Source organism: Electrophorus electricus, chromosome 5 (genome assembly GCF_041902795.1).
Source record: "Electrophorus electricus isolate QZ-2024a chromosome 5, ASM4190279v1, whole genome shotgun sequence".
In the NCBI taxonomy this organism is placed as follows: Eukaryota; Metazoa; Chordata; class Actinopteri; order Gymnotiformes; family Gymnotidae; genus Electrophorus; species Electrophorus electricus.
The window spans coordinates 24,125,565-24,399,665 of record NC_137501.1 but is presented as its reverse complement, the minus strand read 5'-3'; the positions used below and the strand labels follow the sequence as shown (position 1 = coordinate 24,399,665).

Here is a 274,101-nt window from a genome sequence, read left to right as displayed (position 1 = left end):
TTAACTAACCTACCAGAGCTGTACTCGTAACGAAAGCTACTACAATAAACTGAATATCAATAAACAAACATTTAAACGACTTACAGTGTAAAAACGTTAGCTATTAAAATATCCAAATGACCTACGAAAAGAAGGCGCTCCTACTTTTAAAAGTAACTGTAACACACTTCCCTGGTTAATTTTTTAAAGCTCAGCTGAGAAGGATGGAAACGTTGGTGGGTGGAAAGAAGCATCAGTCCTGTGGAAAGAACGGCTGATGAATGACGGGAGGCTTGCTCCGGGCTGGCGATAAACCACGCTTTTGCCTGGTCGCACCGTGCAAGTCAAAGAGCTCCAGACGACTGTGGATTTATGAAGTTAGGATGTCTAATGTGCACACGGCAAAGGTTCTAAAACCTTTTTGAAACTTAGCTCACTGGAACTCTCTCTCTCTCTCTCTCTCTCTCTCTCTCTCTCTCTCTCTCTCTCTCTCTCTCTCTCTATACATATACACACACACACACAGACACACAATCTTTTAAAATAGTTACACGACAAAGTTAATATTAATTACTCAAGTTCATTGCTGATTAGTTATAACGCAGGACATTAATAAGAAACAAGATACCAAGCCAATTTAAATGGGAATAATCTGTCCATATGCCTCTTGTTGTCTCCGCGTTTGGCTAATTATATAACAACTACAAATTCTCTTTTTATTTTTATCGAACTGATAAACCAGTGGATTGTTCCCTATCCTATAAATCATGTTTTTTCTTTGCTTGATAAGGTATGCTACAAATCCCCCTCCTAACCACTGCGCATTGTTTTAGGTCGGCTCCCTGCTTGTTCAGTTCCGAGATAAATCCAGCTTGGCATTCCAGCCGAATCCAGCCAACACAGATGTCAGGAGTCGGGATCATGCTCTGTTAGAAGACCCGAACGTTAAGTACCGCGAGTCCTGCGCCGTGCGCTGACTCGCCGTATGCGCGTCACCCCATTGTCTCTTTTTGACAAACAATTTTAAAAGCATTTCACACCCTAATCTCTTGCCCTTGAAAAATAACCTTGCTATAGTTTCTGTTCTACGAAGTGACAAGAAGCAGAATCCACGGGGGTTTCGCAGGCATGTGTCAGTTTTTAGTTAGTTTGTTTTTTTTTCTGCGCCGAATATATAATTTTAGACTAAGACCTCCCGAATGAGTTTGTTGGATTCTGTCCTAGGTATGGTATGGATCAATACGATCTCAAGAATAATATAACATATGCAATGTAGGAATATTTGTGCAACAGTCCTTTAGGCAGGGAAGATACCTGATGGTATGAACATACACATATTGTAATAAGATGCTCTTGTCCAGAACGATTTACGAAAATGTTTTGTTGTCTACATGGAAGTAATCCTTACATGGCATATTTAGCCAGATTCTAAGAATGCAATTCCCAATAGAGAATTGAGAAATAGAGAAATTACCTCAAGAAAATATATACAAGTAACAGTAGGTGTGTGTGTGTGTGTGTGTGTGTGTGTGTGTGTGTGTGTGTGTGTGTGTGTGTGTGTGTGTGCGCGTGCGTGCGTGCGTGCGTGCGTGCGTGCATGTGTGCATGTTCTGAAGGTTATGCTTAACAGAATGAGTGGGACAGAGGGTATGGCTATGCAAAGCTGCTTTTCTATCTATCTATCTATCTATCTATCTATCTATCTATCTATCTATCTATCTATCTATCTATCTATCTATCTATCTATCTATCTATCTATCTATCTATTAAATATATTAAATCTCTCTCTCTCTCTCTCTCTCTCTCTCTCTCTCTCTCTCTCTCTCTCTCTCTCTCTCTCTCTCTCTCTATATATATATATATATATATATATATATATATATATATATATATATATATTTATATTTATATTTCTTAAAGCACCCTAGGGCTCCTTAACTCAGTCCTTAATTACTGAGCTTACATTGTCATAAAGCCAGACATAGGAGGACTATCAGAAGATGACATTAATGACAAGGATCCTCTTGATAGATGATTGGTGATGGTAATGCTTACTCTGTCAGTGTGTTTGAATGTGTGTTTGTGTGTGTGCATCTCCTTTGATGAATTTTGAAGAGGCCATTTCACCCCTAACCTCCTGCAGTCATAGTGCTGACATGTGCTTCTCTGTCTGCCTACATGTATTGACATCGCATGACAGCCATCTCCCAGGCCCCTCTGCCTCTTCCTCCCCCACTGACAGAGGAGACCCAGCTTTACACATCTAGGAACACATTCTCTTAGTTCTGTGTAAACCCCCCCCGACAAAAATGTGACAAACATCTAGTGCCTTATCAGACACAAAACCAGAAAGACAGACAGACCTGGGTGGGGGGTGGTGATGGTGGTTTCAGACCTTTAGTTGTAACTTGTCTCACTTTCTCAGGTGTTGTGCTAGTGATCAAATACCTAAGATCTGTCAAAAAATCATAGCCCAAATCTGCTTCATTCAGTACAAAGCTTCTGCCCCTTCCATTCTCTCTCTTCTCTCCTTTTCTCTTTACCTTCTCTCCCACTGTCTGTGTCAGTGATGAATATTTCAGCAACAAAGGGGAGTAGGCTGTCAGCCTTGAGCGGTCATTTTCCTGTTTTCTATGAAGAAGGGCAGAAATGTAAAAAGCTGAAGATGCTACCGGACATTCTGCTGCTGCTTCTCTCATCTTTCTAAAGTGATCTGTCTAATCCCTAAATCTCAGAACACATCCTCCCTCTGTGTCCATCCTTTTGCAAGTGGTTTGAGTCAATTTTAGTTGATTTCGGCTGAAGGGAATAATAATCAGCCCCAAGCGTGTGTTCCTTCCCAAAGCACAGATCTGTGTGTGTGACAGTACTCCAGACGGTCTTACTGAGTGTACACAAGTCACATTTACTGAAAGAGTCTGGCTTCTCCATTAGGGAAGTGGGGAAAAGGCAATGGATTTTTCTCTCCGCCAAATTGAGTTGTTTTTTTTTTTTTAAATTACATGGAAAGTCATTGTTTCAGCTCTGAATAATCTGAACGTCTCATTTTCCTCACATTTCCCTATAGATAAAATGAAAACGTGAGAGTACCTAAAAATCTCATTATATTACATACCAATGGAGATCTCTTAAAAACATCGAAGCATGCAAGCAAAACCGCAATGCTTCCATCTAACAATTTTGAGCTTTTTGAGCTATGAATATGACATTGTATTCTTCATATTGCTACCATGTAGGGCTAGATGATTGCTATATTGTAGGGCTAAATGTATGTGAACATCTGACCATCACACCTATATGAGCTGGTTGGATGTCCCCTTCTAAAACCATGAGCATTCATGTGGAATTGCCCACCCTTTGCAACTATAATAGGCTCCATTTTTGGAGGGTATCTGGGGGAATTTGTTCCCAGTCAAACAACATTTGTGAAGACAAGCCCTTGATGTTGGACGACAAGGCCTGTCTCAGTTCATCCCAAAGGTGCTCAGTAGGATTTAGGTCAGGGCTCTGTGCAGGCCACTGCAGTTCCTTCACACCAGACTCATCAAACTATGTCTTTCCGGTAAGTAGTGTTCTCCTCGCATTCGCCAAACCCAGATTTGTCCATCAGACTGCCAGATAGTGAAGTGCGATTCTTCACTCCAGAGAACGTTTCCACTGCTCTAGAGTCCAATAACAGCGTGCTTTACACCACTCCAACCAATGCTTGGCATTGCACATAGTGATCTTAGGCTTGTGTGCAGCAACTCAACCAGGGAAATCCATTCCATTAAGTTCCAAACACAGCTGATGTTGTTTCCGGAGGCAGTTTGGAACTCTGTAGTGAGTGATGCAACAGAGGACAGGCAATTTTTACATGCTGCTTGCTTCAGCACCCAGTAGCCCTCCTCTGTGAATTTGCGTGGCTGAGCTGTTACTGCTCTTAGACTCTTCCATTTCACAATAATAGCCCTCATGGCTTACAGGGGCAGATCTTGCAGTCACCAACTGACTTGTGGCAAAGGTGACATCCTACGACACACGTTTAGAGTTACTGAACTCTGCAACACTAAGATCTATTCTGCTGCCTGTGTTTGTCTATGGAGATTACTATATGCTTGGTTTTATTACACCTTTTAGCAATAACAATTAGGATACTTGCCCACATACCATTAGGCATATAGTGTATGCTGGCATGATATTCTGGCTATATTGAAACTGGCTAAAAGTTAAAGTGACATGATTACATAGCTGCATTTAGAACCCCACAGAAGAGAATTTTGAGGTGGTTAAAGTATCCTGAAGTCTTGTTAAGATTATATAAAGCTAGTATAACCATATATTTAACTAAATAAAAAGCAAACTGTGATCATGCATGTATTCTTTAAGATAAACAGTCTTTTAATTATCTCTATTTCTTTTATATATATGTTAGATTATTCACTCATATAGTGTCCTCATGTTCCCCACTGTGCTGAACTGGAGAATATTATTGAAAATAATCCTTTACTCAGGCTCTTTGATAATGGCTCATATTACTTTACATCAGGTGACTATGCACGCTGAATGAATGCTGTGAATGGCACAAATGTCTGTCAGCACAAGGCCAATGTCATGCATTTATGAACTCTTTGTTAAGTAATCACTGTTGTCATCAGTCATATTAATTGCCACCAAAAGCCAGTGTTACATTTTGGCTTCTAGCGCTTGCCTATACTCTTGGTAATGGCTGTTCCTCAGGCTTCTCTGATTCATCAACTTCTCTGCACTATATTGTGTATATGCACAGATAATTCTCATGAACTTGTAATGACCCCTATCCATGTTTACAGACTTCACTGAAAACCAAAGTTAGGGGCAAAATTTGGGGGCTGTAAATTCCCAACTGCTAGTAAAAAGCCTTTGTAACATTTATGATGTATTAGTGAAGTAATTATTTGTGCACAAATATGTCATTTAATTTACATTAAAAATTAGATTTGATTGCTGCTGCTGGAATTACAGGTTTTATACATTGCCATTGAATTAGTAATCAAATTACTGTTGAAATATGGTTCTTTGGAGAAACACTGGTGACAGGCTCTGTGCTAATGTAGCAGTCCTCTGCCGGAAAAAAAGGTTGCTGAGAGCACAGTGTTACTGTGAGTGTAATAAATAATAATGCAAATAATGCATTTCACTCTTAGAAAAAAGTGTTATTAAATTTGTAGGATTGTTGAATTCACTGATCAAGCATGTGATTTGTCTATTGTCTGTTTATATTTGTTATGTAATTTAGTTAGGCTAACTCCATATATGCAGTTGAGGACCACTTAATTCAAAGCATATTTTCTCCTTAGCCTGAAGTGTTTTGTAAGTCTCTTGAATAAGATGAACTTCTCTAGGCTGTTCTACTGTATATCATGCTTGATGGGTGAAAGGAGAGAGCGAGATGCAAGTGCATGTTTGGAGCGTCTTTATTCTCCAAAACAAATGGAAACAAAAGAGCACGGGGCGAGCTGGCCAAACCAGAATGGAAACAGCACTGGTAGTAGACCTAAAGGTGTTCAAGGATGCAGCAGAGCAGTGGTATTACTCAGGGCTTCTTCCGTGAATGTAGTTGTGAGGGGCATTGTGTGGTACTGGACAGTGTGCAGCACTGTGGGATTAGATGGAGAAATAAAAAGTCAAATAAGGAACAGGTGCATGTAATCAATAATCAGGGGATTGGGTGTGTGGGGTGGGCGGCAGTGGGCATAACCCTCCGTCTGGGTGCCTGGCACATGTAAGACATCACAAATACCACACTCCAACATGAGCAAACAAGTTTGATCATTTTGTCACAAAGTTAAGTAAATTATTTATTTATATACCTTTTAAAGGCTTGTAATCTATTATTTTTTAAATACGTTTTTACTGAATGTACTTTTAACAATGTGTAGTATTCTGGATCCTTGCACTGAACAGCCTTTTAATGGAAGATGGACCTCTTGGGCCAATAGCTTGTCTAGGGTGAGGGAGGGCACAGGACACTGTCTCTCCCCTTGCCTCTGAGCCGGGAAGAACAGGTTATGGACTATCATCTTATGAGTCATTTGTCATTTGACAGCTTTGCCAGTGGGACTTGTTGTCGGGGGTGCATGTGCTGGTTGAATACGTTTTAAAGCAGACACATTGTTTGATGAGCTTTTTAAGGGAGGCGGCTTAAACTTCGTGACGAGTGTCCATGCACAGCTGAGATTCTCATAAAGCACACATGAAAAGATTTACTTTCAGAAAATGTTTAAACCTGCTGTATATTAAGGAAAGCTCAACAAGGGAACATTACAAATATTGCTTGGTGTATTTCATTTTACAGCAATTGACTAGTGTAAGGAGATTAAATGTATTACAGATATTGCATGGCATTTTCATAAATATCCTTTGAAAGAACTGCTGGTCTTTACTACTGGGTATTAGGCTGTGTTTCATGCTTAAATGGCATGTGAATGAATGACAATGATTCCAACAGGAACTCTTTACCCTTTATTGTAGTTTCTGCCCTATTAGGATAGATTGTCTCTGTCAGGATAGATACACTTACTCCAGTAAGACTGAACTACTACTATTACTAAAATAGTAAAAAAATAAAATTGGGCTCTTAGAAAGTGTTTTGCTCTGCAAACATAAACACTGGAATTAGCAGAAAAACAGAAAATGCTTGGATCAGTGAGTGTACATGACAAATAAACTTTGAACTTTGACCCTGGGTCTCTCTGATGAGTGATCCTAGCTAAAGATTAAAGCATAGCTCTTTTCTACCCCAGATTGTGACTCAAACACCACATCATCATTTTGTGCCATGTCAGCTCAATGCCATAAATGTCTATGACTGCATCTTAAATGAGGAAAAACAGAAGCCTTTCTTTCCTGACTGGTAGGGCTCCCATGCGAAGTGTGCTGAGACTCATTGGTACTTGCAGGCAGTAGTGGAACATGGCCCTTATCCTTCAACTGCTCAAGTTGTGTTCAGTCATAATTGTAAGTTGCTTTGGATAAAAATGTCAGGTAAATATATTCAAATCTTAAATGGGTTGACAAAAGCTTTGTTTAATAAACCATAGTAGACTTTAGTGCTGAGGCTTTTGCTGTATTACTTATATGTTATGTTATGTTGGCTTTATACCATTCCTGGTGGTCATATTTATGCAGTTTTCTAGGAAATGAAAATGAATATCAGTAAATGTGTCTTATAAGTACAAGATACATGAACAAATATTGAGAAACACACACACCAGTCTGCTAAAGCTGGTTCAGTAACTTGTCAGGAACATGAGAACATCATTTGTCAGATACATCTGTATCTTGGCACATTGCTGCATGCATTCTTTTTGCCCTCAGAAGAGAACAAAGAGAGGAGACAGTGAATTTTCCCTGCTGCTTTTAAAAATATCACGTTGTTGCCTTGCCTTTGAACGCAGATCTGATTCTCTCTGCATTAACTTTATATACTTTATATATGTATGTTCACTTCTGGGAGCAACAACGGCAGGTATATTTTATCCCGAGTCTGCCAATGGATCACTGATCTTATCTATTCAGAAGAAAAAGCATTTTGTATTATCAGAAATCACTTGGCCTTGATTAATTCATTGTGTAACAATAAGTGCACTCAGAAGATAATTTATTAGAAAGAACACTTTATTATAAAGATCTTGAGGCTACAGCCCATCTGTTGGCATTTACAATTTGCGTTAGCCATGGTCAGCTTCATACCACTGCAGCATGGATCTTTTTTGAGGTCATCTCCCACTCAGTCCTGCAATAACACTGACACATATAAAGGCCCCATATAATGTAACACCGCTTTACCTGCAGATGCACATACATGATAGCTGAAACAGAGCTGAAGGTCAGCTTGTTTTTAAACAAATTTAATTCAGGGATAGTTCGAATCCCTGCTCCCCTGGACAAAACAGTAATTAAAAAATGCTATTATTTGTTTTTTACTAGGACCGTTTCAGTCTTTTAAAAAATGTTATCATTTGTTTTTTTAATAGGACCGATTCAGTCTTTTGCTGTGATCAACGACTTGACGTCCTTTTTTTCCTGTTTAAGTTTTTTTGCCTGCTCTGTGGGTGTGGGGAAGTGTGCTTGCGCTAGTACCTGGTTCGCTACTAATAGGATCCGCGCAGCGCAGTCACTCATTATTATTGCGGCGGCGAGGGTTAAGTCACTCCGTAATAAGTCGGATAGCGCCATCGGCACATTTTAATTTAAGTCGCTGTCACGACTATGCTTGGCCCGAGCTGCGTGCGACTGACACTTCTGTTTCAGTGATGTTATTACACTTGCATAGAGCTCTGATAGCGGAATGATCCTCAGGACATTCTAATTCATGGTGACTTCCAGATTAGAAAATATCATGTTCCTGTTGGACGAACACTGATGTGATAATCAAAAACTTAAGGGGAATAGCTGAGACAAGGATGACCTAATTAATAACCATTAATAAACTAATTTTAAACCATTCACAAAGCCTTTATAAAGGTAGTCTTGATATAAAGCGGTACTAATGTGTTCAATGAGTTTTCCCCTTTTATTTTACAAGAACTGTCACTTTTTGCAATTAGCAAAAAAAGAAATGTATGGCAATAAAATGAGGAGATAGCATTATATCATCATTGCACTGAACTGAACATTTTAGTAGTATTATTTTATTGTGTTTTTTGATATTTTAAAGACCTGAGAATTTTTGCGACTTCATCCACATCTCATGATCTTAGTCTGCGATTCAAGCAAGTGAAAGTGAAAGTTACATACACTGCCTGGCCAAAAAAAAAAAAAAAAGGTCACACACTCTAATATTTCGTTGGACCGCCTTTAGCTTTGATTATGGCACGCTATGGCATCGTTTCCACAAGCTTCTGCAATGTCACAACATTTATTTCTGTCCAGAGTTGCATTAATTTTTCCCCAAGATCTTGTATTGATGATGGGAGATTTGGACCACTGCGCAAAGTCTTCTCCAGCACATCCCAAAGATTTTCAATCGGGTTCAGGTCTGGACTCTGTGGTGGCCAATCCAAGTGTGAAAATGATGTCTCATGCTCCCTGAACCACTCTTTCACAATTTGAGCCCGATGAATCTTGGCATTGTCATTTTCGAATATGCCTGTGCCATCAGGGAAGAAAAAAATCCATTGATGGAATAAACAGGTAATCAGCTGACCTCATTCTTTGGGCACAGAATGTTGCTGAACCTAGACCTGACCAACTGCAGCAACCTCAGATCATAGCACTGGCCCCCCCAGGCTTGTACAGTAGGCACTGGGCATGATGGGTGCATCACTTCAGATACCTCTCTTCTTACCCTGATGAGCCCATCACTCTGGAACAGGGTAAATCTGCACTCATCAGACCACATGACCTTCTTCCATTGCTCCAGAGTCCAATCTTTAAGCTCCCTAGCAAATTGAAGCCGTTTTTGCCAGTTAGCCTCACTGACAAGTGGTTTCTTAAGTCTACACAGCTGTTTAGTCCCAGTCCCTTGAGTTCATTTCGCATTGTATATATGGAAATGCTCTTACTTTCACTATTAAACATATCCCTGAGTTCTACTGTTGTTTTTCTATGATTTGATTTCACCACATGTTTAAGTGATCAACGTTCACAATCATTCAAAATTTTTTTCCGACCACATTTCTTCCTTGAAGATAATGTTTCCCCAATGTCCTTCTGCTTTTTAATAATGCGTTGGACAGTTCTTAACCCGATTTTAGTAGTTTCAGCAATCTCCTTAGATGTTTTCTCTGCTTGATGCATGCCAATAACTTGACCCTTCTGAAACAGATTAACATCTTTTCCAAGACCACAGGATGTTTCTTTCGACATGGTTGTTTAACAAATGAGAAGATACTCACTGCATCAGTTAGGGTTAAATAACTTGTTGCTAGCTGAAATATAATCACCCATGCAGTAATTTTCCAATGGGAGGCTCTTACCTATTTGCCTAGTTAAATCCAGGTGGTGACCTTTTTTTGGCCAGGCAGTGTATGATGTTGAGGTGCTCCAGAAATTTAACACTCTGCCAAATCGTCTGATTATATCCTTTTTTTTTTTTAATGTAGCTTTCTTGTGTTTAATTTAGTGCCATTGTTACAAATTTTAAAGCATTTTTGCTAGTCAGTGCCATTTTTTTTCCTTTCAATGACCAGGCATGAGGTCTAATAAATGGACTGCCAAATCACCCCCTCTCCTCCCAGACTGAAGGCAATGTCACATGACAAGAGGACAAGCTGCTAAATTATAATTGGCTACTACTAACAAAGTCCTTCCTGAAAAAAATTCTTTGTTTGTCCTTGGAATTTCATTGGTATTCTTCTCTTACTGACTCCACTCTGCTGTGAGTGTAATATGTTCAGCTAAGAAAAAAAGGTGGCCAATAAATTTATAATCAACATAGCTTCACTGAATTTTTGCAGAAATTACATTCTGGTTTGTGGCCTTATTTGAGCACCTCAACTACTTGTTCAGGTTATTAAAGCAACTGTAACCCAAAAGAGGGAATTGTGGTAAATTACATAAAATGGTTTCAACATTTTACACTGGTGTTGCTGTTATTGTGCAATTACCGAAATTCAAGAATATGTATTAATTATGACTTTAATTATTTCGGTGCCAGGGCATGACCTAAAAGTGTTATGACCAGTCATGAGTTACTCGTAATGATTTTTTTTCTTAAAATCATAAATATGAAGGTTTTATTTTAGGGTGGACTTTTTCAATTATTAGTTGTGTTTTGCCCCTTGGTCACCTTTGATCAGTTCTGCCAAGGAAAACACTTTTTTTTATTGGACCTTTGAGTACATTAGTGTATGTACAGAGTGTGCTATGTAATCAAATACTGAATGGTTAAGTACTGAATGTTTTAAACTGCAAGAACTGAGGCAAGTTTAGTAGTTTTCCACATACAATCTCTCTTTTGTCTATTATATCTGGTCATTTTGTACTGAGTGGTAGTATGAATGACCAGTTATACTCATGTGAGGGGAAGGGTATTAGATGAACATACAGAGGGATACAGTGGTGTGAAAAAGTGTTTGCCCCCTTCCAGATATCTTATTTCTTTGCATGTTTGTCACACTTAAATGTTTCAGATCATCAAACAAATTGAAATATTAGACAAAGATAACAAGTAAACACAAAATACAGTTTTTAAATGAAGCTTTTTATTATTAAGGGAAAAAAAATCCAAACCTACATGGCCCTGTGTGAAAAAGTGATTGCCCCCTAAGCCTAATAAGCGGTTGGGCCACCCTTAGCAGCAACAACTGCAATCAAGTGTTTGCGATAACTGGCAACTTCTTTTACAGCGCTGTGGAGGAATTTTGGCCCACTCATCTTTGCAGAATTGTTCTTATTCGGTCACATTGGAGGGTTTTCGAGCATGAACCACATTTTTAAGGTCATGCCACAGCATCTCAATCGGATTCAGGTCAGAACTTTGACTAGACCACTCCAAAGACTTCATTTTGTTTTTCTTAAGCCATTCAGAGGTGGACTTGCTTGTATGTTTTGGATCATTGTCCTGCTGCAGAACCATTGTTCCATTTACCACAGCAAGTCTTCCAGGTCCTGAAACAGCAAACTAGCCCCACACCATCACACTATCACTACCATATTTTACTGTTGGTATGAGGTTCCTTTTCTGAAATGCTGTTACTTTTACACCAGATGTAATGGGACATACACCTTCCAAAAAGTTCAACTTTTGTCTTGTCAGTTCACAGAGTATTTTCCCAAAAGTCTTGGGGATCATTAAGATCCTTTATGTTCTTTTTGCTCAGCAATGGTTTTCATCTTGCAACTCTGCCATGCAGGCCATTTTTGCCCAGTCTCTTTCTTTCTTTCTCTTTCAGTCTCTTTCTCATGAACACTGACCTTAACTGAGGCAAGTGAGGGCTGCAGTTCTTTGGATGTTGTTGTGGGGTTTTTTGTGACCTCTTGGATGAGTCGTCGCTGTGCTCTTGGGGTAATTTTGGTCAGCCAGCCACTCCTGGGAAGGTTCACCTCTGTTTCATGTTTTCGCCATTTGTGGATAATGGCTCTTATTGTGGTTCGCTGGAGTCCCAAAGCTTTAGAAATGGCTTTATAACCTTTTCCAGACTGATAGATCTCAATTATCTCATTTGTTCCTGAATTTCTTTGGATCGCAGCATGATGTATAGCTTTTTTGAGGATCTTTTGGTCTACTTCACTTTGTCTGTGCTATGATCCAGGGTCGCTGTGGTTGGTCAGGTCTAGGTTCAGCAATGTTATGTGCTGCTGTGTGAGAAAGTGATTGCCGCCCCCCCATTAAAACATAAATTAACTGTGGTTTATCACATCTTTGGAAATCTGAATTCAATTTCTCTAGCCACATCAAGACCTGATTATTGCCACACTTGTTCTTAATCAAGAAATCACTTAAATAGGACCTGCCAGACAAAGTGAAGTAGACCAAAAGATACTCAAAAAACTAGACATAATGCTGCGATCCACAGAAATTCAGAAACAAATGAGAACAGCTCATCTGGAACATCTCATGTGGTGTTTCTCATTATTAATGGCACATTAAATGTCCTGTTTGTCTTTTATTTTCTTTTTATTAGTTGTTCAAGAAGAATTGCAAACAAGTTTTATTATTTTACTATGATTTATGGGTAATGTAGGATTTTTGGATATATTACTTATTTCATGTGATACTATATTATTTATGGTGCATTAAATTTATATATATATATATATATATATATATATATATATATATATATATATATATATATATATATATATATAAAACATATTGCTTGTGATATTTTATTATTTATGGTGCGTTATACAATTAATAAGTAATGTTGAGAAATTTTGTATTTGATGTTTGTTTTTCATTAGAGCAATAACGTTGTGTAAGATACTATACCAAACAACTGACTAATGCACATATCCAGAACACATGCATATAGGATGATACAAGAATCTACATATCTAGGTATTAACACGCACACTCTAATATGCATATATGCAATAAACTCATACATGTGCATCTATATTGATATACAAATTTGGGAGAAAATTAAATACTTAAAAATTATTATTATTATTAATAAAAATAGTATAGCAAAAAACGTATAGCATAAAAATGTAATAAAACAGTGTTAGTCAATTGGTCAATAATATACTAGAACCGAGATACATTTATAGATTCTTTGAAACCCTTGCTATCCCTCCATGCAAGACCTCTAGGAAAGTAGTCATTACCTGAGTCAATACTTGGGAAACTAGGTTTTGTGTTTGATATCCAGTATAGCAGAGAAAAATCTAATACACAGCAGTTTACATTTATGTGTATGTTATAACAGTATTTGTAAAAATGCCAGTTATGAAAGTGAGGGGTAAACCTCTATTGTCAAGAAAACATGTTTTAGGTCCAAGGGGTGATGAACAACCAAAATAATTTTCTATTTCTTAATTAACCCAGAATGTCTGGATAATAAATGGTCCCAAAAATAATAAATCAAATTTCCCTCTGAGTTTTTACATTTATTGCAAATGTTAGATAAATTGCAATTACATCTATGTTGAGATGCCAGAGATCTCTTATTTTTAAACATGGAGCAGTGGGACTGCCAAGGCTAGCTGGAAGCAATAAGTAACTATATCTTAATTTAGCCCTTTTCCTCCAAATAAAGCATATAACATCAATGCAAATAAGGTTTTTCCTTGGAAGTAAAACTGGCACCATCTGAGAATAGGATACACTCTATCCATGACAGGGGCAAATTGACCCACCTGTCAAGGTCTGAGTCTGAATGAGAGGGGTGAAATTTAACTTAATATAGATCCTTCAGAAGGAGGGAATCTTAATACCTAGATATGTAAAAACAACTGGGAACCAATTACATGGATGTGACATATATTTGGGCTGTTTTACAGAGCCATGGATTCTGACTTGGAAAAAAAAAGGTTTATATAATTATCTATCAATCAGGGGGATATATTCTTCTGGTGACTCCAGACAGAGGAAAATATCTGCCTATAATCCGCATCTGCTCAGAGGTTTTATATTCTTGGAAGCCTAGTTTTATACCTCAAATGTTAACAACTTGTGTAAATGCCACATCTAAGGGTTCAATTTCCAGTGAGACCAAGACATCAGAGATTGGGAAACCTTGTGTTCAAGTGAATTTGGGTGAGATAATTCCATTAATGATTACAGCAGCAGTGGGGCATGTACATAATATTTTGACACATTCAATAAACTGATTATCATAATTAAATTTAGCAAGTACTAAGAACAAATATAGCCTCTCTACTCAATCACGTTTTTTTCAGCATCAAGCGAGCATAGAAGAATGCTGAATAATAACATCATGCTGCCTTACATTATGATCTGACCTTCTACCTTTAATGAATCCAGTTTCATCATTAACCATGATAGCAGGGAGTCTTGTTTCCATTATATTTGCAAGCATTTTAGGAGCTACATTAAGTAATAATATTTGGTGATATACCAATGATATATTTGCTTGTATCATCATGAGTCACATAGTTGACCAGTTTTAAACTAAAATTGTAGCATCTCATAAAGAGGGTTTATTATTATTATTATTATTATTATTATTATTATTATTATTATTATTATATCTTTATTTTTTGTATCATTCAGCATTAAACCAATTTGGCTTAGGAGCAAGGCAAGGATAGACCTGAAGAATATCAGACATTCCCCTGAACAATGAAATTTTAATTTAAGTCATATAACTGCCAATAAAATGTCTTAACGGTGGTATTTACTGATGCTTACTCCTATTTGGGATATTTAGTTAAAGAAGTAGCTTATGCATAAGGTATATTGTGCAAATGATTTGTCATGTATCTACTGGGCATTTTGGCAAACTCGTACATTATTTGCTTAGCAAAAAAGACAGCAATCTGTTTTCTTGGTTAGAATATCATCCAAGATGGTTCTTAGAATTTTGATTTCAATTCAATATTTCTTTCGAAGGTCTCAAGTTATACTTTGCCTGATGATCATGTAAGGCTAATTCCAATTGTCAGCCAGCCTCTTATTCATATGACTAGACATGTGAGATAATTAGTCCTCTTATATAAGCTTTTACTGTCAAAAAGCAAATTAGGAGACAGTCACAGCCTTTGTTCTCTCTTCATAAAATACTAAGTTGGTCTTTAAGATATTTCTCAAAATCAGGGGCACCTAAAAGAAAAGAACTGAACTGCCAAAGCACCAACATGTGGGACCACATTGGTCAAAATTAACTCTAGAAAAGCTTCTGCATGATCTAACATAATATTTCAAATACTACTACTAATCACCTTGTGGAAAGAGACCTGAGGAAATAAAAATAGTCCTACTGCTGGAATTTATGGACCTTCAAAAAAAGGCAAATTATTTTGCCTCAATGTATCAACTAAATTCACAACATTTCATCACATATCTTAACTATAACACTAACTTGGCTAGAAATCCCCCCATATGGAAAACCTGTCACACTAAGGTGATAAATAACACAGAAAATTTAGCAAAGACAGTAGTAAGGTAACAAACAGACTGTACAGGTGGCCGGTAAATATTCATGAAAGTCACATTTTCCCTAAACAAAATACCTTTCAATATTACAAATCTGCCTGCATTATCTGTGAAGGTTTGAACATCAGAAAAGGGTAACCCAACACTTCCACTCTTGCTGTTAAAGGGAACACTAAATACCCAATCCACCCAGCCTCATTTCCGTTTAAGCAACCATGCAACAGTAAGATGTGTTTACTGAAACACGTGTACTCTGTCATTTTTCAAAAAAGTTATGAACTTTTTTCCTTTTCAAAGGATTATACAGATAGTTTACCAGTGGACATCAGTAATTCTAACACAATAAGCTATATACCAGCATTGAAGAAATATCATTGACTGATATGTGACTTGGGAGAGCTGTTTGGTAAATAAACAAACAAGCAAGTTGCCACCAGAGCAAAACAGCATAAGACAAATATTAACCCTTTGAATAGATGGATTTAATGCTGGTGTAGATGATCCATGAAGTAGACCAGACAGAAAGGGCTCAAGGCTGAAAAGCCTTTTAGCACTGTTGTGTTGGAGTCTTAGGGTGACTGGGCAGAGCACTGCAAATACAATACCTTTAGCTCAGAGCTGCTTCTTTACTGGGTAGGATGCCGGATGCTTTCAAGTCCCAGAGAGTGGGAAATCTTTGTTGGACAAGAAGCTGAAGATTTTGTGGTTCAGACTGTTGCTGATCTTCACAGCCTTATCTTGGAAAGTTTGCAGCTTTATGATCAGTGCACATGGCCTTTCTCCATGTACATTACAAAGCACTAAAGCCTGGTGTATGTAGTCATTTTTCACACAACCATTCTTACATTCCAAATGGAGCAGAGTGGGCAACCAGGATTTGAGAAATGAGATGGAATTCGTGGTCTCCTCTCGCTGTCACACCAATGATCTTTACCTTGCATCACCTTCCATGGCTTTCAACATCTTTTATTTTTCTGAGGGTTGCTAAAACGCTGGCCTTTAGTGCTGTCAGTCCTCGATGCTACTAAGGCTAGTTTCAGTCTTTGTTATTCTGCTCTCCATATCTGTGATAAATGTGGAGACTGTTTTTGCATGACAATCAATTTTCTTGTTTAGGGCAGAGTCAGTTCCTGCTAATGCCTCTGTAGTGATGCATTTCACCAGAACCTTGGCATGAGCAAGCCTCAGTGAAAGTTCAACATCACACCAACCACATTAAACTAATTAAAAATGAAGCTGTAGGCTTGTTCTTCATTGTTTTCCTCTCTCTACCTTGGCAACCTGATTTTTATGCACTGTCCTTCATAACCCTTGTCTGTTTCTATAATTTTAAACATGCAGTGGAGTCTCAAACATGCAGGGTAAAGAGATTAATTACCAGTGTCAGGATGTCTACTCTGTCAATGGCATCATATAATCCCATGTGTGCACCCCTCTCTATGTAATCATTTTGACATTCCCTACAGTAGCAAATGGTTTGGGTCTGTATGTTTGTATGTTATTCTTGCTGGGTTCAGGTCTGATTTGAGACCTCTGAAGAATAGTTTGGTGGCAGAGAGTTGTTGCTAAGTGTGAATTCAAAGAGTTCAGTAATTAAAGTAATATATGTATATATTGACTCCATTTCCTCCTATCTGTTGCTTTGAATGGAATATTCTCAAAATGTATGTATAACTGTTGGATAATTAAAGTCCAATCAATGGTATAATGTAGAACTACTATGCTTTAAGCAACGATTAATTTGTAATGCAATATATTAAATCTTTTGGTAACAACCTTTATCATAAAATTTGAGTTCTGTTGAATCAGCTGAATGCTCAAATATTTTCAAACTAAATGTTTCACTATGCGCTATGTTCTGTAGCAACATCTCTTCTTTTGCGGTATTATATTTATTTCTAATTTGTGAAGACTTTGAAGTTTGAGTGTTTACATCAAGAAAGCCTCAGTGGCAGTTTGGTTTGCTTTGGGAAAGCTGCCTGTAAAGACAGAAGCCTCGATGCAAGATCCAATAATCATTTACTTGAGCAAATAGGTTTTGAAGTGCTTACAGGCTGTGTGAGCAACAAGAAAGATGCCAAGTAGGACTGAACACTTTCATGGTTGTGTAACAGCCCCTGTTGCATTTGGTCTGCTTTAATATTATGAATTTTAAAGTAATTTTGGTTTTCCATTGGGTTAACATTAGAACATGGTGTTTTTCCGCTTCCATGTACAGTCTCTCTCCAGACTCATTTTTTGAAGAAGCAGGTTCTAAAGTTCACAAACTCATGCACTGTCAGCTTCCAAACAATCAGCTTTGGTCTGATAGAATTATTAAATAAACATCCAACAGAATGGTCCTCTGGTAAATTTTTTTTAAAGTACCTCATACAAAATCCAAATGTTTATATAGTAATGAAAAAAAAAAAAGATTATGCAAATGAACTCATGCTAAGATCAGGAAATTTGTTAGTGATTTTGGTTATTTAAAAAAGGATAATTTAATTTAATGCTCTATTTGAGTTCCTATCATGTTCTAAGAAACACTTAATTTTACGGATTGTGAACACTGGTGCTAAGCTCCTCGTTTGTCGTCAGAACATTCTAATAGGGAACTCACCTTTTCTATTTTATTGTTGTGTCAGAAGTAGGAAGCCTCTGTCAGCTAACCATCTGTGTAAGCAAACAATACAGGGAATAGTCAGTCTGCCAGCAAATACAGACCAATATTTATTTTGTGTGCATTCACTTCAGTATAACAGAGGCCACCAGGCCCCTGTAACAACTTCAGTTTGCTTGTGTGTGCATAAAGGCACTAGGAGAAGGGGAGATCTAGAAGGGATCGACCGGTGAATAGAGAATGACTGGTACCAGTGAAAACAATAAGTAACTTGCCTTATAATGAGAGAAGCTTTGTGCTTTCACAGTCTTAGGTGTCAATTGGGTTTCCTTTAATTTGATCATTTCAACATATACTGTTGCACCAAACTGAAAAGCAACTGTCATAATTATAGCTACAGGCAAAAAAATTACTTTCAATCACAGACTATTAACATTGCCCCAGACATTGGCAAAATACATTCTCTGAACAAGTAGCACTGTCTTGTAAAAGTAAATGCATTTGAAGGCATGGCAAAATTACCAGAAACTGTCTGAAAAGATAACGGCAAAGTATCGGCGGTAAGAAGGCTGATCACAATGTATGTATTTAAAGTAATCAGCATGTAATACCAGGTGGTGCCGCCCATATGCTGCACAGGTGTTTGGCTAGCTTTGGCTGGGCTCTTAAGACAAAGCACAGTGATTGATAGCTAGGGTGATGATTTATAGCAGTGCCATTAGCTTGTTGTCCTTACACAGCAAAGCCTCCCCATAGGCCCTTAATGGTGTTGTCCAGGCTGGGAGAGACAGAGACAGGGATGGAGTTCTCTCATGCACGCTTCAAGAACCATGTCTAAGATCTGGTGAATCCTGTGATCTTTTCCTTTAGGGCTCCATCACACTGCATTAAATTAGCCTTTCACAGTCATAATCTGGTGTAAGGCAATAGCAGAAATATGAAGAATCTACACAAAATGGAGCTAGATAATGTAGTTTCTTTCACTCTGACTGGCAAGACAATTTTTTTTTACTATTTGACCCTGAAAGGTGTAAAAAGGACAGGTCAGAGCAGGAAATGGATGTAATTCTTTTTTTTTTTTGATGGTTATGCATGGTCATTGCATGTCCATCCCTCAAGCTCTAATCGTCTTGCCAATCACATTTTATGTGACCACAGAGCATCATCATTACCGTTGTGATCCATGATCCTGTTATTGTGGTGACTGATCTGTTTTTGGCATTGGGAGGCTCCTAGAGTCAGCCCACTTGCTCCCCTGTGCGGGCATTTTCTTTTGCTGCTACAAATAAACCACCAATGAAAACCTGCTCAAACGATCCTCTACTCACCACTTCATATTGACCACCAATAAGTAAGAAACTAAAAACCTGCCCACATTTGAAAACAAATGAGTGAAGTAGCATAAAACAAGCTCTTTGATCAATACCAGAAAGATAACAGGCTATTGATAACACAAAGGGGAAATTGAAATTGACTAAGTCATTTCATCTTCATTAGCAGCCATGGGGAAGTGAGTGATTGCACTCTTTGTTAATTACTTTTGCTGTCATGTAGTAGTAAATAATCTTTGGGAACAGTGAGTAGCCTTGCTCTATACAAAATGCTTGCTGCATGATTTGGGTGACGAGGATTTAGGTGAGGTAAAAAAAAATAAAATCACTGTTTTTCACAACACCCATGCCCATATCCACAACATACATGCTTTGGTGGCATTTGTTTGTGAGATTGCTATCAACAATTTTAAGTGCCATGTCATGTGACTGGCTGGGCCACAGCTGCGCTTGGTCAGAACTGCTTTATTGCCAAAGATGGTCTTGGACAAGGCGAATGGGAGTTGTGCGAACAATTACTGGCCCTCATCTCTCAGAATTTTGCAGGTTGCTGCCTGGTCTCATCCACTCTCTCCCAGTGCTGCACATGAACCTGACTGGCTTTCATCATCCACTGTGGGGATTCAAATTGTTGTTCTTCCACATACAGTTCATTTTTAGCACAATATAAGGCATTGCTCCACCTGCCGTTTTCACAGAAACTGTACCAATTCACTGGGATTGAACTTTAGATGTGCTCATGATATATTTGATATGCCTTGATAAGTGATATTTTTATGCACATAGTTGTCCTCAGAGGCTATTGTAAGCTCTTATTTTCTGATTAGGCCTCCATTCCATTCAGTGCTACCCTTCGGCAATATTTTCCGTTGAATGTTCATTTGAGACTTGGACGAAATCAGAGCAAGCTGCGTTCTTCATGGAACTGATCTATTTACAATTAACCTGATTTGGAAAAAAAATGGCTTGGAGAGAGTTTCAAAATAAAACCGTCATTTTTTACTAGCAAAGAAAATAATCAGAGAAGTGATGGGGTTCCTGTCTCATGCATAAAATAGAAGATGATAATATATTTAATGACTCAATACCTCATGAAATTTACTAGTACTTCATTCCTGTTGTCCCGTTCAGGATAGGAGAGTATTGCTAGTGTCTTGTTTAACAGCCGCTTCTCCCTCTGCCTGTTTGTCGGCTAGTTGAAGTGCTCTGGGTTTTAATAAAGTTACACCAACCAAGTGGGCTTTGACTTGCAGCTCCTGTACTGGCCTGTGCCCTCTCATGCTATACCAGCTATGCATGCCAATATCTACTGCTGCAGCATTCGATAAACCATCTTGCATATTCGCTACTTGTGTGTATGTTTGAATTTTTACTGGAACTACTAGCGGTCTCAGCTGCTCCTTGGATTTACTACCAAAGCTATTGTTGGACTTACCTGCTTGGATTTACTGCTGCTGTCCTTCTGTCCATGAGATTGATTAGCTGCACCACTGCTCTGCTGGATGACTGGTCCTGATTTCTCTGCTACTGCAGGTCTCTAATCATACCACTGTTGCTCTGGCTGAGTGTGGTAGGGTTTACAACTCTCTGCACATGCTTGGATTCATTGTTGGTTGTGCGGTTTTTAACTTCTTGTCTATTCCATATTTTGAGCACAATGTTTTTGCTAATAATCCTAGCACTGTTATTACCAGCTCATTTTTTCTGAGCTTGTACATTCCCTGTGCTGCCCTGAACTCATAACATACAGCCATTGAATTGCACAACCTTAATAACTTTTACTATCTCCCCAAAACTACTGCTACAATCATCAGTAAAGCTACAATACTGTACAGGTAGTTCAAGATGAAACCATCATAAAACCTCTGCTGGCACCAACATGTACTTATTTTGGACTACCTCTCTCTATTCTGTACACAATAAACCTTGTGGTGTAAATCTCTGCAACCTGTGCTTTGTCTTTTTTCCTTCTTCTGCCCCTCTTAATACCTCATTTGCTTTATTGAATTTTCCATTGAATTTTCCTTTGAATTTTCCTAACTGAAACATGGCAAACTGGTAATTTCTTTGCTCCAAACCCCATCCAGTTTTCAAACCTTGTTTGACTGGGCAAGGCTTATCTGTAATTTTTAACCAAAAAATTAACATTTCCGGACTTAGTATTACATCTGGCACATCCCAACTCATTGCTTTTATTGGAATTATTTGAACTCCTTATATTTGCTAGTTGTATATCTCCCTGCTTTTTGCTTAAACAGTGATCTCAATATTCATATAAATGACCTTGACTGAAAATTTGCTAAAGATTTCTTTACACTCCTTGACTGTTTTCATCTCACCAGTTGGTAGATTTTCCTAATCATGTTAAAGGACACACATTTGACTTTATCTATTCCTGTCCTCTTCTTGTCTTGAATCTTCACTCTTTCCTCTTCCCCCTTTCAAAGAATATGCTTATTTTCTTTACAGATCTTCGTCCTTCTCATCTTCATTCACTTAGCAGACAAATTTGTGCTCTCTTTAGACAATACTCCTTCTCCTCCTGAAGCATATGCTACAATGTTAATACTACCCTATAGGACAACGTTAATACAATGTTAATATAATGTTAATACTGCCCTATAGGACTTGCTTGATGCATTTGCTCCTATATAAAGATAAAACATTTACCACTGCCTCGCCCTGGTTCACGCCTGAGTTTCATAATATGAATCCAATCTGGTCATCATTTGGACAGAATCTATAAGAAATCTAACCTCTGTGTACATGCTGAGGCTTATAAATAACATATACTGGCATACAGAGATATGTTACATGTCATATAATCAACCTATATTTCTAATCACAACCAGAATTCCAACAATAACTTATCTCTTTTCAACATTTGCCAAGGTATTAAAACCCCCTGAAAGCACTGGGGCTATGGTTCTGGAAACTGTGATTCTTTTCTACAGTTCTTTGAAAACAAAATCTCTAACATCTATAGTTCTCTAAGAGCCTATGCTGTTCAGGCTTCTACCCCTCCCCCCTCATATTGTTTCTTGTCTTAATGACTGCTCAGAATTCTGCTTCTCTTCTTTTCATATGGTTGACTATTCTCAGATTTCTGATTTCATTACAACTTCTTGCACCATTACCTCCTCTCTTGATCCCATCCCCACAGTTCTAATTAAAGCCTACCTGTTCTAGTGACACACCTTACTACACTTATTAAAGAATCGCTTCTCCTCAGTCATGTTCCCCAAGACTTTAAGAGTGCAGCAGTCACCTCCATTCTAAAAAATGGCCTAGATCCTAATAATTTCCCTATCATCCCATCTCCAGTCCCCAAAGTTCTTGAGCAAGTTGTTTCTATCCAGCTCCAAGCCTGCCTAGACAACAATAAGTTTATTGAATCCTATCAGTCAGGTTTTCACCTTACCACAGTACTGAAACTCATTAACTCATGAACTCCTTACTTCACAAACTCCAAATTGTTCAGAATTCTGCTTCCCGTCTTTTAATATTAGACCTGCTCAGTTCAAGCACATCACACCCATTTTATACAGTGGCTTCTGCTTAAATATTGCATTCAAATATCTGTTCCTCAAGGCTATTAACAATCTTGCTCCTTCTTATCTTTCTGGTATCCTTCACCCCTATACACTGTCCCATGCTCTAAGTCCTCCTCAGCTGGTCTGTTAATGTCTCATCTTCCATCCACTCTTCTGGTGATCAGTTGCACCCCTTCTATGGAATACCCCCTTCCCTTCCTAGTGAGACTATCCAGATCCCTTTCTACATTTAAATCCAGCATCAAAAATGCACCTCTTTTCTTTTGCATACTACCTGCCCCATGCCTAATTTGTTCTTTTAACTTCAATGTCTCCTCAGTTCATCTACTGTTTGGCCTATCTGTGTTCTTGCCCTGTACCGTTGCTGTTTTCTATCCCCTTATTGTTTTTGCTGGCTCTGTATTTATCTTGTGATTCTCTGTCATGTAAGTGTCTTTGTGCTATTAAAAAGCTCTATATAAATCTAAATGTATTATTATTATTATTAACATGTCAACATAATGATGTTGAGATGTTGAGAGTAATACAGTTTCTTCTAACAGAGGTGATGTTTGTCACTCAAAGTGTACAGGAGCTCTTCCATGGATGCTGCCAAACCACCAGCTGTTGTTTCCACTGTTTTAGCAGTGCTGAACTCCATATGGTTCCAGATGGTCAGATGCTGTGAAGTGGCCCATCCAGAGGCATTGTCTCACCATCTGTGATTAGGCCCATAAACAAGGAATCATCTGCAAAGTTCTACATTTCAAACAATTGGATGTCCTTTATATATTCAATACAGAGTAGGGAATATATAGTGGGGAGCCTTGTTATGATCTTGTGCCAAAAGTGAAGTGATATTATAGCATGTAACCAGATGCATACTATTTTCTGCTTATCTGTCACGTTATGGCCCCGCCCCCTCCTCAAACGTCTTCGTGTGTGTGTGTTCGTCTGTGTTGCCACACCCTCTCGTGTCGTCCACCTGTTCTGTATTATGTGTAATTGTCTTGAGTGTATATATGTCTCCTGTGTTGCAGTACGTGTTGTTGGTGTTTTTTAATGTGCTTCGTGAGATGTGTTTATTGTTTGGGGTTTGTCGTGTGTGTTTGCTTGTGTGTACAAATGAAAGTGTGTTTCTGTCATCGTGCCTCGTCCCCGCATCCTGCCTCTCCTCATAACGTCACATTATCAAGAAATAGTAGAATCAAATATAATTCTCAGAATCAGTGAAATTCCACCACCCCCAGAGGATTCCTTAGAAATTATTTCCACTTACCTCTGCCTTGCTGATGTTTTCATTTTTGTTCCTGGTCTGGTCCTGCCTAACCCCATGGGACATGTCAAAACACCCTAATGGCCCACAACAAACAAAGAGTTTCAAGGCACAATGCCATCAGGTACAAGAACCAGAGCCCAAAGTTTCCCATTTGCCTTTGCTCATTCACTTTGTTCTCCTCCAGCAAGTTTCTTGATTTTTCCCTGTGGCTGTGATCTGAGAGCCAGCCACTAAAACAATATCACAACCTGTTCATCACAGTGCCTGACTCAGCTGAAGCAACAATGTCACTTAAGGGAATTGGCTGGCTTGCAGCAAATTTAATTGAAGTCCCTTGACTTTTAATGTACGTAATGTTGGACAATGGTTCGCTGCCATTTCTTACCATTCTAGACTGCAGTGAGTGGCACAGAGAGAGTACTCCAAGGAGAAGACCTGCATTAGGTAGGGGGAAAACTGTTTTCAGTTCAGGCTTTTTCATGACTTCAAAGTTTATTTGTTGGTCAATACAGAAAATGCAATATGTAGGCTATAATTAGACAAATATTCCTTGCACATAACTGACAGCATACATAATTACGAACCCTAGTTCATAACATACATAGTTATGAACCCCTGGAACCACCCTCAGCCCCACACAGCCATGCCCACTCAGCCCCTATCTGACTCACCACAGTTCTAGCACACACCTGATTCTCATTCCCCTCATTACTGGCCCACTTTATAAGCTTACCTCCCCTGCGTTCACATCGCGAAGTATTGCTAATCCTATGTGGCGTACCAAGCCTTTCCAAATCTTGTATGTCTTCCTGGTTATTGACTCCTGCCTTGTCTCCCGCCTGACCCTTGGACACCCCCCGTACAATGCCCTGTGTTTTGACCCTGGACCAACCCGACCGAGCTTATCTGCCTGATACCACAGATCCGTTTGATTTCTGAAAATAAAACCTTGTGCAATTGGATCCTCTTCTGTGTGTGTGTGCAAATGTTACAATGGTATTCACTGTAATGTACAATATAAAAGTCCCTTATAGCCACAGAAAGCAGAGATTACGTTCTCCTTAGTCCTAATACATTCGTTAGCTCACCGGTTCTGTGTTTAGTTCATTTTTTGAATTCAACCTTTGCAAAGTCTTGCAATGTTTAGCCTGCAGTTCTGAGCATTTCCTTTAAGTTCTTTGGCTTTGCAAGTTTATGGCTTTTATCCACATTTCTGCTTTGTTTGCTTGGTTAGTTGTTCTCAGTTTTTCATGGCTTTGGATCTGCACATTGTCCCAGTTTTGACTCTGCTTTTGACTCAGTTTTTGGTACGTAGTTTCTGACTCTGTTTTTGACTTGTTGGTATATATCACTGGTAAGTAAAACCAGCACTTGGGTCACATTCAAGTAAACTCTGAACATGTAGTCATGTATACAGTCAATTTTCATGGATTTAATAAGAAAAATCAGTAAAGACTACACAGACAACATAAGGCTTTCCTTGCTGCTGTGTAAACACATTAAAGGAAAAATAATGATTGTATAAAAATAATACAAGTAATTAAAGTCAGCAGTAACAACAGTATAAATATAGATGTACATAAATCTGCACAAGGCACCAAGTTGTTTGGCATATGTTACAATTGAGAGTTAGGCATGTTGAGTGAGTGTTACAGCCAAGCCTGTGAGTGTCAAAATGACTAATGACTTCTGCTTGTTAATAATGCATATTGCTTGTGGCTAAAACTGTTAGGAAGCCTGGTATCAGGACTGTATAATTAAAGAGAAATTCAGGCAGTTAAAGTGCCTGTCAAGAACAGTCCAAAGATCGATACTGAGTTTGATGGCAGGACATTCTGCACATTTATAGACATGACTTTATAACAAGTTTAGAAGTCTCTGCTTTGGCCTCATCAGGAGCTCTGCAGTGATTCTTAATCAGGGCTTTAGTATTATTAGTATATACTGATGTGTATACCTATATCATGATTACACCATGACTGCACCAATATACATTAAGCAATAAAGGTATATTCCGCAATCTTGGCACAAGTCAGCTGAAGCTACTTTGAAACTCTGCAAACTCAACAACGCCCCCTTCAGTGTTCCTTCCAGAGCTGTGCACACATAATATGATTATCAGGCAAGTAGAGACACCACCATGCCCTAATTATGTGAATGTTGAATGTTAATGAGCTACACCTTTTTTTTTTTTTTTTTTTTTTTTCCCCACAGAGACTGCACAGCTGTAGAAATGTGAGGAGAATGTTGCCAAAATTGTAATAGTGTTCTGACTTCAAAATTCTTCACCCTGCCTTTAAGACCTCTCAGACTGCCAATATTATATCAGCTCTGTTCCTTTCCTGACCTATTGCTTCCTTAGCAGACCTAATGCTTTGTTTTGAAGCTGTAATAAACAACACACACATATATATGTATATATGTGTGTGTGTGTATATATATATATATATACACACATTGAAACTGACCTAATTTCAAATAACTATTGAACAAAAAAGGTATAAATCTCTCCTTTACTATAGAGAAATAAAAGCTCTCAGGACAGATTATTTTATTTGCCTGTATTTGTCATTTTATTGACTTTGACTTTATTCTCCAAGCACATAAGAACATCAATTTCTCAGAAGATTAAAGAGATTGTTTTCCCATCTGTTTCTACAATGCCAGTCATGGTGTATATGAAGACTGCCAAATTTCATTCATATGGAGGAACAGATCACTCAACCATAACTGATTTATTTGGAGGGCAAATCCAACCACAAGATTTCCTGATTTTCTCAAAAGGCAAGTCTACCTTTTTAATGGGTTTGTGAATTTGTATGTGCTCATGCTGGATTATCCTGTGTTGAGTTGAGATTTGATTTCTGTCAACTTCAGCACAAAAATTGAGAAGGCACATGAAATCCCCTCCAGAATGATTGCAATTGATAAAGATAAGTAAATAATAGAATGAAAAGTATCATTGTGGGTCTTTGTCATTTTCTTCCTACACTGAATATATGAGAGAAATACAATTTTTCATCGAGGTTACTGAGGTAAAAATATTAATTATCAGCACCAGTAGTTAGTAAATATTTGGGACATCTAAAGGCATCAAATCTTACAAAGTGATCTATAGATGCTATAATTCAGAGACTTTAACTACCATTCATTTGTCAGAAATTAATTTCTCTGTGTGTGATTTTGTGAAAGAGAGAGAGGGTCTGGGTAAGTGGAGAGTTGCTGTTTCAGTAGCTTTGTGATAAAAATGTGAATCTATCTGCTTCAGAGCTTTAGACACATGGGAAGTAGGGAAATAGCACAACTTCATTACTGAATAATTGCAACTATGTGTCAATGTATTCAGTCTAACGTCTGTCCCCTTAAGTCAAACTCCATGTACTAATCTTTGTTCTTTCTGCAAAAGAGCACTGGAGGACAACTATACCCAGTATTGGTTTAATTGAAATATTATGCTATATAAAATTAAATTAAACAATTGTAGTCCCCAATTTGAAACCATGATAATATCTACTGCTTAACTAAATTCATTATAAAATTATGATGACATACTTTTATATTTTGCTGAATAAATTTCTAAATCTCCCTGGTTGTGTCCTCCTAAAATTTCTGATTCTAAAAAGTATGTGTCTAATAAACAGGCTAATTTTATGTTCGTAAAAAATTTAGTGATTTAATATCTTAGCAGTGGTGGATGGCCATTGATTTGCAGACTTTTCTCATCATTGACCAAACTGTTTTTTTCTCCCAACCTGGCTGGCTAATGGTCTGTTTGAGTAATGGGCATGAATTTCATTATTGCCCTGATGGCAGAACGTGCTTAACAAATAAACCTGGATTTAATTCAAGAGCTCTGTGATTGTACCTTTAAAACATTCCAAATGAGGACAGATTTGATGTTACCCTGGCATGGAATTACTGGGATGGGTGGGTGGGGGGGGGGGATACTGCTGACTTGCTGCTGAAGTGATAAAGAGATATGAACATTTTTAAACACTGAGAGCACTGCAGTAGCATAAATGAGTCAGTTTTTAGCCTGTTGTGAGTTTATTATGAGTTTATTTAGTTTAATTATAGACTTCAGCAATATTTATATAAAGCTATAAAATATGTAACCAGCATGAATGCTGCTCATGAAAGGAAGGAAAATGTGAGAAGTCCAAAATGAGGAATGCATTAGTTTAGCTTTCTTCCCAGTATATGCACTTCAATAGGAACAGACTACACGGCCAAAAGTGAAATGAGTTTTGTTAACTTGAAGGTTCATTAAAGATATTGCAATGAATGTTTCAATTGCATAGTTTATAATGCAGGTATATAGTTTTATTATTGTTTTATTTATATATGCAAAAATGCATGCAGGTAAATGGTAAAAAAAAAGCACTGAACAAAAATGGTCTCATGAAATTATTATAACAATCAAACAGAGAAATAAAACAACTGTACACTCTTTGTGATTTTTAGAAACATTTATAAGAGTCTCTGGTCCTGAACTACAAACAAGCAGTATAGCATCACGCACTTGACAAAAGATTTCTTTAATCATGGATGTCCCTTGGCATAATTTAGCTGTCTAATACCAGGTGGCTACTAGCACTATAAGGAATGGCTAGAGTTGGGGTCCTGCAGTTTAGTTTCAAAGTGAAGCTGACCAGGAGCCAAGAAAATTAAAAACTGTATTCTCACTGTAAGAAGCACTAATGTTGCTCCTACCAGTGTTGCTGTCACCACCCATCAGTGTAAACTGTTAAGTATGCTGGAGCAATTTGAAAAAGAACACATAGTAGACTACAAGAAACTGCATAGTTTCTATGCTTTGCTTCGTAGACCACAGCTCAAACATGTAATTAGTGTTTTGATGACCTCATCTCCCCTTAATCTTGGAGCCATCTAAACACAAATCAAAGCATTCAAAAGCCAGATAGAATCCTGTGGTTTAAGATCTCCGGTTCATAAAATAGGATTATCAATCTACTCCTGGTTGCCAGTGGAATTATTGGACGTGTTGCACATGAATGAATGAGATGGCACTTATAATTTTATCGATTGCAGAATCTAAATGCCAGTCTAAAGACTTTCTTCACAAGAGAAAAAAATTGATTGAAGCAGAGACCTTTTGATGATATTTCCTAAAGAACATTTCACCAGTAGCATGGACAACAGAAAGGACATGTTGGGTCATTTTGCTTGTTAGACATTGAACCTCCATACCTTGAAGAAACAATCTGAGGTCATTGATTGGCTTTGAGCTTACATCATTTAGATGTTCGAATCATAACGTGGGGCTTTGTTAATACAATCTGTGCTATTAGAGCTTTTGCATGTGATTTTGAACTTACTTTTTACTGCACTAGGTGTCTAAAGAAATGATTTTAAAAATTCAGGAATTAAGAAACAAGTATACTTGTCTGTGAAGTAAAGAGTTGCCACACTAAAATATATGGCCCTTGGAGCACTATTATTGTTGTTGTTCACTGTGATGAGAATAACATTTATTTACAAATTATTGTAAATAATTAGTGACAAATTATTTACATTATATACTTTTCCATGTGTAATGACATGTCTGATTCGATTATAACAGTCACAATATTTTCCCTTAGGAAAAAAGGTTGTAATGTCACGGTACGGCCCCTCCCCCCAGACGTCTTCCCGTGTGTACGTGTGTGTGTATTCATTTGTATGGCCACGCCCTCCTTGTGTTTCATACCTGCTCCTCGGTGTGTATCATTAGTGTGTGTGTATATAAGTCTTTTGTATAAATATGAATATTGTCGATGTTTAACCGATAGCCTGCATGCTACGTCTTCGTGGTGTTAAAATGTGTCGTTATAAGCATATATTTTAGTTTTACGTGACACATCCCCGCATCCTGCTATTACTCCTCAGTGTCACAGTAATTGTAATTTGTATTTAGTTAGTAACTGGGAGATATATTTCCAGTGAGGTGTTGTTTGTGGTCAAATTGCCACTGTGAGAATCTGGACATGTCTTTTGGGCCTGTGTGAAGTGAGGAAGTTCTGTGTGAAGTTCAGGTCCGAGGGTCTGGTAGCACAAGCGCTATTTTAAGCAAAATGGTTTCAAAAATACCGCTGGACTGACGGATTTTAAATCTCACCACTCGTCATACCTTGTTCGTTTTTGTCCACAAATTAAAAAAACTACAATTTAACAAACAGATAAATGCATGTGCACCATAGAAAATGAGTCAGTCGCACTGTTAAACCAGATCAGAGCCCACTCTGTTCCCGTTCTTTTGTAGGTTTTTTGCCGCTCATTTCTGCTTGTGAACAAAGAATGAATGCTACAAATATCTACATTCATCTGTGAAAAATAATCTTGTCAAAAGTAATTACTTCCTTTGATATACAATTTTTTGCAATATACAATTTTTTCCTCATATGCTCATCTTAAATATAAATATCATAACGCTTTGAATGTGAAAACATCCAGATAACTTCAGAACTCAGGACATTTCTAAAGAAATCCATTTTACACTTTACATTGTGTGGTGGTGCAAGCCCTGTTTTGAGTATTGGCTCTGTATTAAGTATTTTAACCATGACGTTCATTTTGCCAAGACAGTGTAATCTTGCACCGTCAATACCTCAATTAAATGAAATGCTTCTTACTCCAAACTGAGAGATAACATTAATTGTTATTTAGAGCATGTCCCTTTATTGGCAGACTCTGATGTACCCGTTTATCATGAAGGAAGACAACCTCCCTACAATTAGCTTCTTTAATCAGAGGTAGCCAGAATAATGCACTATACTGTAGGTGAATGAGGATGTCTTCTATAGGGGCCCTGCCGGTTGATTTGCAGCCAATGAGATCTGTCAAATTCAAGCAGCACCTTCATTCCTCTTTAGGCTCCAATAGCACTGGATAATTGCCATCCCTGCGATTACAGCTAAGGCTCTTAGTGCATACAAACTCCAATCATTTGGTCTATTTTACATGCATGAATATAAATCGATGTTGCATATCCTCAACCAACGTAATTTCAACCATCATCTGGGCACAAAGTGAGAGACCCATGGGAAAGGGTTGAATGGAATGTTGTAGGATTCTTGAAGTGTTGTGGGATGGCATTTTAGCTGAGAGGTTTTTATTTATTTCAGTGTGGTTTCCATTATGACTGCATTTAGTTTTTGCACAACCATAAAACGAGATATCCTATTCCTACCTTGCTGTTCCTTGCAAGTAAATTTAGGAATAGATGTTTAATTGCAGTGCAATGCAACAGTAAAATAAATAGCACGCTTTAAAATTCACAGACTAAGATCACAGTACCGGTAAAGCAGCATCTTTATGACTATAAATTGGTAAAAAGTTAACTGTGGAACCCATTTATATTTCATTATCCAGCATATATTTTAAGCACTTCTCCATAATCAGATGTGCTTTAAAGTATCAGATAGTGATGGCAATTCACAAACACAATGATGAGGGCTAAGTGTCTTCCAGTAAGGTAAATAATTTAACATCCAGTAAAGTTATTCTAATCCCAAAGATCAGTAGCTGAACTCAAATTGGATGCTGAATCAGTTGTAGACATTGGAAAACTGCAAGGTGCTGTATCCATTGTAGACAGTTTAATGGTGTGAGGTGCTGTATCCACTGGAGACTGTGTAATGGCACAAAGCAGTGGATTCCATAGAGGATGACTATCTTAGCAATAAATAAAGCATGTGCTTGTATTAGAGAGACATTCAGCTTGCGACATGTTGGAGTGAATGTCCAGAGAATAGATGTGTAGTGACAATACAGTAGCTGTTAGTGTGTGTGTGTGTATGTGTGCATGCATATGTGTTGGTGTGTGTGTGTGTGTGTGTGTGGGTGTGTGTGTGTGTGTGCGTGTGTGTGTGTGTGTGTGTGTGTGTCTGTGTGTGTTTCATAAGTTGACATAGAGTTTGTTTTTAGTTCTTGAATACACAAGAATCCCTCTGAGATACATTGATAAAGTTTATAGTATGTTGTCTCTACAGGGGCTGTCACAACAGTTTAATGAGATCCTATGTGAGATGAATGAGCAATGAGTGTGCTTTTCCACCTTCAGTGATGATAGAGTTTTCTTTCAAGCATTTTATGGTTTATCAATATACCAGCAGGCAATAAGCTCTTTGGTATTCTAGGCAGAAATGCTAAATCAATCAACCAAGCTTGACACATTGGTAATAATATAACTTACTTTTTCTCCACTTAAAAGGTAATGATGATCTGTTTGTGCATCGTAATTAGACTTGGAAGTTTTTGCTTCTAATTGCTTCTAAGTGTCCAGCTTCCAGATGGCCTGTATCACATTAAGCCTGCTTATTAAAAGCCAGTCTGTGTGGACTGCACAGGGGAGATGCCTTGGCATCATGACAGCTGGGGACTCCTGGAACAAAAAGATTCAGAATATGCTTGCAAAGCTCTGAGCTGGGGAGCCTTGCTTAATCACAAAAGTGAGGGAGGAATTTCACAGAGCTCTGTTGAGGAAGAACTTCTTCGGAATGGTAATCTATGGTTCTATGTGTTTCCCAGAGACACCTCACCTCACTGGACTCAAAGCTTCAGTATTTTGTTTCTACATATAGTCTTCCACCTAGAAGCTTGAGGCAGATGGACAATGTTCAAGCAAATTTTGGGGCCTGTCTTGTTCATGACAGTGTGAAGCACTGGCCTGTAGTCCTCTGCTCAGAGCATCCCCCACGGTGCTCCAAAGCATCCATGTCCCTGCTGCTCTGTGGTTATCAGCATGCTGTGTCAGAAGGGAAACCCTATTGAGTTCATTGGTGACATTTGGAAAAGCCAATTTTCATAGGCAAGACCTGCACTGGCACCTGAGCAGCAGCCGTGCCCCTTATGCTACTCGTGGTGCAAATGAGATGTCGAACACAACAGATCAGCAAGTGGGATCTGGTAGGTCTTATTGGGTCTTTCAGACTACGGTATAGCCATTGACAAGGAGATGGTCCAAGATGTGTCACAGGGTTGAGATTAGGACCCCTAAACACATCTGTGTTCAAATACAATTTTGTTAAAAGTTTTTGTTCAGGGTGTTAAGTCATTGTTCACTCATTGGGAGGTGACTCACTGGCAATAGCTATGCTGGGGATTATCTGCAAGCAATAAAATAAGACATGGTTTTAGTTAGTATGTACATGAATACCAGGGCAATTAAATATATGAAAATATATAAATATCAAGGGATATTTAAATATGTAAACATTGAAGGTTTTCACATTTCACTGCCTGTGTTGTATTTAACACTGGGGTTGTCAGTTTTATAATAAATCTCTCCTAAAGATGTACATGCATACATAAATATATGGTGCTTACAAAAAAGTCTTTTTATCTTTAGTTTTAGCAGACAATACTGTACATTTTAGTCAGTTGTGCTTGGATGACATAACCAAGAAGTCAGGTAAGCATAGAGCAGTTTACTTAGAATTTAACTGTAACAGTGAGTGGTAAGGAGACAGACATGTGCGGAGAACAGCGAGATTTATTAAGGGCAAATCCAGAGTCGTTGTAGTAGTCCAGGGTCATATTACCAACACAGAGAGTATGGGGATACATGACCAACCAAAACACATGAAAGCGAACAGGGGAAACAGGCTATAACAGATACAAGGAAGAACCCAGAGACTAACAGACACAAAGGCTAGGAAAAACAGAAGGGCTTTCTAACATCCAAACATTCAATACAACCACATAAATGAAACCATTCAAATAAACACAATGAAGTAAACATTCAAATAAACAATGAACAGCCAAGACACAGGGCACACAACAGGGTTTAAATGCATGAACTTAACAAGGTAGAAACAAGGGACAGGTGTAAGCAATCAAATGAGGGGTGGAGAAAATGAAACTATGGCATGGAGATGAAATACACAAGACAGGGAAAACATGGAACATGGAAACTGGGAGGGACTAATTGTGACAGTCCCTGCCCCCCAAAGTGCGCAACACCGGGGTGCACAAAAACAGGAACCACCAAACCAAACAGGACTAGGACGAGATTCCAACAGGAACAGAATGGGGAAGACACGGAGCAGGGACAGGACCCAAACAAGACACAGGAGCCGACAGGCCAGAAACAGGAATTGAACACGGGACATGATGAGGAGTAGGTACCAGAACAGCAGCAGACACAGGAGCAGACACAGAAACTAGGGCAAAAGGAGAAGACTGAACAGGACAAGAACCAGGAGCAAAACCAGGAATAGACACAGGAACCGAAGGAACAGGAGCAACAGGACAAGAAGCAACAGGAACAGAAACAACAGCAGCAACAGCAGGAGTGGACGCAGAAGCGGGAGCAGAACCAACAACAGAAACTGACTGAGGACGAAAAAAGAGGAGAAACAATGAAAGACGACAAACGACGAGGTATGACTGGAGGCACAAAAGGACGAAAAAAACAAAAACAAAACGGACCAGGAACAAAAATGGACACAGGCACTGGAAAGGAAACATGGATAGGCAGAGGGACAGAAACAAAGGGAGACACAGGAACCAGAATGGGCACAGAAACAGGTACAGGGACAGACAACACAACAGGAGCAAAAACAAAACCAGGCAATGGAGCAGGCAAAAACAATGGGGCAGCAGGAGCAGGCAACAATGGAGACACAGGAGACACAGGCTGTGGTGGGATGGATGGGAACCCTGTGGCGGAGGCAGCAGGAGACACAGGCTGGGGCAGGACAGGCAGGGAACATGAAGCCTGTGAATCAGGAGGCAGGTCTGTGGACACAAGAAACTAGCAAAATGGCACTGGCAGCCTTTTGGGGCACAGGAAAGCTTCAAGGAGCGACCACTGGGACAGGCCAGGTACGAGGCACGGGCACTTGTGGAATGGCTTCTTCCACTCCAGGAAAAGGAACTGGCGGGTGTGGGCACACGGCTGCAGTATTCAGTGGTGGCGGGTCTAGAAGCTTGGCCACAGGAACAGACCTGGTAACAGGACGGGCGGCGTCTCTCACGCCGGGAGAAGGAACTGGATCAGGACAGGTGGCGTCCCTCACACCTGAAAAAGGAACTAGATCAGGATGGGTGGCTTGCAGGATAGCCACAGGCACTGCTGAGGTGACTCTGGAGGAACACACAGACACAGAACCTTCTCAGTGGCTCCCAAGGCGCATGCGAGTGATAGGGAGCTTGCAGTTATGCCTTAGTGCACATCAAGTGCCTAGCCATGGATTGTCTGTGCATTCACTCCGTGTACTCATGTGTTGTGCTGAAGGCCGCAGCCTCCTGCAGCGTTGGTCAAGATGGGTAGACACTTGGTGCTTAACTGGAATCTCGTGGTCATCAAAATAAACATGATCCTGAAATGATGAGATACCCATGTACCCGCAGCGCCACGGGATTTGCTGTCTCTCATTTGGTGGCGCTGAGATGTAATGAACTCAGACTGAGTGGAAACTGCCGGAGTTTCGTCCCAGCAGAACAACCACCTCCTAGAGTCTCGCTCTCCCTGCATCCTTGTTAGGCTGTTCATTCTGTAACGGTGAGCGGTGAGGAGGCGGACGCATGTGCGGAGAAGAGCGAGATTTATTAGGGGCAAATCCAGAGTCGTTGTCTTTATAGCAGTCCAGGGTCATAGAGCCAACAAGGCGAGTATGAGAATACATTATCAAACAAACAAAACACACTAGGGAAAACAGGGGAAGCAGGCTATAACAAAAGATGCTAGGAAAACTAGGGGCTAAGAAGCACAAAGGCTAGGATACATGGAGTACAAATCAACATTCAATACAACCAAACACAATGAACCTAACACACGCATTCAAATAAACACAAATGCAACCATTCAAATAAACACAATGAAGTAAACATTCAAATAAATAATGAACAAACAAGAAACAGCGCACACAACAGGGTTTAAATACATGAACTTAACAAGGTAGAGAAGAGGGACAGGTGTAAGCAATCAAACGAGGGGTGGAGAAAACGAAACTATGGCATAGATCTAAAATACACAAGACAGGGAAATCATGGAACAGAGAAGATGGGAGGGACTAACTGTGACATTAAGAAGATGTTGAAATCTAGACTTATTCAGGCTCAAAGAAAACTTTGCCTACGTTTAATACTAGGTATACTAAAGTGCATATGGCTAAGGAAATAAATGAAATACTCAATGGAGGAAAAAGCAGCACATGAGTGAGACAGCTCATGAAGTTGTTGTGTCTGTTTACATCTTGCTGCCCATATCAGGCTTCTTTCCTGTCAGTCTGCAAACCTTAAATTAACATTGCATTAGCATTGACAGAACATGAACATAGCACAGTGCAACAAGTATTATCTGCCTGTAGCACCCATTTCTCATACATGCTATACGTGATAGAGCTGAGTCATCTTCTGTCAGCAGCATGGCAGAACTCAGCACGCATCTATAAAGCTATCTATCTAGTCGGTGCACCCTCGATACCTGTCAGCTGCTTTTTATGGGCCTTTTACCAGACCTTGATGACCGCTCATTCGTCTCCTGAAGGCCTAGTGCTGTTTGCTGTTGTAAGCGCTCTTCTGACAGCAACAACACCAAAAAAACCCTAAATCCCCTTAATGTGGTTATAGCAGCGGTATATAAAAAGAACAATATCTTTCGACATTCACAAACAGTTCTATGTTTGTGAATCAGTGAACTTGTAACAAGGCTGTCAAGAAGATCTCAAGAACTGAGAACACTACTATGGCCAATTAAAAGAAATAGATAGTCACTCTGTGAAACAATGTTTCCTCATTTATTGATAGACTCCTGGCAGTTCGATTCCTTTTTTCATCCTGATCCGTTGTGGGACTGAGAGTTCTTTACCCATAATAGCACTGCACTGACAACTTCTGTTCAAAATAGACTCTACTCCTCTCTCTTTCTCCTCACTAGAATAAAAGGAACGTTCTGTAATTAAAATGTGTTCTTTACTCTGCACTAATGTGCAGTGCCTCAACTGACTCTTTGCGCATCAGTGCTTAGTCATTCAGCAAGAAGCTACACAGTGTTTATCAGATGTTTCTTTGATAGGAGGATTTGCTTGTTGGAATGGTATGAGAATTAAATAAAGATTCCTCTAAAGTAAAAAGTTTTGAAATTGTATTGTACTCTTTTTGTTTGCATGGGGTTCTTTTAATGCAGATTTTTTTTTGTCTGTTATTACAGTTAACAAAGAATTAATTTTCTCGGTTAACTGAATCTGAACAGATTTAATGACTACTATATGGTAGGATGATGAGGTGAGAACTACTATAAGAATACACTAATGATATTTTTATAGTTTCAAGGTCTAGGCTTACTGTTTATTTCTTTATTGGAAAAAAGATCATGATAGGCAGTTTAAATAAATACATGAGTGAGAATCATAAATGAACCATAATTTTTTTTGTGACGCTTCATTGTAGTTTGCTGCAATATGTTACCAAAATGTGCTAATTTACTTAATGTTCAGGTGTCTAGGTGTTTACCTAGACATGAAAATGCCCCTTAATCTGCAAACCTTTCGGCATGATGGGTTTCATTCTCTGAGAGCAGAACAAGTAATAGAAAGATGAGGGGTAATAGCAGCTGTCTCTGCCCTGAAGCCTCTGTTTGTGGCTTGCTGAGGAGCTGGTTCAGATGATTGCAGGGTTGGGACATGACAGTCCCCATGCATACGTCTGCACTTATGAAGTACATTATCTATGCTTTAATATAGCCACAATGCCATGAAATATTCAAAGGCTACCAGGAAGGGGAATGGAATACAGAATGTTTGCTACTGGTAGCATCAGAACAGTAAAGCCATGGGACAAAGATTTGTGAACAGATTAGATTAAATTTAATCATGGGTCCAACCAAAGACAATACTGAAAAGGTCTGCATTATATGTCTTGCAGAACACCCCCTGTGCATGCAGGAACATGTATGAGGAAGTACCAATCAGAGCTTTAAAGTATATATGTTCCCTAAATATTTATGGTCCCTGAGACAAGGGGATATGTATAAGAAAGACTAAGATTTCTGAGATATTTCATCAGCGTAGATGTAAATGCCCTCAAATTAAAGCTGGCATTCTTCTTGACAAGCTTACCACCTTAGATTCATTTCAAATCATTGGAGTTCAGTGGCAAAACGCCACCACCTGTGTCACAATCGTCTGCATCACTGCATGTTGTACCATGTCACTGCAAGTTCTTACATAAATTGGATTTTGATTACAATCAGCTACACTAGCTGTAACAGCTAAACCAACTTTGAACAGATGGACAGATGGGCCTGGACAGATTCAGGACTGAACACTGGAGCCCCCTTTCCAGCAATACTCATCACAATCTAACAAGCTGAATCTGGGGAGGACCAGGAGATACCATCCTATCTGTTCTACTACTACTACTACTAATAATAATAAGTCAAATGAAAAGTATTCATATAGTCAAGTCAAGTGAAATTTATTTATATAGTGCTTTTTACAACAGATGTTGTCACAAAGCAGCTTTACAAATGTATGAGTCCAAGCCTGCAGTGAGCAAGCAAAGGGCAACAGTGGCAAGAAAAACTCCACAGAGCATGAGGAAGAAACCTTGACAGAAACCAAGACTCAAAGGGTGGCACATCCTCTTCTAGCCACAATAGTAACAGTGAACGTTTCCAACATGTGTTGTCACAAAACAGCTTTACGAATGTTTGGGTCCAGATCTATAATGAGCAAACCAGTGGATACAGTGGCAAGGAAAAACTCCCTGAGCAGAATTAAGGATGGACCAAGACTCACAAGGGAACCCATCCTCATTGAGTGTGCTGCCTAATAACAGTCCATGCTTTATGTTTATATATTATGTTGTCCATGTATCCAGTTCAGTATAGGTGTGGGAGTCTTAGCTGCTCTGATGGGTCTAGGGTGGGTGAGCATCCATCGGAGTAGATAGAGTGGGTAGATAATAATAATAAGCATTTATCAAATGTCATTTTTATTTGGATTATAAAGTCTCATAGCGTTTAACATGTAAAATATCAAAACATTACTACATGATAGTTCTTGTTTTATTTCAAATATTAACTGTTATGGAATACATTATTTTTAGGATGATCTGAACCAAAGAGAACATTTCTGTTCATAAATCATTAATTCTATATTTATTTTATGCATTGATTTGAATGCTACACCTGTGCTTCATGCATGTTGCTTTTTATCTTGAATGAATGGCTCTCCTAGCTGGTTCTGGCACATCTGTACATGGCAAAATACCCCCGCTGTGTAGAGTGCATGTGGTTTCTCAGGAGAAGCTGGATTCTTCAATTAATACCCGACACCCATAGTTATTTGCAGGGACATATAGCAGGAGTCAAAACTCTTGTCCAGGAGGTCCAGGAGTTTATAGCTTGCCTAATGTTTAAAGCCACCCAGATAATCCTATTCTCATATTAAGCCCCTGTAGCAAAGTGCAGTTAGCTGCCTAGCTAAACAGACTAGTACATTTCTTAATGACAATGAATTCTGAATGTAGAGTTTATGTCTTTCATTTCTGTCCTTCCTGTATGTCATAGTTGTTTTATTTCACTCTGAAAGGTTGTCATAAACGCCTGACTTATGTAAAAACATATGTGTGGCCATAGTGGTTACGAATACTCATTCCACAGCAGTATATCTGTGTGTGTAGTCTATACTGAATTATGTGGAATTTGAGGCTACTGGAATATCAAACTGAAATTTTGGGTTAACTAAGGATTGCCCAGGTGTGAGTGATAGCTACAAATCTAATGATGTTCCCACCCATCAGAGAATAAAGAACAGTGCCCAAACCATCACCATTTTAAAAGCAAGGACATATGTGTACAGAAGCTGTAGAAAATCCAGTAGATGGGAATGAGTCATTAAAGGCATGAGAAGAAACATGTGGCATTTCTATAAGTTACAGTTAAGGGATGAAACATAAAAAAATACTCACATTTAATAGCAATGTTCTGGGGTTAGGATAACCTCAGAGGCAACTAATATTTCAAAGGGGGCATAAAAGCAAAATCCTTGAAAACTTTTCCCCTAGAGCTGCGATTCATGACTCAGCCACAGTGAATTATTTTCCACTAAACTTTACACTTTGTCACCCCCTTTAATTGGTGTGGATTTCTGTGCTGGGATATCCTCATACCTTCTCAGTCTCATCCATTTGAACCCGATGGCTGTTCTAAAGGTGAGCTCCCAGATGGATTATCGAGCAAAAACTTATTAACACAGGGTTCCATTACAGAGACCTCAGGTAGGATAGCTGGCTTTTCATACATTTTGGCCTAATGAACCTTGTATTCTTTTAAAACAAACATCCCCTTTTAGTCAGTATACCGAAGGTCAGTAAGATTTTTTCTGCATTTTTATTCTGCAACTGTCTATTGGAAATAACAATCCGCATTTTCAGATATGTATTTTTGTTTTTTGTGTTTAAGTACTTGAAATCAAGTTAGTTGGTGGTCGATAGTTGCATTTTTCCAGAAGGACAGGGAGATATGGCACATGAACACAGGGCACTCGTCATCTAGAAGCTTCCATAAGGAGTTACTGATTAAGCCATCTTGCAGGATCATCAGAGCAAAGAAAAACAAAGTCATCTGGTCCAAGAGTCACCTTCAGCTATGTGCAGATGGTACCAGCAAGTTTGAGAGACAGAAAGAGAGAGAGAGAGAGAGAGAGAGAGAGAGAGAGAGAGAAAGAAAGAAAGAAAGAGAGAGAGAGAGAGAGAGACAGACAGACAGAGCTAGAGATAGAATGTGTCCATACTTTGCTCTTTGGGTTATTCATATTTACATTCTCACTGTGTTTTGCTCTGGAGAAGCTAATAATCTTAGAGACGCACCATTAGGTTGTCCCCCTTCTGGCTAGAAAAAAAAGTGTTCCCATTGTTTGACTCATCACCTGGACAAGTGCCCTGTTCTACTGTGGCTCCACTCACTGTGCCAAAGCAGTGGCCTGCTGTGGTCCATTACGTAGGAAACGAGATCCGACTTCCCCCACACCACATATTATGAATTGGGGGGATTGTATATCATCCTGTTTTAAATGAGATAGCCAAACTGAGCCACATTAAAGTGGACACTGTGAAACATCAACGTGTATACTATTGCTTATTTATGCTTGAGGACTGTCTCCATTTTGCTTCTGAACATGTCACTTTTGATAGTATTTTTACCACACCGTTCATACTCATCTGATACTTATTTGTATTAGAGCACGGTTCACTTTAGTTGCATGTAGCCAGATATGCGTTCTCTTCAGAGTCATCCACTACAGACATGAGTGAACTTTCGCTGTATTAAGGGGTTTGTGTTTTTGGCAGCCCACCTCTCTTCTTGCTGGCTGTGCATCATGCTGTGGTGGAGGTGAACAGGTGGGAAGGTGCACTGGGCTCATGCTAATCACTTTCACTCATGGCTAACTGCTTTAGGAAACGCTCAACGGAGGCAGAAATGAAGGTGGAGGTATGGCAAATTGCTCAACACCCGAAGGGATGATTTCCTGTCTCTTTATGCGATATGTCTTTAAAATGCTCGGCGGGAGGTGGGGGGGGGTCTCTGTGGGTGTTACCATGAGGCCATCACCAGTGGCTGATTCTCAAATAGCTTTAGAAGTCAAAGCTTAATTTAGCTGTAACAACACAGTCTGTGTTTTTGGACCTATCAGAAGTGAAACATATTGTGGTATGGTCATGTCCTGAGTAACATAATTCATCTCTCTGCTCTGAGTGTCCACAGATTGGGAGCCTGGCTTTCCTTCCTTGGGCTTCCTTGAGCACATGACTTCACTGGACCATGCAACTATACAAAGGATGATCGGAAGGGGCAGATTACAGCATGACATTTGACATTTTAATACATGTTACTTGGAAGATTTTTATAGAGATAAAAATATCTCTAGTATGTAATACTCCCAGATGTATATGTATTTCACATCGTAGGGGAACATACACATAGAATGTACATCCCACTATATAGTCATTAATTTCAAGATGAAGTTATCTTTTGTATTTGACAAGAGTAGAGCTCTTCCTGCATATGGCCTACTGCACTTATACATCTTACGAAGCACAAGCCATCCCTCTATTTCATCATCCATTTCCTTTTTTTCTATGTGAGTGTGTGTGTCTGTGTGTGTAAGTAAGAGAGACAGAGTAAGTATGAGAGACAGAGATGCTGGTTGATGAGATGACAAGGAGCAGGATCCTCATTAACCTGCTTGTCCTTGGCCATTGTATTCTACTAGAACCGTCCAGCCCTAGAACAAGATGTGATCAGCGATGAGATGGTGAACAGTCAGCATGGATTATGGTAACAATGTCTGAGTCTGGAGAAAGAACAAGGGCCACAAAGACACTGGGATAGGATTTGCCTCTGAGTATTACCTGATATCCAAAAGAGCCTTCCCATGTGATAGGCCAAAGTATATTGGAACTGCAATATCTTACCTCAGCTGTGTGAAGGCATCGAGGAGAAAAGACAAACTTTCTTCTAAGGATTTGATTTTCATCAGAATCTGGAGCAAAGAAAGGCTTTTAAAGGTGACTCCTGGTGTTTCAAATAGAAGGGCTGTGTAGTCAGTACTCAACAGTACATGCAATTTTGAAATTACTCTGTTTAAACTTACCTCAAACATTTGTCTGCTAATTGTGACTATGTTTTCTAACAGTATTATGTTCTAAAACAGTGGTCTTTAATGCTGGACATTGAATACATCTTTCCTGTGCTGGTTTTTATAATCACTGGTATTTAAGTGAACAGTTAATGTAACTAAGTGGCCACTTTGTCATCACACTTTACTCTTAGATACTCTTTATACCGCTACGCTTCAAGGTCTATCATTTGAAAATCTTTTTGAAATGAATTAACCAAGGATTACAGGCTCTAGATTTGAGGTCTGAGGACATTTAGCCTAAACTATTGTCACAGTTCAAGCATACACATTGCATATGATTTCAGACAGAGGTCTCTCTGGTTCTCTCCAGCTACCATTCACACTGGTGTTGTATTCCATGAGCTCCTCAGGTAAGTAGGATTCTAATTATGAACAAGGAGGTGTAATTAAACCTTGGGGCTCTGAGGATTGCACTGACACTCAAGGTTATAAAGCATGTTGTAGGCAACAAGTGACCTTTACAAGATGGCAGTGTAGATATGACATTCAGCCATTTGTTTTAATGACTATCCAAAGGCTTTTTTTTTTTTTTTTTTTACAGTAACTGACTCCTGAATCACCTTTTGCTATAAATACAATTAGCAATTAAGTTCATTATAATTTTAAATGTTTTTTATCCATTTAGTACATTTGTGGTAAAAACCGAGGTTTTTAATTACAGAAAGACACGTTACTCAGACCCACATATTCACACATGCACGCGGGCGCGCGCACACACACACACACACACACAGAAATTTGCAATGAGCACAACACATGAATGATGCAAGCCCTGTGCTCAAGGGCATTCAACGTACCCCCAAAGAGAGAGAACAAGAACAGGAAAACAGACAGGACCAGGGAGAGAGATGTCGGAATGGCGGACGAACCAGCCCCCCACCCATTCCCCCATCCCCTCCCATTAAATAACTACAGCATTACACCTTTCATGTCAGTCACATTTATACCAGTATTAGCCATGTCTTCTTGAACCTAGTTGTTTATATTAAACAATTAATTGTATTTAATTTTTAGTTACAGAATGTTTGTTACTTCATTACTTTTTTTTATATGTGACACATTAAATATCTCTACAGAGTTTATAGTTGTTCATGGTCTGAGCTGCTGGACTGAAAACTTGATTGTCATTCATGAATAGCAATAATCAACAGCTTAGACAGCTACATGTGTACAATACTTCAGACTACCACTCAGGCAACAGGAATCAGTCTTTACTCAGCCTATTAGCCTTGGTCCATTATCCTTTGTCCATTTTACTTGCATTTGCTTGTGTTAGCCAAGGTAAGTAGCTGCTTGTGTTCATGTTGTATCTTGTCATGCTTGAACATTGTGTGTGTGTGTGCATGTATGTGTGTGTGCGTGTGTATTAATCTGTGCTGTGCACAGTGTGATATAGATTGGGAAGAGCAATTTCGAATGTACAGATGACTTTGAAATAGCCTTCTGGCATCCTCAGATGTAATCCTCATACATAAACTAGCAGCATGGAGTTACCTCACTAAAGCTTGGGGTAGGAGGGCATGCTCGTGAACAGGCCTAAACATCTGATGACCATTCCCGAATGGTAGTGTAGGGACACTTCCTAAGCTTAACCATAGCGATCCATCAAATTGTTCCGTCTGAAGGATCATCAGTGCAGTGATGGAATATCTTGGCTTCCATGGATTCTATATTTTATGAGGACCTAGGGAATTTTTACAGCAGCCATTTCAAACTAGTGGCAATGTGTGTGTCGTGAAATGTGTTCTCCCTTATCATGAAGCCATACTGATAATGAATCCCACTTATTCATTCAGCCTATTCATATATTTCTGTCTGCCTTTCTTGCATTAGCCACCCACTGAAATGCAATCATAATGCAATCATCTACATATGTGAGATACTCTATTGCTATACCCAATGAAAACAATGCAGATTATTTTATTGATGTTCTTTCAACAGCAACTTAAATAGTGGTAGGGTTGTTTTGAGGTGAACTGATGTGATTTGACGGTGCTTTAAGAAGAAAACCTAAATCTTAAGCTAATAGTTAGGTTAACATACCTGAATGCAGACTCCTTTCAGAATATTAGAAATAAGCAATCCTTGTTAAAAGAACAGACTGGACATTTATTATATAGTATCTCTGTAAAAATATTGAAACATGAAATGTTATGACAAGCAACACTAAATGGGAATTTATTTAATAATTTATGTGTTTACCTTGAGCATAATAGATGTAATTAGATGTGAAATATGTAACGATATACATTCTATACGTCACATATTTCCCCACTGGAGAAATCCACCAAAGGTGACTTATTTTTGGCAGCAAAATGACTTTACTGTATATTTTACCTTTTATTTTAGATTATAGTATACTTTATGGTTAATACGGACAGGCAAATATCAAGCATGAGAGGAACATCACAGTCATCACAATGCTGTCATTTACATAAAATGCCCATGTTAAGTACAGAAATATAGACACCGTGGTGGTTAAATGCATGAAATAAGTGTATGATAAACTGTAACCATACAATCGAGAAGCTTATAGAACTCATGAATGGAAGTGGTTTTGCACTGCTAAAGAGCTGAAGTAAATTCCTTGGGTAATGTGAGCTATTGGACGGAAAAAACATAACTCTATCATATGTAGATAACCGTGAAGCTGTTACTAAATGCTAGATATCAAAAAGCTGTTTGCTCAGCTAGCATGTATCAATTGATTGAACTGACTCTCAAAATGGCTCACTGGAACATTTGCTAAAATATGAAGAAAAGATTGTCAGGCTATATTTCTGTAATAATGAAAAATATTAAATGGGGACATTTTTGTCACTGAATGGGCATTAGTTTGATAGTCAAAAAAATTGATTGCTAAGTTACTTTTATGTAGTCTACCTGATGTAAGTTCAAGTTTGCATTATGATGGTTAGAATGCCCAATCAGTAGCTTTTCTGTCTTTGAAATACCTCATGTGTGAAATACCTTACCATAAAAATATAGTGACTCTATTTGCCTTAAAAAATGTCTCTCAGAAGTAGCTGACTAATTTCAGATCTGATGTGAACTGAGAATGTAACTGTTCTTCAATCTGAATAGAAACAAACAAACAAAAAAAGCCTCAGTCCTTTAGATTGTAGACTCAAATGCTAAAATTAAATTTACATTCTTCTTTCCACAATTTGAGCTTGACAAGCTATCAGCAATAGATGATTTGCATAAGAATCTATTTTTTTAATGGAACAGAAAAGTTGAAGTTTGCATGATTATGACTAGACTTCGGAATCTTCCATTACTTGTTAGCTATGTTAGATTTGTGAATGCAGAGCTGTTAAAGAAGCCAAGTTTGTACAGCAAGTATGTAATGGCATTTAAGGTAAGTGAAAGTTTTATTTCCCCAAACTATTTCTTTAAAGAACTAAAAACATGTTTGTCTTCAGCAATATTATTGATGCTTTTATCTTAACTTTGAAAATTTGAAAGTTGCTGGTTTTATTTAAGTGGAAATACTGCTTTAAATTGGCCCAAAATAATTTAATTTACAAGGATATGGAAAACCTGCATACAGTCAGTTGCATACTGCTATGCCTTTATATACAATACATTATATACAATACCAAATGTTTTAAATTAAAAGTATTATTAATTGTATTGGAAATCTAGTGTTTAAAATGTTCCTTCATATTGAGAGTAATTTATATATTATGTTTTATATATTATATAAAATATAGTGACAGCTTTGTTTTATCAGTACTAATACTTGTCTTCAGAGTTAGTGAGGGGTAGTAGTGATTAGGGGGAATACTTTCCTGCCCAGTTTAGTTTCTTGTACTTAACTTTAATTTCTGCCAACTGCCATCTTTCTGGTCTGTCAGTAGAAGTAAAAAAATGTATGTCCTCCGCTTGTTCCTCTGCCAGCCAGCTGCTAGACACCGCTGCATTGGAGATGACGCCAGTAGTGGAAATCATGCCAGCTCAGCACTGCGGAGGAGTCAATAGTGAAGGCACTGAGCATACTGCACAGAATACCACCAGCCAGTGAGATTTGTGCCTGGGTTATGCCCACACCAGTGATGATGTGCTAGACTACATCACCACATCCAGCAGCTTCAACTAACTGCACCATGGCTACTTAGATGGGGACTTTGGTAGTTTGGAGCTTTTCAGACTGGATAATGGCCCATCACCTTTGACAATTTAATGGAAAGATGCTTGTTAATGCTTGTTAATGTGACACTGATTTGTTTACTTGAGTAATTTTTTAGTGCATGTGCCCGCTATCTGTGAAGCTGGGTTAAACCCAACCAAACTCCTTGCCCATGTGGTTAATGCCAGTAGCCCACCTATTATATCTTAGGAGCTGGCTGTGAAGTTGGACTATTCCCAACAGGACAGCCTAGAGGTGCTCTTGTGCTCTGTAATCACTTGGGGGAGGTGTGTGTGTGCAGCAAAGAAGCTGAGGTAGCAGTGGCAACACTTCCAGTGACATGGCAGTCGACAGTATGGAGAACCTCATGGCTACTGCTGTGAAGCCTCTTGAAGGGACACTGAAGAAATTTTAGCCCTCTGAGTCACTTATCAGTGACTGTGCATTAATAATGTTTCTAGATACTGTGCCAAAGTTCCCTTAAAAATAGTTATCGAAGTTTGGGTGTTGTTTCTTCTTCATGAAGTGCCCTCAGGCTGGACACAAGTGTGGGGGCTGTAACCAGGATCAGAATAAGTTCTGAAGTCCATAATGTAATAAACTACAGTGCTGGACATGTGGAGGACAGTTCTCCCAGTCTCTAATTCCTTTGTTTATTCCACAACTTCATTGTTATCTTATTTCAACTTTGATCATTGGGCACATAATTATATAGACCTACCCATTTCTGAACATTGAACACAAAATTATATAGACCTACCTATTTTTGGTTGCCGCTTCATTTAAAATAGCTTTGGCAAAAGGTAGACTGCTTGATTTTACGTCAAGTCAAATTTATTCGTAAAGTGTTTTTTACAACACATCACAGAGAAGCTTTACAAATGTATGGTTCTTGTTTCTGAGATGGTGGCATCAGAGCAAAACCGATTCCACCGATGCAAAAAACTTGATAAATTATGAGATGATTTGTCACCAATGAGCAAGACTAGACCAATGTTAGCATCATCTCTGCATTAGCATACAACTAGACAAAAAGATTAGACTTGTAAAGATGAATACCACATGAACAGTTCATATATAGTACATGTGCCACTGATTAGCATGTAGCTCCAGCAGGTGTTCAAGTTTGCTGTATTGATTTCTTTGACATAATTATTTCATTTTATTATATTATAATTATTTTACTTTATTTAATTATTGATTTACACTTTTTTTGTCTCTGAAACCTACACTTAGTCAGTATACTGTTTCACATTGGTTTTGATGTTTATATTTTTAATTCAGATTTAATCACTTTAATCTGGGTTATCAAGCCTACATCTGTACATCTCTGTGTAAAGCAACAAAAAAATATATAATTTGGAACTTAGGTCTGAGATGAAGTTTGTTAATAATATCAACACAAATCTCACATTTTTACAGGTATTACTGCTAATACGAGACTCAGTAAGGGCAAATTCAAAGTCGTAGTCGTAAGGGTAATCGAGCCAGTACGGAGTGTTTTAGAAAACATGATAACAAAATCAATGGCTAGGATAAACGAACCAAAAGCACACGAAGGCAAACAGGGAAAGCAAGATATAACAAAAACTAAGTAGTAACATACGGAGGTAAGGAAAAACAAAACTAGAATCAACAAGAGACTTCGGCACAAAAACGGTTTTACAGACATTCAATATATTCCACACAAACGCAATGAACAGCAAAAGACAGGTTCCCAGACAGGGTTTAAATACATGAATTTAACAAGGTAGAAACGAGGGACAGGTGTGAGCAATCAAACTAGGGGAGGCAAAAACGAAACTACGAATGTAACTAAAATGCACAAGACAGGGAAAACATGGAAGCTGGAAGGGACTAACTGAGACAGCTAACTAGCATTTGTAACAGTTCAGGGTCTGGCTGAACAGGAAGTGGAAAATGTATGGGTAAAATGTGTAATGGCAGTTTTAGATTATACTATAAATGACAGTTGCACTACAAATAGAAATCTTTTTACATCCATACCTACCAGCTACTTTAAGGTCACCTTACTGCCAGTTGTGTAACCCATTTGCTAATATTTAAGTTAACAATTTGCAGCATTCATTTATATATTGCCTGAGACCACCTGGATGGAGCAACTCACTGCCTTACCTGAAACCACCTCTATGGAGCAGTTCACTTCCTCACCCAAGGCAGGAGAGACAGTCTTTTTAAATCCAACTCCAAATTCAAATATATATATATATATATATATATATATATATATATATATATATAAAGAAGAAATAGATAATTTTATTAAAATCAAGATTAAATGCACACATAATTCTGACACTTACCTACTTTTTAAATGCCAAGGTTTAATCTACCAAATAAATTCTGATGTGGCTTATACTAAAACAAGAAATTGGCTTTGATATAGAAAATGGATCAAAACACTAGTATTACCAGACCAATTGCTCCTCCTGCTTGTTTAAACCACAAGAAAGTTGTCACTGTTCCCAGTGATTTGGAATTAACTTCAACATAATTATCTGTCCTATCAAAAGGTTTCAAATTTGTACCTACAAGGCCTATCACCAATGAATTTAAGTCCATTACAGACACTTAATTTATAGACTGTTAATTAAATTATGGACTGTTAATTAATTAAGTCCATTACTACAGATTTCTTTCCACAGCATTTAAGACTACATGATTATTTTAATAAAAAATGGCCAGTATACTTTACACAAACGTCCTAACGCTAGTAGATGCCTTGACTTATCTAAACTCAACTAAATTTTCCTGGACACCTCCTACAGGGTAATTTGAAGCACTAGATTTTTATATCAGTATCTGCGAAAGAGAGATTAGTAACAGAAGCTTCAACAAACCTACTAAAAACATAATCTACTGAAGGAAAAATACTATGCACTTAAAATTTATGCAAAGTTAGTGGTATTGTTATTAAACCATCTGATAAGGGTGGGGCTGTTGTCATTTAGAGAAAAGACCTTTACAAGAAGGAAGAAATCAAGCAGCTTTCTGATACTAGTTTTTATAGACAGAACAGCTCAGACATCACTCCACAGTTACAGTCTACCATTCAAACCACTATTATTCATACCATTTCAGCAGGGCACCTCCCTGATTCCATACAGAATCTTATTGTAGCTAATCCTTGCTGTAGCTGTTTCTATCTTCTCCCTAAAATTCATAAGGAAAATAATCCTGGATGTCCTGTTGTATCCTCTTGTTCCTGCCCAACAGAAATAATATCCCAGTTTCTGGATGACATTTTTCCGCCAATTGTTCAGCATTTACCTACATATGTTATAGACTCTTCACACTTTCTACAAATCCTTGAATGCCTGACATACTAACGCTACCTGCCAACTCTTTGCTTTTTTCAATGCACATTAAAAGTTTGGACACGATTATCCCTAATAAAGATAGTCTGATGCAAGACCTGAGAATAACCCTTTGACTCCAAGTACTAGTCAAATTAGAGGACTTAGTTTGGTTACTAAAATGGGACCATCCTATGATAATCTCTTGGATTTATTGAGAAACATTTTTGAGGAATATACTGGACCTGTACCATTACACCCTTCTCCTAGTTCCACCCAGCTCTTGAATACACATGAAATATAGCACATCCTGATAAAAGGATGACCTTTATGCGTGACCTTTTTCAGTGAAGTTTGCAAATTCTTGTTTAAATACCACCACTATCTATTATAAACCTATGGACTCCCCTTCCTATTTACAATTCTTCACATTCCAAGGCCTGTAAAAGCTCCATCCCTCACTCACAGCTAAAGGTCCTGTGCTCACATATGTCCTCTTTCTCTGAAACCTTCTCCTCTCTCTCTCTCTCTCTCTCTCTCTCTCTCTCTCTCTCTCTCTCTCTCTCGCTTTCTCTCTCTCAGTGTGTGCGTGTTTGTGTGTGCATATATATATATATATATATATATATATATATATATATATATATATATATATATATATATATATATATATATATATATATGTGTGTGTGTGTGTGTGTGTGTGTGTGTGTGTGTGTGTGTGTGTGTGTGTGTGTTCTATATAGACATGTATAGACTAAAATGGTTAGGTAGATAACATTTATACAAGGTAGGTGTTTCTTATGTTTCTCATAGAGTGGCTAGAGCTATGTATGCATTTTTATTATTAAGAATGAATGCATTAATGCATTTTTTTTTTTTTAATCTGTTGACTTTTACGCGCACGAGACAGGGCGAGCTCAGCCCGCGCGCGCAGCTTACGAAAGTATAATCTTTACGCGTCGTTTGGAAGACGATAGATAACCTATTGCATACCCACCTCATAGCAGATCTCGCCTCCGCAACTGAAAACCGGGGAGACTTCACCAATTTACCGTATTCTGTCTACGACCCTTAAGGTAACCGATTAAGGACTATTTTCGATGGTTCAACTCTATTTTATGATAACCACATCAAGAGAGAGCGAGAGAGAGCTCGTTGGTACAGCGCTTCACAGAACGAAGAAACAGACCAAACTGGAGAAGGTTGAAGACTGCTTTACACTCAGTCTTATAGTCTTTTGAAACTTTACAATCATTCAACTCGGTTACTAGACACACACGACACCGAGTAATCTTTTTAAAGGTTTTTTGGGGGTCATTTTGCAGGAGTTAGAAATGAAGGCTAAAGATAGGGACCAAAGCTTGTCTGACTCTAGAGAACTAGATGGATCATATGACCAGCTTACTGGTAAGTTTGGAATTTGTTTTTACTAACAATAAAATCTGCAGTGTGTCAAAATTATATTGTCAGGTTCTGGCTATTTAAATCGCTGTATGCATGGCTTGTCAATGCGTAACTAATAAAACACTTTGTTAGAATGGTATCCCCGGACAAATAAACGGCATATTTTGTTGTTACTGCTTCTGGCATGCCGCGACGTCTTTCAATGTGTTTAATGGGTTTCTCTTTGCTGACCTGGCTTTTAGCAGAGTTTGATGATTGCACCTGTTAACACATCTGTCTTGACCGCTCGTTATATGGACTACTCGTCACGTCCGTAGCTAAACCGATGCGAATTTCTGTTCCCGTGATACTTATATCTATGCAAAGTATTTTTGGTTTATATTGGAGCCGGAATTCTTTTCACTCACTAATCTATCAAAACGGTTCATAAGCGTGCCCATTACACGCGGCAAAATAGAGGCATACTCTCACAATCCGTTTTATCTATCTTCCTTAATATAAGCGTGAACCACTGGGTGGACGGTAGCCTACTTCGGAGGAGAAGGTATGCAACCTAAGGATCTTGTACACTTACAAAGCAAAGCAACCTGGGATATCCATGAGTGAGAGGCTGCTGGAGGCTTAGTGGTTTCTATTGTAGAGTACAAGACAGGATGAGGAAACACTGATGTCAATTCCTCACGCAAGAATGAATGAGATTGCCTACAAGATCATTGACACATCTGGGTCCCAGGGGATTAGTAAGAAGTGAGTGGAATAAGCAGTGCTTAAAAAAACCAAACTGAAATTAGGGTTATTTTATTTTTGAAGCTGCCATCCTTGAAGTTTAATGGGAATTTTGTTTGCTCATCAGTCAAGAAGACCTTAGCTCAGATCCTGCAAGCATGCACTTGAGAAAGTGTCTTAAAGCCAATCCAAGCCAGGGGCACACACAGAGTTAAGGGGGCACAACCCAACAATCCCTTTGTTTGCTAGTCAGTCATAGGGGCAGAATTGTGTATAGACTTTTTAAAAAAAGACCCATTCCTTCTCCCTGTTCTGATGCTTCTTTACCTTCTCTTTGTTTTACTCTTTTTTACTGCTTCTGTGCTGAATCTGTGCTGAATCTGTGCTGAATCTGCTTTCACGCGTTCTCTGTGTTGTCTTCTCAGTCCTTGTTCCCTACTCATTTTCTGGGTGCTCTCTGACTTCTGTCATGAGAAAAATTTCGTTTATGTGCAATAATGTATATTTCATTTTAATAATATTGTCACCCGTAATTCCTGAGATATAAAACTACATAAGAATTATGCGATTTTTAACAAAAGGATCAAGTTACTGATGATATTTTTAATTTTACAAGCTTGTGCAATGTAGTTTGTAATGCCCCCTTTGGTAACTTAATTAGCTATTGCCTTTGCTTTAGTGGTCTGATATGTTTTGGTAGGAACTGGCTCTCAGTGAAATGATAGCTACTGAAACATTGAAAAGTTATTGGGTCATTGTGGGAAATGGAATACCTGTAGTAAATTTGTGTGCTGCTATGCATCCTGTAGTTTTGCTCAACAATCCAGGTTAAAACATAAAGCATTATGACTTTCATATTTACTTTTTACCTCCTGTGATTATAGTGGGGCATGGAAACATCTTACCGGGGCACAAGACATATTAAATTGGATTTAGTAACCCCCCTGTTCCAAGACTTGACTGAGATTATAAGTCATAAATCTCAATACCCTTCCTCTCCTTTTACCTTCATTTTCGTTTATCTTCCCAATGGAGTCAGAGTAAACAATATTTTCGGCATGTCCTGATATAGTATATTCATCTTGAGTAAGGGAGACACTACCGTGGGCATCTAGAAGATGCAGTTCCAAGTGTAAACTGAATTAAAAACTGAATTACAGAGAGAAAATCCAGTGTTGTTGTGCATGCTGTGACGGTGACCACAGTCTAAAGCAAATGAACAAAGGAGAGATACATCTTACATTTGACGGTTAGGAAGATGTAGTCAAAAGTGTCTCTTACCTTAAACTAGAGTGCTCAACACTTTTTTCCTATGTATTTTCTAATTTAATTTACATAATATATTTGTTATGCAAGCACAACTCCATGTACTGTGGATATTTCAGTCCATATTCATTATATGCTAACATTTGTTAGTCATGAACTTTTGACAGCATCACAGGGAGGTGCTGAGTGAAGGAAATTCACAGCTGGTCTTCTTATACTAGATTATCAGTCTACAACAATGGTCACCAACCTTTTTAATAGTATCATCTTTTGAAATCTGAACAGTATAAATTTTATTCTTAGGCTACATTAAAAATAAAACAACTGTATATTTCACAATATCCTCCAATTACGTAAAATGTACAGCTGGTACAGTTGCAACTTCAAATGACAATTTTCATCTTTGTTTTTAAAGTCTCTGAATAAGGAGTAGTCAGCGACCACTATCGCCTCTTCTCCATCTGCGAATGTTTTTTTTTTTTTTTGTGTGTGTGTCTGTGTATGCATGTGCATGTCTTGGGTGGCTAAAATGAAAAGAAGCTTCAGTATATTTCCCCCCTTTACTACCGCTCTGGTAAAAAATTAATTTTGAGCCTATCGTTAATCTTTCATCTTTAACATTTTTTTTATTAAATTGAACTTCAGAAGATAAGTGCCCTTGAATACATCCTTGAGTGTTGGTGCTCCAAGTTACTTATATTGGGCAAAGCTAGACTATATTGACATAGGCTATCACACAAATTGTTTTGTTATTAATTGCAGTGTATTAATCTCATTCTCACACACCAGGTGAAAGTCGTATGACTTTTCTTTCTTCACAGCCCCTCCTCAGCCATTTTTTCAGTCATATTTGAGGAGAGTTAGAGAAAAAAAAACACTATTTGTAATAGCCCTGCTTAATTAGCTATCTAAGCACTGATGCAGAGGGATGCAGTTATGGTCAATATGATAACTGCAGCAGTCATATTACTCAAACGGCTGATATGATCAACATGGGAGGTCTGGGAGATTGAGCTGTCAATTGTGATTGGTTGGTCACCACTACTCTACAGCATACTACTTATTTGCCAATTATATATGGTTACTTGAAAACACACCACTGGTCTTCCACATTGTAATGATGGATGGCTGTCTGTACGATTGTATCCTGTATGAGGTCTATAATTAGATATTCTATTATAGATCTTCTTCAGTGTTCCCAACACTTTCTCTTGCTTTCACACAGTTTTCCTGCTATGAATCCAAACTTGGAAGCCTCCTGTACTCATGTCTCCGTCAGTGCACTAAGCACGTCAACGTTCAGAAGATTTAAAGGTTTCCTATTGAGCACTGGTTTTAAAATAACTTCAGTCTATGCAGTGGTAGATGAGATAACTGACACTGTAGACTGCTTATTGTGCAGTATTTGAAAGAGCAATTTTGTTCCCCACAATGAGTGCTATATGTCTAGGGCCACCTGAAACCTTGCCAAGAGCTTGGGTTAAACATGCATCCTTTTGGACTGTTTGCACATTTACAGCACAGTGTCAGTAGGCTGATATTCGGACTGGGATGGCACAGTGCTATTTAGGACAATAAGAATTTGAAATGGCACATATCCAGATCGACCAAGGCCTGAGCTTTGACAGGTAATTTATTTGGCTTCTAAAACTAGATGCAGAGTTAAGTGGTCATTTGCACAGAAAGAACATTGTAGAATATTTGCCACACAGCCTCAAATGCTGCACACTGTTAAGCACAGTGACTCCTTAAAGTTAGCTCTGTTTTTAGCTTCAATGACCTTTTATTGTAATTTTTCCCTTGTTACTTGATCATTTAATTGGCAGAACTACTACCAGCATTTTACTTCACTATAGTAATGGCTCATTTGAAGTAACGAACAAAGCATGTGGATTGTAGCAAGTCTTCCCAATACGAGCCATTCATTTCATATAATTAACCTATAGTCATAACATGGTGTTTTGATCTTAACATTTCCTCAGCAGTGTAATCAAATTTTCAGCACACCAGTCTTCCTTTTTGGAGATCAGTATTCTATGAAAGTTCTATCTGCATATGCAGGAGGATACTTTAATTATTTTCTCTTAAATATGGTGAAAAATATGGAGTTTTTATTTGATCATTTGTTTCTTTTTTGCATTGCCTTTTTAGACCAAAGTCAAAATCATGACAAATCCATTAACCTAATAGCCAGCATGGCGGTCTATCTAAATGACACAAACATTAGGCAAACTGCCCAACACACCACTCTCCACCCACTGACTTGACTTTTACCTGGTCAACACCTGCACAGCTTCATTTCACAGCTTACCATTTCTTGGACTGAGTTAGACCTAGGCAGCCTTCCAACATCCTTCTTGTATTTTGTAAAAAGAAGATTGCATATTAGGATCCTACTTAAAATGGGCCTTCAGATCCATGTGTGCACTCAGCAGAACTCGACTCATCTAATTAAGTGATTTAATTCCTAGTGCGTTCTGAATAGGGCAGGTAAAGAATAGCTGGGCTTGGACTTTGAACAATATTTAAGGAGTTGGAGAGTACTTGTGAAACCCACTCATGGAGCTCATTTGGAGCTCTGGCATAGAACTTAATGTTGATCATATCTGGACTCCTCGTTCTGTCAGCAGTAGTATATCTCAGCGATGTGGGCCGGTGGTGTGAAAGTGTGTCTGTGTAGGAGAGGTAGGCATGACTCACAGCTTCAGAGGGTGCGCTGTAGATATGTGACGGGACTGACCTGTGTTGCTTTAAGTTAGTGTGGGTGACTAAAAACCATCCCTTTGATATACCTTAAATGATATACAGAAATACATTACTGTAGATATAGCAGTCTGTTCACTCCAGCCCCCTTCTTTGCTATACCAAACGTTCAGAAGACAATTACTGAAGCCACGTTTCAAAAAGGTTTGAATTATCACGTATGTCAAATAAAATGATCCAGGGATATTGTTCCATATTTTTTACCCAGATGCTTGCTGTTAGATATAATTAGATGTTCATTTAAAATAATGCACACAATTTAGAGAAAAATATCCTTTGGGCATAATATATATATATATATATATATTTAGACACCCGTGAGTGACCTGTAACCAAGGTGAAGGCTGTTAAATATTTACTTGTGTAAAATCAGTTTTCTTTCACTTTACCTCACCTGCTGTTTCTCTGACCAAGGTAGCAGTCAGTTCCATTTCACTTCCATGAGACCTGTTCAATTCATGATGTCAGTGTGCATTCAGTTCTTAACCAAGTCATAAATTTCTCGCTTTTAAATGTGTGGAGGAACATGAGCAGAGCTGAATCTTCTTGAACAGGCAGGATGGAAGGATCAATTTGACTCCAACCCTCTAACCCTGCAAACTTTAGCTTTCAGCCCTTCATAATTCATATTCCGACTAATATTTTATGGAAGAGACACAGGAAAAAAAACAGGGTGCAGTTAAAGGCCTTCTAGCTCCATTATGTGCAGATGACTGAAATCCATCAAGTCTTTGTTATTTTGGGAGGAAAAGCATAGGCATTTTCACTCAGTTTGTAAAAATATTCACACACACACACACACACACACACACACACACACACACTTTTATATATATATATATATATATATATATATATATATATATATATATATATATATATATATATATATATATATATATATATATAAAAGAGAGAGATGTTCAAAGTACACAGAGTTTCCAGAGAAACAGGACGTTTAGGACAGATGAAGAACATCCCATTTCTCTGGAAACTTGGTTAAGTACACTGCATTTATTCATCTGGAACCTTCTTCATATATATATATATATATATATATATATATATATATATATAGAGAGAGAGAGAGAGAGAGAGAGAGAGAGAGAGAGAGAGAGAGTGCCGTAGAGAGAGTGTTAAACAAACATGATACACAAGAATACATCTAACATAAACACGTTACATTCAGACATTACGCCGACAATAACCAACACCCTGCACACTTTAACATGGGTTTATATACATTGAGACGAACAAGGTGCAGGTGTGGTTACAAACACAGCCCTCCCACTGCACGTGACGTGAGAAACCATGTGACCACGTGAGAAACCATGTGATATATATATATATATATATATATATATATATATATATGTGTGTGTGTGTGTAAAACTATATTTGTGTGAGTAGTTATACAAGCTTATTAAAGAACCACAAGGATGAGAGATGATTCACGATTCTTTAACTAGTTCAGCAAGTCATGCTGGTCAGTTGGATGGGCAGTTATGGTACAGTATACTGATGTGTTTTATGAATGGTTCCTTAGGGAGTCAGAGCTGTCTGTCTGCATGCTCAGCGGCCACATCCAGCCTCATCTCTCGCTCTTCCCCATGGGTGTATTTAATGGTGCATTCCCACAGCAGTGCTTTGTTAAATTGCTGATCATAGTGGCACTTTCCCTAGAAAGCCTGCTGGGAATTGTATCTTCTAACAGCTAAGAGAATGGGCATCATGGAGAGGGGGAAAGCACTTCAAATAAAGGCTTAAACATTCATTTCATTATTATCTTGGCTATTGCTAACACATCCCACAGTTTCACTGTAGCATTGAAATATGCATTAGCCTACAGTATAGTATTTTTATTTATTTATTTATTTGCCTTGCCTTGCCTTCTATCATGGTATCAAGTTCAAGTTTCAAGTTTCAAGTTTGGTTTATTTGTCACACACATATCATTATTGATTCTGCCTTTGCAATTCTAATAAACTGCAGGTTGCTAAATAAATATAAGGTAAAATGATGGGTATGGTTTTTCCAGTCATTGATAATTCATAGGATTTACAGTTGAATTTTGTATATACACCATATTCTGCTCCTTTCCTCCCTTCAGAGAGCATATCTTAAAAGCTGCACACTGATAGACAGATCATTGCTGAAAGGTCCTGTGCTCAGACGAATCCACAGTCTAGGATCGACATGGTTAACTTAGCCGTAGGTCTGGCCTCTTAGCCTTCCAAGCTCTTGCCCACACTGAGTGAATCAGTAGCCTCTGAATCACATCTCCCAAATAAAAAATCTGCAGAAACATATCTTCATATCAACATCCTGAACACAGTAGTATTCATTGTTAATTTAAAAGGTCTTTAAATAAAAAGAAGTTAATTCCCATACTTTACATAATTGAATTTTTGGCTTCTCTCTCTTCCTAATGCTGTGATTTCAGTTACTTATTATTAGCTACACAAACAATTTTTTCAAAGTCCTATTTATTTATTTATTTATTTATTTGTGGTCTATTTTTATGTATATGCGTGGAGAAATATAGAGCTTAAAAAGTGTTAGAAATAAATGTTTTTACAAGCTTGTGTTCATATTTGGAATCCACAAGAAAGTTTTTTCACCATAAATTAAGTTCAAAAGTTCAAATACTAAAAATTAAGAATGATTCAAACTATTTCTGCTACTACACATACAAAATAACTGTTTAGGTACTGGATATACAAATTGTGATTATGAATGTCAAATTGTGTTGAAATTTTGTGTCCATATAAAGTGGCTTTGCTTAGACTGGAGTAATAACCTGTTGATGAAAAACAAGGTAATAATGTAATCACAAATAAGTATGCTAGACAACTTTCATTGCATAGCATATATACTGGCTTACTTAAGCAGCATCCAGCATATGCAATGTCTTATTACAGCATGCAGTATTAGCATTTTCTGTACTGGCAGAGCAGAACTTGCTACCTGTACTAGTATATATGTAGTATTATATGACCTAAACCTTGCTTACAAATCAAACTGTAACATATTCGTGAATAATTAATTGAGTATTGGAAAGAAGTATCAGAACTGTTTGACTTTCTCTTGGCCTAACTACAACAATGGATGTGTGTTCAGTGTTGTAGCCTATGTGTTCAGTCATGTGAGTGAGTACCACTAGAAGGACACACAGAGTCATTGATGCAAAGCACCAAAGCTATTTCAGTGCTATTGTAACCGTAGTGTGGAACTGATGGAAGTTACATCAACCAAGATGAGTAAACCTCAACGGGACTTTCCTAAGTTCAGTAGGAGGGTTTAAACAATGAAGAGGCAAATCTGGATTTAATAAATGAATTACGACAACAATAGCAACTGTACAAATGCAATTCAGGCAAAAAAGTAATAAAAGAAATAAAGAAATATTCATTCTTCTGTCCATGTTTTAAGTTCAGTCCCTGGAGCCTCCCTTACGTGCATGCATATGTGTGTGTGTGTGTGTGTGTGTGTGTGTGTCCAGCAAAAAAACTTGCATGACCATGTCCTTTCTCTTTCTTAAGGCTCCTGCCATCTGTGGAGCTAGATGGTGCAGGACCAACGAGTTCACGGCATCGCTGGCTCGCCATCTCTTTCTCTCTCTCTCTCTCTCTCACTGCATCTGAATCCGAATGCAAATCTCCCAAACAAGATCTGTCCAACCCCCCCAAAACAACAACAACAACAACAAGAAAAAAACAGTCTGCATAGTGCAGAAACAACTGTTACAGCTCACCCTCAAAGCGCAAAAAAAAGAAATCCCAATCATCAGTGCAACTGGCATTTTGTAACATTCTCAGCAAGGCACTAGCATGACAATGACTATTTCTATATAAAAACATGGCTGCATGAGCATGTTATTCAACACATAAGCTACACCGAACAAACTCACTTTGGTAAATTTACATACACAGACATTATACATAGGTATTTTCACAATTCTCCTAACTGATTTTACTTTTCAGGGTTTGAAGGTCACATATAAAACAGAAGACTCACCCTCGTTATCATGACTTGTTATCAGTATTTCTCTATTGTGACCACATCCAAACATATCAACTGCGTCACAGGCTAGTCAAATTTGTGGAAGGCTAACTTACTGGGGCTAAATGTGATAACGGCTGTATACCACTTAAACAAGGTGATAACTTGTGATAACTTTGGGGTAAGATCTCTAAGCACTCTTCTGACCCTTTTACCCACTTTGCTATAAAACAACTCTTTAGTGCACTCTCTGTGCTCTCATCCATGAGGGGAGAAAAATGACAACGTGTTGGGGAAAACTTTCACTCACTGAACAGTGGGGGCACTATCACTAAATTGAACTCTTCCCTTGCATGAGAAATTTAGGTGGGTTACATCCTTCCCCCACTAAATCTGCATGCGTCCTCGCATGTAGGAAACTCATCTTAAATTGTTTCAGAGGGCCTTGAATAACTAATATTTGGCCCCAGATCATAGTCAAGAGTGTGGGAAAATGCCTTGTCAAGTCCACCAGGTATAGACTCCATAACCAGGATCAAAGGATTTCTCAATCATGTGGACCTCCTAGGTTCCATACCTCCTCCTAATAACTGAGTGGCAGTAGGTTCAGGTTCATTTTCTAATTTGTGGGAAAGCTCATCAGTATCCATAGGTTCTGCCTTGTCTTCTATGTCTTGACTAACTATCTGACCTGATGGGGTCTTACACTGTTTGTGTCATCGACTGACTGTTGAACCAGACTATCCAGTTGATCATCTTGCATAGGCGATACTTGAAGATGATATGCAGGTTCTTCTGCATTTATGTCAGACTTTATAAATCTCTCATTGCTTGGTATGGACTCTTCCTTCCACCCAACCTCTATGGCAGGCTGAATATCTGATATGCTTGATTCACCCTCTGAACTGGACTGATCCTCAATGGTGGGAAGTACTTGTTCTCTTTCCTCAGGAATTTCAATAGTCTCTACCCAGGATGTAGCATGGGGGGAATGGTACCCAACCATCTCACATACAAGAACTGGATGTATGCCCTTCTCTACCTTTTCCAGACATTGATTTAGTGGCTCAATCCCCTCTTCTGACTCAAGTGTTGGAGGACATGTCATACTCCTTGGAGGTCTTGGCAGAGTAAGTTCTATGGCAGGGGCATGTAGAAACCCACAAGGCAACAGCAAATCTCTATGCAGGGTTCTCTCTGAACATTCTGCACCCATAGGTGTCACAACGTAGACTGGAGTGTCAGTAGTTTGCTTCATAATCCTGTACATGACTGGGCTCCATCTGTCTGCCCTAAACATTTCTTACGAGCACCTGGTCACCTGTTTCTAGGGTAGACTCTCTGACCTTGGCATCATATCTCACTTTATTTCTCTGTGCTACTTCGTTACAGTGCTCAATGGCCAATTTTTAGCTCTCCTGGAGGCTATCCTGTAATGTCTTCACATATTCCAGATGTGACACATTTCTGGGACCTTCAGGGGTCATTCCAAAAGCAAGGTCAATAGGAAGGCTTGGCTGCCTACCAAACATAAGATGGTAGGGAGAGAATCCAGTTGTGTCATTCTTAGTACAATTATACACATGTACCAGTGGCTGGACATAATCTCTCTACCTTACTTTGTCCTCTTCCTGAAGAGTTCCCAACATTTATAACAGTGTTCTATTGAATCTCTCCGTGGGGTTTCCACATGGATGGTAGGATGTAGTGTTGTGCTCATGCTCTTCTTCCAGCTCGACTTGATAATATCCTGACTTAAGATCTATGAGTGAGAACCATTTGCTTAGCACAAGAATAAAGATAATAAACACAAATCCCCCCCCCCCCCCCCACAAAAATACTCAACCCAATATACTATGGGTAATTGGCTTATTATCTGCATTTCTCTTTTATAACCACATCCAAATCCACATCCACTTCCAAAAACTGCGTTACAGGCTAGTCAGGTTTGTGAAAGGCTAACAAGGAAACGTACCGGAGCTAAACACAGTAATGACTGTATACCACTTAAACAAGGTAATAACTTGTGATAATTTTGGGGTAAGAGCTCTAAGCACTCCTCTGACCGTTTTAAGCATGTTGCTATAAAACAACTCTTTAGTGCACTCTCAAAAGAAAAATATTGATGTGGAGTTTCTCTGCGGTCTTATCCATGGGGGGAGAAAAATAATGACTGTGGTGGGGAAAAGATATGCTCACTGTACAGTGGGGACACTATCACTATCACTAAATTGCATGAAAAATTGAGGTAGGTTACTTATGACAAATTCTATTAAACATGAGTGAGTTACAAGCCAGGTTAATAAAGTGCTTGCATCTAAAAACTCTTGCTTCAGAATGTTTGGTGTTGACTTAGGTCAAGCTTATTTACTCATCAGAATTTACTTAAAGCATATTTGCTCATCTGAATTTATTTACTTTAAACTTGTCTGAATTTACTGGAAGTAAAGGATTCTTCACCTCTGCCTTTTTTGTATTTGTACTATAAAGCAACCTTTGGTTTGAGAAAGGTGACATATAAATGAAAGATTTGTAATTATTGTTGTCAAGCTGAGTAGGTAGAGGCAGAGCTGAATGCAGGTTCAGTAAAACCAGGGTTTAATATATATCTAGAATCTAAAAACATGGAATAACTGGTAGAAGTCAAAAACAGAAAAAGCAGAAAACCAGGCAAACTGAATAGCCAAAGGCTAGGCAAAAAAAAGAGAACAGTGAGGCACGGAAACAATAACAGCTTGGTACACACTAGAAAGAACTGAGCAAGTCTTTTCAGTAAATAAGACACAAGGTTTAAATACACAGGAAAATTAAACATGGTAATTAAGAATAGGTGGCACTAATAAACAAGGGAATTGGAATGAACAGTGTTGACAAGAAGATCATGGGAAATGTAGTCCACAGAGATGGAGACAGGAATGCTTGGAGGACTGGATGTGATAGTTGCTGTCTTTCTTCTTATTGTTATTAATATACAGTGCTAACATGCAGTAAAGGAAGGCCTAATGTTAATGACCACTTGCATCTTCAATTCATTTTTAAGAACATTACAATTTTGAGGATCATGTGTTTCTTTAATGTAGAGCAATGTCTCTTGAGACCGAACATGTTCCTGACTTAGTAGCAAAAGGTCTCTACACTGTCCCCTCATCTGCCAGAGAGCCATAATCAATCCAGATGAATTAGAATTACTTGCAGGTTTGTTAGAGGGACAAAGACATTCATTTAAAGACCTTTGCCTTTCCTATAAATATGTTGATTTATAAACATATCATTTATGTACTTTGTAGTATGCAAGCTAGCAGTATAACAATATTTAACCATATGCAGAAAATTGAATTAGGGAAGGGATACTCCGGAGGGAAAAATAAGGGTTTTGGATAAAGTGAAAAGGAAAAGATCATTCTAAAAAGTTCAGACAATATATCATTACTATTTACCCAGTGGTCTAATTTGAAGGGAGAAGGAGCATATGGTTGTGAAGGAATATAGACTTCTTATACAACTCTTCATGTCTGCTCTGGCACACAAATAATGAAAACTGACAGACGATTACTCATTAGCAGAATTCCTTTATAGTATAACAGAATGTACTATGACTGATCGATGATCTGAAATTGGCAAATCGCCAGAAAAGCAAAGCTATCCCTTTTGCTACCTTGTATTTAAGGTTCTACAGGAAAACAGTCTGTAATCCTCGGGTGACATGACAGTTTGATCTGTGTTGAAACTTTCATAGAGTAGAGAGAGAAAACAACAGCAAGTACCCCTCAAGGGGTATGAAAAGGTTGTCTTCCGCACAAATCGATGGGCAGTATATGAAGAATGCGCCTCAGGTTGTATTAAAGCTGGTCTTTTTGGGCAGAACCCCAGTTAGGAACTGTACCTGGAGGGCCGGGGAGATACAGTTTCTGAGGATCAGGGCATGCAGGTAAATGGGAATTGAATACGTAGACAACTGTCTTTATAAAGAAATTATTCTTTCTAATGCAGCAAATCAAAATGATATTTGTGGTTTGTATATCTCTGAACTCCACTGAAGCTAGTAACTGATAAGCAGCTGTCCATTGTCATTTGTCCATTGGCTTCTCTAATCAATTTCAAGCTCAACTTTTAGCCCGAGTGTTGAATTAACACATCTAGTACTTATATAGGTCCAAATGTACACTGTACCCTCTAGATATTATTACAACAATGAGACTTTTATTGGATAGCAATTTACCAAAGAGTAATTACAGAAAAATAAACATTAGCCCATGTTATATTGGTAACTGACAGACTGCAAAGCAAATGATTGACCAGTGCAGTCTGATGCAGTTACTCTACTACACTATAGTTTCTTCCATTACATAATGAAGATGTATTTTATGACAGCTGGGTTCTCAGTTGATATACTAACTTTGTTAGATACTAGTATGAATACTTTTGCAAACGCGGCTGTGCACCATTCCTATCAGTGAAATTTAATAGGAAACCGGCAGAAAGCGCTATACTATACGAAATGACTCTTTTTTAGTGTTACTAAAAAATTACTTCGACATCTTCAATTTCCACTCCACATTTACTGTATCTATTATAGTAATTTAATCCACTTTGTTACTTTGGTGAGTTCATAAACTCAACATTTTGTAAGTCTGATTGAACTGCAAGACATCAGCAGACATAGCTATTATTTTTGGTACTTAAAACCTGAGTTGGTTATAATTGAAAATGCCTGATAGCTGAATGTAATGGCTGAATGAAATCAGGATTGAATGTAATAACACAGAGCAGAGGATATGGGCCAGTAATACGTTAGAGCATAGCCATGTTGTTTATCTGAAAGTACTGCTTCTTATAGGATTAAACACTGCGTTGTAGGTTTTAGCAAATTGTGGTTGGAGTGTGATTGCACTGTGAGCAGTGGTAAGCCATTACATGTTAAACCACCATTTAATTTGAGAAAACGTTACCTAAATTTTGTAGTGTATGGAGCAATATATTTTCTGTATACTGCACAGAAGCTCAAAAACATTCAATTGCCTGAGAATTGCAGGACAAAATTTCTCTTTTTGCAAGAGTGCGCATTGTTACAATTTCCTACATGCTGCAGATATTTAGAAATAAACATCTATGACCACCATGTCATTATGAAAGTGAAACAGGAAAACATTTTCACACTCAGTTACAGGGCAGATGATTATATCTAGAATTTAATTTACACTTTCTCTTTTTAGTCTGTAGGCAATCATAAGCTTTTTATAATAGCTTCTTGATTATAACTTATTATGTCTAATTGTGCAAAGCTGTATTGCAGTCAGAACACAAAAACAGCCTTTGTAATGTAAGAGAATCATAATAAAAACTTAAAAGTATTTAGACTCAAAGCAGCCACTACAGGCCCTGTTTGAGAACAGGGTCTCTGTGTCCTTTTTTGCATTTACAAAGTTTCCTTCCTTTGCTCCTCTGTTTACTGTCAGAGACATGAGACACCCCTAAAGTGCTAAACTGGGGGTCACATTGAATCATGTCCTGTCTCATCAGCTTAGGTGTTTTTGAGGCGGCTTTTGAGGGCAGATGATCATGGCAGTCTCCTTTAGAAAATTTCTCTCCTCCTTGCTGGGGTCTAAGCGGGTGCTTGAGCAAGTCCGGATGTGCTTTATGCTCCAGCTCTTAAGAGTTCAGAATTTGAGCTGCTGGCACTGCCACTCCTATCCCCACATCTCCTTGGTCTCCCTCCCCAGTGCTTTTGTGGGTAGGCTTGGGCCAGAGACACCTAATAAGTCCCATGGACATTGTGCTAATGCAGACAGTGATGTGACGACTTTTACCCCCAGCAACAGAGAGGAATCAATACTCTTAACTCTGCCTTTGACAGACCTATCTGCCTGATTCTTTCATACACAGCAAGTGCTGGCTTTCAGTAAAATGGGCGTACACACACAAGCACTTGTGCGTTTGTGTGCACACACACATACAGGCATGGCATGCACGCAGAAGGTGTATAAAGTGTTGTAGTTGTTTTTTTTATAATGGACAAGCTGACATTAGTTTTTCTGATCCAGGATCCATGTTAACTTCATTGCAGCTCATGTTTATTTGTAGCCATTACAGGGACCTGGGTGTGATAGGAAACTCAAGGGCCACTTGGTATTCAGCTGCCATTCCAGCATCTTGGGCAGCTTTTTTACCCCTCATAATGAATGACGGGCAGACAGAGCTGGCTGCCAGCAGGAGTGGGAGGCAGCTTTGAAAGTGTGTGGCCCAGGAAATAGGCAGACGGTGGAGCTAATGGGGTTAGCATGGCACCGCATGGCTAAGACCTCTATCCCTCCGTGAATCATGTAGAAAGTTGGCCAAGTGTATCAAATCACTAAACACCTCTATTATGCTTTACCTTCCAGATCTCACTGGTCTGCCAGCTTTGGCAGTTGGTTTTAAAGATTTGCAGGGGTTGTTTATAGTTGGGGCGACAGCTTATGATGTCTTATCTGAAGAGCATTGCTGGTGAAGAATCATTTTTTCATGTGAAAACTGGCTACATTTACTCTGGTTGGACTGGTTGAAAATCTTGTTTTCTTTTACACACACACACACACACACACACACACACACCTCATTACTCTCTCCAGCTGCACCTTATCGCTATTGAACTCAGCCCACCATTAACAGCAGTCGATGCCAGAACTGAGAGGGCACACATAGCATCTTAAAGGAAGCAGAGGTTATCAGACAGGCAGGGGGCACAGGGAGGCAAAGCCATGCCTCGTCAACCCCACCTCAACAAGCACTGTCAGTCGGAGCAGGCAAAAAGGCCAGGATCAGAGGGAGCCATCGCGACTGGTGAGAGCAAGAACAACCTGTCTGTGTCTTCCACTCTCAGTCACTCAAAACAAGAACAGCACAGCAGAGCAGAGGTCACATCAATTGTCTGTTTCACTGTGCACTCCAAATTCCCTGACAAATTATTTTGGCAAGACGTAAACTGAGACATGTCTTAAGTTGCTGGTGTCTTAAATTACTGGTGGTGGACTGCCGGCGAATAGGCACCCTGTATTTTCCTCTGGGTGGATTTTCTTGCTCAAGTGTGTTGCAATTGCAAAAATGGACAATTCAAATGCCTGATTGAAGAATACATTTCACGTCAAATCTTTGATATTTCTTGGGTCTTCAGATTCCTTACATCAAAATAAGAGTTTTGACTGTGCTGTTTTTCAAGCAAACAAAAAATAAGCAACTTAGATAACATATTTAAATATAGTTTGATGAGGAAAAAATCTCCTCCTCTATCTTCAGCATTTCAGTAACTTTATTGGCAAGTCCATCAATAATTTAATGCCCCTAAAAATATTTAATGATGTGCTATCTGTTGATAGTATTTTTTACAGTGCTCAAACATATATGCAATTTTAAAATAGTAATTATTTGTACACTTCTCTAATGGTATCACTTTTTCTGAATTCACAGGGTTTGATTTTGGTTTTAAATGCACAATACTCCTGCAACCTGCACTTCAATCTTAGTGCTTTAACACTAAGTACAAATGTCATGACAAATGTCAGCTTTCTGTAAGGTGAAGTTTAGTTTATATAACTGAAGGACAAGTGAGGTGATGTAATATGCCATAAAGAGTGAGCTGTGCAGAGTGTTCCTGGTGGGTTGGCAGTAGGTATGGGGTTGATTATAAACAATGGTTAAGAGCAGTTAATGAGAGATAGCCATAATTATATGGTGGGGTTCAGTTATATGCAGGATTTGTTTGCTTATATCTAAAGATAGGTGTGCTATAGTGTTTGAGTTTTTTAGCTGGCCTAAATGGTTTTCTAGTTCTGCTAACTTCTGCTGCTTATGTTGTATTCAGCATAATGTCAGAATAACAGCAATTTTACATGCTTTAGAGTAGCTAAAATGTACAAATAACACTCTGAATCTTAATTAATTGATTCAGGCACCAGGTTTCAAGAAGAACCTGGTCTCACCAGGAACCAGGTTTCAGTAGGAACCAGGTCTCAACAGGAACCATGTCTAAAAAGGGAGTTATCCTCTGGCAGGCACTGGAAATTCACTGAAAGTACTGATATTGTTAGTTATAGTCACTTGATAGTAAAACTGTTAAGATTATTATGAAAGCAAAGATTGCATTCCACCAATGCAAACTCTAGGTAACTAACTATATGACTAAAAAATGTCTATGGTAGCTATAAGTGTGATTAGATGGTCCTTGAGCAATTAAATTTCATGTTAGCACCACATGGACCAGGTTGACATGTTGAGTTTCTTTTCCTGTGCTACTATTATCTCTAATGAGGTACCTGCTATAGGAGCTGTCCTGTTTCTCAAGCATAGCTCAGCACAGGCCAACTTGACATTGACACTATGTAGGCTCATATGAGTTTCATAATAGATAATTATGTGCCTGACTAAGCAATATGTGGTGCCTAAGACATATACTTTACCAGCAAGTTTGTTGGAGGCTCTGTAAAATTTTTCACCATTCTAGTCACTTAAAGCAAAATCCCTGTACTTTGTGATTGAAGCAAGTGAGGTGGAACAAAAGGTGCTAGTAGAAGTAATTACCAATTGCAAACCAGACAAAGGTGCTGGGGCAAGTGTGAGAGTATAGGCTGCTGTTTGGAATGAAGCACAACCAATAGTTTCCGATCTCTTTTGTACGAGTAACTCCATTTGTCGATAAATCAGAGTGTTCTCCTGAGTTCCATACTTCACCAGCACTTAGATGGTACAGGCCAGTGTGCTCAATCACAGGGCCTAAGGGTCAATTATAAAGAGAAAGGAAGGCAACACATGAGGAGAGAAGGTGGTCCAATAAGCCAATTAAACTGAATTTGATTGATCTGAGCTCCTGAATACTGTGAGCCATTGCTAGAATGCAAGAAGGATATCTCTTCTACACCATAGTAGTACTAACTACATTCATGTTTTATTTAACATCATATTTGTCCTCCTTCACAACTGAATCCAGGATGATGTTTTCAGCGTTTCGGTCCCTGGCCTGGCTGTCTCCGGAGTCAGCTTGTTAGCTACAAATTTTCAGAAAGGGGGTTCCGTCGTGCAGCGCTGAACCTGTCCAGTGCCTGAAATCCATAATGTCAGCTGTGCCCGGATGAGGCAAATGAGAGAGATGTTTTGTTGGACAAACATACAAGCTTGCAGGATCAGCAGCTAAAGTTAGTTTAGCTGTTACAGCTAGTATGGCTGATTGTAGGTTATGCAAGTTTTACAATTTCACAGTTCACAGTTCCAAATTTGGAGGCAAGGAGTAGATTTTGCTCCTAGTTTATTACTTTTTATTCAAATACAACAGAATCACTCTTTGGTGTTATAGTTCCTAAGAATTCTTCATGAGATCAGGGTGCTGAAACATTGTGGAATTAATGAGTAATTACTTCTTATCATATACAAGTATTTGTAGTGATACAAAACTCATATTGCAGGTGATAAACTTAAAAATCAATTCCAGCAGCATACACAACTGATTCTTTGAAAGCCCATTAGGTTTTTAAATATGCTTTCTTAAACCATGAATAATTTAACTATTAAAAAAGACAAACTACTTTAGACAGCTTTCGAAGTACTTGTAAATTGCCTTTTAATGTGGCAATGCTAGAAGTGATTAGTTAAGGCAAAACACTTCCCATGCCTTCCGTAACAATTTGCACATTTGCCTGTCATGAACCATGCTATATTAAGCCTTATTGGAAATATAACATGAAGTACCATAAGCAAAAACAATTGATGTTAAAAAGAAGCATCAGCTTGTGAACTCTTTCCATGCATCACAGAAGCCCTAGTTCCATAGTTACAAGAGTTGATAAATCCTGTCTCAGCATTCCTGGTTCTTTTAAATGACTGTATCAAATGCTCCTGTGCAGAGGTCTCCTCCCAGGACATTGTGTTTATGACACCCTGTTGGTCATGCTGCGGTTTCATAAGGTTTAAACGATGTCACTGGGCACAGAGGGCAGTGCGCTGGGTCTCGTTTGATTGATTGGTGGAGTGCTTGAAGTGACGGCGAGGCAATCGTTGACATGTGGCGTGCAGTGTCAATGAAATTAGCGGCAGGGTGGGCTGATACGAGATGTGATTCAGCGGGAGAGACAGAGAAACAGGTGCGAACAGTGCATAAGAATAAGGGCAGGCTAGAGCACATTGCACCAGGGACGCATTAATTTAAATACTTTCTCACTGGGAAATAATTACCAGCTGGTAATTACAGTAGCTGGGCGACAGAGGTGGGCGTGCATGCACGAGCAATTTAAGTCTGGAGAAACTTGTGCATGAGCATGATTCTTACCATATTTACATAGAAATGAGAAAACAATAAACATGTCTAGATTTAGCTATAGGTAACCAGGGTGCTGACAATAGACTTAATTTCTCTTTCACTCATTCCCTCAGTTTATAAGCATACAGCAAACTGCAGACTTACAGGAAGCCATATAGGCTTATTTATTTCCATCTTATTAGAAAGAGTTCAACCTATGCATTCTGGGTAGGTCCAGTATTGCCAATACTACTGTGTTAACTTGGAGCTAGTTCCTTTTTACCCTTTTGTGGCTTACTTTGAGAAATTCTAAAGCTCTGGCAGAAATGTATTTATTTATTTCAGTGGGCAAGCTCATCTAATTAAAGTAAATGCTACTGACCAAACACATTAGAGCATTTAATGTTTTTTAATTGTGTGGGCACATTAAATGGGCAATTATTCAAAAAATTAAAGCTGTTTCCAAAAACTTTACAATGTAAAAACATTCACCCAGTAGTAACTAAGCAGGTACTTGTGTAGAAATGACTGATAATTAGGTTCTTGGCGCATGCAGTCTGACAAATTTCAAGTTATGCAACACAGATAAAAAAGGGTCTTTTTAGAAATCAACAGTACAGTTAAATGCAAAGTAGAAATGAGTGTGAGGTGGTTTGTTTGCATAGATGAACTGGGTTAAGATTGCTAATATTGTCAATGGTAGCGCTGCTTTTTTATGTCTTGACCAGCAACTTCCAGGCCATGTTGGAACAAGGAATTTCTAAATATGTTCACTATTGGGTGGCCAAGGCAACTTTAGGGGTTCAAGTACATAGAGCAAAAAAATATGTATAATTGTCAAAAATGATAAAGGAAAAATTCTACTTTTTCTAATTGTTAATTCCCTTGTCATCAAAACACAGACAGATGCATAATTTTGGGGACACACAAAACAGACTGAAGAACTAACATCTACTGCTAGCAACTGCTGATCACCTTTGATCAACTCACTGTCACCCCTCATTGCATGTGTACATTTACACTTGAACACACCATCAGACTAAAGTTGATGAATGACTGATGTATATTCGTAAAAGAATAGCTGAAAAGGAAACCACTGCATCCTGCAGGCTTCTTATAATGAGTATGTTGAATTTTGAGTGACCTCTTCTTCAGCTCTTACATCTCCATAAAATTGCAAATGGTAATATGAAGGAAATGACAAATGTTCCACCTATTTTCTAATAGTTACCACAACAAAACTACTTTTTTAGCACCCTGACTTGGTATATTAGGCAACATTGCCACCAAAAAAGAAAACCTTATACAGTTTATGACTGTATTATCTCATTTCAAGTCACATTAAGACTGGACATACAATCAGAAAACTCTCCCTTATGGCCATTTGGTGATGGAAATTCAGAATAAACAATCAGCCAGAACAGCAAGGACAACCAACTAGAGCCAACAGTGTGCAACACTGAATACGGGCAGTGATTGATCATTGATGCCCTCCAATGGCCTGACATTGTCTGAAGGATGATATTCGGGTGTGTGTCCCTAGCCTTACATTAAGTTTGAAATAAATCTCCATTGTCAAAATTGCAGTAAGACCATAGAGGGAGGTCAATATTCATGAGACAAATCAGAATGACATTACAAGAAGGCATAATATGTACACTTAAAATCGTTTCATGAGACTACAAGTTGAGTCTTGAGTCTGATCTGAGTAGCTGACTTTTGAGGTTTTATTACAGAATTTTTGTGTAGTCTTGTTATTAACTGTAGACAATGTACCATGGTGGATGACCACTGGTCAGAGAGAGAGAAGGCAGAGATGGCACAGTGAAAAGTCCCAGGATGCTATGCGCCTCCCTACAGTTTGTAAACTAGTTAAGAATGAATGTTTAATGTTGTCTAAAAAAGTTTGATTTGCATTTAATGAGCTTGGTCTGCTTCCCTCAGTGTCTTAGCATTTATTAGAATGTTACCCTCTTCGTGTGTGTCTGTCATTTTAGTTATTTCCTCCCCATTTTCAAGTTCAAGTTTTTGTTTGTGGCTTTACTTTTTTTTTGCTGCAAATAACACATTCACTGGAGCTGTGATGTTTTATGAATGCTTCTTTGTGCTGATACTACAAAATTATTTTTTAAAAAAGTAAGTCCTTGTATTTATTATAGAATACTTGTCTAAAGGCAAGAACAGAAATGCTGTAGACAGATAAATGCAGCATTTAAAAGAAACAGGCAAAACAACTTGACATGGTTTTTAATATGTTAATTTTGTATAGCAAATATGCCAGCTAACTATTGCATAAGATACACCAGGTGAAGTTCTAAAGTTTTAAAATAAAGTTACCTGTTAATAATACCTCAGCTAGATGAGCTGACAACTTCAACTAACTAATAGCTTCATGATAGCCTACAGGTTGAAGGAATTTAGCTGGTTACCTTTATGCACCACATCTACTGCCTCCTCATATGACATTTTTCTAAGGTTTCTGTAAGGTTTTTCTAGGCTTGATATTTAGTGGCCCTGTACTAGCATTGCAATAAATTATTGTACATGACCATGCTGAAACTTAGAAGCAAGACATTTTGGGATAAAAAAAAATTAAATTTATTTTCACCCCCTTTGAGTCTTGAATTGAGGCAGATGTCCGAGTCCCTGACTTGTATCCTTATGCCTACCAGAAGAAATATAAAATATTGGCTCTGTTTTGCTTAGTTACATTCATATTGGGATTACTGGAAATTAATGCTTGTGAAAAACACTGTGCTAACCACCAGCCATTGTAAGAACACAAGGGGAGATGCTAACACAAAGACACATGTTGCCTAACATATAGACACATGTCAGTAATAAACCATGTGCATTGATAATGTCTCAACAAATTCATGCAGAAAAGATGTATTATATGATTAATGTCTTACACTTTTCTACTGCATACCTCTGCATACCTCTAACCTTTGGTTAATATAGTAAAGTGTAATCATAAATGCTTTGTATAAATATGCATTTCTGGTCTCAGGGTGATCTTGTTGTTAATTTATCTTCTCAGAAGGAGAGTGTTCACTCTCAGTAACCTTGCTTTAATTATTCTCTCATTAATCCAGATTATGCTGTAAAATGGCTTTCGATATATTGGTTTTTAGTCATCAGTGTAGGGTAATTAAGTGACAGCTCCTCCCAAAATCTCCCCAATTCCACTAAAAACCACTTTGGTGAGTGAAAACCATTTGATTTTGGAGTGCTGGAAAGATCCACTTTAAAAGGATCAGAGGATCCCATAAGCCTGCTGTTTTGCTATGTCATTTAATTAGCCATGTTGCTTCATGTAGAACCTCTTAATATGTGGCTCTACTTGTCTTGCATTCTTGAGGCACAGGGATTACTGCCAATTGAGACAGAAGGCATTACTAAGCACATAAATACTATGTTCATTTTTGATGTTAGCAAAAGTACGTCCATCATGAAGTTAGCATTTTAATCTACTGATGATAAATACTGTGAAGATTCACATCAACCAATTGCCAACAGTGCATAATCTACGCCTACAAGACTTGAATGCAAAATTATAGTCAGATTTTATGAAAATATGTAAAATCAGAATGACAGCTGAATGTGTAATGGACCAGCCCAATGATTGTTACTCTGCATAACAATTCTGCTCTGCAACTCACACATGGAGACTCATTAGATGACACCGTGAACCTCTAAGACCTCTTCCTATGCCTTCCCCACACCTTTTTAGAGCACTTTTATAGCAAATAGATTCAGAGAACTACATTTGTGTGCTTGGCCTGCCTCTTCCATCGGTAAGGTGGTTGCCCGGATTAAAACCAATTGTCTGAATTGTTTTTATGATGACTGGAACGTCTCGGTGATCCTCCATCTCAGCAGGACCATGGAGGCCTCCGCTGGAAAAGTGAGTATTCCACTGCAGTTGACGCGGGCCAGGTTTTCAGTGTTTCACCTACACAGGGTCATGATGGGCATACTTCTGTTGGCTAAGACGGCACAAAAAGCAATTAGATGTTGTTTTTTATGACTGTTTGATGGACATCCAGGATGTCTCAAAACATTTTTGGATTCCACCTCTTGAGAAATCACTATTTTTATTAATACCAAATTTTGCAATACTTTACAGCATGGAAATCTGAACAAAAATGGATGTCAAAGTGAACCAGAAAAATCGGACAGTGAATTATTGATACACCCGTAATATGCAGATGATCAAAGTGTTAACATAAAACTGTATCTGAAAATATGTGCACAGGGTGCGTGTTTGCTGTCACGTACAGGCTCTTGTTAGAACAGCAGGAGCTCTCAGCCCAATGCCTCCTACAGAAGTTACATAATGGGCCTCCTCTCCATCTCAGAGAGTTGGAGAAGAAATGCTCATGGCGTGACATTTGTTTTATATAAACATATCTCTTACGTTACCAGTTGAGTGCTTGAGAGTGCAAACAAGATTTAAAAAGTGTATGAAGTGAACTTTTAAAGACCTTTTTGATGGCCTTGATGAGGAGGGGCCTCTTATCTCAAACTGAATTCCAGATAGTCCCATGTACCTGTGTGATCTGGTTAACAGGGGATGAGATCTCTAAAGCAAGGGAGCATGATGCCCACTGAGAAGAAATCGGTATGATTTACTGCTGACAGCATACCTTAGGATGTTCCCTGGATTCAGTGTGTGTGTGTGTGTGTGTGTGTGTGTGTGTGTGTGTGTGTTGCTGCATGCAGACAATGGGATGGGAAGGTGAGTGGACATGGAGGTGGGTGTAAAAAAACAGAGACACCTTCACCTCAATGCTTACACCACCCACACAAACACCACTGCAACCTTGAATTTGTCTCACTACCTGTCATAACCTACTAAATTCAAAATATGGGCCCTTTTAAAAACACACTCATTTATTACATTTGACTGATCTGAAAAGGTGAAGTTTAGCCTATATACTAGGAGTACTCATTTCCATTATTTTTTCTGACCGATATCTGACGTCCATTAACCGACCATTATCTGTTAACCAAGATTCAGATGTACTGTTTAGAATGGACAAATCTGTGACTCCTGCATTCAGTGCGTATGTGTGTGTTGATGCCTGTGTAGGACATGCCAACAGTGGAGTTGGCGGGTCGGTGGGGGTGTGTATGGGGTGGCTGTTAGAGTGCTACATTCACCTCCACGCTCACATACAGCACTGCAACCTCAAAGTTGCCTCACTAAAATGGGCCCTATAAAATGGAAAGTCTGCCGACATACTCATCTATTATATTTGGTCTAGCCAATATACACCCTAAGCCTGTTAACTGACCATACATTGTTATCTGTCAAAAATTCAAATGTACTATTTAGAATTGACAAAGGTCTGTAACCCATTAAAATCAATACCATTCCAAAGTTTTCTTTTCATAACATGATCAACAACAATAGAACAGAACAAAGCATACATTTGTACCGAGAACACTGTTTATAACTGCCATAATAGCCTAGATCTCCCATGTAGGAAAATATTTTAGAACTTATTTCAATTAATAAAAAATAGTATCCAGACTTTCAAATCTATAAATAGATTAATAAAGTGAACACACACATTGAATCATCCAGTGTCGATCGCACTGTTTAACTGGCATAATAGCCTAGATCTCCTGTGGAAGAGAATATTTTATAATTTTTTTCATATAAATAGCAAATAGTAGCCAGGCTTTTGGAATGTATTGAAACACTCCTATGAGTTTATTTATATGTGTAGCCTGATATTGTCAGTTCTTTTTAGACATGCAGCACCTCATGGAACTGGATTGTAACTCCATTACATACTCACTCATTGACTCATGCACTCCCTCACGAGTAGCAAGCATGAAATCCTTCACAAGGACTTTGTGAAATTCTTCACAAAGAAGTCAATGATTGTCTATTTTATAATGACACTAAACTCTGTCATCAGTGAAGCATGCCTCAAATGTTTGACATTCCTGAAAATCCTTGGATACATTCTCTAAATTCACCATTTCAAATTTGTTATTGTTGTGGACATATCTTGTGTTTTTGAATATCTTCTCAAAAATCCTTGGTTCCTTGTTAGCAAGGAACAGCTACTTATGATGTGTGCTCTTTTGCCCTGTTGGTTTAATTTGTGCATTCCTTTATTTTCTGTACATAACTGATGGTGATTTCTGACTTGTTTAGTATCCTCCTTCACTAGTTCAATACTGGGTGTCAATACTGGGTAACTTGTTTTTAATGTTTGGAAAAAAATGAGAAAACCTGGTGTTTCCTCAAATGCATGGTGTGTAGGTGAATGATAAGCTATTAACATCTTGGGAAGCTTTCCAGGTATTCCCTTCGCATTTGCAAGCTCTCATAGGTTTCTTAATATATAAATTTGTAATATCTCAGTCTTTGTTCTAGTTTGTCTTCATTTTCCGTGAATCCCACTAAATCGTCCATTTACCACACAACCCACATGAATCCACACAGAATGGAATTCATGACTTTTTGTTGTGCTTCTGGAGAACTGGATATAACATGGAGCAAATGGGAGGCAGATGCAAATGCTGAGAGGAATGAGAATTATTAAGGGCAAATCCAGAATCAGAATCAGAGATGCAGGAACAGGCACAGGAACCGGGGCAACAACAGGAGCAGACGTGGACACAGGAGCGGGAGCAGGAACAGAACACTGAACAGAAACAGACTGAGGATGACAAAAGGGCTGGGAGGGAGGACAAGGAGACAACAAAAGATGACAATGGAAGACCGGAGGCACAAAAGGACGAGGAAAACAAAAACGCAACAAAGACCAGGCTAAGGACAACAGGACAGGAACAAATACTGACATAGGCACCAGAACGGACACAAGGCCAGAAACAAAGGGAGACACAGGAACAGGAACAGGCACAAAAACAGGCACAGAGACGAACAACACAATAGGGGCAAAACAAAGGAATGGAACTGGTAACAACAGAGACATGGGAGACCCAGGCACTGGCAGGGGTGGAACGGGTGGGAACCATGGGGTGTAGGCAGCACGAGACACATATGGGGGCAAGATAGGCAGGGTGCATGAAGCAGACAAGACAGAAGGCAGGTCTGAAGGTGTGGAGGTGACTGGCAGCTGATACAGGAGGTCTAAACGCGTGGCTGCATCAAGTGGCAGGTCCGGAAGCAAGGCTGTGGCTGGTGGTGGGTCCGGGAGTTTTGGGGTGCGGCTGTGGCTTGCAGCAGGTCCAGGATTTCAGGAGAGGTGGCAGCATTTGGCAGCAGTGGGTCTGGGAGGTCCAGAGGCATGGCTGCGGATGGCGGCAGGTCTGGTTGGTCCAGAGTCATAGGAGAAATCTGCATAGGTGAGCGTGGCCAGTCCAGAGGTACGGGGTGATCAATGGAGGCAGGTCCAGAGGTGTGGCCACAGGAACAGACCTGGTACGAGATGAGCAGAAAACTGCTGGCAGAGCAGCATCTGTTACACTGGGAACGGGCTGTGGTAGGCTGGTGTCTTCTATGGCAGGAACAGGAAGTGGCAGGTTGGTGTCTTCTATGCCAGGAACAGGAAGTGTCAGGTTGGTGTCTTCCATGCCAGGAACAGGAACCGGCTGGGTGGCCTGCAGGACTATCACTGGTAGAGAAGGGGTGACCCTATAGGAACACACAGACACAGAACCCACTCAGCAGCTCCCAAGGCTCACATGGGCTATAAGAAGCTCGAGTTTTGCTTGAGAGCTCACTGAGTACCCTACCAAAGATTATCTGTGCATTCCATTCGTCTATCCATGTCTTCAGCCAGAGGTTGCACTTCCCTTTAGTCTTGATCAAGACAGCTAGACCCATAGTGCTTACCTGGGGTCTTGTCACAAAAACCGACTGAAAGTGAAATTGCCTGCATATTTTTTTGTAAACCACAAGTACCTGCATTTGTTGTCTCTGGCTTGGTGGTGCTGATATGTGCCACACTCGGATGGTGTAAAAACAGCTGAGTTTCGTCCCAGTGATACAACCACATACCAAACTCTCGCTGTGTCCTTGGTAGGCTAGTCATTCTGTAAAGAAAGAGAGGTGGACACAAACACTGAGAGGAGTGAGATTTATTAAGGGCAAATCCAGAATTAGTCACAACATTCCAGGGTGAAATAGCCAAGACGGAGAGAAGTAGGAAACAAAGAGTACAGAACAAAAAAAAAACAAAACTAAATAAGATAAACAAAAATGTACAACATGAAACACAGATGGAACAATAAACACAGGCATTGTAAACTTGATAGGGCTTAGTACATACAACTATGAACAGCGAACACAGCAGAGGCTTGGATTCACAATGACCAGCAAATTCAGACAGAAAACACAGGGTATACACACGGTAATGAGAGCTAACAAAAAGCAGGTGAAACTAATAAATCAGCGAAAACCAAAGTAAATCCCGGAACATGAATGGAGAAAATGAAACAATGACATGAGACAGGGAAACCATGGAGACAGACACTAGGAGGGTCCAATTGTGACACTGGATAAACCAAATTGGGCTTTTTGAAAACAATAGCAACCACAGTACATAATGAAAGTTGTGAGGCTTCTTGACTTCTCATTTATCAACATGCCAAAATGCTTTTCTTGCATCAAGATTTGCAAACACTTTGGCACCTTGTATGACTTGCAGAATGCTGTTCACTGCCTTGTTAATTTCTCTTAAATCTATACACAATCTAATTTCAAAGGTGTCCTTTTTTGGAATCAACAACACATTAGAGATCCTCTATGCTCCTTCATTAACCTCTTCAATGATTCCTTCAACCATATAGTCTAGTTCTTCTATGACAGCTTCTTTTTATGAGAAATGTCTCAGTCTTTGCACTACTGGCAGGACATTTTCTTCATATACAGTGTGAACAGCCTATGATAAGTCCCAGTCCTGTGAAAAGTGCCTCATACTCTGTAAGTTAGCTCTACTAACTTGTCTGTGGAGAGCTCCACCTTGCACACTTACTCTTTTGCAAAATTCCTATGTCAAAACATGCTTTTCTTCCTAGCAAAGGCTCAACATTTCCCTGAATCACATAAATAGAGTGTAATGACAGTTTTCTTGTTTCCTAGGCTAGTCACAAAGTAACCTAAACACTTCAGCTGAACTGCCTAAGCATATAACTTTTTATCTTACTAAGAGCAATAGCTTGCTCTCAGTCTGTCTCTTAAACACGTATTCTCTGACAATGTTCTTTCCACTACCAGTGTCAAGGATCACCTTCAACTCTTGTCCATTTACCTTGACTGTTCCTTCATAATCAACTGAGAATACAAATTCCTCCAAGTCATCGTAACTCATTTCATAACCCATAACCTTTTTTGTCTTTTTTGTGATAATTTTCTTTCTTTATTCATGCTTACACATGCCCTACTTTTTTACAATACAGGCATTTCTCTGTTTTTGCTCCACACCTTTGCGTGCTGTGTTGTTAATAGACATCTAAAGTATGTCACATCAATTTCATTACATTCTCATTCATTGCAATCTTTCCACTTGCACCTATTCACTTGCAGTGAGTGTGTGGGGTTGTTTGAGAAACAAACATGATTAACTTTTTAATCATCCATTCTGACAGCAGTTTTGATTCTGCTTGTGCTACCTAAAAGACCAGTGGTAGTCCTTCTTGCAAGAGAAGTTTGTCAAACCACTTTTCCATTATTTCCATTAGTTCCACAATGTCTAACTTGCGAGAGAGCCAAACGTGCAAGTTTTAGCTCACTTAACGGGTTTAAGTATGCATCAGAATTTTCTTCTGATATTTGGGTTTTTGACAATTCAATCAATGCAGTAGGTCTTATTACTTAAAACTTGCATGCATATGTTTTATAATGTGAACCAGTTGCAAACTGCCCTGCCAAGTTCCTTCAAAAACTGCATGCAAGTATACCTAGAAGAATTGATGCTGTTTTGAAGGCAAAGGGTGATCACACCAAATATTAATTTGATTAAGATTTCTCTTTTGTTCATTCACTTTGTATCTTGTTATTTGACAAAAATAAACTATCACATTTCCATTTTTGAAAGCATTTTTTCCCATACCTGCCTAAAACATTTGCACAGTACTGTATATGTTACCTAATAGCTTATTATTCATCAAAACTTTGTGGGGGCTTCTGCATTCATGACTTGTCAAGGAAACATGGAGGTGACTGAACCAAACCAAAAGAAAGGAGACTACAAGGTTACAGGAGGCTAGAAGCTTACTCATCCACAGGCACCAAGTACTGCATTGGAGCTGACCGGATTCACTACATTCCTGGGCCAGTGCGTCGCCCTCCAACCGTGGACAGTGTGTCTTCAATCTGCAGCCACCTTGATTCTGTTGAGCTGCAGCTTCTAAGCTCATGGCACAACCATGTCAGCAATGCCATATTTTCCCTGCACAAGGCTGGCAGCACCTGTCTGTGATACAAGCTACTCCCTGGAATGGACCGAAAAGTACACTGGTGTCTTTGTAATCTCTGTACCCAGAGAGAGAAAAAGAGACAGAGAAACACAGAAAAAGAGAGTGAGAGAGAGACACATATCTTTTTCTGCTCTAGACACAATTGCACACAGCCTTTTGGTGAGTGTGTAGATGCTTGAGTTTATTGGACACACTGAGGTAGTGATTTGAAATGACTGTCACCTTGCTTACCATCGAAGTGAGTTTTGGGGAATGAAGCGGTATGAGAGACTCTGTCAGATATCTCACTTTTTACTGTCTGAACAGCCACTTTGGCCCTTTCTTAAACTGCTCCGCAGCTACCTACTCCGAACCTTAACACTGCTGGAACACTTTAGCTGATGTGTGAAGATTTGTGCCCAACCTTTATTTTTTACAGGTGTAGAACCTCACTGACATCTGATTATGGTACTTCATGGGCAGTCACTATAGGGTTGGTGTATTATCTGGGACTGGTGGGTGGCTCGGTGCTAAGTATGGCTGCAAACTGACATTTGGCTCTCTGTCATTTAGTAGAGAATTTATGTAGTCAGCTGTTCTCATTTCTTACTTTTTGGTTGGTGGTTTTAGGTCTCAGCCTTCTTTTCTCAAGACTGAAACATGGCTAATTAGGATGGGCTATGTGGGAAAAACCTTTTGTGTGATAAACCATTATGTGAGAAGTAAAATGTAAAATGTTGTTTTTGATTTTTTCTACTCTTTTAAATTTAGTACTTGTAAAGTCGTTGTACCAAAATGATGATGCAACTTCGCATAGACCATTGATTTAGCTTTTAATTAACAACTTTGCAAGAGAACATGTGAGCACACCAGTCATGTCTTACAAATACATTATATCTGGCCACAGGTAGACTCCTGCATGCTGATTGGTCCAGCTCGTAGCAGACAAAACAGGACATTTATTCAAATGCTCTACAGTACTTGTGTCATGATTTCTACTGTGTTCCTCATATAGTGTTTTCACATTAAAAACCCTTCTGTAAATATTGTCCCTCAAATGCTCATACCTCTTTATTGCTTGGTAATTGCAGTACAACGCTGCTTCTGATATCAGAGTTTATTGGGTTTTCACTTATAGGGCTTCTGTGTTAGTCTTAAGTGAATCCCAAACATCTGGATGTTAAATTTTACATAGAGTGGTTTATTAATACGTATCTTATTAGGACCCTAAGAGATTTTTCAATTGCCCCCTTTTCATAGCCTAAGGCAATTACAAAGTTCCATCAGTGAATTAATAGTTCATGTAAATGTTAACTGAAGAGATGGACACAGAAGCCAATCACGTATGGGCTTGAGTTCTTACACAGACTTGATAGTTTGTGTGTGTGTGCATGTAGTACATATGATTTCCTGCTATTACAGTTTGCCACTGTTGCCAAAGCAGAGTAATTGCAATGACTCAACTGAATGTTCTACTATGTAGCATACTCAATAATTCCCCCTAATGGTGACCGTGGCAACAGTGGTATACTCTTGAATGGCTGTCCAAAGCACATATTCACTGCACAGATTAGTGGTAGTCCAATTAATCAGACAATTAAATTCGGAAATAATTGGCTAGGCCAATTTTTTCCCCCAGATATTTTTTTAAACAAAGTTTAGATTTTTGATTACCTGAGGACATTTAGTTGATAGATTATTGAATTAATTTGATCAGTCGACTACTAGTACATATAAATAAATTTCACCTTTAAATTGACCCCATCAACCTTTTATTCCAGCACATCTGCAACATTGAATTCTCTCAACAGCTTGGTCACAGAATATGTTTTTTTCTGTTTCAGAAAGCTGAGGAAGAACAACATTAACTTTTAGGCTAAGCTTAGTGCCCTACACAGAGTGAAAGACATCATTATTTTTTCACTGTCATTATATGAATCAGTCTCCACCACTGTAACTGGCTAATGACTAGTGGTTTGGAGTACTTTGGCAACAACAAAATAAATAGCTACATCATTCAAATAGGTTGACATTTGTCTCTGTTAATGATTCGTGTTTGTGTGACTCTAAATATGGCTCTCATATGAGGCTGAGATTTTGTGTAGTGGAATCTGAACATTAGGTGGTCCATTTTGAAGCTATTAATGTAAAGGAGAACTTCCTTACTATTGTAGTCCTGTAATGCATGATACACATTCACACACACACACACACACACACACACACACACACACACACACACACACACACACACACAAAAGAGCCTCAGCAATTTCCTATCTGCTCAGACCACAATTCACCATTAATGGTTGTTGCTTTGTAAATGCTTGCTGGAAGAGCAGAGCATGGAGACTGACAGATTAGTATTTTCCTCTGCTACCTGCATCCAACAAGCATAATCACACATTGGACATCTGTAGCATGGAGAGGAACAGTCCTAGGCAATATAATCTCCCACAAGATGCTAATGTGGATGGAGGTTGGGATCTCATTTATTATGGAGCTGCTAACTGACTGACACTAACTGACACTCCCTCCTTTTATTAAGGGGCCCACTGCTAATCATACTGTACTGCACTCAGAAACTAATAATAAACTCACTAGCTTGGGTTTGCCCATAGCTGTGAGCAAGGATAGCCACACACATGCACGCACGCGCACACACACACACACACACACACACACACACACACACACACACACAGACACAAAGCGTTCGCATGGAACAGGTGAACTAAACTGAAGTGCAGTATCCTTCTGGGTGTCTCTGCCTCTCGTTTATCACACTTGAGTGTCCAGCTGTTTGTCAGTGCTCCGCCTCTGTAGCACTGACAGCTCGACTGCTTTACACACTGACTGTCATCCAGCCTGGGCAGATCCCCTACAAACAGAGGAACCAGAAAGCCATCTGATGTGTAGTCATGCTTTGGCTTATTCTTCTTTCTTCGTTCCTTCCTTTCAAAGAAAACCTTTTTTTTCAACAATACAATTTTGGTTTTAATATAAATGCAAAGATAATTAATCCATTTCCATAATTCCTTGTACCTTTAGGTGTAGTATGAAGTCTTTGAGGGAATTAGAACTATTTCTCGTTTTGGCACCACAATACAATGCAAAAGTGTCCTGAGACAATTCAGTTTTGGCTGACTGAAGTTTAATGTCACTGGTGTTTGCATAAATATTTTGGGAGCGATCGAAATCATGCGGCATGATTTTTGAGATAGCTTTAGGTGCTACATTGACTGGGTTAGTCTTCTGAATGCCTTGTCCCATTTCAACCTCAAATCATCAGATCAACCCAGCTACTTAATGGGCATTTAATCACATTTAAGGGATTGGTGATCGTCATCCAGTCTCGCTGGGATAGCTTGGCAATGGTTGTCCACGATAAGGTTAGGTATTGTACTGGTGCACTGAAAGGATCCTCAGATGAACTCTTGCATTTGCATCAGAGGAAGCATGAGTTGCTCACTCAGCAAGTTTGGAATGATGAAAAATATCTTGCACTACTTGAGTTCCTTCACTTTATCACTGAGGTATACTGATTGCTGCCTTTATATCTCTTATATCCATGCAGCTGTGATTGATTCAGAGAGAGGGAACGATTGGGTTGAACAGATAAAAATAAATTCCTTTTCTCATTTGGAGTGTGTAAGTAAAAGAGGCTTTGACACTTTGAATTCTTTATTAAGTACAGGGGAAAGCCACAGAGTAATTTCATATACATGTGTTTCGGGTGGCCTTTTTAATATGAACTTGCCTGGTCAGGATTCGGCCTGGCTACCTTTGCATGGCTTCTGCTAATGGACATGCCCAGATGCGTTCCTGAAAGATGCATGCACAGGCATGGCAGGTCCTGGCTTGCCTCCCACATGTTAAGCCCATCATCCCACATCGACGTGCCAATTCCTCACTCTCTTCTCCTCCCTTACACACAGCCTTTTAGTGTGCAGCCTTTGGGACTGCCAGTCTTATCACTCCACCACAGCTGGTCAATGGATCCACTTCCCGTTTCTCGACAGTTACAACAGGCCTGCTCCAAATCATCTGCTCTCTCTCTCTGCGAAGTGACCACAACTGGCTTAGCCATTAGATTTAGCTGGCGAGGCATGAGATTACAATAGTTCTGTCTAATTATGCATGATTTACCCATTATTCTGCATTAACCAGCAGTGAATATGCCAGTTAATAAGTAAAGGGAAATGGAAAGGGGATGTGGCTCATGAGCTATGTCACGGGACATTTGAGGTGTCCTGAAATGATCTTAGCCCTTGGCTCTGTGAGCATTATGTATTGACTCATACCTTTCTCTATCTTATGGACTTTCATTAGCTACTCTTTGTCACTGTTAGAGTGGCTCTGTGTGGGCAAAGGCCACGAGGTAATTGCTTTCTCCCTCCTCATTATCTCCAGTAAGCCATTCTGGTTTTTAATTGGTCTCCTGTTCCTCTTACTTTATTCCAAGTTTTCTCTGAGTACTGGTTTTCCCAGTGCATGTCTTACTTTGGGCTAATAGGATGTGCGGCTTCTGCGTGTGAATAGTAAAGGAGTACTCCATCAAAAAGACTAATGATGCATGAGAACTAGTGGGGGTCAGTGAGGGAATATTTGGCATATTTGGCACATGCTCATATTCAGAGTGATTTACATATTTATCAGTATGACTGTATACATGTTCACTTGTGGTGGACTAAAACCCATGACCTTTGTATTTTTAGTATTACTTCACCTGTTGCACCTGTTGTATGCAAAAGAGATCATGCTAACTAATGCCTAATGGCTTCTATTAAATATCAACTCTATTACCATGTTGTGGTGAATTTAAACTAATTCAGGCAGATGTTCCTTTCCTCTGGACTGAATTTGAATGTGCATGTGCACAAGTTTATGCGGTTCTCATTTTCTGTCACAACAGCTGAAGGCCCATTACTACACCCTTATGCGAATGCTGATGTGACCTTAAACAAAACAGTGCAGCAGCTTGAAAGCCTGGTGACACTACACTGGAGAAAACTATTTCCCTTATTACACCTTTTGCTCGCTGCAATTTAAACACAAGCTTTAAACATGTGCATTAAAAGCAATCAGTTTCTGAGTTCCTCAAGGTCCAATATTGCACATGCTACTAAATTCTCAATACTTGGGAGTGAAGATGGTAAGAGGGTCCAAGTCTGTTCTTCACTGTTGTTCTGGGGAGTCCATGAGGAGTTTGTTGGCTAGCTGCTTGAATGCAGAATAAATGCTCCACTCTTGCCTCGTCAGCCTGGCAGAATCGCAACGGGAAGCTCTGAAACTGCTCCAGTCTCTGGGTGGGTGGCTAACTCACACAATGGTCTTTTGCTGTGAAAGAGAGAGGCAGAGGAGGAGAGACTGATGCCAAAATAACTTAGAAGAGCACTCCACCATGCTTCATGCAACGCCTTATTTAGAAAATGGGAAGAGAACAAGAAATTTGGTCTGGAATTTCTTCGTCAATTATCCACATGCATGTCGCGCCTCGAGGAGGTCAATTAGGCATTCAACATGTCCATTTTGTAGAAACGCTTATGAGCACATTCCGTTTTGCAGCAAAGCAGACAAAGTCGCCCTCAAGCCCCAAAGCGGAAGTGAGGAACAACAGTGGCAGATGAAAAAAGGCCATTTCATTCAGCTCACACTTTGTACAAAATTGCTTGTACCAGCAAGCCCGGTTTTCAGCCTGGTTAATAACATCTCAGCTGGTGCCGGCCTCCACAGCTCGCCACCGTATTAAAGCCTCTGACGTGTTGTCGATTTTCCTTAGCGCTCTGATTAAGCATACTGAGACGAGGCAGAGGGACTACGGCATACTGTTGTGGAGGAAACTCAAGCTGAACTACATGAGCCTTTGAGCGCCCTCTTTTGAGACCACGCAGCAGGGAAACTGCCACTGGATGCATATTTATTTCCTGCGGCTCTGTCATATGTTTGGCTTGATTGTGAAGGCCTGACAGCAGGCCAGATCAGCATGGCTTTGGCTGACAACTTTTTACCTGCAGGAAAATGGTTTTGTACTTTGCTTTGATTGGGTGAGTGTAGACAGGAGTATCGGGGCTTTAATATGTTGCATATTACTAGTCTTATTTTTAAAAACATGGCTAAGACTGGCTGGAAGATGACCTGAAATAACCCGACCCACAGAAATGCTTGTTGGAAACTTCTGAAAGCTGGTGCCTGCCTAATCCACTGTCCTGGGAGAAAGCCATGAATTGCCCCCACTCCAAGATGAGACGTGCTCGAATCTTCCAGAGCGACGGTGTGTTGATGTTTGTTTGCAAAGGTCACCCCAACAATTAAGCTTGTGTGACGCATGAAAGCCCCAGCCAAATAAACAGAAAAGCCGTCGTATGGGAGAGCAAGCTCTGGCTGATTGATCTTGGCCCAGTCACTCTCTATTTGCACCTGCAGAGCTACCTGCTGTTTTATTAGGGCTGAACTTCAAGGGTAGGATGAGAAGCCAAATCTTCAACCTGTGTGTCCAGAATGTGGTGCATTTTGCTGCATTGGGGCTTTAATACTTCACCTACAACTTCATCTAAACCAGTTGCAAAAATGGCGCAACACCTGGCTAGTAATGTTTCAGTGGTGATTTTAATTGTGATTTGACTTTAGTGGATTAGCATTCCAGGAACCAGCAGTTTGCTTCCAGAAGCCTTGTTGCAAAATGACATTAGCAATAAAACTGGGAGTAATGAAAATGGACGGTATTAATTTTAGCAGTTTACTTTGTTAGTCAGTGAAAAAAAGATTACCTCAAAACCATTCCACTATTTGGATATGTACTTAATATTGTTTAAATATTGTTTCTCAATTTTGGCATTCATGTATTCTTTTTTGGCTAAATGTGGACTTTCATTAAAGATGACCTTCAAAATACATTTTGTCAACACATTTTTGTACCATATTTATAGTTTTTAATTGCACTGTTAAAATGTGGAAATTAATACATCTCAGCTGAGGCACCCAACGCTCACTCACAGCAGTTAACATCATGCTTCAATTCATGTTCGCCGTGTTAAAGGGAAGGCGTGTTAAAATGCTGTTTGGTAACACTTTTAAATAAACTCTTCATAAGACAAAGGCAGTGTGCTTGCAACCTGATTGTGATTTCATTATTTGAGATATATAAAATAAATTATTTATTGATGTGCTGCTCTTATCATTGTGTATTTGCGCTACCTTATTCAATTTTAACAGTTCATTCAAGGGGCGTCACTGGGCTTTTGGTTTTATTCCGAGCTCAGGCCATGAACTGAACTCTAGAATGGTTAGATGTAATGTTCTGAGTATGTCCAGAGATGGAGTCGCTTGCAGTAAGGTGAATGCAGCTTTATAGGAGTAAACGGGAATTCCACAGTCATAATCCAATCTACAAGCCAAGGTCAAAAATCCAAAAATCAGTCCATGAAGCTAACAAAACAGACAGGAAACAGGCAAAGAGGGAAATTCAAAGACATAAGCATGAATCCAAATACCAGGGATACACAAATACAATAACCAATGGCTTAGAAAAGTAACAAGGGTTGACAAGACTTCACAAAGATAGAACACAAAGATGGGGTTTAAATACAGAGACTAACGAGGACTAGCATGATACAGGTGATTACAATAATTGGTAGGTAATAGAGCTAACTAGGGAGCAGAACCAAAAGAAACCAGAACAAGAAAATGCGAGGAAACCTCAGTGCAGTGGGAACTGTGATATTAGGGAGGGGCAAACATGACAGAACCCACCCCCACTAAGGCGTGTCTCCTGGCACACCAAACAAAAAACTAGCAAAAAAAAAAAAAAGTAACGGGGAATAGAACCAAGACTAGATGGATACAGACATAGGAAAAATGGGTAAAACAGGGCGGTGAACCATGGAATAGACTACAGATTGCACAAATGACACTGGGACTGGAACAAAGACAGACATAGGCATTGGAACAGATATAGTCAATGGCACAGGGACAGAAGCAGAGGCAGACAATGGGATCGACACAGGCATAATCACAGGAACTGGGATATGAACAACCATAGACATGAACATCGTGTCAGGAACAGGCGATGGAAGAAACATTGGGGCAGTCATAGGTGCAGACATAGCAGCCTCAGAGCGTACAAGAGTCCATGGGGAAACACAGGGCAGCCATTAGGGACACAAGAGAGCCTAGAGGTGCGGCCCCTGGGACAAGGCGTGGGCACAGGCCTGGTATGAAGTGTGGGGACAGACAGACCGGTCTCCTCCACACAGGAGACAGGAACTAGGAGGGCATCCTTCACTACACCAGAGACAGAAACTGGTAGAGCATCTTCCACTATGCCGGAAGCAAAAACAAGCACCAAGGGTTGGTGAGACTTCGCAAAGACTGAACACAAAGATGGGCTTTAAATACAAAGACTAATGAGGACTAACATAATATAGATTATTACATTAACTGGTAAGCATTAGAACTAACTAGGGGACGGAACCAAAATAAACCAGAGCAAGGAAACACGAGAAAACCAAAACCAGGAAGTAAATAAACAGAGGCGTTGCTGTGGGAACTGCAATGTCAGGGAGGGGCTAACATGACACTAGAGTTCAATGTAATGTTTAGTCAAGGGTTACAACTTTTTTTTTTTGGCAGTAATTAAGCTCAACACTGGATTAAAAAGAAAAAGGAAAAGCAAAACTTTTGCCTTTGAATTTCTGCATCAAAATCTTTTTCAGGAACATTACCTAAAGTAATGTTATAGCTAAATTACTTATCTATAAATTAGCTACTTTGTTTGGCCACAATAACATTAAATGTGTAAAATCTCCACTTCATGCTCCTCTTTTGTTTTATTCATTTTTCATTTATTTAAATACCCTTTATTGTTTGGATAATTGTTAAAAAGATTATTTTATTTATCAGTGATTTGTGATTGCCTGTCAAAAAATGTCAGAGTACTATTATGGTTATTAAAAGTATTGTTGTTAAAATTGTTGTTTGTGTTTTGTATCCTTTTTTGACTCTTGTTAGATTCAGGTTGTAAAGCATTATAGACTTAGGCTAACAGCTGAGTAAAATTGGAATTGGAATTGCTGAGCTGCAGACACCCACTGATACTAGTATATAAGATGGGTGAAATACAGAGGACAACTTTAGTTTCAATGTGTGCCTTAAATTTGTGGTAGCTTATATGCTATTTTTTTTTCCTTCCATTTCAGTGCCCTGGCTTCTTGGAAAAAAACACCAAAACTAAAAACATTACTAAAACACTATAAGCTCCAATGCTTTGAATATTCGCTGTTGATTAGTGTCAGCTCCGGTATTTGGGACAGCCCTGGAGGTTACAATACTGTATCATTTCTTGATGCAGCATTGTATTACAGTATTGCACTTCTACCCGTGACTGAGCTGCTACACTGAGTAAGCATTCACCCAGCTCTTTTACTGGCCGGTTATAGTCTACCTCACCTGCTGTGGCTACTCTGTGCACATGCTGAGGAATTGAATCATGTGGCAGGGATGGTCTAAAGTTTGCTTCTGACTGAGCTGCTGCAGGACTCTGGGTACTTATGCTAGAGTCTGACCTTTTCCCCTGGCAGGGCACCATCACTGTGTGGGAGACCACTCATGTTCCTGAAGGCATATAACAGTGGTTAAGTTTTCCACCAGTGGTCAAACTATAGAATCTGTGGGGTGTGTGTGTGTGATTATATATATATATATATATATATATATATATATATATATATATATATATATATATATATATATATATATATATATAATTGTAACATTAAAATGGCTCCTTGTTTAACTAGAGGGAAATTGAACTTTAGAAACTTTGAGTGTGCACACACAGCCTGTTAATGTTTGGTAATGTGCTTATTTAAAAAATCAACACAGCAACCTCCTTAAAGACTTTCAATCTCAACCCCTGCATGTGCATTGCAGTTTACCCCTTCATAAATGCTGTCAAACAAAGAGCTTTTCCATTTTAATGCTGCATGAAAACCTTACTCCAATTAGCTCTCTGCTGGACGTATTTGCCATCCTGCTGCTAAGCTGATGTATGTGCAGTTTAGCAAGTAGCAGCATTATTAAGATAAACAAAGCTGTTCTTTTGATAGCTTGGCAAAGTTTAGCATTTTCCTGATATATTTACATAAGTTGTGTGATATGAATAATTCTACACATCATGGCAAAACATCTGTTGAGCTCCTAGTGCAAAATTGTCCCTTATTGCTTAATATTGCTTTTATTACTTTGTCCCTTATTGCTTAATATTACTTTTAAGCCCTTTTTGTTCACGAAAACTGCATTTCTATTGTACATGTCTGGATACCTTTGACTAATCTTAGCAAGATTTGATAAAGAAAATGAAAAACAAATTGCGATTAAATATGTTTCCTCCTTTCAAAATTTTGGTATTATTTACATATTTTGACTACTGATCTAGAGGTTAACCTAGACATTTTGGCAAATAGCCTTGTGTTTCATTTGCTGTAGTTCATATGCCGCATGACCTAGGCTTTGCTGTGAGAAACTGATTGATACTAATCATGATGCTGCAATCATTTCCTCTACAATTTAGACAGTCAGCCCAGAGAATTTAGGATTACTTAGTAATTACTTTAAAGTAAATCCTAAATTGTGATAGAGGCAGCTTTATATATTCATCTTTACTTGAAAGTGGCAAGGAACCCAGTCTGTATATCAATGCATATATGTTAAATATGATAACATACCTCCAAACATGTCATAACATGGAATTTATCAAACCATGATATTATTTGCCGATAATAATAACACACGTCTCCTGAAGGCATGAAGATGGGTTAAAAGGTGAACACTTGCCTCTTCATTCCTGACAAAGGACTGTTATTCCCTGCCATGGCTGAGTGCATCCACCCATCCGCTGCCTCAAACCTCTACCCTCCACAGCACTGCCAACCTTGGGCCCCCAGATGGTTGGGGGGGTTGTGTGTGTGTGTGTCTGCAGGAGAGGAGGTGTGCGTGCCTGAAGACACTTATGTTCTCCCCTGACAGTCTCATCTTCTGCACTCTGTTTCTGTCTTCTCTCCTCACAGTTTAATCTCTCCAGACTTTCTCAACTCTGACAAATACACACTCACACACACACACACACACACACACACACACACACACACACACACACACACACACACACACACACACACACACAGACAATTCACCAAACTTTGCCTTTTGTTCTTTTCTCCTCTTTCTGCTTGGCTGAGCTCTTTCTATGGCCATGCTTAGTCTTTCTATGTGAAGTTTTCTGGCTTTGAAGGATCCTTGTTAGTCTGTGTGATATATCATAATTTTGTAATATATTCATGTCTGCACCTGTTCTTGTTTATAGACTCGCAAAGAACAACATTTATACTTCATTTGGCATAAACACACACTCATGCACATAAAGTACAGGTGTGTGTGAGAGAGAGAAGTGTGCTGTAGGACACAAAGTTACTTCAGAAACGAAATATTTCAAGCTGTCCTCCATCTAGTGGACTTTCTAATGACATCTTAAACATTTACCACTGACACACTCCAGTTAGCCCTTGGACATATATATATATATATATATATATATATATATATATATATATATATATATATATATATATATATATATATATATATATATATATACACATACACACACGCTAGTAAACATTTGCACTTGTATTGAAGTTGTTTAAAACATAACATTCATTCTATAGAGTTCTATTGTCCAGAGGGTATTGATCAGTTCTATTTCCTAAAGGTCTCTAATAACAGCTGACAATGCAGATATGTCATTAATGCAATGTTCATTAGATTTAAAATGCATTGTCACTGGATAAGACAAATCCTTAATGGTCTGAATGTGTCCAACAACATTATCAGCAGGTTTCTCGTAGTTTATCCAGTGTGCAGCTGATTACTTCTTCAGGAGATACAATAGACATCTACTGCAGCAAAAATGAAAAGGAATGGGTACTAACAACTGATCTATTCATGCTAATTAATTTAGTGGCTGTGTTAATATATTTACATGTGGCACATCTAGAGTGGTTGCAGGCTACAGTACCACTGGTCATTGATCTCATGCTTGTCAAGCATGTCTTTGATGTTTTTGTCTAATTTGTGGGTGGTTAGTAGAGGATCCTTACAAAGTGATGCAGTCTCTGCATCATCCTGGAGGATTTGAAGTATTTAAGTATAATATTAGTGTGAAACTGCATAGTGATGAGGGTGTAGAGGAAGGGGCCATTACAATTACCCCCTGATTTATTTCTAGGATGACAGCAGCTATGTCCAGAGAGTCCATAAATGTAAAAAAGATAATATATAATATTATAATAATAATGTTAAAGATCCCTCAAGTAAAGAAGGTTTTTAAAATTGTTAACATGTCCATGTGGCATTTTGTTAAATGCTAGAAGACAAATCATGAGCAAAATAAGCAGTTAAAACCATGGCAGAGCATTTTGACTTTGGAACTGCAGTCTACCAGTGTTTCAAAAACATGAATTTAGACAGACAGGGTTTCATACATCACAAACCTAAGAAACCACTCATATCAACTTGCACGTTGAGGCCATCCATATCATTAGCATAATGCTATGGTGAAACGAGGGATATCAGAGATACCAGATTTTTTGGTTTTGCACACTAAGTTGGTGTCTTTTGTTTTCAGTTGCAAAGTTGCAAAAGTTGAAAATATATTTCCAAAGGATCTGGTGAAAAGAGAAATGGGTGCCATTTATGTGGAACAATTGCCAAATGTCCAGAGATAACTGGTGGCCATTTTAAAGCATTTGTTTTGAAAACTTTATTTAAAAAATGGGTCTTGCCCCAAAATTTATTTTAATTCCCCGACATTCTTGTTGCATTTTATCCATTGACTGTGTAAAACAAATTTGCAGTGTGATAGACTGCCAAGTTACATGATGTTTCATGTAAAACTCTGACAGGACATTTTATATGGCTGGGGGACTTTAGGTGAAGAAACTCAAAACATTCTCACAGTACATCATATAATTCTCACAATGTACCTCAGTTGACTTTGGGGTTGGTTCCAGAAAAAACAAAAAAAAAACAAATGTCACAGGTCATCCTCATAAGCTGCTAGATAAGGTTAGCTAATTCATGCTTTCAAACACAGACTGAATCTATTCATGGAATATTAATTACAACTAACCCTGCTTCTATATTGACTTATTAAATTAGTACTTATTGTAATTGTAGGGTATTGTTTATTACACTGAGTTTGTCTAACAAACTCTAGTACTTATTGTATATTACACTTATCATTGTTTAAGATAGACCTTATGTATTTGTACTTCTAGGCAACATTAGCACATTTTGGAAATACACATACACAACAGCTAATTGCATATCATACTAACAACACAGACATACGGTTTCTTGTTTGAAATATCTTTTCAATGGGGAGTTCTAAAGTATATATTTTGTTATACTCTGTAGACGATATGTTAGTTATGAACTAGATGCCTTTCTCCAGAGACTTTCTATGGTGTTCAAAGTGTTTCTTCCTAACAACACATCTGGATCTTTACATGGTAGCTTACTTGTCAGAGACCAAGGTTGTCTAACATTAGTAACACATTAGTAGCTATTTGATAATGTAGTCAACCTGAAGGCTCATTTTATGTTACTGTTATGTTTCTAACTTTCTAGAAAGAGATACAGAAAATATGTTACCATTCTGATACAACGACTTGCAGATGACCCTGTACAATTCACTCTTCCTCTTCTTCTTCTGAGGCAGTTTCTGGTTCAAACATGTATCGATATATATCTGCACAAACTGAAGGCAAAGTGATAGAGTTGCCACTAAGTCACTTGTAGGGCATTATGGGATTTTATTCTTGGAAATAACATATGTACTTTTGATGAACAGATTTTTAAAAATGATTAAGTCAGAGACAGGAGAGGGTCTTTAATAATAGATAATATTAAAAGCAAGATGAAATACACACAATTCTGACAGTGATACTTTTTTTAAATGTAGTGGTTTAACCCACCAACGGAATTCTCATATTTTTCAATTCGTGGCTTATAATAAATACAAGATGTTGACTTTGCTCAGAAAAACTGATGAAAAAAATAATATGCCTGTGTGCGTTTGTGTGTGTATATGTGTGTGTATTAGACTAGTCTTCACTACTGAACTTGTATCTGTGCTGTCTCCATTTTGAGTGCCACATTCTTTGAATGGACTAAATGAGGTATTGATTTGTGTCAGGGTTGTAGGGACACTGGGTTACTGAAGTGACACAGTTGACAAGCTCAAATAAGGCATTCTTGTGGCTGTCTTTAGCTGTGTTTATCAAGTTAGGAAGTACATTAGCTCATATAAAGGGTCTGTGCACTATGTAGTGTTGATGATCATTGACAAGGAACTGACTATCAAACTTGTTAACATACCTCTTCAAGGAGATTAGTATTTGACTCTCAGGTTTCTGTCACGTCTGGTGCAAATATGCTGTAAAAAACCCTCCTGGTGTGTGCAGTGTCTAAGCTTCGTACTGTATTAATCGCAATCTGTCCAAGGGGACTTGGGTTTTCCAAACTGGATAAAAGAATCCTAGGGGAACCCCGACTGGCCTCTTTTCTCCTGTTTGTCTTTCCTGTGCTGTGTCCCTCTTGTCGCTTCAGTTAAGAGGGCTTTCTCCCATCTCCCTCTTGACTGGAGACTGTGCCTGTTCCACTCTCAGAGAAATAAAGATACTGCACCTTCCTGTTTGGACTTCTGTCAATCTCATCGATGGTGCCTTTGCTTCCCCAGTGTTTAGGAAGTCTCCAGAAACATATCCCAGCTTCCAGCTACCAGTGAAAGAAAAATTATACAATTAAGCTACAATTAAACAGTCGGCAGTTACACTGAAGCTGTTTTGAAACTGATGCAGTTGCACATATCTAGCTAGGCTTCTTATGAAAACATGACTTTTAGCAACTGGAATGTAAACTGTTGTAACTGCCCCATTCCCTTTGTTAAATGTTATTCCTGTTGCCCCAGCAGCAATGCTGAGTTTCCTATTCGTTGTCACCTGCCTGTCCTGGATGCCCCTCTGAGGTAAAAGCCAGCCAGCCAAACAGACATAAAGGGCTCATATATTCTTAGGCATGGTATGCTGATGTAGGCTGTTCGGTATGAGCATCCTGTTTTCATGGCTAATTATGTTTTTGACGTTGGGGAGCGCATTACCCACCATGCATTAGGATTAGTGTGTGCAAATGAGCCATTTTATTTTGCGCGAATGTGAAAGGACACAACTCCCAACTGGAATCACTCTGTTTGGAATCGGCCCAAGGGGAGGAACACCTGCTTTCCTCAAACCATATATCTTTTTTGGTGCCTGTCATTGCATTCCTTTCCTCTCAGCAAACCTCAACAACCAATAGAGAAATATGAAAAATAACCTCCCACTACATCAATATCAAGCACAAAGGGTATGTGCCATCGTGCACCTTTCTCTGCTATCATCTTCTACTCTGTACACCATGCTCTTAGGTGGAGTGGAGTGGGTCTGAATTATTTTCCTCAATGTCTTTCTGTGTTTGTGGGAGGTATGATTGACTAGTCACAGAAAGGGACAAAGAATGCGCCGAGCTTTGCCATAATGTTGAGTAAGATCTCAGCTCACATGGATGTGTATATAACTTAGCTACCTGCTGGGGCGAGAGGGCTTTTCAAGAGGAAGCATTTGAAACCAAATGAATGAAATGATGAAACCAAACACAAATGATAAACAATATGGCACTCACACATAACAATCAGTTCAGCGTTGATATAAACAATAACAGGTACAGAAGAATTAACAGAAATAGGAACAGCGAGTCTGAATAACAAGCAGGAACTGCGAGCACGAACACAAACACAGGGGTTTACATACATGCACAAAAGACTTGTGTAATGAGTTGCAGGTGTCTTGAACCAAGGGGGGCATGGTTATGAACATGAGGGCAGTCATAGTCAAAACAGTCAACAAACAGAAATCTCACAGCATGTGGTCGGTCGTATCCTGTCTGTATACAGGGGAGCATACCGTTACACTCTCCTTTGTCTTCTTGAAGCAAAATTAGTTTACAGCAGAAAGCGAAGAAGTAGATAACTGTATGTGTACATTCAGTCCTGAGTCTCCATTTTGCACATCATCATGTCAGCCTGGATTTTAAATAAATCCCAATAAATAAACACCGTCACGCCTGCCAGTTCAGTAAAGTATGTGTCCTCGGCAAGACAGTGACTTGCACAGAAGTTGGAGAGAAGTGTATAAAGTGTATGTGTTTTTTGTTCAGTAAATGTGCTGTTCAGTGCTGAGGCACAGCGTCATGACAGCCAAGGGAGCTGTGTGGCTCTGATTCCTTCTCCATTTTTGCAGTGATTTTCCAGTCACACCATTCTTGCAGTACCACAAGAATCAGGTGAGGGTTATACTTTTCCAGTATCAAGAAACAGGACATCTTCTTGAAGAGCTATTGGCTGGGGACATCCTGAAATCTAAACAGTGGATTTTAAAGTTTTTACTGGTAATGTGTCTTGCTGGTATGCCTAATGTTGTTCCCGACAAGTTACTGATTATATGCTACTAATGAGTTAGATAGGTTGCATTTTAGTTTAAACTAGATTTACAGGTTTCTGTTGTGGGAAATCTTGCTTTGTCATAAATGCCTGAGATAAGCCCTTAGTCTGTGACAGTATGTTCAACAACAGCCCACACAAATCATAACAGATTGGACTAAACACACTTTGATTTCCTCTACAAAAAGCAGTCTTACATTTGCACATCAATCTCATAAATGTGTTTCCAAGATGTGGCACCATAGGTCTTCACTCAGAAACTGCAAGGAGCAGTGGTTTCACTAGGAGCCGAATCTGTCATCCAAACAGCACCAGATGTTGCTTTGGCATGTGTTGTTTGGAGTTAGTGGCAAAAGCTAAGCATGATGGGACACTGGTGGGCTGATGAATGGAATGCCCTCCAGACTTACACCCAGCCAGTGAGACAGCTGGAGGCCGGTGGGACATCTGGAACACAACCACAAGGCCATGAAAGCCCAGTCAGGTTTTTAAAAAGGACCTTTAAAACCCATGTGGGATACTAGTAACACTTATTCACATTAAACTGAAAGGATGATGCATAATGGGATTGGGGTGAGTAACATTTTTGTATCTGAATTTAAGGTCATTTCAAATGTCAGGTATCATCAGACTGGAGGTTTTTTGGAAGGGTTTCAATTTAACACATTTTCATGTGTTAAATGCATCCCTTCTAACATCAAATGATACGGGAGATACCAAATGCACCCGCGGGGCATGCCCATGATGTTTTGCGTAAACTGTCAGAGCTGAGTGCTGAATGGAACATTCATTAATGGAGCTGTCAAGTCAGATGACTTGAGTGAACTACAGTTTACAAACTGTGAAAAAGTTGTAATGCTGTGCAATCATTGTTTACAGTTTGTGGAATAGTAATATCCCACTGTCGCAGATATTTCCTTGTCACAGAAATATCAATAAAATTACTTAAAATACGTTCATGACCGTTGTTTTCTGTTTTGTTATATGCAAACTTGACTGGTCACTGTGTGTTTTGTGTTAGCCAAATTGCTATCATACATGAGCCACTAAAGAACTGTTTATATATTTTTGTCACAACTTTAGAGTGAGAATACATATTGAGTGAAACAGGTAAAACTCACAAGCTCTTCAAATGTAAAACTTGGATTTAAAAATTTGACTGAATATAGACAATTTTTCTGATCTTGTAATTACTATATTGCTGTTAAATACTGTATTTCAGTATTTCTATTTTCAATATTTTCATCAATAGCATTAAAATAATGGTACTAATCATTTTTAACACAAGCTAGCTAGCTGTTAGAGCTATCTATTCTGTTAGAGCTATATATAAGACATATGAAAGGTAACCTATTATCAGTCAAAAGAGTAGTCTTAATTAATAATTTTATATTCCAGCAATAATATATGTATTAACCTACAGACAGCGAACCCATTATTTTTTTGTTCAGATAAACTTGGCTCTGAGTGTTCGCACAAAGCATGTACTTGCATGCCCCATGGGTGCATTTAGTATCTCCCCTGTAAAACAAGATAGTATCAGAATATTCTCTCTTTTAGTGTATTTTTCTACTTTTTCAAAGGATATAGTGCTATGTATCAGACTTCTAGATATATCATCCAGAAAATATACTACTTCAGCATGAATGTAGCTCTTAGCCCAGTGTTCTCAACTTTTCACCATTATCTACTGTACCTTTGAAGTGTAATATGTAGAGATATTGTAAAATAACCTAGAAAGATAAATCCCATTCTCTGCTAAATTACCTGAAAGTATTATATAGTTATTGTCATGATCGTATAAATATTATTTGATAAAGTAAGTTATTTGAATGGTAAGAAATTTAGAGTTGATAGTGCTTTGATCTGAGAGCTTCAAAATTCACACCATTTCCTTTAGCCCTCGCCAGTTCCCAAGTTGAGTTGTTCATTTTAGGGCACACTTGTTGGGTTTGTGGATTTTATGGCTGTTTTTTGCTTTTGAGGAAATATCTCTGCAATTGTTGAAAGAATCTGACATTTTCACCAGCAAGATACACTTTATGAACAAAGAACATAAGCAGAGCTTCTTTATAAAGCTTATATGGAATATCATTTCCGAGCCAGTCCTGTTCTACCTGTCCATGTACAAGGTTAATAAAGCAAAATTTTAAAAGGCATGTCCATTAATACTCTGGATGCACAAAACTGTTTATTACAGTGTACAAAAGATAGCTTTTTGATGAATAATTGCTGAAGACTACCTATTTGACCAGGCAGGTATACAGAAACCTTAGTTGTCAGCATTGACTTTATGTCACATCACCTGAACAAAAGACTTTAGATCAATATAGATCTAACCAGTATATTTTATGTGTGCATGTAAGTGTGATATGAAGGGTGCTGGCTTGAAAACACTTGCTGGGTGCAGTGTGATATTCAGTACCGTAATAAGCTCCTTAAATGATGAGCATGTTGATGAGGAGTTTGACAATGCTTGTGGTTCTCCTCTAAGAGATGTGCACAGTTGAAGGATTCCAGTGTGTGACAGGCACCAGCAGGTGCAACAGACGAGCACCGGAGTGAGTGATTACAAAAAGAGTAAATAAGCAATGGTCTGCCAGAGCTTTAAAGCAGAGAAATGGGGAGAGAGGGAGAGATGGAGAGAGAGTGAAAGAGGTGAAAGAGAGGGAGTGAGAGAGAGCAGAGAGAGAGATAGAGGAGAGAGGGATAGATTGAGAGTAGGAAAGAGATAGAGGATAGACAGAGAGATAGGAGAGGAGTGAGAGAGTAGGGGAAAAGCTGCCTTTCACAGGAATTCCAAATGTTATTTGTGGTATAACTTGTGTCTTTCCTCCTCTTTTATGTTACTCTTTATACATTCTCTCCTAGTGAAACATTCTTACATATGCATACAAAATTCCTTTACACAAACACACACAAATAACCAATTCTGAGTAAATGATAACATCTGTTTCTGCCATCTAGAATGACTGAAGATGTAATTGTGGACATGTCTGCTTACTGAGGTTCCAAGATTAAAACAAACAAGCAAACAAAAAAAAAACTTAATTGAAACAAAGGTCAACATAAGTCAGAAGGGACAGATACAGGCAGAACCTTATTAGAAATTCCATGATTTGGTTTGTGTATCAGTTCTTGTCAGAAATGAAGTGGCAGACATTGCAATATGTCACAACTGGAAACCCAATCATATGTGACTCTGGGGGCAGGGGTTGGATGGGTAGTAAATGGACGGATTAGTAATGACACCATCAGCGGAGAGAGGTTATACTCTAATGGAGTTTCCTACTCCATTTTTCTCTCCCTCCAGCAAATATAAAAAAAATATTCGCAACTTGTTTTGCCACATTCTTTTCAGTTGTGAATCCCCCCCCCCCCCCCCCCCAAAGGAGAGTCCTGGAGGTATAGTCTAAATTCTGTGAGTGACTGGAAACCAACCCTTTTGGGTGATTGCTGTGTAATATGGCTGTAGTGCTTCAAGCTTTGAATTTTCAGTGGCGCTCTGGCAAATTAAGATATTTATGACCAGGGAGGATAATCTATTTTGTGTGTTTTGAGGGCATGTAGCAACACACAAGTTGGGGTCAAGAGTTGGCATGTGAACTTACAAATGTGTTTTCAAGGGTTGTTTAGGAAATACACATCTAAAATAGGATTCTCCTATGACCTGGTATTCTGATAGCCATAAAGTCATCTGTGTGGATGGTTACCAGTGGACTTCATCACAGAAATACTTGCTCACTATGGTTCTGAGTGTGAGCATATGCCTTTTTTAGAACTGCCTGTTAGAGTGGTGAGGGAGGATGGTGTGGGTATGTGTGTGAGACAGTGAGAGAGACACAAAAAGAAATAGAGGGACAGAGACAAATATAGAGAGTTTGAAGTTTGGACTCCTTACCAGTGATCCATACCTGTCCACCCATTGATTTCCCAAGAGTCTTCAGGTGGTGGTGGGAATTGGACGAACTTGGGCCCTCAGAAGCTTGCAACAGGACACTCTCACTCACATCACAGGATCTCCACCAGGTAACGTTGAACCTAAGAAAGCTCAGTTGCGATGGAGTTGTTGCCTGATAGGATTTAAAAGTTCTGCGGTACATTTAGATCCTAGATCCTGATCAATAGCTTTTGCTCGCACTCTCTGCTCCTTTTTTCTATTGCATCTGCTCTATCTGCCTTACACACACACACACACACACACACACACACACACACACACACACACACACACTCGTGCATGCGCAAATTATTCTGTGGCTACTTCTATTTAGCCTTAGTTTTAGAACACGCGCTTAGCACAGCCTCCCAAGAGCTCAGCCATTGCCTGATTAGCTCCCTCCCTCTATAGCACTGCCCTCCCTCCTTCTGCATGCTACGATGCTGCTAAGCCAAACCAACTGGTGAGCAGATTTAGGTCATATCAACAGCTCTCTTTAGCAGAATTAAATTGTGCAACTTAAACTGGCATCCAAAAAGGTTCCAGGGAAATCTGGGAAAAGTGGTCCAGAGATAATGGGTTAATATAGAGGGTAATGATTTCATTACATCATGATGAAACCAGGAAAGTCAAAACATATCACACATCAAAACTGTACTAGTGATATTTCTCTTGGTCTAAGGGGCTCTGTTTGTAAATGGAGTCTAATTAAGATAAGGCCTTATACACTATTTTGACAAAAGTCCTTTCACACATCCAAATCATTGAATTCAGGTGTTTCAATCACTTCCATGGCCTCAGGTGTATAACACCAAGTACCTAGGCATGCAGACTGCTTCTACAAACTTTTGTGAAAGAATGGATCGCTCTCAGGAGCTCAGTGAATTATAGCTTGGTAGTGTGATAGGATTGCACCTGTGCAAAGTCCAGTTGTGAAATTTCCTCGCTACTAAATATTCCACAGTCAACTAGTGGTATTATAACAAAGTGGAAGTGATTGGGAACAACAGCAACTCAGCCATGAAGTGGTAGGCCATGTAAAATGACAGAGCAGGGTCAGTGGATGCTGAGGTGCATAGTGCGCAGAGGTCGCCAACTTTCTGCAGAGTCAATCACTACAGACCTCGAAACTTCATGTGGCCTTCAGATTAGCTCAAGAACAGTGTGTAGAGAGCTTCATGGAATGGATTTCGATGGCCGAGCAGCTGCATCCAAGTCTTTCATCCCCAAGCGCGATGCAAAGCGTTGGATGCAGTCGTGTAAAGCACACCGCCACTGGGCTCTAGAGCAGTGGAGGTGTGTTCTTAGGAGTGACAAATCATGCTTCTCCATCTTGCAATCCAAAGGATGACTCTGGGTTTGGCGGTTGCCAGGAGAATTGTACTTGTCTGACTGCATTGTGCTAAGTGTAAAGTTCGGTGGAGGGGCGATTATGGTGTGGGCTTGATTTTCAGGAGTTGGGCTCGGCCCCTTAGTTTCAGGGAAAGGAACTGTTAATGCTTCAGCACACCAAGAGATTTTGGACAATTTCAAGCTCCCAACTTTGTGGGAACAGTTGAGGGATGTCTCCTTCCTGTTCCAAAATGACTCCACACCAGTGCACAAAGCAAGGTCCATAAATATATGGAAGAGCTTGTTTGGTGTGGAAGAACTTGACTGGCCTGCACAGAGTCCTGACCTCAACCTGACAGAACACCTTTGGGATGAATTAGTGTGGTGACTGCAAGCCAGGCCTTCTTGTCCAAAATCAGTGTCCGACCTCACAAATGTGCTTCTGGAAGAATGCTCAAATATTCAAATAAACACACTCCTTATGTAAAGCCTTCCCAGAAGAGTTCCAACATCATATTAAACCCTATGGATTAAGATTGGGATGTCACTCAAATTCATATGCTTGCAAAGGCAGCAGGGTGAATACTTTTGACAATATAGTGTATATAGTAGATCAGATTTTTGTATCGTTTAGTTCAGATGGATTGTTTTTGAAGATCTTTGCACAATGACATTATTATGCAGACATTGTTTAGGTTACAGTTCTGTAGAATCCATACCATTTTTAACTCATAATATATCAAAATTTGAACTCACTATTGAAAATCGTATTGAACCTGAAAATATGTATCATTATACCCACAGTGCCAAGAGAACCATTTGTCTGCTTGTCCTGTTAAGCATGTTTAACCCATGTACATGGTTGCTCAAGAGATTGACATGGGGAGGACTGAGTGCCAAGGCAGCAGAGGATTAGCCTAGACAGCCGTTTTCAATTATCACTCCCTCACAAGTGGAAAAAAACTCAATACTGATGTCTTGGCAGCAGGTTCCATTGGAAAACCTCAGTGGTTGGAGCAATGAGTTCTGTACAACACAAAACAGCTTGACAATGTGAACAAGAACTCTGATAGCATTGTGGTAGTGGTCCAGTTTCAACTCTATTTCACTCACTGGGGCAATTTGGCTTTAACCTGATGATCAAACCCTGCTGAATGGAAGAATGGGATATTTGTTGGGGATATCACGGCCCTAATATCCATGCCAGTATACATGCTTCCGGTTTTAATTTGCTTCCTTTTTGGACAGCAGATCCCATTACACAAATGGCCACATAACGAATGTGTGAAACACATCAAAAGGATATTCTATACTTTTGACTGAAGCCAAATCCAAGTGCTGGCCTCCCTCATGCAGGCACACTTTCATAAGTCTCTGATTATTCCTTCCTTCATGCTCCCTTTCTCACTAAACCCAGGGTTTCGACAGTCCTTATTTACACCAGCATGAGTATAAACAAACTTGCACGTGCACACTGACACCCACGTATGCACACACATGCTCTGCATCACTCTCAATATTGTTTTCTTGCTGCTCTGCTTCACCGGAAGCGGTCGACCACATCCTTCAATCCCTAAGCTTCATGGGTATGAATTGTATACCTCCTCTGCTCCCACTAGCTGGGGGAGCAATGAAGGCTGTTAGCAAGTATGTATCACCAGCCTCAGAGTCATAGAGAGAAGCACTTCACAGACAAGATATGTGGAAAAGGGAATTGACAGCGAGATGGAGATGGAGAGCCTGTTAAAAATTTCTTAAGTGACATGGAGGGCATGAAGAGATATCAGTGAAACGTAAGTGGTTCACCTCCCCCGATCAAAACTGTCATTAGTCTGCTTTCATTGGCGAATTGCTCTTTATGTGAACAGGCTCCATGAAAATGGGGCATTTTTCGAGAGAGTCTCAGCACTTCATCCAGCAAGGACCGTAGAGTGTAGGAAAGCATAAAGTAATGAAAGAGAAACAGGACTCAGAGTGAGTTGAGAGGGTTGCTCTTACATATTGGGGGTTTTAGTGAGTGTCTCATGAGGTTTGGCTAACAGACCACCAAGTCACCCACACTGCCCTCATTCTTGTACTGGTTTGTGCCCTTACCCAGGGCTGTTATTGATTAAACATGCCTGGAATGGATAAAACAAAAAATGCTAAGTGACCCAGCCATAGAATTTGTGCTGGTTATGCAAGAAGGAGCGCTTTAAGAAAGACAGACGTTGGAGGTAGTTACACAGTGTTCGGGGGCTTTGAACTTATAGATAAAAGTAAGCAGGTGTCATGAATGAACCCAGCCGCACACATGCCAACATACACAGGCATGCATGCATTACACAGAGAAACATGGAATTCTTTATGATTTCAAGGATTCCGTCATTCCACCAATTTTGGTAATGCCATTTTTAATGTTATCTATACCTTTGAACAGCCAATGTAATAAATGTCCAAATAAATACAATTTATAAAGCAGAACACTTAGTCAACCAATACAGAACTAAACAGAACTAAACAGAATAAGCAAATTGGGTCACATAGTAAACCACTTTAGGTGGGATTTCAACTATTTTCACTGAAGATGTGAGTGGATCGGTGCTTCCTCCCTATGTGAGATCTTAGACGAACCTGCATACTGTCATAGCTCTAAACCTCTCCAGTAAATGCTTGACAACTACATAGCCAGTCATTTCATTTCACTTTGAACAAAGCATGAGTCAAATGTATAGTTGGAAAAAGGTTTGTGAATTCTTTGGAGCAATCTGGATTTCTGCATGAATTGCTCCAAAATGTGATTTGATCTTTAGCACAAGTCATAATACTAAATAAATATTCAGCAAACTAGGGTTAGGTGAAAGATAACATATTTTATATCACTGTATCACCATTGAACAAATGCAGACACACACAGACACAGGACACTATTTCCCACAAAGGTCCTTCAGTAGTGCTGCAAGCAAAGTGCTTCTCTCTCTCTCCTCTCTCACCTCTCTCTCTCTATATATAGGAAACTTTAGAAAGGGTCCAAAAATGTAATGGTTGCATGTGCTTGCTTCTGAGTAAGGACACAGAATCAGCTCTATTTGCATTGCTCCATTTCACGCATTATTATCTCTCTCTGTGTAAAAACAGAAATTTTTAGTGCAGTAATCTTTTCAGCTGCAAATTCTCTCTCTTTCTCTCTCTCTCTTGCTTGCTCTCTTTCTTTCTCTCTCTATCTTTAAGCACACTTAATGCTTACGTAATGCAAAGCCATCACACAGTCATTGAGGAGCAGTAAAGTTAATATAATCCCTGTGGTTACATCCTCAATAACAATGCACTTTGGTACCATGAACTAGTGTTTAGTTATTTAATTTAAAAATATTAAACAATTCCTGGTGTTTACTTTCATGGGTTCGCTCTGGCAGAGTATAATGAGAGAAAAGTGTGTGTGTGTGTGTGTGTCTCTCTCTCTCTCTCTCTCTCTCTCTCTCCATATATATATATATATATATATATATATATATATATATATATATATATATATATATATATATATATATATATATATATATATATCTGCTGCCCCTGCTGTCTGGATGTGGCAATTGCAAAAAAACAATGAACAAAGATAAACTTATTACAATATAATGAGGTCATTACACTAGCAGGTATGAGCCCAGTGCAAGAATATGCTTTGTAATCCTCAAACAAGTTACAAAGGATCAGCTATGGAGCTGCAGGAATATCTTGTGCTTGATAATATCTCTACTCTTGGGTGTAACATAGTAAAACCTCTGAACAACAGTAGAAATCATTAGAAGTTACAACATAGGAAGCTTGCTACAATTTCCTGATGACCACATGGATGGTCCACACCACTTCTGGAGCAATGTCCAAGATGATGACATGAGACACATAAAGGTGATTGTGAACTTTCTGTTGAAGCTAAGTGTCCTTGTGAATGTACAGTTTCAGTACCCTTATGAAGAAAACAAACCCTTAAATACAACTACTAAGACTTCATGTCAAATGCGAAGCGTGGTCAGGGAATACAGTCCTTGGGGCTGCTGCACTGCCAGTAAAGGCATTTATGGCGAGTAGGGCAAGTAGGGCCTGTAGGGCTTATAGGTTGTGTAGGGAGTACACAACCAATGACTCCCTGTCATTGAAGGACCAGCGAATTCCAAGTTTTATCAAGACATTCTACAGCAGAATGTCAAGGCATCCTGTCTGTGAAAAACTCATAAGCTTTCAGTCGTTCAACATGAGCATAAATCAGAACCTAGGAGGAAAACAATAGGGTGGCTCAAAACAAGAAAGATACTTTACAAGTGTGTGCTGACCTCAGTCCCAGTGCAGTGATGTGATCTTAAGCAGGGCATTCAAGCAAGACATTTCCAAAATATCTCTAAACTGAAACAGTTTTTGATGGGGGGGTCTTGTTTAAAATACCTCCTAACTGCTGTGAAAGATGTGAAAGCCCTTTTTAAAATAAAATGAGGTTCTTGTCAAGTAGAAGTGTCTTTATGTACTGTTTATGGCCTTAAGATCAGAATGTACTTCTCCTATCCATACATTCTATGGTCTTCAAAAAACTGCAGTTTCTGCATTTCGGTCATGCACAGGGCAAATTATTGTCCATTACAGCTGGACAAAAATACCAATGTTATACAAATTATAGTTCAACTAGCACAAAGATTTCAGGTATTATAACCCACAGGTGCATTTGCAGTTTCTGTAGTTCTGCAACCTTTCTGGGGGAGGCCTTTGTTTTCCAGTGCTGGGGCTAGCATAATGAATGATTAAGCTGAGATCAGATCTCTCCTCTCACTCTCGTTCATTTCATAGAGAGTCTGAAAGTGAAGTACAGACCACATTCCCTCCTACACAGTCATCATGAGCCATGCCTCTGATCTGTGGATGCGTTCCTCAGAATACCTTTCAGAGAGGAATGGAGGGGAAGGTGAACACAGATAGAGAGGGAAAGATTCATACTGTGGTCTTCTCAAGGTGCAATAGATATTTTAAAATGAGAAACTAAAGCCATTTCTGTCTTTTTTCAAAGTTAATTTTTTCTACACTGTTAAGTAGTGTATACACATGTACACACACATATGCACACACACATGCTGTCAATCAAAACAAGAGCATTATTAGCAAAGCAGCAGCACTGCTCTGTCACATCTTGCTCACTACAAGGGAACATGTTATATAAGCAAACACTCTCCAAGATAAAAGCAGCAGAGGGGTTTGCTTTTAGTGCCTTTGTGTAGAGCTTATTTAATTTGAAGACTATGTCTGACTAAAGACATTGTCTAAACAACTCTGATGGGAAACTTCAGTGGAAAGACAATGTGCTTCACTTTCAAAGCTCTCATATAATTCCCTGTGTTCAGGCACAAAGACTCAAGTGGAGCACTACAGTGTTAATATTTTCATGATGGGATGAAATGTATGTGTGTTGGGGGGTTGTTTGTTTTTTTTATGCTGTGTGCAGTGTGAGGTGATCATGGATGAGAAGGTTGGCATGGTGGAATGGGATGACCATGCCCACCTAGGTGCTGCTCTTGTCATGACCACACAAGATGCTGTGCCAGCATATCCAAAACCACTATTTTCGGGACGGGCCCTGAATCCCAACACAGACTTGAAGGGGCTGGGTGTTAAGCACAAGTAGAATGTAATGGTTCCTTGAATGTTTCTGGCTAACATAGCTGTGTGACACTGTATGACAGTTACTGATATTTGGTTATAGAATCACTAACAGTTATAAAAGATGTAGCTTTTATAACACAACTTAAGAGTATAAATAATCGGAAGCTTACATGTACTCTTCACCTTTAGCTGCGACTTGATGTACATAAGAAATGGAGGTGTAAACATCACTGTGGCACATGATACAATGTAAAACACAGGTGTGATTTACCATTGTCTTTAATTGCACACAGATGCGCTATTTTTCATCGTCTTTAACCTCTTCATACACATGCAGTTTCAACTGCTAATTTTTGACTGCTAATCTACTGAATGTGCTGATTCCATCTAAGTAGTGGAGTCACACAGAGTAATCGAAAAAATTACTGCAGCTCGTAATATTTCTAAAAATGTTCTCATGTCGGGTTTTCACCTTGCACCCAAGCACCTCTATAGTAACACACTTTTTGCATTATTTCAACTACTTTATTTTAATGTAAATGTGTTCTTAGCACAGCTATTTAAAAATTTAAGAGATGTGTAGCATGATTAGCTGAGAAGATACCAACAAATCACCACACTCCTAGATCTACTGCACTCTATAAACCTTGGACATTATGATGTATTATGGGTGGTATTAAGCTTTATGTTTCCTTTCATGCATAGTGCTTGATCACACCAGGTGAAAATAGTGCATGTCTTTTGGACAAGCCCTTACGACTTCAGATATTGACGTTGGACTTCGCATTATGAAAATAGGATCTACAATTTCAGCAGCTGGACTGTGTCCTTTTTATTTGGACTGCCATCATATGCACATAGGAAATGTGCCTCTTTTCTGTAGCCTCACTATGGAGAAACTGTGTGGGTAGAGATGACGTGAGATGCAGATCTAAGATAAGATTTGCACTTGTGTATAAAAATAGCTTAAAATAGCTTAGCAACAATTTCACATAACAAAGGTTCATATGCCTGAATCTACAGAGTCGCAGGCAATAATGTTGAATGTAAACAGAAAAATCAACAAACAATCAAAGAATAAAGTTAATTTCTGTAATTTAGTAATTTACTTTAATATAATATGCTTTTAAGTAGAGAGTAGTGTGCAGAGAGGTATTTTTTAAAGTATAGTTGCTAACCAAACATTTTCTACCAACCTTAATCATCTAGACCCTGTCCATTAATGTTCTACTATTCTTATACTATACTGAGTTCAGCTGTACAGAACATTAGGACCTAGTTCCCTCACTTGGGTAACTTAACTCGCTTTTTGCTTTAAGATTTAGAAGATATAGTTCCTATGTCACTTAAATGCCCTAAGCTTGCTTGCAGCAAGTGCAGTAAATCCTACACCGATTAAACACCGGGACCAAAAGGCAGCAGCTGATTTCTCGTCATTTGATGTTTGTTTGTGTCATAATCTTTGGTGCCCTGATTAAGCAGGCTAAACACTCTAGGCAAATTGGTAACCTTGGACATGAAGGGTATCATGTAGCCTATACTCTATTTAAGCAGAGTACTGGGTTTTAGTACATAATTGTGGCTAATTCAACATAAATCCCTTAAGGTAATGTATAATTTGATATCATTTACTTTGCTGTGTTGGGGATAGTGTATACATATAACATTTTTTTTTTTTTAAGTGGGAGACCACTTTGACAATTGGTTCATTTTGGGAATTCCATATGTGAAATTAGGACAAACAATTGACATTAACCCTTTATTAGTGTAATGCCTCTGGTTTCTAGACCACAGATTTTCACACATAGACATGTCCTGCAAATTGATCAACTGGGCACTTAGGTGTCTAACAGCTATCTATAGACACATTTACTAAATCTACTCAAGGAGTAGAAAGGAGAAAAAGAACAAATGTCAAGAAGTATAACAATAGTTATAATTGATTATGTTGGACATGTATTTAGACTGTTAGTATGACAGCAGCAATTTGTTATGTACTAAAAGATGTTTTCAGATGTACTAAAAAGTTACTAAGCATTGCATTATGCAGTCTATGTTTAATATATACTAGCCAAATAATAATAGACAGAGACTGAGCACCATAGAAATGTGTTATGCATGGAATGAAAAGCATGTGCCAGCCATCACAGTGCTTTAGAAATGTTTCTCCTTGGTTATAGGCCTTCTTTGTTAGGTAGTGTGCCTCCATCATAGAATCTGCTTACTTCATTAGGCACTATGCTTCCTTTATTAGGCAGTGTGCCACCTTCATTATAGTGTGCCATCTTCTTTAAGCATTGTGCCTCCTTCATTAGGCAATGTGCCTCCTTCATTATACAGTGTGACTTCTTCATTAGTCACTGTGCCTCCTTCATTAAGCAGTATGTCTCCATTAAGCATTATGCCTCCCTCATTAGGCAGTGTGCCTCCTTTCATTAAGCACTGTGCCTCCTTCGTTAGGCAGTGTGCCTCCTTCATTAATGAGTGTGCCTCCTTCTTTAGTGTTCCCCCTTTGTTAAAGGAAACACTTTAAGTACTTCCACATGACTGATGAAAGTGCACCCTCTAGTGTAGATACAATGCCACATTAATTGTTTTATGTTTCAGGCTTCTATAATAGAGTTAAGTCACGAAATATAACAGCAGTGAAGCTGAATTCTGAATTCCATTCTGCTCATTAGGTACAAAAAGCAACAACTGCAAATCTCCATGTCCTTTGAGTAGCAAGTTACATTACAGAGGTTTTGTGTGGCAAATGGTGATGATGAAATTCTTTGTTACCGGAATCTTGTGATTGCATGGTGTGATCATAATCTGAAAAATGAGGGTTGTTCAATTAGCCACGTCATGCTGAACCAGAAAATTCTAAAGAGATTTATTTAAAAAAAAACAAAAACAAAACAAAAAAACTTTACTTAAAAAAAAAGAAAATGGGAAATGTGTAGGGACTTCTGTATTTAATATGTATTTAATATAAATGTGTACTATACATCATAATACAACTACATCATAATTCAGTACATTATAATTCACATCATTCAGCGTGTGCATTTCATTGTATTGCTTCATGTACTAGAAGGTAATTGCCAAAATAGTGACACAAATGTCCATGTCTATAAGATGCTATAATAGTTATAATTGATTTTAAATTTATTATTACTATTAATGCTTCATCAGTTTGAAGGGATACAGTGTGCAGCTCCAGATTTGCAATTCATATGAGGTGTTTCCTTATAGTCTGATCTGTTACCTCTTGAACATTGAGCTACTGTTTCAGATTTTACCCACTAGATGGCAGCAGAATATTTATTCTGGAAGCCTGAGTAAGTGCGTTAGGGCATGTGTCATAGTAGTTTTATAGCACATTGTCTGTCTCCAGGTGTTTAGTAAACTTTATTAGACTGTTAAACTTTATTAATCTGTCTTAACTGGCACAATTGAACCAGCCTTTCAGGATGTATGCGTTACCATGCTGATCCTACATTTGAGCCACTCAGACACACAGCTCAGCTACAGCTCAGTTTATATTCCTTGTCCTGGCATCATTCACACACCCCTCAGACCTTCTCTTGTACAGTCTTACAGCATACCTCACCACTGATTCCATGTCAGTGTCATTATTTAGCACATTATGTCAAAGGCCAGTGGAGACCTGCTGAAATCTGATCTTAGAGCAGGAGTCCTATCCTGAAGTGTGTGGAAATTGGTGCTACCCCATCCCCTATCTTATTTTGACTTTGGAGATTACTGCTCTATGAAACTTCTTCAAGAGCTGAATGCCAACAGAAAAGAATGCTCCTTTGTTCTGTGGTCACAATATGATAAATTTCTTCTACAGAGCAGCATATCAAAACGGTGAGATGCTCACCTTTCCATGTCCCCTTCATTCATTTTAATGTAGGAAAAGATACAAAATATAAATAAATCTTATGAATAAAAGTAAATCTTTAACAGTCACAGGGTTAATTTACAGAAACAGGAATATTAGATTGGTGGGTAGATTAATTTTTATCATTATAAATGCTTATCATCACATGGCTCATAGAATCAAGCAGTAGTAATTAATAGTAATAGTTACTCATTTTTTGGCATGCTCACGTCATCAGCCACACTCGTTCCTAATCACCAACATTCAGTTCTTAGCCACTGGCACTACTAAATGTAGTAGTGGCATTGTGGTGGGTGTTTCTACAGGTTGGTTTTATGGACTGGTATGACAGTATTGGGCACAGCAGTGTTGCTAGCGATCTAAGTTTGCTGCAGTGCTGTAGTTGGACACTGACCATTAACAGCTAGAGGATGGTTGACACAAACAGTTCTTGGCAAAAGATGTGAACTCTAACTGTACCCTTATGATACATATCTAAAAGGTAGGTTTTTCTAATATTGTTTGGTGAGTGCATTCCAGATGCAAAACTGAGTATCTTTTATCTAGATAAGTGTCATCATGGTATGTTATGTTTGGAAACTCTAAAACAAATATATTCGAAGTAAAGTAAAAGATGTAAAAGAAGAGCAATTCCATGAATCGTCATATTTGAACCCAACCACATCCAGTGATGTCCATTTCAGGGAGACATAAGTAGCTGAACAGGTTGCTTCTTGATTTTTCTTAGGCAGCTCTTGTCTCATTACTGGCCTAATAAAAGAATAGATTTGCACAGAATAGAGTGGCATTTGCAGCTGGAGGCCATTTTTACCACCAAGCAGGTGTCTCTGTTTGTGAAGCAAAATGAGATGCTGAGCAGACCTCACTAGCCCACAGCAGGTGCGTTCAGCGGTCGGGGCAGGCGCTGCCAGGGCCTGCCGCCGGGTAGAGACCAGGGCAACTGCCAGCTCACAGCTGGTAGTCCGTGGATGCAGGCCAGCTGGAATAGGAGCCATGGATCAACCAGCGGGAGGCAAGCAAACTGTGACGCACTCCAAAGGGAACTGGGAAGGCCCTCCAGCACACAAATATAGACACGAATGTGCACATGGGCAACGTCAGAAGCTGTATTAGCAACGTCCTCTAGAGACTTGAGGGTTGTGTCGTGCCTGTGTTGGTGTTCAGTTTTAGTGTAATAAGAGCTCTAGCCATCCTGAGTTAGGTGATGGGACCTCAACACAGTGCAGTTTCAGAAACAGAATGGGGACGGAAAGAGTCGTAAAACCCAGTTTGTCCCATTGAGGTTTAGCGTCAGGAAACTAAGGGACACCCAGTCATGTCCCTCGCTTTTGGGTCACACATGTGGAGTAAAGAGAGTTTACTCTCCTTTTTTGGAATTCAAAAGACCTAGAAGAGGGAGGAAGAAGCTTGTATATATGAAGGGAAAAACAGAAGAGTAAAAAAAAAAACTTTAAAGCTAATTTTGCTATAAATTAATGACAGCTAATAGGGGTGGCTTGCATTAAGCAAATGAGCTCACGCTAGCAAGCTCCGGTAGATGCTTGCTCCGGTAGAGGAATGCATGATTCACAATGTGGTGTTTCTGTCTTCCTCCCTTTATCTGTCTCTTTATCTGTCCCTATGCGTCTCTCTCAGTTTTACTGTCTTTTACAGTCCAGCCCTCTTGTAGATCTTATTTTGGAATCTCAGGAATCTGGAGTGTCTCAGGAGTCTCAGTGTGTTCTCCAGGTTTTTTTTAAATTATTTATTTATTTATTTATTTTTGTTTTTGTGTGTGTGTGTGTGTGTGTCTGTCTGTCCGTGTCTGTCTGTCTGTCTGTGTCTGTCTGTGTGTGTGTGTGTGTGTGTGTGTGTGGCCTAGAGGGCTGATTGAACATTCTGATGGAAGTGGAGATTCCGCTCCTTAGTGTAGGTGTGGGCTTGTGCCTGTGTGTTTCTGTGTGTATGCCCAGCAAACCCTTTTCAAGTTCTCATGCACATGCATCAATGTACCTTTCATCTGGCTACTAATATTAACCATTCTGTTTAAACTCAAAGACTCTCAAAGGCCGATGCACATTGTGGGCATACCACATTTGCTTTGGACCACATTGATCTCATAGAGATATTTTATTACTTTGGATGTTACTTTCCATCTCTTGGAAATTGCTGAGATGCTCATAAAATAAAAGAAAAAAAGAAAAAAAAACTTAAGCAGGAAGAAAACTAAGGTATGAATCTGTGTCATCAGCCACTGCTAATGTCCCTAAATGTGGCTGTGGAATTTTCATTACTGGCCTGTCACTCTCAAGATCAAAAAGCCATGTCTTCAGCTCTTGCGCTGACCAGTAACCATTATGGAAATATACATAGATGGGTGGTGGGTTTGGAAGAACCCACCCAGTTGGTACACTGTCATTAGGTGAGAATGCTTTGTGTGAGTTTGTAAGAGAGTGTATTAGAAGGTTGCCAGTTCAAGCCCCACCACTGCCAAGTTGGCACTTTTGGGCCTGTGATCAAGGCCCTTTATCCTCAATTGCTCAAGTTGTACTCAACCATGATCGCAAGTCGCTTTGGATAAATGCGCCAGCTAAATTCCATAAAATGTCAAATTTAAAATGTAAATATTTGTTTGGGGAGGGCAATGGACACTTCTGACATGAAATGGATGTAATAATATTTCCAAACCCCTTCTGTAATCAGAGAGCAGTCATGCCAAGTAGTTATTTAAACTTGTTTAAATCTATACTCTCTCTTTCTCTCTCTCTCTCTCTCTCTTTCTCATATTAAGGACAATTAAGGGGCAAAGGAGCATATCACTGTAATCATCCTGGCCTTTTAATCTACATTAACATACATTTACCTATCAGACTTTCATTATGGAAAAAAAGAAATAGAAAATGAAAAGAAAAAATATATTGCCTACCAGGTCCCAAATGTCAAACAACCTTTGAGACAGCACCATTTCCACTTCTGCCCTCTCTCTGTAGAAATGAAGTGTGATGTTGAAGAAGCAGCTGGTACCCAAAGAGCTCGAGCAGGGAGTTTTAATGGACCCCTTTAGTAAGCCTTTGTACTCATGTGACACACAGATGTATCCTGAATATGAAGGCTTCTCTATAGAGCTGAGATCCTCATCCACCCTCCTAGCCACCAGCCGTTCCCCACCCTATTGTTTCTCCTTCATGGTGCTGGCTTATCCAACCACGTGGGTGTGAGATGATGAAGCCCAATGCACATTCTGGGGAAGCTGGGTAGAGCTAGACGGTCATGTGGATGTAGGTAATGGCAAGAGAGATAGGCAGCCAGACAGAGACCAAGAGAAAAAAGGTGAGAGAGATAAAGAGACAGAGACAGAAAGGGAGAGATGGATGAAGGAACCACACCTGAAAACAATCTTATCAAATGGACACCTGCATTAGACCACCAAATGAATCCGATCATGTTCCTCCCACCACTTCCTTCTGCTCTGTCACCTTGGTGCCTGTCCGGTGACTTTGACCCAGGTACTCTCGTAAACAGGAAGGTCTATCTGGTTCTGGATGACCCGACAGCTTTCTGACAGCAATGGCTGACGTTGGGAGGCTCGAGCCCTCCTGCCACTCCTCCGTGGGCCCACACACACACTCTGCTCCTGTCCCAATTTGCAGTCTTCTCCAGAAAGTGTGGCCTTCCACAGAAACAATACCTCTCTGATGCCACATGGACCTGGTTTCACAGGCCTATCCGCAGGCAGGCTGTCAGAGCTAATCCCTTTGTCTCTTTCCCTGTCTGGCTACACTCCTGGTTTGGGTACTGTCAGATGATCATTTTTAGGGGATAGGGTGTGTGTGTGTGTGTTTATTTGTGGCTGAAGCCCATTTTTCTTAGCTGCAGCTGACAAATGACACTTTGAACATTTTCTATTTTTCGAGTTGAGAAACATGCACTTACCACCTACCACTAAGTCTAAATGATCAGACACAGACACAGAGCAAACAACAAAACATAAAGCAAGACAAGAAAATAATCTTCCAAACTAACAGCAAACATTCATTAATAGTTCTGTCCATTCAGATGCTTTCCTCTTATTTTATGTTGATTTTAATAATGCATAATGGAACTCCAGCAATGAAAATTAAATAAACCTTTCCCATCATTTTGTATCATCATTAGCGGCATATGGAGACTTCAGTGCGATCTGAGCAAGCCTTGAGTCAAGATTTCTAGATTTTGTGATGCTGAAGACTCCCTGTGGATGATTGAATTTGAATGGATTGAGAAATTACCAGTACCCTCCATCTGGCTACGATGCAGAAATTCATCTGGAGCTGCCTATCAAGATAGCCACCCTGTGGGCACTATCTTTGTAAAGATATTTTCCCACACCAATACCTTTATTTGCAAATATTTACACACGTAGTCCTTATGTTGGCCAGGAAAGAAATGTACATAATTTACATTTTTGCATAAATGCTATCCAGTGATAATCCACTTCAGGCAGCCAGACTGGAATGATCAGATCCATTGATGTTCCAAGATGCTCTTTAATGGGATTATAATGGGTGGGTGGGAAATGTGTGCATGCCAGCCCTGACATGCACATCAAGACCTTCATACAGATGCCAGTGGAGGAATGAAGGGGAATCCAAGCGAGCCTCATTAATGCCTCAAGTGTGTGTAGACACCTGGCTGTGTTTATTTTTCCTCGCCACTGCTATTGGGACATATTGACATGCCATGCGTCCCTGATTAGTTGCAATCTTACTAACCTGCTCACGTTACATAAGATCAGAGCATCTGGGCTTTCTGGTTTTACATGGAGAAGACTTTTGATATATGTCTCCTGAGGAGATTTAGTAGAGAGATTTTTGTTTGCAGGAATGACCATATATGTCTGTGGGTCATTTTGCCAATTGTTCTTTATTGATGCCAATCCTCATCTCACAAACATGGAGTAAGAGTCATGTTCCGTACACAGCACACAGAGATCCAGTGGAGCTTGTTTGTTTTGGTTTGATCAGAGAGAGTAAAAAGAAAGTGTGGCTGCAGGCACATGTGATTGACTGACAGAAAATCTACAGAATCCATGGTTGCCTGGGCAACTGTAATCACTTATAATTCACAGCATTCAGCAAAGTAGGTGAGCGGTTGGTGAGAGAGAGAGAGAGAGAGAGAGAGAGAGAGAGAGAGAGAGAGAGAGCTTTACTTATCACAGATCAATTCTCTGGGAAAACAAATGAAATGAGAGAGTGTAGCAGAGCAAACAAGCCAGCAGCGTGCATGTTCTGTGTAGTAAAACAATGCACGAGACACAGTGTGTGTGTACGTATGTGTGTGTGTGTGTGTGTGTGTGTGTGTGTGTGTTTATATGTGTCCATGGAACGAGCTGCCTAGGAGCTCATAAGCAGTAGGGATGAAATGATGTTGACTGCAGTGTTGGTTCTCCTTGAACCAGAGTAAAAGCCACCCCCCAACCAGCAACTTCTCTCCAGCTCCCAGTGGACTCTACACCCTGAAGAGCCCCCCCCCACGCCCCCCCCACCACCACCACCACATGGAGATCTATCTTCCTCCATTGCCTCCATTCCTCCATTTGAACCAGGTTCCTCAAAGCCCCCAGTCATTCAGTTGCAGGAATTTGTATTTGCTTTTGCAACTCATCTGACCTCAACCAATCTGATAACTTTTGTTTAGAAAGGGAATGAAGACAGAAGAAACAGAGGAAACATCTGAGAAGAGAACAGAAGATAAAAAAAGGAGAGGGGTCTAGTACTTTGTTTTCCTGTCCTTCTAAGGTGAACTTATGTCCTGTACTATCCTCGTGTGACACACACACACACACACACTTTCTACAGTGAGGACAGGCTCAAAGCCAGCCTTCTCCTCCACAGCTCTCCTGAGGCCAATGTGACACGTGCAAGAAGCTATTTCTAATTACACTGTTCAGTTTCGAGCCCCCTGGCTGCTTCCACCATCAACCCCCCCCCCCAATTTCACGCTTCTCTGCTACAACAGACAACCTGCATTCAAGCTGTTCACTGCACGCAAACACAGAAGAGAAAGGAGGATTAAAGGGGTGCGGGAGGTGGGGGTGGGGGGTGAGCACGCGACTGAGGGAAAAAAATGTGCACCGGCAACTCGTAGTAGTACCAAACGTGTGCTGGTGCGTCGCTTTCCCCCGCCGGCAGAGCAGGCAGAGCCAGTGGGAAGGGCTTTCACACGCGCTGGAAAGGCAGGAGGGAGGAGGTAGCGTCTCAGCCGTGCCCGACAGCAAGCACCCCACAGGTGGAGCAGAGAAAAGGTCGGAGAAGCGCAAGAGAGATACAGCGAGAGACAGGAGGAAGAGGAGGAGGAGAAGAAGAGCGACTAGAGGAGAGCACGAGAAGGCAGCGGCGGCCACGATTTCACACCTCCCCTCTTCCCAAGTTTCTTTTTCCCCCCTCCCCTCCCCCCGGGCATCCACCCAACGACTGTCTGACCCCCGACAAGCCACGATGAGCCACTGTAGGAAAAGGTGCAAGCGGCAGCTGACCAAAGTGGCCCGGTACTTCTACAGGTTCCTCACCGGCACCCTGACCCAAGGTAGGCTACTTCAGCCTCACGCGTCTTCTCTTTAGGAGAAGTTTTTTGGCTTTTTCCTCACCTTTCTCCCTGGTCTTTTCACTTCTCCAAGAGGCAGTGTGATGGCAAACTTCTTTATCTCGATGTACTAACATGGTTTATCTGACAGTGGAGCTATGATTCATATGAAGTATCATTGCAGCTGCTCTTTACAAATATTTACAGTAGTTAAGTTTTTATTTGTAGTGGTCTGGGAGGGATTTCCCACTGATTTTGGCTCTCAGGGGTTGACATAATTTACTAAATAAACAGAGCTAACCCTCACTTGCGACATAATAATGAACATTTTAATGGTAGATAAGTCTGTACTGGGAGGCGATGTCATCAGGTGAAGCCTTGCTGGATCTTTCAGTAATATGACCTTGCAGGTCCTTATAGTTATTGGTTAATATGCAGGTTGGATTTTTCATATCTAATCCATTTTCATTACCAAGCTTTGTAATGGAAAGAAGTCAGTGTTATTTGTAATATTAAAGCTTAATTGTACTGGTAGGAAATGTAATGGACTCCTTTCTGAATCTTTTAAATAAATGTTTCTTGATTAAAGATGCAAGCATACATTTACTTCTGTAATTTCTTTTTATACAACACACAAAGACAGTGTTAGAGGGAGTAAGGGAATTAAATGCATCCTATTAAAGGAACTTATCCTTTTCAATAAATTTTTGTATAAGAAAAATAATGTGAAAAAGATTCATTGTGATGTGCATGATTGTGTTTTAACCTCTGAGTGATGTCTCAATGAATTTTTCATGTTTGCTTCAGAACTTAACTTTCACAATTCCCTGGTGTGATCTTGGCATCTGCAGTGCTCAAATTTTGCTTCACTTGGTCTTCAGAACAAGTGCTATATCTTCAATCAGTATGCCACAAACGACCTTCATGAATCACAGCTGATAGTGTTGTGCTGACAAAGCACTTAAAATTAATATTTTGAATTTCAAAGAAAATAAAGGTCTTGCCTTTGGGGGAAAAAAAGAGATATTTTAAACACCAATGAAGTATTAAGCAACAGTCAGTTGGCAAATACACTGGAATTTTACCGGCTCGGTAGTTGCCATGGATACGGCTCCAGTGCTGGCACTGTCTTGGCCTTCCGAGAAAAGGGACTCTCTGAGGCTGTGCGTGAGTGATTTCATTAGGATCACTCAGTTGGGACCCTCACATTTACTCCCTCCAGTTGGTGGTTTGTGTGAGTCAGTATCAGGTTGGATCTTACATGTTAAGCTGAGTCTGGTTTGTGGTGGGGGAAGGGAGACCTTGAACATGCTTACCAAGAGCCTTTAGTAGGTTATGACTTATGATAGGATTTTTGTATAGATATGATCTGAGATTAATATAACTTTAACATTGATATGACTTAGGATAGATATGACTTGGTCCATACATGACTTTCAGCTTGCTTCTTATTTCTGATAGTTCACTGATGTTTCTTAATCAGTTCTTATTCATCCAGGTCATTTTCACCTTTTCACCTTTGGTTCTCCACAACTTTCCCTATGTCATAGTCCAGTAGTTTCTCATATTTCAGTAGTTTCTCTTTGCAGTGTTTGGCTAAACTCATACATGCTTGATCTTTAGCTCAGTGTGAAAAGCCGCCATTATTGCATATAGTGTTCATCTTTAATACAATAGCAGCAATTTGTTGCATGAACTCATTTCCAAAATCTGGTATGATGTTGATACAGGAATGATACACTGTGCTAACAATTTACCCCCAAAGCACGGCCAGATATAACCACCAGTGCTAAATGGTGTTTCGTGCTATTCATGGGAAGAGTAAATGCGGTGTTTGGTAATTAAGCTGTTCTGGCTGGATCAGTGGGGGGCTGAGAGTGGGCCTCCTCTCCTTTCGAATATTGAACAAACTGGCGAGACTTGGTTGAGGTGATTCCCCTAGGATAATTGCTGAGAACTACACCACATAATGCAGGACATCACCCACGCACCAAGAGAAGATGTTTTAGATGGGTGACTGTTTGCTGCAGTATATTTAAATGGCTATTGTTGTACAAAAAGAAAAAAAAAGGTATACGCTATATTGACCAAAGCCATCTTGAGGGTCAGCTTATGGGTTAGCAAACACAATGACCTGCTACTACCAAATGATTTTTGGGATTTTGAGTTGTTGTAGGTTGTATAGCTAAGCAAAAATGTCCCAAGTTGGACACAAATAGCCCTGTGGGCAGCACTCAAGGCTTGAGATCATATTCATCATCACTTTCTTCAACAAAACAAAATAGAAAAATTACACAACAAATGAAGTGAGATGTAAGTTTTTTAATCAAATGGCTACTATGTGTGCTTTCATTAAATTGTAGGCATCATTGTTTGTTTTATGTGTTCTTATTCTGCTACATTTAAATTTTGTGGGTTCGACATAAAAAAATTTATCCAGACCGCTCATGCTAACACTGCATGGAAGCGAGACCTTCAACCTTCGACAATTGGCATGTTCACTAGCAGCACTTCCAACTTTTATTTGCTTTTAGCCACATTAGCATAGCTTGGTTGAACTATACCCTAATGCCAGTTTTGAAGAGGCTCTTTTTTCACTAGGCTATTCTCAGTTCTTTCTCATACACATAATCTTGCAGCCATTTTGTTGGCAGGGCAGCAACTTATTATTTATTATTTAGCAGGGGTTTGAGCTTTTTTTTTTTTGCTGTTGGCAGCCTTTTCAATTACTTAATTAAAGAGAGGAAATAAATAGATTACCTGAGACCAGAAGCCCCTCTGTCAATAAAAACAATAATTAAGACACGGTTCCTTTCAAGCAAGATTTTAGCGGGTGTGTGTACAAATGTGCATTTCTGCGTGCATGCACACATGTGGATGAGCATATGTGTCAGTGAAATGACTACATGTTTCTGCCATAACAGTGGTTATTGGCATGATGTACACCACTGGAGAATTAATAAATGGTTATAATGGATAATAAGTACAGCCCAAGCTTGATGTTCACTCAGTCCTGTTTTACAATTAGTTTCTTTTTCTTCAGTCACTCATTCCCTCACTGCTACAGGGGTGGTGCTCTTTACATGCGTCATTCATTATTTGTGATGTTTGACTAAGAAGGTCCACTCTGTGCATTAAAATAAGGGATTAGTTTTTTAAATTGTCACTTCTCCTGTTGAGCTTTGACTGAAATTTGAAATTCTCCTGCATGGCTTGAGACTGGGGATTGCTCCAGGGCTTGGTTTAGAGTACACATTAAAAAGAATGTGGGATTGTGGGTGGGATTTCTCTGTTGTTTAGTATAAATTTGTTTAGACTCCCAAGCTTGTGAAATATGACTTTTAATGAGGATTCTCAGAGAAGAGTAAGTCAACAGAGTCAGTGGTGGTTGTTTCTTAAAATGAAATACCAAAGCATTACTGTCCATTTGCTAAAGTATTGTTATGTTTGACTGATTGTTGGGTGTCTGTGCTTTGTTATCAACTCATGTGTCCTACATCATTATTCACTTTTAGTGAATTGGACAAATCGAGCCTCTATCTTGCTGTGCCTACATTTACTTCGGTTTAAATATCTCAGGAGTGGTGAGAATGTGTTTTCTTGCTTTAAAGTACTTCCCACCTCAAGCAGACTTAGGTTATGCACTAATACTATTAATGGTCTAGAAAACTGCAAACACTGTATGCAAACACTGTATCCACACACTGGATTTCAACATAGCAAATCTGAAAATGTTTCTGCTCAAATACATACAGTACATTATTTTACTCACTCAGGCTGATCAAATGCTGGATTACTGTTATACTGCACCAGGGGTGACACCAGGGATTTTGGCCCCCATGAAAAGATATCGCACTGGGCCCCAATGAAAAAAAACTTATGTTCTTAGGATTTTTTTAGGGAACCTGTCAGTCACAGGCACTTAGAATCATCCTACCACTTCCCCCCCATACTGTACCCCCGTATGGCACTAAAAGACAACTAAAACCCCTCCCCCAGCCTACCTTTGGCAAAACTGATCACACCCATTCTTCTTCGGCCTGCATACAGAAAAGAAAAATTGCGGTAAAAAAACACGGTTCTCAGGTCAGTCTGTCAATGGAGTGAGGAGGCTATCTTCTCACTTCAGGACTGTTTCCAATCCACAGATTAGCAGATTTTCTGACAGGCAGCAGACACAGACATTAATGCAGGTACAGACTTTGTAGCCAATTACATCAGTATCAACATGACAGCATTGTTCCAAAAATTGGTATCACATTCTTCCCAAACCAGAAATCCTGGGTCAGTGTTGATATCAGGGCTCAAACTTTAGTCTACAACTTCAGAGACCTGTTGGCATACAGAAAAGCCAGGTTTGACCTTCAAAGGACAATTAAAACAGCAAAGAGATGCTGTAGGAACAAGATTTTGTCAAAGTACCAATGGTCTAACTTCAAGCACATGTGGAATGGCTTGCACTCTATCACAGACAAAGTGTGAAAATCTGTTGTATGGGACTATCTGACTACAAGATTAACTAAACTCATTCTATGTTGGATTTCAGACAAACAACACCTCCCCTGCCTTGAAAGTTCTGGTAGACTATGACAGCTGTGCAATCACAATCTCTGTGCTTAATGTTTTCAGAACCTTCAGAATTGTTGACTCAAGCAAGGCACTTGGTCCTGATGGTGTCCATGGCCATCTGTTCAAAGCATGTGTCCATCAGCTGGAGGCGGTATTGACAGACAGAAATCTTTAAGAATATTCAATGCTATCAAGTGATTTATTTGAGTATGCCAGATCAGGCCTGCTAGAGGGTACAGGTGCAGTAGGAGGTCCAGAGACAGTCTGTTAATTCTACATGCTTTAAGAAGCCCGCCATAGTCCCTGTCCCCATGAAGCTTGCAGTCACATGTCCAAATGACTGCTGCCCTATGAACCTGATCTATGCAATCATGAAGTGATTTGAGCAGCTAGTCAAACCCTCATCAATTCCTTCCTTCTGACCACAACTTCTTTCAGTGCACCATAGAGGGTATCCTAACTTGGGGCATCACTGTTTAGTTTGACAGCTGCTCCCTCCACAACCAGAGAGAGAGCAGCTGAACTCGTGAGAACAGCTGAACTTATCACTGGCAACAAACTCCCAGCCTAAATAGGACACCTTCCACATGCAATGTTTAAGGAAGGCTCACAAAATCACCACAGACTGCAGTCACCCAGCACATGGATTGTGTACCAAACTGTCATCCGACAGACAGTATTGAGGCATTCAATTCAGAATCAGGAGGTTGAATAGCAATTTCTACCTACAGGCCATCAGGATCCTAAATAGACAATAATCCAGTCATCACTCCCACTCCCACTCTTTCACTCATGCCTCCATTCACATTAGTAACCTCACAGACATTCATGGACTGCCTCTTGTCTACTTTCTGTCACATTTGGGCATATTTTAATATTTCACAAAGCATTGTTATAACTGTATTGTCACTAAGGACTCTGCTATTTTTGTGTAAAATATTATCATATTTATTACACACTCCATATATTTAATATATCCTATTGTGTAAAGATTTTAAACCACTTTTTACTGCTGCTTCATCCGATTGTTAAACTTTTCTGTCAATGGGTTCAACACATTGCACAAAGCTGCTATTTTTTTATACCCTTGTCATATACTGTGACTACACATACTACAGTGTCCATAGTTAGGATTCACACTTACTCCTATATAATCAGGACATATTCCGCCTGTAGAATATAAAATACATGTTTTTTTTTTTGGTTTTTTTTTAACGAATGAAAACTGTTTCCCAAATGCTACACCTGAAGTGGAATGATTTTGAGGTTACTTATCTGACTCTTCTGCTGGCCCATGTTTCCTGTGTGCAGCGCTGACATTTGCCAGACTCGTCAATGACACAATTGTTGTTGCCATTTTCTGGACCACACTGTCTAAATAACATTTTGTTCATATTAATGACCTGCTTTCAGTCAAATTTCATGAAGGCAGGATTTGGCTTTTTTCACCGTTAGAGGCTGGATGCACTCGAATGGGAAATGAAACTCATTTGCACGCGAATGCTTGCAATGCATACATGCTGAAATCCACCATTAGAACCACGCTGGCAACACAACTTGAACCAAAAAAAAAAAGCCAAAGAAGCTCCACATGTCTCATTCTATAAACAACACCTGGTCCTATTAAAGCCCTCAAGCAATGCCAGTGTAGGCGCTGTCCCACTCTCCCTGCTCCTTTTCACACTGTCTTCAAGTGATAAAGTGAAAAGCTTGTTTATTATCATGTGAAGGGGCCAATCGGCACCTTGAGAGGAAAGCAAGCCATGTCTGAGTGCTAGAGCCTTTGAAGCAGGCCAAACTGGTGCCCTGTATGAGGGTCTGCGGAGGGCAGTTTAGTGAAAATGAATCACACTTCTTGAAAAGGGAGTTATCACTTTTTTTCTATTCCCTGGGTAATTTAATGCCACCAGTTTTGCACTTGTCAGAGAATTTAGCATTTGCCATTTAAAACTTCCTCTTAGACATGGATAATAATTGATAATAAATTGTGCACACCATCAATTTATGCTAAAAACTGCCATTTGGACACAGCTGGATCATAGTGTACTATGTCCCACTCCATTAATGATGAACCAGTACACTTCACCTCATTGCTGGCTGGATTATTCATTAAGACATTATGGATAGAACAACATTTTAAAGCTAACTGTTTGACTTGGAGATGCCTAACAAACTGTTTTAGCAAATGCTGAACTTTACATGAAGCTGAAAAGGTGATTTATTTTGTCTTCAGACCCAAATGTGTCTTTTTTTAATGACATACTAAATGAACTATGCTGTGGCTCAACTACAGTTTAGCAACTAAGAAGAAATTACCTGTGTGGCAAATGTTCTATTTGCATACCATTCATAATGTGGTCCAGCTCTAATGCAATGTCTATATTGCATTCTGCATATTTTTAGAAATTTTAATTCAAGCCTGGTTTGGACCTGTACAGGCTGCTGTGTGATGGAATGCCTTAAGGTTTGCTTCTTTTTATGTCTTGAATAACTCATGTTTCCTGGGTTTAGTCTTGGCTAATTAATAAAAAATAATGATAAAAACCTTGCTTTTATGTTTGCTATAGCCAATTGGGTTCATGTTTTACTCCAGCTAGTATTTGGGACCCAAAGAGCATCTTGCCATAGTCCCTTTAAACATTTTTAGGGCACTTTGAGTTAAGTGGGTTCTGTCCTCTCGCTTTCATTTCCTGTTCAGAGCTTGAGAGGTTCAGAGCACCAGCTGCGACTCCCAGCTCTTCATAGATTTCAAAGGCTGTCTGGCCAGATGACATATTGTGGGGAGACTCTCTAGCAGACAATGAAAACTACTACCAAACATGAACCAATGTGCTTTTAATCTGGATTTAAAGTCACCTATAGAGAATTCATTCCTAATATTCTCTGAAAGACTATGCCAAATCATTAAAAGAATAATGGTAACTATGAATTTTACAGGACAGTTGAAATCCTAGGGGCACCTAATGCTTCTACAGCTACCGGTAGCAGTAGTATCAGGAAAGGGTCCAAATCCGTTGGGTTCAGAATGGATCAAAGACTTGGCTGTGGACTGGTATGCCTTAAACCAGATTGCCGAAACTGCACCTACTTTGCAGAAAGTACTTTGATTTCATGATACTGTATTCAAGATTGATTAGGAACATGGTATGGTCCGCCAGCGAAAACACATGTGGAGAATGAAGCAGTTGCAAAGTTTTCAAACTGAGCTCAGATTCCTGCTAAATAAAGCAGAAAGTATAAACAGAGTTAGGTAGTCTTGTAAAGATAACATTTTATAGTCTGTGAAATTCTCTGAATGGCCTGAATGGGCACCTCTCTTTCCAGTTTTGAAACCTGCAAATTCTGTATGAATTGTTCAGATTACAAACTATCACGGTCAAGGTCAAAGTCAAATTTATCTATATAGCGCTTTTTACAACAGCTATTGTCACAAAGTAGCTTTACACATGTCTGAGTCCAAGCCCCTAGTGAACAAGCCAAGGGTGACAATGGCAAAAAAAAAAAAAAAAACTCAGAAAGAAGAAACCTTGAGAGGAACCAAGACTCAAAGTGGGGCGTATTCTCATCTGGACGACAACGGGCCAATCCTCTACTTGCTGACATACACTACAATAGCAACAATATAAACAATAAAGAACAAAATAAGTAGTGAAAGAAAAGAATAATGATAAAAATAAAGAAAAAAGCAATTTTTCTAGAAGTCCTAGTTTGGATTCAATGGTGTATGTGTGTCTGAAACCCATCTTGCACAAGAACTCCTGGCAAGGACAACAGAGAAATAGTTTGGTGGTGTGAAGGGGTGGTGGATAGGTTGAGGCTCAGTAACAACATGACATCAGCAGTAGGTTTACCTTGGTAGAAAGAGAGAAAACATTATTATGCATGTCCAAGTACAAAGATGTGTCAATTAGAGAACTAGAATGTGCAAAGACTCCGGCAGCACAGGTAAAAGGATAGAGCCAGAAAAAAGCACAAGCATGAGGGCATCAGCACTCTGCTGCTTTTAGTCAACAAACTTGAGTGACACCAAAGATGTCAAGTGACAGCATCATAACATCTCAGTTTACCATAACTCTCAATGTCTATGGACCCCAAGATCTATACCTTTACCTAAGATGGGAAGCATTTAATAAAATGCTTGACTATAGAGATTTTCAGCCTAGCCTTAGAATATCCAAATTATTGCAATACCCAGTTCCAAAACTGAGGATCTGTTTGAGAAGGTGGTGAAACGTTCACTGAGTTAGGTTTAAGTCATGTTATAAACAAGTTAATTTAGATGAGGAATCAAAGCACTATGTCAACATTAGTACCCATAATGGTCTGTTTGCAATGAATCCTTTACCATTTGGAGATTCATTGTGGTAATGCAAGGAATTTCAGTCATGGTCCTAAATGTAGTCAGAGAGGAATTGACAACTCCTGTATCCTACAAAGTCTGAGTGAGGAGAACACATGTGGATCAGCTACTGGCTGGGTGTGAAGTAAGCCTCATCTCAGAGGTTGGCATGTCAGACAGAATTGTTCTGCCAGACACTCTGACGCAGAGACTGATGTATCTTAAGACTGTTACAGGACCAGAAACGGAACTATCCTGTACAAAGGACTGTGCCATGGACTTTGATGTTCCAAATTGGACAATCCAATCCAAAGGACAATCCATAAGCATCAGTGAGAGTACTGATACTTAGGGTTGTGGGATGCCATTGCAACATTCACAAAGAACTGTTAGAAAGCCTAGTCACCTGAAGAAATATGAGCATTCACCAAGTAAAGAGAACTAATGTTTCATGTTATTTCAGATGGTTGGTAATTGTGGAATGTGTTTAGGTTACAGTTATTGGAAAGTTCTACTTAAATCAAGAAATGCATAACTGAGAACAGGCATTATTAAGTTAAGAGCCAATCTTATATTGACTAAAAATACTGGTTAAACCTGGTAGATATTTACCCAGGAAAAGAAGGACTATGTGAGTTCAAGTGTCTTGTTGATAATGTCAACTCAAGAGTATGGTTAGTGCATCATTTTCAATGATATCAAGGACATCACATTAACATGTGCAATCCAAGAGATTTACAGCAGACCTGCTTCAGCTGAGCATAGTGATCTAGACAGGCCGTAATGCTTCAAGACAGTGGAAGACAGGCAGAAGCTCAACCATTAAAGCCTTTAAGCCTCACTTTGAAGCCATAGAGGAACTTGACAGAAAGCTAGTGTAAACAGGATTTTAGAGGTTTAGAGGTTATGAAAGCATTTACTAATTTCCTAGTGTCATCTAGCGCTAGCATATTTTGGATGTTTTGTATATAATAGTATGTGGCTAGAGATGTTACTTATATGGCTGTGCTGGGTTGTATACCCAGCAACTTCACAATCAGAAACTCACAAGATAAAATTATTACAGACATAAACTGCTGCAACTGACAACTACATACAAAAACATAAGCCTTACATTTAACTATTTGCAGTAGTAATACAGGCAGATTATTACTTGCTTTACATTTAATGCCTCTGCTGGACAAAATGCACATGGTACCCTACCCATGGGAGATGAAAAATGATCATACTTGCAATTTAGCTACCTTTGCTATGGAAATTGCTAAATATTATTTTGGAGATACTGCAAAAGCGAGAGGACAAGTGAAGAGAGAAACACAGATGTGACATGAATATATTGTCTACGTTTGATCCTATGGTCTAAGTGTGATCTAGTGGTATGACTTAAATGTGAACCTCTAGTGCAGTGTAAAGCTAGTGCATGGCAAGAGTGCAGTTTTTTATAAATGGTTTTATTAATTGATATGGTACTCAGTAGAGCTGTCTATTATGAATTTGTTTTTACAGTAATTGTGCTTCCAGGCTTAAAAGGTCAATAAATAAATAGTCAAACCCCAGACAAACATGGAAAAAGGTCAGCTGCATTTTTACTTACCTGATCTGTACCTTGAGTACTTTGAACCTAAAGTACGGCTCGGCTTGAAATACCTTGCTTCAGGTCTCATGGACGACAAGCATCGAGACTATTTTCTGTCCTGGCTCCAAGATGGTGGAATGAACTCCCGCTTGCTGTCCGGACAGCAGAGTCCCTTGCAGTTTTCAAACGCAGACAGAAGACCCATCCATTTGCAGAATATTTAAAGGACAACTGACACTGCTCCCTGATTGACTGACTAATTTAATACTTGTTGTAGGACATTATTTATTCTTTTTAACAAACTCTAGCACTTATTGTTTATAGCACTTATCATTGTTTAAGATAGACCTTGTATTTTGCACTTCTAGGTATAAGCATTCATCCCTATATTCTACAGTTTTCTAGCTCATTGGTATGTTTAATTCTAACCTACTATACTGTACTTGGATATATTCTATGAGTAAATGACAAAGCACTTTTGTAAGTCGCTCTGGACAAGAGCGTCTGCTAAATGCCGTAAATGTAAATGTAAATACTTCGAAGCCATGTTTTACCTATATACACTTTTACAGCCTAGTGCTAAATGATTGCTGTCATCATGTTAACACTGGCATCAGTTTAAAAACCTAGAGTAATAAATAGGACATGCAGTCAGATCACCAATTTTTTAGTTCACATTTTTCATTATGTTAATATATTTCATTCTACAGATATGAAGTCTTAGTGATATGCATGCTCACTGATGTTTTTCACTGTGACTGTTTTGTGCAAGAGAGTCCAACATGACTAATATGACACATTTTCACAGTCGGTTAACTCTATGTTTAGTGTTTGACGGCAGAGCACAATCAGTGAACATGTGAGACCTATTTATATGTTATTAATATAATTAATCAAATATTGAACATGAATTTTCCAACTTACAGTTTTTGTGTTTGATGGTGTAGTAGAGGTGCATGACAGCTATGTTAAGATCTTTTTATAAATTTATTTGCGAGACTTTCCTATAAGCTGTGCTTTTGACAGCTTGAAGACTTTACCAGATTTGGCTACTAGGGTGTGCTTGTTTATTTGCGAGGCTCTTGTAAACGTGTGTGCTTTTATGCTGATCCCCCCATCTTTATTCCACACGTCACTCTCGTAGTCTAAAAATGGCAATGGCACCAAGAAGGCCATGCATCTTATTTTAGGACTTTTTTGCCGTCTGGTGCAGAGATGCGAAGATTCACGGCATAGCGGCGGCGCGTTAATTACGTTCCTTTCTTTCTCCTCCAATCCTCGCTCCTCGCACCTCCCTGCTCTCACCCGCCTTGATTTGCAACATCTCAGCTCTTGAACGGTGCAGTCTGCTCAGTGTGTCGTTTGTCACCAGAAATTCAAGGCAGCTTAAATAAACATATTCCAACAGGCTTCAAATATCTGTGTAATAGTCATACAAAATGTGTAATTGCAAAGAGGGGAACAAGGAAACTAGTTGGATTTTTTCCCCTTTTTGCTCTGGTTCCTCATTTAAGAATAAATTACAAACTGAATAATTTTTCCCAATGGAGAATAGTTACAGTTTCACATAACATATGTGTGATTAATGAATGGGTCTTGAAAATAGGTTTAATATTTACTCATATAATGTCTACTCTACGATTGCAACTCTCGGACATCAACATCAGGTTATCCCCACAGGTGGGTAGCCATAGAGTAGCCAAAAACTGTACTCAAGTAGAAGTAAAAATAGTCATTTAAATTAATAAGAAAGTATCTGTTAAAAAGACTACTCAAGTTGCGAGTTTCTTCATCAAAACACATTTAATAACACATTTATATATATATATATATATATATATATATATATATATATATATATATATATATATATATTTTTTTTTTTTTTTGGGGGGGGGGGGGGGTATTCCGTGTTCTTGCCAAAGGTCACTTACTAGACATTTTACTTTTCGTTATATTTACATTACAATTAGATGACCGATTATTTACATATACTACATTATCTATTTAACAACTGCACCTGTATGTGGTCGAAAGAAATATCAATATATAACAAACCTTAATTTTTATAATTTTGAAAACTTTATAATCATGAAAATATGCCTAAATATGGGGTGTACATTCCTGCACTCTGTGAGTTCAGTTCTGATGCCTTTTCTGCTACTTGTAGTTTATAGCTACATAGCTAGCTATCCAGTTTTTTCTTAGAATATTTTTAATATGTCAGCACACTTTACTTTAATATTAATAATGCACATTAGGGGCAAGCAGTTTCATACATGTCATTTGAGACCCACGCTGGAAAATGGGAATTTGCTATTCATTATGTCAGTCTACTGTACAGTTGTTCAACTTCCTGAAGTAGAGCTGTGATCATCTTTCACTGAATGATAATCTTTAGGGATTTCACTAATCCTCCCACATTTGACTGGTGGTGACATACAAAATGTAAAGATTATTTTAAAATGTAACGAAAGGAACGACGAATATAACAGTAAAAGTGCATTTTTGACTTTGTACTCGAGCAAGAGTATAAAGTACCTTTGTTTAAACAACTCTTAAAAGTATAATTTGTTCAAAAGGTTACTTAAGTAAACGTAATGTAGTAAATGTAGTGTATTACTACCCACCTCTGGTTATCACCCAAACCCCTTGACAAGTCTAAACGAAAGGATTAAAATGCAACTGTTGTACATTATTTGGTACACTGTTAAATCCCCACTATTAAATGGAATCTGCTCAGGTTGCAGTTGGAATCAATTATTCATTAATTAGCCTTGACCGATACTGAAATTTGGCACCTATGCATGCACAAGGATGTGCTAAAGTTGGACTCCATTGTGGGCTGCAGGAAGCTCGCACTTTTGCGTGTGGTAATGGAGCTACGTTCAACAGCTGCTCCTTAGGCTGCTCCTACAAACCATGCACTGATCTACTGTGGCAGTAAACAATGTTCCAATCAACATAAAGCTTAAGACTACGTCCATAGCTTATTTGGATTCTTCCCTTCATGCTCTGTAGTCCCAGGGAACTGGAGGAAAAGTTATTACCATAAACACCAGTCTAAGCCCCATTGCACGCTACACAATAAACAAACATTTACATTTGCAAGAGCTTTAAGTCCATGGGATTGTTCATGTTCTACAGGACCTTGGTATTACACAGCCCTTGTTGATCAGCAAAGAGTGAATTTGTTTGCTGTTGTTTGTTCACTTGCCTTTTACTAGAAGACATGATGGAACATATCAGACTAGTTTTGTAAAGCCAGATCCTGTTTGATACTGCTGTGATCCACTGTTTTAAATGAGATTCAGTCATAGTCAGGATTTAATGGTTGCCACTGCAATTGAAGTAGTAAACCACAACTTGATTCAGTAGTTATTTTAAGGGAATACTTTAAATTGTAATGTTTTTAACCTTCTTGCAAGATTGGAAAATGATGATTTGAAAGAAAATAATTTGATAACAGTTATTTTATTTAAGCACCTCATTTGAAAGAAATGTGACCTTCCCAAATGCATTCATGACTTCCAAAAGGCTGCTATAAGTGTGTGCAACCATGTAAAAAACAAAGGTCCTTGAGTCTCTTCCAGCAGGAATTGGGTTCTGATCATGGCTTGTGTGCAGCATGGGTGTTACTCAAGAACAGCTGCTCAAGGCAAAGGCTAAAGCTATAGCAATTTAGTTTGACTTTGCTTTTATGAAATCAGTGTATGAAATTCAGGATGATTAATTGATTTAAGAATGGAGCACTGTAACTATTGGAGAACTGCTGGAACTGTTTTAGTTCAATTTTTTGTATTTATGGTTTGATTATTTGATATAATATTTTATAATATTTTAATATAAACATAAGATGTATATTCTGTTTTCTGACTTTTGTGTTTGGAGCAGGCCATAAAGACAACATACTAGTTTTGTTCTAAAACCAGACCTCACACTTTGTTAAATTATTTATTGCTTATTAATGAATAATTACTTCAGTTTACACCTGCAATCAAGTGTTTGTTAGTTTTCACTATGGTGATGTGTTGTCATTAATACAAAAAAACATTTCCCATGCTTTCTCTTAAAAGCAGGCTTAGCCTACCCTGCCTCATATTTGGTGTGTGTGGGTTTTGGTTCTGACTGTCTGTTGTTATGTTTTTCTTTCAACACAGACTTAGAGAGAGAGAGAGAGAGAGAGAGAGAGAGAGAGAGAGAGAGAGAGAGAGACAGGAAGAAATTGTAAGAGAGAAAAAGAGCTATTTAGATACAGTGAGAGAGAAAGATCTAGTGTAAAACATCACCTTCATCCATCACAGAGACCCACACCTCACCCACCTGCTAAAAATAAACCCCTATTAGCAGCTGTCTGCTGGTGGAGGGCATAGGAGATGTTGATAGGGAGAGAGCAAGAAAAAGAGAAGTGGGATCATAATGGGTAAAAGGAGAAAAGAGAGAGAAAGAGAGAAGAGAAAGAGAGAAGAGCACAAGTTAGAATCAGCTGTTCACTGCTTGATAAAGAAAAGCCAAGTGCCAAGTGCTGCATGACATCAGTTGTGCTTTAATTTTCTTTTATTCGCAAGGTATTTTTTAACGTGTGTGTGTGTGTGTGTGTGTGTGTGTGTGTGGCATGTCTGGGTGTGTATGCATATGTGTTCTCCAAAACTCCATGCAGATATCCAACTGGCAAAAAATATTGCTTGGTGACAAGAAATAGAGGGTTCCTGCTATCTCTCCCTTCCAGTGTCACTCTGCTCATGTACCACTAACTTACAAACTGCATGCTGAACCAAATCGACTGAACCACATGGGCTAACCACACCAGGCGTTTTCTGTCACATGGATTAAACCTGATCTTGAAGTAAATTAAATTGCCATTTGATATTCTCTCTAATCAAGATTTAATCTTTTTAATCAAGACTTAATCTGACTCTGAGAAAATGATAGGAGTCATCACTGTTGGAAGTCATAAGAAAATGGCAACTACCATTGTCAGTAGTTCGACACTGGAACTCTTTCTGCATATTTGCAATCATGAGGCGCATTTTCCCTTTATTATAATGACAATACTTTCATTATAATATTTGTACTAATTCAATGATACTTAAAAATCATATCATCTTTACTTTTAGATGATCTATGCACTGATAAAGTCTCCTGTCTAAAAATAAGAATATATGAAAAGTTTTGAACCAAAAAACAAACTAGTCATTAATTGTTCTCTAACTAGTTTAACCAATTGTCTCTGCAGTCCTTCCAAGTAATGATGCCAATCAGTGATGTGTATGTGTGTGGTGACAGAGACCTTCTGAGACTGAAAGAGAGAGGGTGATCAGATTGTCCCTTCAGGCAGGTGAAATGGGTGCTCTGGCTGCTATACAAAGCATCTGGTTATTTGGTCTGGTGGTCAGGCACATGTTTATTGCATTTGAGACCTGGTGCTTTTGTGTCACTCAAGAGTGAGCTAATGACAGTTTGTCATTCAGTAACGTGCCGTAAGTCACAGCCTCTAAGAACATGGACTGGGGCAGCCAGCAGTAAGTTTGCAAGGACACCTCTGACTCCCCACATAGCACTGCTAGTCATGGAGAGTATGAACCGGCAGAAATAGCCATTGCTGTGCTTGTGATGTGGTTCTATATTCAATAAGTGTATAACGTTGCTGTGTATGGCACAACATGGTGTGTGCATATGCACTTATCAATTTTACAGTTGCTTTGTCTCTCTTTTGTGACACATTTGCACATGCACACACACACACACACACACACACACACACACACACACACACACACACACACACACATACACACACACACACACACACACACACCACTCACACACACACACACACACACACACACACACACAAAACACATTCATCTTTATACCCTGGTGACCCGTTTTTCTGACCCAATGGCTAGTTTCTGGCTGGTTTGGATTTAAAAATACCCCTCCATTAAGATGTGAACATTATTTTATCCTGACCTGCTCCGCGAGCAATTACTGGACCAGCCGAGCCGAATGGATCCAGCCTCATCTACATAACAGCAAACAAGGTTAGTTTCAGCTGGAGAAGTACATTTTAGAGGAATACATTGCCTGAAAATTCCACTGCGGCTCATAACGAATGCAAGCTTACAGAAAACATTATACCAACAAGACCAACTAACTGGCTCCAGCAAGCATTCATTTACTGTATCGCTCACTGAACTATTCTTTAAGGTTTGACATGCCATCTGTGCTCCTGTTTATAACTTGGAAGGTCTTTTTCTAAACAGATTTTGTTTTTTTTTGTTTTGTTTTTGTTAACTGGCTTTAGGGCAGAAAAGATAGCTCAACAGATTGAAACATATTTATACTGAAAGATGTTTGCAAGTAGGTATTTATGGTTTTAACAAGGTATTCACAGGCTAGATTCTTGATTCCTAGCTTGAGAATTTTGATGTTTGCTGCTTAGCAACAGGAGAGGATGTGTGTGTGTGTGTGTGTGTGTGTGTGTGTGTGTGTGTGTGTGTGTGTGTGTGTGTGTGTGTATGTGTGTGTGCATGTGTGTTTTTGCTTTTCTTTGAGTTGACATAACTCTGGGAATCTTCAGCTCTGTCCAAAGCTTCTTCTCCACTGATAGTGACTGGCTTACCTCCAGACTTTCAGACAGTAAGATAGACAAAGAGACAGACAGATGCCTGGCCAATTTATGTGCGAGTAGAAACACGGTTGGACCTCTTGCCGTATCAATGTGCTCTAAAAGACATGCTGTCATGCTGCTTTAATATGGAAAGAATGGTAGAAGGCAGTGTGCTATTGATTTCTCCCTTTCGAATGATGAATAATATACACACACACACACACACACACACACACACACACAAATACACACATGCATACAAGACTGCTGACATCCTCTTTCTACCACCTTTGTCTCACATAATCAGACTTGAGATTGGACCTTGAATATAAATGTCAGTTTGCAGCTAATGCTGCTTGTTCATAGTTCAAGCTGTAGGAGTGTATGTTCTATGGAGCTCTGTGACATGGTTAAAGAGGTAGTGAATAAATCTTCTGGACTGGTGACCTATTAATTACCTGGAGGCTTCACAATCCAAGGCTTTTTTCTGCATAAACTCCTAGGCTCTTTGTGAGTTTGTGTGTGTGCCATTGTTAAATTAGTGAAACTGCTAACAATTGGACATACAGAAGCATAAGTACTTCATCTAATTATGTTCTTCTATAATCATAGTTTCTGTTTGTAAGTACATAATTTGGAGCCAAAATAAATATTACATTAATTGCGGCAGAGAAAACTCATAGCCTTGATGAACCTGCTGGTTTACATGGCAAACATCTGGTTAATTTTGGCAAAAATTTTAGCCAAGGGTGATTCTAAATGTGGAAAGAGGAGCCTGGGATATAGGTGTAAGCATCTTTAAATACAGGTGTGTTCATAGCTGCATGTCTGACAGTCATGGTCCCCATATCTCCTTGCAGTAGTGTCCTAGCTTGCAAAACTGAATATGTGCCAAAAAAAAAGATCTGACCTTATTGTAAATTGTTCAAATCAGAGCCACAATTTGTGACATTAACTATAATAGTTTTTGTCAGCAAATACTCATTTAGTTTGATGTCTGTTATGTATCTTTCATCTGCTCCTTTCATATACTTGCAACATTCCATACACTGCGATTCCCAAAATTACAACTGTACAATGTACCAGTGTCAGTTTTAAATGACTGGAACATCCTCACGGGTATTCCTTTGAAATGCCAGACTGCTCTCGAATATCTTTTACACTGTGAAATGGTAGGAATGAAATCCTGGGGAAAATGTACTGTGAAAGAGGCTTTGATATGCAGCGTATAACACTGACACTTATTAAGGGCTGATGAATTAGTCATGATAACAGACTTTACAAACAACTGGCCTCTACCTTCCATGGGGTGGTCTATATCTGATGTTTATTTGCAATCCTGTTTTTCCTGATTTTGACAGACCTGACCTGAAGGACTGCCTCAGCCATATTTCAGTAGCCTGATTTCTCTGGAGCAGTACTTATAGGTTTAGTAATGAGTACACACCTGCATAATATATGCTTGCATAGTGACCTTTACACAACCAAAGGCAACTTTGTGTGTGTGTGTTCGTGTGTGTGTGTGTTTGTGTGTGCGCATGCATGCATGAATGCATGGGTTGCATTTGGAAGCCACTGGGGGCGACGTGGTCCAAGGCACTAAAAGTCTTAGCGGCTCCCCAGGAGAGTCGCCTGCCCCTTCCAGTTACCCAACAGACCATGATGAGCAAGAGTCCATCAAAACGTTGACTTTGTAGTAGTTTGGTGAGCGACCTCCATGGGCCACTGAACCGGACAGCACACTCGTGCTGCAGACACGTGTATGAGGCTTGGCGGGGGAGGAGGACTGAGAGCAAGAAAAACTAACCACTTGATCATTCCAGTCACACTCCTTGTCTCAACTCCTTTGCATTTTGTCCACACCCAGAAACTTTGTTCCTAACGGCTGCGGGTGTCTCCTCGCCGCGTCTCCCGGGCAGTGGCTGGGTTAAAGCAGCAGCTAGCAGTGCCTATATTGTGCAGGCCAGCAATGGCAGTATGGAGAAGATCTGAATACTAGAGGACCACTCGTCTTGCTTTCTCTCCTACTCCTCAACTCCTGAGCTATTTTCTGTCAGCCAGATCGCACTGACAGTCATTTGCTGGAAATGCACTATAAATGGAGCATGTCTCCACTCAGTAGGGGGTGTTCAAAGTGGAATGATGCACCTCAGACTTAACCTACTTCTGTAATTAGGAGTTTAGATTACCTTAAGTGAGGCGTAATTATCCTGGCTGTCTCGTGATTGTGTGGCTGAGTCAAAAGCAGTTTTAACAATGATTTAGCAGCCATTTCAGTTTTACAGCAACACAGACAGCTCTCGAAAGCCCCGCCCCCAACCCGTGGTTGTGTGTGCAGATGCTGAATTTTTCCATCGAAAGCAGGCTTTATAATTGGATCAGGGGCTGAGGAGAAGGTTGGGAAAAAAGGAAGGGAACGAAGAAGAGGGAAAATGGCTGGGCCGAATACAACGCTCACAACAGCCCATCAAGGTCTGTGACAAAGCTGCACCATCGACCTTCGACCTTCGCTTCCTGCTGTCATCTGGAGATACCAGCTTTGTCTCCCCACACAGCTCCACTGCCATTTACTACCCTAGTGTCCCTTTGCCCTGACAGACCTATGTATCATGCCCTTCAGGTGCCTAAGGCCGATCTGTCTTTCTTTCCTGAACGTTTTTCCCCACTAAGGCAGGACATATTTATCACTTGTCGTATTTCTTGGCATTGGCTCATCACAGACAGTAAAGGCAGTCATGGAAATAATGTCAAATATCAGAACACAGTCCGCAGTTCATAAATACAGGCTGTGCTTAAAACAAAATGCATTTGAGAAAGTTTAGAGAAATAACAAGAGATTCAGGATCAAAGTGGTTGTTGGATGAGTTATAGAGAGAAAGAAGCTGTAACAGGGGGAACAGAGAGGCAAGATGCAAATGCTGAAATGAGCAACATTTAATAAGGGCAAATCCAGTTCTATGATCCATAGAACAGTTCAGGGTCAAATTAATAGATCCATAGAACAGTTCAGGGTCAAATTAATAGACGACTCAGACAAAGGAACAGAAACAAAAGGCTGAATAACAAACAAACAGGCCAAAAACTAGAATGAATGTGAAAATGGAAACGTGAACAAGGGTAAGAAGAATAGGAGTCCAGAACATAGAACATGATAAGTAGGCTGGAACATAGACAAAGAACATAATACAATGACCAGCGACAAGAGCCAGGAAACACAGAGTTTAAATAGATGGAGGAACGAAGGGAAACAAAAGATACCTGGAAAGATACAAAAACAGAACTCGGAACTAAACCAAAACATAAACAAAGGCCACGAGGAGAAGGTCGCCATGGGAACCATGATGCCAGGGGAGGGGAATTGTGACAGAGGCACTGGTTAGTGTCATGCTGTATCCTTTTTGATTGTCAAAATCCGCTTTAAGCTTAATAATCGACAGACATCAAAGTGTATCTGTGTATGAGGGCACATATGCATGTGTATATGTATTGGTACATGTTAGTGTAGTGTGAGAGCTATGCTCATTTGTCCTAAACTTTAGCTATTTCAGTAACTCTGTATGACTTGATCAAAACTTAGATTTCCACAAAGTTCCACTCAGTTCAAAGAAGAGGTGCACTGAACATCACTTATGCTCTTGATGCTCTCTGAAGTCAGTGACAAGCACGAGTCAACCTGTTCAATAATTTATCTCTGTCGGCCTCAGGGTTCCTCTTTCCTCTACAGCACTGGAGACTGATGTTGGACCTTTAGTATAATGCTTTTATTGGACAGTTTCAGTGCGTTATTCTTTCCCTGATGTTTCCACACTTTATTATGCCCTTATATACACTTATACGTGATAACAGACTGTTCTAGGCTAATACATTATTCATACGCCTATACATGGAACTCCAGATCCGAGCCATGTATAATTGAGGTCGATCCAGCCTACACATGACACGCACACTGTCTCGTCGGGCCAAGCAGATGTGGCCTGGCTTGTTTTCCTCTCCCGCTAGCTGTGACGTGCATGTCTTGGCCTTCCCTGCTGTGCCCGCTCACCACCCCACTAGGCCCCCAATCCCCACCCCTTTCCACCAGACCCCTCCCCCTCTATTGCGTCTACTGCTGCTGCTGCGTGCCACTTGCCAGCTCTCCGCTGCTCAAACCTGATTCCAGATGTGGGTATTTTTAGCCATGCAGGGCCTGGCCCCGAGACTTGCAGCAAGGCTGCCGGCTTGATAAGATTCTAGTGGGAGCATCGGCGCCAGGGAGGTAATTGTAACTCTAACTCTACCTCTCTCTCTCTCTCTCTCTCTCTCTCTCTCTCTCTCTCTCTCTCTCTCTCTCTCTCTCTCTCTCAGCACGTCAGTACATCCTGACCCAATCTCATCTGCCAGCAGGGCCCACGGCAGAACATCTCCGTTGGTCCGAGTCTCCAATATCTCGCCATGCACAATTATTATTGTAAAATCATTAACAGTTTGAGGTGAAGCTCAGTGCTGAGGTCGTAAAGGGTGCTAACTCGGCCCTCTGCATGCTTGACTTCTGCCCTACTCGGGAGGTCTTTATGAGAGAGACACTGAGATGAGGACTATTCACATTTCTTCTTTAATTCCCCCCTCTCCCCACTCCACCCCAATCACCCGAGGCATGAAAGCAGAGCTGCCAAATTAAGACACAGAGGAGAAGGAATGGAGAGTGAAGAACAAGGAAGATGGGAGCGAGGAGAGCAGGAGATCAGATGAGATGAAATGAGGTGAAAGTCTGAGTTGGGATCATTAGCAGGAGAGCTTACATGTATGAAGTGGCGGAATAAGGTACCCTTGGCCCCAGTTATATTCCTTACCGAACTCCTGTTGAAATGCTTCATCCCTAATGCTTATCCCTCCTCTTCCTTGTACTTTGGACAGTCTGATAGTGCCTTGGTGGCATTGTTAAACTGCAATAAGTTTATGACTTATCCTATATTTTCCACTGCTACAACTTCTGAAAGAGAGAAATAGACTTGAAATAGACTTTTTCTTGTTCTTTCCACTTGTTAATTAGTGTTGTTTGCAAGTAGACTTGGTATATGTTTTGCTTACTGATTATTGGTTTTCAATTAGCAATCTACTGTTGCCATAGTTTTTAATATAAAGAATTATATTACTTTGACTATGAACTTTCAACAATCTAAAAGAGGATTGTTGTTGTTCTTTTCTGGCAGTAAATATTGTTCTGTTCTAATCAAGCCATTGATGTGTACTCTGGGACCATATTTTTATGACAAATCCATAATCATCACAGGCAGAACAGCAAAGCAGAAAAAAAAGGGGAAAAAAAGATGGAACTGGTTCAGCTACTAGAGGTGGCCCCCCAAGAGACAGTAGCAGGCTGGGCCACAGGTCTGAGAGAGGAAGTGAGAGAGAGTCAGGATGCGGTGTCACCACGGGCACCGGGGCGTCAGAGCCGTTGCCGTGGTGACGAACCTCTCCCACGTGCTGTGCACAATGGACGCCTGATTGTCCCAGTGAATCACAGTTCCTTACTCCTTTTTCTCCATCCCTGGCTCCCTGCTTCTGTCAATCTGTCCTTTGATTACAACTAAGGTCACCCCCCCCCCCCCCCCCCCCACTTGCACATACATACACACAGTCCTTGACATGGGTTAGAAAAGGTGTGACCTTTAACCTCTAACAACAGCGAATCATCTGAAAGGAGCAGTGAGATAAGGAGACTTATCTGAGGCTTTCAGGCATGTGGCTGTTTCAGTGTGGCTGAATCCACTTGCAAGAGAAATGGGTCAGGGTTAAAGATGGCATAAGAGAGACTACATTGAAGGAGTCAAGTGAGGACTGGTGGAAAGGAGAAAGGATTGGAATGAAGCAGGCTATTGAATGTTCTCTGTCCAGGTTCTCTCTAATGTCAATACTTTTGAGTCAGTACTGCACATATGGGGCATCCAATTAGGAAATTTTCTGTGTGTGTGTTTATTTTCTGTGTGTGTGTGTGTGTGTGTGTGTGTGTATGTGTGTGTGTGTTTGGGCATGTGTTTGGTTGTCTCTTCAAGCACACATGTGACTATGAACAGAAAACAATCCCATTTTGAGAATTGAGAATAAGAAGTATGAGTATGAGAAGTACTGAGAATTAAGATGAGGATTAGAAGCATAACACATCAATATGAGCCAGTTCATAGATATGCCATTGCCTTCAATAGGCTCACACTGTATTACATTGTATTACATTGTACTGATTCCCATGTACAGAGAGAGTGATAGTGAATCGTGCATTAATTCATCCTGATCCAAATCTATTATCCAGTGTCATAAATCACTCTCTAGTAAACAGTCTGCATTCAAAAAAACAAAACAAAACTTGGCTGCCATTGAGGTTCACCTGCTACAAGCAGTACACAAATCAGGTTCAGTCCCTTGTGGATTTGTAATCGAATTATGGATGATTTAATTTACAAGGATTCCATTTAAATATGATATTGTATCATATAAATATACTAATATCATCATATATTTTATATGACATTATATCAAATAAATATAAATTATAATATAAATGCAATATTCATATAGTAATATTCACCAGTTCTTGAAGCTGACATTGTCTTCGCTGGCACATAATCAGTGAAATTCCTTGTCATTTGATTTTGTTATGTGCACTTTGGTAATCCTCCAGAAAGGCTTATTAAACAGAACACACACATGCACATGCACCCACATACATTTGTGCATGCTGTGTTTGTGTGTGTGTGTATGCATGTGTCTGAATGAGTGTGTAATGAATGAGGAGTGAGTACCCATCTCCATGTGTAAGGCTGGCTGGGGACTAACTAAGTGATTAACATTAATTGCCCACCTCCTAAAAATAATCATACTTTTAATTAGTTTCATACCGCCATTCATTGACCTCCTCCACTCACATATCAGTATGTGCAAGACACAAAATAGGAACAAAAACCATTTGATTCCAAATGATTGTTGCAAAATGGCCTTAAATATTATATATAATATGCAAGATTCTTTTTGTCTGCCTTTTTGTCAGCTTCATATGTCTGCCTCATTCCTTGGTGTCTGAGAGTAAATGTGTGTTACAAACACCAGGAACCATGCTCAGCCCCGCACTGCCACGCCCACCTCTTCTTGCACACGCCTCCAATCTGGTTTGCCAGAATACTAGCACACACCTGATCATCATTCTCCTTAATACTGCTCCCCTACTTAAGCTCCCTTGCATTCACGTCGCAAAGTATTGCCAACTTTATGTTGTATACCAAGCGGTCCAGATTCACGTTTGTCTTCCTGGTTTTTGACTCCTGCCTGTGTTTCAGAGCTCGTCTCCTGCCTGATCCCTGGACTCTGCCCATTTTATCGACTTCAGACCAACCTGACTATGAATACCTCCCTGACCCCTCTAATCTGTTTGATTTCAAAAATAAAACCTTTTGCAATTGGATCCTCTCCCTTGTGTATCTGTGCAATCATTGTGAAGGACATGAGGAGTGATGACAAAGATGTAGATGAAGTGAAGTGCACACAAAGTGTAATTCACATGCAACACATCTCTGTGGCAATCCTTCTTTAGCCGTAAGCAAGAACAGCAGAGCCTACATGTCAGGTACTGCAGAAACACAGAAATGCAGCTCATTGCGGGTCATGGGCAGGCTTGGTGAAGCCCAACCCTACCAGCACAGTGGCGACTAGAAAAATGTTTTGGGCAGTTGTCTAACCTGGATCTGTCTGTGGTCAAACCTGGAGCTGTCTCTGGCCAGCATCTTCCTCAGAAACTCCAGATTCAGGATATTATACAGTTTACTTTGCCTGGTTGATAAAACATCATGGAACCATGAAGTTCTGATATATCACTGTGTTGTGAAGCAACATGCTTGATGTAGATGTCAACATGCAATAGCTAGTAAAATTGCAGTAGTTAATGAAGGCCTCATCCAGGTGTTCTCTCTAGCTCGGTGAATGTGATTTGAGTCCAGTGGAATAGCCACCATTTTCCTCAGTTCCAGTTCCATCACTGCTCACTCTGTCGAATACAACCTGTAGAAACCTTCCAAATTAAAAACACAAGCAGAATGGTTTTAGTGTTCTTCAAATGATAGGATGTAGGTGACAACATTCACATATATGGAATCATTATCCATATGCTAGAGTGTTAAAAGTTGTCTTTGGAGGCTCAAACACTTTCATGATGTAGATAACATGGCTACGTAGGTAATATGGTGAATCCTAACAATCCTATATATTTTAGACACGTGTAAGCCTTTGCGGTTATTCTCTGAATTTTCTCTCTCTCTCTCTCTCTCTCTCTCTCTCTCTCTCTCTCTCTCTCTCTCTGTGTGTGTGTGTGTGTGTGTGTGTGTGTGTGTGTGTGTGTGTATGTGTGTGTGTGCACGCCCTCACTGGCATTCGGACAGAGCTGTTGTAGCTCATTGGGATGTGCTGGTTAGGATGTCCTATTCTCCAGTGTCAGAGCACATAGAACAGTGTGTCACTCTCTCTCTCTCTCTCTCTCTCTCTCTCTCTCTCTCTCTCGCTCTCTCACACACACACACACACACACACACACACACACACACACACACACACACACACACACACACACACACACACACACACACACACACGCACGCACACACACACACTCACACAGAGCCTAGGAGTTTATGCAGAACTCACACACTCCTCTGCACACGGTTTGGAGGACACTGCTCAAATGCTCACAGAGCAGTTTGAAAGGAGTCCTACAAGTACTCCACATGCAGAAGAGGTGATTTCTTCAGCTGACTTTATGATGATATAAAATTGGCTAAAAATAGTCATAATGGATACTTCTAGAGTGAGTTAGTGTATTATTTGTGCTGTACCATGTCCTTTTCACAGTGATTATTACCTGTTTGCAATCATAGTGTCATAATGTTGTCACCAAACCAACACTTGGACAAAAAAGAAATGACAAAGGGTAGTTGTGCTATGGTGGGGTAAAAATCTATTGTAGAACATAAACTTTCTTGTGCATTTTTCAGGACAAAGTCCATCAACTTCTTTGCAGAAAGAGTTCTTCTGAAACTGTAGGAGGTGAAACAGATTATATTGCAAATTTCTTGACATGCCAAGCGTAATGTTACTTCCACAGTGTCTAATATGATGATGAGTTCCCCTGTCCTATCTGTCACCAAAGTTAATAGTCATGTCTTAGAGTAAAGTTGAGAGAAAAGAGAGTAAAGTTGCCCTTTAATTTGTGTAGCCTCTGGAAATGAAAAGTACTTGAAAAGTACTTGAGTGTAATGCACAAAAGATGCTTAAAGCAATCAGTCAGTCCTCCTTTTGCTTCTCCAAATACAGAGGGGATGCAACAAACAATTATTACAGTGCCTTATTAAAAGTGATGGCTGATTGGCTAGTGATTTTCAACGTGTTATTTTAGTGATTGTATTAATGTATTTTTCTGTATTATTTTTCACACATGTTGCCAAGCCTTGTTCCAAAACTTTTGGGAAATAATTTCCGGACATTCTCGGCATGATGGCATAATCAGGACTGTACTGCCCCCTAGTGTCCCCAATTTGAAATCACAAATGCCGTCTGGCAGGTGCCATCGTGTGACGAGGTGCTGAAATAAGACTGAAGGGCATGAAGAAGTGTGAAGATACAAACGTACCCTTAACATACAAATTACATCACTCTCTCCTGAGGAGGGCAAAGTTCAAACCTGACCAGTTATATCTAAATGCTGATTCTGAATGCAGGAAGAGTAGGACAATGAGAGAAGACGTGAGACTGGAGGTGGGCGCATGCAGAATGAGCTACAAGGTTAGCTTCTGCTCTGCCAGCTCATAAAGGCTTTTCTTCTGACTGGCTCTGTGTGTGTGTGTGTGGGCGGTGGCTCTGGGTTTTACCATTTCAACCAGTGCATCACTACCATTTCAACAAGTGACAGAGCATCACTATCAAGTGTGTATTGAGAACTACACATAGTGAGTGATTATTGGACTAATTTTAGATTTGCTGTTGGCATAAGCTTTAGTTGCATAGTTCTATAAATTTCAGAATGTTCTTTCACTTAAAATGATATATTTAAAAAGAGTCAATGAGTCATATTGCCCTACTGCAATGCATATATATATATATATATATATATATATATATATATATATATATATATATATATATATATATATATATATAAAGATATATATATAAAGAGAGAGAGAGAGAGAGAGAGAGAGAGAGAGAGAAAATGATAGATAGATAGATAGATAGATAGATAGATAGATAGATAGATAGATAGATAGATAGATAGATAGATAGATAGATAGATAGATTGATTGATTGATTGATTGATTTTATGTATATGTTTTAAGGTGAATTAAGCCACATTTAGTCTGGACTAAATCATAGTTCCAATAGAGAATCAATACTGGAAACTCTTTTTATGATGAGTTTAGTCATAACATGTATCTGGGAAACTGGTCCTATAGCTTTATTTTTCCTTTTTGTCATATTTCTTTACTGAACTTACATTTCAGTTTTGCATTTTACTGAACTTTTTTATGAGGCCTGTTTCAACAGGCCTCATAAATCATTTATTTAGTGTTTTAATTTATTTGGTCCTTGGAGTATTAAACCAAACAAAATAAATAAAAACCAAAAAATAAAAAATAAAAACCAAAATAGAAAACATTTTTAGAAAACTAGTCAAATATTGATTTTTAATTAATAAATCTATTTATTTTATTTGTTATTTCTAAAAGTCTTGTTTTCTCTTTGCTTTTGGTAGATCTTGGTGAAGATTGCGTCAAATTGTCTATAAATTGTCTATAAATTGTCTATACTGTATATTTTACAGTATTAATGTTTGACTTAAATGGTATAGCCAGTGTAGTCTGTAGAGAGTATAGTATCTTACTGAAACTCATAAGAAACTTCAAACAATCTTCCTGCAAAGCTCTTCCCATTGCTCCCAACTCGATCACCACTTATATTTCAGATGTGGTATTATGAGGATTTGGTATGTAGGAGAAAGATTCACCATACAGCATTGTTATAATGTGCTTTACTTTTACTTGGGTGATTTATTTGGTTAGTCACAACCCAAACACAACAGATTAACATCTTGCAGAAATTTAAACTCTGATGGTGTCATGGGTCAGAGTTACCTGGTACAAATAGATCTCCTGTGATACCAGTGATTTTATCTGGACTGAAAAGTAGATAGAAACACAGTCAAGCGCATTGCCCAGCTGTGTTTCACGAGTCAAGTTTACAGTCTATTTCTTATCTGTCACTGGGGCTGTTGTTTTATACCACACAACATGGCTATGATAAAGGTGAGGCACCAGAGCCCTAGTGGCTATTCCAAAACAGCCCAACAAATTCCTGATACAGACTTTTGTTGGCTGGCAGGACACATTGCCTAATGTCATCTGGATAAATTGTGAAAATAGACTGTGATGCGGAAAATAGGAGGCAGTTGTAAAAGTGTGTGTGTGTGTGTGTGTGTGTGTGTGTGTGTGTGTGTGTGTGTGTGTGTGTGTGTGTGTGTGCATGCGTGAGTGTGTGTCCATGTCACACACTGGGGTGGGGGCATCAGCTATGTTGTCTGCAGCACCTTAACATGCGCATTAATGTCAGAGAAAGTGGAAGTTACTAATGGGGTCAGCAGCAACCTGTCTGCCCCCTTGAAGATCCTTGTCCCTGCTGTGCTGAGTTCTAGAGGAGTTTGTTTTTTTGTATGGTTTTTCCTATTTCTACTGTCCTGCTGGCTCTTTGGAAGGGGTGAGTGCCTTCAATGGATGCCCTTTGACCACCCTGCCCTTGTGTCAAGACAGATGGTTCTAGAGGCAATTTTTAATAGATATTTACTAGCACTAATGCTCAAAAACACATTGCTCTTCAGCATTCAGGGTAATATATGTTTTAGTTGTAATGTTTTATTTTTAATAAAATTGTCCATTTGTCCAAAGCCTGGTTAGAGAGTTCTAGAAGCCACAACAATGGATTTCTGTAGACTTCTATCAGGCACTGTGTCAAGAAATGGTTTGCAGCCATTAGCATAAAAAGTTTAGCAATATTTTGGGGTTATTTTGTGAATTATTAAATACGCATTATAATTGACCAAAAACTCTAATTTCATGAACTTGACAGATCAGCTTCATAAAACCATTTTAAATTATCCTGAAAGTTTATAAATGTTTTTTAAGGTTTACATTTGGACTATTTGTTTTAACCAGCAAAACTAACACAGATAACAAAGATTGCAAACTAATAGATACCAATTAATATTTCACAAAATGAAGCTTTGTAAATTATATCCATAATGTACTATTAGCCATGTTGGTATTTGTGATAAACAATTGAAGTTTAACTTAAAGTTAAAGTTGACATTTGGCTCAGGATTAGAATAATAGGTTATTAACATCCATTAGAATAATGGGTCATCCCACCCCATGTATCAGAAATACAAATTTAACAGTCTAAATTATTATAGTGTTGCAAAGACTCAAGTTTAAAAGCCTCTAGAATTTTGTCTTTTACTGCTCACTTTATTAGAAACATTTTTAAGAAAAGTACAGTTAGAGAACGTAACCAATTATGTGTTGCTCTGCACAAGTTGGGTTAACCAGCATCTAACTCATCATCAGTGGTCATTTTGGACATTTTGGGTGGTAAACCACTCTCGACCCAGTTATGACACTGATTCATGTAAAATCTCACACCAACAAAACACTCACTTCCTATGTGTACTACAATGGTTAGTGTGATCTGTCACCCTAATACTATCTGGTCAGCAGTGGTCCAGTGATCAAACTGAACAGTGAAGAACAGGGGTGGAGCGTGGCTGATGAATTGTACATATCAACAAATGAGTTGCACTCTGTAATAGTGCACTTATAAAAACCATCTTAGTTTGCCTAAGCGAGGGACCAGGGAGTCTCCACACAGGATGAATGTTTCTATCGTCTATGTTGAAAAAAAGTGTGTGATGCTGTAAACAAGGTTCACCTGACCTCTCATCATTCTGAGATTTATTTTACTTAATTATTTATTCATTTTCCTTCTTAGAAGCTGTTAGAAACTGACAACCAGCGTTTATGTGTATATAAGCTGTTCCATAGAACACTGTTTAAAGAAAGTCCCAGTTTAGGGGGAGCTGGGTCACAGTATATCACGACTGCTAAGAGGTGTTCATTTCTTTCCTCTCTCATAGGGTGCATGTTCGGTTGCCTCTGCTCCTGTCCACTAGGGGTCCTTGCCTATCTCATTGCTTCTTAAGGGCTGGGTGACAGTGTTATGTACGTAGAGTGTGTACCATCCAGACTAGCGGGGGGGTGGAGGGGGAATGTGTCCTTCGTATTAGAAGACAGATGTCTTGCTCATAGACATTTATTAGTGACACAAAAGTCTGTCACTACCACTGCTGCTGCCATAAATGTACCCAATAAAGAATCCGGTCTGTATCCTGATTATAAAAGCGGTACCATTTTGGAGATGGGTGGCTGTACCTTTTATCACAGAGCACATCTTTTAAATATTAATTCAAAAAGAGGATCTGAAAATGGCAGCATCACCATCTACACTCATTTTGGTGAGCATTTGGCAAATGAAAGCCATGGTCATTTGCATTTTGGAACATGCTTTGTAATGTCATTTGCGCAGCCATTTGAGTTTATGGGAAAGCTTTTGTAGCACAGATGGCCTGAGTGCTTTCATTGTTCCATGAAAGTTGGTATGGATTTCCATACACACAAGTATGCACCAAGAGTTTTCTGTTTGGGGCTTTTCCATTTTGTCAGGTACATCTACAGTTTTCAGTGCCCTGAGGGAGGTTCCCATGAGTTCTTTTCCACTTTAATTGTGGCTCACTGTTTCACCTGACAAACTATTTATTATTAAAGACATGACTTCATTTACTTACATTTGAACTCAAGGACAGAGGTTTCCCTTCAGCATGATTTCACTGTACAACCAAATTGAAGGAATCTGATTGGTGATATTTATTATACACTTATAGAATGGTTTTGGTTGGCTGTAAAAAGATTTGAAAGCATAATGTTAGTGATACCATCCGGACTCACAAGTGACAATGTATTCACATCAGGAGGTGACAAAGCTTTTTATTTTGTTGTATGAGGGGATTTCCTGTGGGGATTTTGGCATTCTAGCTGGTCTATGATTAGGCCAGTAATCTGCTACCGGAGTAAAAGGATACACCTAAATTGCCTTTTTTTTTTTTTCACAGAGACACTTCCAGAATGATCTAACCTGGTTTAAAAGACCTGCTGGTCCAATATTTCAGACAGAGCTTACTGAAACAATAATTACTCCATTAATATTTCAGTATTAGATCTACTCTTGAATAAGGCAGCACAATGACAATAAAAAAAAAAGTATTACTTTTTACATGAGTATTGTTTCTATTATACATTCCTTTCTGTCTTTTTTATTTATATAGTACACTACTTCAAAAATGTTACTTCTAGGAGCAGCAGGTCCCACTTCCCACCTGCGTACCATTAGTCTCTGAAAATAAAGTGTTATCATTTATCCCCTGAACGATGTGTATTGTAGGCTGTAATCCTGATCGCATTGGGTTTTATGTGTGTTACTGTATCTAAAGCCAACCTTGTTCAGTATAATCTTTTGATTTTGATTGCTGTAGCCAGGTTGTTAGGTTACTAGGTATAAAACGCTTACTGAAGAGTAAACATCCTGGACAATAAAAATGTTACAATGTTTATTTAGTTATGTACTTGTTATTGATTCAGTTGGATGTGATTGAAAATCAGGCACGTTTTCTGATATTCATACAAAATGTGGCTGATCATAGTACAACCTCCAGTACTGCTTAATGGGACTGGCAGCATTATCGTCAATCAGTTCAAAGGTACAGTATCCCCTACACACTTCTTATCAAGCGTTCTCCTTCACCCATCTCCTTAGCAGAGAGATAAGCAGCTTTGGCTTCATATCCCCTCCTTTATATTAAAAAAGCACTTTGGAGAAATCGATTGGAGTGGAGATCAGTTGAGCGGCGAATGTGAAAGTATTTTTCCACAGAGAGACAAAGTGAAGAGAGAGATAGTGAGATTATAAGAGAGATAGAGTCCATGAAACTGTACCGAGTGGGCCGAAGTCAGAACTGGTGCACATTAGAGATCTCCTACTGTTCCCTGCACTTCTGTGTCTTGAGTATTGAATTATAGTAGCATCTTGTTTTTGTCACCTAGTGAATACTTGATACTAGAGATAGGTAGGAGAGCTTGGTGTGGTGATGGAAATGAAATCGAACGAATTTGTTTTTAGGAGAGCATTTGAGTCTCCACCGCATTCACTGTGCTTTCTGCTGAAAACCATATGTGCAAAATTATGTGGACACCCCTCCTAATTACTGAGATTAGGTGTTTCAGTCATACCCATTTTATGAAATCAAGGACATAGCAATGCAATGTCTATATACAAATATCGGCGATAGGATACTGTCATCGGATGCCTGGCTAAATCAACTGTAAGGCTGTTATTGTGAAGATTTAAGGCTGTTTTGGATGCAAATGATGCTAATGCAAGCCTGACCCTGAAGAAGAGTTCCTGCCAGTTGGCCCTTCAGACCAGTGTGGTCACCAGGGACCCTGCAGCTGTGCCTGATTGGTTCATCTGCATGTTCAAATTTGCATATTAATGTAGTCCACATCTTTTCATAGTTTCAGCCATAAAGTGTAAAGTGTACCTCCATCCCTTCCACTATGACGCAGGCACGGTAATTAATTTAAAAAACATTTTTTTGGAGGACAGGCCAGATGAGAGCATTTGTTTTGATTAAAGGCAGCATGCCCAGGCCATTGGTTCCTGGCCTCACACCACTCGCTAGACCATCTGGGAGGAGTGGGACAAATCTTCCACAGCTTTCCATAGTGACAGCACAAAGTGAAAATGTACTAATATGGTTGCAGTGTCATGAAGTTATAACAGAGGTGTCTTATTTTGTTTGTTTGTGTTTTGACATATTTTTGCTTCATGGTGATCATCCTGTTGCAGTGGTGGTTGTGAGCATTGTAGTGGAAGATAGCATCCTTTCAATTTTTTAAGTTGTTCTTGTTTGCCAGTTTGTTTGTTGGAGCATTCTTTGTGAAAGTCAGATCATTGCGACTCTGTGTTTGTGGGAGACTGCAGAATGAAAGACGAGGGCTATAGGAGGAACTGCTTTCCATGAAGTTTGAACACCTCATGTTAAATCTGGCTTGTCTTCACGCTAGTTGAAGAAAGGATTTTCCAGAGCTTGCGCATTTTTTTTTGTGCAAACCTGTGTGACAGCCTAAATGTCCTCAGAAGATAAATCATGTTTTATATCGAACAATAACATTTGTTCAATGCTTGCTTTGCAGAAGTGATGTGAAATAATTTCTTTGTGCTTTGAAATGTGTTCATAAATGTTTTTAAAAAGTCCTATACTAAAAATATTTTTAGTTAGAGTCTGGTGCCATTTGCCACTTAACATGGACAAGAATCACCTACTATTGCAAGAAAAGAAAATTCAACTGACATGCAAAATGATCTATTCTGAGCCTGCTATTTTGGTATAATGTATAGAAAGAGGCAATCTTGAAAACAGAGTTATGACATAAACAGTCCCAATGCAAAATTGCCATTCCAGTAAGGTGCTCACAGTAAATGTCGGTCTGTAGCACTTCTCTTCACTTTTTAGTGCCCATGAGCAATGTAGGAGTTCCAAATGTGATGTTAAATCACCCAGATGCAATGTCAGTGTCAATATCTTCATTATTCCCTGCATAAGTCATCATTATGCCTTTGTCTCTTGCATTTCACTCGATCTTCCATAACTGACAGATGGGGACATAACCAACACATCTGGATGACTCAGAAACCCAGGTAGCTGTCCACAGAGACTTGGCCATGCTTGAAATATATGGCTTTTCTCACAGCCTTTCAGCAAGCTTGCAATGAAGTCTCTCTTATTAGTAACTGTTTTAAGCTCTTGAATTACTCTTGAATTACTTTTAATGATGAGATACCAAGGACTTCACAAACCATTTTCAGTCCCACAGATATATCTTGCAACTGTTTACTAAGGCTCAATTTAGCTGGACCAGCAAAGCTTCACATCAGACTAGTACAAAATGATGCATGGTGTGACAGTTCCCCTTGTCATATGATGCAGATTTCACACGAGGCTTCTGTTTTTGTTTACTGTTACACGTGTATCTGTTTTGATCTTTTGCCACGCCTCCCTAAGGTAGTGGGTGTTGTGTCTCATTCACCACACATAATGAATGTTTATCTATCTATTTATAAGCCTATTGTGGTTCTTTGACGTATTGTCAGTCATTGTAATTTACGCTACATTGTTTTTGGGTTTTTTTTGTTCTCATTTGTACACTTATATGTTTGGTTTCATTTTGTTACTTTCATTAAACAATTCCGATGGAGACCTGCATTTGCATCCTCCTATTTTTTCGTGTACGTTCTACGCCCATGATACATAGAATTGCACATGTGGACATATAGGATGTGTGGATAGCTAATCAGAATTCAACTGCTGAATCATTGCAGTGTAGCCAGGTTAACGCAGGATATAAAATTTGATTCATGAGATAACATATATAAGTTTATATAAGTGTTTAACCTATATAAGATGCAGATTGTGAATTTAACTCAGAATGTTCTCCAGTTGTGTCAGTCCACTAACCTTGGTAGCCACATTCCCAGTACCAGCCATCAAGTTGTAGGCTATTTTTCTCTACCTGTGTTACTCTGCGTGCTTTGATTATTTGTCATTGCATGACAAGTGAGCTGGTTTGAATGAAATATTCCTTTTAGTGTTTGTTCTTATTCCAAAGTTTGGAATGAGAAGCTGTGTGAGTGCGCATAATATTATAGTCCCCTTTGTGTGAAACAGAATTCCAATGTTTTGTTTTTTTTCAAAACAGAGAAAGCTGTTTCATTCTCTGTCTATTAGTACTTGGTCTCTCTCTCTCTCTCTCTCTCTCTCTCTCTCTCTCTCTCTCTCTGTGTGAGTGTGTGTGTGTGTGTGTGTGTGTGTGTGTGTGTGTGTGTGTGTGTGTGTGTGTCTGAGTGAAATGGGACGCTAAAAAAAGCAATAGGGGCCAGTCAATAGGGGACATGTACATTACTGTCAACAAACTGAAAGGAGGCTGGTGGCTGTTTTGTGTGTGTGTGTAAATCTAAAGATGAATATATCACTATCTGATAAGCCTGAGTTTTACAGATATAGTGAGATGCACTGGCTACAGCTCTGTTGTGACAGGCTAGTGTTACAGGAGAGACAAACTCAAAGGCATAGGATTTTCTGAGATATAGAAAGAGCAACAATATGGCTGCCACTGCAAAAGACAGACAAATTCTTTTGTGCACAAAAACAAAAGTTGGGAGAGGATTTGCTATATTCGTGACTGGACTTAGTAACTGTTGAACTTGCATTGAAGACACAACTGTTGCATTGAAGACACATTAATACCTATGCAGCATATAGTGATGATTAAATGCAAGGATGGTTTACTGAAGTTCTATTTTCTATACTGAAGTAAAACAGGCAGGTAACAGAGAAACCGGTATCAGAACAGAACAGAGTCATTACTCATGTTTGTTAGACTGAATGCATTAAAGCAAATGTTTCCAATATACAGACTTAAGAGGCCATGATGAATTGGCTGCAGTCATTAAATGGACTATGCTGATGGACAACAGTCTTCACTGTTTCAGGGGCAGATTCTGAAGCCAACAGCATTGCACATTTTGGAGAATTGTCACTAGATAAAATTGTATCAATTTCTATAAACTCTTTATGAAGGCACTACAATATTAGTATAAAATAATAAAAAACCTTTAAAAATGTTGTGATGTAACACAGTGCCCTTACTCAGAATCATACAGGAAACTAGAACAAGCCATGCCCAAAAGTCTGTATGCCAATTTGACAATTTTATCTGCATACTTGGGGCAAAAAAAAAAAAAAAAATATTTGTCAAGTATTTATCAAGTTATGAATGACTAAAGTAATCCCCACTGGCCATTAAACATATAAAATATTCAGGAAACCTGGTCAACTGAAAGAGTGGTGTACTTTTAACAAATGCATGTAAGAGTAGAGAGACAGGAAACAGGGTCACACCCTTAAACAGTTTTTAATACATAAACGACTAGCAGGTGCTTTAATATTGGTAAGGCCTTAGTTCACAACTATCACTGGTGGTTAGTCAGAGGTGGTAAGAGAAACAGAGTACCCTCAAATGTTGTGCACTAAATAGTCTTAAACACTGCCTCCAAATTGTAGTCTTTTTCTATAAATCCAGTATTTTCTATGTCTAATTTTGGAAAATGTTTTTATTATTCAATTTCTTCCCAGTTTGGTAAATGGAGATTAACAAATAACCACTGTAACTTAAACTGAATGGCAGGGGAGGAACAACATTCTGTCACGGGACGCTCCCCCCCACGAGTCACGTGGTACGGCCTGCCGCGTACAGGGGGGTTCACTCATGTTTGTAGCCACGCCCCCGTGAAGGTACGCACCTGTACCGGGTTAAGTGTTAGCGTGTGTCTGTCTATTTAAACCCCAGTGTGTGCCTCACTGTTGGTTATTGTTTGTTTGTTAGCGTCTGAATGCAATGCCTGTAATCATGTTTGTCTAGCCTGTGTTAAATGTGTCTGTGTGCATCGTTAATGTTGTTTGTGAGTGCCACCATCGTCTATATGTTTTTGTGTCATTAAATGTTTCACTTTGTTGAAAGAGTCCTGCTCTACACCCTTTCGTTACACATTCATAAAAAGGCCAGTAAAAACAGTCCAATAGCAGGCAAAATAGAATTAGCCTCCTTTTGTATTGATAACTGTTAGCCTTGAGAATCACTTGGCATGAGTTGGCAACATTAGATCTCTTATCTTCACGTCTAAGGCCAGCAAACATGGCTGTAAACTTGGAGGACATGCAGGAAAATGTTACTTGCATAGCATTGTGTGTATAAGCTGTGCTTTTGTTGAATAAATGTTGTATAAATGTTATTTGACAAATACAGCAGTACTGTGTGTTTTGGTTAGATAAGAAAATGGTCCTGATTAGTATGCATTCATGTCAGCCTCCCCAGAAATATTCCTCAAAAACTCCCAATGATAACTACATCACAAGGCTGAGCTGTGTAACATAGTTCAAGCCAGCTTGATCTATTACTAAAGATCTATTACTGTAGTGCAGTGAGCTTTAGGTTGGGATAGCATATGGTGCAAATATCTCTCTCTCCCCTCTTACAAAAGAATTTTGACTTCTCTGTTTAAATCTTCCATAAAACCTTTAGACTCCTTCAGATCCTATCTAAATTGAATTCATTGCTCTATGTGAAGTGCTTTTACATTCAATATTACGTGATAGATCCTTTCATCCAGCGTACCATCCATTTGCCCACTGAGGGGATGGAGCTACTTGTAGTTATGTGCCTTGGAGAATAGTAAAAGGTATCAACTGGGATCAGACCTGTCTCACTCTAGCTAAGTGCCCCGACCAAAGTAACTACTACCACTTTGTTCAATGCTGAAGCAGAAAAAGGCAAGGCCATTTCTAGAAAACATTGTGGTATATTTAAAAGATGCTCATTGGCCAAGTCCTTCACAGTCAAAGCACATGCCAAATGAATGCTCATAAGACTCATACTACGTTGATGCTCCAGTGGAATGATCGGTGAGTGCTATAGCCATAAAGCTAACAGAGTGCACATGAGATGCTTTTTCCAACTTTCAGTGTTATATGCCTGTTCCCTTCACGGAAATATCCATAAGCTGAGGAAATTGCATACACATTGATTGCTCTTTTTAAAAGGTAGTGAAAAGTGCACTAAATCACCATTAGCAATACATAATTCCTCTTAGCCTTCAATTACTGTCAGGTTATGAGGGAGCTCACCTTTGCACTTTACTCTTTAAAGTTTCTGATTTCTGATTCAGACCTAAATGTGTGTGTGTGTGTGTGTGTGTGTGTGTGTGTGTGTGTGTGTGTGTGTGTGTGTGTGTGTGTGTGTGTGTGTGCGTGTTTAGGATGGGTATATAATGTAGTAAAGTAAGCCTTAACTGCTTAGCTTACCTCCCCACCACCACCACTAGTATTCCTGTTTTTCTCTCACTCCTTATCTCTTATATTGTGTGCAGGATCACAGTGCACAGGCACATACCCATTGTACAAGGAGGTCTAGCAAGGAAGCCAGACTTTTCATGTTCACAATGCTCCCAAACATCCCCTGTGAACAGGAAATAGTCTGTAGACTTTGAGCAAAAATGGAGAATGTGCTCCACATTGTGTGGTTACCACTGTCAAAGTTAATATTGTAGAGCTGTGGGAGTGTGTACAATACTTTAAAAATAGATAACTTACCTGTTGAAACACAAAATAAAAATCAAATGGTTTCTTTTTAAACTCTTTTCTTTATTAAAGTCAGCCTTCAAACAAACACAAACCTGATAGAATAGAGAATACTCTCCTTTTCATTTTAGATGGCACCTCTGAATGCATGGCAAAAATGGAAAAAATAAAACTAAAGAGAAAATCACTTTAGGAGGGATGGAAAAGGGAAGTCCAAGAAAGAGGGCGTGACTAGTGTCTACCCTGGCACATAGCAGCCAGAGAGAAAGAGAAAAATAAAGCTTGCCCCCACATCCACTTCAAGGTTGTGAAATTGTTCATTAGTTTGTGATAAATAAGGAGACATTCAAAATCAGATCTGTGTTCTGTCAACCTGTGGGAGCTGGATAACATCCTTGCAGAGAGAGAGAGAGAGAGAGAGAGAGAGCGAGAGCGAGCGAGAGAGAGTGCACACTGTCTGAGAGTTTTAACACCCTCACAATAAACCCAGCCTCAGGTTCAAATTTGTGTAACCACTTATAGGATGACAGTCTTGAGGTGGCAGCACTAAATCTTCTTTTCTGGCAGTAGAATGTACTTATCAGAATGGTGGCAGGTACAAAGCGAAACCATATGACTGCACTTTTGCATATCTTTTGCATGTCTTTCCCCCTTGTTGTTCTTGATCACTGAGGCATTTCAATTCTGTCACCTTTCTAACCCTCTGTTGCCCTTTGCACTGTCTTCAGTAGCTTTGGCCATCATCTTGATTGGGTCACAGCAGAAGGCTGTGACAGTGCACTACAGGAACTCTTAGTATGAATTTCTATGAAAGAAATAATCAAACCTTAATGGAAAAAGAAAAAAATGAAAGGGCTACAAACATTAACGCCACTCATCATTAATAGCTCATCACCAAACTGTTCACAATTTCAGTAATTAATTTCAAAATATTTGCAAGTTGAGGTCTTGATCATTCTGCTAGGTCAGCACTGATCATCTGAACACTGATCCATTGTTCAGTTCAGGTCTTGTTATCCTACAATGGCTGTATATCAGTACTGTACCTTGTATTGACTTGTATCAGCATGAATTGTGCTTTAATGAAAGCTCAAACCAGCTGATTTGTTTTATTACATGTTTGTGAGGGGGGGTAGGAGACATACTTTCTTAACTGCCTCCATCCTTGTTTACCAAGGTGCCTCAAAATATCCACCACCAGTTACCTTGGAAACCACATTAAGCAAATCAATGAAAGCATTGTCACTGGATAGGGAGGGCATGCTTCTCTCTCCCCTCTCCCTGTTCTCTGCCCCCCACTCTCTCTCACTCTCTCTTTCCTACTCTCTTCTTCTCTGTTTCACTCCCTCCCTCTTCCTCACTCATCCACACACACATGCCGACAAACAGCCCCAGCAGTTTGCCTCGTCGAATCTCCGCTGAACCTCTGCCCCCTGCCACCCCCTGGCCGTTTAACAGTTTTCTGGAAGAAAGTGACTTGTGCACCTTGGATCTAGGAGGGAAGCCTGCAAGAACGCGGAGAGGATCTAATCACTTTCTCAGCCACCACTTTCTCATGCTCCAGCCTGTGGGACTGGCCTGACCACCCTCAGGCAGAGGGTTTAAGCAAGAGGACTCTGGGAACTGTAGTTCCTTTTCTTTCTTTTTTTGTAGTATTGGCTCAAATTGTTATAAGTGTTGGGATAGCTTTCGGGTGGTGGACCACAATGCGATGAGAGTGCTCCACTATGATGAACCTGGATGGCCTCGAGATGATCGCGGTCCTGGTGGTCATGGGACTCTTCATCAAAGTCCTAGAGCAGTTCGGGCTGTTCGAACCCGTCGGAGGAGAAGGTAACGTGCTGTATGCCCCAAGAACAGCTTTAGGAGCAGAGTCAGACACGAGCTGCTTTGCAGTCGGGGGACGGGTGGGGTGGGGTGAGGTGGGGGGACTTGCAAGGAGTGTCAGGGGGATCTTGATCGGCCCATGCAGAGGCTCAAGGCTGGGCAACCAGAGTGCCCACCCCGGCCCGCAGTGTGATTCGTCCTGGCTGTCCCATCTCAGACCAGTGCGAGGAGTTGGGTTACTGCCTGCAACTGTTGGCTCTGTAACTTTATCCCATGAATCTTTCTACTTACCACCCCACCTCCCCTGTCTCCTCCACTTCCTCTTAGCCTCTGCTTGGTGCATTTACAGTTGAATCAATAGCATGGTACAAAGTGGCTTTGAGTGGTGCCCTTTGTGGTGTACCGGGAAATCCACCCCTTTGCTTTGCCATTTTACCTTGAGAAAAAACAAGGCTTCATTTCACGACAAATGTGGTGAGATGGTTTGGAGAGTGCAGGTCATATTTTGGAGCTGTATTTGTTTGCATAGCAGTGTATTTTTAATGCTTTATGTTGTGGTGGCAAATATTATAGGTCAGTCTGGGATTTGGTTTTGCAGATTAGGTGATTACCAGTCAATCTGTGATCAATAGACCAAATATTTGGTGCCACTGCTTCTGTGGCCTAAGGCATTGTTCTGGTGTGAAAGCATTCAGTATAATGACTCAGAAGTTAGTGTTATGCTCTTCTAGTCTGCAGCACTGACACTTTTATGGGACCAACTGATTTATCTCTTCAATATTAAACTTTATGTTGCCAGACAAGGATTATATGCAAGGCAACATGTCTGCACCTCCCAGAGCTCTTCAGCACACAGGGAGTGATCTTAGAAGTTTAAAACAACTTAAAACAACTGGTCCTCGTCTATTGATAAATCAATACCCTCTCTTGCCCTTTAACATATCACAGTTAAGATTAAGGATACTTCTTCTTTAATGCTTGTATGAACAGCTCTCGAAGTTGAGATGCCTTTTCTTAACTTTTAGCTTTTGCATAAGCCTTTGCCAATGACAAGGTCTTCTCTGCTCCCATGACAATGGACATTTCAGCATTGATGTTTATCATTATTAGGGTAAGATTTTAAAAGGGTAAAGGTTGAAAAGGAAGCTTGTCGAGTGTTCGTTTATCAAGCAGATGTGGGTTTGGGTGTCAGACTTTGGGCTTCGTGCTCCGTGCCTAACACCCCAGGCTGGGTGCTGCAGGGATTTTAAATGCTTTGAAAGTCTGTGAAATCAACTCATCATTAGATGTTAAGAGTACTCTGTAGTACTGGTGTTGGCAGTGGGAAAAATAAGTGGTAGCACGGGACTAAACCGGTTTTTGGTGGAGAGTGGCTTAGAGGGGAGAGGCATGGGCTGATGCAGCAGAATTAATCAATCCCACTACCCCACCCTCCAGCCCCCACCTGCAGTCTAACGCAGCCCTCACTACTGATGTGTCTCTTGGCATGTGGCCAGCTTGCCAGGGGTGCCAACTCTAGTGGCTCATCTTGGAATTAAAAAACTAAGTTCTCTTTATTTTTCCCCGGGCGCTTGTGCCAGTACTTGGCCCCAACTGCATTTTAGAAGTGTCTGGCTTCAGTGCTGGGGAAAAACTGGGAAGGACACAAGGGAGAATAGCGCACAGAGAGTCCAGATGAATTATGTGAAGTGATGTAATAAAAAAGATATAAAGCGCTCAGCTGCATTAATTTGATAATAAAGGTGTCTCAAAGATTGAATTAACTCCTACTGGACTTTGCTTCCTTTTCTGTCTGTATAAAAACCTTCAACCCTCTTTATTTTGACTCTGTCAGCAGAGGTCATCCTCTCTGACTTGGCACTAGAGCTGTTAATTATTAATAGTAACAAGCACTTGGGCACTCACTGCTTCTTTTCATTTCCACGCACCTGATGTGGTATGCTGCTGGAGTAATGAATAGGTGTCAAGGCAGTGTCATGTGCCGGGGGCTTTAAGAGTTATGCCATGTGTAGGACTTTCCTCACTATGAGCGAAAACGCATGTCTACCCCTTTGGTTGTCTGGCTCTCGGGCCAGAGTGGCAGGTCACGCCCCAGCCCGCCGAGGTCAATAAAGGAGAAACGCTTATGAAATGCTCAGCACAATTCCTCTTCAGGCACCTTTCATGCTTTAAGCTGATGTGTTTGCTGTGTAGCACATTACACTGATATTTTCCATGGCCACCTATCATGGTCTCTTTTGTTCTTGCATCTAGAAGCCATTATTTTTTTGTATTTCCTGTTAGTTTGGCTAGTTTGGCACATAATGTGGTTGTGGATGCTTCTGGGTTGTGTATTTCTGTGGAGTCATATGTTCCTGAATAAGTTTGCAGTGACCAAAGACCTGCTTACCCAGGTATGTTACCACCTTATAAATTGTGAACACATTACATAGTTCACTTTCCTTCATTTAATCAGAATTTTGCCAATTTATATATGTCAACTGATTCAGATTAAATTGCCAATGCTGCTGTATGACTCAAACAATGATTCAGACCTTTAAGAAGTTAGGATCCCCTGCCGGCGGATGTTTTGTGAAAAAGTTGGGTGAAGAACCTTGACTATGGTAAAATGTTTTTACTGAAACTTAGGAAAGAAAGTTTAGGAGAGGTTTATCAGGTTGTTGGCCTTTTCTCCTTGGTTTTTCATCTTTTTCATCTTTCTTTCCATCTTTCATCTTTCTTTCCATATCCTAAGTCCCTTTCCATATCCTAAGTCCCTTTTACTGAAATAACTAGACAAGATACGCCATCTTCTTTAGAAACTAGAAATTGCCCACTTATAATTTGTTAAAAAAACCTGCTGAGTACAGCTCCAGTGGTAGCACAATTGTCAAACCCAGTGAATGCCCCATACCACCCAGCCTGAGAAAATGCTAAAATCCTTAATGGTGCCAATGCTAGACTCTATTGAGTCTGCTGTATTTCCCTAAGACTCCAAGCCTGGAGATAGCAGCTGCTCATCACCAGGATGACCTTCACATCTCTTTGAGAGCTGGCATTTCTTTCTGTTTCTCTCTTTCTGTCTCTTCCTCCCACATGTGGTATTCATAGCCATTAATGGAAAGATGTAGGCAGACAATTCAAATTGATTCCTAATGAGTGGACTGCTCATGTGCCTTGATGAATCATCAAGATTGTAATGCCCTGCTAGGAAACTTCAGCCTGGAAGCAAGGGTCCAGGAGCCTGCCTCAGGGACACAAACATTGCAAGACTGCTCATGTCAGCAACCGCTCCCCACCCACAAGGGAAATCACACTGCTATAGGTAAAAGGTCCACGGCATATCCAAGGTCTAAAGAGATTGTGGTGGAAAAATGAGAGCACATCAAACACAGACAGCCTTATGCACTGAGTAGTAAAAAGTTTATTGAGTTCTGTCCCCTGTATGACAGAGAAAGAGAACTGATTCGCAGTACAAGTTCCCTCCCGTAATACACAGAGGAGAAAAGAAAGAAAAAAGAAAAAACAGCTCCTATAAGGTATCTGAACTTCATGCTTTGGTTAGCCTGAGCACAGATGGCGTCTTCTATCTCTACAGTTAGAACAGTCTTCTTCTATCTCTATGGGTAGAACAGCATGTGAGCCACTGATGTCCTTGCCTCTCACGCCTATCTATGGACTGTTATGCTGTGACTATAGAAACACAAAGCAAAGTGAATTTCCACAACATTTCCCCCTTTGATTCTATATCACACACTATCACACATTTCTTCAGAGAAAAGCACTACAATGTCCTCGAGCGGGCCACCAACACCGCCCGTCTCGGGGGGGCAGAACGTCCTCGCAGACATGGGGTCGGTCAGCGGCAAGATCGCTGAGAGCCGGCATGGTGAAGACACTAGAGAGACGTCTAACACACAATGACAAAAAAGGAAGTAAACACAGAAGAAGAAGAAAAATGGGTAGCAGAATGGGCAACGCTACAGTGGCTAGGTTCGCTGCCCAACTGCCCAACCAAGCTGTCAGCCAGGCCCAGAACCCACCTGGAACTGCAGGCAGCGGAGTCATGGCAGATCGCATATGATTCATATAATTAGTAATATTAGTGCTAAGATCTGGAATGTAAAAACAGCAAGAAGTGTTGAACATTTTGCATACTCCACCTTCCTTCATGGTTAAGAGATCTAATATCATTCTATGTTGTAGCACTGCTGCCCTTATCGCTTGTTTTTCTAGCTTTAATGCACCTATAGCTGCTGAGGTGTCAGTAACTACTTGCAGTAACTGATAAGCTAAGCCATTGATCTTTTGTAGAGCTACTACTGTGCCACCACCCAGGAAAAGGGACCAGCCAATGGTTTCAGCCAGAGTGGTCCATGGGTCCCTCAGAATTCTACCACAATAGTCTGTGCTGGTTATGTCTCTCCTCACCCTGTGCTGCTTGGCATGGGGAAGTGTATACACCTGTGTCCTTGGGTGCACTACAGCTGGATAACAACAACCAGTCCAAATATGTAGTAATTCACCGTAGGCTACCAAACCACAGACCCACATCACATTCCGATATCTCTGCGGGGTTGTCATGGAGCAGTTCCACAGGAAGCTGCCATTGGAGTTACTGCAAGTGCCATTGCTATGCACCTGCACATAGTCGATGCACCTAGACCAGCCTACGGGCACCTGCTGCTTCATCTGACATGCACATATCTCACCCTTTCCAGCTGCAGCATCATTTTTGGTGGTGCAGGGTCAGTGGGGCTGGAACAGTGTGAGGTCTGGTTAGTCACCTGGCACATAGAGAGTGTCATGTTCACTGCTCCTACATCTGCCTTTTTCAAAGGAATTACAGTTCATGGGACACTGGTGTGCTGGCACACCAGGCACTCTTGCTCGATATGTTGGGCATGTACGATGGCTGACATACATGCTGTATTATGTTGGCATTTAGCTGCTAAGCATTCTGCCTCAGTGGTATTGGCGCCCTGGAACGGTAACAATGCTCCCAACAAGTCGTGAGACTCATCGTCCATATCAACATGCAGTCTACATGTTAGCTGAATGTGATCTACTCTACGTGGCAGTGCTACGAGTGTCAGTGGCGCACAAATGTCAGCACCCACCCTTTCTATACAGCACAGATAGCTACTGTTGGGGTTAGTCATATTCCAGTTTCCTCGTAACGTTATCTCAATGGCATTGTCATCCCCGGGTGCGTTGGCAGAGGTTAGAATGGCTGATTGCTTAACTTCGCTATTAGTTCTGATGTCCCATACATATTTTCTGTTTGCAGAATAATCATAAGAATCAGACGGAACCCTAATGATTTGACACTGCTTTGTGGTGTTCTCTCCTAGGTGACCTGTAATTGTCTGCTGCACTGGCTTATTGAAGTCTTGAAGCCATGAGTCTTTTCCCCCATTAGGGATGTTAAAATAGCTGTAACCTTGCCCAGACCATTTAATAGAAGAAGAAGGTCATATAACCACCTTTCTCATCTACCGTCTGAGTGAAAGGTTTGTTGAGATCAGGTAAACCTAGGGCAGGCACGCGTTGTAGTGCTTGTTTCAATTCTACAAATGCCTTTTCCGCCTCTGGGGTCCAAGCCAACTGCACCGCATTCCTGGCTTTGGTGGGAATGATGGCTCGTAGTGGTCCCTCCAGTTCTGCATAGGACGGAATAAACATGCGACAGTAGGAACACATGCCTAAAAAAGATAACACTTGTTTCTTTATGGTCAGTTTAGGTAGCGAAATTATAGCTTGTGCTCGATTTTGAGTCAGCCTGTGTGTATTCCCCTTAATGATATGCCCCAGGAGTGTTACTTCCTCCTTACAGTTCTGTAATTTTGCTCTACTAGCCTTATGCCCTTCTGCAGCTAAATGTTTCAACAGGCGTAAGGTGGCTTGCTTGCACAACTCCTCTGTCAGCGCTGCTAGTAATAAATCATCTACATATTGCAGCAGAGTTGTGCCTGTGGGAAGGGTAAGACCTTCTAGACTTTGTTTTAATGCAGCATTATAAATGGTTGGTGATTCACAATAGCCCTGGCAGAGGTGCGTAAACGTGTATGATTTTCCTTCAAAGTAAAAGGCAAACCAATACTGGCTATCTGGATGCACCGGTACACTAAAGAAAGCATTCACCAGATCCACAACGGTGAACCATCTACTGTCATTCCTCACAGGAAATATGGGGGTACAGACAAGCGAGGATGGGCATGGTATTATTACACCGTCATCTTGAAGGGATTGGAATATCGGCCTAATACCTTCTATAGCCTCCTTTTTCAACGGGTATTGGGGTTGTTTCAGTCTGTATGTGCCCTTTGGCGTAATCTGCACTGGCTCACAACTTTTGATTAATCCCACATCGTTTTTTCCTTTAGTCTAAAAGATATCCGATACCTCACTCAAAAAATTATCATGCTCGGATTCTGATGCTACAAAGTTGGTCAAGGGTGCACTCTGATGAGGTGAGGTAAGCTCTACAGTTCTGTTAGCCATAATTACATACAGCAGAGTCATTCGGAATGCATCTACTCCTGCATTATAATAAATAGTGGGTTGTTCAGTGGGTTCCCATCTGTGGAGATGACTCATTCGTCTTATCCACGGTCCCACCTCCCGCCATTGTCTAAAAGGATTACTTCTTCCTAGTGAGACATGGGGGATGGAGTACTCAACATCATACCACCGTTTCTGTTCATCAGACAGTTCAGCTTGTGCAGCTACAAAATCATTATTCCAATTCAAATATTTAGTTCTAATGGTCTCTAGGTTTTTATGACAGAAAAAAGCTTCCGCGTACTGCTTTTTTGGACCATCGGAAACATATGCAGTCACATGCAAACATTCAGCATTCATACAAGTAAATTTACCCTTTGTTGCCCTTCTGGCAGTTTTGATCATGTGTTTGGTTATTTTCCCTGACCCACCTTGCAACCCCCACTCGTAGATATGACTCCCCTTCTCCCAGCTGCACCATCTGTGCACTGGCGTCACCTTCCGCGAAGGTAACACTGAGTTCCTTTGGGGAGCTTACTAAAGTACAACTCAATTTGCACATCAAATCTTGAGCCAGCAGGATGATCGGGCACAGAGAGGAAATAAGGAACCCATGTCGAAACTTTCGTTCCCCCACCTGACATTGGAGAGGCGCAGACATTCTTTCATGCACCACCTTTGCACTCGCAACCATTATACGCACCGTCCTATTAGTAATCGGTACATTAATCCCTTTGGCTTGAATTACTGAGTGCATTGCGCTGCTATCCACTAAAAACTTCAATTGTTTTCCATTAACAGTTAAGATAACTTGGGGTAATGCTAGGGGTCCCTTTCTTAATTGCTGAGAATACATAGAATAAAAACCTGGCACTTCCCTTTTCTGATGGGGTTAGTGGTCGCTCACAGCTGTCCCGCCTCTCCTCCGCCCGTCAGTCCACCTATTCCAGATCATTTCTCTCCCTCCTGGAGCATTTTGCTTCCTTCCTCATCCTCTCCCCCTGGGAGCCACTTGCTGCATCATGGTGAACATGGCTTGATCCATGTTGTCTGCTCTGTTCTTTGAATTTGAGCTTCATGATGTCTGGCATAGTCTTCAGCCAGTCTGCTGAGTCCGAACGAGGTGTCAGCATCCATTTCCTGGTTAACCACTCTGAGGGTGATTCCTTCGTTCTGTGGCGTGGGCTTCATCTAAGAGACCAGTGTGTGGTCCTGCTTGAGGCAGTCCATAGGCGGGTGGACGTTCCGCTGTCACTGGATCAGGCACCACGGCTGCTGGTTTCCATTGCGGTGGAGCAGAGTCGAGATTGGGATCGGCTCTGGAGGACACACACTTAGAAGTGGAGTTAGGTTCATCCCCCCTCCCAGTCCCCTTAGTTTGTTTGTTTGTTTGTTTTTTCCTGTTATCCACATTTTAAGACTTGCTATAATATTCCCATGGTGTCTATCCCATACCTTACGCTGACCAGAATCCCCTGGTCGTTTTTCTATATGTCTAAGTATATTATTAAGCAGTTTCACACTCAAGCTCCCATTCCGAGGGAACCCATAACAATCTACCCATATGGGCAACCACCTTAGGGCACTCTCCCCATAGTCCCTTCGCATGTCATTATGTAAGGGCTGGTTCCACTCGGATGGGTCATATTGTATTAATTTAATATTTTGGGATCCCATTTTATTACTCTCTCAATGCATGCGCTGCTGTAATTTAGTCCTGCTAACGTATCTTATGCTCCATTCACTCGTGGACTGATTCTCCTCCCAGGTCCGGACCTATTACGTCTTCTAGACATCCCTAATCTCACGTCTGAGCAATAGGTGCCTCACTCCCAGCAGGCTACTGTTTCACTTTACTTTGCACCATCGTAACAAAGCTATTTCAAGTACATCTGAAATATTCTTATGCTAGAGGAGAACTCCTGAATGGCCGCACAGAGGGAATATAAACGTCTGTGTACCTACACAATCACTGCTCTCTCCCACTCACGAAATGGAGAAGGGACTTTAGAAAGCAGTATCTGAGGACTTTGCTTTGCTCAAATGAACAGAGTAATGATGGGAATTTATGAGGCAAGAAATGCCTCAGCTGAGGTTACGAGATGAATCGGCAGATTGAAGGAAGTCACTAATTCAGTGTTTGTATAGGCTGACTTTGTCTCTTTGGCTTTATATGGGCATCCATAAAGGTGCCATGGATAGCAAGGTCCTGAAGTCCTCCTGCAGACTGCCTATCATAGTTTGTAACAGTTTAGTACCTTTTTTCTCAATGGAGGTTGTGTTTGCAATGCAAACAGAGCTTTTTGCCCTGTGTAGAGCAATGAAAGGTTTTTCTGTTTTACAGTTTCCAATTACATGTGAATTTATGGCCATATATGTTCTTCTTTGAACAGTTGCTCAGGGTTTTTTTTCTCCCTTTGGTCCTTTGCTAAAGGATTTGCTAACCAATAAAATGCACATAACTTCAAACAGATATACTAAGGTCATTTTGTGTCATAGACATGACATTGTGTCTTCTGTCATTAAAGAGTACCTTTTGAAAAGCTTTTTATACTTGTGCAGTACTAACCCACTATTAGTTTCACATGTCATGCATGCACTGCATCTTTTGATGGTAACAGTGCTAGTAATAAGCATCACAGAAGTTTATAACACAATTATCACAGCAGCAGTCATGACAGTTCCAGTCCCATCTGGGGGAAGCACAAGAGCGCTTTGGGTTTCATTATATACAAATGGTCTGTAGCGATCTGATGGGTGGCGTGTGTTGCACAGCGCTGCCTGTGAGGAATTATTCAAAACCAAAAGCAATAAGTGTATTAATCACTGGTTTTAGGTTTTATATGGCTGTGGTGTGAAGTTCCCTTTTCAGCCATGAGAATGTCACAGTCAGAAATTGCTTAAAATACTTCCTTAAAGTAAGTTTAAGAAACATTTACAGAGGCCCAACTATGAGACTATAATTTCATATAATAACTTCATATAATATCAGCAATTTGATGTTGTGAAATCACAGGCTTATGCTTGCCATTACTGTGCTGGAATAGCATTGGAAAAGATTTTTGCAATAATGCAATAGAGGATGTAATAGTGCCAACATGATAATAGCTGAGAGGTAGTGAAAAAAGACTGCACAGATTGTACAGATAGGATGAATAGCCCATTTATACACACAAACTCACACACACACACACACACACACAGACGGAGAGAGAGAGAGGGAGAGAGAGAGAGAGAGCGAGAGAGAGAGAGAGAGAGAGAGAGATGGAGAGTCAGAAAAAGAGATAATGTTTAAAGTATTTGTTTTTGAGTACTATATTAGATGCCACTCTGGACAGAATTTATGTTTATCTGTTTGATTCTTTCTTTCTTTCTTTCTTTCTTTCTTTCTTTCTTTCTTTCTTTCTTTCTTTCTTTCTTTAACAGCAAAATTTGGACACCAACCTTGTCTTAACTGACTTAGTATCCTAAATTAACGAATTTAATTATTTCATATTATCAGAGGTAGCAAGAACTGAGTTCTCTGCATCTGTCTCTGTAACAAAGAACAGCTTATAGGTTCTTTAACCTGTTCCTGTCCAGTGTCCTCATCTAACTCTACCTGATCCTTTTTTTTCAGATCACCCTTAATTTATTTTCAGATCATGCCCACCACACTTACAGATACCCAGAGTCAGACATACCTTCAAAGCCACAATTTTCTGTTACCGGGCAGCATTCTCAGTCTCTCCTCCTCCTTCTATGTTTTTTCTTTCTCTCTCTCTCTCTCTCTCTCTCTCTCTCTCTCTCTCTCACTCTCTCTCTCTCTCTCTCTTTCTCTCTCTCTCTCTCACTCACTCTCTCACTCTCTCTGTCTCTGTTTTCTTTTTTTTCTTTTTCCATTTACTCTGCTCTAACTTTCTTGGCATACAGTGGTATTGCACCGAGCTGTCTCATGCAAGTGCACAGGTGGGAAGTAGACAGGTAAAGATGAAGGATGTTGTGCTTTCATTCTCCCTCTCCCGCCGTTCACTATACTGTGTCCCCATGGAAGCATCAGGCCTGCGGGGCCATGCCCTCGCTCCCTCACTTTCAGCCTGTTGCAGCTGCTCACTGGAAACCACGTGATGCTTGGTACTTGCTCAAACCGAAGAGTGACTGACCTTCAATTTGCTGCATTGAATTAAATGAATGGGGTGTGTGCTTGTGTATGTATGTGTCTGTGTTTCGCGTGTGGGGAGGGGGGATGTTGAAGCACCTATGTTCAATCCAACAGATGGTATACACAATACAAACATATATACTATGTTTAGGGTACCACAAGATTCATATGAACTAGCAACAGATCTGCTTCAACAGGCTGTTACTACAATGTCCCAGATCTCCCATCAGAGTTCTTTGCTTTCTATGTTCAATTTTTTCTTGTTCATGAGAAATAATCTGGCAAGTTACCGAGACCTGTGAAACAAAATTCATTTCAATCTCCCCACAAATTTGCGTCTCAGAAAAATGTAATATAAATATATCCTTCCTTTACATCTATATCCCGTACCATCTTAAATGGTTTTCTGAATAAATGTGCTCATATGTACAGATACTGGTGATGTGCAGTAAATCAATATGTTTTTATTGATTTGCAGTCAAGGCCTAATTATAACTATCTGCAAATCATTGCAGTCACAATGATGTTTTAAGCCTCAGACTAAGCTTTGTTGGGAATATAACAAAGTAGTGTGTAGTATACCCATGAATGGGGACTGTGGTGCTGAGATTTATTAATTGCGGATATTAAATAATAAAAACAAAATGCTGCATTTGCCAGTATGCCCCATTACCCTGGTGCCCTGTGTATCAGGAGTTGAGCCTCATTATTTCAGCCTGGTCTTAATTGCTTCAACTCAAGACGTCAGCTAAATGTGAACTGCATGAACATCCAGTGTCCTGCCAAAACAGAAGACTTCAGAGAGCCTGGCTCTTGCAGTCATCATTTGTGCTCATTTATTGGTGAGTGCTAATTCTGTATGTATTTACATTCTACATCATATCAATAATGACAAAGAAATAGTATGTTTTGTTGCTTTGTACTATAAATATTAAATTACTCTGTAATGTGGTCAGATATCATGGGGGGAGCATTAAACTTTGTTTTGCTCTTGTGCCTGACAGGCTATTAAAAATGCATAGGTAGAGACAGAACAGTGGCCTTTCATTACAGAATATTCGAAATAAAACTTTAATGTTGGAGTTTGACAGTAGCTATTAGTCTTTTAAGCCTTCACATTTAGGGGTGTAACAGAAAAACACTGCCTTTGTTGGATGTGATTACACTTGGCTTTGGTGGAGCCATTTTGGGAATAATGGAATGCCTCAGGGCTCTTATTTTGTAGTGCTTGGTTGACTCCTTCTCAGGCATCCAGTTGAGAACTTCATCTTTGTTAGGAATTCACAAGAAAACAGTCCCCACTATGGATTGGAGTATGGATTGACTGAGTACTTAACTATTTTACGTAAATTAATTCAGCACTAAATCTCAAACAAACATGTTTTCAGCATTGAGGTTAATTTTTACATGTCACTAATATATTTAAGAAATGGTCATTTACAACTAATTAGATACTGATTACAGTTTAGCAATATCACACTCTCAGGTCATTTTGTAAATTACTAATTTAGCTATTTTAATGTACTTGCCTAAATTTAACTTTAAATTGTTATTTACTTAATATCTTGACACCTAATAGGCTATTTCTAATTACATGTGGTTGTTCGACCCTTTTTGTTACTGCAGCACTTCCCTTAGTTGTAGGATCAGCTTCCACAAGCGTGGAATCTCACATAAACATGTTTTACAAAAGTGTTTCTACATGATATGAATCCCTATTGCTTTGAACCGAAGTACAATTAAACAGTTGTCTTTGAAGCTGAATCTAGAACATAGAACATAGAACATAGAACATATGAAGACATGCAGCCACACATCATTACCCACAACATGAAGAATCCTTGAGAGGAACCAAGACTCAAAGAGGGGCCCATCCTTCTCTGTTCAACACAGGACAGCACAACAGCAACAGTGTAAACATTAAAGAACAAAATAAGCAATGATGACATATAAGCAGGTTCCTAGAAGGCCTAGTCTGAGTTCAGTGAATGTAGGTGTGTCTGAAATCATCTCGCAAAAGAATGTCTGCCCAAGGCGACGAAAAAGTGGGTGGCTGGGGTGGAAGGATGGTGGGCCACAGAAGGGGGGGAGGACGGGCGCAAAAAGGGATAGTTGGAGGAGCCATAGCAGCTGAGACTGGCTAAAGCTCAACAATAACATGGCAGTAGTATGTGTACCTCGGCAGAATGAAGGTGTTTAAGCTGTCTGTTCCTTGACAGGGCTCAATATAGAATGGAACAGCCCGACTGCAATTTTGTTACATTAGCAGTATATATTTTGTGCCCTCAAATAATGCCCAATAGAGGTGTATGGGAGGTCGTTTTTAGCTTCTGCAACTTCTGTAAGCAACGTAAACCATTTTAAATGTCCGTAAATGCTAATTGTGTGTTATTGTTCTTTGGTGTTTAGTGCTAGAATATCCCTTTATTGTCATTTTTGAGTGATTGTACTTTGCTTGATTATTTACAGTTTAAAAACCTTTAACTTTTATTCTACCACATTCAAGCAAGATGTATTCTACTTTTGTCTCTAAAACATTAAACCTACAGCTCATTACATTTAATGAGTTAATAAAATTTATATCTGGGTTTACATGTGGAAACCACCAATCATAAATTGTGATACTTAACTAAATATGCAGTTATTTATCAAATTCTGGATGTTTATGAACAGAAAAAAAAAGTTTGAATATATATGGTATTTTATCTATAATCTTTTCATACTAATGGAATAAAATTGATTAAAACTTCAGGTGGACTTTCCTGATTCTTTTTGGTAGTGTGCAGGCAACATTCATTATATTTGCAGACATTCTACTATTTGCTTCACACACCTACAGCAGATATCTTTCTTTGTTTTGTCTGATTCAGTGCAACTACACACTTTTTGTTTTTCATTTAATCTTTTACTGAAATGCTAAATAATATTACACATAACCTGTAGGTCTTCCACTGCAGAGATTCTCAGACCAGTCTCTGGGGATGCCTATTGCACCATTGTTCTAGACCAGCTCCTCTTACAATTGAATGAGGAACTAAAGGGCTGCAGAGGTCTCTATTACCAAAGTAAAATGTATTAGGAGATGGACCAGAGCAAAAAACATAATTGTCTCAGGGGTAATCAAGGTCACATTATATATATACCACCAAATAACTGCATACCTTTTAGTCCTTTTTACTCCTTAAACTCAAATGTATTTTTAGACATATTTCATCAGATTATTTCTGTTTCTACTCTTGCGTAAAATTAGCATGCTCTTTACCCCAGAACAGATTTGCCACTCATCTCTGAGACTGTCCTACCATGTTCTCTGCTTGATGTGTATGGCCGGATTGTTCCTGCTCACCTCACGGTGCAGCTCCTACCCCTTGTGGCGTTTCAGAGGCATTTTCTCAAAAGCACCCAGAGGGCTGCTTGTGTTCTTATGGGACAGATCCGTGAGACCCATGTTAGCCTGCAATGAGTTGCAATGGATTGCTCTGGTTCCCTCAATTCCTCTCTTCAAAATCCTTTTTTAAAGCTCTGTCATTCTGCAGTCTCATATAAAGCTTACTAAACTGAGTATGCCTAAATCCAACATGGCGTGACCAAGGACATAAATACTTACTGTGTCTCATTTGAACATGTAGGTCTGATCCGCATGGCTCACTTGGCACATTGGTAGCACTTCATGACCAAGTAAAGCCTGGTTTTTGTAGATGAAGCCAAGATCTGTTCTATGTGAGAGTAAGCAGTGCAGGCGTATGATAAGGTTGTATGAAATTCCTTTTGATACCTGTCTTCCCAGGCCTCAAAGCTAATTGGATCTAGTGTGATGCATTAAGGACACAAGTTGAGCTCTGATACTGGTTGATGCTTACTGTGGAGTTTACTCTGACTGTTGGTCACATTTTGTATTGCCAGTAAAAAGCTACCATGTGTGTAATCAGTATGTATTGTCAGTGTAGACCTTTGCTGTCTCTGCACCAGTGACAAATGTAAGGGCTCTCTGAAACTAATGAGGAATCTCAGCTTGAAGGAAAAGCAAAAAAGTCACCAAAAAACACAAATTTTCATCTATGAGCCTCTCTTTGGTACAAGTTTTTTTTCACCCCAATAAGTGACAGAGAGATATTGATTCAGTGGCTGAAGATCTGATTTATCAGGCTTCATGAAGGTCGGGGAGTCAATGTGGATCTGTCTGCCTTCTGCCACTCTGGGCCTGAGAGATGCTAGCTAGCCCTGTGGAGTGGATTTCAGCCATTAATAGAGTGTGTCCAGGCTCTGTTTGGATATGCTTGGGCTTAGCCATGAAAGTCTGGTGTTGAAAGTTACATGAGGCCAGAGATTTGGTTTTTCATGTTTTTTAGTGTTCTTTTTTATGATGAGGATTTTGTGGAACCAACAATTATTAGTCTCCAAGTACATATAAAGTGTATAAAAAAGGCAAGAATGAAAGTGCTATGACTGTTATTTAGTCGTAGCATGAAAACAACACTGCAGGGCCTGAGATTGAATTGGGTTCAAAAGTGGACTTTACCATTTTGGGCATGGGGGTGTGCAGTGTACTTAGGATGCACCTATCCAATCTCAAAGTCAACAAATAGGTATACCACAAAATTTTATGATTTGGGAAGACAAAGATGGTGAGTCTGGCATTTGCCTTGTTCAATGAAGCACCCAGATTAGTAGCAGTTTTAGTGAAGATCTGCCTCAAAGCTTCATTTAAAATTCCATTTAAACCAATCATCAATTTAATCATCAAACCCATTCCATCTTCAGGTGGATGAGATCACATTCCAAATCTTGGCCCCTACTGCTGGTTCACACAGAGAGCCAGATTGGGATTAATAATTTATAGATGGGCAATATATTCACACACGCCTATTACTAACTGAAGCTCATCAGGATATGAGGTCAGACTAGTTAAAAGATGGCTCATTTTGCAGGTAATCAGGGATGCTTTAGGGGACTCTGCCATTTATTTATAACCACCAAATGTTCATATCTTCCAAAGCAGAGTAATAATGCTTTCATTTGGCAGCTGGTAAATCTCCACATAGAGATAGGAGGGTTCAGTTCTTGTGACATCAGGTCTGAAATCAGTTTTGTGTCCTGTGCCTTCAACACATGCATTGGGAGAGCAAATTGTGTGGACTGCTTTGAGGCCTATTAAAGGCTATTTGGGTATATGTGTACACTGCATTTGTGTTGCCTGCAAATTAAAATCAAATGTAAATGGCAAAAGCAGCTGCCTCAGCTTTCATAGAGCATGGATTGCCCAGGCTGTCATGATTTTTCAAATGGATTCTATAAAATCTCTGCTTACGTCCTCCAACCACACCAAACCTTGCTCCATCCCTGGCCAGCAGAGAACAGATTACCAAACTGTTATCAAAAGAACATTCTGGATTGCAGTTCCAAGATCTAATAGTGATCCATTGACCCAGCCAAGGTAAGCAGGTGTGAAAAGAGGAAATCAATACAATGGGAGGTGTCTTTTCGGTTCTGCCATTACAACAATTTTTTTTTAGCCCCAGAATAGCAAATTATAGCCAATACTTCCGTAATGCAACAGTTCAGCTAAGAGAAGCCATCAGAAGCCACTAAATAATCCTTCATTTCAGAATAATGTCAACTCAGTCATGTTCGATGTAATATCACATGGAGGATAATGCAAGGTATGTTAATTGCAATTGTGACCTTTTTGACAATAGTTCACTATTGTTTGTCATATGAATGATGGACAGTTATGAGACTCAGGGTATAGTCAAACCATGGCACTTTTTCTTTGTTTTTTTATCTTTTTTATTGCTTTGTTTTTTTTGTTTGTTTGTTTGTTTGGTGGATTTGTGTGCAGTTGTTTACACTTTAGTTTGAAAAATAGAAACATGGCAGAAAGAGTTTAGCATGGATTCATAGTTTTTTAGTGCCCCCTACTGGCCTGTTTGAGAGCTTGACTTCTGATGTCAGAAGACGGGATGGGTAACAGGAGACCTCGAAGCTATGTGCATTAATTGAAATACCTTTTCCTCTACATAATTGTAACAAGGTGGATAAAAAATTGAACATGTGTCTCTATCACCTGTTTAATTTTATTAACACTTCTTTGTGAAGACAAATGAGTTACAAACATATGAGTTACATGTGTTTAGGTTTTGGTCGAAGGGGTACATTCAGTTGCTATTCTCCCCTGATCACTAAAGCTTTTAACCTTACTAAAGGTGGGCAAAATTGCCAGCAATCAGATCAGTGGTTAAGGTACTTAACATGTGATTGGAAGATTGCCAGTTCAAGCCCCATCACTGCCATGTTGCTGCTGTTGGGTCACTGGGCATGGCCCTTAAACATTAATTACTTAACTTGTGTTCAGTCATAATTGTAAGTTGTCTGGTATGTAGCTCATGTTGGACATGTGGTTGTTATTGATCGGTTTTGGCTTGAGTCATCCTGTGCCCCAGAACTATTCAGAATATGAAAAAATGCAAGTGAGATAATGATCTATGGAAATGAGCACTGCCCTCACCCCCCATCCCACCTAACCCTCAGTGGCATTAATTGGAATCATGTTCACCAGATTTGGTTGGATGGGCCCATTCGTTAGCCTGCTGCTTTATTCCTCCACTCCAGTCATTTTAATCAAGTTTGAGAGTGATAATTGTGCAGGTAGAAGACTAAATTTGGCAACTGTTAAATGATTATTTCTCTGTCCTAAGGCAAAGGAATAACTCATCCCGAGTGCCTAACTAATTAACCTTAGACATACACATGCACAGCGCACTCTACATGCACATCATACACATACACACGTGCAACGTATTGCCTTTGGAGCCCAACACTGTCTCAGCTGAAGCATGTGCCTTATTGAAAGGACTAGACGTAACTGAATAGAAAGCTAATATAGAGTTAATATAATCTGAATATAAAGTATTTTGAACTCATCACCAAAGTAGATATAGACATGCATATGTCAATTAAAAAACTAAAAATAGAATAATTGCGACAAAAAAGATACAAAGCTAAATGCTTTCATTTAATATTGACAGCAGAGTATAGGTCTGTTCCATTGTAATTCAGCTGTAAGTTGGATGAAAGATTCCCATTTGTCCGTTCCTAACACAGTGGGCTGTGCTTTTAGGCCATGTGCCAGCTCCTAAAACAGAAATTAAGGACAGTATATTGAAGGTGAGGCTTCAGTGCCAGTTTGTGTTTGATACCCGGAGTGCTGGCTGGAGCCGAGCCTGTTTTGTGAACTTCTCCAAAGTGTGTTTACTGATGATCAGGAGGGCTAATTTTGTCACTCCCGTTCTTGATGATGAGAGGAATGGGAAAGCAACAACAGCCTCCCATCCTGAACTCATATTGTGGGGTTGCTGGAACATACGTTTAGCCTGACAGGAGTGAGCTGAGACTTGTGAAGTGTGCAGCCAACTGTCCAGCACAGGTGCAGAGTACATAGCAGAGTACAGGGGCTTCAGGTGTGAACTTGATAGATAGCAGGGAGACTTTGTATGTGTTTAATAATGCTTAAATAAAAAGATTTGCTACCTTGTCTTTGATGGCTGATGGGCATGCCCTCCTCTGCCTTTATTATTAAACACTCTGAGTAATTAAACACAAGCTTCTGACAAGGTTCATAGTGTGGCTGGATGCAAAGTGCACTGATCATAGTTGCTAACTCGAACCCGGTAAAAGGCGGCACTTCTAAACGGTCCAAGTATTTGGTTCATTCATTAGGCAGGAGTCTGTCTGTCACGTAGAGTCCTGCCACTATGTCCTTACTACATTACAGTCTGAATAAAGAGAAAACCTGTTGCATGATGTTACAGTCCTAGCCTTTCATCCAGCATCCTATTTTCAGAATTTTATTTTTGGGGAAGCGTGCCTGTCCCTGGAAGCCACTGCGCCAGACTATCGCGAAGGCCTTTTGAAGCCCATGGCGGCAAATTACAATGGCAATGCTCAATCTCTGTGGGTACAGCCTCTGTGGCAGTGTCAGGATGTAGGGGGGCAACTGCTGATTTATCTCTGTGTGTGTGTGTGGGGGTGAGGGTGTGTGTGTGTATGTGTGTGGGTGAGGGTGTAATATGGAGCAATTGTGATGCAGACGCACAAGCTGAGAAGAGCAAGATTTATTAAGGGCACAGAGGTGAGAGGTTTCAGGCAGGACAGGAGGCAGCCAGACCAGAGAGAGACCTGAATATCAGAGAGAGACCAGAATATCAGAGAGCGGGAAAATGAGAGGGGAGAAGTGAGGGAGGCAAAGATGTCACATCTGTCAGCTTAGCCACTGCTGTCTACCCATAGCGCCGCCCCCTCCTCATCCCAGTGCCCTAGTGTCTCAGCTCACCAAGAGATTGTGGAAATCACAAAAGAGAGGGAAAGAAATCAGGCATGGCACAGATCCACCAGGGGGGAAGGACTCCCCACATCCCTTCAAAGGATCATTAGAGTGCATGTGGAGTAATAAGTTTGTGGGCCGAGCATCTGTCCTTTTACTTGACGAGACCAATAAGGAGCAAGTAGCTGCTGACTTGAGACCTGGGGAGTGTTTGACCATGGCTCCTTCCCCATTTTCCTGCCTGTTCTGCGGTCAGACGCTCTTCTGGGGGAGCTGTCTCAATTGACAAAGAAGGGAACTCATTGTGTTTCAGGAGTATCTTTGGCCGTGGATGACTGAAAGACGATAAATACACTGAGGAAGGAAGGCTATATTATGGGAAAGGGAACAGAGACTGCAGCAGGAAAAATTTGCAAGGATATTGGGGATTCCCTGGCAGTTGGATCCTGGGGGAAAAAGCGCAGTGGGTAGGCGATGAGTGCGGCTGGTGGAGTGGCGCGTGCTGGCTGGCTTGCTGGGAGGCACCGGGCGTCATGTTGATGTTCTTCAGGGAAGAGTGGGAGATGGAAGGCTTGCAGACCGTTGGCATCCTTTTGGTGGTGTGCAGCTCCCTTAAGCTCCTGCACTTTCTGGGCTTGATTGACTTCTCTGCTGGAGGTAGGACTTTAAAAGCCCACAACCAGTAGAGGCTCTGTAGACCTTCTTACAGACCTATTCTGGGGCTTTTAATGTAACTTTTAAATTGTTTTATTTTGTAATGCCTTGATCATATTTTAGCATATAGTTTGCTGTTAGAAGCTTTTTGATTTGCAAAAAAGGTGATCGCTTTCAAAGTATTTGAGAGCACAAATACCAATATTTTCAAAATGACTTGAAGTATCATAAGGCATTTCCGGCAACAGTAAATCTCTAAGCCAGTCAACTTTTTTCACATGCAAGTATTCTTGATTTATGGATTTAGGATTCCAAAAAGATTCTTAAGACTGATCAAAAAGATACAAATTTCCTTTGATACTTTGTATGGTATCACCTACACATCACTTCATATTTTCCCAGTACTACATGCCTGGACTTACCTTTGAATTATTTTCAAAACATAGACAGACCCACAAGCAATGCTTTGTTCTGTTTCCACAGTCTCATTTACTTAGCCCATAGAATGCCAGAAGCCAATGTTCATCACATATAACAATGCCACTCCCTGCTAAGTGTCCTGATGGTTTTTGTCCTCCTCTTTCTCTGATATTTCCACTTCACCTGTTGGACCACCAATGTTTCTAGCAGATCAGACATTAAAAAAAAGTCTGGAGTCCATATGTTTAAAAAGAAAATGGATTCAAACAAGTCTGAGTGTCGGACTTTCTGTTCTGTGAGGGTTTTGATAATGTTAAGGTAGTCAGATGTGATGAATTGGGATTACCTGGTTTTCCTGACCCATCAGCTTTCCCTGTCCAGCTCACTGTGGGCTCTTGGGACTTTGGGAATTTGGGAAAGATAACAGAATTCTTATCAGTAATTCATGAGTTCATGAGGTGTGAGGATATGCTTTGTCAACTAGCAGTAAACCTTTTTTTTAATACAAAACCATAAAAGATAAAACATAATTCATCAAATCCCTTTCGTGAGACGATGGCTCATGGACTTATGGGGCTTGAAGTAGGGTTGGCTTGCTGCTCTCTCCTGTTATGTGAAGTGCATAACCAGAGAGAGAGCGAGATAAGGATAGTAAAATCATAGTGCTTCAAAACTATTGAAGCAGTTTTGAAGCACTACGATTTTACTATCCTTATCTCTCTCTCTTATGAGTTCAAAACTCATAAAGCTTCCAAGAAATAATAAAAATATCCTTTTAAGAAGCTATATTTGTCTCCAAAAAAAGGCTAAAGATTAGGCAGATGTGCTGAGTGAGAAATTAATCAGATGTGTGCTTCAAGTGTTTCTCTTACCTAGAACAAGAGAGGCAGCAGAGAGGCTACAGATTAGAACCATAAAGCATACAGCAATTGGCCATAATTCTGTAGGTGATTGCAACAGCATGCATGCTGCATGAAAAGCAAAACGACCCAGGGACTAGATCCTTTTCGACATCCTTGGTTCATTGGCTGTGCATCTCCGTAGTAACACAAACACCTTGCAGCTCCTTTTGGAGAACAGTGAGCACAATGTCTAAGCAGTGACGGCCATATTGTTGGTAAAAAATGCCAGCCAGAATCCGATTACTGTTATATCTGTTTCTCACACTCCCACCTCACTAGTGTGGTTTGATTTTGATGTAATATCAGATGACCGGTTGGAAACAGCCCATCTCTTTACCCCCTGTACTTGCAGGTCAGCACTGTGCAACCAAAGGACAGGGCAGATGCTCAATTTTCACTTTTAAGTCACTTTTAAAGATTTTAAGTCTCTCATCTGGAAGGCTAAAAGCTAAAAATGATTTCTCCGGTTCACATGAAGTCTGCCCCCAGGGCTGTTTTGAGCGATTAGCTGTGCATCTTAATCTTTATTAGGCAGTTACACCGAGCAGTAGCAGAGCTCTAAGCAGTGTATCCCCTGAGAGACATGTGCCACAGATACAGACACACAGACGGATCTACACACACATGCGCCATGACTCACCCTTTTGAAACCACCACCTTGCCCAGATTTTTTTTTTCTTACCAAAATTTTTGCACAGAGTACATATCCCTTTTCAAATTATGATTCTGTCCATTTATAATGCATATGTTACACCACATACACACGCGCACGCACACACATGAACAAAACAAAACCAAACCCTGGGGCCCAGGCCCCTGCTGGACTTCTGGAACCATTAATTTAATGCCCAGCAGTATGCGGTTGCGTTGGTCAGACACCAAGTGACTGCAACAAGATACGACGCACCCGAGCCTGGGTGGATTGTGGGTGGGTTCAGGGGGGAGGGGAATGTAACTGGGGTGGAGTCAGAACAAGTGAGAGCACAGTTAGCTGATCTAGCGACGAAAGTCCATCATGGCGCTCATCTCCCATACAGCCGGGGGCGGCACTCAGGAAGCTCAAGCTGTTTCTGCCATGGAGGCCTAGGGTGATTGTTGGGGCAGAGTGGATGGGGGCAGAGTTGGGTGGAGTGGAGGAGCCACTGTGGTTTGCAACCCAGAGAAGGAGGGCTGATGGATTCGGAGTCAGGGTGGCTGGCCAACTCTTGAGCCGGTGACCACAATCTACCTGTGTGTGGGTCTTTATTTGTGGAATCCAGGTATCAGTTCACAGATCAGCATCCATGGCAGTGTTTTTTCCTTTAAATACAAGCTGTGGCAGTCACCCAGGAGCCACCCTGGATCAGAAAGAGAAAATGGCTATTGTGCATGTGTGTGTAAGTGCGAATGTGCTAAAAGAGGCAAATAAGTTTTCTAAGCTGTGATGCTTATCTGGTTGTTTCTGCAGCAGTGAAAAGTAGGGTCCACATGCCCGCAGCTAGGCCCATGTGTGTTTCTGAAGTGTAAAGAGGGGTGCATTGTGTCACAGAGGCTAAGGACCAATCAAAAAGTATGACTGTCTTTGCAAGGTCCTCTTTGAGGTCTGTGTTGCCAATTTTGCCAAAAAAACATTTTTACATTCTGGTGGATCTTAAATTGGACAAAAACTGTGACCGTGTGTTTAACAGTGCTCTCTGAAGCCAGGTCAGCAGAATCCCTTTGCAGTTTTATGTTGCATGACATTTTTCTTAACCTGTGAAAATACTGTGTGTGTTTGGGGAGGGACTCTACACACCATCAATCCGGAGACGTCAGTACATTGGGTGCTACTTTATACAATGAATCAGCAGCCCACACAGTAAAACATATCTCACAGATCAATAGATCATCATTTACAACATTAATACTGAATATCAACTTTTAGTCTTTCTCGGTGTGGCAGCTTGCAAATCAAACTGCAAAACAGGCTTCTATCCATGGTTTTGGAATGTCGCCAGATTTCTATATCATGGCCTATCTACTGCCTCAAATGGCCTTTGTATATTCAACCTTTACCTAAACCGACCCATTTAGTATAATGGAAACTGCCACCCAGCTCAGAAATTTCCATACATGGTCATATCCTCTCAGGTGCATGGTGTATGCATGTGTTCCGTCTGCGTTTGCATCTGATGCATATATCTGCAGCGTTCTTGTGCAGAATGCAGATCTCCCTCTCTCACTGTCTTTCTCTGTCTCTTTCTCTCTCTCTATCTCTCTCTCTCCCACTGTCTCTTGCTCTCACTCTCTCTCTAATTCCCTGTTGTGGTTGGTGACTTACAGGTAACACTCCCAGCCAATGCAAAAAAAGCATTAAACAACGATTCCTCAAGCTGCTGCCATGCTGCGGCCCTAGTACCACCCCCCCAGTCAGTCAAAGCAAGTGACTCCGCTCTGCCTCACCCACCGTAACCCCGCATAATCTCACTAGCTGGCAGCACAGGCAAGAATACACTGAAGAAGGTAGACACAATAATGGAAAAATGAGGATAACAATTATAGTAATTTATATAATTCTTAGGTCGTATTAAGGTTGAATAACGGTATTCCAGGAAAAACTGACACAGCTTGGAAGCCAGCAAAGCTCATTATTAGTGGCATGAGCCATGTACTTCTCTCTTTCCATTATTTTGTCTACCTACTGAATGTGCAAAATGTAAAGCATCAAACTTCACAAAAAAGCAACAAAATCCACAGATCGCATATTGACAAATGTGTAAAGGCAAAATTTATAAATATTTTAAGGTGAATCTTAAAATGCCTCTCTCTCTCACACACACTCACATAGTCTCACACACACATTCCTTATTATGCTCCAAGAAAATGTGTGCTGATATTTTTGAAATCCTCTGTTTTATACACTGTAATACACTGTTGCTATATCTTTTCTTTTTCTTTCTTTCTTTCTTTCTTTCTTTCTTTCTTTCTTTTTATCTGGCACTGTTCTTTGGGCATTGAGTCAGGAGATGGATCAGGTCAGTTTCACTGCTGCTCCAGAGGTAGAAACAAGACGTGAAATTCCCCCCATATAGATGGAGAAACATACGTGTTTCAGGAGTCATGTCCAACTGAAGTCACTGTGAAGACCAAGTGAATACACTGTGCCAAAATGTGCAGTTGTTTTGAAGGGATACTCCTCTAATATTTCAGTCTCCTTCTTTACATTTAAAAGGATTTTAAAACGTGTAGTTTTGTAGTATTTAATATGAATGGATTACCCGTGCGCATAACGTGTACTGTTAATACATTATGTGACACCTCTAAATATTAGCTATTAAATATTTTATAAATAAAATAATATTTTTTTTAATTTCAATCATAACCTTTGAGCATTTTTCAATGTATTTAAACTATAAGAGCTTGAGTATTTTTAAACTATGCTCTTTGAACTTGGCAGATGTATCATAGTTTTATGCAGTATGCTTGATGTTGACATAACGTAATCCATTAATGAAGTAAGAGACTTCTTACAAGAGTGCAAGCAATATTCTGACAAGCTCTTCTCTCCCTCACAGACAGCATTGAGGATGACTTTGAGCTGTCCACGGTGTGCCAGCGGCCCGAAGGGCTGGAGAAGCTGCAGCAGCTAACCAAGTTCACCAAGAAGGAACTCCAAGTGCTCTACCGGGGCTTCAAGAATGTGAGAGAATCTACTGATTGGCTGATTCACATTATCACTCTTATACTTCACCATACCTGGGGAAAAAAACTCAGCATAAATGATTGTACAGTTGTACAGAATTCTGTAAAACACAGCTTCTCTGTCCTGTATATGGGAACGTGCAGTGGATCCACCCATTTGCTCTCATTCAACTTCCAGCCAATTGGAGCCAGGTTATCAAGAGCTCTCTAGCCAATCACAGCTTAGTTCAGATGTTTTCAGAGATGGAACAATAACAAACAATTGGCTAGGGGTCACCAAATAGATGCTCTTTGGCTATAAAGGAAATGTTCACCCCATTATGCCACTATGGCTAACAATGATTGAAGGTGATGCATTTTTACAGCAGATTTTCATTTATTTTTAATGAGAACAATATTTGAGGTTAGATTTACCATCAACTGCATTTTGGCTATATAGTCACTCATTGTGACATCTTCAAATGTTTTTTTTCATAGGGTCAGTGTGTTTCAGAGGATTGTCTGTTGCATTTCAAGTTTCTCATAAGATTCTTACATATTGCAAACTGTACTGTGTTTCAGGAATGTCCCAGTGGTGTTGTGAACGAAGACACCTTTAAAGTCATCTACTCCCAGTTCTTCCCACAGGGGGGTGAGTGAATACACGTCAGTCCCTCACGTGCCATCTACATTCTCTTACCCCTTTTATTTATTTATTTAGTTCTGAGGCACTGATGCCTGTTTCACAAGAGGTTAGCAAAATTGGTTGATTTTGTTGATGCTTATATACTACACAAAATAGTAACAATTTAAATACCTGTATGAGTGTTGTGTTGAAAAATTTCCTCCAGATTCGAGTATGTACGCACATTTCCTTTTCGAGGCATTTGACACTAACAAGAATGGATCAGTTAGTTTTGAGGTAAGCACTGTTCAGTCATTGTTTATCTCCCTCAGGCACAGAGGTAATGAGGAATACTCCAGTGTATTTGACTTACACTGGAGCCCTAGCTCAAAGCTGTTTTTACCACTGTCCTGTTGCTTTTCACAGGACTTTGTCATCGGCCTGTCCATCATCCTCAGGGGGACGATAAACGACAGGTTAAACTGGGCATTCAACCTCTACGATCTCAATAAAGATGGCTGCATCACCAAAGAGGTCTGACAAAGATGTTTGGCTCAGAAAGCATTGCTGGCACATGGGCCACTGTAAGAAGCATGGACCTGGTTTTAAATGTGCCCACATATTTTGGGTTTCAGGAGATGTTGGACATCATGAAGTCAATCTATGATATGATGGGGAAATACACATATCCCTGCATGCAAGAGGATGCTCCCCGCGAGCATGTGGAGATCTTCTTTCAGGTAACCATGCAGGATCCATGCTATACAGTTCATTGTCTATAATCCTATTAGGTTAATGTAGCTTCTTTTCAATGCAGAGCTTTATTAGATTCTCCATGCAAAGTTTTTTTTTTTTTTTTTTCCTCGACCATGTTATTGTTTGTCCATATTAATATATGCACAAATGACAGTTAAAGGAATGGTGTTACTAAAATGTATTTATTAATATAATTACACTGAGGAATAGCTTGACATTTAGCTGATGATTTTAATCATTACTTAACTTAATTGTAGAATGGTTATGGTTACAAGGCACAGTTTTAACCTAAATGATAAGTGTTTTCAGTACTCTCAGTTTAATCTCTGGATTTGAGACTGCCTTTTGTTTTCTAGAAAATGGATCGTAACAATGATGGTGTTGTTACCATTGACGAGTTCATTGAGTCATGCCAAAAGGTGCAGTTTTACAGCAAGACTTTACCTTATCCCCACTCAATATATGTGGAATATGTTTATGAGGAAACTGTTTTATTGCACTTTAAAAGTTTTAAAAATGTTGGAGTAAAAAATATTAATGTTCCTGGGCCTCACCCATTTATCAACCATTTCTGTGTTCTTGCTCATGCTCAGGATGAGAACATCATGCAGTCCATGCAACTATTTGACAATGTCATTTAAAGGCATGCTCTGGTGGAGAGGAGAAGACAGGCGTCATGGAAAGTGACCTGCAACCCGGCCATCCAGCCGCATGCCTCCTGCCTCTCTTCCAGAGGACTGCCATCATTCCATTTCTTTCTTTCTCCCAGAGACATAGTGGAAGCTACATCAGGGCTGACTTCTAGACGCAACCAGTTCACCTTCTTTTGTTACATTCCTGAAAGAGTTAACCAAGTTGGGCGGACACTCACTGAAGCCGACTCGACCTTAGGGACTGGTGTTACGGATCGCAACTCAGAGGTCCTTGGGCTGAAGCTGCGTGTGGAATCAAGGTCACCGGAGGTCATCGCACGCACAAAGTGCCACCATTTTTCCAATAACTGACTGATTTTTCTTAACGCATGATGTCATGACTAACCTACACTACTTAAATATACCTATTTACTGAGCTAGTCCAAAGCCTGTCTGTTGTTGCTCGTCCGTCCACATGTGCCTCGCTCAGACTGTGTGCTGTTGTCGTGTGCCCTCAGTAAGAACTCCAGGCTTAAGCCCTGCCCCTTAGGTTTCACCCTCCCAAAGCAGAAAATAGCAAAACATTCTATGCCTGTACATTTCAGAGGAGCTCCCACTCAAGGCCATGAAATCCTTGGCCATGAAATCCTTAGCTATTACAGATTCTGACTGCTCCTTTGCTGTGACGTGAAATTCTTCCTTTGTAACACAATAAGTAGAGGAATTTAAGATACATAAACAAAAAAAAAATGTATGAAATTTAATTATGCTGCATAAGTGTTACCCAACGTTCTCACTGTGATCCCCCGTAAAATGATGAATCTTATATTATCACAGATGGTAGGTATCTGCAAGCAGCAAAAGCAGTGTTTTTTGCTTCAGTTCTTCTCACTGTATCTTACTCATAAAAGTATTTTATCCAGTATTTTATCATCTTAGGCATGACTTTAGGGTAGGTCAACACTCTGTGGCATAGAGACCAGCAAGCTTCTCCATGTAATGACTGTCCCACCGACACCAAAGAAACTTCAGAAAGTTCAGCCATGTCTGCCGAAGAAAAACACTTTTAGTTGCTAACACCCTGTTTTTTCACAGATCCACTTAGACCAAGACTCAAAAGAATTTTCAATGTTGCAATCAATACAGATAGTAGGACACAATTGAAATGAAGATTTTATTTGGGGTAAGTAAAAGTATGTACAGCAGAACAAGGTATGAGCTGAGATTTAAATATCATAAATCTAAATCTCTGGTCTTCTCTGGACTTGCAGACTCATGGACTTAATGTGCTCTTTACCAAGAAAGTCAAGAGGCTGAAGGGCTTTCTGTCATTTATTATAAGAGTGACGCTACACACTTTTGCGAACTTCCAGATCTTGAGATGCAGGCTGCAGCAGACTTTGCTTGTGGAATTACTAAAACATGAATGTGATGACATAAATGAAAGAGGAATTATTTTGATTACATATTTTTTATCTAAATTAAAAGAGCATATGCTACATATGGGATGAAAGGTATGTTGAATTGTAACTGTTTTAAATTTTATTATAACTTTGGATCTTCGATAATAATAGGTCTACTGGCTATGACGGTGTAATTTATTCTGTAATTTGTATTAAGATAAATTATATGCCTCTAACCAGTCCTGGAGAGCAAGAGCCTGAACGATTGGATCAGGTAATGAACCCCTTTCCGTCTGAATGCCAGTGGCAGTAATACATAATAACATATAAATTAGAGCAACAGTGTCAGTGTACACCGTGCTTCCAGGATCATATTTTGCCGTTGATGTTAACCATATCGAGCTGAAGTCCCCTAGCACTTTTTATATGCTAGCAGCTGTGTGGCCTTGTACATTTGATGTGATGATGTTTACTACTTCAGTAAAAGACACAGAACATAAGTCCAAAATCCATGAGATTGGGGCCCATGGTTCCACAGTGTGGAGATTTAGATTGAGTACTTGAGAGGGGATGTGTTCAGTAATCTAAAATCATCTAAACAATTGAAAAATCAAAATTTGAGTCATTCAAGTGCATAGAAGGAAACACTATCTACTGGAGAAAAGTTCTGAGTGATTTGCAGTATGACACATGCCAATGTTAGCAGAAATATTGAATTACTTTGTTAATTGTTAAGTATAATTAATGACTACTGAGTCATAAACACACTGCTGAAAATTAGAACAGGAACAATCTGTCACATGGTAGAAGTTTAAATATGCATGCTAGCAGTTATCAATAATGGGATGTTTAAGTGGTTCAGTCATGATTATTGCTGAATATTGCAATTGGACCTATTGTATTGGGTTCGCTTTTTAAGCAATGAGATCTACATATTGTATGACATCTCAAGAAACATGAAGTGCACATCAGAATCAGACAGATGAAATTTTCTAACCTAGATTTATTTATAAGCTCCACCCAGTATGTAGACGTGCAGTGAAATATCCTTAAATAATATAAGCAATAACTTGTGACTAAAGCGTACCAGTATTAATCACTAAACAAACATGTAATCATATAAACTATTAGTGGGCAGCTCCTAGTGTTAACAGTGGAAACACCGTTAGTGATGATTTTTTATTTTTTATTATTTTTTATTTTTTTTGCATGGATGCTTGTATTGACCACACAATTCAGCATTCAAAGCTCCAAGCAGCTGTTTATGCAAATGATCCCATCTAACACCAGTGAATTCATTTGAATTACTTTAAAAGAACATATACTGCAGAAGGTCTGTCTTTTCCACTTAAGAGAAGAACTCTTCCCCCTGGCCCACAGACAAGCAGTTGTAGATGCTGAAATGCATTATGTTTGCCTATTGCAATTGACTTACCATGGCAATACCAAGACTTCAAGAATGCAAAGCAGTAAAAAGTTGGGATATAATAGAATCTGAGAACAAGCAATACTGACATTCATATGGTTTGGAACCTGTGATGCAGTACTTGCTACCAGAGACGTTTGTGCAGTGTTTCTCAAACCTTTGAGTATTAACTCTACCTTCCCTTTTCCTGGTTGGGCCCTAGTTATTGTGTCAATACAGAATACTGATATATGTTTTTAATCAAGAGCAGGTCACATCAGGAAAGTGAAAGCAAGGTGGAGCCCATCTCAAATGAACATTCCACAACTTTTCAGCATCAGGTACATCAAGCATAACTCCAGTGTGACTGCCCCATCCACCAACCATGCAACTAGGACACATTAAAGATCATGGCCATATAGGAAAAATAATAATTAATGGAAGTTTTATTTACCACTATTAATGAAATGTATCCCAGCAGTAATTTAAGCCAAAAAAAGCACAAACATCCCATCTTCCAAAAGTGAAGGAAGCCCAACAAAGAGAGCACCACTGGAGAAAAGATCGTGCCTGGAACTCTGGGTACCGAAGTCATCACCAATAGGCACTCACACATGGATTTTCCAGGCATTCTTTTAGCCTCCATATGTTGACTGACTTGAAGGTCTAGCAGTTGTTAAATAGTAGGTGTTAACATGTGCACCAAGAACTATAGTTGATCACAGGTGACATTTTCTGCTATGGCAAACAACAACAAAACCCTTTTGTTGGGCATCCTTAGACACATGTCACTCCATGTTCACAATAGTTCCTGCTCCATCACCTAATGGTAATTCTTTGTGCTATAATAGTCAGGGCCCTAGTCTGTGCCACTTTATGGATTTTCCTAATTGTAGATTTTTTTTTTTCCAGTTTAGCATCAATGAGTGGCAGACTTGCTCAAAATACTGGTTAGTAGGTAACCATACCAGTGGTACCTGTCCATATTCGCATGTACCGTGTTTAGAGCAAATTAAACTGATAATCTGTTGTATTAACTGTTGTTTTAGCTAGCCTCAACTGGTTGCACTGCATTCAAAACAAAAACATGTATATTTTGTACAAAGACAATAAAAAAAAATCTCAGTTGCTATGCAATAAATGTGGAGTGTAGTTTTTCCCTAATGCCTTTTTATATACCCTGTGAACACACCACTTTAGATGAGTTGTTTTACAAGATACAAAAAATACAAAACCAAACGAAAATGTGAACTCAATCTGGAATGAGACTATTTACAACTCTGTGTAATGGAAGCTCTGTGTAATTTTCAGACAGACATTATAAAGAAACATTGCCATTTAAATTTATTACAAAATTAATAACTTCATATACATATATACAATGAACACAGCTCTACAAACTTCAGACGGCCCTGAAGCCGGGCTGTTTTGAATCAACCCAGCAGCTTTCCAAACATACACATACAAAGTTGTGTATAATGCACTTTGCCCAGTCTGTCACAGAAAACTAAATCTATTAGATTAGATTTGCATTCTGTCATTTCATGATGTAAATGCCTTGCTGCTCTACTGGGCGACACCATTTTAATATAGCCGCATTCACCTTACCCATCTACTGCACAGTGCAAGAAGTCTTATGTTAGCTTTCTCCAGGGAAATCAATAAGTCATGAGCTGTCAATGTGCACAACATTAAAATGTTTCATTGTCAAGATGATATAAAATTGCATACAGTATTCAAAGATCGCTCTGCAGGACAGATCTCCTCCCGACACCGTCGGCACCAAAGCAGCAAGGTGTGTTTTTCATCACCTATAATGAATGATCTCAGCAGAAATATAATACCCCTTTGTGATTCTGCCCTGAATAAGTAAGTGGAATAAACCTGGTGCTGGAGGTCAAATCTTTCACTTAAAGATTTTAAGTCTCTCCAGAGCAGACAGAGGTGCCTACCAGGCAAAGGAGGGAGTGAGGTGGAAATTAAGACACGTGATTTACTTGGCCACCTTGCGCAGTTCGGAGAGGACCCAGATGGCAAAGGTAAGCAGTGCGACCGATCCAGTTTGGTGGGTGGCTGCCAGGGGTGTGGGCACGTACAGGAGTAAGGTGCTGATACCAAGGACCACCTGGAGAATAAAGTACAGGGCACACTTGAAAAGCACTTCACTGCCGCAATGTAACGCATCGTATAGGACCTCTAGAATCTCACACATAAAGGACTCTTTCTCCCACTCTTTTCCTTTTCCGTTATTTTAAGATCTACTTTCATGCATTCTGTTCTAAAGCACAATCAGTTTCTAAATGAAAGATGCCACAGCAAGACTAATAATTACTTAACAAATACCACACTGTCTATTTCAGGGGAAATGCAAAATATGTCAGTGGGTTCTGGCCACTGACCTGTGTATATGCCATGGCTGTGAGACAGCCAATTGCAATCTTTGCCCTCCTGGGCAGATGCATGCGCCTTGAGAAAAGGTAGAGGCTTGTGATGGCTGCTAATGAACCAATGCCCTAAAGGAAGACAGGCAATCTTTCATTGAACAGTGGGAAAAGTCAAGAGATTAGAAAGACAGCCTGAGGATTCTAGTACCAGACTACCAGTGAATAAAAGCAAACAAGGCTAACGATGAAAGAAAATCAGAGTTGCCAATCATGCAGTAGTCATGCATGTCCTGCTGTCTCTGCCAGCAGTTGTTGGTTTTGGATGCATTAAGAGTTGCTGAAGCAGCTCAACAAGGTCATACTAAGAAAAAAATATTAACAGCCTGCTTCTTATATCATAATTTGTTTAATTAGAGTACCGATAATGAGGTGAATGAGGTGTAAGTATATGCCTATGCATGTCATCTTGCTTAGAATGTCAGAAATCTATAAACTTTGGTAGATTATGTTTTTAATCTCAAAATAGTTGCCATGTTAGCAGTAAGATATGTTACTAAAGGACAGGAGTTGATTTATAGGTTGCATTTTTTTTTTTTTTTTTTTTTTAAATGGCAGATAAGGAGTAAAGCCATGCAGCAACAGGCTCACCAGTAGACGGTGGTCAAACTGAACAGTGGTGGGGTTCTCAAACACATTCCTGACTGCCGGGGAGAAGGCCAGCAGGTCATCAGGGATCCAGTAGTCACCCATCTTTGGGAAAGAGTTATACACCAAGCCAGCGTCGAGGCCAGCGACGAAGGCCCCTGTGAGCCACAACAACGGCTCACTTAAGTGACGATGACAACAAAGCAAAACTGAAAGGGAACACATGTCTGCTGGTTGGCAGCTTCACCCGAGAGAGCTGTTAGGAAGACCAGAGCACCCGTTCCCTTGGCAAACCTCCGCAGCAGCACGATACCCCTGGTGTTGGGAAGCTGTGGAAGACACAACCGATGTCTTTTTTCAGAGCTTCGGGTAAAATGTAAAGTGCACCATGCAGAGGAATGAGATTGTGTGTGTGCGCAAATGCAAACCTTGTTTGCAGGCCGCATGAGCGCGAGGCCCATCCACAGGCTGGCACAGTAGAGCACCAGGGCTGAGCCCAGGTGGGAAGCCAGTCTGTACTGGCTCACGCGGGGAACATCATAGGACTCTGGCTTGTTCTCCAGCCCACTCTTCACCATGTACCAGCCGAGAAGTCCCTATCCATAAGCCACAAATGTTGCTATTTGCTAAATGTAGCTTTGGCCCAGTTTCTTTCCATTATGTTTCCTGACATTTTGCTCCAGTTTATAATGACAAAGTTTTAAAACAAATCAAAATTAAAATCTAGAGAAATGTAAACCAAAAACCAAAGGGGCATATTAAAAAATATGTTTTTTTGTTTTTTTTATTATGAAGCTGGTCTCATTGTTTACTATGCAAACTGGTTCAGTGTAACGACCTCTTATGCTGAACCTAAAAGTAACTATTCATCTTAGCACAAAGACACCTTAAAGTCCAATATTAGCTTCAGAAAGAAATAGTCCAACCTAAAAAGCTAAAGCTACTAACAAAGAATAAATATGGATAGGCACCAATTAGCATTATCCAAATGAACCAATAATAACTGGCTGTTACTAAATTCATTACAGTACAGAAGCATATATACATTAGGATTCACTTTTGGCCATATTAGTATGTTTGGCCAATCTATGTCTGGAAGCCAGACTCATAACAGGACACCACTTGGCTCCATACCTGGAAGAAGACAAAACCACACAGGCCCAAAGCTTGAACCTTCATCTTACGGGTAAAGTAACCTTTCTTCCAGAAATACATGGCAGGGAGGATGTATGCTAACCCCACCAGCCTGCCCCACATGCGGTGTCCCCACTCCATGTAGAAGATGAACTTGAACTCAGTCAGGGTCATGTCATGGTTCATTCTGTTGAAAAATGAAAAGGTGAGCAGATTAGAAATGTGATATAGCAATTACCCCAAGTTTCTTTCTGGCCTTGGTCCTGGAGATAACCTGTCTTGTTTAATCTAGTGCTCTACTGGTCCAGCACACCTGATTCAGTTTAATATAACCAGGATAAGAAGATGACTTGAACAAAGTGACTTGATGCAAGGAAAACAAAATTTTACAAATGGGACTGGGCAACACGTTTAGCAGATGTTAGAATTTCCTACAGTGTGAATCCCTTTTCTGTACAGTACAGTTTTTCTATCCAGCCATATTAAAGATTTATCCTCTGTCATGTTAGCATATCTATTCTTAGATAGGTGAAATGCTATGTCAAATATGGTTTGAGCTAGTGATAGACAGCTGTCTCATTTTTGATACTGTATATGTCTATTATGTTGCACTTGCTAAGTCTTTACATACAGTTACTCAACTGATTTGCTCTCTATATATACACTTATGTATCTCTGAATAAAGTTGTTGTGCTTCTCAGCATCTCTGACTGTGTTACTAATTCTGATAAATGGTGTCCCAGGACCCAGAGGAATGACAACCGAGGAAGGTGAGGCAGAAGGTGGGACCAGAGGGACAGGGTTAAGGAAAATAGGGAATTTTTCCTTACAGCAGACAACAACTTACATTTGTGACCAACTACAATTTGTGCAATTGAGGGTTAAGGACCTTACTCAGGGGACCAACACTGGTAACCTGGCAATGGTGGTGCTTGAACCGGCAACCTTCTGATTACTAGTCCAGTACATTTAATCATCTAAATAGCACTTCACAATTTGTTTAACAAAGTAAAATGTTGGTATTGCAGCAATGGGCATCACAGAGCATGTAGTTATGCTATGTAATAAGAGTTAGTGTGGCTACTGGCAGCCAGATCCCACTCACATTTTGAACTCGGGAAACTGCTGGTATTTGGAAAACTCGGCTTCCCACTCAGCCTGTGTCCGAGGTGGCTTCATCTCCTTCACCAAGTGCCAATCCACCATGGAGAGGCCTGACTCTGTCAGCCTGAAAGGCACATTGGCACGAGTTAAGTCTGTTTCCTCTGTTTAACTGCAAACATGAAAAGTTGACCATTAACCTCCCTCCTATGTAATAAGTTTGATATATTAATGAATTAATGTATTTATTTACAATTAAATAAAGCTTTGGCAGCTTTATTTCTCTTTACTGATTCTGTATCTGAGCACCTATTGATACCAATGTCATCTTAATTTTAATCACTGCTGTGATAAATTCAGAATGTGCATTATGCTTAGTATTGCTCCATTTCACCAAAAACACACTATACTAACAAGTGAACGATGAAATATCCTAGTTCACAGTCAAATACGATTATTACTGTTGTATTACCGGATCACCATTACTCCGATACTGATAAGGAGGGGAAAACGAACAAGTCGTCAGCACCAGCACATTTGACGGGTGTCCGTCACCTACTCACCTGGTTACGCCTCCCAAGACAACAGCCCCCAACACGAGCCCACTGCATCCCACCAGCCATTGACCTACAATTCGATTTGTCGCTGAGTTGGGTGTTGCCGCGGTTGCATGTGCGGACCCAGCTTCGGAAACCACAGTGTTTTGTCCTCTTTGCAGAACCCACTGCCTAAAAGGTGTTCGCTAAAAAAGACAAGACCACAGTTAACCAACAGTGGTGAGGTGGACTGCGATCCTATTCAAACGCATCACTGCGTATGTAAGGTCAAGTCAAATCTAACCAGCTGGACTGTCAGTACACAGCCTTCTAATAAACACTTCTTCAAACGTATACACACATGTGCATAAACTGAATAAACATGCATTGCCAAATTAAGTACTGATCATAAATTAATAGACAAATAGATAACCAAACAGCTCTGCGTCTTCCGATTGACCAATTTTGTCTGTGACAATGTAGTTCTATATAGCTCATTCAAACAGTTGACAGTCAGTGAAACACAAGAGCTGACCTAGCTAGTTAATGATTTAACCTTGCTGGCTGGCGAGCTAGCTTGCTAGCACATTAAAAATTGTTGGCATTAATTTCTTACTTGGATCTGTTGGAATCTTTTGCCTGCATCTCTATAACCACACCGCACTACATGCCTCAGCGCTGGGAGAAGCATAGCTCAATCTGTTGTCTTGCTATTCGTATGATATCTAAACTAGAACTCTCGTTGAGAACTCTCCTCGCATTACCATTGTGTGCTTTTACACTTCCCGTGGGTTTAACTTTGACCTTTGACGTCATATTTAAGAGTTGGGTAAAATCTCGGGCAAATGAGTTTACAAATTGTAAAATAATATGAGTGCATAAAAATGGTGGGGGTTTTTTTAGACTTGTTAATAAATTATTTCAACTAACCTGCCACTGAGACCAAAAACTCCTGCAAAATGAAATACAAATTAAGGGTTAAACTATTCTTAACCAATCGCGTGGAAGCCAAGCCATCTTGATTTGAGTCGTGTTAAGAAAACATTTCTGGACGCTGATGTGAAACCAAACGGTTGCAAGGTAACTGAATGGGAAAAATGCAGCAATAAAAGCAGCCTCATTTAAATTGACCAATATGCAAAAAGATCTTGTTGGTCATTTTCAACTTTATAAATGTTTAAAGCACGCTGCAAAAATCTGCCAAGCTAGCTAAGCAAGCGAAATTGTACACTACAGTTTAACCTTAACCAGACTAACGTCCTGTTCGGCGAGTAGCTGAAATAGTTTTCCAACTGCACCGTGGTCTGGTTTTGCGTTATAATTTGATCGTAAACTGAAGGTTATTGCATGCAATTTACAGGTTATTAGTCAGCAACTTTTACATGCTAATTGGAAATGAGCAAATTTGCGTTCTGCTGCCACCAATGTAATGTACTTTTCTGTATAATTGCTGTTTAAGTTCAGTAAGCAATAGCGAGATTGGGCCCATGAAGAATGTTTCTGATATACTGCCTTTCATTTGGATCCCTGTCCTTTGGTGACTTGCTGTCCTTGGGGGATGATTATTTTATTTTTATTTATTTTCCCCACTTTATTGATTATCTCTAGATACTCCCATTAACAGTTTTGAATAGTTTGACCTAAACATGCTGCACTGAACAAAGCTTTTCTATTTTCTAATATTCTTTCCTAGGATGTTAGAAGGCTTCCTGATGGAGGTATGTGTGGATTCAGTTGAGTCAGCGATAAACGCAGAAAGGGGAGGTACAATCGCGTGTATTCTCACACACAACTAAATCACATCTTACGTTGGATCACTTCTTATGTTACCTCTGAATATCGCATGGCCAGGAATACACTAACAGTCACTTAACCACTTGGAAGGCAGCACATGTTTACTATTGTTATATTCTGTCTGTTTTGTTTTTTTGTTTGAGTGTTCCATATTTTTCACATGCTCACTTCATTCCAGGTTCCAATAAAGTGTTATTTTATAAATACTCTTGATTCATTTGCAGGTGCTGGTCGTATTGAGCTGTGCTCCAGCCTGCTGGAGGGTGGGATCACACCCAGCATCGGTGAGTGTAAATAGACCTGAATGTTTGAATGGTTATCGGTGGAATACTGCCACAAAAATAAGTCAATAAAATTGCTTGTCAATAAAAACATACCTTGAAACCCAGTTTTGGTTTGAGTCACTGTTTTTTTAGTGATGGGCAACTTATACTTTTTGACAAAATGGTTAATTGAAGGAATAAATCTGCAATGCTGATTACATATATGGATGAACATTTATGGAACTTTCCTTGAATTTATTACTTATCTTTTACAAATTAGCATTTTTCAAATGATTTCAAGCTGGAAGCTACTTCATTCCATTTCCATTAGGCACGGTAACATGCTAAACTATACTGTTTCTTTAATATGGACAAACCTCCCATTCTCAGGTCTTCTGCAGGTTGTCAAAGAGAATGTCCAGATCCCCGTTTACGTGATGATCCGTCCTCGTGGTGGCGACTTCCTGTATACGGACCGGGAGGTGGAGGTGATGAGGAAGGACATTGAGCTGATGAAGAGCCACAAGGCTGATGGCCTGGTGCTGGGTGCTTTGACGGAGGACGGGCGGGTGGACGTTGCGCTCTGCATGGAGCTTCTGGGTAAGGGCTAGTTGTATACAGCGGTTCAATACTAAAGTGGCTAACAGTGGCTAATAAACTGTTAGATTGAGTCAGTGTTTAAACTGTGATTTAAATTGATTAGTATTTTAAATGTAGGAGGGCACAATAACAGAGGGAAGGTTAATCTGGTGTTTTTTTGTTGTTTGTTTTTACAGTGTGGAGAATGATTTACTGCTTAGCACTCTGAAATTGTCCTCTTTCCACAAGAATTATTAATTTGTTTCAGGTTTTATCTTTTATATAGTATGTCATAAGAATTACCATTTTATACAGGTTATTATTTTTAATTTTAGGGACTGCTGTAGGAATTACAATTATGTGTCTCTTCTCTATAGCTGCCTGTCGACCTCTCCCAGTTACTTTTCATAGAGGTAAGCAAATATCTCTCATAGTTACATTTCACTGAGGTAAGCAAATGTTCTTTTATAGGATAATGTATTTTTAGCGCTTTTTGAATAGGTTTTTTGATTATTCAGATATTTGCCATTTCTGATTAATAATGATGTATTATTAATATTTCACTGTACATTTCAGCATTTGATATGGTCCATGATCCCTCGGTTGCCTTAGAAACACTGGCCTCCCTGGGCTTTGAGAGGATTTTGACCAGTGGCTGTGACAGCTCAGCGTTAGAAGGCTTACTTCTCATCAAACGCCTTGTGGAACAGGTCAACAGCATCTACATCTTCATGTCCCAAAGCCTTCTGAGATCTGTGCCAAAAGTCAGATTTAGTAGTAGCTGAACATTATTATATTTTAAGACAACTCCTTGAAGTATTTATGCCTCTTTAAAAGCCTCTGAACTCCTTGAACTAGGCAGAGAACACTAACATGCATCTTGGGAGGGTAAAACAACACTTTCTAAAGACTTTTATCTAGTTGGAGATAACTGAGGAGACATTGACAAGCATCCTCTGCTGGGAGTGTGTTAATGTGTGGGACAAGCATTTTTTCAATACAGTAATGTTTCTGCCTGAAACAGAAAGGCACTACAGTCATCTTTGCAGCTCTGACATTAAAGGTCATTGAACCCACCACAGAACAAACAACTCCATTATCCAAAGTCATCACAGGCATAAATGACACATTTCATCCTCTCCTATTACAAACTGTTTGGCCTTCTGAAGTACAAAAAAAGAATTGGCATTCATACTCCTAAAGCCAGCATGTAGTGTCTGTTATTAACAAGAACTTGGTGGAACCTGGTACTAACTATACCCACTTTACAGCTGACATATGTAAAACATTCACATGCATAGTTAATTGGTTTTATAATATGGTTTTTGCAAAGGCATTCTTTGCATCTAGGTGCTCGCATAACACCATATATTTTTTTATGTTTTCTCTGTGTAGTATTTTGCTATTTCATATTGTCACTGCTCTGCATAATGTTAATGGGAATCTGAACAAATGTGGAGACCATAGAGAGATAGTGGTTCTGAAAATATACAGTGAGAGAAGAGTGGTTAGAAGCTGTCTAAAAGCTTCACCAGGAATCATAAAGTGGCATTTTAATCATGGTAAGTGTGATATGATTGCATTGTGCCATTGTGCTATCATAACACACTGACTTTTTTCCTGACAGGCCAAAGGTAGAATAATTATAATGCCAGGTAAGTTTGACATTTGCTTTTATGTTGTACAATTTCTGTACCTAGTAATGCATTCACATTGCAGTGGAGCAAATTATTTCTTTGGGAAATGTTAGACATTTTGGTGGCCTTTCAGTAACATACATGCAAGTTTAGAAGTCCAGAATCAAGTGCATGCAGTCTAGTTATGTGCACCTATGAGACTGTTGAGATCAAGTCTAATAGTATTTATTCTGTAGAAGTTTTTCAATATTTTTTAGAGTTAAAATTACATTATCTTTCACTGATTGATTGTACACTGTTTCAGCATGTGGCTTGATGACCTTATCACAGCACATTCATAAGTCGTTCTTCCATCTTTAACCAGGAGGAGGCATCACTGAGCGCAACCTCCAGCGGATCCTGGAAGGCTCTGGTGCCCAGGAGTTCCACTGCTCGGCACGCTCCAGCAGAGAGTCAGCCATGAAGTTCAGGTGAGCCGCCCAGCCCTCCTGCTCAACACGGCCCGTCCTCCGCTGGCGGTGTGGGTGTCCTGTTGAACGGGTTTCCGCGTCACCTAGGGTCTCTGTCACCCCATTTTTATGTTTTCTTCCCACAGGAATGCCAACGTGAGCATGGGTGCCTCCCTTTCAGCTCCCGAGTACTCGTTTAAAGTGGCAGACGTGACCAAAGTGCGCACTCTCAACGCCATTGCGAAAAACACCCTCTAGGGGATGCTGTGGGCTGGGCTCGGCAAGGGAGCAGGTCTTCCTTTAATTGAAGCTAGTCCTTGTCCCCTATACTTGTTGAGGAATGATGCCATTTTTATGCACAGAAGAGCTTGATGTTTTCAAGTCAAAGGAGAACATCAAACAAAGTGGCTTTTCTAGCTTTGGTTTAAATTTGGTTTAAATCTAAAGGTTATGTTTAGATGTCGGACTTTATTGTTCTTCAAACCCTTCACTTGTTTATAGTTCATCCTTGATTGTAGTGAAATTAAAAAGGTTTGGATGACAATGGATTTTGTTGCCAATAGATGTTGAATGAAATTATTAATCATTATTAATACTATTAATAAACTGGAGTGGAGAAGTATCTGATTGGATGGTGATTCTAATTGCAGCTTCATTTTATCTATCAATTAATTCTTTGTCTGCTTGTCACATTTATCCACTGATTGATAGGTATGTACTTTCTTTACTAATTAATCAATTTAAACTGTTTATGCATCATTTTCTATTTTTGTTTTCATATCTCCAACATATGCCAGTCTATGTTTGCATGTGATAATGATTAACCATATCCCAGAGAAAGGAGAGTAACATGCTGGCACCGAGCTAACAAACCTCACTGAGTCACTTCTTTTTAAACTGGTTATCCCAAAATAAGCTCTGGGCCATTGACAATATACTTTGATAATGTAAGATGTTATTTTTCTTTCTTTACCAAAATAGTTATGTGGTGGGGGGATGTGTGATCTTCAATAATCTTTTTGAGGTCCCTGTGAAATGTGAGGCCTTTACTACAGTATTGGAGAAAGTTGAATGACATCTTTTTTTAGTCCAATGACATCTTTATTTTTTTAAATAACATGACCTAAATATTATATTCTAGCTGATGTAAATTTGTTTGAGGTTAAGAAAAGCAAAAGGCTTACAGGCAGCAAAAGCTCTTGAAAAAAGATGTGGTGATCATTTAATGGATTTTATGCTACTGTGGGATAAAAAGGACCAAGTCAAGTTTCTATTCATTAAATGCGGAACCCGAAAGCTCACAAGCAGACAGGAACAATTCAATTTTCATTTAAAAGCAAATGCGTGTCTTCCTTTAATTTAAGCCATCTTTACAACTCCTCAGATAAAAACAGCGAGCTTCTGAATTGATTCCAAGTATTTGTTGAACAAGAGCAGTCACGGAAAACCGGTCTTGATCTTTATTCTAAAAAAAAAAAAAAAAAACGAATTAATTACGTTTTACCCATTGTACGGCTATTACGCTGCTTGTTGTGCGGGTTGTTTCCAACAGCGAAAACATAGAAAAGTGCAAAGCTATATCAGTTTAAGAAGACACGTTGATGGGAGAATCATTCATGCGTCTAATTGGGTTTTGAGCAGTACATGTCACTTCTTCTTGCGCTAACCAGATCACGAGAATCTCCCCCCCCCCCCCCCCTCGTAACGTCTAGGTGAAAGACTACTTAACAACAATATGTGTAAAACCATACGTCTTGGGCACAAGATATCCTAAGCGCAGGGAGAAAGCATTAAACGATGTGTGGTAACCAGCTGTACTGCATGTTGGTCGTCAGCTGAGCTTCCTAAAACTGCACAAAAAAGTTTCGAGTCTCTTGCTCACAGTATGTGTCGCACAGCTGCATTAAGAATAAAAAGGCAAAAATGTCCAGAGCACTGGACGAGTTTTGTGCATCAACGTTCTGGGTGAGTTCATATATGTTTTGTATTCGTATCAAGACTACCAAGTGGTAAAAGTAGCCTTTTTAGATTTTAAGCGTGGATTTTCTTTATAGAAATGCATTACGTGGCTGTCAGTGGTAAAGTATATAAATAAAAAAAGTAAAGCTGTTTTAGGAAAGAAATGACTGAAAGTAAATCAATTTTTAACCTTCACATGAACACTTAATGCAAGGACCAAAATATAGCCATTTGTTTAATAAGTAGTTAAATGGCCACGTCTGTTCTGTATTTGGCTGATAAAAGTTTGGATTGACATACATAGGTAAAACAAATTACAACCTGCATAACCCCATATATATATATATATATATATATATATATATATATATATATATATATATATATATATATATATATTACACATACTTGCTTTCCACAAAAAATTTCAAACTGAGGACCTTCATCAGTTATGCAAACAATGTACCATTTTAGAAAACTCTGTTTCTTTTGAAACCTTGTGCTCTACACTGCAGTTTTTATTACCCCCTCCCTATATATATAAAATAAGAAATGCTACAAGTTGCAGAAACTTAGACATTATTCATTTCTGTGTTGTAGAATGCCTCTTTCCTGGACCGTCCTGATCCGGACTTGCCGGTGTGTGTGGAGAGAACAGTGCTGGTCTGGGTGCCACTGGGCTTTCTGTGGCTCTGCTCACCCTGGCACTTGGCCACTCTCTTCAGGAAAAAGCCTCCCAAAACCCCTCTCTCCAAACTCTACATCTGCAAGCAGGTATGAGGAAGAAGCATTGCAGCTTTACAATGAAGGCAGGATGACTTCGGCTTTATTCGATTTCCCCCTCAGATTATGGTCTCCCTACTTCTCCTGACTGATGTTTCGGAACTGATTACAACTTTTGTTGATGACTACACTGATGTAAATGCAAAGACTGTGAAGAACCCAGTAGTGCTCTATGCTAACCCATCACTATTTGCGGTGTCATGGGTAAGATTGAGTAATTGTGCCTTTTTGTTCAGAGCCTGTATATGAAGTAACCTAATGGCTAGCACTCTCTTCCTAGATGCTGGTGCTGTTGCTCCAGGAGGCTATGAGACAAAAGGAGCGAGCTGTTGACTGTGGAAGTCTCTTTGTTTTCTGGCTATTAAAGGTCATCTGTGAGATCTTCCCTTTTCAGACCATGCTGAGAGCGGCATTAAAACAAGTACTATGCTGAACATAAATACACTACATTATAACTTTGTTTACCAAAAACCAAGAAACAGAGACTAAATGAGTAAGATTGTTTGTATCTTCAGGGAGAAACAGCCGATCGTCCATGCTTCTGTCTTTTCTACTTAGCCTATGGGCTACAGCTGATTGCTCTGGTCTTGTCAGCCATTGCTGATGTTCCACCTGACCTTCAACTCTTGACAAAAAGAGTAACAAACTTTTTCTATCATATCTAGAGCATTGGTTTATGTTTATTACAAGTATTTTGTCCATGCAGTCCTCTTGTGGCATTTCTGTTTAGAACCCAGAAGTCAGAGCATCATTTCTCAGCAGGATTACATTTAACTGCTTTAGCAGGTATGAACTATTGGCTTAGTCCTGTGCTCACTCTCCCCTTTTAATTTACACAGTTCAGCATCTATATCAAAGGGTCGTCATGCTTCTAATCAGTGCTACAGCCTTCAGTGACACTGTGTAATAAAAACTGACCCACAGGATGTTCATCAAAGGATACAAGAGGCCCCTGGTGCAGGAGGATATGTGGGAGCTAAATGAGGAAGACACCATCAGCTACATCAGCCGGGAGTTTGAGAAGATCATGGACCAGGAGCTAAGGAAAGCTCGCAGTAGACTGGAGAAACAGCAGAATGAGAAGAAATCTAGTCCAAAGCCCAATTCTGACCAGAATGTCATGACAAAGGGAATCAGTCAGGATTTCCTTGTCATGGTGAGGGCAGAGACACTTCTTGGTTCCATCCAATTAGTTTTCATGTGTTTTTCAATACAGGTTGCAGATTTCAAAAACTGACATGTTTTCTGACTTTTGAAATAAAGGTGTAGTAAGTAGAAATATCCATTTAAATTATTTACAAAGTGTTGTGAAGAATGCATTAAACAAATTTAGTCTAAAAATTATACAATGCTTATCTTCTGCCCTGGTCAGACTGAGTGCAATACTTTCTACTATAATATAAAAGTCCATGTGGCAAGTCATGAGACTGCAACACAAAGTACACCATGATACTTTAAAGCAAATTACCTTTTGTTTTTGTAATGGTTAAGATGGATAAGGTTCAGGTTCTTTATTATCATATGTTCAGATTATCACACAGTCAGTTCGACCATAAAATGCTTAAGATTGGACCTCCAAGCTCTTAGATATGAAACCAGAAATGTTTCATGGAAATTTAATTTTTTAACCTTCAGGTTGAGCAGAGAGAAAAGAAAGACCAGAGAAACAAAGGAGAGAAAAATGAGGAGGATGGAGAACCAACTTATCCTCATTCCTGGCTGATGCTCAGCATTGCAAAAACTTTTAAATGGGTACTTCTAGAGTCTGCATTCTTCAAACTGCTCCAAGACCTTCTAGCATTTGTGAGCCCACAATTTCTCAAGTGTGTGTGTAGCTCTAAATGAAGATTCCTTAGATTGTTACTATTTCTGCATTGATGATTTTCTTTTATTAAGTGTACCTAACCAATCCAGTATATTTCCTGAGATGCCTACTGGATCAATAGGTGTATGGTTTATGGACACTGTTGTGATACCTTAGTTATGTGATTTAGGCAATTTTTCCCTTGGATTGCAAATCCATTATCTCCATCATAAGACTTCCCAGGTGTTTCCGGTGACTTTGAACTTTGGGTTACAGAGGTTATCTTCACAGTACTGTAAACATGTAAGAATAGAGTGAGAAATAGCCCAGAAACATCCCCAGAGCTAATATACAATTATAAAATGAATTTCCACCAAAATATGCACATTTATATTAAATGTTGCCTTGGTTTGTTACACAGCTACATGCAGAATTATTAATGACTTTTTTTTTAACAACTGCATGCAGTGCTTAACAGTCCTTAAGTCCCCATTACTAAATTTAATATTTACCTTGTGTTGCTTGGTTTGTCCCAGGCTGCTGATAGGTTTTACTCAGGACAAGACCATGCACACTTGGTGGGGATACCTGTATGCTTCACTGCTGCTTGTGGTAGCTGTCATACAGTCCATATTTCTGCAACAGTTTACTCAGCGCTGTTTCAAGCTGGGTATGAGGGTCTGTGCTGCTATCATTGCAGCTATATATAAAAAGGTAATATTATCCTGATACTACAAAATATTTAGATTTCCCCTACACTGTTGTCTCAGTGACAACATCCTTTACAACATCCTTTAGTTTTGGTACAAATGTTCTAGTATAGTGCACTTAATTCTTGATTTTGTTGCTATTCAGGTGGAAAACAAAGCTTCCCCTTAGTGCACTGCAACCAGGATGATACTATTTTTAAAGACTGTGTGAACAATTATTAGGCAAGAGTGTATTTTGACCACATCATAATTTTTATGCATATTTTCCAACTCCAAGATGTATAAACTTGAATGCTTATTGGATTTAAGCATATCAGGTGATGTGTATTTGTGTAATGAGGGAGGGTATGGCCTAAGGAGATTAACACCCTATATCAAGGTGTGCATAATTATTTCCTCATGCAAAATTGGCCAAACGTCAAAAATCATAACACGTCTTTCAGACGGCTGCAGCGCTCTTAAAATTGTTAAGATATTGGGGCTTGATCACAGAACCATCAAATGTTTTGTTGCAAATAGTCAATAGGGTCGCAAGAAATGTGTTGAGAAAAAAAGATGCAAATTAACTGCTAAAGATTTGAGAAGAAGCATCCAGGAGCCCATTATCCACCAGTGCTGTCATATTCCAGAACTGCAACATACCTGGTGTGCTCAGACGTACAAGTTTCAGTACTCAGAAACATGGCTAAGGTAAGGAAGGCTGAAACCTGACCGCAACTGAACAAGACACATAAGGTGAAACATCAAGGCTGGGCCAAGAAATAAAGACAGATTTTTCAAAGGTTTTATGGACTGATGTGACTAGAGTGACTCTTGACGGACCAGAGGGAGGGGCCCATGGCTGGATCAATTTTTGCCACAGAGCTCCACTTCGACTCAGACGTCAGCAAGGTGGAGGTGGGGTACTACTGTGGGCTGGTATTAATAAAGATGAGCTAGTTGGACGTATTCAGGTTGAGGATGGACTCAAAATCAACCACCAAACCTACTGCCAGTTTTTTAGGCAATTTCTTCAAGCAGTGGTATAGGACAAAGTCTGCATCTTTCAAAAAGACCCTGATTTTTATGCAGGACAATGCTCCATCCCATGCATTGAGGCATTCCACTGTGTGGCTAGTCAGTAAAAGCCTTAAAGATGAAAGAATAATGACAAAGCCCCCTTCCTCACTTCCCCTATTGAGAACTTGTGGGCCCTTCTTAAATGGGAGATTTATCGTGAAGGAAAACAGTACAGCTCTCTGAACAATGTCTGGGAGGCTGTGGTTGCTGTTACACAAAGAGTTGATCAACAGATTAAGAAACTGACAGACTCCATGAATGGAAGGCTTATCACTGTTATTGAAAAGAAGGCTGGCTATATTGGTCACTTTTTTTGAAATGTCAGAAATGTTTGTTTGTAAATTGAATTGTTTATTATTCTCAATTTTACAGATGAAAATAAACAAATGTGATGGGGGGGGGGATTTCTGTTATTCGTTTAGTTGCATAATAATTCTGCACATACATATTCTTCTAAAAATGCCAAAACCTCACTTTTACTTTCTTAAATATTCAGGTTTGAGGTTTATTAACATTTTGGGTTGACTAAGAGCACTGTAACTGTTCAATAATAAAATGAATCCTCAAAAATGCAACTTGCCTAATAATTGTGCACCTAGTATATACTGTTTATAATTTATACACCTGATGGCATTTGCAGGCCAAAATTAGCTACAGCAGTTTTTCCTATTGTTGGAAAATGACAAGTCTCACATTCCAAAGTGGGAATTGCACTTTTCTGTATAGTGCATCCTTCGAGTCCTAAATGCTGAAAGCTTTCAGCCTCAGCCTTGACTTACATTGTCAAATGCACATGGATTCCAGGTTGAACACTTTATAAATGTTATCATGAAATAAATCTTGCACCATAAAATACTTTTGGAGCACTGTGGTTCCACATACCTTCCATGGTTAAATGGCATTTCTGACTGGTGGGTCACAACTGGCATCTGAGCAGGCATTTCATTTTCTCTGGCTTGTTTAGGCTCTAACACTCTCTAGTGATGCTTGGAAGGAGTCAACCATAGGACAGATAATCACACTGATGTCTGCTGATGCTCAGCGCTTTAACGAGGTCACCAACTTCATCCACCTCTTATGGACATGCCCATTGCAGATCATTATGGCTATATCTTTCCTATGGGTTGAGTTGGGCCCCTCTGTGCTAGCTGGCCTGTTGGTCATGATGCTTATAGTTCCCGTTAATGGCCTGCTGGCAACCAAGTCCAAGTCCTTCCAGGTATATTACAATCGTTCACATCGAAGCAGTTGAATGCTTACTCACACACCAAATCCAAATGCAGATATAAAGCGTGTTCTTAGAAACTGAAATTATAGCTGTTCACCAATTTTATTACACTCCTGTTAAATTGTAAATTTGCATCATGTAATTAGAATGTGTGTTCTGCAGGTGTCACTGGCCACCTTCGCTGTGTTTGTATCCATCAGTCCAGACAACATCTTGGATGCGGGGAAAGCTTTTACATCCATCTCTCTCTTCAATGTCCTGCGTGCTCCTCTCGGAATGCTGCCTCAGTTGATCTCTGCTATGGTGCAGGTAATGTGCACAATCACTCAACAACATTCACTCATCCGTTCACTCACTCTTAATCAGTCCCTCGTCCGGTCATTTGTGATTGGGTTCACTTTGAAAATGAATCTTTCTGAAAATTTAAATGGTTAAATTTCTTCTGGCAACGATGATGAAATTATGGAACACAATGTTGAAAGGAGCTGTGGCAGTTTTAATTATCTAACACTAATTATCTAATACAACATGAATAGTTGTATTATATTTAGCATTTTATGAGGTCAGCGAGTTAGTGAGCAGCTTTTGTTTTGAGCTTTTATGTACACGCACCCACACACACACACACACACAGACGTGCACTCATTTCCTGTCTATGGTGAGGTTATTTTCAGATGACTGTGTCTAGGAGAAGATTGGAGAGGTTTTTGAGCAGGGATGACTTGGACACCAAAGCAATGCATCACGACAACAGCCAGAGTAGATGTCTGTCCTCTGTTGTCATGTTTGAATGACCTTTATATATGTCTGAACATGATCAAATGATAGTGAATGACATAATTCTGATGTGCAATATCGCTAAAGCAATGCTTCTTAAAAACAATTACAGTCAAAGAAAAATACCCAGAGAAAGTGTTTAATATATCACAATGTGAAATTCCATTTGATTGCCTGAAATAGCAGGGTAAAAGGTTTCGAGAATGAAAAAAATAAATTTAAAAAATATAATCTAAAAATAATATCCTTATTATACAAATTTTTATGAAGAAAATGTTTTTTGCCTTCTTTAAAGACTTTTAAGATCATTTTTTTCAAGTTTTTATTGGCAACCATTAGTTTGTGGTTGTTAGTTTACTAACTCGTTAAAGGTACATTCTGGAACTACTTTAAAATCAAACACACTCACACATGCAAAATGCATGTGCTTCTCACCTATGAGGCTACGTGACTTTCAAGGCAGCTTTGGCAGAATAAGGTTGCAGCTAGCTAAATATATCTATGTGACTTGTGCTTCATATCTATGTAAACAACCTTGAAACTGAGCATCTCTGTTCTAATAACAATGATCAGCTGCTGCCATAAGTGTGACGGATGGCATCTTCTCCTGGGAGAGGAGCAGAGAGCCAGTTCTTAAGAAGTGAGTTCTGCGCTATGTTATTACAGCCCTGTACTGAAAACAGATAAGACAGCAGGGCCTTTAGGGCATATGTTGTCTACTCTTTATATGATTAATTTTTCATGATACACTCTGGTATGTTACAATTTATTTGTTTATTTATTTATTTTTCTGGTGGCTTACCTTTGATGAGCTTTCTCCTCCCTGTCAGCCTCATCTAGTTCTCAGAACACATGTGGTATTTACTGTCCTGCCATGGTACATCATTTAATTTTCTGCTGCTTACAGGGCGTCAGAGACAGCATAAATGATAAATGCAGCATTCGTTTCTGATATTGCATAAACTGACTTTAGCCATTTTCTTGCCACAGTAAAAAAAAAATTCCTGATGTTTATTAATATTTTGATATTCTCCATATTTGAATTACTCGGTAGTCTAAAAGGTAGTTTGGGCCAAAGATTCAAGGAAGCAAGGTCTTTCAAGTGAACCCCAGTTCACTGTGGCCTACATAATAAATATGAACACACAAAAAGTAAGCGATATCCAACCTCAAAATAGCTTCAAGGAGTGATTAAATAATTTCAGTAATCCTAATCCTGACTGTGCCCACAAGTGTGTCTGAGACTGCTATAATAAGATCCAGTTATCAGTTTGGGCCGTTATTTGACTCATCATTCAGGTAACTGTGTTTGACCCTCTGAAATCAATATTGAAAATGATTTAAAAAAATACTGTATTATGTCATTTTCATTTCAGTTAAATTCAGTTCAGATTTGTGCATGTGCCCTTGTACATTTGATATTGTTCAACATGTGTTTGTGCTTTTCGTCAGTGTTTCGCTGGACATTAATCCTGGTCTACTGGTGGCGGTGGTGGGAGCAGTAGGTGCAGGCAAGTCCTCGCTCATCTCTGCTCTGCTGGGAGAAATGCACAGACTTTCTGGGTCCATCAATGTCAAGGTAATCATCACAAGCACTTATTGCTGTTAGCATTGGAAGATAATGGCTTTTTTTTTTAAAGAAAACATACATGTTTTATGATCTTGGATCTTGGTAGATTTTTTCCCTATGCATAATCTGTTGCTGAACAGCTGATTGAAATCTTGGTGAATGCTTTTGCCGCTTTTGAAGGCCCTGTGTTTTTAGCATTCACATCTCTAAAAGAGCAAACCAGTAATACAAGATCGGGTGCAGAAAGTGTCACACCAGTTCAGTTAATTTCTCTTCTCTTCTCTTCTCTTCTCTTCTCTTCTCTTCGGGCCTCTCCTCTCCTCTTCACTCTCTTTTCTTTTCTTATCTTATCCTGTGCTGTCCTGTCTTGTCCTGTCAGGGATCTGTGGCATATGTGCCTCAGCAGGCTTGGATTCAGAATGCTACTCTAAAGGACAATATACTGTTTGGCTGGATGAGCAGAAGCTCCAGAGGGTGGTGGAGGCCTGTGCTCTGAAGCCTGACCTGGAGCTGCTGCCCGGGGGAGTCCTAACTGAGATTGGGGAGAAAGAAAAAACATTGGCCCTTCAAGGCCCAGTTAACTATGCAGTAAAAAAAAACAAAAAACTGTCAGGCCAGTGACAATAATGTTCTTAAAACTAAAATAACAGAGATACATTCCTATGCCGATTAAATTATTTACCATGTTCACAGGTATTAATCTCAGGGAAGGCTATATTGAAAATGATGATCAAAATTGAGCCATGAACATAACTTTACTGATACTATTTGTATGTAAATACATAGTGTATTGCCTTGCACACCTACCACTTGATTGATTTGAAATAGAAATATATTCTATACATCACTGTTGACTGACGTTACAGATAATGTCAATGCAGTTTCCTTAAACATTCAATCTTTCCATGGGACAAACCTAGCTATTTGTATATCATTTGTGTTACAGACTCATGAGTTGAGGGTACCAGCAAACATCTTTGGCCATAATGCACATTAGTAACATAGAGTTGCTTACCAACTCTAAAATGGAATGGAGTCTGGCTGCATGCCTAACCTGGATGCAGAGATTAATCCCTTGTTACTGCGTCCCCACAGGGCATCAACCTGAGTGGAGGGCAGAAGCAGACGGTGAGTCTGGCTTGAGCAATCTATAGCTCATCGGATATGTACCTGCTGGATGACCCGCTGTCTGCTGTGGACTCCCACGTGGGCAAACATCTGTTCGAGAGAGTGATCGGACCTGAGGGCCTGCTTAAGGAAAAGGTTAGTTCTGTTTGGTTTACTGCATTATGTCATTTTCACATCAACACAAATGAAATGAGTGAGAATTAGTAATTGAAATACTACACGGGGAAACCTACAATGTATTAATGTTGATATTTATGCTCACTTCCCCTTCCCCAGACCTGCAACCACTGGCTACTGTATTATATACACAATATAGATGATAATGATATAGCTGCAGACTGTAGGCCATTGTCTTGTTGAATTTGCACACCCTCCTCTGATGAATCTCACTGGCCACAGGACCAAGTCATTCTCAATTTATCAGTGACATTGATGATAGTGTCATGGTATAAGATCCTGCATGGTGTTAGATCCTGTTTTTCTACAAATCACTGTCACTACTGAGTTGGAAGAAGAGTTGGAGGGTGGCTAACCAAAAGTGAGGCTATTGTAGTGAGGATATTGTTTAAATCTTCATAATAAACAAAATTTTCTAAACAAACAAGCAAACAAGCAAAAAACATGGTTGTGAGTGTAGGTGACATATTTGACAATTACTGTTTGATATGAAATGAATGCACTTTGAAATGCTTTGTTTCAGATCCATACTTGATCCATACCTATGGAAAGGCTCATAACTGCATTGTAAAACCTGCCAGCTCTTTTCAGCCTTTTCGCCAGCAAGCAACATCACATAGAGTACTTTAACATATCAGAAACTGGCAGACACAGAAAAGCCAACCCCAGCAGCAAATCCATACCATGTCTCTGGCAGCATGTCCTGACAATATGTGCTTGTCAGTGTTTTAGCTTAGAATGTTTGGTAAGGGCATGTGGAGGTCATTGTTAAAACAAGAGGAGATATTGTTAAGATCAGTGTGCCCAAGTGCCTAAGTCTGCCCTGTCTATTAAACAGGAACCGGTATCCTCAGCAAAAAGAGAGAAATATGATTTCAGTTGGTGTGTGCCCTATTGTGGGCTAAAATAGTGGGCCTGTTTATGGAATTTTTTGCATTTTTCTGTCAAAAATTTTCTTAAAGCTCATTTGAATTTGTACAACAACAATTGTTACTAAAACCCATTTTTAGACCCATATCCTGGTAACCCACGGGGTCAGCTTCTTGCCCTATGTGGATGAGATCATTGTGTTGGTGGACGGCATCATGTCAGAGGTTGGGTCTTACAGCAGACTAAAAGCCAGCAAGGGAGCTTTCTCTGAGTTCCTGGACATGTATGCTAAAGAGGAGAGCAGTGAAGTCCAGGAACAGTCTGGTATGTATTCACTTTAGATGAATAGTTCATTTTATGATTTTGGCTGACATCAAAAGTTGCTCACCTGTCTTGATCCTGACTAAGCTCTTAAGAGGGATTCAACAAAGGGATTCAACAGTTTGAGTAGTTTAGGAGCGCAAGGTTTCTTGCCTATTAGTTTTTTTTTAGCATGGAATACACTTGAGTACACTTGAATAGATAAGATCGGCTAGCACTTATTGTCACATGCTCACGCTAGGGGACATTACTGTGTTTTGAATATGAATACAGTGCAATTTATAAATGATTGGATAGTGATGTTTTTTCTTGCTTTTGGTTCTTTACATTGAATTTTAAATAAGACAGTGACTATGACTAGAATTTCAGCTTTATTCCAAGGGCAATATACAGAGTAAACCATATAAGAATCATAGCCTTTCTTATTAGTTTTGCCCCATTTCATAAGACCAAAAATATTTGTACAAATAAACTTAAAAAAAAGAATTAAATAAATACATTTATACATTAAATAAATTATCATTAAATACATTAGAATTAGAATTTCTTAAATAAATAATTAATAAATAAACAATTAATTAATTTAATTAATTATTATAAGTATTAAATACAATTGTCATGTTTAAAGTATTAAATACAATTGTCATGTTTACTACTTGATTGCAAATAATACCACTGATGATCATTTGTCTGTTTTAAGCCTTTTTTTTGGCCTTTGGTCTTATATACAGTAAGTGAAATTAATGTTCAGGTTTGGTGATTGGCCAGTGAAGACCACTTCACTTTTTGGCCCTGAAAAAAAATCTTAGTTGCTTCGTTGTACAGGTGCAAGGTGAAGCATAGTCCAATTTTGAGTTATTTTGTTGAATCCTGTGAAGCAGCTTCTGTGCACTTTATCTTTCACCTGCTGTTAGCAGTCATGTCAACAAATGTGGCTAGTAGTGCTGGATGTGGTTTCTCTATATGGTGCCGTTTGGTGTTATTTTTGCTTAGCTACATTTTCCAAAGCCAGTCTAATTCAAGAACATTGTTTGAATGAGAATTTTCAGCTGAATTATATAAGTCACTAAAAAATCAAAATGGTGATCAAAAATCATTCATAAAGTTTAAGAAAATCAAGATCTTTTGCTATATCATCCAGTACTACAGGCTGGCATATCTGTTCCATTATGTTTCATAGATGAAGTGTTGTCCTTGGAATAATTGCATTCCTCAAAGTTTCCTCTTTGCATCACTTTGGCAAAGGTTAATTTTTGTCTCATCTGTTGATTAGCCTTTTGGCCAGAGCTCAGGTTTCTAGCTTTTATAACGCTGCTGTTTTTGTATTTTAGTCAACTATCTAGCTGTTTATTAATTTTTTTAGACACAGCTGCATGCAATTTTTAAAATGAATCTACAGACATTGCATTGTTTTTCTGAGTGCATCATATATAGTGGTAATTTAATGGTATAGTGGTAATTTAATCTGTGAGAAATGTCAAGTCAAATTTATTTATTTAGCGCTTTTTACAAAAGATGTCACAAAGTATCTTTACAAATGGTTGAGTCCAAGCCGCCAGTGATCAAACCAAGGGAGACAGTGGCAAGGAAAAACTCTCTAGAGCATGAGAAAGAAACCTTGAGAGGAACAAAGACTCAAAGGGTGGCCCATCCTCCTCTGGCTGACAATGGAAACCACAATAGTAACAATATAGTCAATAAGGAACAGAATAAGCAATGAAAAAAAAAAAATAATAAAATGAAAAAATAAGCAATTAATATCTAATCTGGTTTTCTAGTCCTAGTCTGGACCCATGTCCAAAACCAATCTCATACGAGAATGTCTATCAAGGGCAATGGAGAAGTTGTTGGCTGGGGTGGAGGTGTGTGGCTACAGCAGGAGACATCAGAGGGTGGTGGGAGTAGCCATGGCAGCTAAAACAGTTTGAGGCTCAATAACAACATGAGATCAGGGGTAGATGTACCTCGACAGATAGAGAGAATAGATTATTAGGCATGTCTAGGTATGAACTGGAGTAAAACAATCTTCAAAGGAAGAGGAATTGTAACCATTTTTATCATTTATGCTTAGAGCATTTTTATAAATGGTTGCTATAGAGCCTCCTCAGACATTTAAAAAAGGGCTGTGTATTGATTGTTTCTGGTAAGATTTCTTAAGTAACTGTTAGAAATTCGTTCAAAGTGACCAGTACTTCAGGTTCGATCTCCTCTAAGTTACCCTCTGCCCTCTGTCCTCTGTAGCTGGATCCTAGGAAGTCAAGAGACAATGACACCAGGGTAGTGAATCAAGAGAGTTCCACTTTATTGAAGACAGCACAGAGTTTATATGTGTCCTATATCTACTATCAAAATCTACCGGATGACGCCATGTTCTACTGTCTAATCTAAAGGTCTACGAAGAAAAGAGAGAAGCGAGGTTAGTAAAGATTAGGATGCACTCCGCATGACCGAGCCATGAGCTGTTCCTGTGTGAGCCATGAGCTACTCCTGTGCATAGAGAGAGACAGGGAGAGAGAGAAAGAGAAAGGGAGTGGTAAAGGAGACAAAAAGAGGGAGTGGATGACCTCGGGCGACTAGCTCGCGGTCAAGGAGTCATGTCATGGCTGATAAGCAGAGACCTTGCGTTGGGTGCCTGAACACAGAAAGGCTCCAGTGTCTAACAATAAATATCTCCATCTACTGAAGTGGAGTAAGTGCTATACAAATAAACTTGCTTTATCTTGCCTATGTAAAGTTCTATATGACCTCTTTCCTCAATATTTAAATTCACTTATTTTGTATAATGAACAGCTACATAGGTCACAAGGTGCTGGTTAACTATTACCACCTAGAATTATGAAAGTTACATCAAGAGAAAGAGTATTTTCATACAAAATCCTGCATGCTTTGGAATAACCTACCAGTCAGGGTTTATAATTCAGACCCAGTCTCTATTTTAAGTCTAGGTTGAAAACACATTTGCTATTCAAGTTTTTGGAAATGAGATTTCATGTTATAGAAATGGTGCAGACCCAGGAGTTCATAGACCAAAGAATAAATGTAAATTCTCATGCGTTCACATTAGTTTGATAGAGAGTTTGGCTGCTCTTCTCTTTTAGTTAAGCTGTTATGGCTGATCTTCCAGAATCTCAGCTGTAATTGTACATAACTATCCAGCACATTATACAGCTAGCCATCTCCCTGTTTCTTTTTTCCTGCCATGCTGTATACAACTGTCCCTCTTTTCTCCTCTTGGTCTCAGGGAAATTTTCTCACCTAGCCTTGCTCACTAAGGAGCTGCACCCAGATTTTCTGTTTATAATATCTGTAAAGCTGCTTTATGACAACATGTGTTGTAAAAACAATGCTCTTTAGAATGCTATTCATAGACTTCCAAATCAATGTTTAACACCATCATATCCCAGAAGCTATCCCAGTGACTACCACAAAGGAGGTGAGGCAGCTTGAGGCCTGATATGAGGACAGCAATCTCTCTCTAAATGTAAATATTTTGGACAAGTGCCTCACACTACCCTGCACATCAGAAGTATTGTACTTCTACACTGCTTCAAGTCCTTTTTAGTGCATATCACAACCCTGATCACTATGGAGACAGAGGAGACTAGAAGAATACCATCCTGATTTGCTTCTACAGAAGCATCATAGACCTGCAGTATAACTGTCTGGTATGGAAACAGATTCCCCTCATACAGGAAGTCTCTTCAGATGGATCAGGGTGCATCCTTATATGGTTTGTTTACAGAGCAACCAGACTCAATCCTCTAAATTTACAGTCAGTCAGATTGCTGAACAGATCTGCCAAAAGGACACTTCTACATTCACATTGAACTGCAACCTCAGGTCTATTCTACTACTACTGCACCCAGTTAGTTTACATTTGAGATTAAACTTCATTTGCTTTAATCTGTTCACTTTGTTTACTCCTCTGACACTATTTAGGATGCTAAGATATATTATCAGCCAACAATAGGTACTGCATAATGCAGTACACTATAATGTATACTGAAAAATAGCAATACACCCACCCCACTGCCACTGACTAATCTACTGCCCTGTCCTATGCTTAGTGATTTATTTACATTTACATTTATTGGATTTAGCAGATGCTCTTATCCAGAGCAACTTACAAAAGTGCTTTGTCATTTACTCATAGAATACATCCTAGCCAATAGAGTAGGACAGAATCCAATATACCAATGATCTAGAATAGTGTAGAAATACAGGGATCAATGTTAATGCCTAGAAGTAAAAAATACATGAGGTCTGTCTTAGACAATGATAAGTGCAATAAACAATAAGTACTAGAGTTAGACAAGATCAGTTTAATAAACAATACCCTACAATAAGTACTAGTTTAGTTAGTCAATATAGCAGGATCAGTGGTTGTTTCAATATTCCATGAATAGATGGGCCTTCAGTCTGCATTTGAAGAATGCAAGGGACTCTGCTGTCCAGACAGCATGTGAGAGTTCATTCCAACTTCTTGGAGCCAGGACAGAAAATAGTCTCGATGCTTGTCTTCCATGAGACTTGAGGTTCAAAGTAATCAAGGTACGGATTGAGCTTTGATCTCATGTATGAAGGGGCTGGTCCATTTTTGTGTTTGTAGGCAAGCATTGAGGTTTTAAATCTGATGCGTGTGGCTACTAGAAGCCAATGAAGGGAGCGCAGCAGCGGAGTAACGTGTGAACTTCAGAAATTTGAAGACCAGTCATACTGCTGAATTCTGGACAAGTTGTAGAGGTTTGATGGCTCTTAGAGGAAGACCAGCAAGTAGTTAGTTGCAGTAGTCTAGCTTTGAAATCACAAGAGACTGCACAAGCACGTGGGTAGATTCCTGTTAGAGAAACGGCAAAATCCTTTGTATGTTACAAAGGAGAAATCTGCAAGACTGGGTTAGATTTGAAACATGAGTTAAGAACGACAACTAGTTGTTCAAAGTTATGCCCAGGCTACTGGCAGCTTCAGATGGTGATACCAGGGAGTTCTCGAAGAAGAAACTGTGAGGTCATGGTAAGGGTTGGGAGTACCTGGAATGTTCAGAAGCTCAGGTTTACTGGAGATGAGCTTCAAGTGGTAGGCTGTCATCCATGATGCAATGTTAGTCATGCATGCTAAGATACATCTGGAGACCTGCGTGTCATAGGGTCGAAAAGAAATAAATAATTGAGTGTCATCGGCATAGCAGTGCTAGGAGAAACCATGAGAAGATATCATATTAACAAGAGAACGAGTATACAAAGAAGAGAAGGGGGCCTAATACTGAGCCCTGTGGAACATCAGTAGAGAGTCTACATGGTTTAGCTGTGGATCCTGTCCATGTTACCTGATAGGACCGTCCGTCCAGATAGGACTGAAACTGTTTCTATGTAGAGCCAGTCACACCAAGCCTGGAGAGAACAGAGAGGAGAATGTTGTTTTTAATCTCTTGTACAGGGAATGTATACTGTATGTATAGTGTATAGTTTATTGTATAGTCTATATTGTATTGTGCATACAGTTTTGCACTGTTTAACAGTTTACACTGTTTACAGTCTCATGTCAGCACCATGTCCTAGAGAAACTACAGCATGTTTCATTCCTTGCTTCTCTAGTGAGACAATAAAATTGACTTTGAAAATTTTGTTCTTTAAGGATTATATCTGTAGGTTCTGTGCGGTAAATCTTATGGGGGCATGTTGTTGCATACCTCATACTTACAGTAGGCTTTGAGTGATCTTTTTCTTTTTTTTTCATGATTGTAACTATTCTTCCACTACTGTGATTTTAGTATTCTGGCCCATTAGTTGCTATATCTTAGCACAGCAGTTCATACTTGCTTTTTATCAATGTACTTCATTTGCATTTCAATTTCAAAACAGCAGAAACTGTCTAGTTAAATACCACTGAACTGTTTATTACATGCATCTGATACCTTTGACAGCCTTGCGGATGTCAAATCCTTTTCCCTTGTTTTTATCTTTAGACATGTCACAGACCACTGTGGTCCTGGAAGGCCAAGACCATCAGGTCGACAGCGTTCATAAGAACCATGGCCAAAGTCATGCCTGCAGCTTTAACTGGTAAAGCCATATGCATAAGGCCAGAGCAAAAAGAAATATGAAATATGTGAAATATGTGGGTTAAAATAAATAAATAAATGTAATTATATATATATATATATATATATATATATATATATATATATATATATATATATATATATATATATATATATATATATAGGAATGACAGCTGTCAATATGTTAAATTTGTCCTGCTTTTACCTATGTTATGTGAGTGATGCAAATATATTTCATAATTTTATGTGTGATAACTTAAGGTTGTCCATTCATATGGCCCTTGACCATAACAAGGTTAAATCTCATAGCAGGTCATTCAGACTTGTCAGCATGGTGCCTTGATAGAAACTGTACAAATTATTAGGACCTAGGATTTCGTTTTATGTGGTCTGGCCGCTTTCGTAATATTAATACCCAACTTTTTGGCAAAATTATCATAGCACAAAGCAGATCACATGTATTGCCACAACCTTCCAATACAGTTGTGTTCAGTCTTTTTCAGGCTATTGAAAGTGATGCAGAAATATCCTTTTGACCTTCTGATGTTTTAGAACCTGCAAACTTGTTTGGGGCCTCTAGGTTACACAGGTGCTTTGCAGGCCCTTGGAGTATTGCTTTGACTTTCCAATACAAAAACACACAGCCTATGGAAAAGGTTGTAGAACACTGAGTGCAACCTAGTGCCTCCAAACTCTGCATATCCTATTTCCCTAAGGAGTAGTTTATACCTGCCTGCCTAGGTCACATGGCTGATCCAGAGACCCCTGGAACGGAACTTTGCCCTTCCAATTAGAAGGCATGTGATTTATCTGGGCCAATCGAAAAAGGCACAGAACATACAACCTAGGGCCTCCAAACTTGGCATATACCATCCTTCATTTATGCAAGCCAAGTTTAGTACCCCTAGGGCACATGGCTGCTTCACAGGCCCCTGGAGTGTTGCTTTGACCTTCTTATTCAACACCTTACAATCTTTTGCCAGCATTATTTTAATTTCTGTTTCCAGTTGCCGCTGTGCATTTAAAAAAAAATGCTATGAAGAACAAACAAACTTCAAATTATTACTAGGAAGAAGGCTGACCTTGTGACCTAAGGCCGCTTACCTCCGTGTATGTATTCTCCCTAAGGCCTAGTTTATGTCTATCAAGTTTGGTTGAATGACTGGGTCACAGACCTTCCAAATAAAATGACCACATAGCCATTTTGGGTCAATGGAAAATGTTGCTGACTGTGCAACCTCAGCATACACTGTCATACATTGGCACTGTTTTGACCTTTTCCTGTTTTTATTTGTAAGTGATTCACTTATTAAAAGCTTTCCAGACTTGGTTAATGCCTGTACCATTATCACCCAAACCTTCTAGTATTGGCTAGCTCCTTGACTATCTGCAAGCTCCTTGACATCAGACACATTAACTGTTTGACTTGCTTCAGCCATAGCATCCTTAAGTTGTCCAGTTGTTGCTGTTGTTGTTGTTTTGCATGAAATCATTAATTTCAAGACCCATTTCTCTGTAATGGCTTTGAATTACTTGGAAATTTTATCCAAGCTGTTGTCATCTAAGGGAACAAGCGCCACTTTCAACTTAATTTTTTTGATGTAATTTTTATTCTTTCTCATGTCTATAACCACTAGAATCAGTGGGCACATTTGTGCTCACATAAATGTAGATGCTTTAGTGTAATTTGCCTGTGACTTACTGTCATTTTCAACCTTTTCTGATGGAAAGCAGTTATTAGAGGATTCTGCAAACATTACTAACAAATCTGGATAAAATCCAGTTTGGACCACAGGATTCTCATTCTCAGTGTAACACAACTATTTTTATGGAGGGTGGCCACTGTCTTGCTCACAGTCAGTGAGTTTCTGTCACTTAATGACCTCTGGAGCCTTTCACATGTTTTCTGACCATTTGAAGCAGATGTGTTATGCTTTTTACACTCTTCAATTAATCTAGCATTTTGCTTGGTCAGTTGTGAAGATTTGGACTCCCAATAAAGCTTAATAATGAAAAAACATTCTTCAAAAGAGTCATGCTTGATGGCATATCCCAAAGCCTTTTTTAGACTCATCTAGAGTCCATGTTTTCTGTCAGAAAACCTTTAGAGGAAGAATAGTGAGTTGTCTTTTGCTCACAGATATGTTTCGTCACAACCTCATTTATCTCTTATATACCTCATCTGAATTGAAACTCCACATGAGAGGATATCACACTGCTCTTAATCTCAGCTATACTACCTTATCCTGATTCTGTCTGAAAACAGCATCTAGCCAATATTTCTTGGTTCAGAATAATAGCATTACTCATTAAAGAGGTGTTAGTGTAGCATTTGGGTCATGACACCCAGTTGTTAGAAATTTGACAATGGAGATTCAGGAGCCTGCAATGATCCTTGGCGAGGGTGATAGATAGTGTGGCTTATGCCTGGGAGTTATCACCTCCTGAACAGGCAGTCACTGTGGCACCATTACAGAGACATTCAGAAAAATAATAGAAGTACAAACATAATATAAAACAGAATCAGAAACAATCACAAAATAACACAGTTATAAATTCCTTCAATTGTCTCCATAAGTCTAGTTTATACTTGCCGATTCTAGGACCCTTTGGTCACACAGCTTGTATGCTAACCCCGTGAATTTTGATTTGACCTTCCAATTCAAATGTGTGCAGCCTATTTTGGCAATGAAAAAGGTTGCAGAAATCCAGTTATGCGACTTAAAGCCACAGAAGGCTGACCATGTGATCTTCAAACTAAGTCACCTCTGTTCCTCTTATGCAAGGCTTTTTGAAATGAAAATGCCAAGCAAAAATTAGAATCTTTTTTTATAACTTTCCACATGTACTGATTATAAAACAGCAGTGATGCTTCAAAGTCTTATGGTACTGACTGGTCTTGGTCAATTTTTGATTTCACGATAATTTTCCTGAATAAACAATGTAAGCAGAATCACTCTTTCCCATTATCCATATAAAATTTGTATGTTCATGACTCACCATATCATTAACAAATTCAGCTGTGTTAACAGTGTGTTTGCCTTAATTCTTTGGAAACTAGTCACCATTTATTAATATTAAAGAATAAGCTCCCAAATGGCCCTACCAAAATGTGTTTGCCCTGCCATTGTGGGTTTGAGCCCCAAGGATGCCACAGCCATCTGTGGCTAGGTGTTCAAGGGAATAAAATTAGTGCTGCTCTTTGGGTGAGAAAGAGGCACTACTTAGCCAATTCAAAGTCCAGTTTATTTACATAGTGTTTTTGCAACATGCATTGTCATAAAACAGCTTTACAAATGTCTGTGTCAAGATGAGCAAGCCAGTGGTGACAGTGGCAAGAAAAAACTCATGAGTGGAATAAGGAAGAAACCTTGGGAGGACCAAAACTCAAGCGAGAACTCATCCTCTTTGGAAAACTTATAAGCATTCCATGCTAAACTACATTATAAATAGTCCGTGCAAGTGCAAAACAGCAAAGTTCAATAGCATTCCTGATTCCAGCATTCCAATTAGGACATTCCTCTGAGTGCATTCATCTGTGTTGCAGCAAGGGCATCACCTGTCTGCACCCCTAGGGCTTGTAGTTGTATGATGGAGCTTGTTAATTTGTTATTGGGAATTGGCTTAATGACTAAAATTAGATGAAAGATAAAAATATATAGAATCAAGCTGTATGCAAAGTCTGTTGTAAAATTGAGGTTCATTGTCTGTTATCGGTCTTCAGGCTGTGAATAATTTATTTGAAGTGTTTTCAATCTGGAGAACAAGAATCAATTCTGGAAACATTATTTTGTTTGAATTCTCAATCCCCCAGTACCCTGAAATGTATTATTATTAAAATGATCTGCACTGAGTACTGTCAGAAACTGGGTCTACTTGCAAAGTGAATATATTTTGCTAACTGCACATAATTGAATCTTGTGTAATCAGAATTTTTCAGTAGATTAACATTACATCAAAGTAACATATCTCCATAATATGAATTTATACTAAAAGCCTGTTTCTCACATCAGTACATATAATATTTTGTGAACTGGTATTGAAGCAGAGCTCTATTTGCTGTGTACTGTTACCAAAACAGATTTTCAAAGCCCATGAAGGTACCATCACTCAGGTTAATTGAGAAGGAGACTGTGCAGACTGGACGTGTATGAACTTCTAAACTGTATTCATTTGAATGCTGCCCATGACACTGCCTCAAATAAACAACTCTATAACAGAAATGCATACCAGAATAAATGCAACTTCAGATTCTCTTTAAAATAGCTAAACTTCCTTCACTCTGTCTATCCATTTTTGCTCCCATCAGGTGAAGTTCTCTGTGTATCTATAGTACCTGAGGGCTATGGGCTGTGGACTTGCCAATATGTTCATCACCTTGTACATCATCCAGAATGTGGCTTTCATCGGTCAGAACCTGTGGCTCAGTAAGTGGACGAATGATGCAGTGAAGTGCCCCAATGGAGGGTCCTACCCAGCCCATATTAGAGACATGAGAATTGGAGTCTTTGGAGCTCTTGGAGTGGTGCAAGGTAACAGAAACCTGGCCATTTCTCTCACACTTGTATAACACTTAAGCCTGAAAATAAGTTCTTTAAAATTAGCATTAATTAGTATTTTGGATCCCAATTCATTCATCAATATAGACATTTAGGCATTTTTGATTATCTGGCTCAGCATGAGTCTATTCAGTTGAACATAATAAAAATAAAAAATAGATTGAGATGAGAATTGGATTGCATTGTGGATTGGATTGGATTGGATTGGATTAAAGATTTTCATCAGTGTTATTTGAAGTGTGTTGGTTGGACATTGGACATTTGTTTTATTGGATGCCCCAGTTTCTTATTATTGTCAGGCTTCATGGTGTTTCTGGGCACTGTGCTCTTGGTTGACGGAGCAATCCATGCTTCCAGGAGTCTACACACTCATATGCTGTCCAATATCCTCAGAGTGCCCATGATGTTCTTTGACATCACACCATCAGGAAGCGTGATCAATCGCTTTGCAAAGGTACATATACCATTAGAAGTATAAACAGTTTCAACTTAATTAGAAGTTTTAAATATATATAGATGTTGTTGGCATAAGAATGTATCATCTCTGGGTATTTCACTATTTAGAAAGTAATTGTTACTTTACTTTTCCATTTAGAATTAGTAGCTTATATCAAAGTCTTAATTTATTTATTAAACAATAAAAATAATGTATTTATTAAACAATACAAAAAATGCATGGCCTTTTTTACTTTATTTAATTAATGCTTTCTTTTTTTGACAGATAAGTAATGATGTATCTTTTGCTGATGGCTGATATTTTATTCTGTTCTAGTCTACTCTCCTTGTTCAAAACAATATTTGCTGTATTGGTACTGAACTGTATTACTGCATAGTTCAGATAGGTATTTCTGATATTTTCTCATATTTTCATACTGAGTCTCAGTAATAAATGGCTTTTCTCTTGATCAACAAGATAAGTGACGTGAAGTATGTCTACTCGTTTGTCACATAAACCAACAATACTAACTGATCATCATTGGAGGGCTTCCGAGATCACAATACAGCTACCACTGGAAGTTAAATAAATAGTAATTGTCAATCATAGATCGCTTTTTTATTGTTTTTCTTGCTGGGCCCTACCTATAGGACATGTTCACTGTGGATGAGCTGATCCCCACAGGGTTGCGCATGTTGATCCTCAAACTGCTCGAGCTGATTGCCACTTTGTTCATTATCTGCCTTGCTATCCCTCTTTTCACTGTGGCAGTGATTCCTATTATTGTGATCTACCACTTTGTGGAGGTAAACCACTGTTGTAATCATGTAGCTACATGGGCAGATGGGATCTTACATGAATATTCTTAGTCTGAGATGCATGATGACTGTGGGCAAGCTTTTCAGACCAGTAAATAAGTAAACATTTGCTATTATTTAAATACTTCTATAATGCCATTATTTAAACACTGCAATTATTCTATTTGTTATTTATTGAATTTTAGAGGTTCTACTTGGCCACATCCTGGCAACTGAGGCGGCTGGACTCCGTTTCCCACTCTCCCATCTACTCCCGCTTTGGAGAAACTGTTTTGGGCCTCTCCGTCATCTGGGCCTATGGGCACCAGAAACGCTTCCTGGACAACAACAACCTCAAGTGTAACTGCCAGCTGATTGTCTCCAACAGGTCTGTCATAAGTTGCTTCCATTAGAACAATGAAATTATGAGTTGCAGTTATATGCATTACAGGAGGCCTTCACTCAATGATACTACATTGCTAATAATAAATAAAACCAGTCAGGGGCCAGTTACTATTATGCTAATGTAACGTCTGCTGGCCCAAGTGCTGCAGGGCATGAGGCAGGACGCACAGACCTCCTCAACGGTGCAAGACATTTATTAACATTAAACATAGATGACAAAGGTGGCACTCACATACAACATCTATGGTGAACACGAACATTTGAGGTCTAACACATACGCATGAAATGGTGATAACACAAACAGACATTACGGCTACAGCGTTGTGTACATATATTGACAGTTACACAAAGTAGTGACAATGACCGAGGGTGCACACGCTGACAGGGATGTAAATAGACAGACAAACATTCAACAGTAAACCCTGTGCAAGAACTAATCATCAGTTATTCTATAAGTTATTCTCGTTTGTTATCTTGAAATGTTAGATGAAACATAGAAGCTTGAAGCACTGACTGCCTACAGGTAACTCTAAACACACTGGTCAGGATGACCTCACAGCTGGAGACCCATATTGTCGCTGTGGAGAGAGTGAAGGAGTACACAGAGATCCCAAATGAGGTAGATGTTTAAATTATGTAGTGTTAACAAATTAACACAAACATTGGCAAAAGTGAACACTGGCCTATTACTGTAAGGGTTGGCAATAGGCCGAGGCCCCCTCCGGACACCAGGGGGAGGCCTCGAGTCAGGCACACTACCAGTCATGCTTGATGCCCAACAGCTGGGCTAGGTGTATAATGCCCAGTGATCCAGTCACTCAGTGTTGGGTCTTTGCTAAAGTTTTGAGCCAAGCTTCTAGCTGGTAACTCTGGGTATTGAGGTCTGTGAGCCCTTGTGCTACACCTCTCTTCTGCTCTTTGAAGGTGCCTGTGTTTTTACATGTCCCTTCCCTTCTCTAGTTTTCCCTCTAACTTTAGCCACTAAAGTTCCTCCCTGTTTTCTAGTTTTGTTTGGGAAGTTTTAGAGTTTGGTTTTCCCCAGTGCATCGGGGCTGCCATTCTTCCTGTAGCATCCTTTGGTTTCCCTTTTTCCACGCTCGGTGTGGTGTTTAGTTTTTCCTTCCATTTTGTCGTCCTCCATTTCTTTGAAGCTTGATATGCGCTGAGGTCATTTTTTGGGTGCTGCAGTCTAGTGGGAGCTTATTTGCCTCATAACAAAGTGGCTGGGGTTTGACTCCCAACTGTTGTTTTTTTAACTCCTCTTGTTTTACCTGTTCTGAGATCTAACTGTTTTGCACACAGGCCTACCCTCATTAAAGCATTGTAGCTCACCCAGCAGAGTTTCCATGTCATCACCTATCTGTGCTGGGTTTGAGCACAATTACAGTGCTTGCTTGTCTGTTTTGTATTCTTTGTGAAAGTTAGTTACATCACAAGATAAATTTATTTACAGATGATGAATACAAATTCAGTTTCCTTCTTTTGAGGAGGGGTTAAGTGGGTTATTTAAACTAGTAGAGATCATGTGCTGCCAAAAATCCTTAACTTATATGCAAGAAGTAGATTTTAACTCTACATGCATCTACAATTTCCACATGCAACTTTAAATCTACATTTAAAGTTAATCATCTTTCATTTGATGCTGTAATCTTTAAAATGTCAACTACAGCAACTGCTTATAGCCATTGCTGAATCAATTTGGCCACTTCAGTATGGTCTCTCTGTTACAGTTTTATTATGTGATTGATTATTGTGAGATTTTGGTCCATAAGATTATCTGATTTGGGAAAGTGATACTTTTTGCACAAGCTTGTTTCTGTCTTTTGTAGTATTCAAATCTGAAGACCTCATTGGGTATATCATAGCAGCACACCAAATTCAAGCTGGAAACCAGTACCTGCATATAGATTACCATGGTGAAGTCTGTGGTGTTAACAATGCCACAAGTCCTAAACATTTTCTTGTTCTTGCAATTTGAGTTAATTTCCCTGCAACCTGAATTCATTAGGCTCAGTGGATCACAGAGAAACGTCCTCCAGATGACTGGCCCACCATGGGGAGAGTACGCTTTGAGGAATACAAGGTCCGTTACCGGCCAGAGCTGGAACTGGTTCTCCACGGGATAACCTGTGACATTGAGAGCAGCGAGAAGGTACACAATTCTTGGCCTGCTACAAATATGATGTCATTAAATCATAATCCCAACCTGTGGTTTGAAACTGCAGTACCTGTCTCTGAGTGTGATGTGATGTGTTATCACACAGCTGGGAATATACTGCCAGAAGAAGTAAAAAGTAGGCTGGGGCCAATGTGTTTGTATCTAGAAAGAAAATGACATGCAATCTTATCTGAGAAGAAAAATGTGCAATTACAGACATTCGTGTTTTATGTCTTATACATGACTTTATTAATTCAGAATTAGGAATGGTGTTACTACTCAGTCGTGTTTTGCAGATCAGCAGTGGGTCACATCAGAGCAGGAAAGTCCAGCCTGACCAACTAAATATTTTAGCTCTAAAAGAATAAGAGAGAATAGAATTGCTTGGATAGAACTGTCCAAAATTTCCAGTAGCAGAAATAGATTGAGACTAAACCCTGTCAAAACTGTCCATAGTCAGAACTACATTTGATTCATTGCAATTTTTATTATTATATCTCTTTGCTGCAGCCCTACATATATGTTCAGTTCATAACTGTTTTCTTTTGAAGACCTGTCTGTTGTAGCTAACCTAATCTAACCTAGATCAGATTAGATTGTGGTGGATTTCTAATTTGCAGATCGGCATTGTGGGTCGCACAGGAGCGGGCAAGTCCAGCCTGACCAACTGTCTGTTCCGCATCATCGAGGCGGTTGAGGGACGAATCCTCATAGATGGAGCGGACATTGCCAGCCTGGGCCTCCATGACCTCAGGAGTAGACTGACCATCATTCCTCAGGTGATTCTTTGATGTTCATCCTAACTCCTGCTCTCCTTTAACTTAATTATTGCCTAAGTATCTGCAGTACAAAACCTTTTCAGACTTTTGGGTTGATATATCCTTTACACAGAAGAAAACATCATGACCAGAATCAACACTAACCATAATTCAACAAAAAACGCAATATAATTTAGCTATAAAGCCTCTATAAATAATAGTTCTGATTTCTGCATCTCTAGGTCCACAAGCAGATCATTTTCTTTCAGACTTTAGACATCATATTGTAAGATGCACTAAATATGACGTATGTAGACTTTCAGTCTAAAAATGTATTATTATGTATTATCTGAATGTGTTAAAATGTTTAATTCCAGCAGTATGACATTTGTGACTTATAGAAAATGTTATCATATCTGAATATTTCCTTTCTGCTTTATGTTTGAATTTTCTTTTTGAAAACATGATAGAGTTTGTAGGTAAAAATGGTAAACATGTGACTGGAAGATTAAAAACATTTAATCTGCTGGATATTTTTCCTTTCTGTCAAGAGATTCAATAACCATATACTGAACGTCTCACTTAAAATATAATTTACTGTCTTTACTGTCAACAGTTGGTACCCAGAGGATAATGTGGCTCCCTTTTGAGTCCGGGCCTCTCTCTGAGTTCTTTTTCCCTTGTCTCTATTGTACTTTTATCACTCATTATTCAAATCTACAAAGCTGGTTGGTTACAATGTCTACTCCAAACAAGCACTGTTTTAAACAAATTTCAATTGTATTCTACTGAACTGAATAATTTTGTGGGACCCGGTGCTGCTCTCTAGGACTCTCCGCATAAATTTGGACCCATTTGAGAAGTTTAGTGATGAAAAGATCTGGAAAGTTTTGGAACTGGCTCAGCTGAAGGACTACGTAGGGAGTCTGGCAGCAGGGCTGCATCACGAGGTGTTGGGGGGGGGGGGGGGGATCTTAGGTTGGTTTGTCCTGCTCCTTAATCTCATTGGTTATCTGTAACTGTGACCTCATTCACAGTTAAATACTTGCCGCCATATTGACCATGCTGTTACTGTATTAAATCAAATAATTCTGATTTGAACATGTTTATGTGAGTATTCTGGCTGTAAATAGAATACAAAATTATTGTCATCCTTAACTACAACTTTGTAACACTTCAGTTCTAAAAACATTCTGGTTAATGCTTTATTCTAAGTAGCTATGGGATAAGATTATGTCTATAAAAGCCTTAAAACAAAGCATGATTACATTTACGACATTTTATCTGACACTTTTATCCAAAGCAACTTATAATTATGACTGAGTACAACTTGAGCAATTGAGGATAAAGGGCCTTGCTCAGGGGCCCAACAGTGGCAAATTGGCAGTGGTGGGGCTTGAACCGTCCAATTACAAGTCAAGTACCTTAATAACTGTAAAAATCCCAATCCCCTTATGAAGCATAAATGTTTGCTTAAGCATCAATTCACAGGGCATCATGGGAGAACAATTTGAATACCTGAGTGCAACATTTCCTTTTGATTCATGCCCTTCTCTGTTGCTCCCAAAACAGGACAGGGATTAGGGTTGTTTTAAGGGAAAAATAATAGTAATTACTCAGTAATTTCTCTGATCAAAATAGGTAGTGTATTTGTGTTCATAACATGCTCACAAGCTTAGCACGGGTTAATATTAAACAAATTATATGCAAAAAAAAATTATTCATGTATTTGCTTTCCTGGTCTTGGGAACATGGAAATAATACTAATATATTTGCTGGAAAGCTATTATCTAATTTAAACAGCAAGGCTAAACATCTGTTTGAACCACTATTATTCCTGCAGGTTGTAAGAAATCATATTCAACTGGCTGAGAACTGGTTGAGTAGAATATGATAGCCAATGCACAGTGTATAAAGTGTGTAAAGCACAACATACACTGGGCCAAACAGACAAAGACAGAAACAAACATAGGGCCTTCAATACACAAAGTAATAAGGATGGAAACTGGGGAAAGGCTAACGAATGATTGAGAAACAGGAGGGGAGAGGCGATAAGGTGAAATGCACACACACACACACACACACACACACACACACACACACACACACACACACACACACACACAGCTAGAATGTGACACATACACAAAAGCAATGTGTCAAGAGGCTACGTGGGTTTGCGGGGAGGAATAGAGGAAGGGACTGTGACAATACCTTCTCTGGACACATCTTCAGTTAAGTGGTGTGTATTCTCTGAATACACTGAGGTGCTAAGAAATTCTGTTGGATGCCAATTTTAAAAGACAAATAGATAAAAAGTATTGTAAGCTGAATCCATTATGTAATAATCAATGATAACATACATGGTTAAACCTACATCATTAGTCTCAATGAGGAATTAAAGGTTACATATGTGAAGGGGCCTGATGCTTCATGCATAAAAAAATCAGTTGAAGTGAAAAGCAAGCCTAGAGGGGGTGAGAAATTGCATTAAAGTATAACCTTGAGTACAAAAAATGAGTTCATGTTGCCTTTGAAATGATAAATTTCCCTATAAATTACCAAATGTAATGTGACTTTAGCTGTAAGTTGAAAAGTGAAGAAATGCAGAAGATATCAATCCATGAGCAAGCATTTGTCTAGGTTTATCCTGAATTTCTTTTTCTGATGCAGCAGTAAGCCTGTAAGGAAATGGTTTATGATTCCATTTATTTACTGTTGCATGCAATTAAATAATAAATATTTGGATGATATAAAAGTAATTATTCGATTATGTGAATCTAATTATGAGAATTGATAAGAAAAGCTTTTTGATTATATGAGTTTAGTTTGGTAAACAGTTCGGTCTAATTTACAAAAGTCACATGTGCAGTTAAAGGGAATATCAGGGCCAGCTGTGAGAATAAATTGGTTAACAATCATTTTTAAGTTGGGACAACTGTGTCTAATGAAGTGAGTAACTTTGGCCCTCACATGATTGACATCATCTATGGAGGGGCTGGTCCATTTTTGGCTTTGTAAGCAAAAGCCAAGTTTTTAAATCTGATGCAGGCAGCTACTGGAAGCTAGTGACGGGAGCACGGCAGTGGAGTGACGTGTGAACTTCGTGCTGCTGCATTCTTGACAAATTGTAAAGGTCTGATGGCTCTTATAGGAAGACCAGCAAGTAGAGAGTTGCAGTAGTCTATCTTTGAAATTACAAGAGACTACACAAGTACCTGGGCAGCTTCCTGCAAGAGAAAGGGCCAAATCCTTTGTATGTTACAAAGGAAAAATCTGTAAGACCAGGTCAGATTTGAAACATGAGCTGAGAACAATGACTGGTTGTTATGCCAAGGCTATGAGCAGCTTCAGATGATGATACCAGGGAGTTCTCAAAGGAAACTATGAGGTCATGGTAAGGGATGGGAGTACTTGGGATGTACAGAAGCTCCGTTTTACTGGGATTGAGCTACAAGTGGTGGGCTGTCATCCATGTTGCAATGTCAGTCAAGCATGCTGAGATACATCTGGAGACCTGTATGTCAGAGGGAGGAAAATAAAGAAATAATTTCGTGTCATCAGCATAGAAGTTGTAGGAGAAACCATGAGAAGAAACCATGAGAAGACATTAACAAGAGAATGAGTATACAAAGAAGAGAAATTCGAAGAGAGGAGGGTCTAAAACTGAGCTCTGTGGAACACTGGTGGAGAGTCCACATGGTTTGGATGTGCATCCTCTCCATGTTACCTAATAGGACTGAAACTATTTCCATGCAGAGCCAGTCACACCAAGGTTGGTGAGGACAGAGAGGAGAATATTGTGGTTTACTGTGTCAAAGGTTGCCAAAAGGTCCAGAAGAATCAAGACAGATGAGTTTGGCAGCTTTAACAGCATGAAATGCTATGAAGGTTGATTCAGAGAAAAAAAAAAATCCCATTAATGGCTCTCCTACAGAAATGTCTCCTAAAATCAGACCACAAATAAAAAAATTTCTATTGCTGTTTAGTTCAAACTTAGCTTGTCTTAGTCTGTCTATGTATAGGAACAATGTTTAATTATTTCAGGTTGATAATGCCACTGGCCAAAACTGGAATTTATGAGAGTGCCTTGTGAATCCAACACTTCTGCATCAGCACCATCATTGTAAGAAACAGTCATGAACTCCAGGAACCACGCTCATCCCAGCACTGCCACGCCTACCTCTTCTCACTGACATCTCCAATCTGGTTTGCCAAAGTACTAATTACACACCTGATGACTATTCTCTCCATTACTACCCTTCCATGTACGCATTTGTCTTCCTGGTTTCTGAATCCTGCCTTTTACAGACCTCGTCTCCTTGACACCTTCTGGACTCTGCCTCATGTTTTCAACCTCAGACCAACCTGACCACGATTACCCACCTAACTCTTCTTACCTTGCTTAGAAAGCTCCAAGCCCTACCACATCTCCTTATGATTCCTACCTGCCCCATAAATGAAATAAAACCTATAGCAGTTGGATCCTCTCCCTCGTGTGTGTGCCTTTATTACAGAAACATGAATAAAGCTTGCTATGCTTCCGAAAGGAATTTTATAGGTGTGCTATTTTTGTAGGCTGTGCATAAATTAATTAAAAAAGTTATTAAAATTTTGTGATCACTTAGATTCCATTTACATATGGACATTAGCAGTCTTAGTTGATAACTGTTATTCTAAAAATTTACAAAGGGGGGAAAGTTAGAGGATAACTTTAGTGTTCTTCAGGGCACTGTAAAGTTTCTAAATGTGAGTGTCCACCAGGCAGCATGGGTTAGAGGTAGTTGTTAAAGTAGTATATCACATGTACTGTCCTTTCTAGTGTGGATCAGAGGCAGCTGCTCTGCCTGGCCAGAGCTCTGCTGTGCAAGTCAAGGATCCTGATCCTGGATGAGGCCACAGCTGCCGTGGACCTGGAGACGGACGGCTTGATCCAGGGCACCATCCGGCGTGAGTTTGCCCACTGCACTGTGCTCACTATTGCCCACTGTCTCCACACCATCCTAGACAGCTCACGGTGAGTAGGGAGTGGTTGGAGTTTAAATCTAAAATGGACTATTATTTCTCTGTTCTTTGTATATACAAAGTACAGATATAATAGTCCATTTTAGATTTACATATATATATATGTATATATATATATATATATATATATATATATATATATATATATATATATATATATATATATATATATATATATATATATAAAATCTATCTTTTAATGGTTAAACACATCATTGTCAAGTTAATGGTTTTTAAAGTGGACAATATATATATATTATTTGTTACAATACATTATTTATTAGGTGAGAGCTTCTAAAACACCATTGGTCCTCTTTTATTTCTGATGGAAGTACATCTTGTGCTAACCCTGTTGCCTAGTTACTCACTCATAACACTGCACTGTTGGTTGATTTTAAAATAAGCTTCTCTTAAGAACATAATATGTTGAAATGAAGAGTTTTAAATATTCTCTGTTGCTAACCCTTCCTTTTCTCTTCACAGGATGATGGTCCTAGATGGTGGTAAAATAGCAGAGTTTGATTCTCCATCCACACTTTTACAAAGGCAGAACCACCTCTTTGCTCTGGCAAAAGATGCCGGGATCTGCACAACTGAAATTACTATGCTGTGAGCTTCTCATTCTGCTTCCATCCAGGGCATTCTCTGACTAGAATGAATCAGTTCTTACCCAAATGTGCTTTTTTGTGTTAATTGCTTTTATAGGTGTGCTTTTCTTTTTCATCATATCACAGGGGGGATAGTTATCTACTGATTCAATGAATGTAACTGTAGGCTTGGTGCACTAAAACATGCTGTTTTTGCTGTACATGCGTCTACTGCTGATTTCAATCCTCACACTCAGCCTTCAGCACAAAGCTTTACTCTGGAACTCTGGCTGCTATGCCAGGGACTTTTGTTTTTTCCTCTCCATGCAGGTGGTTGGTCAGAAAGACTTTGTAGGAAGTCTAAACTTTCTGTTCATGAGTAAGCTTATAAGCAGCACCTATCTGCTTACAGAGATGCTTCGCACACTGCTAAAATCAACCTATTTGTCCAGCCTCATAATAATACAAACTCCCATAATCTTTTCTCTTTACCAAGCTATTTAAACCCCCTGACAGCACTGTAACTACTCCTGCTCACTCTAACCATAACATTACGTCTGTTCTCCAACATCACCACTGTAAAAAACTGCATTCTCACCTACAAGGTTACCTCTAAGTAACCTCGCTCCTTCATACCTGTCTGATCTTTTTCTTCCTTACAAACCTACTTGCACTCTCAGCTCTTCCTCAGATGGGCTGCTTACTGTTCCTTCCTCCAACCTGCACAGCTATGGGGAACATGCTTTTTCTGGGCTCCTTGACTCTGGAACTTTCTTCTTCCTCTGATCCAACACACTTTCTCTCTATTCAAATCTAACCTTAAAGAATATCCTTTTTCCTTTGCCTATACTATTTCTCAAACCTAAATTCTTTCTTCAGCTTTTACTCATGTTCTGGAAGTGCTTTTCTTTTGTACTCACTATTTTAAGCGTCTTTGGGTCCTTGAAATGCGCTATATAAATACAGCGTATTGTTATTATTACTATTGCATCAGTTTGTCGAGATATGACACAAGACAAAATATTCTCAATATAGGTTAAATTATTTAACTGTTAGTACAATATATTCTGCCATAGACTTGTACACCGGGTGAGTGGAGACAGGCACAACAAGGACTTTCAAGATACTGTGCACCTCTCCGTAGTCCTTATCTAGGGCACTTTTTTTTGTTTGTTTTATTAGTGTGTTATTTGTTAGTTACTGTCTATATAGTGAGTTACTGTCTGTGCTTATTTCGTTCCTCACCAGCAAAGCAGCTGGTTGGGAAAATCAGTGAAGAGAGCAGCACAGTGAGGCTTAGCAGCAGAGCCTGTCTGGTCCCCATAAAGAGAGATGATAGTAGAGACAACACACATTTGGCTTCCATGCTCCAGTTGTGAGGGCATCTGGAAATTATACCCTGCACAGCTGCGAGTGGTCACCTGGCATTATCACTGGACAGTGGCCATCACCACAACATAGCTGTGTTTAGCGCTGGTGTGAAAAGTGCTACAGGTACTAGTTGATCTACTGCTAGAGACGCATAATGACTAAATCACATTGACCACAGCCCTCCAGCCATATCTAAAGCAGGTGCCAGCGATGGTATCGGTCAGACAGCTGCTTTTGGAGAGAGGCTGCAGGCAGATCGGATAAGTGTACTGGCCACAGTGTGGAAGGCTGCACAGGAAATCTAGTGGTACATGAATGCCCTGCTGCCTGAAGAGCTGATGTGGAATCTGCAGCTTATGGCACAGGTTAGCCTCCATGTGTCAGTATTCATCCATTGCACATTTAATTAGATTTTTTTTGTTTTTTTTTAGCATTTTAGTTACTTTATTTAACGACAAAGCATGGGGAGTAGCAAAGGTGGATGAGAGAAGAACTGCTGCAGCTGTAGTCTCCCACAATAACACCAGACTTCATCCAGGGAGCCCTGAGGAACTATGGCACCATCTCCATGCTGCCTAAAGCTTGCCATATGTTGGCCTGAAGAGAGAGGACACGGCTATGAGGGAGGACAGGGAGCACCTACCATTGAGGGGGTGATAACATAACAGCCTTCATACCAGCCAGGATGCTGTTCAGGCAGGGGTGTCAGCTGCGAAGAGACAGAAATGTGACATACATACATGCATTTCAGGTACTTTGCAGGGGCTGTGTGGGGGCAGAGAGGGGCATGGCGATGACTCCCAGGATTCCAAGCACCTCTCTATAGTCCTTATCTAGTTTTAAATTAATGTTTAATGTTGTCCTTTATAGTTGAATGTTGTGTATGTCACATTTCAAGTGTAATCATGTCATTATTTAGTTTTACCTGTGTGTTAGTAGTGTCAATGGCTTTGTGCTGTGTTTAGTGTTTTGTTTTCCTCACCTGTTACCCCCATTAGCTGGTTCACTTCAAGCTCTGCTGTGTATGAGCCTTGTTAAAGATTTTGTGGTTTGCAATAAATAACTTGTTCCCCAAGCAGAAATGTCTTTTGACTTTTCTTCCACAGCAGTGCTACAATATTGTTATAAAATAAACATGAAAAGTTCAACCAGTTCATTGAGTTTTATATAACATTTATAGCATTTGACATATACTTTTATCCAAAGCAACTTACATAAATGTTGTGACTGTTATCTTAAACACCTAAACACGTGGCCCAGCTTCAATAACATACTATTATTGTGTACATGCACTTCATAACCTTTGCCCTTTTATATTGGATTATACTGTATGTAGTTTATCATAGTTTAAAGTATATTGATATTTCTAGTACAGTTTAACTTTTTAAAAAAGTCCATTACTTAAAATATTTTGGCAAAAACTATGTAGTATCTGTTCATGACAACAGGTTTCTGACTCTGCTTGTCTCATGATTGTCATTTGCCCTTGCTCTTATAATTGTATTGATCCACAATGTTACTGTTCAGCCAGTACACAGCAGAATGTTCACATGCTAGCTGAGATTACTGAACAGCTTCACTTTTACATAACAAGAATCCAAATCCTTATGTTCTCATATGCCTCATATGCCAGCATAGGGACAAGCCAGTAAATTGCAATGTAACAGTATACCATTTGTCTTTGATTCTTTAGTGACTCACAGGTCATGTAATATTACCAGGTCTGATGTAATGATTAAACGCAAACATTGTTAGTGGGCAGAAGGTTACCTCTGCTGTCATCGATCCTCCGCACTTGTTATCTTGTGAAAGCATATAAATAATAAGCAAAAAAAAAGAAAATAAGAACATTGAGATATATTTAAAGCTGCTTAATAGCACAGGAGGTGTTTTTGCTCCAAAATAAAATGTGGTAATCACCACAGTAAATTCTTCTATGCTTCTTTTTCTTTTTTCCCCCTCTCCAAGTAATTCTACACAGCCACAATTTGTGCTGATAGTGTTGCTTGAAGTTCTACACAGCCTATGCAAATATGGATAGTGTCACAATCAGTCCCTTCCATGTTCCATATTTTCCTTGTCATGTGTTTAGTTCTGTTCCATAGTTTCGTTTTGTGATTGCGTACACTTGTCCCTCGATTCGAGTTCATGTATTTAAACCCTGTTGTGTGCCTTGGTCGTGGCTGTTCATTGTTTTGTTGTTTCATGGTTTCATTGTTGACTGTTTGAATGTGTTATGGTTGTTTCTTTGTACTCCGTGCCTATGTGTGTATCTTAGCCTTTGTGTTTCCTAGCCCTGAGATTTCCTTGGTGTCCCTTAGTTATAGCCTGCTTTCCCTTGTGCCTTCATGTGTTTGTTTTGTTTAATCATGTTTCCCCATGCTCTCCGTGTCTGCTCTATGACCCAGGACCGTATAAACGGCTCTGATTTTGGATTTGCATAATAAATCTCGCTCCTCTCAGCACGTGTCTGCCTCCTTACCACTCAACATTACAGATACATGTAACTATGTTTTAAAGTGCCTGGAGCCATTGTCAAACGATATCAAGATATCAGTTCTTAAATTGATAATTAAATGTTTTAATTCTAAAATTCTAAATTTTTAACAAAATAATGTTAATTAATGAGACAGCTAAGCACTGTAAGTTCATCTGGTCAAGAGCGTCTGCTAAATTCTGTAAATATAAATGTAATGTTATTTGCATTTGTGTTTTATTGTATTATTGTTTAGTTGTCATCATATTTTATTTTAAAATAATGATTTACTGCTCAAATATCTCATGTGGCTGTACATGTATTTATGAGCTATATCATACATTGTGTGAATGTGGTGGATGCACATGAGGGCCACAAAGATCTCTGGAGGTAGTGTGTGCTCAACATGTTAGTACATCTTAGTACCGCCTGACAGGATGTTTGTGAGCAGAGACATGAGAATCATCAGAAAGAGGGGGGCTGATGTTGATATTGATCAGATCAGCACTGTCTATCCCAGTAGCACTTTACACACCTGTTCTAGCTGTCTGCTACAGAGGTGCACTACTCCCTGTTTGATCTTATTGTGATATTCTGAACAAGTGGGAAGGGGATTTGCTTTGACACCTAGCAGAAATATTATTTAACAGGATGTAAATCCACATACTATATGATAAAAATTGAATGACTTGCATACTAAAAGGCAAAGGGCCATATTGGCCACAAAAGGCAATATTTTTAAAGCTGAGATACCAAAAGAACAAACACTGTACAGTATATAGTACAAACATTGTGCTAAAGTGCAGAGTGCACACAATGAGATTTAAGACACAAAGAAACACTCTCAGTGGTTCACTATAATATGTGAAGCGTTGACCCACTACATGCATATATTAAAAAGAAAAAAAAAATTAACAGAAGCAACAGAAGGTTTTTAATGATAACAGCTAATGTAAGGATGACAAATGTGAAGTTTCATTAAGACCCAATGGATATGCAGTTTTTAAATTTATAAAAATGACTTCATCACTGTGTGTTTATCCTCCTGACAGTGCCTTGCTACAGGAGATTAAGGATCCTTCCTTTAGACAGAGCTTCAGTAATGCGTGTTCTTAATGGATAGTTTTTCTAATGTAATGGTATGCAGATTTGGACAAATACTGTTGATGAAGTGTTGTCACTGTTGTCTTCAGTGGCGTAGGGCAAATTTCTGGGGCCCCACTGCAAAAGGCAGGTTGAAGACCCTGTGTTTTAATTTTAATTTTAATTTTTAAATGTATGATGTCCTTGAGGGGGGTGGGGGGGGGGGGTGTTGCTCAAGACACCCCTGCGATGCATGTCCTGCATGCCCTTCCCCTACACCAAGAGTTGTCTTATAACACCTAACCATGTGATCCCACTTTAAAAATATCACTACTATGAGCATCCACTTCATAAACTTTATCACTGGCTTGTTTCCATGAATATTTTATAGCAGCACTGTGTTTGAAATGCCACTTGGAGTCTCAGTTTTAGAACTTGGTTCAGAGTCAACACGTAGAGATTTATTTATTTATTTGCAAGAAACCTTGATTTTTTTGATGGACCTTTTAAAAATCTCCTTTATTCTTTTATGCTCTGAAGGCAAATTCCTTCACAATCATCGGACATGACTTGCATGTGGAAGGATCAGCCCCCTGTGAAGCAGGAGGCAGCAGGAAATGTGTATTGTTATGTTTGGGTAATGAGAGAGGGCCCCCTCCCAAAACCATGACTGTTGGCCTGCTTTGCTGTAAACATGGCAAGAGGAAATAAATTACAAGCACTCTCTGCCCCTCTCTCTATTCTACTCTCTTTTTATCTCTTCCTCTCTTCCCTCCCCCTTCCTCACATGCTTGCACGCAAGCATGTTTCAGTACTTTAAACCATTAAGCTACAAAGGCAAAGCATGACGCATGGGATTCTGTTCCCCAGACCAAGATAGTAAGAAATTTACCTCCATGTTTTCTCATCAGGACTGGAGCAGAAGTTTCTCCAGAATGTTGGTTTGGAGTTTAGACCAGGGACTAATCCTTTTTGTGCTATTTTATAACTGCCAGTAAGAAATTCTGCAAGGCTTCCTGCACTTGTTGAAAAGACAGAGATCACCCAGCAGACTGAAAACTATAGTTAAGTATTAACCGGTTTGAAGTCATCCAGGTCCGTACCCTTAAGAGGTTTCCCGAGGAGTTATTCTTCCTGACCTTTATGACAGATTGTGGGAATTAGGACCAGAGATCACTGTAGGTTCGTTCTCATGCCAGCGAGTATCTTCCCTATATGTACTTTTATTCAGAGGTGAACCAACGGGAAAGATGTCCCATGCTCTAGATGAATATTGCGGGTCAACGTTTTGGGTAGGTTTTGAAACCATACCACTTCTGTAGAGTGAGAACTAACCTTGAAATAACATAGACATACTTTGATGTTTCATTAACTAATGTTCTGCAAATAAGAAAAAGGTTGGCTGTTTGAAACATGATCATTTTCATTGTCGTTTTACAGCATATCAAGGTTACAGAGTTCATTGTAATTAAACGCCTGAAAAGATGAGATGCCAATGTGATCATTAAATACAGAAGTTTTAGTTTGGAACCAATTAATACATACAAACTATTGATACAGTCTACATCTTTTAATCTATGCTTCAACATATACACATGAAGAAGCATTTCATACATATAAAATACATACATAAACATATGTATATATTTTGAACATAAACTGGTTTCACTTCCTATGCTTAAGAAGCACTTTGCTAGCATAATGAAGGACCTCTGTCCAAAAGATCCTTTCTTTTAAATACAAAAATTCATTTAAATATATTCTATTTATTTATTTTTAAATCCACAGAAAAGTGAATAAGTCATTACAGAGTAAAAAAAACTACTGAATAATCTCTTTCTTAAGTGTTTCATTTTCCCATGTTTGTTGGATCCATGCTGTGTTAGTAATCATGACATGGCATTTTTTTCTGTACTACTCTACCTTTGGACTGTGGGTAGTATGATATGATCTCTCAGTGTACCACCTCATTACACTGTGCTGCTGCAGAAGTTATATTTTTATATAATATTGTAGGATAGATATTCAGAGCAATTAAGACTGTAATTAGGTGCCTAGCCAGAAATGTTTCTGCATCATGTTCTTTAACATTTCAGGCCTAATTAGAGGGGTTTTTGGACATTTTAGAATGCCTCTTTTTTGGACCGTCCGGATCCGGATTTGCCGGTGTGTGTGGAGAGAACAGTGCTGGTCTGGGTTCCACTGGGCTTTCTGTGGCTCTGCTCACCCTGGCACTTAACCACTCTCTTCAGGAAAAAGCCTCCCAAAACCCCTTTCTCCAAACTTTACATTTGCAAGCAGGTACAGCAGTTAGATCGGTCACTTATTTGAATTAATCTGATTGTGTTAATTTTGTTTGCATAATTAGACAGGACAGATGCATTCCCAAGCCAATTAGAATTTGTGAAACCATGTGACCAAATTATTTAGTCAACCAAAAAATGCAAAGCATACACCTCTCTGCACAAATAATTTACCTATCTGTGTTTCATAAAACCAGCAAGCCTCAATCTTAAATTGAATGATCAGGTTTTAATTATATTGCTATCAATTAAGTTTTCCTATGAAATAAACTGACTAGGTCTTCTTTTTCCTCTCAGGTCCTGGCAGGGCTTTTGTTCCTTACAGCCATAGCTGGACTTTTGTTCACGCTTGCTGAAGATTATGGGCCATCAAGTAACTCATCAGCTAAGAAAATTCCTGCAGTGCTTTATGCTAATCCTGTGCTGTTTGCAACCTCTTGGGTAAACCAATAACCAGTCATGGCTAACTTCTCCAAATCCAGAGATTAGTGATAGAAACAGCAAAGTTATTTTATTTTCAAAACCATGATGACCCTTGGTATTAATCCACACAGGTCGCTATAAGAGCTTGTATTGAGTTGAGGCCCTGATTTTTCTCCATTTTCTGAATTTTTTCGTATTTTGTAAAGACCAGGTTCAGATTTGAAAAGGTGTCAATTTCGAACCCACTATATATTTTGACTGCCTAGTGTCAGTTGGCTATGCTTGCATTCTGTCTATAGGTGCTAGTGCTGTTGCTCCAGGAGGCTGTGAGACGCAGGGAACGAGCTGTTGACTCCGGAAGCCTCTTTCTCTTCTGGATGCTGAAAGTTATATGTGAGATCTTCCCTTTCCAGACAATGCTGAGAGAGGCAATACAGCAGGTACTGATGCTCAGCACACTGTGGTACATCTCTAATGACTGTGCTGTGTGTTTAAGTTGAAACCTTGTGTCCTTCTTCTTAGGAAGAGATATCAGATCTGCCAAGGTTCTGTCTCTTCTACATAACCTACGGGCTGCAGGTGGTTGCTTTGGTCTTGTCAGCCATAGCGGATGTTCCACTTGGTCTCAATAAGGTGGTCAAAAAGGTAATAATAATAATAATATTAATAATAATAATTATTATTATATATATATATCTCAAAAATACATAAATTAATTATTAACAGAGGGCACCACCCTAAACTTGGGGAAATTATTATAAATTATTATCTTTTAATTATTTAAAGCTTATTAACATTATATCAGTCTCATTCCTAAATTAGTTCATATTTTGTGCATGGACCAAATACCATTGTATATACTTGCCACGATGACCAACTACATGAATAAATGCAAAGTTTATTGATTAATTAATAAAACAAATCATTGACATCATAAGACAGGTAGCATAACTTTAGTGGACTTGGCTCATGTAATGTTGGAGAGATTATGAGGGAACACATGCAGTGCCGGTGCCTTGGATGTGATGATGAACAGAATTAACTGAGGATGCCATTATGAACAGGACTGATCGAATAGAATAAATGAATAATAGGTTTAATAACAGAAATAGACCAAACACAAAACAGAACAAAGAACAGACAGGCTAACATAAGAATAACAGGCTAACAAGGTGAGTGCAGGAACTAGGCAAAAGGGACGTAAACACTTAGGACAGACCAAAGTTGAATAACGATGAGGAATTAAATTAGGACTAGTGGGGAATACACAGAACTGGGCTACGTAAGATTGACCAACAAAAACCAAGAAAAAAAACCCCACGGGTAATCAGAACTAAAAAGGAAAAACAGACAACACTTACATACATGAAAAAGGGGAAGAGAAACCTAAACCAAAGCGAAACGATCGACAAATAAGCCCAGGGAAATCAATGTAGACGAAAAGACAAAGAAAGTACAACAGATGAGAGAACAGAATAAAACTAGTGAACATGAACAGGGAAAGCAACATAGACAGAGAGGAGAACTTACATGCAGAGCGGGGAGAAAGTACATAGGAACGAGAAGCAAGATCTAGTGGGATCTACCAAAACAAAGACCGACAAACAAGAGATGCAGGAACTGGAAAACACAGAACTGGAAAACACAGAAGGTTGCCAGTGAAATGGGGAATGCTCCAGTCTGTGGGCGTGACAGCTCAGGTCTACAGAATCACTAACAATGGATAAAAGAAGGAGAGAAGAAAAAGAGAAAGAACAAATGAAAGGAGAATTGTAATTAAAAGCCAATTGAGTAAACCATAGGACCAATGCCTACACACACATCTTAGCTGACCCTACTACAGCCAACTAGAGTCAATTAGCTAGAATTGAATAAACATGCCTGAGAGGGAGGAACACATATTCAGGGAATTCTAATGAGAAATTAGACCTGCAGTTACTATCTGAGCTAACAAGGGGTGAAATATAAATCTGTACAGAATTAAAGTATGGGTCATGACTGACACCCAGAGTTTGGCATGTGAATGAAGTAGAAGATCTTATATTTCAGGGTCATTAAAGGAACAAGTGATTAGTCTGCTCACATGAGAGGGTAGGAAGATTCAGTGTGACCAAGTTCTTGACAAATCATGCATACTTTGCCACACGTAATCTCAAATTTTCCTCTGCACTGTCAGTGACACTAATTCATTGCCCAAGTTGTTCCAAGATGGTGAAACTGGCTGCTTAAGTTAATTTGGACTTCCCTGAACTTCTCCAAACTCCCTGAGGTTCGGGAAAGGTGTAATGAGAAGCACACAGGTGAATAGCTGTCTGAGAGTCCCCTGATTTAGACTACTTTAAACTGAGGTTTGCAGTTGGCTAAATTAAAAAAATAATTATTGTTAGCCAAACAGAACTAATCCCAATCGACAAAAAGAAGATGACTTTAAGTTGACAAAGTTCTAAAGAGCAAATTAAACAAGTTTAGACAAAATAACAAACTGGTTATAAGACAAACATATAAAACAAGACCCTATTCTAAGTATTCTTCTCGTGAAAGATTCCAGACTTGAAATTACTTCTTGTAGAGTTCGAACTGACTGTCCTTAGCTGAAGTACATCTCGGGGGAGGCACAAAAAGTCATGGCTCAACAGGTCTGTTCATGCATATTCATAGTTTCTTTGTCTCGTTCTTGATTAAGTCAGGCAGTTACCTCAAATTAGATTACAAGTCAAATGAATTCAATATAGTACATAAAAAGGAAAGAAAGAGGGAAATAAAACAGCTGAAACACAAGCGCGTATTGCGGTATTGATAACTGCGGATAGGTGATAATTGTATTTTAAGCCATAATAGGTGGGAACATTTCCATCACACTAAATTCGCCAGAGCATTTAGTCCGCGTATTTCTAAATGAAAAGAAAAAGTTCTTATAAACAATATAAAGCACCCACCTATATATAGGAAAATTAAACATAAGAGATACACTACTTAGAGATAGAAAATATGATTATTATACAGATGTTATAACTGTCCTAATATTAATAGTTCAAATAGTCTTCCTCTGTCTATCATACTTGAGATGAGGATGTAATCATTTAGTAATAGCAAGAATAAAGGTTAATATGCAAATACTACAATGATAAGGTTAAGAAATAGGTATAAACGTTTCATGAATAACTCACATATCAAGACATAGGGAAAGTTAACAAAAATGTATAGGGCAGGAGTCTCATAACAGTTAAGCAGTAATGAGGCTAGTTAGAGTTTGCTCAGAATTAAGTATACTTTGGAATGTTATATGTTTCACAATCTCCAGTGGTGAGCCATACATGGTTTATTAATCCAGGTTGAGGAACCTGTTAGTGTCACTGTGGCATGCTGTGGATTCATAGTCCACACAATCAAATTTTCTGTCAGATTCATTAATAAAGAACATATTCCTTATTTGAGTTTGGTCCTGTTGAGATTCTCGCAAGAGGACGCTTAGTATGGGAAAGGTTAAAATCCAGTAGTCCTTCAGGAATATTGACCTTTAATACATCTTGAAGATCTAGGTATTCTCGGGTGTACATTTATCCTTAAGTTCCAAGAGGGGTGTTTTGCAGTCTTTGAGTTCATTAGGCCAGATCTGGAGGGTGGTAAAGCTGGGCCACGTGTCCTTGCAGAGGTAAGAAATCTTCCTTACAGATGAGCTTTGAAGACCTGTTAAGAGGGTTGAGGTGCCAACATGGCAGAGCCAAAGAGTCCATGTTTTGATAACTGAGGTCATCCAGATCGGGTGTTGTGGGTGAGAGGTGAGAGTGCACTCACATGGGGAGAGTTTTTTCTTTATTTTTTCTCCTTTTGAAACTCTCATTTTTGTTCTCACACCTGCAGAACCCAGAGGCAGGTGCTGCGTATCTCAGCAGAATTACATTTAACTGGTTTAACTGGTAGGTTTTTGTTGTATTTTCTCTTCTTTATTTATAGTATGAAATCTCTTTTTTCTATACACTGCATAACCATCTCATACCATGTTAAGCCACCACAGATGATCTTGGGACACCACTGCCTGTTGGTTTTTCACAAACACTTTGTTTAATCACATGGGGAAAACATGTTTTGAAGGAAACAAAACAAAACAAATGCAGCCTGGTGGGCAAAGAATTGATCATTAACATTATGGGGTCCTACAAGAATCTTACTGCTTGTTTGGCTAACTAAACATGTGTTTACCATGAATAAATGAATAAATGAGATTTCAAATGAAAAATGCCCTATTATCAATAAGCCATATTCTTCTCATTAAAGTGTATACAAGTGCTAATGGGCAACTCTACCTAATTTTGCCCTCTCTATCCATTTTCAGAGTTCAGTCCACATAAATGTAGACTATGGTCGTCAGCATCTCTTGCCCAATACAGTGGTGATGTGATAATTTAGTACAACCCCCCCCCCCCCCTTTTTTTTTCCTCCTCCCCCAAATTTGTTGGCCTATAGCCTGCAATATTGCTTATGTCACATACCATGTTATGCTCAATCTGTTCCCTAAAGGATGGTCATCAATGGTTACAAGAGGCCCCTGGTGCAGGAAGACATGTGGGAGTTGAATGAAAAAGAGGCCACCAGCTACATCAGCCAGGAGTTTGAGAAAATCATGAATCATGAGCTGAGAAAAGCTTGCAGTAGACTGGAGAAACAGCAGAAGAAGAAGAACAATTCCAGACTGAAGTCTGATCCTGACCAGAATGGCATGACAAAGGGAATCAGTCAAGATGTCCTTGTCATGGTGAGGGAACTACATCATATTCTTTTGGGAATAACAACAATATGAAAATAAGAGCTGTCTTGTGGTGTTCTTCCTTGAAATCTCTCAAGGAAGTCCAAGTCCAGGCTCATTTCTTATAAAATCTATTATTTCTTATAAAAAGTCCAAGTCCTGTCTAGGTCTTATAAAAAATGCCTATTTCTCATTGAATTTTCCTTAAAGGGTATTTCCAGGCAAAAATATTTATGAGCTGTAAAATGAATGGTTCAGCTCATCATAAATACTGTGAGAGAAATGGTTATTATACCTTATACTGAAACTTGGGTAACACTTTACTGAAGGGCATTGTTTACAAGGCTACATAACACCTACATAAGACTTTCACAACAACTGATTTAAACATACATAAACATTTATAAATGTTTATTTCAACAAGTGTAAGCTTCTTTTGTCAAAGTGACATAGTGATGTCTACTGGCAAATGTTTCGTGACTTTAGCATTACATTTTGGGGTGAATTGACATAACACGTTATGACAATTGACTTTGCAGCTTAGTGGATTTTTCTTTTTTTGGCATATCAGGGAGACATAATGCAGATAATAGGACTGACTTAAAGGCTAAAGACTTTACTGTCATTACTGTTTATAAGATTTTTATGAATCTTTATGCAAAGCCGTGGTACTATAATGACAGTGTTGTCTATACTTTCTCTAGCTAGCCCTTAAGTGAGTAGACTGAGCTATAAAAGTCATATATTCAGACAATTAAATCTAAAATACATAGCATAGCATTAATGATACATGGTAAAAGTGATTAATATTCTTAAACAGTTTCATTAATATCACTGGGAAAATAACCTCTACCAGGTTGCCAATGATGAAGGTTATAATACTTAAATAGGTTGTCTTGCTCATGCATAGAAAAATGTGTAGTAGTGTACTGCATGATGTTTACACCATATCTTGAGAATTAAAGACATGGAATGAGGAAAAAACACAAAAAGAAACTACTATGTTAAGCATTTAATGGTAAAATTTACCAGCTAGTTTAGGTTAATTAACTAAGCTAATTTAAACAGGAATCATAGTCAGTTTGTCAATGCAGTGAGTTGGCTAGTTAGTTAGCTAATAATTCAAATGTCATTTTTAATTTACTCTGAATAGTGAACTTATGTCAGCTGGCTAGCTAGCTGGCTAACTAAAATCAGAAGTGAACTGGCTAGCTAAGCAACTTCCAGATAAGTGTTCTTGACCATGGATAAAATCCACAATATTTTATTCATTGACATGTGCATGCTCAGTAAATTTGACATACCCCTGCTTTTGTCAGCAAATATTGTTTTTTTGTTTGTTTGTTTTTGTTTTTTTTACCTTACTTAACTTGAAAGGGGTGACTGAGGACAAATGTCCTCCTTCAACACATTTAATATTTTAAGTTAATTGATATTTTTTTTTATTGTGATAGGTAGGTAGTTTGGTTCAGAACCACCTATTCTGTGAGGTGGTGTGATGCTACTTTATGTGGAGAGTTTCTGCTTTACTCATCTGAACTATCCTCATATTTCCACAATTAGGAGGAGATAGGAGACAAGCACAAAAACAAGAATAAAAAAGAGAAAAAGAAGGATGACTCTAACTATCCCAAGTCCTGGCTTGTGCCTGCTGTCATAAAAACATTTAAATGGGTACTTATAGAGTCTGCTGTTTTCAAACTGATCCAAGATCTTCTTTCCTTTGTGAACCCGCAGCTCCTCAAGTGAGTTTTTGTTTGTTTAGTTGTTTGTTTTACTGTATTCTAAAACCTGAATTTCTATTCAACTACAGATATGGTTCTATTCAATCATTTCTCCTTAGAACATGTTCATTTTTGAAGATCCACTAATTTCCCCCTGATATGTGATTTGGTTTGTCCCAGGGTCATGATATCCTTCACTCAGGACAAATCCATTTATGACTGGCAGGGGTACCTCTATGCAGTGCTGCTCCTAGTTGTGGCAGTTCTACAGTCTCTGTTCCTCCAACAGTATTTCCAGCGATGTTTTGTGCTGGGTATGAAAGTACGCACTGGTATAATGGCAGCAGTTTATAAGAAGGTACATTTATCCTTTCTGTTTTTCTGAGCCTATAAGCTCTCTTAGTGTGATTTACTAAATATTCTGTCCATAATTATCAGCAAAACTATAATCTGTTTGGTACTGAATTATGAACACCTGTTCAAATTAATTGAAATTCAATGAAAGTTAAATGTTGAATGTATTGCAATATTTTATTTTCTGGCTTTTTGCTGTGTAGAGGGTTCTACATGGCACCACCAATTGCTCAATTTATATTCTGCTTTCTTAATTTAAAATTCTAGTTCTCTATCCTGAGAGTGTGACTTTTTCAACAGTCAAATTAACCTGTTCAACTTTTTAACTGACCCAGCTGTCATAAATTTGTAGATCAGTTACTGGCAAGTTGCTTTGTCATGTTACTTTGTCATGTTGTACTGGGAAGTTGCTCTGTCATGTTTACATTTACATTTATGGCATTTAGCAAATGCTCTTCAGAGTGACTTACAAACATGTTTTAGTTGTCTACTCAGAAGAGTATCCTTGGCAAGACAAATAGACAAATAGAGTCCAAAATACACTTAACCAAGAATCTGCCAGAAACAAGTGTCAATGCTGAAACATAGATTGATAATACAATACAGTGCTATAGAATACAAGTCAACTTGACTGCTATAACTAAGCAAGTTAGGTCCTATAATATATTTTTACAAATGCATAATTAGATTAAATTAAAGATCTTTTTAAAGATATGAGTCTTCAGTTACTGTTTGAAGACAGTGAGGGACCAATGGAAGTTTTTTCCACCATCTGGATGCTAGGACAGAGAATAGTCTTGATGCTTGTCTTCCATGAATTTTAAATCTTGTGCTGTCATGTTGTGCTGGGAAGTTGCTCTATCATGTGCTGTCATTTTGTGCTGTTGTCTCCTTCAGGCTTTGGTTGTGTCTAATGATGCTCGGAAAGAATCCACTGTAGGAGAGACAGTGAATCTGATATCAGCTGATGCTCAGCGCTTCAACGATGTCACAAACTACATCCACCTTTTATGGTCATGCCCACTACAGATTATTATATCCATAGTTTTCCTGTGGGTTGAACTGGGCCCTGCTGTCCTGGCCGGATTGCTGGTCATGATATTCATGGTTCCCATTAATGGATTGCTGGCAAGCAAGTCCAAAGCCCTCCAGGTACATCACTTTGCTTTTGTGAATTGTCATTGTAATGTTTAGTAATGTTTCATTTCATTTAATTTCATTTCATACATTTGTGTCTTTATTTTCATTTTCATGTTGCATCTGCTCCCCATCATACAGTGCAAGCCATATGTCATTGGAAAATGACAGATTTAATTATTTTGTATTTGTATTGTGGCACATAGGATTAGAAATGAAGCAATGATTGAAAGCACAGAATGTCAGTGTAAAGGAACCATATAAGAAGCCCAGGCCTTTTAGTTTCCTTGTTTCAGGAGACCAAAAGTAATTTTCAATCATCTCAGTTGTTTCTTGGGCATCTTTGTGTCATTGCACAAGAGAGGTTCGAGTTGATTCTAACTGTGCACCTGGAATTTGGAGTTGTTGTTTCACAACATGAGAAAAGCAGTGCCAATGCAAGTAAAGCAGGCCATCAAGAAGCTGCAAAGATAGAATAAACAAGTGATGAAGCAAGATGGAAATGGCCTCGAGCCATAAAACTAAATATTAGCCTCAAGAACTGAAAGGACATGTTTCAATTGACCAAAATGTGCATAAATGACTTTTCTGAAGCAAAGTCTCAAGGTTAGTCTGGATAAGGAGTAGTCTCTCCTTGAACGATGACAAGATTAAAGTACGGGAAACAAAAAAGGAACTGCTCATTATCCAGAGCTTACCACCTCATTTGTGGAGGTGGCATGTATGTATGTAGAATGTATGTAGCTCAACATTTTTGAACTATTGTTTTATTGCTGGATGAATTCCGATGCTTCATTTTACACCAGGAAAATGCCCTAGAATATGCTAGTAAAACAAATATGGTTAGTTTACTGGTGTGAACCCCAGTCATCCAGTTGTGTCACTGTCACCTTCCTACAAACAGTACTGAAGGTTTACTGCTAGACAGACATGTACTATAGTTGGTATAATCTTTGTTTGTTTGTTATCTACCATGGAATTTATTTTTATCCTTCTTCTAGATAAACCACATGAAGTTGAAAGACAAGCGCATGAAAATCATGACTGAAATCTTGAATGGTATCAAGGTGAGCCACCTCAAACCTCTTTCCATAAGCAAGTCACATCACTCCATTAGAGGCAAAAAAACCACATCCCTTTCATTTGACCAATTCAGATGTGAAACCCATTGTGCTACATTGTTTACATGCCTTATGTTCTGCCTGTCAGATTATGAGTAGGCCTATTTCAACATACAAACTGAAGGTCAAGGGCTACAGTGACATCACACAAAGTGTTTTATTGACCTGTTTTCTCTGCTTGAAATGTCATATGAGTAAACCGAGCCACATGCAACTGTGTTGTTGTACAGAATTATATTGTACAGAAGAATTTGGGCCCTTTGTTCTCCAGACATCTATTTTTGGATCTTTCTTTTTATGCCTCCTCCCGTGCACACTCTGCCGTATCCTACCTAATTGCAGATTCTGAAGCTCTACGCCTGGGAGTCATCTTTTGAGGCTCAGCTTCAGGGTATCAGAGAAAAGGAGCTAAAGGTGATGAGGAATTTAGCTTACCTGTCGTCCTGCTCCACCTTCATCTTTGCCTGTGCTCCAGCTTTGGTGGGTGCCTGTTTTCCAGAGCATTTAACCACTCTGTTACGTTTGCTTGTCCACTTGTTTCTTTGTTTTTATTCTTTACAGCCACTCATGACATGGCAGGAAAAAAAAGAGAGATATAATAGGTACAGAAAAATTAATGGGGTGTTGATAGTCCACAACCAGACATTATTGTCAGCCCAGCAGTGGTGAGACTGACATGGTTGTGCACCAGGCATAGCAGAACTTCTGGAGTTTTATAAAGGTGTCATTGTTACTGCTGGGTGTTCTGCCATGCACAATATCCAGCCAACAATGGCCCTATGGTTAGAAGCAGATAGTTAATGAACAGTTGAAGGATGGGTGTGACTATGAATGTCATTCCATAGTCCCAGATTATTTATATCTACTACATGTTAACACATAAAGTAATAATTAATTTATAGTGTAATAGTGCCATAGGTGGACATACTAGGACCGAGGATATCAACCAACTGATTATCATTGAGTTTAATGCATTTTTCTGCCTGGAAACTGGATTGGAGCTATAAGATTCTTTGAGGATATAGCATCCATGACATTAAGCTATTATCTGGTTTAGTAGGTGTGTTTGTAAAAACATATTTATCATCAAAGGGAGTACACAGCAAATTTGAAATTGATTATATCCTCAAGGGTTTCTACTTTTTAGCTGTTGTAAAACACATTTAATAATAGGCCCACAGTGAACATAATTATGTAATAACGCAGAAGTGCTTTATGATGTTTAGGGCTGTCCTATATAAACTGTACTTATTATGAAAGACAAAATATTATTTCCTCTAGGTCTCCTTGGCTACCTTCGCTGTGTTTGTGTCTGTCAGTCCAGACAATGTCTTAGATGCAGAAAAAGCTTTCACATCCATCTCTCTCTTCAACATCCTGCGTTTTCCACTCGCCATGCTCCCAATGTTAATCTCTTCTCTGGTTCAGGTATTTAAAACACACACACACACACACACACACACACACACACACACACACACACACACACACACAAGCATACACGTTTCCTGCAATGAGCGCTCAAGCTCATCCGAGGATATTTGAGGCAAGGCAGTAGTATTACTCTGAGGACAGCCACACCAGACCATATTCATGAAGGACTGAAAAGTGATTCATGATCTGAAGCAGATGTTAGGTTAGCAAAACACAAACATGTACAGAGCATTCAGGTCTGAGTTTTGAAACCACTAATATAAGGGTTTTTAGATGTTTCGTATTTTTTGAGAATCCCTCATATGAAGCTGAAAAACATTATCATATCATTTTTTTGAAGCATGCAGGACAGTTTTTTTTTTTAATAAATTCATTCTAATTATAATGCGAAACTCCTTAAATCCTGCAGAATCTGAAATTATGAAATTAAGGGATACAGTTAAGATAAACAGTAAACAGATTAATGAATATTAGTATTTGGCTAAATAATCAGATTTGAGTAAATACTTAGTGCTTGGAACGCTATTTTTGTTAGGATTTTTCTTATTATTATTCTTTTTCTCCCTTAAAACAAATCATGCACACCAAACCGTAAGTCCTACAGACATGAAACTTGGTCAATAGGTAGTCGTCCCTCCCGCTACTTAGTCGCAAGCCAGATTGGACTATACAGGTTGCGCTACATTGCACTCAAACGCATTCCAGTCCATTAAATCCTACACTGTATGTCATACAGACAAGATTCTTTTTTTCCAGTTTTTACTAGTCTTCCAGTCTATAAAAAAGCCTCAAGAACCCATAAGATCCACCCATTTAGATTTTGAGATAATTTGCATAATATTCACAATCACAAACATTTTTGAGCGCTAGTCCTAGGATTTTCACTGAACATACACAAATCTGGTATTGAGATATTCACAAGAGTCTGTAGTTCTATAATTATCAAGAAAATCTGGAGATTTCTAATTGGTGTAGTTTCCACATGCCAATCAATTCAAATTGACAGGATAATGGATATTCAAACGTGACCACTCATTAGAATAGTTACAGTTGTGGCCAAAAGTTTTGAGACTGGCACAAATTTTGGTTTTCACAAAGTTTACTTGCCTCAGTTTTTTTTTAGATCCTTTTGTCAGATGTTTATATATATATGTTTATATACAATTATAAGTATTTAATGTTTTTTAACTTATTATTGACAAATACATCCAGTTTAAGCAAATAAAAAGAAGGGTCAACACTGTAAATATTAATTAAGACTTATCCAGCATGCCAAGGCAAATTGTAGATCAGCTTCTGGGCAAAATGTTGATTAATTGCAACCCATTCTTGTCTAATCAGTACTTGGAGATGAAAAAAAAAAATCCCTCTTTGAGGATTGACCACAGGTTCTCAATGGGATTGAGATGTTCAAAAGAAAGATTTGAGTCTTGATTTTTCTCACAGAAGTTCTGTGCGGGGGATGGAGATCCCCTTTTTGTAGGTCTTCCCCAGTTTCACTCCTTGTACCAGACTGAGAAGGGTGTTGAACTTTCCAGGTGATTATGGCATGTCTGGTTCAGGCATATTCAATAGCCTTTGTTTTCATGATGGGGTGGGGGTGGGGGGGGGGGGGTTAAGAATTGCTGTAGGGCATACAGGAATAGAGAAATACATAATACAAGATCCACCAAAGATCAATTAAACAAAGAAAATCATACCTTTTCTACCAATTTCAACCTCCTGGTCTTAGAATGAAGTTTGTAAAACAAACCCTAGGATTGGTGGAGTAATTGGATAATCAACTTAATTACTTTCCTATTATCTAGAAGTTACAAACTACTGATTCTAGAAAACACAACTAGGAGTGGTTAACAATTTGTTTACAACAAACATGAGGTAAGCAACATACAAATGAAGTGATTTGAATGAATAATGCAAATTATTAAGGAATAATGCAAATTAGGTAAGGAACAGAATAATAAAACAATAAACAAATCAAATAATAGGAGCAAACGTCATAATTTGGAGATCAGATTAAAATAATCACATAATACAGGCTAATTACCATTTGACATCATAGTGGGTTAATTGGCAAGTTGTTACTTTGTAAATCTGTGGGAAAGATATATGTGAACATATCTCTTTGGGATGAGAAAAGTAGGTTGTCCTTGTAAGGATTTGAGTTTGATGGAATTTATGGTCACAGTTCCTTGAATTGTAAACTGGCTAGTAAGTGCTTCCCACATTCCAATCTGTGGGTTTTATTATGCCTAAGAAGAGGGGGAAGGATCAGAAAGCCTGGCTAGTGTGGCAAGCTATCAACTAGGCCATTTATGGCTTTGTTGCTCAGCATCATGGCGCCAGAGGGGTCCGGGGTCCTGTCTGTGGCCGAGAGGTGAAAGAAAACCCACCCTGACCAGGTCAAAGTTTCATCAGAGGAATAATATATAGTCTATCTTCACTACACATGGATATTTCAGTTACATGTTTCATTACATATTTCATATATTTTATGTCAAGTACTTTTGCTTGCTCTTCTGTTTGTATAGACAGTTGTATCTAAAAAGAGATTGGAGAAGTTTCTTGGTGGAGAAGACCTTGACACAATGACAGTGCAACATGATGACAGCTACAGTAAGTCCAGAATTTGCCGCACTAAATTCAGATAAACATTCAAAACAAGTTTCACCACTTACTTTTTTTCATGGAACTAATTCCTAGACATTTCAAGTTATTAGAAAACATTCACCCATACACTTTTCATCTTAACAAATCTATTTTGGATTTGAGCTAGAAATGCAAAATCTTCTTAAAGTCGATGCTTGTTGAGATTCTGTGTAGGTTTGTTCATCTAAGCATGTAACAGTCGAAATAGAATAGAGAAGTCCTACATAGACAATGAAACATACTTTAGATGTGGGCTTAAAGTTGACCACTTATAAATGAAAATTCTTTTGGTGTTTCCTTCTCAATGATGAGGCACTGCAGTAAGTGTGCGCAATGGTACTTTCACATGGGGCAGCGACACTGAGCCAGCTCTGAAAAAGTGAGTTTCCTTGATTCTACCTGTCACTGAGCATGCTGAAAATGTGAGCATGGGCCAACTGTCATACCTGCTTACTTCCTATGACTTACACTGTCTGTAGCTAGTTGATATTTGGATGATACAGATTTTGGGACTTTGGAATGATAAAGGATGAATGCGGAACTGAAATTAATTTATCCTGCCAGGTACACTTGTTGCAAAGGTCTGTAGAACTATTCCAATGTCCATTTATCTGGCTTTCAACACTGCTAATGAAAGTGTTAAATTTGAAGCCAAGCAGATTGATTCATGTCTCTTATAGCACTTACTAAGCCTCAGGATGTGCAAAGTTGTTTTCCACTGCACCTATGTATTTAAATAATCTAGTTCCCTTTCCATGTGCCATTAGATGGTATGATTGCCTGCTAAGAGCTTTGTAGCTTCCTGGTTTTTAATGTTTACCTGGTGTCCTTCAATTAGAGGGCTTCATCCCTCCTATGCTGTTAATGTTTATGGAACATTCATTCACATATAACAACAGAAAAAGCCTATTAGGAAATATGCGGGGTAGAACCCCTTGTAGTCACAAGGTTGATTTGTGAATACTGTATAATTAATAAGAGAATATTTGATTATTAACTGGTCAACATTTGATTGGTGTTAGCCTAACTGCAATCCAATGACTGTGTTTGTGTGTACATATGAGTTCAGGTATGTGTGTATATATATTAGTGTGCACCACAAGGGAGTGTATTAGCTACCCGGTTTGGCTTATTAGCTTTTGCGTTTGTGTTCTAAAAGGTTCTCTGTGTGTTTTCCTTCAGTGTGACACTGGATATTAATCCGGGTCATCTGGTGGCAGTGGTGGGAGCAGTAGGTTCAGGCAAGTCCTCGCTCATCTCTGCTCTGCTGGGAGAAATGCACAGCCTTTCTGGGTCCATAAATGTCAAGGTAATAAGAGTGATAAAGGATGGCTGTAGAATGGTGTAGTCCATAGACAGCATATCTTCTGCACCATGATTGGTTGCCCCAGTGGTCCTCATTAATTCCTTTGCATTTATCCAGCTTTAACACAAGTGATTTTGCTCCTGAAAGGGGTGATAGCTGATAAAGGTACACACACACACACACACACACAAATTGGAGTTTATGGGGCACCCAGAACAGTGACCAAAATCTACTGGTTTAGATCTATACAGGCACAGCACTTACTTTCAGTGTGAAATAGTGTCATCAAGAGGGATTGTGTGTATTATTAACTATATACATTTGCAGGCATGAAAGTACATGTATTTACTCTATAAAAGTTATTTTAGTCCATTGAGCTTTTTTTATTTGGAAATCCAATTTTCAGAACATAAACCAGTTTGCAGTAAATTTGTCCACCTGGTGATCTAGTCATAGTGGATAATGTTATTCTTCCCTTCTCTATCTTGTCCTGTCCTATCCTGTACTGTACTGTCCTGTCTTGTCCTGTCAGGGATCTGTGGCATATGTGCCTCAGCAGGCTTGGATTCAGAATGCTACTCTAAAGGACAATATACTGTTTGGCTCTGAGCTGAATGAGCAGAAGCTCCAGAGGGTGGTGGAGGCCTGTGCTCTGGAGCCTGACCTGGAGCTGCTTCCCGGGGGAGTCCAAACTGAGATCGGGGAGAAAGTAAGTACCACTGCTTGGGGACAGTGGTAGCTGAGTGGTTAAGGTGCTCAACTTGTAATTGGAGGGTTACCACTTCAAGCGCCACAACTTCCAATTTGCCACTGTGTTAGTGGCAGTTGCTCTAGTTGTATTCAGTCATAATTGAAAGTCACTTTGGATAAAAGTGTCAGACAAATGCTGTAAGTGTAAGTTACAATTTCTGGATTGAGGTATGAGTGCCAACCAGGGTCTAGAGGTATGCTGATCTATCTGTATATGGCCTACTTTGAAACATGTAATAATCAACGGTGTTTTATAAGTACCATCAGTTAAAATCAAAACAGGATATTTAAAACACAACTTAAACAGATGACCAGTTACACAACTACTATATAACTGCATATAGCAGTATACATTATATTTTCACCCTTTTTGCATACCATTTCTGAGGTAGTAAAATAGCATTATTCTACAGTGTTCTAAATCTTTTGTAGATACAGTGGTGCTTCAACATTTGTGAACCCTTTAGAAGTTTCTATATTTCTGCATAAATTTGACCTAACACTACATCAGATTGTCACGCAATTCCTATAAGTACATAAAGAGAACCAAATCAAACAAATAAGTCAAAAATATTAGACTCTGTCATTTATTTACTGAGTAAAATATTAATCCAATGTTACATATTTGTAAGTGGCAAAAGTATCGCCAAGGCAGACATGGCAGTGCAAGAAACACATAGTTCCTCAGGTAGTTCCACCTGCTCTGTGTATGGGTCTGCTTGGAGAGCATCATTTATGTGCTTGATGAATGTCTCTGCCTGTTCTGGCTCTTGTGTTTTGCTGGCACTGATGTAGGGCTTGCCTGGTGGTTTGAAGCAGTGCACCTTCTTTGTCTGGAGTCTGATCTTGCCAGTATTTTGACCTTGAGTGTCTTCAGGATACTTTGTGCTGCAGTTTGGTTCGGAAAAGGTTTTGGTAACACAGATCACTAAATCTGCACAGCTTGAGAACTCTCTGTCCATTTCATTCATGCTTCTAGTCCAAAACTGGTCTAGGCTGTTGTGCCAAGAGTCATGGTCCACACCTACTTCTGCCGAGCAGTAGCTGTTCGGTGCTGGTTCTCCCCTGATTATTTGATTCATAGAAATCATCATTGCCTCTTGTGAAGAATACAGTGTTGGAGCATTCACACTTATAAGACTGATAGGTCCATCAGTCATTTGGAGTCTTGAAAGGAAACTCTCCATCCCTTTTTCCACATGCTCTATCATCAGTAACAAGTTCAGCTGTTGTGCTAAGAGTTGGCATAGCTGACATTTTTTGTTGGCTGGTGCAACAATTACAGTTCACCAGTCAAGCTGTTAAGCCCTGAACTACAAGCAACTGTGTAAGCAAACCGTGGAAGGAAAGCGCCTAAATGTCTGGGGGCTGCCCAGCTTTGACAGGCAGTAGCTGTACAATGGGGCACAACAGCCTCTCCCACAGTCAGAAGCAACCCCTTACGCCTGGCTCTATACTAATCAAGCCTGGCTTCACAGTGGTAGACTGTTGCTTCCCATATTGTGTAGTCAAGGTGAAACAACACTGGAGTGTACTCTCCATGATGCAAGCATGGGCAGGTTGATCCCCCCTCTCCACACCACTGATGAGATCCAAAGGCAAGAACTGATTCTATTTTACAATAGGGGCATCGCAGGAGCTGCCAGAAAGGTGTTGGAGTGCAACAGCAGACCGCCTTAAGAGCTCCAACTCATTTTTCCTTAGGTTTTACTCTCTAAATGGGAGGATATGGCAGCAAGGCAGCAGATGTTGGAAATTTAAGTATCCTTCAGATTTAGCAGGCTAACAAGCCCCATCTGCCCAAAGCAGATGGCAGTAATCCACCACCATCCCTCCTCCTGTCAGGTAAAACATGAGAAGGCCAGGATTTAGACTTAGTTGTCAAAGGCTATTTGAGTCACGTACATATGAAAGTAGGATAGTAGGAGCTTATCCTTACTACCAGCCTATTGAAAGGTGTCTTGAAAGAGCATATCTTAGATTAGGCTGTAGACAGGAGCTGGCCAGTCACCTATTCTTTTGCCACAGGGCATCAACCTAAGCGGAGGTCAGAAGCAGAGGGTGAGTCTGGCTCGAGCCGTCTATAGTTCGGCAGACGTGTACCTGTTGGATGACCCGTTGTCTGCTGTGGACTCCCACGTGGGCAAACATCTGTTCGAGAGAGTGATTGGACCTGAGGGCCTGCTTAAGGATAAAGTTAGTGGCTTCCAGATTCTAAATGTTCTTACATTTTTAATTTTCTGAATCGTTGCTTCTGTCTTTTACAGATTTTTTTTATTTAGACATGAATTTAAAAGATTTTCATGTAAGTGTGGTCAGTAAATACCAGATGAACAACTGGCTAGTACTTTTATATCATCTGAAGCTATTTTAAATATCATTTGCTGAAACTTGTTCTGAACATGTAACACAGTTGCTGGACACAGTCTTAGCATTGAGACAAATACAACTGCTAATAAATTTCATGCATCACTGAATATTAACTGGTGATCATGCAAGTGTTTGTGTATGTGTAAATATCAGGGCAACAAATAAAAGAAGAGCAAGCTACACTTTTTTGCTTTGATTTGGGACATTGTGCTTTAAGATGAAGAGTTGACAATAGCAAAGGTTAGTCATAGTTGGTAGTTATGATTGGTCATGGTATTAGACACAATGGCTAATAAACTTTGTGCAAACAAAAACAGATTCAGATGTTACTTAACTGTTAAAACTGTAAGCTGTTCGCAGTTGGGGTTTAAAATTAAACTGTACAGTCTGTTTTCTTCATTTTTTGCTTGGTTTTTCAGACCCGTATCCTGGTAACCCACGGGATCAGCTTCCTGCCTTATATGGATGAGATCATTGTAGTGGTGGATGGTATTGTATCAGAAGTTGGGTCTTACAGCAGTCTGCGGGCCAGCAAAGGCGCTTTCTCTGAGTTCTTGGACATGTATGCTAAAGAGGAAAGCAATAGGTCTGATGCTCAGAAAGGTAAGTAGGAAGTAATGTAGCATGATTTCACATCAGCATGCAGCTTATGACTTACAGGGGGGAGTAGGCACTGCCTTATTTTAGACTCATCTGCATACATATGGAACTTCATTAGATTTGTATACCCTTTACACAAAGTCAACATAAACCTTAACATTTTAGATACCATTAGATTTTAAATTACTCTATTTGTCCATGATATTGCATGCACTCAGGGAAAGCTATTGAGCAAGTTGAGTCCAAACACCATTTTAAACAGGTTGCGAATGCTTATGGATACATGTTGGCTATGGCTTGCAGTCAGTAGGAAAGATATGTCTTGCCTATGTCACTTGAAAGGGACTGATCTGGTGCAGGCCCCTTTCAAGTGATGCTATTTAGAAAATCTCCGCAGGCTTCAAGCACCAGAGTCCTGCGGTGCTTTACTGATTTTAGCATTCTTCTCAGATTCGGCTGCAGATGCTGAGCAGGTGGATGTTGTGCCAGAGAGCCAGGACCCCCAGGCTGACAGCCCTCCTGAGGACATGGTCTCAGTCACGCTCAAGCGGGAAAGCAGCTTGCGTCATAGTCAGCGTCATGCCCAGCCCAATGGGAGGTATGACTGCAGGCTACATTGTCCTAGCGCTCCACACTCAAACAGTGTCTGTGACTGACAGCCTAAAGGCCTAGGTAACTGTGCCATGATGCACAATTTGCTGTTAGGAAGATTTTAGTTCCTCAGTGAATATACAGCTGCTGTGAACAGCAAGACCCTCTGAGTGAAACATGTTTTGCACATAACCTGTGGATCACCAAGCTGCTCCACGAAGACTACATATGCATTTGCTAATTGAGTATGTTAATTGTGACAGTGCTTCCTTCCCTTTAATTAAGCATAAAAGTGAGAACAAGCAGCACTGCCAGAAGTACAATAAACTTGGAAGAGTCAAAAAAAGGCCAGCGTTTGATTGAGAAGGAGGCAATGAAGACGGGAAAGGTATGTCAAAAAATCTAAGTTTACCAAAAGAATGACTTTAAAGTACAAACAGAAGGCCAGGTGATGTAACAGTTAAAATGTAATCAAAAGATCAAAAGCTCCTCAAACAAGAGCTCCAGAAAGTCTGAGTTTTCAACTGATTTTTCTCAAATCTGTAGCCCAGCACATTAGATATGAAATGATGCAATAGCTTTGAGATTCAAGTGGTCAACTAAAGAATATTTTCAATTATGAAACTATTTGAACACATGAAGAACATTGTCCAGTATGTAGGTGCAGATGTGTCAAAGACATCTAGCAAGAGGAAAATACAACAGCATGTTGTAGCATACACGTAATTATAAGCAAATCTAAATAACAGAAAGGTCATCTTACACTTTTCTAGAATGTACTTAAAAGTTCTGGTAGTTCTGATACAATGTCAGGGACAGAGCTAGAGTATCCAAAACAACCAAAACTGTATGCAATCATTTACAGACTGTAGTGAATTCCTGAGATTTACATTTATATGACACTTTTATCCAAAGTGACTTACAGCTAGGTCTGAATACAACTTGAGCAAGTAAGGGTTAAGGGCCTCACTCAGGGGCCCAACAGTGGCAACTGGATAGTGTTGGGGCTTGACTTGACAATCTTCTGATTACAAGTTGAGTATCTTAACCACTGAGCTACCACTGCTGAGATTACTATAGCATCTCTTGACTGAGGATACAAGATCTCCATCCCCCCTTCCAACTGCTCTAACCCTGCCTAACCAGTTCCCCACCTTCCACCAGGTGAAGTTTTCTGTGTACCTGCACTACCTGAGGGCTATGGGTTGGTGGCATGCCTCCACGTTCGTCATGACGTACCTCCTCCAGAATGTGGCCTTCATTGGCCAGAACTTGTGGTTGAGTGACTGGACGAATGATTCAGAGACATATACCAATAGAACCTACCCAGCTGATATTAGAGATATGAGAATTGGTGTTTTTGGAGCTCTTGGAGTGGCGCAAGGTAAGTGCACAAAAATTAGAAAGGCTTTATGAAAAGGAAGCTTTACTTTACCTTTCCACAAAATTAATCAATGGCAAGAAGTTGAAGTTGTATTTATATGCCATTGTTCTTATTGCACTGAATGGTTCACACTTCTGTACTAAATGGGCAAAAAAGAAATGAATGGACCACTGAAAAAAAAATTCAAACAAGTGTAGGCAATTTAAGTCCAGATGGGATTTTAAGAAGAGGGGATTGCAGGACTCTATCTAACGTGGGGTAAATCATGGATTCTTAATGAGGTTGTACTGTAGTTAAACATCTGGTCATTTTCTTATATTCTTACAGGAACATCATCTGTGACTTTTGACGGAATTCAGACAAATATTTTGCTAGATTCAAGCTGCACATTTAATACCAGAAATGTAACTTATCATTGTAAATGTTTTTTGTTCACGTGTATAAGTTCAGTGTATAAGTCACAAAATTCATATTATTATATTACTATATTATTTTAATTTGCATCTTGTTAGCTGTAATCTAGTGCAGTTTTGAAATATGTAAAGAACTCAGTGAAATCTAGCCAGGCTAATGTCCAGCCACTACATGGTTGGGCATGATGTAACAGTCATTAACTCTCCCTATGAGAAAGAATGGGAGAAATCTATATGTCCCCCATATGAATTTAGAAATGTTTCTTTTTACATTTGTGTCCACATATTCATGAGAAATACACTACAGTATTTACATGGTATTTACCATGTATTTACCTGGTATTTACCATGGTATTTACCATGTAAATACAATATATCTCAGTTTTATCATGCTGCTATTTGCTATTTGATTTTTGGTCAGAATAATTACTATTATGTTTGACATGAACTGCTTTCATTAATATTATTATTTACATTTATATAGCATCTTTCTCAGATTCAAGGATGCTTTTCAGACAGGCAGATGCAAATTTATTTATCTGCAAATGGATATTTTTTGTGTATTTAGGTTGGAAAGCTCATTTAGCTCAAGCAAAAAAATAAAAAACCTTTTTAAAATGGAACTTTTTATTGACTGTTACAAGCAGTTGTTATGTTTGAACCTCACTTTTGGCTAAATTGTTTAGAAAAGGTCATTGCTGGAAACAAAGCTTGCATATTCATTTATAACACAAAAGAGCAGGATGCTTGCATACATCAATTATTAATCTTGCTCAAATACCTTTAAAATTATTTAGCAAAAATAAAAAAGCTTTCGTTTCCCCACTCTTCCCTTCACAGAGTAAAAGGTTAGAAACTGACCTTATAATGAAACTCTTTGGGTGCACATTTTAGACAAACCTGTATCTGCTACCTTAATGTAGAAACAAAGATGAATTCAAAGATCAAAATATATGGCCTGGATGCTCTCCTAGGCAGGTTTGAGACAGACCTATTTAAACATGCTTCAAAAATGGGTCTCCAAAAAGAGCTTAGCAATTACATAAATTTGCTCCATTTGTACTGGTGATACAGTGAAGACTTTATTTATCCTGAGGTTGACCAAACAGCAAAACAGACATAGATGCTTGCGGTCAGTGTAATGGTGTATGGCCATATGCACAGTAATTCCGAAAAACAGAATGTAGGAAACTGTAAAAGATCAGACAAACATCTATTTAATCAAAAGTGAGGCAGGAAGCAGGAGTTTAGGCACATATTGCTGGTTAGGAACACGTGCAAAGACCATAATCACATTTACCATGACAATATCTCCATTTGTTTACAATGGGTCATGCTATTTATGCTATTCCTATCAACACTGAACAGGACTAATCAAAATGTTGTTTCTGTGTTGCTGTTTCACATACGAAAAAAACAACAAAACCCTTTTAAGCACACCCCAATGATTCACACTATCAGTGAATAAACAATTAGAAGGCAGGAGATGCCTTACTCACGGAGTGCAGTGAATATGTTGTAATGACACACTGCAATGTCAACAGAGCCCATGTATCATGCCCTAAAGAAAAAGAAAATGCCTCTTGAGAATGCTTAAAAATATCCATTAGTGCATCTGTGATGTCATCTATTTATCTTTTTACTAAATCTACATGAGTGTTTACAAAAGCCTTAATGCACTGTTGTGACTCTCATCCCTGTCTCTGTCAGGCTTCCTGGTGTTTCTGGGCACACTAATCCTGGCTAATGGAGCTATCCGTGCCTCCAGGAGTCTACACACTTGTCTACTGTTCAACATCCTCAGAGTGCCCATGTTGTTCTTTGACACCACACCATCAGGAAGGGTGGTCAATCGCTTTGCAAAGGTACACATAAAGCCACCTGTGGTTTCCCACTTTGGCTTCATGCATGCTAAAAACCATAATACATTGCAATGAAGACAATGACCATCCAGTTCCCCTGCAGGACATATTTACAGTGGATGAGATGATCCCCATGTCTTTACGTTCCTGGGTCTTGTGTCTGCTGGGTGTGGTCGGCACCCTATTTGTCATCTGTCTTACCACACCACTCTTCACTGCAATTGTTGTGCCTCTTGCAGTGGTCTACTACTTTGTGCAGGTAATACTATAGCATCAGCCTACAAAGCAACATGATATAGAAATTATCTTTGCATTTACCCAACACTTTTAACCAAAGCAACTTACAATTATGACTGAGTAAAACTTGAGGTTAAGGGCCTTGAACCAGCAACCTTCCAGTTATTAGTCAAATACCTTAACCACTGAGCTACCACTACCGCAAGCTGAAAGCTGATTTCCAGTTACACCCTCTCGGGTGATAAATTTAAAGCCATATCCACAAGCAGACTGAATCACTATCACAAATGAAAGCTTTTTTCTTGTAATGTCATGCTGCTAAAGTTATTCTCTGTAGGTTATCATGATTTTGGGTACCAGCATATGGGAATTACTATTCTGGAATGAAAATCTGTTGTTTAGAACAGCTGCAAAAGTCCTGCCCATTTCAAAATGTTCTTCAGCGCTAAGCCAATCAAGTCAAGTAAAAATAGCACTTTTTAAATAGCACTTTTTACAACAGATGTCACAAAGCAGCTTTACAAATGTCTGAGACCAGGCCCCCAGTGATAAAGCCAAGGGAGACAGTGGCAATGAAAAACTCTCTAGAACATGAAGAAGAAACCTTGAGAGGGCCCATCCTCTGGCTGACAAAGGACAGCACAATAGTAACAAGTGTTTAGACAATAAGGAGCAGAATAAGTAACAAAAGAGAAAAAAATAAATAATAAAATGAAAAAATAAGCAGTTAATGTCTAGTCTGTTTTTTTAGAAATCCTAGTCTGGTCCCATGTCCAAAACCCATCCCATGCAAGAATGTCCATCAAGGGTAATGGAGAAGTAGTTAGCTGGGGTGGAGGTGTGGTGGGCTACAGCAGGGGACATCATGGGGTGGTGGGAGTAGCCTTGGAAGCTGAGATGGGTTGAGGCTGAGTAATATCATGTCATCAGAGGTAGGTGTACCTTGGGAGAAAGAGAGACTAGATTATTAGGCATGTCCAGATACAATGCTGTGTAAATTAGGGAATTATAATGTGCAAAAATGGACTCTGGCAGATCTAATATGGCAGTATAGCTGAAAGGACAGAGCCAGAAGGAACAACATGTATGAGTACACCCTGGAACATAAGCACTCTCAGTCAACCAACTTGAGTGACAAAAGAAAACCCCAAAATGTACACCTTTGCCTAAGATGGGAAGTAGTTAATAAAATGTCTAAGATTTTTTTACAGATTTTTTACAGCCTAGCCTTAAATATTGAGACTGTGTCTGTGTCTTGAACTATTATAGGAAGGTTATTCCATAGTGTGGAAGCTTTATAGGAAAAGGTTTTGCCCCTGGGGTAGATTTTCTTATTCTTGGTACTAGTAAAGAGCCTACACATTTTGATCTAAGCAGACATGGTGGGTCGTAATGCACTAGGAATTCTCTAAGGTACTGTTTGGAAAGCCTAGTCAGTGCTTTGTAGGTTAGTGGAAGTATTGTATATTCAATACGAAACTTTAATGGGAGCCAATGTAAAATAGATAAGATAGGAGTGATATGATCAAATTTTCTAATTCTAGTAGGAACTCTGCATTTTGCTGCATTTTGAAGTAGCTGGCGCTTGTTTAGGCACTTAATGGTACAGCCATATAGTAAGGCATTACAGTAGTCCAATCTTGAAGTGAAAAATGCATGCACTAGCTTTTCTGCATCATGTGAGGAGAGAATGTTCTTAATCTTTGCAATGTTCCTGAGGTGGAGAAAGGCAGTCCTAGAAATATTTGAACAACAGATTGGGATCCATAAATACTCCAAGATCTTTAACTGTTAGAGAAGATGTGATTGGGAGACCATTAAGGTTCACTCAGTAATTAGAGAGCGAGGACTAAGATGTCTCTGGGCACCTCTGTTTTGTCAGGATTAAGTGAGAGAAAGTTTCTCAGCATCCAGTGTCTCAATGATACTAAACTCATATATGTCCTCTGGTTTGGCTGAGTCATATAGCTGAGTATCATCAATATAGCAGTGGAAACTAGCAGTGTTTACGTATAATAGCACCTAGATGTAGCATATATAAAGAAAAAAGCACAGGCCCTAGAGCTTACCCTTGTAGGACACCATAGCTAACCTTGTTGTATGCTGAAAAGTCTACATTTATGTTAACAAATTGGTAGCAACTGGCTAGGTAAAATCGAATCCAGGAAATGGCTATTCCCCTAATCCCAACATTTTTTATTCTATCTAGTAAAATTTTGTTATCTATAATGTCAAATTCTGCACTCAGATCAAGCAATATATGCAAAGAGGCATAACCCTGGTCAGAAGCCAACAACAGGTCATTAACTACTTTAATCAGTGCTGTCTCTGTAGTTTGATGAGGCCTAAACTCTGACTGAAAGACTTTATGTATCTGGCTCTGATTCAGGTATGAGCTTACCTGGTGAGCTACAGCTTTTTCTAGGATCTTGGAAATAAAAGGAAGGTTTGAGATTGGCCTGTAATTTGACAGCTGACATGGGTCGAGGTTACATTTTTTGTTAAGTGGTCTGAATACTGCTAATTTAAATGATGTAGGTAAGTAGACAATATTCAAGGAGGAGTTTATTAAATTTAAATATCACAAGCATGATTCTCACATTGCAGAGGTTCTATGTGGCCACGTCTCGGCAACTGAGGCGGCTGGACTCCGTTTCCCGCTCTCCCATCTACTCCCACTTTGGAGAAACAGTTTTGGGCCTCTCCGTCATCCGAGCTTATGGGCATCAGGAACGCTTCCTGGAGCGCAACAAGATCACCATTGATGACAACCTCAAGAGTGTCTATCCTTGGATTGTTTCTAATAGGTTCGCAACTTTTGCAAGGCAGTAGCCAATAAGCGGTACAACCAGGTCCTTTCAAGATGCTCTCTCAAGGTTTTGTCTTGAATAATGAATCTCATTTCTAAATATTGTTCTACTTAAAATGCTTGCGTCTTGTTAAATTTCAGGTGGCTCGCCATCCGATTGGAATTCCTGGGTAATCTGGTGGTGTTTTTCTCAGCCTTGTTTGCTGTGTTATCCCGAGATACCTTGGACAGTGGATTAGTTGGACTATCCATCTCCTATGCTTTAAATGTGAGACTAAATCCTTTATAACATGTTATTAGTACTAATGAATTTCATGGCAGTCTATGGGTTGCTAGATGAAATATGTTAAACTTTTCAAGCTAAATTATGTTACGTGATTAAAATATAATGTAAATGAATGGAATTTGTCCTGGCAAGTGCAGTTTGACATTTTAGTGGGAATCCTAAGGGTTTTATTGTTCTATATTATTCTTTAAATGTCTGCATTAAACATCAAACATTTTTAACTATCCTACTATTTAAGGAAAGTACATAAGTTATAAGTATAGATAACTTGTATTCATTTAGATAATGTGAATTTACACCACATGTGAAATTAACCCTATATGATATAGTATATGGGAACCTATAGGTTCATACTAATATCAGTGGCATCTCAGTCAGGAGTTTTTGTTGCTTTGTTAATAACATCAATTAGTTTTTTCTGTGCTTAAAAATATTCAGTAGATGTTCACAAATGAATAATTTAAAAAAACTGTGCTCCTTTCCCTTACATATCATTAGGTGACTCAGACTTTGAACTGGTTCGTAAGAATGACATCAGAGCTGGAGACCAACATTGTGGCAGTGGAGAGAGTCAGCGAGTACACAGAGATTCCAAATGAGGTATACATCTTATTTATGAGGTCCACTAATTCCAAGGCAAACCAAACGTGACCAAGCAGTTATTATATCAAACAAATTATTTATTTGTTATAAATAATTTATATATAAATATCATGTACTATTTCACAGTACTACAGTACTCCATGTCAGCTGTTTCAGTACAAGATGGACCTAATAATTTTCCATAGTTCTTTCAAAACTATAACAATCCCACTCATATAACATACTCTATGGCTGTGTGGTCATGGTGGTATCACGGATTTGACTTTTAATGACACTTATTTTGTTAACCACATAAAAGAATGTGGTTTGCTGCAGATTTGCATGAAGTTGGTTTAACTCCTGTGTTACTTCCTTCCTTGGTGATACCTTTAGGCTGCATGGATCACAGAAAAACGGCCTTCAGCTGACTGGCCAAGCATGGGTAGGGTGCGCTTTGAGGACTACAAGGTCCGTTACCGACCAGAGTTGGACCTTGTTCTGCATGGGATAACCTGTGACATCGAAAGCAGTGAGAAGGTATATGAATAGTTTATCAATTCAATGCAGCACTAAAATCAAAGCCTATAGCACCTGGATTTCGAAAGCAGGGAAAATTGAACATGCTTCTGAGTGTAATCAAAAATCACAGGTAGCAAGGGAACATTTTTAATTCAAGAGGCTATAAATGGGAGCCTCCTCATGCATTATGGCTCCCATGGTGACACCTAGCCATGGTTTCCTTTGTTTCGGTTTCATTCTCTCCACACATTTTTGCTCTTGCTTTTGTCTCATTAGCCCTTGTCATTCTGTCTATGTTATCTTTGCTATCTTGTCATTCTGTCTATGTTATCTTTGCTATCTTGTCATTCTGTCTGTTATCTTTGCTTTTTCTGGTTTTCATCGCTGGACATAGTATAATGTTTCCTGCACTATGCTTATGTGCTGTGTTTCGTGGTGTGTCTCCCTCTTCTCAGTTTCATCATTAATTTATGTGATTATGCTATGTATTGGCTGCTTTATTATTTTCTTGCTGTTTTCTGTTTAATGCCCTTATTTCCGTTCTTTAGTAATGTACACTGGTTTTGTTTCATAGTCAACCTCCCCTGTAAAATGCCATGTAAAAATGCCATTGTAAAGGCTCTAGAAGGCACCAGAGCTCATCACATCAAGGGACAGAATGCCTCTTGTTGGCTGGATTTTGCGATCATATTTATCTTTGGGAAAGTACACCATAGGTTTGGGGAATTGTAACCCATGTTTTCGCTTCTTTTAATTAAGTATGTGGTAAAATCAATCATCAAATATCTTTAGGTAAAAAAGTAGCACATAACTTCTGTTATCTTCTTTCATGACAGCTACTGCAGCCTGAGTGTGAATAGCATACACATTTCAATTATGCTACAGTGACAATTAAGTCACGTTAAGCCATATAATAATTAAAATGATAAGACAATTGTTAGGCCAGAAAATCAGCTGATAGTTTTGACAGTGGTGTGAAAGGGAAGGATAGGAGCCTTCAGACACCTCCCACTCACTACATTCACTGTTGCACCCACGTTCACTGGGCAGATGTTGTGGCGTAGCTGCCAACACTCCAGTGCTGTCCTCATCTTTACTTCTCCTGTTCCTCTCCCATTTGCAATACGTCAGATTGTTTCTCCTTTAACCCTTTCAATTTGATGGGGTCATGTCTATATTTTTCACAGGTTGAACATTTATGAGAACAAATTTGCTTTTTTGTCTTTTTATGTAGTGTCTGAGTCAATGATCATATTCCCATATTCTGAGGGAACTGTTCTATAGTTTTCTGCTTTGACATCAATATAACACATAGATAGGACTACTGGCAGTCCTCAGTTCATTTCTTAAATGTATGGTCAACTTCAACCTTCTTTATTGTTTAATATTCTAAATATTTTAGATCCAAAAGTATGGGAGAGAATAGAATTGCTTGGATAGAACTGTCCAAAATTTCCACTAGCAAAAATGGGTTGAGACTAAATCCTGTTAAAACTGCTATAGTCAGAACTACATTTGATTCGTTACAATAATTTTTATTATCATATTTCTTTGCTAAAGTCCTACATATATGTTCAGTTCATAACTGTTGTATGCTTTGAATTTTTTCTTTTGAAGACTTGTCTGCTGTAGCTGACCTAATCTAACTAGATTAATTTTATAACCTTCAAATTGTAATTCACAGGTATTTTTAATGTTTTTAGATGGTCTCTGGTTGCGTCACTGTCCTGCCTTGTGGTGGATTTCTAATTTGTAGATCGGCATTGTGGGTCGCACTGGAGCGGGCAAGTCCAGCCTGACCAACTGTCTGTTCCGTATCATTGAGGCGGCCGAGGGTCGAATTCTCATAGACGGGGTGGACATTGCTATCTTGGGCCTCCATGACCTCAGGAGCAGACTGACCATCATTCCTCAGGTGATGGATAGATTTCGCATCAGTGCACTTGCTCGAAGATGTTCTGCACAAACAAACAGAGGAGTACCAGTGGGGCAAATGTTGCAGCACTACAAAAATAATTTCTGCCCTGTTGTGGAAGGCATTAAGAACAGCATCTTATGCTTATTTTAAAAAATCCTAGAGGTAACCTAGTTTTCTCAAAGGTTTCTGTAATCTACACTTGTTTGTTTGTTTTTTTTGTTGTCTGTGATGCTAAGGGATAATGGGTTGAATCAATCTGGTTTCATATGCAGGACCCGGTGCTGTTTTCTGGGAGTCTGCGGATGAATTTGGACCCATTTGAGAAGTTTAGTGATGAGGAGATCTGGAAAGTTCTTGAGCTGGCTCACTTGAAGGACTACGTAGGGAGTCTGGCAGCAGGGCTGCAGCACGAGGTCTCAGAGGGAGGGGAGAATCTCAGGTTGGTTTGCCCAAGCATAAAGAAGCATTTAATCCTACAGTTTCTGACCATCTACAACAATGCATTCACAGTCTCCAAACAGAAATACTCTGAAATATAGCTTAATCATATTAGATCTACATTATATGGATCATTATCTTTAAATACACTGGTTGTCTTCTAGATTTATATTTATAGTTGGATCTGCAAATATGTTTTCCATATGTTTGCCATATTGTTGCTATGTTATGTTATAGTTCTTGACCTTCTTTACCCGTTCGTTCATAAAATACCTAGCAAGGCATTAAGGTGAGAGTGGCAATGTATCTTCCATTGCAGAGGCAACTACTGAAGTAGCCTAGCCTAGTATTTATTTACCCAATCTTTGGGATACAGTAGACATTTCATATCTTTGTTCAAACCCAGCTCCCACCATGCCTGAACCAAGCCTTCAGGAGAACTGATTAATTGATAGATATATACTGGGTTAGGAAGCAAAAATGTGGAGCAGCCAGCAAGTTCTGAGGACAGAACTGTGAAATGTGCCATCTTTCCTAGCTTGGGTCAGAGGCAGCTGCTCTGTCTGGCCAGAGCTCTGCTGCGCAAGTCAAAGATTCTGATCCTGGATGAGGCCACAGCCGCAGTGGACCTGGAGACTGACGGCCTGATCCAGGGCACCATCCGGCGCGAGTTTGCCCACTGCACTGTGCTCACCATTGCCCACCGTCTTCACACCATCCTAGACAGCTCACGGTGAGAAGGGGCCATTAGGGCTATCTAAAATGAAAGTGCAAGAATTTCTTGACTCAGACATAACTAAGGGGGAACTTATAAAGGTAATTAATGCCTTGTCTGCAGGTAAGGTGCCGGGGCCTAATGGCTTCACTGCAGAATATTTCAAGAGCTTTGCATCAGAAATAGCTTAATTTCTGCTGGAGGTGTTTACAAAGGCATTAGTGAGGAGTGTATTCTTGGGGACTTTGAGGCAGACCTTCATTAATCTTGTTCCTAAGTTGTCTCCAGTAGCTGCTATTTCTCTGGATGCTGAAAAGGCATTGCATATGGTTAAATGTGGCCATTGATTCAAAATTCTGAGAGTATGGGTTGGGCAACACCTTTATAAAAGTGGATTCAGTTATGTAAACATGTAGGCACCCAGAGCATGTAATACAAACCAATGAGCTCATTTATGAATAGTTTGCACTTGGGAGGAGATCAAGGGCTCATCTCCTTTCTTGTTTGATTAAGCTATGGAAACTTTGTCAGTTGCCATGAGGAGGGAGACAGACTTCCAGGTTACCTTAGAAGGAATTTCAGTGCATAAACTCATGCTTTATGCAGATTATATATTATTACTTGTAACCAACCCTGGAAGGATATTTTCAGGTTATAGTTTGAATTGGTCCAAGTCAGAATAGCGTTTTCCCCTTCAAATATCTTCCAACCAGGTGAATTTCAGTGGCCCAAGCAAGGTATCTGATATCTAGGCATCCTGTTGTCCCCTCGGGTGAAAGACCTGGTTAATGTCAATGCGGATCCATTATTACATAAAATCTCTTGTGATGTTAATAGATGAGTGGCTCTTATTTTTTTTCTGTGGATGGGAATGTCAATGTTATAAAAGTGAATTGCATTCCCAAACTCAATTACATCATTCACTCTCTTCCATTGGATCGTCTGTATTTCAGGTGGTTGGATAACAAAAACATTTATTTCAAATGGTAAATGATCCTTTAAACCTCAGTAAATTACAAAGACATTCTTTTAATCTAACATTTCTCTTACAAGTGTGAATAGCTCTATTAGGATAGTGAATGAAGGACAGAATGTTAGTGGTCAGACATGAGTTAGCAGTAGATGTGATAAAGCATGAGACTGGAAATTGGTAAGCAACAGTTTCAGGTTTTACATTGAATTGCATTATTTATGCGAAAGCTAGACATGGTGATGCATTTAGCAGGTGAGCAAATACTTTATTTTATTGAACTAACAATTACATATGAGGACAGAATTGAGGAAGCCTTTAAATGAAAAACTGAAATATGCACACTTGATTGCTGAGGTGAGGGAACTCTGGTGGCAAGCACATATTAAGGCAGTAGAGATAAGGACTAGAGGATTTGTAGCCAAGACAGCCACTTTGCTTATTGCTGAGTTTGCTTTTTAGAGGACGTTCACCAAGAGTAGCATTAAGATTTATCAGAAGTAGCTGAAAGGGCTAGTCAGTCGCAGGAGGTAACTGATTACTTGAGGGAGGTGCATCATGATGTTCCACATTGTAACTGGTGGAGTCGTAGGACTGATGGTACTGAGTGTTATTTTAAATTGTGCCTGAGCCATTTCCATTTCTCTGCACAGGGTGATGGTATTGGATGCTGGGAAAATAGTGGAGTTCGATTCCCCAAGCATACTGTTTGAGAAGAGGGGCCACTTCTATTCCCTGGCAAAAGAAGCCGGAATCTCATCGATACAATACACAGTAATTTAAGAACTGCATAAGTGGCAGCCCAGAGCATCCGACAATGAAACAAGAAGTGGCATGCATGATTGTGGTTGCCAGTGTTCTGCTATGGTCCCACTAAGCATATGCAAGGAGGACAGCACCATTCCAGGAGACACTGAGTCTATAAACCACACTGGATATGAGCTTCCATTCAATTATTTAACTGGAAAAGTGCAATACAAGAAAGGGCTTCCCACTGCAGCTTTGTCACTACATATTACTCTTAAATTGCTTTTGTGCACTTCATCCTGCTCCTGTTGTCATCTGTCGTCAACTACTGAGGCTGGCATATTAATTCCATGATATTTCATATATGAAGTTGTGTCCTTGGCTTAATTATTTTCCATGACCTTTCCACGTTGTATCACTTCTTAATTTTTGGATAATCTATCGCTTAGCTTTTTGGCCAGAACTCAGGCCGTACTATCAACTAATCAACACAAAATTAGTTAAATCAACTTGTAGCAATGTGACGATTGGCCACCTCTTAGCATCTCTGTTTTATTATTTCTCTCTGTCGTATCTTTTTTTCATTTACTTCCTTGTTCCGCTCCTTGGTTTCGTTTTCTCCGGCCCTTCTCTGTTCCTTTATTCCAGTCCGTGTTTTAGTTCTCCCTGTTATGTTTACCTGCATCTGATTTTCTTTGATTGTCTTGGTTATTTTAGCCCTGTGTTTTGTCTTCTAGTTTGTTGGTTGTTGTGGTAAGTTATGTTCTTCTGTCCGGTTTGCCCTCTGCTCTGTTACTGTTGTCCTCATCATTGCTTTTCTGTTTACTCTGGTCATGTGTTATTTTACACTCAGTGTTACCCCTTTGCCTCTGTTTGTTTTACCCTTTGTGTTCGTGTTTCCTCAATTAATAAACCGCCTCCTGCATTTTGCATTCTACCTCTCGCCTTGTTCCTGTTGGAAGCGTTACAAGCAACAGCACCTTTTGATTTAAAATTAGAACTGCTTCATATACAATACCTCACACCTACAGTTATCATTGTGAGTTAGACTGGAAGAATGCTTGGCTTTAAATGAAGCTACACCAATAGGATATAATAACGCACATAATCCTTGTTTACATGACAAGCAACCATTCTTACTCTTCATACCAATGACAAAACAGGTTACAAATTAAATTCCTTTGAAATTCTTAAATTGAACATAATATCTACAAGTAAGACATCTTTAGTTATTCTCACTAATTACTGTAACTTTGGCAGCAAGGAGGGAGTGAGAGGTGAGTGAAAGTCAAGAGAATTTTTATTCTCCATAACAGCTTGACTCAATTGAACCTCAAACAAAAAAGCTGACAGTTAAAAGTTTAGTTCCAATGCAAGCAGTTTTCATTTGGTTATTTTTAAATCCTTTGAGTGTTTATGTGCAGTTCTGGAAAGGGTAACAAGAATATTACTAGTAATTCAGGCCTGCAAACTACAATGCAGATTTTATTAATGAATTTACAGATGTTATATTTTTTTCGCACTGATTTTAACTGCTTTGTATTTGCTGGTTATTTTAAATTACATATTGACAATCTGGAGGACAATTGGGATCTTTTCATCATATTGACTGGTAGCACACACTTTCATGATCATACTCTGGATTTGGTCATCTCAAAAGGTCTCAACAGGCCTCTATTAAGGATGTAGCTTGTCAGATCATTACTGTGTGTTCTTACATATGTCGACCTAACTAGAACTCAAGACCAGATTAGTCAGTCATGAGAAGAAGTTTATAAATGACAGAACACCTACATATTTCATGAGCAAATGTGCAGAATCCATAGAAACAATCCAAGTCTGTTGATGCTCTGCTGTATACCTTCAGATAACAAATTGTTAGTGTTATGGATGAGATTACTCCAGTTACAGCAAAAACCATTTCATGCCAAAAGAAAGTACCATGGAGAAATGCTACCACATTTCAAATCCAAAAGAGAGAATACAGGAACTTCTGATGCACAAAGAAATCTTCAGAATCTTGCTATGCATACCAGGCCCGCAGACTACGGCGTCGCCTAAGTCCGAATGCTGAACGGGGAGACACCGCAAGAGGTGTGAAAGGAAGCAGAAGCAGGGTAAGCGAGCTGGGGTCTGTGCTAGGCTAAAAGCTAATCCTAGCAGACCAGCTCTACCATCTCTATTCCTTTCAAATGTCTGCTCCTTGGATAATAAACTGGACTGCATCAAACTCCAGCAGACTACAAAGCGAGAGTTCAGAGACTGCTGTGTTTTAGTCTTTACTGAAACATGGCTCAGCGACAGTATTCCAGATGTTGCCATTCATCTGGATGGATT

At 39.3% G+C, this 274,101-nt stretch overlaps 4 protein-coding genes, 1 long non-coding RNA gene and 1 pseudogene across 16 annotated transcripts; 4 read left to right on the top strand and 2 right to left on the bottom strand.

Moving 5' to 3' along the window:
* Nucleotides 1-21,797: 21,797 nt before the first annotated feature.
* Nucleotides 21,798-25,061, bottom strand: LOC145657996 (uncharacterized). Its single transcript, XR_014123922.1, has 4 exons — nt 24,987-25,061; nt 24,639-24,688; nt 24,254-24,327; nt 21,798-23,693 (listed from the first exon to the last, which is right to left on the bottom strand). It is a non-coding gene; the product is annotated as an uncharacterized LOC145657996 (long non-coding RNA).
* A 26,268-nt stretch (nt 25,062-51,329) lies between these two features.
* LOC113590661 (A-type potassium channel modulatory protein KCNIP2) lies at nt 51,330-189,801 on the top strand. 7 transcript variants are annotated; one of them, XR_014123828.1, is made up of 10 exons: nt 158,898-159,380; nt 183,828-183,952; nt 184,516-184,585; nt 184,785-184,855; nt 184,985-185,092; nt 185,194-185,298; nt 185,671-185,733; nt 185,958-186,276; nt 187,042-187,129; nt 187,218-189,801. XR_014123828.1 is itself a non-coding variant. In XM_027030920.3 (9 exons), exons 1-9 carry the CDS (start codon nt 178,852-178,854, stop codon nt 185,953-185,955), a joined length of 810 nt encoding a protein of 269 aa, XP_026886721.2. In that variant the 5' UTR covers nt 178,166-178,851; the 3' UTR covers nt 185,956-186,100. The 7 variants fall into 7 exon arrangements, 5 of the variants coding, with proteins under 5 accessions (XP_035385686.1, XP_035385688.1, XP_035385684.1 ...); XR_014123827.1 differs by having other exon boundaries at nt 187,042-189,801; XM_027030920.3 differs by lacking the exons at nt 158,898-159,380; nt 187,042-187,129; nt 187,218-189,801 and adding exons at nt 178,166-178,975; nt 182,596-182,691 and having other exon boundaries at nt 185,908-186,100.
* A 280-nt stretch (nt 189,802-190,081) lies between these two features.
* On the bottom strand, nt 190,082-195,336 carry cox15 (cytochrome c oxidase assembly factor COX15). Its single transcript, XM_027030919.3, has 9 exons — nt 195,171-195,336; nt 194,582-194,760; nt 194,023-194,145; nt 192,918-193,104; nt 192,212-192,379; nt 192,031-192,112; nt 191,787-191,941; nt 191,154-191,267; nt 190,082-190,879 (listed from the first exon to the last, which is right to left on the bottom strand). The coding sequence occupies exons 1-9, from the start codon at nt 195,243-195,245 to the stop codon at nt 190,748-190,750; spliced, it is 1,215 nt and encodes a 404-aa protein (XP_026886720.2). The 5' UTR covers nt 195,246-195,336; the 3' UTR covers nt 190,082-190,747.
* A 187-nt stretch (nt 195,337-195,523) lies between these two features.
* On the top strand, nt 195,524-199,898 carry cutc (cutC copper transporter homolog (E. coli)). 3 transcript variants are annotated; one of them, XM_081714488.1, is made up of 9 exons: nt 195,524-195,634; nt 196,248-196,318; nt 196,573-196,632; nt 197,002-197,211; nt 197,568-197,603; nt 197,803-197,900; nt 198,818-198,845; nt 199,192-199,297; nt 199,423-199,898. In XM_081714488.1, exons 2-9 carry the CDS (start codon nt 196,249-196,251, stop codon nt 199,532-199,534), a joined length of 720 nt encoding a protein of 239 aa, XP_081570614.1. In that variant the 5' UTR covers nt 195,524-195,634; nt 196,248; the 3' UTR covers nt 199,535-199,898. The 3 variants fall into 3 exon arrangements, with proteins under 3 accessions (XP_081570614.1, XP_026886714.2, XP_026886715.2); XM_027030913.3 differs by having other exon boundaries at nt 195,525-195,634; nt 197,767-197,900; XM_027030914.3 differs by having other exon boundaries at nt 195,544-195,634; nt 196,248-196,272; nt 197,013-197,211; nt 197,767-197,900.
* A 1,062-nt stretch (nt 199,899-200,960) lies between these two features.
* LOC113590658 (ATP-binding cassette sub-family C member 2-like) lies at nt 200,961-234,382 on the top strand (annotated as a pseudogene). Its single transcript, XR_014123903.1, has 29 exons — nt 200,961-201,241; nt 201,836-202,009; nt 202,082-202,222; nt 202,299-202,439; nt 202,534-202,656; nt 202,749-202,804; nt 202,943-203,174; nt 203,654-203,841; nt 204,359-204,536; nt 206,556-206,810; nt 206,982-207,128; nt 207,494-207,578; nt 208,170-208,236; nt 209,049-209,175; nt 209,546-209,742; nt 210,262-210,429; nt 211,482-211,660; nt 221,805-221,871; nt 222,033-222,255; nt 222,582-222,736; nt 223,369-223,524; nt 223,722-223,903; nt 224,428-224,539; nt 225,929-226,072; nt 226,699-226,856; nt 227,645-227,788; nt 228,869-228,892; nt 231,659-231,853; nt 232,345-234,382. The product of XR_014123903.1 is annotated as an ATP-binding cassette sub-family C member 2-like (transcript).
* Nucleotides 234,383-238,219: 3,837 nt separating this feature from the next.
* Nucleotides 238,220-272,701, top strand: LOC113590662 (ATP-binding cassette sub-family C member 2-like). 3 transcript variants are annotated; one of them, XM_081714486.1, is made up of 33 exons: nt 238,220-238,442; nt 238,610-238,670; nt 239,506-239,679; nt 239,979-240,122; nt 240,404-240,544; nt 240,627-240,749; nt 243,966-244,021; nt 244,623-244,857; nt 246,412-246,593; nt 246,753-246,930; nt 247,824-248,078; nt 249,065-249,130; nt 249,527-249,664; nt 250,466-250,612; nt 253,150-253,234; nt 253,580-253,646; nt 254,450-254,576; nt 255,106-255,282; nt 257,352-257,519; nt 258,113-258,296; nt 258,744-258,891; nt 259,170-259,272; nt 260,049-260,268; nt 262,392-262,546; nt 262,647-262,802; nt 265,388-265,587; nt 265,731-265,857; nt 266,374-266,475; nt 266,851-266,994; nt 268,733-268,891; nt 269,167-269,333; nt 269,871-270,065; nt 271,671-272,701. In XM_081714486.1, the coding sequence occupies exons 2-33, from the start codon at nt 238,629-238,631 to the stop codon at nt 271,798-271,800; spliced, it is 4,695 nt and encodes a 1,564-aa protein (XP_081570612.1). In that variant the 5' UTR covers nt 238,220-238,442; nt 238,610-238,628; the 3' UTR covers nt 271,801-272,701. The 3 variants fall into 3 exon arrangements, with proteins under 3 accessions (XP_081570612.1, XP_081570613.1, XP_081570611.1); XM_081714487.1 differs by having other exon boundaries at nt 238,220-238,670; nt 253,589-253,646; XM_081714485.1 differs by having other exon boundaries at nt 238,220-238,670.
* The last annotated feature ends 1,400 nt before the right edge of the window (nt 272,702-274,101 follow it).

What these genes read in the sequence shown, in the direction of transcription:
- LOC113590661 (XM_035529791.2), top strand. Translation starts at nt 159,275, where the DNA reads ATGATGAACCTGGATGGCCTCGAGATGATCGCGGTCCTGGTGGTCATG. An exon ending in TCTACCGGGGCTTCAAGAAT is followed by an intron (nt 183,953 to 184,515) that starts GTGAGAGAATCT and finishes ACTGTGTTTCAG; the next exon opens with GAATGTCCCAGTGGTGTTGT. An exon ending in ATGGATCAGTTAGTTTTGAG is followed by an intron (nt 184,856 to 184,984) that starts GTAAGCACTGTT and finishes TGCTTTTCACAG; the next exon opens with GACTTTGTCATCGGCCTGTC.
- cutc (XM_027030913.3), top strand. Translation starts at nt 196,249, where the DNA reads ATGTTAGAAGGCTTCCTGATGGAGGTATGTGTGGATTCAGTTGAGTCA. An exon ending in TGGGATCACACCCAGCATCG is followed by an intron (nt 196,633 to 197,001) that starts GTGAGTGTAAAT and finishes TCCCATTCTCAG; the next exon opens with GTCTTCTGCAGGTTGTCAAA. An exon ending in CCCAGTTACTTTTCATAGAG is followed by an intron (nt 197,604 to 197,766) that starts GTAAGCAAATAT and finishes TGTACATTTCAG; the next exon opens with CATTTGATATGGTCCATGAT.
- cox15 (XM_027030919.3), bottom strand. Translation starts at nt 195,245, where the DNA reads ATGCTTCTCCCAGCGCTGAGGCATGTAGTGCGGTGTGGTTATAGAGAT. An exon ending in CAGTTTCCCGAGTTCAAAAT is followed by an intron (nt 193,105 to 194,022) that starts GTGAGTGGGATC and finishes ATTTTTCAACAG; the next exon opens with AATGAACCATGACATGACCC. An exon ending in CTTCCTAACAGCTCTCTCGG is followed by an intron (nt 191,942 to 192,030) that starts GTGAAGCTGCCA and finishes TGTGGCTCACAG; the next exon opens with GGGCCTTCGTCGCTGGCCTC.
- LOC113590662 (XM_081714486.1), top strand. Translation starts at nt 238,629, where the DNA reads ATGTCCCATGCTCTAGATGAATATTGCGGGTCAACGTTTTGG. An exon ending in AGGGCCTGCTTAAGGATAAA is followed by an intron (nt 257,520 to 258,112) that starts GTTAGTGGCTTC and finishes TTGGTTTTTCAG; the next exon opens with ACCCGTATCCTGGTAACCCA. An exon ending in CATGCCCAGCCCAATGGGAG is followed by an intron (nt 258,892 to 259,169) that starts GTATGACTGCAG and finishes CCTTTAATTAAG; the next exon opens with CATAAAAGTGAGAACAAGCA.